This window comes from Xiphophorus hellerii, chromosome 7 (assembly GCF_003331165.1).
Source record: "Xiphophorus hellerii strain 12219 chromosome 7, Xiphophorus_hellerii-4.1, whole genome shotgun sequence".
Lineage (NCBI taxonomy): Eukaryota > Metazoa > Chordata > Actinopteri > Cyprinodontiformes > Poeciliidae > Xiphophorus > Xiphophorus hellerii.
Window position 1 is genome coordinate 6,001,331 of NC_045678.1, and position 259,917 is coordinate 6,261,247.

General features: G+C 39.8%; 25 protein-coding genes, 3 long non-coding RNA genes and 1 pseudogene across 29 annotated transcripts; 17 read left to right on the top strand and 12 right to left on the bottom strand.

Moving 5' to 3' along the window:
• Window positions 1–2,940: 2,940 nt before the first annotated feature.
• Window positions 2,941–4,060, bottom strand: LOC116723398 (uncharacterized). 2 transcript variants are annotated; one of them, XR_004339974.1, is made up of 4 exons: window positions 4,035–4,060; window positions 3,787–3,937; window positions 3,614–3,706; window positions 2,941–3,279 (listed from the first exon to the last, which is right to left on the bottom strand). It is a non-coding gene; the product is annotated as an uncharacterized LOC116723398 (long non-coding RNA). The 2 variants fall into 2 exon arrangements; XR_004339973.1 differs by having other exon boundaries at window positions 3,614–3,937.
• A 7,608-nt stretch (window positions 4,061–11,668) lies between these two features.
• On the top strand, window positions 11,669–12,322 carry LOC116722551 (uncharacterized). Its single transcript, XR_004339780.1, has 2 exons — window positions 11,669–12,007; window positions 12,148–12,322. It is a non-coding gene; the product is annotated as an uncharacterized LOC116722551 (long non-coding RNA).
• An 8,403-nt stretch (window positions 12,323–20,725) lies between these two features.
• trim45 (tripartite motif containing 45) lies at window positions 20,726–28,832 on the bottom strand. Its single transcript, XM_032568654.1, has 8 exons — window positions 28,094–28,832; window positions 26,461–26,749; window positions 26,205–26,350; window positions 22,852–23,168; window positions 22,539–22,668; window positions 22,084–22,198; window positions 21,690–21,816; window positions 20,726–21,605 (listed from the first exon to the last, which is right to left on the bottom strand). The coding sequence occupies exons 1-8, from the start codon at window positions 28,561–28,563 to the stop codon at window positions 21,451–21,453; spliced, it is 1,749 nt and encodes a 582-aa protein (XP_032424545.1). The 5' UTR covers window positions 28,564–28,832; the 3' UTR covers window positions 20,726–21,450.
• A 722-nt stretch (window positions 28,833–29,554) lies between these two features.
• On the bottom strand, window positions 29,555–38,840 carry vtcn1 (V-set domain containing T cell activation inhibitor 1). The gene is made up of 5 exons (XM_032568656.1): window positions 33,954–38,840; window positions 33,137–33,201; window positions 32,030–32,386; window positions 31,698–31,949; window positions 29,555–29,895 (listed from the first exon to the last, which is right to left on the bottom strand). Exons 1-5 carry the CDS (start codon window positions 34,160–34,162, stop codon window positions 29,783–29,785), a joined length of 996 nt encoding a protein of 331 aa, XP_032424547.1. The 5' UTR covers window positions 34,163–38,840; the 3' UTR covers window positions 29,555–29,782.
• Window positions 38,841–44,188: 5,348 nt separating this feature from the next.
• Window positions 44,189–64,688, top strand: LOC116722575 (uncharacterized). The gene is made up of 3 exons (XR_004339786.1): window positions 44,189–44,202; window positions 44,310–44,312; window positions 64,082–64,688. It is a non-coding gene; the product is annotated as an uncharacterized LOC116722575 (long non-coding RNA).
• LOC116722574 (MAGUK p55 subfamily member 4-like) lies at window positions 45,246–61,963 on the bottom strand. Its single transcript, XM_032566732.1, has 20 exons — window positions 61,115–61,963; window positions 60,217–60,338; window positions 60,058–60,135; window positions 58,980–59,063; window positions 58,760–58,891; window positions 55,881–55,962; window positions 55,686–55,771; window positions 54,588–54,659; window positions 53,104–53,300; window positions 51,955–52,013; window positions 50,845–50,862; window positions 49,693–49,734; window positions 49,589–49,618; window positions 48,740–48,778; window positions 47,766–47,933; window positions 47,395–47,475; window positions 46,710–46,803; window positions 46,519–46,627; window positions 45,742–45,876; window positions 45,246–45,603 (listed from the first exon to the last, which is right to left on the bottom strand). The coding sequence occupies exons 1-20, from the start codon at window positions 61,143–61,145 to the stop codon at window positions 45,418–45,420; spliced, it is 1,845 nt and encodes a 614-aa protein (XP_032422623.1). The 5' UTR covers window positions 61,146–61,963; the 3' UTR covers window positions 45,246–45,417.
• A 5-nt stretch (window positions 64,689–64,693) lies between the features above and the next one.
• On the bottom strand, window positions 64,694–65,909 carry LOC116722573 (olfactory receptor 52K1-like). The gene has a single exon (XM_032566731.1). It carries the CDS (start codon window positions 65,899–65,901, stop codon window positions 64,972–64,974), a length of 930 nt encoding a protein of 309 aa, XP_032422622.1. The 5' UTR covers window positions 65,902–65,909; the 3' UTR covers window positions 64,694–64,971.
• A 9,048-nt stretch (window positions 65,910–74,957) lies between these two features.
• Window positions 74,958–76,372, bottom strand: LOC116722535 (olfactory receptor 10K1-like). Its single transcript, XM_032566688.1, has one exon. It carries the CDS (start codon window positions 76,241–76,243, stop codon window positions 75,329–75,331), a length of 915 nt encoding a protein of 304 aa, XP_032422579.1. The 5' UTR covers window positions 76,244–76,372; the 3' UTR covers window positions 74,958–75,328.
• Window positions 76,373–78,542: 2,170 nt separating this feature from the next.
• Window positions 78,543–86,206, bottom strand: LOC116722815 (olfactory receptor 11A1-like). Its single transcript, XM_032567135.1, has 2 exons — window positions 85,626–86,206; window positions 78,543–79,251 (listed from the first exon to the last, which is right to left on the bottom strand). Exons 1-2 carry the CDS (start codon window positions 86,204–86,206, stop codon window positions 78,708–78,710), a joined length of 1,125 nt encoding a protein of 374 aa, XP_032423026.1. The 3' UTR covers window positions 78,543–78,707.
• Window positions 86,207–89,434: 3,228 nt separating this feature from the next.
• On the bottom strand, window positions 89,435–90,637 carry LOC116722816 (olfactory receptor 11A1-like). Its single transcript, XM_032567136.1, has 2 exons — window positions 90,624–90,637; window positions 89,435–90,477 (listed from the first exon to the last, which is right to left on the bottom strand). The coding sequence occupies exons 1-2, from the start codon at window positions 90,635–90,637 to the stop codon at window positions 89,460–89,462; spliced, it is 1,032 nt and encodes a 343-aa protein (XP_032423027.1). The 3' UTR covers window positions 89,435–89,459.
• Window positions 90,638–92,866: 2,229 nt separating this feature from the next.
• LOC116723438 (olfactory receptor 11A1-like) lies at window positions 92,867–94,125 on the bottom strand. The gene has a single exon (XM_032568322.1). It carries the CDS (start codon window positions 94,034–94,036, stop codon window positions 93,122–93,124), a length of 915 nt encoding a protein of 304 aa, XP_032424213.1. The 5' UTR covers window positions 94,037–94,125; the 3' UTR covers window positions 92,867–93,121.
• Window positions 94,126–96,742: 2,617 nt separating this feature from the next.
• On the bottom strand, window positions 96,743–99,064 carry LOC116722817 (olfactory receptor 11A1-like). The gene is made up of 2 exons (XM_032567137.1): window positions 98,942–99,064; window positions 96,743–97,759 (listed from the first exon to the last, which is right to left on the bottom strand). The coding sequence occupies exons 1-2, from the start codon at window positions 99,062–99,064 to the stop codon at window positions 96,743–96,745; spliced, it is 1,140 nt and encodes a 379-aa protein (XP_032423028.1).
• An 890-nt stretch (window positions 99,065–99,954) lies between these two features.
• LOC116723407 (olfactory receptor 6N2-like) lies at window positions 99,955–101,054 on the top strand. The gene has a single exon (XM_032568265.1). It carries the CDS (start codon window positions 99,955–99,957, stop codon window positions 100,903–100,905), a length of 951 nt encoding a protein of 316 aa, XP_032424156.1. The 3' UTR covers window positions 100,906–101,054.
• Window positions 101,055–103,106: 2,052 nt separating this feature from the next.
• On the top strand, window positions 103,107–104,346 carry LOC116723696 (olfactory receptor 11A1-like). The gene has a single exon (XM_032568780.1). The coding sequence runs from the start codon at window positions 103,185–103,187 to the stop codon at window positions 104,136–104,138; it is 954 nt and encodes a 317-aa protein (XP_032424671.1). The 5' UTR covers window positions 103,107–103,184; the 3' UTR covers window positions 104,139–104,346.
• Window positions 104,347–119,728: 15,382 nt separating this feature from the next.
• On the bottom strand, window positions 119,729–120,750 carry LOC116723697 (olfactory receptor 11A1-like). The gene has a single exon (XM_032568781.1). It carries the CDS (start codon window positions 120,680–120,682, stop codon window positions 119,729–119,731), a length of 954 nt encoding a protein of 317 aa, XP_032424672.1. The 5' UTR covers window positions 120,683–120,750.
• Window positions 120,751–123,747: 2,997 nt separating this feature from the next.
• On the top strand, window positions 123,748–124,781 carry LOC116723698 (olfactory receptor 11A1-like). Its single transcript, XM_032568782.1, has one exon. It carries the CDS (start codon window positions 123,855–123,857, stop codon window positions 124,779–124,781), a length of 927 nt encoding a protein of 308 aa, XP_032424673.1. The 5' UTR covers window positions 123,748–123,854.
• Window positions 124,782–125,166: 385 nt separating this feature from the next.
• LOC116722707 (olfactory receptor 52E4-like) lies at window positions 125,167–127,394 on the top strand. Its single transcript, XM_032566909.1, has one exon. The coding sequence runs from the start codon at window positions 126,188–126,190 to the stop codon at window positions 127,112–127,114; it is 927 nt and encodes a 308-aa protein (XP_032422800.1). The 5' UTR covers window positions 125,167–126,187; the 3' UTR covers window positions 127,115–127,394.
• Window positions 127,395–130,244: 2,850 nt separating this feature from the next.
• Window positions 130,245–131,579, top strand: LOC116722712 (olfactory receptor 11A1-like). The gene has a single exon (XM_032566917.1). The coding sequence runs from the start codon at window positions 130,492–130,494 to the stop codon at window positions 131,416–131,418; it is 927 nt and encodes a 308-aa protein (XP_032422808.1). The 5' UTR covers window positions 130,245–130,491; the 3' UTR covers window positions 131,419–131,579.
• Window positions 131,580–133,366: 1,787 nt separating this feature from the next.
• LOC116723428 (olfactory receptor 13C2-like) lies at window positions 133,367–134,444 on the top strand. The gene has a single exon (XM_032568311.1). It carries the CDS (start codon window positions 133,382–133,384, stop codon window positions 134,300–134,302), a length of 921 nt encoding a protein of 306 aa, XP_032424202.1. The 5' UTR covers window positions 133,367–133,381; the 3' UTR covers window positions 134,303–134,444.
• A 2,406-nt stretch (window positions 134,445–136,850) lies between these two features.
• On the top strand, window positions 136,851–137,894 carry LOC116723506 (olfactory receptor 11A1-like). The gene has a single exon (XM_032568512.1). The coding sequence runs from the start codon at window positions 136,897–136,899 to the stop codon at window positions 137,812–137,814; it is 918 nt and encodes a 305-aa protein (XP_032424403.1). The 5' UTR covers window positions 136,851–136,896; the 3' UTR covers window positions 137,815–137,894.
• Window positions 137,895–139,104: 1,210 nt separating this feature from the next.
• On the top strand, window positions 139,105–140,764 carry LOC116723402 (olfactory receptor 11A1-like). Its single transcript, XM_032568254.1, has one exon. It carries the CDS (start codon window positions 139,202–139,204, stop codon window positions 140,123–140,125), a length of 924 nt encoding a protein of 307 aa, XP_032424145.1. The 5' UTR covers window positions 139,105–139,201; the 3' UTR covers window positions 140,126–140,764.
• A 1,867-nt stretch (window positions 140,765–142,631) lies between these two features.
• LOC116722818 (olfactory receptor 6M1-like) lies at window positions 142,632–143,646 on the top strand. The gene has a single exon (XM_032567138.1). It carries the CDS (start codon window positions 142,726–142,728, stop codon window positions 143,644–143,646), a length of 921 nt encoding a protein of 306 aa, XP_032423029.1. The 5' UTR covers window positions 142,632–142,725.
• Window positions 143,647–144,998: 1,352 nt separating this feature from the next.
• LOC116723530 (olfactory receptor 1L4-like) lies at window positions 144,999–146,187 on the top strand. The gene has a single exon (XM_032568550.1). It carries the CDS (start codon window positions 145,103–145,105, stop codon window positions 146,042–146,044), a length of 942 nt encoding a protein of 313 aa, XP_032424441.1. The 5' UTR covers window positions 144,999–145,102; the 3' UTR covers window positions 146,045–146,187.
• Window positions 146,188–150,580: 4,393 nt separating this feature from the next.
• On the top strand, window positions 150,581–152,408 carry LOC116723427 (olfactory receptor 6M1-like). Its single transcript, XM_032568309.1, has one exon. The coding sequence runs from the start codon at window positions 150,923–150,925 to the stop codon at window positions 151,883–151,885; it is 963 nt and encodes a 320-aa protein (XP_032424200.1). The 5' UTR covers window positions 150,581–150,922; the 3' UTR covers window positions 151,886–152,408.
• Window positions 152,409–154,068: 1,660 nt separating this feature from the next.
• Window positions 154,069–155,923, top strand: LOC116722609 (olfactory receptor 6N2-like; annotated as a pseudogene).
• A 708-nt stretch (window positions 155,924–156,631) lies between these two features.
• Window positions 156,632–159,000, top strand: LOC116722610 (olfactory receptor 2A12-like). Its single transcript, XM_032566777.1, has one exon. It carries the CDS (start codon window positions 157,333–157,335, stop codon window positions 158,293–158,295), a length of 963 nt encoding a protein of 320 aa, XP_032422668.1. The 5' UTR covers window positions 156,632–157,332; the 3' UTR covers window positions 158,296–159,000.
• Window positions 159,001–159,853: 853 nt separating this feature from the next.
• On the top strand, window positions 159,854–161,575 carry LOC116722611 (olfactory receptor 2A5-like). The gene has a single exon (XM_032566778.1). It carries the CDS (start codon window positions 160,185–160,187, stop codon window positions 161,145–161,147), a length of 963 nt encoding a protein of 320 aa, XP_032422669.1. The 5' UTR covers window positions 159,854–160,184; the 3' UTR covers window positions 161,148–161,575.
• A 6,949-nt stretch (window positions 161,576–168,524) lies between these two features.
• Window positions 168,525–186,180, bottom strand: wdr3 (WD repeat domain 3). Its single transcript, XM_032568315.1, has 27 exons — window positions 186,089–186,180; window positions 184,835–185,036; window positions 184,544–184,753; window positions 183,708–183,826; window positions 182,613–182,691; window positions 181,487–181,582; window positions 181,096–181,203; window positions 178,453–178,554; window positions 177,580–177,680; window positions 176,591–176,695; window positions 176,267–176,497; window positions 175,438–175,531; window positions 175,241–175,342; window positions 175,054–175,136; window positions 174,208–174,346; window positions 174,041–174,097; window positions 173,071–173,171; window positions 172,803–172,914; window positions 172,597–172,731; window positions 172,469–172,519; window positions 171,595–171,660; window positions 171,429–171,521; window positions 171,268–171,318; window positions 171,130–171,173; window positions 170,912–171,040; window positions 170,182–170,275; window positions 168,525–169,511 (listed from the first exon to the last, which is right to left on the bottom strand). The coding sequence occupies exons 2-27, from the start codon at window positions 185,006–185,008 to the stop codon at window positions 169,356–169,358; spliced, it is 2,832 nt and encodes a 943-aa protein (XP_032424206.1). The 5' UTR covers window positions 185,009–185,036; window positions 186,089–186,180; the 3' UTR covers window positions 168,525–169,355.
• A 1,423-nt stretch (window positions 186,181–187,603) lies between these two features.
• Window positions 187,604–225,313, top strand: gdap2 (ganglioside induced differentiation associated protein 2). Its single transcript, XM_032567853.1, has 14 exons — window positions 187,604–187,747; window positions 190,476–190,700; window positions 196,699–196,838; window positions 197,482–197,635; window positions 198,837–198,925; window positions 200,289–200,365; window positions 201,600–201,759; window positions 205,048–205,198; window positions 206,804–206,880; window positions 209,671–209,747; window positions 209,860–209,999; window positions 215,627–215,681; window positions 216,953–217,096; window positions 222,732–225,313. The coding sequence occupies exons 2-14, from the start codon at window positions 190,519–190,521 to the stop codon at window positions 222,771–222,773; spliced, it is 1,488 nt and encodes a 495-aa protein (XP_032423744.1). The 5' UTR covers window positions 187,604–187,747; window positions 190,476–190,518; the 3' UTR covers window positions 222,774–225,313.
• Window positions 225,314–259,917: the final 34,604 nt, after the last annotated feature.

Sequence of the window (259,917 nt, forward strand, 5' to 3'; positions counted from 1 at the left end):
GTGACTAAACTTTAATAGTCACGTGACATTTGATATAGCTATATGATGTTGCTATATAGAAATAGATATTTAAATCTTCATCACTGTGTTTTTTATACAGTCTTTGAATGTAGACTGTATAAAATCTGCATTTTATACAGTCTATTTGCGATAATTTAGTCACTTTGTCTTTTCTTTGTCATGTCAATATTTGTAAAAACAAAAACAAAATATTCTACCAGTTTATAAAATGTATAATTACATTACAAAAAAAAATGTCATTACAGGAAATCTTAGTGACAGGGCCTGTAAATGAAAGTATATATAATTAAACTCAGGGGCGATTCTAGGATCTGACCTTTAGGGCTGCTGAGCCCCCAGCAGGGATAAGACCCATGAAAAGATATTTGTTTGTTCAGTTTTCTAAATCTAACTGCGTATTTACATACATTCACAAACAAAATAAAGAGACATGTTGTCAGTAATTCATAGAATAAAAGAACAATGTTCATTTTACTCAAACATAAACCTATAAAGAGTAAAATCAGAGAAACTTTTCATTTTTTCCAGAGGTGTATATACTCAGTTTGAAATAAAATCTCAAGATTACATCATGCCTGCCAACATCTGCTAACATTAATGAGTTCAATCGATGCATTTTTATGACAGGCTAAATGTGTGTTGGGCATTGTGATTCTTGATATTTTTTGTTCAATGGCTCTTTTTTTTGTAAATAAGATTCTTAATCTTTTATTTCTGGCCAGTGTTCACTGTTTTGTTTGTCCATTATTCTTTTCACACCCATATTTCCCATGTTTTGTCCTTTATCTCTTTTTTCATGCAGCTCTCCATGTCCTGTTAGTTCCTCCCAGCTTAGATCAGCTTGATCTGTTTCTTTAGACTCCGTGGGAACAGAATGAATGTGAGAAGAGATTCTGAATTTGAGGTTATTTTTAAACCATAAAAGTTGATCAAACTTTAATGTTTTCTTTTGCTTGTTTTCATACAAACAAAACATAACTTGTTTGTACCAGGCTTCATGCCAATGAGTTTAAATAGCATAAAAAAAGGAAATCAAATGATTGTCCTTCTGCTCTAAAGCAGATTTATCATCTCAAATGATCCAAACCTGATATCTGAATAAAACCAAAGCAGTGACGGCAAAAAAAGCTTTTATTGAAATTTCTTACAACTTAATGTTATTTCACTCTATGATCAGCTTAATAACTTTCCATGCTTTCATAAATCAAGTGAAAGTTACACAAAAGACTAAACAGAATACAAAAACCTCCAAAATACACCATGACATCATAATTAATAAAAATAACATGACACTGCGAAATATATACAAAAAATTTAATATCTTCCTCATGCTTTCACAAATCAAGTGAAAGTTACACACAAAATGAAACAGAATACAATAAGTCCAAAAATACATGTATTATATTACATCATAATACATAGAAATAACCTGACACTGCAAAATATTTGACATTCTTTAATATCTTCCTCCTGCTTCCTGTCTTGTAAATAAACACCATGATTTTCACACTGTTGTGAGACTTTTCTTTAGCATTGTGATGACTGTGAAATATAAATTTAATCTTTAAATGTACACATTTGTTCAATTTTTACTCTTCAGAAACCAACAAAATGTGTGTTTTTGCACTGAGCAGGAGCCACAATGATCTTTTGTAATTCCATCAGATTATGCAGCATATCTTCTTCATTCCAAACATTACATACACATTATTACATAAAAACATGCTACCATTACTTTTTTTTAACAATATTAGTTTCTGGACAGAGGAAATGAGCTGAACACATTCTTCAACAGGTTCAGTCCAGGAACAAGCTCATCATCTTCCTCTCCTGTCTGCAGCCAAACAGATTTCTCATCCTCCTCTGACCCACAGCTTTCCTGTCAAACCTCAGATGTTCCATCTTCCACCTCAGTCATGGACTCTTCTGCTTCCACAAGTTTGTCTTTAACCACATCAGGAGACGCTGCTGCTCCCTTTGCCTCCACCTCCAACTTTTCTGTATCTAGAAGTCAGGTGAAGAAGCAGCCGGAGAGACTGAACAGGAACGAGGCTGCAGGTCCAGATGCTGTCAGTCCCAGATTCCCTCTGTGGGATTCTGCAGCATCTCTTCAACCTTTGCCTGACCCAAGAGGAGGTTCCGTTGTTGTGGAAGACATCCTGTCTGGTTCCGGTACCGAAGAAAAGTCACCCATCAGTCATAATGACTGTAGACCCGTTGCCCTGACGTCCCACATCCTGAAGGTCCTGGAGAGACTCCTGGTGGCCCACTTGAGTAAGCAGACGATCACATATCAGGACCCCCTGCAGTTTGCTTATCGCCGTGGAGTTGGAGTTGATCAGACACCTGCTTCAACAAACCCACTGTCATCTGGACAAAACAAGCAGGCAGCACAGTGAGGATCAGGGTCTTTGGTTCCCAGGTGCATTGAACACAATTCAGCCTGATCTGCTCTGTTAGAAACTCCAGAAGACACAGATGGAGGCCTCAACAATCACCTGCATCTGTGACTACCTGACAAACAGACCACAGTTAGTGAGACTGAAGGACTGTGTGTCTAACCAGGTGGTCAACAACATGGGAACACCACAGGGCACTGTACTCTCACCATTCATTTTCACCCTCTACTGTTCAGACTTCCAGCACAAGTCCGACTTCTGTCATCTACAGAAATACTCAGACGACTCTGCAGTTGTTGTGTATCAGAGGAAGACAAGAGGCTGAGTACAGAGATCTGGTGGACCACTTTGTGGCCTGGTGAGGGAACAATCATCTAATCTTGACTGTAAACAAAACAAAGGAGATGGTTGTTGATTTCAGGAGAAACAGGAAACCCTATTTCCATCATGGGAGAAGATGTGGAGGTGGTTCAGGAATATAAATACCTCGGTGTTCATCTGGAACACAGACTGGACTGGAGACGCAACAGAAGGCAGGAACCACATGGACAAGCCGTCTACAAAAAGAGACAGAGCAGACTGCACTTCTCCAGGAAGCTAAGATCCTTCAAGGTTTGCAGCAAGTTGCTGCAGATCTTTAAGTCTGCTGCTGAGAGTGTCATCTCTTCTGCTATCATCTGTTGGTGCAGCAGCATCAGAGCCAGGAACCTCAAAAGGTTCAACAATCTGATAAAGAAGGCTGGATTGGTTCTGGTTCTGTTCTGGAGATGACTGTGGAACCTCTGGAGATGACGCAAAGAAAGATTCTTCACAAGAGTCAAGAAAGCTATGGACGACTCTGACCGTCCTCTTCATGAGTCTGTATGGGGAAAACAGAGTATCATCAGTCAGAGGCTTCTTCAGGTTTGCTGCAACACAGACAGCTACAAAAGATCTTTCCTGCTGACAGCAATCAGTCATCTGCAATAACTCTTTGAAGAATCTGAATTAATGAGCCACAACTACATTTCATTTCCCTTTGGGATCAATAAAGTCAAAGCATGTTTGGGTAATTCTTGCACACTACTCAAAGTTTGATAGAAAAAAATATTCAACAATTGGAAGTTATGGTGGAAACATTTTTGTGGTTTCAATGAAATGAAACGAAAAATGTAAAAAGATAATGAAGTTTCGCTTTTCCCGTGCAGTTTCACCTGTTTGCAGCTCGTTTTGCTGTTTGCTGCGCGTTTGCAGTTGTCGGCCACAGTTTCTGATCAAGTCATTATCTCCTCAACCTTCACCATCATCTGTTACAACCAGTAGATGGACAAAGTAACCTGCTGCTGTAAGTGTTGGTCAACTCATGCTTGGTTTGTTATTGAAGGACCTGCTTCACATGGTCCTTCTTTATTCTGTGTCCTCAGGTGTCCCCCTGTTGTATCAGGAAACTTCATCTTGGGATTTCCAGCAGGATTTTCTGAGTCCCTTCAGTCCTCTGTGTCTTCTCTCTCCTGATTGGTCCAGTGCTGCTGGTGATGCTGGAGAATCATCACATAATAATACACACATTCCTTAATCTCTGTCTAAATAACAGATGATTAAAGTGAATTCCCGATCAAGTCATCATGTCCTCACCTTTTCCACAATCTGTTACAACCAGTAGATCAGCAGTTGGAGCAGGTCGTCTTCTTTAATTGTTGGTCAACTCAAGTTGAGGTACATGAGTTGACGGAGAAATGAAATAAAGAGAAAAGACATCAGAGTTTAAAAAAAAGAGAACATTGACAGAAGAAAGAACAGCTTTGAAATGTGACCTTAATTTCATTCATATTTAAAATTGTTAGCTGGGTAAAAATAAGTTTTCTTACTTTTTTTCGTCAACAGGGTTCTCTTCTCTACCTCCACCTTACTGGTGGTGTTGAAGGTGGAGGTTTACAGGTGGAGCATGTCTTCTTTAATTGTTGGTCAACTCAAGTCATGGTACATGAGTTGACGGAGAAATGAAATAAAGATAAAACATAACAGGGTTAAAAAACAGAGAATATAAATCTGCAGAAAAAAGAAAAGGTTTGAAATCTGATCTCAATTTCATCCATATTTAAAATTGTTACTCGGGTAAAAATAGGTTTTCTTACTTTTTTTGTCAACAGGGTTCTCTTCTCTTCCTCCGTCTGACTGGTGGTGTTGAAGGTGGAGGTTTACAGGTGGAGCAGGTCTTCTTCTTTAATTGTTGGTCAACTCAAGTCAAGTGACATGAGTTGACGGAGAAATGAAATAATGAGAAAAGACAACAGAGTTAAAAAAAGTGAACATGGACAGAAGAAAGAACAGCTTTGAAATTTGACCTCAATTTCATCCATATTTAAAATTGCTAGCCAGGTAAAAATAGGTTTTTTACTGTTTTTTTGTTAACTGGGTTCTCTTATCTTCCACTGTCTGACTGGTGGTGTTGAAGGTGGAGGTTTACTGGCTGACGAGATCCAACCTGGAATGATCAGAGAATCAGAGATCTGCCACCAGCATGATGTGAAGGTAGAATGCAAAAACTTACAAGCGGTGTGAAAAACAAGGGATCCAGAAGGCAGGAACCACATGGACAACGATGAAAGAATCCAGCGATGAGCAGCTAAAACCTGAAAGATTAAAAACTGGGAGACTGCATTAGTAGAGGAACAGGACAGAATAATTTACTATATTGGAAAGCAGCGTGTAGGGAAGCACCACTATTACACCCTGAAACAGGACGGAGTTGAGAGGAAAACACAAAGACGAAGAAAAGTCCCGGTGCAAGGCGCTACCTAAGGCTTCCTCAGTCCTGCCAGAAACCTTAACATCTAAAATACTAAATTTAGCAGCGGAACAAAGAAAAGCCCCGGTGCAAGGCGCTACCGAAGGCTTCCACAGGCTTCCTAGAAACCCAATGGCTTTAATAAAAAACATGAGAGAAATGATGATGTCCTAATGTGACTTCCCAAATAGGTCTTCAGTTTTTACAGATCCCAATCTAATCAGAGTCACTTGACAAGACGTAGTGAGGTCTAAAAAACACGTGTCTGGAGCTCTCTCTTGCTGTAATTCCGCTAGATGTTGAAGGTATTGCTTCCTCTTCTGTGTCCTCTTCAGTCCCCATCCAGAAAAAGCAGTCAGGGTATGACAAAGTTGAATCTTCAAAGTATATTGATGGTGAAGGACTGAAAACGAGGGGTGACAGAATGGGATCCTCATATGTCGACATTGGTGAGAGACAGAAAACACTGGGTGGCAAAATAGGATCTTCAAAGTGCGTCGGTGTTGAGGGACTGAGGACGGGGGATGACCAAATAGGATCTTCAAAGTGCGTCGGTGTTGAGGGACTGAGTACGGGGGATGACAAAATAGGATCCTCATATGGCGACATTGGTGAGAGACTGAAAACACTGGGTGGCAAAATGGGATCTTCAAAGTGCGTCGGTGTTGAGGGACTGAGGACGGGGGATGACCAAATAGGATCTTCAAAGTGCGTCGGTGTTGAGGGACTGAGTACGGGGGATGACAAAATAGGATCCTCATATGGCGACATTGGTGAGAGACTGAAAACACTGGGTGGCAAAATGGGATCTTCAAAGTGCGTCGGTGTTGAGGGACTGAGGACAGGTGTTGAGGGACTGAGTACGGGGGATGACAAAATAGGATCCTCATATGGCGACATTGGTGAGAGACTGATAACACTGGGTGACAAAATGGGATCCTCATTTGGCGACGTTGGTGAGAGACTGATAACACTGGGTGACAAAATGGGATCCTCATTTGGCGACGTTGGTGAGAGACTGATAACACTGGGTGACAAAATGGGATCTAAAAAGTGCATCAGTGTTGAGGGACTGAGGACGGGGGATGACAAAATAGGATCCTTATATGGCGACATTGGTGAGAGACAGAAAACACTGGGTGACAAAATGGGATCTAAAAAGTGCGCCAGTGTTGAGGGACTGAGGACTGGGGATGACAAAATAGGATCCTTACATGGCGACATTGGTGAGAGACAGAAAACACTGGGTGACAAAATGGGATCTAAAAAGTGCGTCAGTGTTGAGGGACTGAGGACGGGGGATGACAAAATAGGATCCTTATATGGCGACATTGTTGAGAGACTGATAACACTGGGTGACAAAATAGGATCCTCATATGGCGACATTGTTGAGAGACTGATAACACTGGGTGACAAAATGGGATCCTCATTTGGCGACATTGGTGAGAGACTGATAACACTGGGTGACAAAATGGGATCCTCATTTGGCGACATTGGTGAGAGGCTGATAACACTGGGTGACAAAATGGGATCCTCATTTGGCGACATTGGTGAGAGACTGATAACATTGGGTGACAAAATGGGATCCTCATTTGGCGACATTGGTGAGAGACTGATAACACTGGGTGACAAAATGGGATCTTCAAAGTGCGTCGGTGTTGAGGGACTGAGGACGGGGGATGACAAAATAGGATCTTCAAAGTGCGTCGGTGTTGAGGGACTGAGGACGGGGGATGACAAAATAGGATCTTCAAAGTGCGTCGGTGTTGAGGGACTGAGGACGGGGGATGACAAAATAGGATCTTCAAAGTGCGTCGGTGTTGAGGGACTGAGGACAGGTGGTAACTCAATGGGATCGTCATATTCCGTCTTTTGGTACGGAAAGGACAGGACACTATACTTGGTCCTCTTGGCTGGGGGCTCCTCTTCCGCATCACTGTTCTTTGTCCTCTTTCCGTTTATGCCAGTCACAGATGTCACATGAGCCGCGTCCTCTTCCAAACCTACCTGATGATGTTGCAAGGTACCGATAGGTCTGGACTTCTCTGGACGCAAAATGGGCTCTTCCTGTTTGTCAAGTCCAGATGGGAATTCAACTGAATTCCCATCTGCCATGTCTTCTTGGGGCTTCTGAGCCACCCCTAATTTAATGTTTGGTTGAAGGACCTGGACAACCCGAAATCGGGATCTAAAGTCATCCTGGTCTCCATTACCTACCTCGTCTTCACTGGAGCTGTTAGTAGAGCTACCACTGGAGCTGGTAATATTGCTATCAGTGGAGCTGGTAGAACAGTCCACAGACTGCGGAGGTGAACTATACTTCAACTCCTCTCCGTGGTCTTCAGAAACCATGTCGGCTTCATTTAACCGCAACTTACCGTGTTCCTCACCATTATCTGGACGTCCCTCCAACGTCGGGGATCCATCTGCTGGAAGCGCCATGGTATGGGCTGTGAAGAAAAAAACAAAGCCAAAAAAGCTATAAATCTGTATCTTGAAAAAATCACAAAAGTCCAAAGCAATGTTTAGAGGGAACACTTAAATACCAACAATACAATAACCCAGCTTTGTGAATGTGTTTGTTTTTCTTGAATATATTTAATTAGCAATATTAATGCTATGCCAGATGTGATTATACAACAAGAACGGGAATTAAGAGATAAAATAAATAAAGCTTATCTTTAGTCACACAAAAAAAACAGCAAAAAACACAATTTTACATAAAAACCAGAACAAACTCTAAAACTCAGTGATCAAACACGTATAAACCATCAGCACTCAGACAAACAAACTTGCAGCTTCATCTTGGTACCAATCAATCATTAAACACAATAAATCAAATTTAGATTTATTGGTAATTCATCCCTAGCCATAAACTCTTAAAATAAAATAAAACCCTGCAACAAAATGGATTCACTAAAAGTAATTTTCTCAAACTAAAGTCAAATGTTTTCCAATCACCACTATTAATATTGCTGACTCTTTCTGAAAATGTAATCAGCGTGAAAATATATTACAGCTCCAAACATGCAAAGGACCAACACAGCATTTCGTAAACAACTAATTATTCAAAACTCCTCTTTCTTAGAAAAAGCAAACTAAGCAATAATGGTTTAGTAAATACAAACTAAACTACTTAGAAATAATACAGGACAAATATGTATCTAAAAACTTTTCTAATATTCAAGTATGAAGGTTTTATTTCAAGCAACGTATCCAAGGAGACCAAATGTGTTATTGAGGCATTTTTTGAAACCTGGACCAGACACTGACTACTTATTCCAAAGATCTGAATAAAACAAAACGGATCTTCTAAAACCAGAAATAACTTTTTAAACCACATAAACAATGTCAAACCCCTGCAATCCCTCCAAGATTTTAACTAACAAATGAATCACAACTGGACCCACTGAAACTGAGATGATTGTTTTTCTAATGAATTTTAACATTCACTGTTAACATTCAAGTGACTTCTGAAAATGATACGTCACTAAAATGCAATGGAACAAAAGGCTGTTTTTCTGGTCTTGAGTAATTACAGTAAACTAAATAATTTAGTTACTTTGTGAAATCAACAGGCACACATTGATTGTTCTTTAATGACTTTTTATAAGAATAAAGCTGTGTGTTGTTATTTAATCAATGTATCCATGGAGACTACATAGAACACATTTTTCACAAAGCTGCGTTGAAGTCATTTTAAATAATGTCACCAATGTATCCATGGAAACTAAATATGTTTGTCTAGGCATTTATCAAAAAGACAAAAAGGGCAAAGAACCATCCAGTTTACCAAGAATTGGAATCCAAAGTCATCAAAGATGATTTTCACAAATAAATCATTATTTTGTTTGTGAAAATTAGCTTTGATTGATGATCACTACGACTATACACGATTCACTGCCTATTAATGGTCTATCATTAACGAACACACACACTTACAATGCTTATTACTGGGGCGACAGTGGTAGGAGTTTGCCCTGCAATGGTCCGCCTCTGTCGTTGTGTCCTTGAGCAAGACACTTCTCTCACCTTTAGCTGGAGTTTATTGCTGGCACGATACAACATCTGTGGCTACAATCCATTAGCTTATAAACATCAGTGTGTGAACGCGTACATGAATGGAAATTTTATGGAAAGCGTCCTAACAAACCGTTAGTCTGATGTCATTACCATGGAAACCAAGTATGTTTGTCAGGGCATTTAAAAAAAAACACAACCACATCAACATGTCCCTATCTTGAAAAAATAATGAAACTAAACAATTAAAATATAGGTTATTATAAGGGTAAACACTATTTTTTAAAATGTTTTTAAAAAATAATATTAAATATTTAAGGCATTTCATTTTGCGTGTCCATGGAAACTGAGTGTTTACCACGGCATTTTTCAAAAAATAACGGTCAAAAAACAAGCTAATTTTTCAGGAATTTGAAGTTAATTTAACTAATTTGACTATAATTCAGTAAAATGCATATATTTCTTAAATTATTACACCACAGTTTAACATTCCCGACATTTCCAGCGAAATTCAGTAAAGAAAAAGGCTCATTAGTTAACTAGTTAGTTAGATCTATGCTAGCAAAGAATGCTACTCTCTTTTTTTCTACAGCAGTCAGTATTTCTTTAAAACACACACACACACACACACGCAAAATAAACTAAACAAGTCACTAATATCTTAGTAATAACTTGCTTTCGTTTATTAAAAATAGTAGAAGAATGATTTTAACCTTCCAGCTGGTCACCCTGCTGCTTCTTCTCCCGGTCAGGAAACGTCTTTCGCAGGTTTGGTATCCACGGGTTTCTTCAGCAAGTGCGAATTTCAGCAAGTTCTTCTTCAGCAAGTTTTGCACAGCAGATTCTCGACAAGCTCAAACCTTCCGAGGCTTTAAAGGCTCCTTCAGGCGTCTCTCTCAAAAGTCCCGTAGCAAAGGGGAAAGAATTCAGAAGGTCGGCGTCATTTATAGGCTTGAGGACGCTAACGTCGTTGCCATGACTTCCATTGACGAACGCACGCGCTGGTGCGTGAGAGAAATTGGACTACAAATAACGCAGATAACACAAGTATCGCGTTGTCTTGTTCATCACTCCGTATGCTGCCACCTACTGGCCAACCGCTCCTCGACCCAAATATTAATGCAGGGAACCCTTTCCACATTTATGCTAGTTCTTCCAGAAGCAAAAAATATATATATATATAGTAATGCTCAGATAATTATTTGCAGTCATTCTAAGACACGAACTTTCACATTATAAATCCAGAAGTGGTCCAATCGGCGGACATTGTTACCCGATGCATTACTGAATAATACAAAGCCAACATTTTCTCCAGGAAAAACATTAATTTATATTTCAAGTCTTAATTTGAGATAATAATCTGAAAAAAAAACCCAATATAATAGCTTGAAAATATTTATCAATATATTAAATCTTGCTTTAACTCATAAGGTTCTTCAAAAAGTTGCTAATAACCAGATCCTCCATGGTAATGAATACGTCTAGGCTGGCTTACACCTTTTTTTTTTCTTTCTTCATTTCATTTAAGCATTTTTACTTGCACATCTAAAACAATTTTACGGTGTCATGTTTCTTTCACATATGAATCCACTCGTGTTCAAGTTGGTTAATTTAATTTATACATACATTTTACACACCAGGACATTAAAAGTATTTTTTGTTTTACAATTTTCAGTTCATACATGAATGTAAAAAAAAAAAAAAAAGTTAATATTACAACATGCATCCATGAATACTGTGATCATGGTTTTTCAACATTAGCACAAAACTTGGGGAAAAAAGACAAAAGAGGATAAGAAGATACCAAAAATATGTATATCTGTATAAATATAAATCTTAAGAGTAACAAGATTGTATCAAACACAAAGGAGAGAAAAAAAACTTAAGTGCTTTAGAGTAAAAAATACAAACTGAAGGTTTATAAAAGCCTTAAGGAAATGAGAGAACAAAGTCAGTTGAAGATTGTCAGTCGTAACTCTAACACACACATCCAGGAAAGCACGACACACACTTTGCATTCGCTCATTCTGAAGCCGTCTTTGCCCACAGAGAAGGCAGTCCGGGTTAACAAAGACGGAACAACACATAGCGCTGGGGAACAATGACAGAGCAGCACCAGCCTTTGATCACTATCAAACATAATCCTGATGAGTTAGCGTTGTATTTCTTCCTGTCGTGCAGCTAAATGGCAACAATGCTGGCTGTGTTTACATGCATGAAGTCGGCTTCAAACTAGCGCTAAACACTTTCATAAAAACGACAACGAACCGGTTATTTCACATTAAATTATAGCTGCTGTTGTGTAGCTGGCCTGTTAAATGAAATGTAAAAATCAAGCAAAAGACAAATTTATAAAGCAACTCAGCCTGGGTCTCCCACTTTTTAACCTGCCCATGTCTGGTTGCAGCAATATGAAGTCAGAATGAAGAAAAATAAGTGAACAACAATTCAATCTGGGTGTTTCAATCTGCATTGAATTGGATGGAAAAGTTCACTTCGGTCCTTATAATTCTCTGTCCTTGCTCCTCATATTCTCTGGGTTCTGCTGGTCGGCTTGTTAGTTCTGGATCAGAGGAAGAGGAATGTTTGTTGCATGTGAACACAGTGAAACAGAGAATGCTCTGTCAGACTCCCCATGGCAAAAACATAAAAGAAAAAGAAGTCTTCAGAAATTTTTTTTTAAAAACTACAAAAAACAAGGCAGTCTTAAGATTGTGTTGCTTAGAAACGCGCCGGTGGGAGGAGGACAGCTGATCTCCGCCTTGCAGCGGGAGGAAAGCAGGTGGCTCAGACGGTGCAGGTGAGCTAACGGTGATTTTTGCATTAAACTACTATAAAACCTGCAATAGTGCCGAATATGCATGCGCTAATTTTAGCCAGGATGTTGCACATAACTGAAGTGTCAGAATCCATTCCTAATATATTCCGATGTGTTTCCAGATGTTGGTAAACCATCAGTGCGGTGCTTCTGCAGCCTCTGAGTTGCAGGATGTCTCATCAAGTGTCCGTCTTCCTGACTGCCACTCGGTGTTTGACCTTCAGGATGTCCAGAGACCTTCACCTTTCTGGAGCTGGGATCACATGAGCCCGATGTGCTGATGAAACATTTCTAATTTTTAAAACAATGTGGCTGATGTTCTTACAGAGTTGAAGTGCATTAACGATCTGTTGTTTTTAGCTTCTCAATACGTTTAATTATGATTAAACTGATGTTCATACTGAGAGCAAATAAAGCTGTGTTCTTTCTAATCTGACTGGTTCTACTTTTAATCAAACTATTCATGTTTTCACATTTTGGTCACCAAGAATCACGGTCGTTTCAGGAGATGAGAAGATTAAAGACGATTAAAAGGTTCTAAACTTTAGTCTAGAAAATATTCCTTTCATTTACTTTCATCAATTTAGTTACATCTACTAAAGCAGCTTAAAATATTAAAATGTCACTTAACTTTGCATTTCAAAGAACCCTTTAAAGGGTTCTTTAAAGGGTTCTCTTTAAAGAACCCTTTAAAGAGAAAGAACCCCTTAAAGCAGGGGTGTCCAAACTTTTTGCAAAGAGGGCCAGATTTGATAAAGTGAAGATGCCTGGGGGCCAATAGTTTGTTCGGACATTTTTTAACTACAAAAGTTTCATGCAAATACACACTGTTATAAAACAATTTTCATTGTCACAATTATCTTTATTTTTCAAATGACAAAATAACCAAATATAAACCACTCAGGCAGATGAGAACAAGTCTAAAAACCCAAATTCTGCCTTTCATTCATATCTGGAGAGTCAGATAACATTGAACAAACTGTATGAAATACCTTAAATTTACATGAGCTTAAAAATATCTTTGCCTCAAGAACATTTTAAACAGGAGTTATAAGCAATGCAAAGTTGTCTGTTATTATTAAATCTTAAAACAAGTGAATTTTGCTCTTGTCATTTACAATATCTTTCAGAAAGTAATAGTTTGTGTCACATCTACAGGTTCATAACATCAACAGTAAAAACCAAATCTTACTCAAGAGTTTAATAAAAATAAGTGCCATAAATCCAAGTGCATAAATGTTCTTTGGCTTTTCACTGTTGATAGTGACAGATGTTACCGTTCAAAATACTCAATTTCAGATTGATCAAGAAACAGATAACTTGCTGACACTAATGAGAAGGGTGATACTGAGATCTGGATTTCAGTAAAGAGGCCAGGTCTGGTTTGAAGGCAGTGGTTGAAATGCGTAAAATGTCACGCAAGTGGGAGTCACTTAGTCTTAACCTCAATCGGTTCTTGTTTAAGTTCATGACAGAGAATGTCTTCTCACACAAATATGTGGAGCCGAATAAACTCAGCATTTTCTTAGCAAATGTTCGCATTTCTGGAAACCTGTCTTTATCCAGCTTGCAGTAAAAGTCAACAAGTGAAAGCTGCTGGTGTTTGCCGCGCCATTCATCGTCACACTGCAGCTCAATGAGCTCCAGCTGCAGCTGTGGAGGAGCATCATCAGGGTCCACGGAGAAGGGAGAAGAGAAAAGCAGCATGTCCTTTTCAATAACAGCAAAATCCTGAAAGCGTTTGTTAAATTCCACAGAAAGAGATGCAATAGCTGTTGCATAACTCTTCATTTGCGCACCGATGTTGTCCTGTGAGAAACTGTCAATGACCTCTTTCAAAGCCGGGAAGTGCGTGGTGCAGGGCTCTGTTTGGGACAAGTGTCTTTGGAAAAGTTGCAGCTTGGTTACAAAGGACTTGATGTGAGCGTATAGCTGGCTCACCACTGCATCTCGTCCTTGAAGATTAACATTCAGATGCTTCGTTATGTCAACCAAAAAAGCCAAATCTGCCAGCCATACAGGATCGGACAGTTCTTCCATCGGATGCCCCTTTTCACTCAAAAACTGTCCAATTTCCTCTCTTGAGAGCGAAAAATCGCTGCAGTGCGGACCCCCGACTTAGCCACCTCACATCGTTGTGATATATTACGTCTCCGTATTCAGCCTGGATGTCAAACAAGAACTGCTGAAACTGTCGGTGGTACAGTGCTTTAGAGCGAATAGAATTGATTGCCTTTACCACTGATTTCATAACATGATCAAATTTGAGATGTTTGGCGCAGAGAGCCTGCTGGTGAATTATACAGTGAAGTTTAATAGCGTTACCTCCTTCTTCGCTGACTTTATTGCAGATCAGTGTGGCCAACCCACTTCGCTCACCAGCCATGGCAGGCGCACCATCGGTAATGATCCCAGAAACTTTACTCCATAGTAGTTTCATATCATTATTAACAGCTTCACAAACAGAAACGAATAAATCCGATCCTCTGGTTTGGCCTTTCATGCTTTGGAGGTCCAGCAGCTCCTCTGTTATGTTCATATTGTTGTCAACTCCTCTTAAAAAAATCAGTAGCTGTGCAGTGTCAGATGCATCTGTGCTTTCATCGCAGGCTAATGAGAAATAATCAAAAGCCTCTCCCCTGTCCCCCAGTTGTCTCTGAATATCCGACGATATGTCCTCAACTCTCCGTGCCACACTGTTACGTGCCAGGCAAACATTTTGCAAATTCTTGCTTCTTCTCAGGGCAAATGTTCTCCACCATTTTCATAACACAGTCTTTGATAAATGTACCTTCAGTAAAAGGTTTGCCATGTTTAGCTATTAACATTAACATCATAGCTTGCTTTGGTGGTATTTTCTTTTGACTCACAGGCCCGCGTGAAGAATCGCTGTTGTGATGCCAGTGCAGCTTGGAGCTGCTTCAGTTTTTCAGCACGGTCACTTCCTGTTAGCTTGTTGTATGTGTTAGCATGTTTACTCTGGTAGTGTCTCTTTACGTTGAAATCCTTAAACAAGGCAACCGTCTCATTACAAATTAGACAAGCACAATTGCCTTGATTTTCAGTGAAGAAGTATTGTAATTCCCATCTCTCTTGAAAGCGGCGGCCCTCACTGTAAACTTTCCTAGTTTTCTTTGCAGGGGCCATGGCAGAAATGAGCGGAGAGGGGTTCGCTGCACGGATGCAGAGACTGATAGTATTAAAGTGGTGCTGCCACCATTTGGTGAAAGGCGGAATTACAGTTTCAAGTTTTATGATTTATTTATTCTGTTTCACAGTGCAGGCGGGCCATAAATAATACATTATAAAACCGAACCTGCGGGCCGTATGAAATCTGACCGCGGGCCGTGATTGGCCCCCGGGCCGGACTTTGGACATGCCTGCCTTAAAGTGAAAGAACCCTTTAAAGAGAAAGAACCCTTTAAAGAGAAAGAACCCCTTAAAGAGAAAGAACCCCTTAAAGTGAAAGAACCCTTTAAAGAGAAAGAACCCCTTAAAGAGAAAGAACCCTTTAAAGTGCATTCCTAAGTTTTATTGATCCAGTTCTGGATCCGTGGAACCAAACCAGCAGCTCTCTTCTCATCAAAGCCTAAATTGATGTATTAAGTTGGATAATGTTCAGGTTGGCACCTTAACACTGCTTGTCAACCTCTCTGGATGTCCACTCAATAACGAATTATTATTATACCAAATTATTATAATTAATAATTATTATTAATAAATAATAATAATAATTATTATTTTTTATTATTATGATACCAAATTATTATAATTAATAATAGTTATTAATAAAAAATAATAATAATTATTATTATTTTTATTATTACACTAAATTATTATAATTATTATTATTTTTATTATAATAATAATAATTTATTAAATATTATACCAAACTGTAATAATAATAATGGATATTATTATTATAGTTTGGTATAATAATAATACCAAATTATTATTTTCTTTGCAGTTGTGAAACATTTCAAACTTCCCATATTATTTCATTACTCATCAATCATTTGTTACTTAAACAACCCACTCTATGGAGGAAATTGTTTCCTGAATTTAGGAAACTAAAACTACATCAAAATCCTGCGTTATGCGATGATAATAACTTCTCTACAACTTCCTATAACCTGTTTCCAAGCAAAACCCAAAGGGTTAAAAAGCCTATTTCTATGTTCCTTAGGAAAAAGGTTCATTGGATCCTTTGTGATTTTAGATTTCACAGTTTATGTTTAAGGTTACTCCACTAGCCTGAGTTATCTCTATTGTCAGATGGAGCACAAAACAAACCCACTCCCCCCTTCATGAACCTCCTCTCACCTCTTGCAGGGGCAGGAAAAAGAGCTGATAAGGATTTCAAGAGAAACTCCTAATTCTTCTGCTGCTTCATTAGCATTTGGCTCTTGTATCATGAGATGTGTTTTAGTTTCATCTCATTTTAAAATGTGGGAGTCTTCTGTTGCTTTACTTCTAAAGTTGTAATTTTGTTATCATGCACTAGTGTTTTGCCAGGGGGCTTCATATGGTGGTCAGTTGGACCTGGTGGGGGTCGGAGTTGCAGCACCGCTGCAGCTTCTGCCTGTTCTCCCCTGCTGAGCTGCTGCAAGCTGCTGTGAGCAGGAGTTGCAACTCCTCCCTGGTGCTTCATTGTTCTCTAGTCTAAATAAACATACTTGTTGCTTCCTCCTGCTTATTTTCATTTGCAACACTCTCTTCTTTCTGTAGTTGCTTTTAATCGTGTCTTATTACAGTTTAGTGTTGATTCTCTACAAGTAGCTCCTCATGCACCAGTGTCACACAAAAAGATCTTTTTCCCAATAACCAATAGTTATTTCAGGCTTAATGTTAACCATTGATAGCAAATCATGTAAATTTAGCAAAACTTCCCTCGTTTGATCAATTTCCATTTCATTCACTTCATCTAATTTGGGATGCGATGTCTCATTATCAGACTCTGGTTCACTCAGAGCTGATTCTAATTATACTCAGGCGTTTTGTTTCTCAGGACAGTTTCTGGCCAAATGTCCTTCTTTTCCACAACACCCTGAATTATTTGATCTTAGATTTCCTCTTCTCCCTCTAAAACCTCCTTTTTATAAAATATTCCTGCTGAAGCTTTTTTTTAATGTTTACTACCTTCTCAGCATGGAGGGAAATAATTCACATACTCATCTAATGTTCCAGTTCAAATTCTATATAAATGATTTACTCATATTAACCCATAATTTACTATCCATTTGTTCAGAAGTTTTTATTTTCACAGGGTTCTGCCTTTCAATAACCTTCCAATCTTTACACTGCAGTTCATCTTTTGGTTCACACTTACTGCTGTTTTACCCATTTGGAACAATTTAGTCCAGTTCATCAACACATAGGATGTTCTAAAACTGGGATTTTTATAGCGGGGTAACAATTTTAAAAAATACCAATTGTAGTCATTCTCATTAAAATATTTCTGAAACCGAACTGAAAAAAGAAGCAAGTTTATAAACGGTGTACAGAAACAATAAACCCCAGAAAAAAACACTAAAGTAAAAGCAAAACCGTAATAAAAATAAAAAGCACAAGAAACTCAAAACAAAAAACAACAGTAACAGAAGTTGTACCATTATGGTCTGGAAAGTGCTCTCTTCTTCTAGTTGTTCACTTGTCAAAGTTAAACTTGACTTTCCAGACACGACTGTCTCCCCTGAGGGAAGATAGGAGGAATCCTTCTCTATGTCAGTGGTCTGGGCAGCAGTCGGTACCTGGATCCAGCTATCAGTGGGGGCCTGTGTCCCATCGGCTTGTGCTGCCTTGGTCAAAGCCAAACTTGAGTTCTTAGACTCAACTGTCTCTTTCTCCGAGGGAAGATTGGAGGAATCCTTCCCTCGGACAGTTTCCTGGATAGCTTGTTGGATCCAGGAACCAACTGCCGCCTGGCACCAATCTTCTACTGCTGCGTTTGTCAAACCAGCACTTGAATTCTCAGGCTCAATTGTTTCTTTTTCCGAGGGAAGATTGGAGGAATCCTTCCCTCGGACAGTTTCCTGGATGGCTTCGTGGATCCAGGTATCAACTGCCGCGTGGCACCAATATATTGCTGCGTTTGACAAAACAGCATTTGAATTTGCAGACTCAACTGTCTCTTTCTCTGAGGGAAGATTGGAGAAATCGTTCCCTATCTCAGTAGTCTGGACAGCGCTCTCTTTATGGGTCCAGTCTTCTTGTGCCGTCTTCGTCCGAGCAAAAGTTGAGCCTTCGGATTCAACTTCTGGGTCCTTACCAGCCGGTGAAGGACCAAAAGGAAAAGCACAAAAATCATCGTGCTCAGAGATCCAAGCTTCTCCAGCCGGGGAAGCTTGGATCTCTGGCGAGGAAGGCTCCTCTAAAACTTCCCCAGCCGGGGAAGTTTCAAAAAGGAACTCATCGAAATCATCATACTGGGAGAAGCAAGCTTCCCCAGCCGGGGAAGCTTGCTTCTGTGGAATGGAAGGCTCCTCTACAACTTCCCCAGCCGGGGAAGTTTCAAAAAGGATGGCATCAAGATCATCATTCTGGGAGAAGGAAGCTTCTCCAGCCAGAGGAGCTTCCTTCTGTGGTGAGGAAGGCTCACAAGGAACCTCCGCAGTGGAGGAAGGTTCAAAAAGGAAAGCGTCGAAATCATCATATACAGACTCAGTGCTCTCGTCCTTAGAGACACTTTCGTCCGAATCGCTACCAGGAAAGATTTTGTTAAAAACCTTCTGCATTCCGGTGCTAACCAAATATCCAAGTCCAAAACCCAGGGGAAAAAACACACCAACTAAAATCCTGTTCATGATGAAAAGCTTTGCTAGACACAGTGTCGAAGTTCGAAGAGCTGACTGAATATGAACTGATGATTTGAAATACAAGCCCTCATAACCTCAGAAGTTCTTTGATCGTTTGAACACATCACAGATGAGGTCATAGCTACAATGAGGTCACAGTAGTTCTGAGGCAATGTTTCGTTTCTGCTCGTTTCTATGGAAACGCTCAGATCAGTTCCACATGACCCAAAAAATTGACCCTTTGCAACTGTGTCACTTAATCATTCGAGGTGCCATGACAGACGTTGGAAGTGAGGATGGGAGTATGGAACGGAGCGACGAATAGTTTTTAAAAGTTGTTTGGAGTCGGTGTTTTTTTTTATTGTTTAAAAAACTTAATAGCTATGATAGCTGTTTAGTTAAGGTTTCCAGCAAAAAGGCGTGAAAATCTGTTAAGGATTTATGATGAATTAAATGCGCTGATACTTCACTAACGTAGCACCGAGTGGAGCGGGCCGCTCTAAGATGGCGGCTCTATGTGACGTCAGCAACAATAGGCCGGAGCGGTCCGTATGCCTCTGGGTTCTTTGCCTGCTTCTTTGCTGTTTGGACATTTTCTGCTCTATTTTTCAGCTCGCAGCCGGTTCTGGTTTTAGTTCTAATAGTTCATGTAGTGAAAACAAACAAACTTAGAGTTGTTCGAGTTCTCCAGAGCCGAGCATGAAAGGTGAAGAATTAGCACTTGGCTCAGTTCACTTTCAAACTGCTTTGGTAGTCGTTTATAAAAAAAATACATAAAAACACTATGTTGTTGGTAAAGAAACTAACAGACTGCTTCCGACAGGAAGGTGAAACCCATAATAGCCTAGTTAGCTTACCTGACTTTCCACCGTGTTTTCCTCTTCATGGCAGATTCCTCTCCTCCCCTCAGCAGGTTTTCACCTCAGCTCAAATTAAAAATGGTGCTTATTTTCCCAAAATGGTCTTATATTGTTTTATCTTAAATTTTGGGGGGAGTTTTTATCGTTAAAAAGTTCCTGTGCTGCTTCTTCGGGTCATTTTAGTTTAATCAGTTCGGCCTATTTTGAGCTTTTAGAACGAGCCGTTTTAAGACTTCTTGTTACTTTAAATGCAACTAAGCTGCCGCTAGCTACGTCCCCATCACGTTTACACTCGCATTGGAAAATGGCCGCAAACTGATGCGCAATTATACAGCTGTACAGCTTTGAAAAGCAGAAGTAGAGCCTCCTGCACAACCAACAAGAATGCAGAACGTGGTTTCTGGATTGTAAGTCAACAACCAAACACTTGTCTTTTCCAGCAGCTTTTGTACAGCGTTAAACTCAGCTGAATAAAGTCCGGTCACAATACATTGCTGCATGAGACGTTTGAATTAAAAGGCAGAAATGCCTTTGGGGTTTTTTTTTTTTTTTTGCCTTTATTGAAAATTTTAAGAAAATAGAATGACAAGACACACATCAGTAACAAAAGTTTGACATGATAAACTGCGCAGAAAAAAGGATAAATGAAAAAACAATAGTCACACAAACTAACAATGTGAGGTAAGTAAAACAGAAAATGTTGCTAAATGTGAGAGGAATTTCAAAACCTAAGACATAAACATATTAGTATAAACATTGGGCCTTTGTGTTGCAATATTTAAACACCTTCTGAAATAAAAGTATTTCACTCAAATGTTAAAAATGGAGGTGATTTTTAGAAAACAGCATTTGTGAATAAAAAAACAAAACAAACAGGTTAAATTATTACTATATATTTGGTCTTAATCACCTTGTAGAAGACCAAAATGTATTATAACAGGAATTGGTATTTATGTTGAATTTCTTTCGCAAGTCATTCATAATTTGAAATAATTTTTTTGTAGGAGTGGAACAGAAAGATATTAGTTAATTTTTCTTTTTCTTATTTTCTTTAGAGACATTATAACTAATAAAGTAAAAGTCATGTTCAAATTAAATAACTTAGTGGAAACATTTAAGAGTTCACTGTTGGATCTTAAAGTGAGAATAAATGCACGTTGCAGTAAGAACAGACCACAGTTCCTCCATAATGATGATGATTATTAAAACTAGATGATGACTACTTTGTCTCAGAATCTAAGAGTGACACGATGAAAACAAGGAACAGCAAATGACAAGATAAAGACGACCAAAGTGACCACAGAAAGTGTAATGCAGGCCCTAAAAACTTTAAATTGTGGAAACAAGAAAACAGTGGAAACAAAACAAAACAAAATAAAACAAGGTCAAAGTCAACTACGTCCCCATTGGACTGTGTTGAGACGCTTATCAAGGACACGCGCACACAGTTTGTTACACACATGGAATTCTTAACTTTTACACAAAGGCCTTTGTAGAAATAGAAACTTTAGCTGACGTACGACATCAGGCAACCACTGTTGCCTGTTAAGAATTAAGTTAAGAATCTTTTTCTTGTCTTTAGATTATTTAAAAAAATAAAAAGTTACACTGTTTGTATAAAATCCAGCATTTCTCATGACTTGGTGCCTAAGAAATGAGAAGCAGCTTGACGGTCCTGCTCTCTCCTTGTTGGACCCTTCTGCGTTCACCAGCAGCCTGAGTTTTACCTCGCAGATCCTCTGACCTGCTGCCGTTTCACCTCCACTTCCCATCAGAGCTCCACAGTTCTCAGGTGTCTGTGAGGGGAAACTGCAGCCAGTATGCTCTGAGGCAAACACTCAGACTTCTCCGCTGTGCTGCCGCAGCAGGACCAGTGGGGCTTCCCTGGATGTCCCTTGTGGCCGTGACCGCAGCCTTTAAATCCTCCTGCAGAAGGTTTTGAATCGTCTAAAACACGCCTAAATGAAAACCATGCAAGCAATTGTTTTTTTTTTTTTTTTTTATATGTACCTGGCATGGTTCCTGGGCAGCCACAGCGAGCCTCTTTAGCGCCTCCGCTGGAGCAGAAGGAGCAGCAGTGAAAAGTCCCGTTGTGCTGCCTGAACTTCCTCTGCACATTCAGAATAAATGGAGAACCCTGCAGGAAAGCATTGTGAGCAGTTCATTCAGAAATAAGCCCAAACTTAACCCGTTTTGTTGTTGCAGATTTCCCTTAAGAGTCTACTGAAGGTGTTTTGCTGCCATCTAGTGGCCAAAACCTTTGCAACAGTTATTCCAAGTTTTGCCAGGATGCGACAAAAATCTGAATCTTTTACATGTACTGTAGTCAAATTAACAGCAATTGAAACAGGAGAAACAGAAATATTACAGCAGAACGTTTTCTGGTCCTGGACTGGTTCAGCACCTTAACATGTTGGGCTCTGACACAGACCCACACAGAGTACTCTCCTGGTTCCTCTGGTCTGTAAGAGACGCTGTAGCTTCCATCACTGTTGTCTACAACTATCGTCTCCACTGTGCTGCAGGACAAAAATAATTCATTTCAATAACAGAAGACCGGAAAATCAGAGAATTAGCTGTGAATATATATAAACAATTTCTATGGGGTTTCTTTTTTAGCTTGAGTATCTGTATTAGGTAAAAGAACAAAACTGCACACAAAAGTGCATTTCTGACTTATTCAACTTACTTTGAACATAAGGCCTTTTAAATGTCATTCACATAGTAATATTGTTTGTATAATAGATTCAATAATTTATAAAATACCCAACTTTATGAAAAGAATTCAACTGAAACTTGTCTCAGTTTCTAACTCTTTCTGAATCAACGACGGCTGGCGGAGCGGACATGTTTACTCACCAGTTCTTCTTCTCTTTGTGGATGACGCTGACCAGGACTTGTTCTCCTCCTCGAGCCAACCGCTCCCCGCCGGAGTCCCGACACACCAGAGTGAAATGTCCCCGCTGAGCTACCGTTCCCTGCTGCAGACCTGTGACCATGACGGGTGGAAGGTTAGAGAAACGGCGTCACTGAATTGTAACTGCATGGCATTAGAAAATCCACAAGAGATGTAAACTTTTCTCACATAGACAGAAACACTTCATTTCATCTCCCACAGAGCGCAGCCAACAACTGGCACAACAAAGATAAAGATAAAAAGTTCGCTGCTCACCTTCTCCTTCAACGGTGCACCTGCTGACGTCCACTGTCCTGGAGTGGATCACGCCCACCAGCGGGTAGCCTTCCACCTCTCCTGCCGGCTCCCTGGGCAGGAAGCAGACACTGCCGCCATCGTCAGGGGCAACCGTCGCTGGGTGGGGGTCGTACCCACTCTCCGCCAGGCTGGTCAGTCTCCTCAGGGTCACTCCTTTAGCGCTGAGGATCTCGGCATGGGAGCCACAGCTCAGCAGCCGCTCCGCAAACTCCACGCTCCCTCTGACGTCAAGCAGGGCCTGCTGCAGCTGCGCCCCCTGCAGGAGGAGGTGGTTTCTGAAGGAAGGAAGCGTTTATGGTAAACTAGGGCTGAAACGATTCATCGAATGATTCGAGTTCCTCAATGATTAAAATTCCTCGAGGAAAATTTATCTGCCTCGAAGCTTCGTTAATTTATGTTTTATTATTTAATGCACCGTGCTCCGGCCGGGACATTATTTGCGTTGCACGGAGCTCTGACTTCTGCCTCTGAATTGTTGAAGAAAGCTGAGCGGCATAATGTCCAATGTTCAAGTTCGGCCCATGGGGATTTTATTAATTTATGATAATGCCCAGGTTTTCATTGTCCTCGGGGGACCAGTAAGTATCCTTTAAATCAGTGGTCCCCAACCCCCGGGCCGCGGACCGGTACCGGTCCATGGAACAATTGGTACCGGCCCACGCAAGAAATAATTAAATATTTCCGTTTTATGTATTATTTGAGTCTGGAGGAGCTTTTATTTTGAAAATCCTTTAACCGGATTCTCTCGGTTACATGTTGCGCGCCAACATTGAGCCACAAGCAGCAAAATGAGTCAGAAACAGATCAGATTCTATGGAAAGTTTCTTTATGAAGGGAAAAGGCCCAGAGAAGAGACAGGAGAATGGATTTATCCCGGTAGGTGATTCCCACAGTCCAAACTCTGCATGATATGGTGACCGGATGTTAATGAGGCAACGAAGCTTCAAACTGCCTCACCACGTAGAGACCAAACACCCTGTGCAACACTTCGGGTGTCATTGTCTCTCATCACTCCCAGATGGACCGTCTGGTTGCAGAGAAACAAGCTCAGGGCTCCTATTAATTATCGTGAGTTAAAATTTTCACGAAAGTAAAATGTTCTTTTTTGTGGCGCATCTGTATCTTATTTTGAAGGGATATGTTACCATAGTGACCAGAGTCAGAGAGCGTTAGGGCAGTGGTTGAGATGAGAGGAGAGGAGCTTGTGAGTTTCAGGTCTGGTTCACACGGCACGATTTAAGGATTGTGATCCGATTTTCCAAACTTCTGTGACCACAGAGCCGATAAAAGTCCAACAGGTTCGGTTGGTTCGTGTGTCCAGCCACACGGCAGGAGCAACACACCACAACACGAACCGATTCTACTCACGAACATCCCGATTCCTGAAGAAAATCCAGTAAAACCCCCAACATACCATACGTGAATTTACAATAATCAAACACGGATGACGATGTAGAAGCAGCAGTGATAGTTTGTGACTCATTTTAAGCAATAAAAGACGCAACAAAAAGAAAAGGCGTTTGATAAAAGACGGAGGGAGCAGCCGCTCTATTCGCTGCACTATGATTTGTATGTTTTTTCGTAGTTAACATTTTAACTGAATAAACATAACCACATATAATAAATATATATAAAAATGACCTTTACATATAGTAACAAACATTTCCACATATCACCTCCGATGTCGACCGGACTCTCAGTTGCCATGTCAACTGTCTGGGATTCCCTCCGTTCTTACGTCACCGCGCTTTCTGATTGGCTACCTGTCACATTCAACAGGCTGCGTTCTGCTCCCAGTCAGGGAAAAACCCAACAGGCTGCGATAATCGGGCCAAGACAATGTTGAATATTCCAAATTTTAGATCGGGCATATTCAACACACCACAAACTGCAGGACGTTGTAAGATTGTCGTAAAGGGAAAATCAGGGCAAAAAAAAAAAAAGGCTTTAGCAGGAACACCAATATGCAGAAGCCTTTTCCCCACCCCTCCACGCTGCAGCAAAACTGCCAAGTCTTGACCGGTCTGCGGTTGGGGACCACTGCTTAAAATGACTGGCGCGATGCCTGGAGTACGGCAGCCTTTCTCCTCTGGGAGCTGCTGGTTCAGAGCGAACGGTGGGAAGAGCACTGCAGGAGTATTTATACAGGTGAGCGGATAGACTGAACACTGCGGGTGGCTGAGTAGTTGATGCTTACAGTGTAAGTGTAACTTTGCGGACGAACCGCACAATAAATTTCATATCATCCCGCTCTCAACAAACTGGTGATGGAAATCATCGTTTCGGTACATGGCTGGTAGACGAGTTTCTGAGTGTGACGAACAAAGGTGCCGTAAATATCCCGTATTGCTCCCCTGTTCTTACTTTTGTCCCCTGCTCTACCGGTCCCTGGACTTAAGTTCGTCTGTCCCATAATCCAGCGGTCCCCAACCTTTTCAGTCGCGCGGACCGGTCAGCCCTTCGTGATTTTGCTGCGGACCGGGAGGAGAGGGGTGGGGGTTCGAGTCGTAAGTATCGAGTTCGAGGCTGTTGTTGGGGGGGGGGGGTGCCGCAGTACTCCAATGTTGTTTTGTTACTCATTCTGCTGCAAGTTGGCTCAATTTTGACGCGCAAGACGTAACCGGTAAAATCCAGTTTAGGATTTTCAAAATAAAAGATCCAGAAGTAGTTCATTATTTCTTGCGCGGCCCGGTACCAATTGGTCCGCGGCCCGGTGGTTGGGGACCACTGCCATAATCTATTTCCTCCCCTCCACCCCATCCTACTTTTGTTCGTTCGCCTGCCACCCACCTCCACCACTCCAAGCCCCCCCAACTCCGGGCAACATTTCCCGTACTCTCACACCCAAAGCCTGACTGATATCTGATAGTAACACTAATGTTGTGCCAGATTTACCAATATTTTATTTTATAATTTTTTTTTATCCGATTACTCGATTAATCGGTAGATTTCTCGATTACTAAAATATTTGTTTACAACAGTCCTATGGTAAACCAAATAGCAGGGAACAGTAGCTGTGTTTTCATTACAGAATCTGCTTTGAATATCTACAACAGTGACTACATGTTGTAGTCACACAGGTACATGCTACCTATTTTTATTTATTTTCCATAAAAGAAAGATTCTCATCTCCTTCTACAAAATAGTTTTTTTCTTCTCTTTTTTCTAACATTGGAAAATAACAATAAGTAGGAGTAGCTCTGTGAATGGACATGGTTGCTGACCTCTGACCCTAGGAGCATATCGGAATTGTTTTTATTTCCCCGTCTAAAAACTCATTACTGTTGCAGCAAAGTGCAGTAATGTCCTACCTGCGTTGTACCCTGATCTCCTCCAGGCGGCGCAGCAGAGACAAGCAGTGAGCCTCCACAGCGCTGGCGTACTCTCGTGCGAAAGCTCTAATCTGATTGGCGGTTTCATCTACTCGAACCTGCAAACTTTCTTGAGAAATTTCCACCTTCAGGAGGATCAGAACGCGAAAAACAACAAGTTGTGTTTTACATTCGAATATAAAAATCTAAACAGCTTATATTGGATAACAATATATAAATGGGTGTTTTTGGGGACCTTTTGCAGCGAGTCCTCCAGTCGCTCCAGACGAGGCCGAAGGCGAGCGCTGACCAGCTCTCGTATCCGGTCGCCATGACGGTCGATGACGTCGTGTGTCGGACAGCAGCGGTGGTCCCGGTGCAGCGTGGCCGCGCACTCCAGACAGACCGGCAGGTCGCACGGCTGACAGAAGAGCCTCAGCTCCTGCCCGGGGTGAAGGGAGCAGAGGACAGGGCGGCAGAGACGACCGCGGGCCTTCAGCTCCGTCACGGCCTGAACAGAATGAGACGCGGTTCGCTTCTGCCGCCTGCAGGTAGGAGGGAGAACAGATCCTTCATGATTCTTCTTTGTGGGTTTTAAGGGGGGTGACGTCCAACGTTTAGATGTAGTATCGCCACCTACTGTGCTGGAGTGTGGGCTAAAGTATTTTTTCTTGTCTATAATACCGTTTTCTTAGGAAATTTAATTTATTTATCTTACGTTTAAATACCTTGCTCAATTTTAATGTCTCCGAATCATATTTTCTTAATTCTTGTTTTAATTTTTCTTTACTCATCCTATATTTTTCACAGCGAATTCTTATATGCTTTACTGTTTCCATGTCCACACCAATACCACATCTACCTGTTGGATGTTTACCCACAAATGTAAAGTTTTATTTAACCCTGCATGTCCGAGACGTAACCTTGCCATCACTACTTGTTCCTTTCAGTTCTTCAAAATGTATGGCAAGATAAAAAAAAAAAGATTCTGCCAAATAACAGAGGTCAAATAAGTCAGTGTAGTCAACAATGCACAAAGAACAGAACATCCAGACTGTCCAACAAAGTATTAGGGTCATTATATATAAAAAGTGGAAACATTGCCAAAAGGAGTATTTTCTTTCCAAAGAACTATGAAAATTTGAAATTAATTTTATGTTTATAAGTAAAAAATTTGGATATTTTCTGATTTTGAAAAGTGGCAACATTCTTCTCTTGTAAACCACTGTTGGTTTACAAGAGAAGAAATGATAGTTTAAGGCTGTAAAAGGCTTGAGACTGAAGTAGAGATTATGTCAAATTGGGTATCAGGGACAAATTTAAAAAGAAAAAAATGTCTGCAGATGTTTTTTATGCAATCTGACTGCTGTTTTCTTTCTTTTTTTATTGTATTTTTATTTATTTTTTTTTGCAAAAAACAAGAGGCAAAAATGTACACCACAGAAGTTAGAAGAGATGTAGCCCAAAATACTTACATCTGTAAGTCTGGTGCAGAGGCTGCAAATCTAAAGTTTTATAGGCCTAACATTTTATAGCTTTAGTTTAAAAATATAAATAAAAGGTTCAAGTTTTACAAGTATAATTTGTGTTGGTCTATTCATCCCACTAAAATATTACAGTTAGATATTGTAACTTCAAAAATAAAATAAAGAAAGAGGCATGAATATTTTTGAAAGGGTTTAAAACGATAAGAATTCAATTCAGATCCATTTTCAGAATAAAGTGTTTAAATTTAGTCCTTTTTTTTTTAGAGCACAGCAACACATTGTGTTCTCAGGTGTGGTTAACAAAAACTGGAGGCGTTTTGAGCTACAACGGAGAGAATAAAACAGATTTAGTAACTTTGTCAGACTCCTTGAGAGCAGTCCAGAAAGTAGGGCCTACTCCACCTGTGTGCCTGGCGGCAGAACTCGCACAGGTTCAGGCTGCACACCTCGCAGCGGCTCTCGGCGCTCCCTTCGCCGCACAGGTCGCAGCCCAGCGGGCCGTCGCTCACCAGGGTCTCCAGGAATACCTCGTCCAGCGCCAGGTGGTCTGTGCTGAGCCCGGCCGGTCCGGACTGGGGGATATCCACCTCGGTGTCACACTCGGGGCAGAGCACGGTGAACGAGAGCGAGTCTCGGTGCTGTTCCGCCGCCTCCGGTGAGGTGAAGCGGCCCCGCGGAGACACCGAAAACGGCTCCAGCTGCCCGATGCAGTCGGAGCAGAAGGTGTGCAGGCAGGGCAGGATTTTGGGCTCCCGGTACAAGTGTTTGCACACGCTACAGACTGCTCTGGGGCTTACAGAAGCACTTCTAGGTTCCGGTTCCGAGCTCACGGTCGGCTTGTCTGCGGTTTCTTTCTGCTCTGACTGGGACATGGTTGGTTTTGGGGGGACTTCCTGTGCCACAATCACAGCAAAACTCACCGTGAGACCCACCGAGTTCAAACGAGTGGTCCGAGTTCAGAAAAAACTCGTCCCTGTATCCCTGTTGTTCTCTGCAAGTCGCACCGAATAACTGTTTGTCTCACACGAGTCATAAAACTACTTTTACAAACTTTTCTGCCTAATTAAAATCCACTTTTCCTCGGTAAAGTAAGCTGCGTTCAAAGCCGCATGGGACATTTGACGCCTCACTAACTAACGGACCAATGGGAAGCTCCTCTTCGCTGTTCGGGGAGGTCCGTAAACATTCCTGGAGTCTTTACTGCCAAACAGGGACTCAGACAGATTATACTATAAAAAATATCTTATAAAAAGTCATAAAATATTTCCAACAGTAATAAGAAAATGCAATATTTTAATTAAACAAAGAACACATTTTTTATATTTGAAAAAGGGACGTGTATATCATAGTATCTTAAACTACAAAAGGACTTTTCTCATTTGCTGATTTAAAGAAAAGATTCTGTTTTGCGACTTCTTTTGGGCTTGATCGAAAAAAAAATGGAAATAAAGATATTATTCTGTGCAACAGGAATAATATTTAGTCGGTCTTTCTTTTAAAAACATTTGCAATATTATATCAAGTTTAACAAAGTAAAGGCGCCACCTGATCCTATTTATTGTGAAATTAAAGAGAAGGTAAAAATTAGGTTATTAAAAAATTAATACTTTGTGTTCGACTTAACATTTCATACTGGAAGAAGATTTTAATTTGTAATAATTTTTGATTTAGCTACAAATAAAGTCTCTATCTGGCTAAAAGAAATTTTAAATCATTTTATATGTTGCATACTCCCTTTAATCCAACTTTTTGTGACGTATTTTCCAGTTCTGTTGCAGTTACTTTATCCAAAACGACACAATTATTTACATCATTTAATAGAAGATCAGAAGCTAAAAATAAATACACTGTGGCCAGAAAAACAGACGTCTAAATAATTTTCTTGTCATCAGTTACAATAGAGATAAAACATTTTTTTTACATGTATATATAATAACCAGCACAATATTCCATGACATATATTACAATAAAAACGGACAGCTAAACTTTAGTAACCGCTACTTAAATAAACTGCATCACTTACTCTGTTCTTGAATACATAGACAATATTTGACAACGATTTTAAAGCAAAGATAATAAGGTTGTATTTACCTACACCACATAAAACAAGCATAGGACACTGGTAATAACATTTAGATAAAACGATACAAGCTGCGTTGAAGCGACACTGAAGGTGAAGAATGTCCTTCCCAAAACACCGGCGCCTGGAAAACACACAAGATTAGACCCTGAATACAGGATTGTATATTTTAGACAAGTAGATGGCAATTTTCAGTTTCATAGTCTTATATTAAATATTTCGGCAACTTTTCACCTGAATTTATCGACTACAATTATTCAATAAGTGTTGCACAGCCCTTATGTTGAAGATCAAGATTCTTCCAATGGAGAGAAGATGTTGAAAAACTTCATAAGACATGTGCCACTGTTCTAGAAGATTCACTAGGATGGGTCAATGTTTGAAAACAATGTGTAATGTGTATTTTTACTGCTTTTTCAGCAAAAAAAAAAAAAATACAACACAAGTCTGAGAATTACTTGACTTTGCAGCCAGAAACTCGCTTCTAAACAACCGAGAAATATTTCCTATGTAGCTAAATTGGCCTGAAGTATCCACTGATTGTTAGCGTAGCTAACGTTTTCATACTGTGTTTTCTAATGAGAGAGAGCTGACGAGAAACCGCCGTTAGAGGGGAAGTGCATTAAAAACCAGGGGATTTTGTGAGGAAAGGTCAGTCAGATGGAGCTGCTGTTCTTCAGTCTCTGTTTCACAGCTCGGCTTCACAATGTCGGTATTCAGCTATGTTATAAAGATGCTACGAGTCAGAGCCCCAACACGCTGAAAATGTCTTTTTTCTGATTGTGAAGGAAAAGTATACGTATTTTCTTTTACACTTTAGGATAATTTCTCTTTTATCCTGGGCTTTAGCCTGTGTACCAGGACGTCTCAAAAGTTAGAAACTCGTCTTTAGTCATTTATTTGATTATCAAATATATTAGTGTGTGAGAAAATGTGTCAATGACAGGTATTAACTTAAAATACTTTGTAGAATGACACTTTCTGAAGTTTGGTCCATTTACTTGTATTAGCTTACTGGCACATAAGCCACATCCAATATGGCGGACGCTGTGACGTATCGCAGCAACGGGCCGACCCGCTCCATCTACCGGCGTCTACGTATTCATGTCTATGCTTCTACATCCATAACCGCGCTGCCGCCGTAGAATAACTCTGTTCACTCAATCAAACTTGGACACGAAGATATTATTAATTTAATGCTGTGCTACACGGCAAAAACCGTTAAAGAACAACTCTGTATCAGCGCAGCTACGCGCAGACTGGTGGGCCCATAACACTTGGGTGAAGTGTCTTGCCAAAGGACTCAACAACAGAGACTAACGAATCGGGGGTTCAAACCGGCAACCCATCAGTTACATGATGAACTCCTATGTCCGGAGCCCTCCAGTTGACTTTACAACTCACTCAAACCAGCTTTGTGTCTAATGGAGTCTATAAATCACACAGTTTGGTGAAGTTGATAAGAGTTTTTCCAAAGTGTGAAAGCAAAATAACAAAATATGTTTCGAAGCATTTCTCGTCTGGCGTGACGATGGCTCAGGAAGTACGTATTTGTCCTGCAATCGGTGGGTTGCCGGTTCAAATCCCCTTCTCTCAGTCGTTGTGTTTGTATCTTCACGCTCAAAGGTCGTGGTAGCGCCAATAAAATGGGAATTTTGTTTCTGTCAGGGCAACAATGTAGCTTAGCACCATTAGTGTATGAATGGGTGAGTGACTGAATGTAGCGTAAAACACTTTGGGTTACTTGGACCTGATACAGCACAATGGAAATCCAGGACCTTTACCATATATTGTTGAGTAAAAGTATGCTGTATTTCATGAGTTTTGTCAATAGTAAATATGATGTTAATTTTCCCTTTGTTCAGTGGTCAAGAGCTCTTGTTAGCTCAGTAGATGGGCATCATAAAGACTCAACCAAGACTGTACCTGTTATAGTTGCTTCGGTGACTGCCACCACTAAGTTGTTTTCGATCCTGCAGCTGTAGGTCTCGCTGACCTTCGCTGACTGTAGAGTGCTCAGGATACTGTAAATCCCTGGTGAGCGTTTAGTGAAACTTGTGTTTGCTTTCAGTTCGTTCCCGGTTTGGTTCAGCCACATAACAGCTGGTTTAGGAAACCAGCTGCTCGCCTCAGAGGTCAGGGTGTTGTTAGAGAACTTCAGCGTCGGCACCGAAAAGACTGCGACAGCAAAGGAACGTCTTTATTACGCACAAGGCAATTTTCTCAGAAAACGTCATTTAGGGAAACTGAAGGGTTACCTGCTGTCCGGAGCTGAATGCTGACTGTCCCTCGTCCCACAGAGGACCTAACGGTGCAGGTGTACTCTCCCTCGTCACTGCTTCTCACGCTCCGCAGCAGCAGAGAGGCGTTACCGGTGGCTACAGCGTCAGGGAAGACCTGAGTTCTGCCTTTGAACCCCGAAGCTTGCCCATCAAGAGCCGGAGCTCCGTTCTCGTAACGATAAACCGTTCCCAGATCCGTTTTCTCCCAGCTGACCGACACTTTACCCAGCCTGTTTGGTTGACTTTCTGCAGAAACATAGCAGCTGAGAATCTGGTCCCCGCCGAGGTTGGCGACCGGTTTGGTGTTGCTGCTCATCACCTTGGACGTGGATTCTGCGGACGACAATTTGGTCTCAAAATATATTTTGTGTCTTATAGCCCAATACTTTAATGTATGAGGAGGGGAAAACGTTTTAGAAGTGCAACACTAGCTGCGTTTCCATTACGAATATGAGCAAACTTTGAAGACAGTCCGCTAACTTTGAAAAAACATAGTTTTGCAATTGTGGTGTTTCCATTTCCATTAAATAAAAGCCGCAACTAAAATCGTACCTGAATAAGTTTGTTCACGCGATAAGTCAAACATTTCCTATTGTCTTTTCTGCAAGTAAATAAAATCCAGTTGTCGATCCCAGGACTCGTGTGATACGTAAAAAGTTTTTTTCCGTTACAGTTTTGCGACTGTTCATTTCAGTACACCCGAAAAACTACCTCATCCTCCGCAAAACACTTTTATTGAAAAACGCGAGTTGGTTTTAATCAAAATTTCCACGTTTCCATTCAGCAAATTTAGTTTCAAAATTCCAATTTGCGCAATGGAAAGTGACTGTTAAATGGGGAAACTTCAACAAGAACAAGGAATCAAACGGAGGTTTACATATCAGGACGACTCTGTGCATAAAGAAACGTGGTTGGTTGCTTGGAGATCCTTGTGTCATTGCAGCACACAAGGATCAACTGCTCTTCAGTATAAACAAACACAGAACACACTGAACACACCCATTGCATGTCTGCCATTACTAAGCCTGACTGAGTCACTACTACTACTACTAATAATAATAATAATAGGTCTGCAGGTCTTACTTGAGAAGGCCAGGGACAAAATGAGGATGATGAAGGCTGCTAACAGGACATTGAGGGTCACTATGCTGCATGTGGAGAAAAACAATCAGGAAACTGGAAGGAAGCAGGTTTAATAATCCATTTACATATAAGAGATGAAAACTTCCTTGTTTCAGGATATTATTGCTCTTACATCCTTAATTGCTAGAACGTCACACTGGAAGTCTGATAAATGTCCCTCAGTATTCATGTGGGTTAAAGACATGAGGTTCTTTTTAGAACCTCGAGGAAATTACATGCACTTTACAAGAACGTACAAAAATGGTTATACAAAAAAAAAAAAACCAGCAATATTTTCTTGGACGTTTTTTTTAAAAAAAAATAAAATCCTCAAAACTAGTGCATTGTATTGCATTTGTCCGATGCACTATTTTGTCAGTGTTATGTTAAGGTGCATATATTCAACAAGAATCATATATTTATTGTAATCTGTTTGACTGCCTCCAATAAAAATATTTTGAAAACAAAAGTTCATCGTTTCATTCTGAAAGTAGCACGAGTGGCTATGCATTTTACGTATGTGCATTTAATTGAACACTTTCATATACAGTATATATATATATATACTGTATATATACATTCATATCACTTTTTTGCACTTCATAACCTGAAACTGCAGCTGCAAGTGCATCTGGAAAAACAATAAAACCAAATTTCAGCACAATAATATAGTGCGACAAAACTGGGGTGATAAAAATAATCAGCTGTAGCGCTAACTCATTTCAAAATGTTGAAAAAGTTCTCTGCATTATCAGAACCGAATTTCTGCACATCTTACATGAAAAAAATGATTTGTCCGACCGTAGCCATGCCTCTAGAAGATCCTCCTGTGGCTTGCTGCTTAGCTCCGTCCCGGTCCAGATGTTCTGCTCGTGTGCCTCTTAACTCCACAGATAATTCCTGTACATGTTTATCCTGCAGCCTGCACAGAGCCACTATCTCCTGCCTTCCTCTCTGCATGTACAACACAACACCATGAGCAAACATTACACTGTAGGCGTGGGCTTCGTTCTGTTGTCACAGCGGCTCGTTTATCTCTGCAAAATGAAAACTTCAGCGTGACAGGTGGAAGAATTCAGTCAGTATCTGGTTCGGTTCATTTTAAGCTAAATGTTCATATTGTCATTATTGCATTTTTCAAATACTGACGTAGCAAGCATGGTCAATGCTGGCTTAAATTCTTGGCGCGCTAGTGTATAACCTATTCTGAGGCTTTTTGTAATCTGTGCTGCTAAAAATTGCTTATAAAGATCATGTTTACGCTGTCGTACTTTATAATTAAACCCTGGACCTTGAATGCAACATTTGGTACGACGTTATAAGTAAAGTACGCAAGCAAAAGTTTATTTATGTCGCACCTTTTCACAGACAGAGGTCATAAAGTGCTCGACTAAAAGGGTAACAGTAAACAAATTGGAAGAAATGTACAATAAGGAATAAAAGCTCTAGTTTATATAAGAGCATATTGGAATAAAAATGTTTTTAGCTGCTGTTTAATAGTTTCCACACAGTCCACACTCCGTAGAAGTCCATTCCACAGTCTGGGTCCAACACCTTGGAAAGATCGCTCTCCTCTTGGTTCTGGGTTGGGAGACCACTAAAAGTTTTGGAGTTTTTAAACTCAGAATACAGGGAAAGGTATATATTTGAATCGAATCTGAAACATGCAATGGACCCTGTAAAGGTCTGACAAAAATATTAAAATGAAACCCAGATCTGATTGGCGGCTAGGGTAGCAACATTAAAACAGGAGATGTATGGGTTTCTAGAACCTTGGACAATCTGAAGACGAGCCTTCTTATGAAAACAAGTGAATCATGAAGAAAATATCATGAGGACGGACGCTTTATGATTGTGACAATAATGTTTCCTCGAATCCAGGAGGAAACAGAGAGACAGTGTGGAGCAGAAACAAATAAGAAAGGAACCAAATCAATTCTAAATCATTGCAACATTTTAATGAATAAAAAAGAATAATAGTAAACATATGCTTATGCATGAAAGTGAGAATAACAGAATCATAAAACAGTCCTGTCCTTCTGCATGATACAATGTTGCTAAAGAAAGTTGGTGTCTATGCTGGTCGTTCTTGTTCACGGTTGTTGTCTCCAGTTTCTTCTCGTTCGACTTCTGTCGTGTAAAAGGCCGATGCTGAGACTTTTCCCCAGACTTCAGAAATGTCAAGGACATTCTCACCGTCTGGTAGATGCTGGTGGTACCTGATGCTTTTAACGTAGGTCCCACAGAGTTTTTCTGCTTTCTCTTTTGCAATTTTTTGTAGCTGCTCATTCAAATGGTTGCCGACTTCCTCCGCCAGCAGGTTGTCATACACCACGCTGTAATAGGGAGCGCCACATCTGTACCCCGGTATGCAGGCTTTCCAAACTTCTGAGATGCTCCAGAGAAACAGAAAACCGCAGCACAGGAAAAGGCCAATGTCCTGGAACAAAAAGAGAAACAAATTTTTAAAATCAGCATTTTTTTTCTTAAGGGACGGTGACGAGAATTTCCAGCGTTTTCTCATTTTTGTTTAGTATCTGGCCACTTTAAGGGTGACTGTCACTAGATGTTTTATAATATTGTATTTTAAGGTAATGCATGTTGTAAAGTCAAAGACTCAAAACCTTGTTGTACTCCAGTCTTCAGTCTGACAGCGAATTTCACTAAATAAATGTCAACATCACAGCTAAAGTTTGGAATGTCCTGTAAAGGAATGCAAAAGATTCTTCTAAATAAGTTAAAGTTACTTGAAACTGACATCTAAACTAATCTGCGTTGAGCTCCATAATCAGTGCGGTGATACTCACAAGTGACGTGGTCTTGTACTCGTCCCGGATGCGTTGCTCTTCGTAGGTCAGATTTGCTTTGCAAGGCATCCCGGTCTGAGTTGAGTTGAAGTTTGTCCTCAGGCAAAAGTACCAGTCTCCATCAAAGAAAACCAGAGAAATCCAGAAAGCTGTGAGACTGGTATACCTTATGAAAAACTTTACGAGGTAGTTCACGACACATCTATTTGGGCAATGGAATTTGAAGAATCGTTTACTGGAAAAAGGTTTTCGGCGGTAAAAAGGCTCAACAATGTTGACGGCAAAAGTCAGGATCAAGGGAGGCAAAGTCAAGTAAAAGATGCCGCTGGCATGTAAACCAGGCCTGCAGGAGCAAACGAAGTGCATGTCAAATACATACTGCAGGATGGAGAAGAGGACAACCAGCAGGAACATGCTGACTGCATGTTGCACCAGTTTCAAGAGCTTTGTCGGGGATTTTGGGTTCTGCTGCATTGCGTCTGAAGAGTTGGAAGTCAGTGTTGCTGCCATGTTGCTCTGGTTGTGTCGACGTCTTCTTGATGTTCTCGCCTTCCACTCTGGGTGAAGTCAAAATGGCTTCATCCCTGACGCTGCTGTCCACTTTTTAACAACAACTAAACCACAATCAGTGTGAGCCAGTGGTGAACCACAGTGTGCACTGTTCTGTAGCCTGCTTTCATAATGAGGCTGCCACTTGCTTTCAGTTTTCAGAGATTTCTGAAACTGTGCAACATTTTGTAATTTTAGTGAACATTTTAGTGAACATGAAGAAAGATGTACTTTGTTTTATGATTTTGTTTTTTCTGTTTACTTGTCCTATCCATCGTGCTGCTGCCTGTCTTGGCCTGGCCACCCTTATGAAAGAGGTCTTGATCTCTACGGGTTTTTATTTGTTTAAATAAAGGTTTAATAAAAAATAAAAATCTGAACCCTTTTGTTCTCGCTCTGAAGGTGTGCGCATTGACAATCCTCTTTGAGTTATGATTGCACTAGACTTTTTAAAACCCCAACGCAGTCCGGCAGAGTCGCACTGGCCCCGCGTGTGCTTTTGTGTGGTTTTGGGAACTGACGGTCTGACGGGACACGCTCTATTTTAAAAGCCGGCGCACCTTTCCTCGTTCCTTGTGTGCAGGAAATATTTTGTTAATGTTTGGCAGAATGACTTTTGATGATTTTCAGTTAGTTTCCTTTTGCTTTGGTAAAGTTAGGGTGTGGTTTAAAAAGAGAGTCTGTTTCTTGGAAAGTCAAAGTTCAATGTGGTTGAACTGGTTGAAGCTAAATCTTTGCTAGCGGTTGTAAAAATAAATAAGTATATAAATTAAATGTAGTGGTGATTTGATCAACTTTTTCTAGGCTATTATGCAATTAGGCAACAGGATAACTGCATAATAGCCTTGCGTAATCTGTGGAAACCCACATGGTTTATGATTTACCCTCCAGTTCAGACCAACATGCTGTGAACCACTGCTTCAACATTTACAGGATGTTTTAATTTTGAAAGTCTGGTTAACAGCTGTGTTAATTCACATGAGGTTTACGTTCCCATTTCCTATTTGACACGCAGACCTTTGACAGACTTTTTCTGCCGTCGGAAAAAATGTTTCATTACTTCCACAGACAAGTTTCTCTTCCCGTTTTGACTTCCATAGCTAATATCAAAAATGCCACAGTTCTCTTCTGTATCTGTTTTTTATTTTATTAAACTTTTTTTGCTCCGTTTTTTCTTAAATAGAAACTCGTTATTATTATTCGAATGTATAGGAGTCATTTTGTGTCTATTATGTGGGAAAATTAGGATACCTTACTGTACTGTTTTCTATATTTTGATAAATGGATAATAACAACTGTTGATCCATTAAAATTTTCTGTACAACGTAATGAAGAGGAAAACGCAGCTTAGTAATAGAAGAAAAGATGCTGCGCCTTCAGAACTTACACATATAATCTGATTTAACAGATGTAAAAAAAAACAGACAGAAGCTGATTAAAACATCTTAAAAAGTTAGTTTTTTAACCAACCAAATGGTTGTGTGTTTAGGATTACATCCGGTCTGGTCATTCATACTATAAATCACATGAATATTTGAGGTTGGTAGGATTTCTGAACAGGACATGAGAATTGATGTGGTTGCTTTTTTGTTTTTCTCTGCTTGCTCGTGGATTCTAGGAAACCTTATGATAATCAGAATGCGTCTTCATAACATTCTTCACGACGTTGTAATCTGTTCACTTGTTTAGGTGTTTTAACAAGAGGCTGACTCGCCTTCAGGCTCAAAACCTGCCTGATTCAGAACTGTTTTAATGTTGCTACGCTGCAAATCTGCTTCATTTAAAGCACAGAGCTTTATATGGACAGTTGCATATTTTGGATTTGATTCAAATACCTCATCTTGTAGTCTGAGTTTATCAACTCCTAGCCTTTTAGTGGTCGCCCAAGCTAATCCTTAATTCTTTCTCTTACGTTACATGTATAATTCCTATTTGCACTTTCTGAATCATTTGAAAGAAGGTTTGTTGCAGCTTATTTTTCAGCCTAATGTTTTTGTCTGTTTCAGTTTCTTTATTATTTATTTTTGCATTGACTGTTATACTGAACAAATAAAAGTGCTGTTTTTACATATTTGATCAAATTTGTGAAGTTATTGTTGTATTGTAATGTGCTGTACTGGTCCAGAGTTATGAAGTAATTTGTAATTCAGCACATTTATGTCTGTGTTTTTAAAAAAAGAAATATTTTATCTCAGTTCTGCACTGTTTCTCTGTATCGCATCGGTATTGGCCAATACTAGATCACAGATATCGGTATCGGAAGTGAAAAAAAACTGGATCGGTGAATCCCTAGTTTTAAAACGCAGCCAATAAAGTTTTTATTCCTAGAAACTTTTACTTGAACTTGAATTTTTATGATACACATTAATGATCGTATTGCGTTTGTTTTCTGTATTGAACTGTTGACAAAAAGCTTCAAAGGTCCCACTCAGTGTAGCGATCTTGTTGCTAGGAGAGCCAGCGCTGGAAATTGAAATCACAGGTGACTATCTTGCTCTTCTGATCGTAACTTAATTCTAAGATGTTCGTAAACATGCAGCTGGCCAGTTGCACAAACCACATGCTACACTGTGGACCTCCAGGGACACCATATGTATTGGGATTTTTATTTCCCTCCATATTGGTTTAGAGGCAAGTACAAAACTGTGTCAGAGCTACACAAAATAAATCTCTGCTTAACTATCAAAGTTAGAAAAATTGTCAGAGAAACCAAAAATTGAGACCAGTAGTTAGTTCTTCTCTGACTTTATTTTGACAGGGGATGTTTGGCTGGGTAGTTTGAAGATTTCTGATGGAAACTGTTTTACAAACATTCTGAAGAAATGAAGAACTTTGGAAGTAATGGACAAGATTTCATGTCATCTTGTCAAGACATGATATGAAAACCAAGATACAAGTTTTTACATTGAAATCCTATGAAATGCTTCTTACTCAGTGATTCTCTGTGGAGTGATCTGACTAATCTTGCGCAAAGTTTGGTTTTCTATATGTCATCTGGACGTGTGAGGTTAGGAGAATTTCCAGACAAGTCATGTGTTGTGCTGTGGTTGTTGTTTTAGTTATGAGTTCCTTAAGAACAAATGTATTATACCCCCCCGTCACGCAAATGTGATCTAAACCAGCCTGCTGTCGTACCTGGATTCCTTCAGGCTTTATATCGTCAGTGACATCATGAACAATTACATTCAGACTTGGTTATTTGTGTATTTAGGATTTTAATAGACTTTTTAAACTAGTTCAACAAAATACAGAGCAAAGTTTGACAGAAAATGTTAAAAGAAAAGAAAAGAACACACATTTAGCAGCTGCTAGTAACGGACTACACAAGAGGTAGCTTTGCAGGAGCTAAAGTGTCAATATGTCCTTTTCATGAAGAATTTTTTTACTTAACATTGAAAATCTAGTGTGAAGAATTTACGCTGTCATTTTTGTGTTCAGCTACATTAAATGAATTTTGTCTTAACATTTATTTTCTGACACATCATTCGTTAAACAATGCAGAACTCGATCTTGGTTTTCTTTTGAAATGTCAGCTGTTCAGACTTTGCAGGTGGCGAGTCCGTACCCGAGGCAGGCCCATTCGTTTGTCATCTCTATGAAGCCTGGAGACGATGTGAGGCCGCTTGCTGAAATATAGACATCTGTGATGAATATATCACATCATTTTACATTTAAGTCTGCCCTGCGACAGACTGGCGACCTGTCCAGGGTGAACCCCGCCTCCCGCCTGGAACGTAGCTGGAGATAGGCACCAGCAACCCTCCCGACCCCACTAGGGACAAGGGTGAACAGAAAATGGATGGATGGATGGATGGCATTTTACATTTATGCATAGTCATTAGCTTCAATAAGATTTAAACGAGACGCAGGTTTTAGTCAGTAAGGAACAGACAGATTTATTAAAGCAGTTGGTGTTGAGATGACAACACAGGATGGGAGTGGAAAATAAACGGTTCAGGTTGTTTACTCACATGAGAGCAGATTGTAGAGGTTACAGTAGTTGAGTCCATCATCAAGAAGGCTGGTGAAGCCCAGAGAAATGGACTGGCCCTGGCAAAAATATTACAAAAATATGCTTTTAAGGTTTTATGTGATGACCTAAATAATGGTAAGAGCTTTGTAAAGAGCTCAATGTGTATACATTTTAGCCATATGGTATAAACCACACACCTAAAAACACCTGTATTTATGATACAGGTGTTTTAAGATCTTTTTAAACCCTAAAATATGAAACAAGAAAACAGCTGCGTGTAGTGATATTCTTCTCTGATGCCCTCTGGTGGATAATCTAAGTACTGCATGTTGTATTAATCAAAAGCTCACAATCTCCACGGAATATAAACTATTTTTTTTTAATGTTTAGAATCAGACAATGTGAAATATCATTATTTTAAATAATGTTGTCTTTAATAAGCAGAAGGAGGGACAATGAGAAACATTTGTAAAAAATAAATAAAGTAAAAGAAAAATCTAATCTTAAAATGTTTTAATGAGGAATTTTTAGTTATAATTTCTAAATAACAAAATTGTTTTTATTTATTATTATAAAATATAAGTCAATATAACTTATTGATTAATTTTAATTTATCAATCTGCTTTGCTCCTCCTGCTAGCATAGCAAGTTTGTAACGAGGAAAAAGGCCGGAGGAAACAGAAGCTGCTTTGGATTCTGCTGAAAAACCCCAAGAATTCATGGCCGAAGGTAAGAGGCAGAATTTACACAAGTGTAATAATGATTAAATAGTAAATAAAACGGAGGAAAAACATTCTTAAGTCAATGTTTCTTTATATATTTTGTAGCATTGTCTGTGGGCTAGCCAGAAGCTAACGCTGTTTCGGGGCTCGTGGCATGAGATAGTTTGGAGCCTCCCGCGCTAAAGTGACGCTTTAAGAACCGCTAAAGCTTCATGACGCTAACCGCTAAAGCTTCATATAGCTAACCGCTTTGCCCAATAAAAACACGAAACACGGCGAGCGCGAGCGGCGGCCGTCACAGGTTCGAGTTCCGCTCACTCACATCCCGTTTCCTGTCTGAAAACTGTCAAATAAACGCAACTATAGCCTAAAAAAATCCTTTAAAAAAAAACAAAAAACGAAACAACCGAGTTTCTTACAGACACTCGACAACCGCTGGCCATGATGGTGGGATTTAGCGTGAAGGTGATGTTCTCAGCCTGCAGGCCATCCGGAGACGTGTGGTTGGCTTTGAGAATCACAGGAGTGGCTGACACAAGCTGGAGAGGACAGCAGCAGTTTTATTAAATAATTAAACTGCATTTAACCAGACTGTTGACTCTGAAAAGCTTCTACCTGATAATGGCATTTATCACAGCCGATCATCGGGCTGAAGGCTTCAATCTGCTTCACCAGTGAGGAGCTGATTTTAGTGCAGGGCATTTCAAAGAGCCTAGAAGGAGAAAAGTGAAACATGGGATTTAGAGCCGCGTCTGAGAGGACGTCCTCGCAGAAATGAGTGGGCCGCACTTACCAGAGAGAGCTGCAGAAAGCGTGGTAGGGGATGGGGATGGCAGCGAGGGAGCCAAACACTCCAACAAGGACAGCAGAGACCATCAGCCGAGTCGTCATGGTTACCGGTTACTCCCTGCTGTGTGGTCCTGAGACTGATGAGGGATTGTTGGTCTTCTTGACTTTTATAAGGGTTTGTCATGAGGGAAACCAAAGAGGCCCGAAATCGATTCCTTCACAGATGTGACTTCTTCCGACCATATTAATTATCTCCTGATCATGTGGCCCATCATTGCTGTGTTTACTTATTGTGACAATAACAAAGGCTTTGTGTCCTTTCTTCTTTTTTTTCTTTGGAGATTCAAACATAGTAATGACCTTTTTTAAAATAAAAAGTGATTAAGGTTTGTATTCATTTTATTTCTATCATTCTTTAAAATAGCGTATTCTGTTCAAACTACGGCTGTACAATAAATTAGAATATTATTCAAAAGTCCACTGAAGTGAAACAGTAGCTTAGTGCTAAAGAAAACAGGATATTTAAGATTAGAATATCGCGTCAGGCTAACAACCTTTAAAATACAGAATTATGAGCTTAATAACAATTATGTTTGAGGCCTGCTTAAAGGTACTTTTAATCTGAAAAGTTATTCTCATAGGAGCGCATACTCTGTGGATATGTGGATGTAGTTTTTGTTTTATTTTAGACATAATTCAATAATACTGAACAAAAAAAATGTAATTTTCTGCATAAAACTTGTCAACACTTTTCAATCATTAATCTAACAGGAAGTGCTTCACTTACAGTGACCCTGTAATGCAGCAAAAGAGCAACTGGTTAAACTGGGTCAGAGCACCATGGAGGTCAGCTGTGACATAAAGTTGAGATCTTGGATGCCTAACTTTCATGTCTCTTCAGCTTTATGATTTACGGTACACGACACGCGTGTTAACGGAGGTACAAATGATCTTTCTGTTATAAATAAATTGCTATTAGCTTCATCTCTCAGGATTGTGACGACATCAGCAGCGTAAGGAGATTCTGACACTGAATGACATGGTGACTGGGTGAATTGTTCAGAAGTCCATAGCTTTAAAATGAACGCCTTAAAACACAAGGATGGTCATTAAAAAAAAAAACCCAACATGTTTTAATACTGTCACTGTCAATAACTGTTATTAACCATTTTACGTTCTCAATTCTTTTAAATCAATAGGAATTTACCAGAGAAATCTTGTGTCAGCAAAAACAACAAAAAGTTACATCAAGTGTGACGTTTTGAAAAGGTGTTTGTGCCACTGGCTGTTTTCACATTTCAGCGTACAAGTTAGCTCTATTTCCATATGCAAGGAAAATGAAGAAACTTTCTTTATGAAAAGAGGGAAACTTTTCATAAACAAGCTGCTACAACATGATTCAAACAGACACATAAAGCATGAAAAATGATTTATGCATTGTCAGCTGTGAGGGCCGCACAACAGTATTCACACTCCTCGAATGTTTTTACACTTTGTCACATTACAACCACAAACAAAACGACCGGATATTTTTTTGGAATTTAAGTCACAGACCAACACAAAGTCGAGTATTACAGTAAAGTAGAAAGTCTTCATTCAACGATGTGCTTTTGTTTTCAGCCCTCCTGAGTCAATACTTTGGAGATTCAGGTTTCGCTGAGAGAGACAACGTAGCATTAGCATATTATGCGCTGTCGCTTTTTTGTAAAGGTTTAAACAAATCGGAGGTGAAGCGTTCTGAGGCAGCCGGCCTTCGAGCTTATTGTGGCAGCGAAGGAATGTGTGTAATCTGAGAGGAGTCTCAGTGGTCAGGGCAGGTCTGAGGGGAACAACGGGGGCCTTGTTGGGAATCCTTCACACCTCATCTGTGTGGCTAAATGAGCGGCTTCCTCCTCCCACACATGAGATGTCACAAGCTGCTCCGCATCCTGTTGTGTGCGTGACGGTTTCTTTACCTCTCTGGGTGGAGGGGGGGCAACAAGGAACAGTGGAAACATAAAGCAACCTGAAGGGTTTCGGTCTCAGAGTTTCGTTTGCAGGTTTTCATTTCAATGCTCTACGTTGACGTACTTTCTGTATTTCTTATATTTGTTTCTGTTTTAAACAGTTTTCCCTTTACATCTTCCTTCCATTAAGTTTTTTTCCCTTGTTTTTTCTTTAACTCTCTTATTGCTGTTTGAATTATGAGTAAAGTGACCAAGACCCTCCATCTGCGCTTACTGCCCTTTTTTCTTCCTATATAAGAAATAACTGTTTAACAAATCATAATGATATTTTAAAGAATTTGTGATCAGTGTGTAATCTCCATGTCCAGACTGGGCCTGTCTTTAAGGATGTCTTCACACCTGAAGGTCCGGTCGATTCTTTTGGATTGGGAACCAAAGTTGCGACATTTGTTACGTCTTCAGCTGATGTGGTTTGCTTTCACACGGCACTGATTCAACCGAAACCAAACCTTTTCAAAGACCCAGCTTTGTAAGCTTCTCACCTGTGATGGCGATGCACCAAGAACCGCTGAAGGAAACGACACAAAAATTCTTTCTTGACAAAATTTAAACAAAAATGGAGTGCCACCAGGTTGTAGGATTTTTCCTTTGTCTTTGCTAGAAGACCCATTTCTCCCGATAGCGCTATGTTCTTGTGTTTGTTTTGGTTGTTTACCCAGAATGCCCTGCACTATAGTTCACTTCCTGTCTTGGAGCAAACTCCAGTCTGCTAGCGTCAGAATTCACTTCAACCAAACCGAAATCTAGGTTTGTAAGTTTGTTTCCTCTTTGGTCTGCATCAGTTTGATTACACATTCACACCTCCCCAAACGAACTAGACTTTCTAGGAAAACGAAATAAGAGTTTGATTAAATCAGTCAAGAGTCCTTGCTCTGAGCCTCAACGGGGTTGATGGACTTCATGAAGGTCATTCCTCAAATGTTTCCTAAAATTAAGACGGGTAGTTAGAGATCCGAAGTACACACCGAAGGGTGTATCTATCCTCCTCTATAGAGGCTTTCTGATCAAATTAAATCTTTAATCAACTATTAAACTGAACTTTCATTGTCCAACCCTTTCAGAAGGTCCTTTAAATCTTTAGACTTCATGTTGGTTTGTCTATCTTGTCAGTTAATTCATCATTTTATTAAGTGCTAATACTTCAGTGACTCAAAATTTAACATGAGGTATACAGTTTAGCATCACAGACAGAGAGAAATAGCCCTGCAGACAGGTAGACATTGGTAGAGTTGAGACTGAAGAAAATCTTTTATTTAATGAAACTATTATAATATTAACACATAATGTTACTTGTGTGTAAGCTTTAGTGACATTATTCCTATCCGTCCACCGCGCCGCCATCGTTTTCCCGTCTCTTCGCCGTATTTAGTTCAGTAGCTCCCCATCCTCTCCTGGTCTACTCCTCTCCATGCAGCCAGCTGACTGGGATCCACTGAGGCTCGTTCTGCGCCTGCTGGATGATGGAGCAGAGCTGCATGCAGGCGTCCTGCAGGTCGTCGTTCACCACCACGCTGTCAAAATACTGTTTGTATTTGGCGTCGATAAGCTGAGACGTGTCCTCCAGTTCCAAAAAGTCTTCCTCCTGAGTCGCAAGAAAGGGAAACCTTTCATTTCTTACTTCCATGACATTCAGCACTGGTGGTCTGTTCATTGTAATGCTGCTCCATTCCAGTCCAACCTGTTAAATCACGATAGAAACGAGACGCATGGGGGCTCTTACTGTGAACGCCCTGTTGACGGCGTAGCTGGTGATGAGTCTGGCGTTTCTTCGAGTCTGTCTCAGTGTGTCTGGGCTCGGCGCTCTGATGAAAATCACGTACGGCTTCAGGTTCCTTAATCGCAACAGATGGATGCCCTGAGAAGCAAGTAGGATAAAAACGAAACGTAATCAGCTCTGTCTGTCACAAAGAACGACTTGGGGAATCATTCGTCCTATTTTCCATCTTACTGCATAACAGATGTATGGTGATGCTCATCCCCTGGATTTTACATGCTACATACATGATACTGTTTATAGCGTAAACAGTATCATGTACAATTATATATAATTCACACCTATAATTTTTCTGCGTATCGTTTTTTTAATCAGCCTGTAAATATAACTACTAGATCACATCATGAACACACTGTTGTCATTTGCACTGCTGTCGTTTACCACAGTTTATTCTTTGGATCAATTTCAGATTCATTATTTAAATTACACAGCTGTACTCACTCTAACTAGTCTTTATTCTGTAGGTTCCTAATTTTAAAAATATTTTCTTCTACTGTACTAGCTAGCTAGTTGTCGATTTGTCAAGTTAGCTAGCGGCCTGTTTATCTAGCTGTGTAGTGAGCTAGCTGCCGCTAGCTAGCTGTTTACCTACCTACCTACCTACCTACCTACCTACCTACCTACCTACCTACCTACCTACCTACCTACCTATCTATCTACCTATCTACCTACCTATCTACCTATCTACCTATCTATCTATCTATCTATCTATGTTAAACTCACAGGTGGTTCAACGTCGATGATGCACATCCGTCCTCGTTTTATCACCTCATCAATAGCATCAATGCTGGTTCCATACAGGTGGCTCTTACTCTCCCCATATTCTACAAATCTGAGCATAAAGCAAAATTCATTTGATCACAAGTAGTGTGCAAAGTCAGAGATAAATGCTATAATAAGTAAATTATCCCTACCTGTGGTTGCAGACCATATACTCAAACAGCTCTTTGGTGACAAAGTGGTACTCTCTACCCGCCTGCTCCCCTTCTCTTATTGGACGGGTTGTGTCTGCGAGAACACAGCGTGTCGTCATTTATTCATGATATTAACAGAACCCTAAGATGAAACATCATGATGTTTAAAATCTTCGTTCTCTCTGGTCCCTGGACGCCCAATATTATTGGTTGAAAATGTCAGTTGACTTTTTCCTGGATTATTTTTGCTGTATTAAATGTTGCAGTCAAACTCACTTCTGTTCAGCTTTAACACATAACCTGTGGTCTTCATGAGACTTGTAGTGAAGAGCAGAATGCTGCCAACGATTATAAAAATTAAAACAAACAAACCCTGTTTGGGTATCAAAGTATGTACTTTTGTGCAAATCAGATAATTAATGCATTATTTTTGCATCACTTTTTATATTCAAATGTCAGTGATGAGAAATTGTTATTGTCTTATTTATATTGTTTGGGGATATATAAATTATTGTTCAGCTTAATTAATTTAAGTCTCACAAACCGAGACACAGAAATTGTAAACATTATATTAAAGCCCAGCATCAATAAAAACATAATTTTCTTGTTTTGTTTTTCATCCATTTCTTTTAACAGTATAAAACCAGAGAAAAGCTGTTAAACTGAACGAGTTGAGGTCACATACGCGGTACGGGTCCCTGGAAGGTCGATGGGTTCAGTTTGATGAGTCTCTTCCTCAACTCATTGACTCCGACTCCTGAAGCTCCTGTTTCAGAAGGACACACACACCCACACACACACACAGAGACTTTTGCACATCTGACTAACTTTTTGTTTGTTGAACGATCTAAAATGTCCGAGTGCAACAAAAAAGCAAAAAGAGGAAATCAGTCGAGGGAGACGTGTTCTTCTTTTTTATTTATTTTTTTAATGGCGCAGTGATTATTTAACTATCAAGATAAATAAACCGATGTCCTGATATGGTTTGGTACACGAACATGAAATATTTTGAGAATATCAGTGTTCGGGTGTGACTTGGGCCAGGTCTTCTCTCACCTATGAGGATGATGAGGCGGTGGTTCTCCTGCGGGAGGCGCTGGTACAACGCCACCTCCTCATACGGGGAGGACAGAGCGCTGCTGCTGGGTGAGCAGGAGGTGCAGGACTGGCGCCTCCTCTTATAGGACGTCCTCCTCCAGAGGCGGAAACTCCGGCGGAAGCCAGCTGGAGTGCAGAAGTTTTGTTATGCTTTGGACTAAAGATAACAGCATTAAATCTGATTTATATGCTATTAATACAGCTTGATGACAAGTTATCAACACCATGAATGTATGTCTTTTAGCTTTAATGACTGGTGATTTATAATAATTATATATCTTAGTAAACTTCACATAAAACAAAACTAAGTTACAAGTAACTTTTCACCAAGATATAGGAGCTTGTTTTAAGTCCATAATTTTTTAATATTTATGAAAAAGTGCACGTTCCCCTGGCAGATTATTTCACTTGTAACGTTTAAAAGGTTTTGTTATAAGTCAAATAATCTGCCAGCGGAACATACACTATTTTTTATAAATATTAAGAAATGATGGACTTAAAACAAGCTCCTGTATCTTGGTGAAAGGTTTCTTGTTAGTTTTGTTTTATGTCAAGTTTACTAAGATACTTAAGCTAAAAACAAGACAGAAATTCTCGGTAAGATTTCATGTTTTCGCAGTGTGGTTGCATTTAATTATGTAAAATATAAATTAATTGCACCAGAACTGCACTTTCCCAGTCCTACTCTGCTCTGTTCTGACATTAAAGGAGGCGAGTTTGGCAGAGAAAGTTCATGAATTCGGAGGTAAATTCTAGATTTCATTCCATTTATTTAGAAACTTGCAGTGAGAAACAAATGTGATACAGTTAGTGAACTGACTGGACAATTTCTAACTCTGTATATATTTATATTCAACAATCTGACTGAAATAAAATTCCTAAAACTAAACAAAGGTTAATTCTGCTGTGGATCCAGGAAGAAGGCGACTTACCCAGGTAAATTCCTTCAGTAACATCTGGATCCTCCTCATCTGGAGAAAAGAAACATTCAGTCTTTGTTCTATTGCCAGAAATGATTTATTGTTTACAATAAGAAAAACTGAATTGTTAAAGTAAAAATTTAAATTCATCTAGTTAAAGGGGTGCACCTGAAATTATAGCTAACCAAGAAAATCTTCACTTTCATGGTTTCTTTTGTTGATTTAAAGAAATAAAATGTCAAACCTGTTAGGTTAACTTCTGCTTCACACCATATTGGACAACTTTTTGTTTAGTTATTAATTCCCAAATATTTCCGACTGTGTTTGTTTGTATAATAGATGTAAATCAATTCCACAGACTTTATCTACAGGGTAAAAAAAAAAAAAGGAAATCTGAATGGGGCTGCACAGTGGCGCAGTTGGTAGCACTGTTGCCTTGCAGCAAGAAGGTCCTGGGTTCGATTCCCGGCCGGGGTCTTTCTGCATGGAGTTTGCATGTTCTCCCTGTGCATGCGTGGGTTCTCTCCGGGTACTCCGGCTTCCTCCCACAGTCCAAAAACATGACTGTTAGGTTAATTGGTCTATCTAAATTCTCCCTAGGTGTGTGTGTGCATGGTTGTTTGTCCTGTATGTCTTTGTGTTGCCCTGCGACAGACTGGCGACCTGTCCAGGGTGTACCCCGCCTCCCGCCTGGAACATAGCTGGAGATGGGCACCAGCAACCCTCCCGACCCCATTAGGGACAAGGGTGAACAGAAAATGGATGGATGGATGGATGGAAATCTGAATGACCAAGGAATCTAAATCCTATTTGATTCTCTTAATTAGATGAACTACGACTGTTCTGGACAAACTTACCCACCAAAGTTTATTTCTTTACTTTTTCCCATATCTGTGGGAAGGAGAAACACGTTTTCTTTAGTCGGACTCAGCCTTCAGCGGGTCAAACTGGACCGGTGCCGTTACCTGTCAGGATCCTTTTGCCATCAGCGAGCGTCAGATCCTCGTCTAAAACCCACGGAATAGAAAAGTTAAGCTTCGTTTCCACACAGCAACGAGTCAACAAGGCAACGTGACACTTTGGTGACTGAATGATGAAATCAAGAAACACTTTTAAAAAATAACAGCAGATCATCAGGATGAGGTTGTTGTGTTGAAAAGAGATCCAGCGGATTTAACAAAAGTTAAAATGATTTTTTTTTTAACTTATTTTTAAAAGGAACCAACAATATTATATAAAATATACACCAACATGTTTCATAGAGTTTATTTACATAGATCAATTGTTAATACATGCAGTTAAAACCAGATATCAGAGCAAGTCTTTTCTTTTTTAGGTCTTTTTCTGCCAAAGTTGGCGTTATTTACTAAATGCTAGAATAGCAATAGACTTATTTTCACTCTATTTTTTAATTCTGAAATTTACATACACCAAGATTACTTTGCCTCTAATAATTTGGCGAAGCCCATTTGTTTATGCTAAACAAATGGGTTTAACATAAAGAGCGATTCAGTTATTCAGAAATGTTCTTCAGTCAGAAGATTTGAGCTGAACTGAGACACACTGTGGATGTTGAGCCATTAAGAAATTCAGCCAGATTCATCGCACCAGATTTATCAGGAGAAATGAGACAAAATTAAAGCTCTCTAAAGTCATACAATTAAAAAAAAAAATTCTACCAAAATACAAGGAAACATTTGTAAATTTATGACTTTAAAGAAAGTTACAAGAAATCTGATTTAAAAATTACTTTTTTCTCTCTGACAGTTAGCAAATATAAATAATAATAATAATTATTATTATAATTTGGACTGATTGTGTCTGTTTATGGAGTATATAAATATCTAGTTTTAACTCTAAGTGTGGGAGATAAATTTAAAAAAGATACACCATGTTGGCTTGTTTTAAAAAAATATTTAATGGCAAAGAACAAACTGGGAAATCTAGAATTGTATGAGGACGAAAAGTTCAACCTGATGGTTCAGCTAATGTTTATAGAATTTATTCCTGAGATGATCATAAAAGTGCTTCTCCTTTAACCCAAATAACCTTTAAAAATAGGTTTTACTTAGACACTTTTAGATGGCAAACATTGTAGTATTGGGTGCGACACTCACCGTTATCAGCCAGGCTGTCTTCAGTGGGCAGCGAGGGAAACAAACAGCTGCTATTTAAATGTAACAAGGCAGAAATATGAAGAAAACCACTAGATCATTGTTAATTATATCTGTAATATGTGTTTATAAATGATAAACAAGGGAGGCAATAACAACTTTGGTTTTACACCCTTAAAAAAGGCTGTTAGGCTTCACAGAAAGACAATAACCGGTAAATAAGTTGGTTAAAGGGATATAACAAATTACTCTATTTAGTTTATAACGGGATTTATGTCCTGATTACACCAGTTTTATCATTTGCACCAGTGTGTGGGAGTGTTTATTGCTTTTTTTCCACTGTTGATTTCGTAACCATGCAGACTGTTTGCAAGAACTATGACTTTGCAATGAGAAACCTTTAAAAGTGGCATCAAAGAAGATCAAAACTACAGTCACAGGTAGAAGGCTGGTCGCTTTTTAGGGATACAGAGAAAAGATATGTCAGACAATAAACAGCTAGCTAACTAGATAGCTACATGTCAGACTGCAGTTTGAAACGGTTAACTCAAGAGTCGGACGCTTCGGATCAGCTGACTAAAAATGATGTAGACACGTAAAACAGAGATCTGTGATATCTGGATGTGTCACTACCTGCGTTTCCATTATAAATGTGTGCAAAACTTTGTCGATATTCTGCTGATGTCGAAAAGAAAAATAGAATTTTGCAATTGCGTTGTTTCCATTAAGTAAGAACCGCAATTAAAATCACGGGTGAATGAGTTTGTTCACGTGACAAGTCATTAAAAACACGCTGCGCCATCTTCCTCCTACTACTTCCTGTTGTCGTCTCCTCCTACGTGGTTTTCGCCAGTGGTAACACCTGGCTGCTGATCATGTGACTCATGATACAAAAAACGTGTTCCCGTTGCAGTTTTGCCAGATAAACCAATTCCGATGCTACCGATAAAACCACCTCATCCTGTCGCCAAAACTTTTAACCAGCAAAAACGTTTCTTCGAAATCGCTGCGTTTCCATTAAGCCAATTTATTTTCCAAATGTCACAATGTGATGAGTGGGAACACAGCTAGAGAAACCCACATGAAATCAGAGATAATGACAAATATTCTCACAAGGCCTGATGCATGTGTGAACCTGGGATGGATGACACCACCACTGCTCCTTGTGTTTACTGTGAAGAAAAATGAGAGCGATGAACAGCGAAATAATTACAGCTGCAAGTTATCAAGTAAAAATGCAGCAGTCAGCAAGTACAAACCATGCATTTAAAGCCATGAAAGAGCGCCACCTAATGGAGATTAAAAATGAGTCAAAGCCGTGAGAATGCTGAAGTGAAAGATTAAGTTCTGGTAATCTTTGTGTGAGGATTATAGTTACAGATTATAGTGGGGACAGTAGTGGGGACATTTTGGCATGAATTAAAAGACAGTTTGTCTCTCCTTCAGAGTCCAAGGAGCATTTATTTTTTATTATTTACCTGCACCAGTAACACTTCTACAGCCAAGCAACGACATTTTGTTGCCAAATGCACCGTCGTGTCTTTGTGCAGTGACAATAAAGTAAGCCTGTCTCTAACTCTAGCGGTGACAGTTATTAATGGATCAACCAATCAATTAATTTTTTTTTGCTAATTGCTGCAATATCAATGAACAGATTTAGCATTTGTGTCTCATACTGAAAATCAAAATGGAGTAGGGTGTAAAAATATAAAGAAAATATGTTAAACATTTAAAAATAGTAGTTGTGTATTAGAGGGGTTAATACTGAATTGTTTGATTCTTGAATTATTTAGAAATCTAACGGACTTTTCAACAACAACAAAAAAAGGTTAATAAAATGCAAAGATGAAAGGTTTTGGGGTTTTTTCTTTAACATTTTGGCAAACCTGTTGCTCCCTCTGGTGGCAGTTTGAGCTGCTGGCAGGTATGCAGGTTTCTGTGTGTGTGTGTGTGTGTGTGTGCGTGTGTGTGCGTGTGTATTTGAACCTGGTTTTTATGTCCTGGTGGGGCCCTATTTCTGTCCACAATGTGGGACTGTGGGGACCATTTCTCCTCGTGGGGACATTTTCTTGGTCCCCATGAGGGGAAAGGCTGTTTTAGGGTTCGGGGTTAGGAATGTGACGGTCAAGGTTAGTGGTTGGATTTAGAGGTATGATGTGAAATAAGTTTTGACTAGGATTGGGGTAAGTGTTTGAGTTAGGCATATCTGACTGAATGGAAGTCAATACAAAGTCCTAACATGTGTGTGTTAGTGTGTGTCACCTCTTCAGCATGCTAGCAGAGGGAATTAGCCCAGCGAAGGAAGCGCCACAGGGCAGCTTCCTGGCCTGCCACCACAGAGCGTCTGATTGGTCGACCACCTCCAGCAGGTCACCTCTGCTGAAAGCCATTCCTGCATCGGGACACGGGATGGAGGAGTCCTGCAGGGGGCAGTAGTCCACCATCGCCCTCATGTACACCTTAAAGACAGACACCAAGATCAACAGAGAGATACTGTAGGAGCTATTTCTCTATTTTCAGTAAAATCTTAGAATTTAGATTATTTAGTTTATTTTAGTTTTGCTTACTTTCTGATTAATTTACAATTAGATTTTTTTGTTTAATTTGTAATTTAAAATAAGTCCTTTGGTTAGTAATTCACTTAATTAGTTAATTAATTTCAGTTTGGGTCGTGGGTGTGTCACGGTATAAATATGTAGGTTTTAGTAGCTCATTATGCACCTGGGTGGTCATATGGTTTTTTTTACCAATCAGTCAATCAGTCAGAGAACAGGTGCAGGAATCAGAGGAGAAGCAGCAGAATCCTGTGACGCCTGTAATTTGCTTGTCTGAACAGTGAAATAAAACAAAGAACTGCATTTTGACTGTTTAAAAATCTTTTTGGGGGCGTGCCATGGTGGCGTAGCGGTTAGCACGACCCGTATTTGGAGGCCTTGAGTCCTCGACGCGGCCGTCGCGGGTTCGACTCCGGGACCCGACGACATTTGCCCCATGTCTTTCCCCCTCTCCTTCCCCATTTCCTGTCAGCCTACTATCATATAAGGGACACTAGAGCCCACAAAAGTGGGCTCTGGGCTGTAGATTTTTTAAAGTAGATTTAAAAAATCTACTTGGCAGCATTTAGAGTACTGGTTGTGAGGAAAGAAATGAGAAATGAGAGATTTGTTTAATTATAGCAGAAAGAACATGCTATAAAATTACAAACTAACCTTTTGAACCAGCATATGACGGGTTTAGATTGTTTTTTCCCCAAAATACATAAAACTTCATCATTAGCAGCTTTGTGAAGTGACCGTTTGATCAATATACAGCTTTAACATAACATTGACAACCACTTGAAGCTTAAAGTGAGTAATTACTCCACAGAATCACCTGGAATCAGAATAAAAATACCTATGAGAGTAAATAAAGTCACCTGAACCAGAGTTCAGCTGCTGCTCTACTCCACATTTCTTGCCCTCCAACTTCCTGTCTGATGGCAGCACTGTTTCCTGATTGGCTTAAAGCTTTACCAACACACATGACGTTTTTAACTTTAAATCCTTTATCTCCTAAGGTTGCACATCCCAAAGTGGACGCACTTTATTGGATCTCCACTTCCTTGAAGCTCATTTTGGAAAACATTTTGCACGCACCTTTTCCAAGGCATTCGATATATAATTGAACTTATTAAATTCAATTGAATAAGTCAATGCTTTACATACTTTTTGTACTTACTTTAGACTCAGTTTAAACCTTTTTCTTACCGGCTTCTGGCTGCTGGTGACCTGCGTTGACCTCGGGATAACTTTGAACAAAATAGTTCCAATCGAACTGTTCTGACGGGGAGAAACACAGACAGAACAATAAATATGACTGCCATTTGTTTCCCTCAAAAGAATGAATTCACACATTCATATTGTCCCAAATGATAAAAAAAAAAGCCATATAAAGTTTTCTTCAGCTGTTCTGCTGTGTGATTTGTGGCATTATGCAGTAACTGCTGTAATGCTTTGGTACATTTTAAAAATCTCATTCTTATGCTGCCAAATAACATAATATTCAGATTTCTTTTGTCAAGATTAAACAAAGGTTACATAGAATAAAAAAACAGTTTTTAAAATACAGTGACTAATAGAGTGACACAAAGATGAAACCATGAAAGGGCATTAAAAGGGCAGTTTTATGTATTTTCCAGGCACATTAAATATTTAATAGCACAATCTAGTAACTGTGTTTCCTTCAGTTGTTATAAAACTGCTGTATATATCAAATATGACTTAAAGAAAATTTGACTGTAATTTAACGGCTTGAAATTGAGCATTCAGGAAGTCATCACAACATCTTTCCACCATTAACCCTTTGTACAAGCATTGTTCTGAGAAGTAGCTCTTATAATGAGCTCAGCAGATGTTCAGCTCCACCAGGTGTTTGCTAATTGCTGCTGGCTAGTCTGAAGGAGCTGAGTGGGGGAGCTGCAGGGGAGGGCTGCTCTGTAAGATGGAAGCTCAGAAGCTTTTAAACTGCAGCTCGGTGAAGGAGCCTTGTCCCTGAAGGCGGAGCTAGATTCACCCAGGTGTTTTGCACAGCTGAATGGTTACCATGGAGATTGAAGTATTTCTCAACCATGCATGAAATAATCAAGGCAACACTCCAGGTATGTTTCTGATGAGGGAATAACATTATAACATGATGCAAAGTTCTAAAAAGTCAATTTTACACAATGCTGCCCCTTTAATGTCATTAAAGCAAAGTTGCAATTTTCTGTAAGAAGAAAAAAAAAAACACTCTTCTTAACTTCAAGCTCATTTTTAACTGGCTACAATTATAAACAGGCCTATTTTTTCACATTCAGATAAACCTACCAGTTTCTGGATGACCTTTTCTGGTTCCAGTCCCACCACTGAGTTTCCATTCACCTCCACTATAAGATCACCAGGATGAAGGAGTCCTGAAACAGAAATCAGAGATAACTCCTGAAAATATTTGTTTTGTTCTTGTTTTTAATCAAATACACTCTCCAGCAGTCTCACAGACGGCTGTGAAGAGTTTTATCTCACCACTGCGGTCTGCCAGTCCTCCATGAATCACTCGGGCAATGTAGATGTCTCCCGTCACCTCCTCCCTTCTTATAGTCGCCCCCTGAAAGACAGAAATGACTCACCTGTAATGCCTTCTGAAACTACCGTAGTACTGATTGTCGGACAGGAATGTAGAAAAGAGTGGAAACCCAATAGTGTAGTGGGAGAAAATGGTGGTAATCAGAATGGCTTCTGAAAAAAATACGTTTTCCAGAAAGGAATCTGAAAGTTTTTTATTATTTCCAACCAAACATTTGGATGGCATGTAAAGACGCAACCAACCAACTGTACCTATACCTCATCCTTCGCAGGTTTTCGGGGGGAAACCTCAGACCGTAATAATATCTTGTGCTCCAGACAACTGTACAAATAATTCCAAGTTTTTTGAAAGCTAGCTTTGAGATTGAGAGCATCATATTTGCACATTTACTAGAAGAACTAGGGCTGGGCGACACATTGATTTTAATAATTTATCAAATTTTCTATTTATCAAAATGTAATTTTTGTAAAAGGTGGATTTTTTTTCTCTCCTTGGGTTTCCATTGTTCAGAGTGACGTTTGCCCATCCAGGGTCGCCATATTGTTTTACAAGCATGTTTTTACTTATACTTTGAATTCAGGTCAGCTGCCAGAAGGGATGACTGAAATAAAAGTTAATTTATGGAAAGATTTATCAATATATCATTTGTCATTTTGTTAAAGAAAATAACGGGATGTGGGGGAAAAAAATGGCCTAAATCAGATTTGGTATGAAGATTTTATGTTTAAGCCCCAAACAGAACAGCAGCATAAAATTATGGCTTTGATGAGAAAATGGGAACAATGGGAACAAATAAACTTAATGAAAATTTAAATTAAGCACATAAACCTTTTTCTACCTTTCGTTTAATTTCATTTTACATTTTTCAGTTGAGCCAGTAAAATGCAAAGATGTCTGAATTTGTGGCGAGAAAAAGTTTGTATGAATTTGTAAGAAAAAGCCTGGTAGATTAATTTTGTCCGTTTCTAATGATGATGCAGACGTTATTTCTAAAATAGCTGCTTATCTTTCTTCTTCTTGCTTGTTGTCAAGCAGCCTGTGATATTGCAGTCCTGCTTGTCTTCTTGTTGAGCTCTTGCAACAGCTCCATTGTGGAATCGAATGTGTCCGTTATGGTCTGCAGCTTCTGATCTCTTGCTGGGTTTGTTTCCTCCGTGCAATCCCTTTGGGCTGCGGTATCCTGCAAAACTGTCTGCACAGGAACCGGCAGATGAAGAAGAAGAGGAGGAGGAAGAGGAAGAGCTGGAGGCAGCAGAGGAGTGCGAGAGCGGCCGTGGATAAGGCGTGGGAGGTTTGTGGATCATCACCGGAGATAACGAGGAGACTCTTGGCGGCGGCGTTGGCCGACGGTTCGGGTTCGGCCTGCATGGAGGAGACGTTTCGGGGTGGTTTCTGGCCACGATGATCCCCTGGAGCTTATCCACCACTTCGGCGAGAAGGTTGAGGGCCTGGACGTTTTCTTCAACACGGTCCGTCAGGTGGCGTACGTCCTGGCTACTGTGCTCGATACTGCTGGCCACGGTCTGAACCGTGGTCCTGAGCTCCTCCATGCTGCAGGTTTTGTCAAACCCAGGAGGTTGATGATGTTTCTGCGGTTGCTGTTGTGGTTTGTTGTGATGCGGAGAACAATTGACCGCACATGAAGCCCTTAAAGACTCTTTCTGACAATGCCTCACAGGATTTGGGAGAGTGCTGACTCCTTTTTGCTTAGAAGAGGATTGAGTTGCAGGAATGACTGGTGCTGTGTGGACTCTACCAGGAGTAAGAATGCTCCTTGATTCCCCTCCTGGAGCAATCTTTTTGTGCATGAGAGGAGAGTTGGGAAGACTGACAGTGTAGGCCGGGATTGGAGGGGGAGGGTAAGAATAGTCGTCACTGCTCCCTCCACTAGAAGCATCGTCCTCTTTGTTGGGCATGAGTCTCTCTGAAACGTACCAGTGGGTGAGAGCAAAAGAAGAAAAGTACAGAAGTTTAGAAGGTGCATGAAAGCACGGCAATGGAGTCAAGTGATGTTTCTTTTCCAAGGTTTCATGTTGGCATGAAGGAAATGATGAAAGGAATGAATGTGCATTTGATGTGAAAGATGCGCGGATGTTGTTCCCATGGAATGTTTAAAGGATAAAGATGGATCCACATCATGACAGGTTAATGCCAAGAACACTGGATGGACGCGATGATGACTGGTGACGGGTTGAGTCATCATCATTTTTCAATTTTTCACCCTTGTGACTTTGGTGACAATGGAGACAAAACACCGGTCGGTTCTTTTCTTACCGGAACACGTTTCTGGGTTCAAGACGGCCGGAGCCGAGTGGTTGAGCCCTCGCTCCCAAAGTTCAGTGTTTTGTGGACATAAACGACAACTTCCCATCGACTCGTAATGGGGAAGAAAGTGGCAGGGTGGATTTCCATGGAGAGGCAAAGGCCTGGCCGTCTCGGCCATTTTGAGCTCCTCCCCAGACCACGCCCTCCTTGCAGGGATCAGGCGCTCCAACGTGAGTCGACGAAGACTGCTCCAACGGCTACGGACCACTCTGACCTGGTCTTCTGAACTTCTGCAACCCTTTTCACTCTTGGAGCATGAACAAGAAGAAACTCAGGTTTTTTTTAGGGTTTTAAGAGGGTTTTTGGTCAGTTGTCATTTTCTGTTTGGGCTTCAAATTCTTGGAATACACGACCATTACAACGAAGACATATTACATCTTTGAACGGTTTCAGGAAATCAATTAAGCAATGGTTACGAAATAATTAAAATTACACTATATTCACTAACATCTTTATGTTTTTTTTTCTTACAGAAACCATACTTATATCTCACCAGAGGCTGGTTATTCTTTACAAGACAAACGATCCTCATGGCCTCCTCATCCTCTGGTAACTCGTCGGGCAGCGGAGAAAGGACGGGTAAATAGTCAGACTGCGCCACGCTGTCGTGAGATGATAGGAGGGCCTAGTGGACACATTCATGCGTGTTCAGACATCAACGATGATGTTGTCTGAATGAGGTGGGGAGGTTCTGCTGGAATCCAAAATCAAACCTGGACATGTGGAGAGCTGAGGAGGTTGTAGAGCTCACGAGCTTCAGCCGAAGGACGGTGCGCTCTTTGTATGACGGCCATGATCTGACGAAACAGGCAAGAAAATGGATGAATAGTGAACCATACATTTCTCCAACGTTCTGACAACGTTTGATACCTGAATTAATATGAAAGGGAACAGAGTGACATGAACATATTTCCTCCCAATTAATGTTTTTGCAGCTTGCCTTATTATAGCTACAAAGTTTAGTGTATTTATTAGTTTGATACAAATAAACTGAGATTCTCTAGAATCCAAAAAATACTATTAAATCAGCTTTGGTGGCTGCGATAGCACTTCTAGACAACTGTCAGGCCAACAAGACTTGGCAAGTTTGATGTTAATGGTCCTGATATGAAGTTGTAAGAATAATTGGTTAAAAAGAGATAAAACATGACAATATAAAAACAACACAGCTAGAAAGGCTATGTAGGCCGTGTCAGAAGAAACACAGATCATCTTGTAAAACTTAGGGTGCATTCAGTCCAGTAGACTCGGTTCAATTGGGGACTAAAATTGCAACATTTGTTACATTTTCAGAACTGTAGTTTGCATTCACAATGCACTGTGTGAAACGACTAAAACTAACTGAAAAACCTGTTCCCCCCATCGCCTGTGGTGGCGCTGCACCAAGAACTACTGAAGGAATCGACAACAAACTTGTGAAGACCAGCGCGACTTTCTTCTTCACAAAAAGTAAACAAAAACAGAGCGGTGTCAGATTTTAGCGGTTGTAGGATTTCTTTATTGATATACATTATTAGTCTAGAGACAAACTGTTAGCCGCTAACGCTAGTGACGCTCCTGCAGGCGCCATTATTACGCGGTGAGTCTGTCCACTAAACCAGGCGTGGCCTTCACATACATTCGAACAACACAAGTGTTCACTTCAACCAAACCGAGACTTAACTGTGTGGTCCACATCAGAGCTGGATGGCGCATTCACACCTCCCAGACCAACCAGACTCTCTAGGCAAACGAACTAGAGTTTGATCAAATTGGTCTAAACAGGACTGGTGTGAATCCACCCTTTCTCACCTCAAATAAGAGTCCGGAGGCACAAGGTAGAAGGGGGCTTGGTGACAATCTCTGGAACCGCATCAGGCACTCGTAAATCTGAAGACGTAAAACATGCAATTGTATAGGAATTACCCAGCTCCATAGTAGCTTACATGCTTTGCTAAACCATAGAAAGACCTTTAGTAAGGCACGAAGCCATGGAGCGCTCAGTAGTTCATGCAGAAGCTGAGAGCCACTAATGTTTCTGTTGACGGCTTCGCTAACATCCTCCACAACGCTGGATAATACTTCGCTGATCCCTGCAAACATAACGTAACCTTAGAAGCATCATTTTGCTACGGATTATTGTAATGCAAAAATACAAGGTGAAATTTTTAAACTGCTGTGATTTTGTGGTGTCAGAAAATCGTGGTGAAAATCTCCTCCATAAGAGAGAAGACTTTTTCCCCCTCAGATCTCCATAAACAAAATGTGTGCATCAGTGAACCAATGTTCTAGTCGACTAAGTAGGACACTAGTTAGGACACTCGACGCACTGCATGGTATTATGAACTCTTTTAGCTTTTACAATTAAAACCCAGTGGCCAAAACCCAAAAGTCAGTGGGTCCTTCAATTTGATTGAAAACTTATGGCCAAATTAACAAAGAAATTGATATTTGAACAACAAAAACAACCTGTTTTCATTGCCATATCACTCCTCAGACCTACGTGCAAAATGCCTGTTGGCTGAGCAGCAGAAAATATAGAGTATCTAGGACCCTAACCAATCTAGAGAGAATTGTACTGTCCTGTCTGCAACAGGGTGTTGTGCAAAGTAGCAACAATAGAGGTACCAACTACCAATCATATTGTTTAAATAAACAATATTAATTTATTTGAAAGATTTTAGCACATCTTTGCGAAGTATGACTCGGTGCTGTAATTATACCCAAACCTCAGTTCACTATCAACGTAGAACTGAAGCTCATTGAGTTACCTCCACTTTTGTCGTAATTGACAAAAGTGGTCAGATATGTCAGACTCTATCGAAGGTCTCACACAGGTGTGTGTCTCTCAATGTGTTTGTTTTCTCACCATCCTCCATAGTTTCTCTCATGGTGATCATCCAGAACCACCATAGAAGAAAAAAACGCTATTTCTCCTGTAAAGAAATTACGCAAAACGATGTCAACACAGAGAAATATTACAGAGCAAGTCGAATCTGCCATGTGTGGTCAGGATATTTGTTTATAATGCAAACTTAAAACAATGTATTTACACATCACATGTTTTACAGGTATGCATGTTTTCTCAAACAGGTCAACTGGTGCCAAAGAGAACCTTGATATTGCTTCAATCAAAGAGCAAATGTAAGCAACAAATGGAAATCCAAGAACAAGACAAAACCCCAATGTTCTCAAACAAAAGATGAGCTTAGTAGTTCAGGTATCTAAATATTGTATATGATATGCTATTAATGCTTTTTGTGATGTGAAGCACTATAAGACGGCTTGACAGTCCTACAGCCTAATTAATATTTTCTTGTCAATACCCTATCGATATCACTCTGGTCCCTGGTTTTGATTTCAGTTTGTGGCTGGATGTGTTGACAGATGGCTCATCTGAGCTTTCTGTCATAGACTAAAGCAGCTCAAATTAAGGTGGACAGGCTGAAGGCAGCTGCTGGCCTTAATGCTGATCACTTTTAGCATCTGTGGTTAAACAAGCACATATAATCATGTTCCCAAGTGGAGGAGTTTAAGTATCTCATGGTCTTGTTCACAGATGAGGGGAAAATGGAGCGGGAGATTGATAGCCAGGTTGGCGCAGCGTCTGTACGGGTCTGTTGTGGTGAAGAGAAAGCTGAGTCAAAAGGCAAAGATCTCAATTTACCAGTTGACCTACGTTCCTATCCTAATCTGTAGTCACAAATATTGGGTGGTCACTGACAGAACGGGTGACTCAGGGTAGAGCTGCTGCTCCTCCAGGTCGAGAGGAGTCAACTGAGCTGGCTTGGGCATCTGGTTAGGATGCCTCCAAGGTCAGGTGTTCCTGGCACGTTTAACCGAGAGGAGACCCAGAAGAAAACCCGGAGGAACTACGCTTCCTAGTTCGTCTTGGGGTTCCCCCTGAGGAGCTGGCCCAAATGGCTGGGGAGAGGGAAGCCTGAGCCTTCTTACTTAGGTTGCTATCCCAGCAGCCCAAAGAGGAAGATAGTGGATGGATGGATAATTAAATAAAAAAGAGCAGTGATTTGAAATTTGATTGACGGTATTTAAGGAAAAAAATAGAAATAGGGCGAAGAAATCCCTGCTTTATACCAATTTACCAGGTAATTCTACATTTTCTATAAACCTGCTTCCTAATGTCCATTGTGACCATATGCTTGTTTAGAAGAAGGGGTTGCTCCTAAGTCAGTGACCCCAGGCAATCAGGAAGGCTTCCTTTGATAATATCTCATCAGTTGTTATTAGACACTGAAAAGCTGCACTATATTCTAACTAACCCGTCTATTTGATTGGATTGATCTGTTTATATATTCTGGCTCTAAGTTGGATCTATTTGCCTTGTAAAGTGCCTTGAAATCACATTTGTGTAAAATAAACTGAATAAACTTGAATAAAACAATTCGTTGACATTTTGCCTAGTGAGAAAGACAATAAAGGCTTCATTTTATTTTTTTAAAAAGCAATTACATTTGTGTACACCATACAGCATCATTACAGCTGCAGTAGATGTCTGGTTTAATGTTAATCAGTTTAGTCTGTATTTTTCTCAATGCATAAAAAAACAAACTTACTTACATCCGGTCAGCTCACAGACAACAGCATCCAGTGTACCTTTCTCCCTTAGGTTAGGGTTTCCTGAGCGTGTTGATTTGAGACGGAGTGAATCAGCAGTGTGAGCATGTCAGCCGCAGCCAAACGTGACTGACATGGAGGTTAGTTTACAACCAAACCCAACCTGACACTAATCCTCTCTAACCCAGCTTAATCTACCAACCTCTCCCTCTCATCCCTCTTTCTCGCTGAAATTCACAAATCGTTTCCTTGTGTCGTTTTGTATAGGACTCAATCCATTGCACTAGCTTTCTTTTACATTTTTGTGTTGTAAGGGAATTCCTTTTTTCAAATTTTGTCCTTTCCTTCCTGTTTTAGTCATTCTATGTAGCTCAGCGGATCACAAAGCTTCTTAGTCGGCCGCTGCTTTTAGCCACAGACACACAAACCCACACACTGTGAGGACCTTTGGTTGCATAATCTATGAACCTAACCTGATACCAGATTAGGTCTTAACCCAAATATCCAAGTGTTAAACTATATGCAAATACTCCTTGAGCTTTCTGAAAGTGAGAGCTAAAAAGCACTTCCTTACTTTTTTAAAGGACCCCACTAGGGGATATTAAGAGCAACTTGGTAGCAAGTGCTCCTCACGTTGCTCTGTCAACAAGTACACAAAAATGGAATAAATGCATAGTTACGTTACATTAAATCCCACTGGAACATCTGGGTGCTGAAGACGCCAGCTGCTTGCAGCTGTGTGCATGCGTGTGTGTGTGTGCGTGTTTGGAGTTATCCTGGTGCAAATGTCAGTGGGTCGCCTCTTCGGAGATTACCACTGATCCCACAATCACAGAAACAGAGACGGAGAGGCCGCACACAGGAATAGATGGAAGAAAACATGGCTTCCACGGCGGGAGTGATGCTTACCCACTGCTTTGTCAACCATGCAATATGTGTGTCAATACACCATACATCCAGATAATCTGCAAAACATTGATTATTTTTTAGCAACATCAATGTCATTTTCTTCACATAGGCTTGCAAGATGTCAGAAGGTAAAACTGGCCAAAAATCGACCACCAGTTCTAAAACGATTGACAGAGATTGATTTTCCTTGTTTTTATATTATATTATACGTTAAAAACACTCCGTTCTCACACATAAATGATTTTGTATTTTATTGGTTCTATCACTCACTCATGTTTAACACATCAAGTATATCTGTCATTTTGTGGAGCGCCGTCTTTAAAAGCAACAACACACAACAAATATGTTCCAGTTCAAAGCAATTCTAAACAGATGAGTTTTTAGTCTGGATTTAAAAGAACTCAGTGTTTCAGCTGTTTTGCAGTTTTCTGGCAGTTTGCATTGTAAACTGTTTTGATTACATCTTAAACATTTAAGTGTTACAAATAGAAATCTAAAGAGGGCAAAACACATTTTCACAGCTGTGCTCCTACTTGCTTCAGGGGCATTTGGATAATGCTTACTCTGTCTACACTACTGCAAAAAATGTTAAGGAATAAATTACTAAATTATACCAACAAGCAGCACATAGTTCACTTATAACTGGAGATTTCAAACATAGTGAGAAACATCTTACGTTTTAAACACGTCACTAACAAATGGCTGAAACAATTCACTATATAATATTAACAAAATGAGGCAACACAATTATTATTAATGTTTCCTTGTATTTATACAATAAATTTGATAAATTACAAATCTATAAATTATGCGAATACAAACAAAATCAGCTAACTTCATTGGCAAATATGTGACGTAGAGATCAAAGGTAGTACAAGTAATTTTAAGGTCACAATCTAGGGTTATTTGAAATATATAACCCTAAATTGTCAAATGTATGACACTTAAATACATTTGATTTTAACAATACATTTAGCTACATTTATTTTAGCAACTTAGTACAAAGAAAAAAAAGAACAATACCCCAATGTCTACATTTATTTCAAAAGAAGACATTATTACTAATTTCTTCATATACAACCACTCTTAGGTTGTTTTGACATATTTTGAAAAATATATTTCTATGTTTTTATGTAATTATTTCTATATATATAAAAAAATTAGGGCATACGACAACAGACAACAAAACCACTTCAGTTAACGCTGAATATTGTCACATATTTTAACAGCTTTTGGGAAGACCTAAGACGACACAGGAAGTTTTTTTCTCAGGAATGGCAAAACAAAAATCCTCTTTCGAATCATCGCAAGTTTAAACCCGTAAAGCAGAGGATTCGTAAGTGGGGGAATAAGGACAACAGCAAGGGAGGAAAAGTTCTGGAAGCTCAGAGGGAGATCGGATGATGTAAATCGCATGTGCATCAAGTCAGAAACCACAATGACGAATAACATGATGAGAGAGATTAGATGTGGGACGCATGTCTGGATAAACTTTGCCCTGTCCTCTTTGGATTGCACGCATGTTTTAACAATATACATGTAAGTCCAGAACACAAAGAGCCAATGCACTACATAGATTGACAAAGTGGCTAATGCGTAAACATTATTTATGACAGTGTTTGAGCCAGGGCAAGCAAGTTTAACAATCACCCAGTTTAGACAGAAGAGCCTCTGTATGTTTGTTCCGCAGAACCTCAATCTGGCTGTCAGGAAAATGTTGATGGAAAAAATGCAGAAAGGAGTTAACCATGACAAGCACACCAATGAGTAAACCCTTCTGTTTGTCATGATTGAGTGGTACTGCAGAGGCAGACAGATCGCCACGTATCTGTCATAAGCCAAGGCAGTGAGAATGGACGTATCACTGCAGACAAATGAGTATAAGACAAAAGCCTGAACCAGACATCCATGATAAGAGATGACCTGAGAGGACGACAGAAGGTCAGCCAGGAATTTTGGGTAAAACCCAGCCGTGCCGTAAAGACCATTAATGCAGTGAACACATAACAGAATGTACATTGGCTCATGTAAGCATTCATCTGAGACAATCACAATGATAATAGCAACATTAAAGAAGAGGATAGCAAAGTAACACAGCGATGCAAGAGAAAAGACAACAGCTCTGTACCCGAGTGTGTCATTAAACCCTGACAAGGTAAAAGCCTCCTCCATGACGGAGAAGAATAACCTGGCCCTGTTTCCTCTGCACCTGGTATTAATATTCTGCTTGACAGAAAAGCAAGCTCTGGGGATTCTCTGTGTGATCTCAGCAAGGCCAACATTTTCTTACTTTTAGCTGTGAATGGTTTTTATTGTATTGAAAATAAATCTGTTTCCCAATCTGGCTAGTTACTGCACAGGGTAACTGAAAGCAGTGAATGTGTATCACTCACATCTTTGCACAGGTGAGAATGTGACAATTAATTACAATTCAAGCACTGAACAAATATGGACAACACAGATCTGCTTTTTAATTTAGCTGCAGAAGTCTAATTACATTATTCATCCCAAAGTCATGTCTGCAATTGAAAGGGGGACAAAAATAAATCAGTAGTTCAAAAAAGGAGAAGATACCATTTCACTATTTCCAGTGTTTCTGTGCGACAACATATTGGGGCCATTATATAACAAAAAGGAGTAAATTTCCACCAGAAAACTTGGGAAAAACAAGGTAATTTCTGAGATTATTCTAAAAATGTGGGTATTTTTTAGTGAAAATTTACGCTTCCTTGTTTTTTCTAACTACAATGGCCCTAATATGCCATCGTACTTCTATCTTAAACTGCATGTCAGTTTTAAGCATAAACTAAATGTCTAACATTGCCCATCTTAATACTAAAGTAATGTTTAGTTTGCTTTTCCACAGCCAATTTTGTCTTTTAGGCGTAACACAGAACTCCCAGGAGGAAACCAAATAAGTTTGTAGAGTCACCAAACTTCTAAGGAACCACAAAGCACAGACACTGCGGTATGGCGCACCAGAAAGTCCGGTGGAGATGTCTTTTTGTTTTTTTTTTTTCTCCATTATAAATATTCTACAAACTATATCGCCTTTTGCTTCTTCCTTGTCGGCCATGTTTGACCTCAAGAGGTTTTTCCTCATCTGACATCTGAATGTTTGGGAGAGAAATCTGTCTGTGTGTGGGTTGTTGTACAAGTTGACACACAAACTTAGTGAGCCAAGCCTACTGATATGTAAACAGTTGCCACAATAAGCTTGAGTGTGGCAGCAGGTGAAGGCCGGAGAAGGAAGAAGAATTAGCTTTTCAGAGATCCGGATGCAAGAGACTAATAAGACCTCCTTCCTTAATGTGGCTGTACTCATCCAGGAAAACCTTGAAGTAGAATCATTGCTTTTCATAAACTAAAATATAAGAATACACCACAAAAAGTGTACTTTGAAAAACATTTGTCCTTTACAAATGTCTTTGTCACCAAGAACTATTTGTATGTGGACAAGCGGCGCAATGGAGCAGAAAATAGGTATGTTTGCAAACCTCCAGTGCTAATATTGACAATGCCTGAGTATGTGTTGAAGAGCAATAAAGTTCACAATGGCTGAATAAAACGTATAAAACCTCGTAGGGTTTTCTACAAGCAGAATGATGTCTGTAGGTTTGAGAACTACCTAAAAAGATTGGATATTTAGGGTTCATAAAATTCTGAATAAAGTTGAGAGATACTGTAAGTGACTTGGAAAATGGTGAGACAATGACATGTAGCATGTCCTCAAAGTCAGATCTATGATTATTTTAAAAATGTATTTATGTTTAAGCTTGCTGTCACAGTCCACTGCTTTTGAAATATAAAATAAACAATTCTAGGCTGTCATCCATGGGAAACAAACTGCCCTGTTCATGTGACTTGTGAATTAATTTAGTTTTAGAAAAATAAAACACCAACTTTTATTGTCGTTAAAGTTTAGTGGCTTGGCTCCAGTTTTGCCAGAGTTATTGACTCTGTCCGAATCTCATGAGACATTGATGTTGACCAACTCTACAATTACTTTTGTTTGTGATTAGAGACGTAATTAAGGAGAAGTGTTTGGGTGCTATCTAGGGAATCTGTAATGACCTATATGACCCATCATATCAGGTCAGTTCAAAGCTTCTTTCTGATCACGTAGATGTATGCAACAACATCCCAAGAGTCCTTCTCACTGTGACCAACTGGGTCCTCATTAGCGGTTATAGACTGGCTGTAGATATCCAGTTCCTGAGGGATGCTCTGCTGTTTACCAAAGTGCCCACAGAGGACATTAATGACAGTGACAATTCAAAGTCTCCAGGATGCCAAAATGTAACAATTAGTGTCACAAACTTGCTTCAAGGGCTTTTGGTTCTTTGGAAACAAACTGCCTAAGTTGAGTTTGAACATGGAACATGAAGGATTTCACCTTTCTGGTATCTGATATTAATGCCATTACCAGACAAAATAACCCAACAGTTTGAAAGCACAGAACTTTTTGATACCAATGGGTTGAAAATATCAAAACTAATCAGTAGTTTAAACATCCTGTAGAAAACAGCCAATTCTTCCAACTCAAAGACAGGATACACCCCATCTAGTCATTGTTTTCTATCTCAAACTATAACATCGTGCCATGTTTTTTCTTTATTGGTTGGGTTGTACAGTTAATGACAGCAAATGAGTTTTCTTAGATCCATGTAGGCCTTTTTACAGGGAACTTCTAAACACAGACTACCTCTTCTTTGCCTTTTCATGGGGCAGTCACTTCAGCTGCTCAGTCACGTTACATAAATAGGAACGAGTAAGTCGCAGTTTATACTATACATTTCACACCTACAAACTAAGTGCTCTGTTGTTCAATCAATTCAGAGAAATAAGATTTGTGGGCCAATTTCAATCTACCATTTCTTACATTGATAATAGGCATGCAGAGCACATAGTGGCTTTAAAGAGCACTTTAAAAGGAATCAATGTTAAAGGGTGTATCATGTCATAATGCCATTCTCTCATCAATCACATCCCTGCAATGTTGCTTTGACTCATTCATGTATGCCTGAGAAATCCTCGGGTCTCCCATGGCATTAACGGGGGCCTACTCACGCAATGCACCGCCTATATTAACTATGAACTATTTCATTCTGGCGGCTATAAGAGTCAGTAAAACTGGTTAGTGAAGGTCACCACGAACAAACTGATTATTTGTACGTGTATCAGACCACATTACCGGCGTTTGACTGAGCTCAGGGCTTGTATCATGACCATACAAACCTGAAATAGAATCAACTATTAATATCCCACATACAGAGTGTCATTAGCCCCACAGTAGAAATACCTGTGGTTTGACTGGTGGCTTAACCTGGAGGCAAAGCCAAGGCGGCAGTATCGACCCAGTGTTGATTTGCCAGAAATCATAAGTACCATAAGGAAACAGATATAGGCTAGTTTTCTTCAGAGAATACAAAATACAACATATTTTCTCTACATTGAGGGGGTGAATGGAAGTCCATCCATCCATTTCCTAACACCCTTGTCCCTAGTGGGGTCAGGAGGTGCTGGTGTCTATCTCTAGCTAACGTTTCGGGTGAGAGGCGGGGTACACCCCAGACAGGTTGCCAGTCTGTTGCAGGGCAACACAGAGACAGACAGGACACACAACCATGCACACACACACTCACACCTAGGGAGAATTTAGAGAGACCAATTAACCTGACAGTCATGTTTTTGGACTGTGAGAGGAAGCCGGAGTACCCGGAGAGAACCCACGCATGCACAGGGAGAACATGCAAACTCTGTGCAGAAAGACCCCGGGCCGGGAATCGAACCCAGGACCTTCTTGCTGCAAGGCAACAGCTCTACCAACTGAGTCTTTTCCAAATGAACTGTTGTTTGCATCTAGGAGTGGCAGAAGAGTTATGCTGCCCTCTAGTAATGGTTGCAGTCAATGCAGTGTAAGACAAAGCTTTGTTGACCGTGAAGACTGAAATAGAGTCTGGTTTGCGTACAAAATACTAAAAATATTACAGTGAGTGCAGCAATATACATTAATTGAATATAACATTACATCTGTAAAGAAGGTAGACATCTCAACAAAGTATGTTAAGAATATAAACAGTTTGAATTATAAACAGTGAAACCTTCTCTATCTATCTATCTATCTATCTATCTATCTATCTATCTATCTATCTATCTATCTATCTATCTATCTATCTATCTATCTATCTATCTATCTATCTATCTATCTATCTATCTATCTATCTATCTATCTATCTATCTATCTATCTATGGTGAATACTGTTATTTCAGGAGGGTAAACTTATAAAGCAACCATAAATTGTGCTGAGTGCATAATACATTAAAGCACCTTGTCTATCAGTTTTATTTCATATTTTGTTTTTGCTATGTCTATTCAACTAGTTATAGTTTTTGATTGTCACACCTGCTTTGCATCGATTTACACCTGTCAATAAAAACAATCAGTTTCCCAAAATGATTCCAAAGTCTTTGTCTTAGTTTGTTTTCTTTTATTGTTCAGGTAAGGCCTTCCTATATTTTGTATTTTCTGTTTTTTAAACATCCAGATCAGAAGCGTCTTTGATTTTGTTGTAAAAACAAAAACTTTAACTTTTTGACCTTAAAACTTTGTCTACATTTGTTTTTTTTATCCATTGTAATATACGTGGATTAGTTTTTCCCTAAAACAAGGTCTTTAGTCAGTGAAAGTTGCAAAATGCACAATTTTGCATACTGATAGTTTCCAAGCGTCAAAGTTTGTTCACATTTCACATCATAGTCTCTTAACTGGCTTTTGTAAGACAAATGTTAGTTTTTGAAATCCACAATCATCAATAATAAGGCAATATTGGGCTTTAAAAGCCAGGAGTCAATACCATATCAACAATATGTTTTTATGTATTTATTCATTTTGACATTATGCATAAATACATCAACATGAGGGTGAAAGAAAGTTTTCCGTAACTGGACTAGTTTAACAACACTTTGTGATTTCAGAGGACAGAATCATAAATCCCAGTGGTCCAGCTCATTGCAGCCACTGGGTGATAATTAACTGGTCTGGCTTGGTTCTAGTCAGGTCAGTCCTCTGAGGCCGGTCCTGTTTACCTCAGTGCAGTTAAAACACCTGGGAGGCCAAACAAAGGACACCAATCACAGTCATTAATGAACTCTGACAGGTCAAGAGAGACCGCTTAGCTCATTCCCAGTCACGGGTCTTCCTCAAAGGGCCATGCCGAGGTTCTCTAAACATATTGCATCACGCTAAGTGGAACTTTCTCTTTCTTTTCAACTTTGACACACACTCGCAATGCAATGCAACAACTTTCGTCACTTTCCAAACAACTTTCTGGTAACTTTCTAACTCTGAGGTACACCTGGTTTCAGGTTTTCACAACTTAAGTTATTAATATAGAAATAATTCATTTTTGACAGCAGGTAGAGATGGGAATACATCCTTCACAGAAATATTAAAGAATAACAGCTTGTACCGGACTTTAATACTGAGAATTGTTCCATGCTTTCCTGAACAGAAAAGCTGCATTCGTGAAAATTATAAGTGAAAAAGCCAAACCATGTGAGATCATTCACAATGTGCTGGAGAAAACAGACTTCTTTAATCCTCTCTTTCTCCAGATATCAGGCGGCTGACGACATTAATGTCCACACAATTAATGACTTAGTGCTACTACGTCACCTAATCATGTTTAGGCGCCATGACAGGCATCAGAAGTGAGGGACAGGAATATTGAACAGAGCAAATGCGATTGTTATTTTTGCCAGAATAGCCATGGCTTCCACTTGTACAAGTCAAGCTAGCACCCCTAGTCGAGGCTGATAGACGGCGATATTTACAACAGTTGGAATAGCTTACAAACCGGTCCATACATTCTCCTTTCTGAAATGTTTGTTGATTTGATCAAATCTACTTGAGAACACGTCAAATGATTTATGCAATTAGGTCATAAACAGCATTTCCCATTACACCGTACCCGAAAGGGTACAAAAGTCTAGATGCTAACCTATTTTTTCATACATGCTAAGCTATGTGATGGTGTACTTTCTTCATGGTTACGAATGATTAGATGCCTACCTTCTTAATTTTGCCTGAAACCAAAAATACTTTTAGGAGAAATTCTGCTGCACAAAGCCTTTTACCTTTACCTGAGTAATATGTTAAAGCTACTAGTCTCCCCACTTCAGAAAACGTCACTGAATAAAGACATTTTAAGCAAACCTGGACCAGACCCGGGCCAGCAGTTTAGGTTAAAGTGAGACCTCTTGTTTATTCACAAGCTTTGTTGTTTTAATGTTGTTCTCTTTCTGTTGAAATGTTTGTACTCTTACACTCCTACATTCCTCCACTTATCCTTCGTTAAATATATGAACCAATTATGTGGCTGGAATAGAACTTTGGAACGTGACGTCACTGCTCTAGGCGTAGGGAAATGAGCGCCATCTTGTGAGGCCATATACATGACCGACAAAACGACTGTCTCACAGATATTTTGAATTTTTGAATCTAAGTTACTTAAAATTATTTAGCAATAGTTCGAACTTGCTGCGTTATTAGATGTAATATCTAATGACACAACCGAAACGGTAAAAAGATGGAAAACGGACTTTCGTTTCACTGTTTTACTGTGTAAACAACGCGAGGAGGCTAAGTTATCGGAGCTAATGAAAAGGAGACGAATGTCCCGGGTATCAGCGGTGAGACGTCCTGATATTACCTTCTCCAACATTCCAAGTTATCTACAAGTTTGCTCCAGACATGTCCATTCTGGCGAGTGTCTAAATTCGCTTTGTTGGTGTTGTGTCATAATGTTTTGCTATGATTTTGTCCGGGTTTACTCATGTTCAGTTACGTTGATGTTAAATGTCACTTACGTGACATTTAAGTGGGTCAACCTTGTTTAGGTCGGGCTTCTATTTTTTATGTAGCATAGTCCGAGTTTTGTCAGTGGACATCGAGGTTATTCCATTATTGTGAAGTAAACTATTTTACTAGTGTTATCAAATTTACAGCATTAATACTGACGTGTGTTCTAATATGTCCTCTTAAAGGCAAACCAACGTATGAAATGGATTAGCGCAATCCAGACTGAATCTTGGTCACTGTGAGGTAAACGCCACAACATCGGACCGACATGCACTTAAATTAAAGAGGCGATACAGCAAAACCATGTTGGATCAACAAGTTACAGAGACTGAGAGGTAAATAATGAAAACACAGCAGCGGAGGCTGTAGAAGAGGAGCAAGTTAGAGAGGCTGAGGAGGAAACCCCAGGAGAGGAGCTCAGCAAGGCTGCTCACTCTGAAGAGGAACATGAACCATTTGTGTTGAAATATGTGTTCAGTTGGAAGTGTCTGTTTTCTATAATTTAATCATTTAATGTGATAAACATTCATGAAACGTTTGATTCAAGCTCTTCAAGTTGCATGTAAACTTGCAACTTGAAGTTGCAAGTTGGTGTGGCCTCTTACCTCAGGTAACAAAGAAGGAGAAAAGACCGCTGGAAATGGAGGAAAAAATGGAAAATACAGCAAAATGAATCACATTTTAAGTAAAAAGTTAATATTTAAAATATTTCAGGTAATAAACATACATGTAATAAAAGATTATATTTTTAAATAAACATTTTATGTGATTAAAGTAAACAATTATATAATCAGACATTTTGCAGTAAACATTTAATGTAAACAATCAAACCAGATGAAAGAGCCCATCTTTAAACATTTAATGTGTAATTAAACATTTCAGAGTAAACAATAAAGGTGACAAGTATGAATAGATCACACTTTAAGTAAATATTTGATGTATTTAACATATTTCAGGTAAGAAGTGAATATATAATGAAATTGATCCTGTCCTAGGATTTTATGTAATTGAACATTACAGGTAACAAATGTGATGATCATCTGAGATAATACATTTTATGAAATTTTTTTACAAATTTTTTAAAAAACATAAAATAAAATTTTTTAAAAGGGGTCCAAATGTAATAAAGATGAGTGTGCTTCATCTATACAGTCTAAAAGAACAATTTCACACTGATTTTGAGTTAATTGGGCACACGGTTTGGAAGCTATTGAAGAAAACATTTAATTAGGGTGACCATATTTTACTTTGGGAAAACCCGGACAACCTGCAGCTGGGGGGGTGGGGGTGGGGGGGGGGGGGGTGCTGGTGAAACCAGAACACCTTAGAGCGGGGGGGGGGGGGCGGCCCCCGCACTGACGCGGCTCAGGGATTACGTGACACGCAGCGCCGTGCGCAGTGCCCTAAAATGCACTGTAAACTAGGTAATGTGTTTTCAGGCAGTTGACCAAAATCCCGGACGATTTTTAAATTCCCCCCGGACATCTTTTTAGGTCTGAAAAGTAGGACATGTCCGGGAAAAAGAGGACGTCTGGTCACCCTAATTTAATATTAAAATTATTTAAAATGTTGAATATGACTTAAAATTTTAATAGAGGATAGTGTGTCTCGTGTAATAGCATGAATTATCACATTTTTGTATCGGTTGGTCACAAGGCATTTATTTACAGGAGTGTTTGGTTCGGAAATTACGGTCTCAACGTGAACCTCCGAGCGCTTTATGTAGAGAACGGTAGCGGTAGAGAACAGCTGGCCGGAATTAGCGTTCATAAATCGGATCAACCTTGAGCTAAACGCCACCTACTCCGCGGAGCGCGAAAATCCAATATCTAACTTGAAAACAACCTCGATGCGGTCGGTAACACAATGAAAACGCCGGAATAAAGTTTGTTTTGGTCTTTGGCCTCAAAAGATGGCGCCGAGCGACTGCGCGAGACGTAAACGTGACACACAGTGACGTCAGTTCCAAAGCTCTATAGAGCAGCCAGTCAAGCTAACGGCTAATGTTGGTGTGGCCTCTTACCTCAGGTAACAAAGAAGGAGAAAAGACCGCTGGAAATGGAGGAAAAAATGGAAAATACAGCAAATAACATTTTTTATAAGAAGGGCCTGAACGGTTCAGTCATAATTAATGTGTTTTGGCTATTTCAAAAAAACAAAGCCGAGATCACCGCAAGTCATATCGAGCGGAAGTTCTGACGTCGTCAGGAAAAACTCAAATCTGCTGAATCACCCGAAGCAGTGGCGCCCCCTGGAGCACGCAAAATGTAAACGTCAACAATTCCACGTAATATTTTTCATGGCGTATTTTAAGAAGTTATATTTAAAATAAGCTACACAAAGAAGAGATTTTGAGAATTTATCTTTTCATTTATTTTAGCCCAAAGACATTCCTATATACAACACCACCAAAGGCATGCATTAATAATTTAGATATGTACAACAATTAAAAATGTATTTACAATGAAAGGCCAAAACATTTTATAAAATAAACAAACTTTCTTTAGCTTTATTGATCAACCAATTCAGATAAAAAAAGTTTCATATTAAGGCAAACAGTTTTTTTTCCATTATTATAAATATTTGAGACACAGTGACTAATATGAATAGCATTGCTGTGCTCATTAAACAAATCTGAGAATCACACCAAAGATAGGTAATATTGACGTATAACAATGTAATATATAGGGCTTAAAAAAGAGAAGGCAAAAAATGACAAAACCTTAAAACAAACAGTCACTTTCCCCTCGTTTGGGAGAACAACCTTCTCAGGTGTTTATAGATTTTTTTCATTTTCAGTCCGTAAATGACTGGATTAAAAAGAGGACTGCACATTATTATACACATCGTCATCACAAACCGCACAGCCTTTGAAATGTCAGATTCCAGTCTCACAATAATCACGTCATAAGCAAACAAACAGGAGTAGTTGATTAACACCATCAGGTGAGGTAAACACGTCTGTGCTGCTTTTTTCCTCACATCCCCACAGCTTCTATAGGCCACTATAAGTATAACTGTGTAAGTGAACAATATGAAAACCATGGGAAAAACAGCAATGTTGAACAGAGCAACTAGGCCGTACGTCAGCAAAGCTCTTGAAGCCACACAGAAAAGATGATGCACTGAATTGTTGCAGAAAATGCCTCTCAAAGTGAAGCTGCAGAGCTTGGAATTGGCATTTCCAATGAAGGGCACAACGGTGTGACAAGCAGGTACGAACCAAGCTAGAACAAGGAAAAAACTCACTGTTCTTTTTCTCATGATCATATGATATTGCAGAGGTCTACATATTGACACAAATCTGTCAAAGGCCATGGCTGCTAGCAGCAAGTATTCTGAACAGCTTAGAGTGTAAAATGTAAATGCCTGAATGAGACAAGCCTCGTAAGACACAATCTGCTTCTCTGATAAGAAGTCAATCAAAAGCTTCGGGTAGATAGAAGAACTGAAAAGAATGGAGTTGATCAACAAAGCAGCAATAAAGATATACATGGGCTCATGGAGGCTCTTGTGAATCACAACCAGACAAACGACTGTAAAGTTACTGGACAGGATCAAAATATAAGCTATGACCATGATGGAGAAATAAACATAGCGATATTTTTCCAACTCCACATGGCCACTGAGATTAATGTATGTTACATTCATGTTACAATCAGCAAGCAAGATGATTATAAAACTGACAGAAATAAGAAAATGAGACAAGTTTAATGTCTAAAAGTGTTGCTCATGAGAAACAAAACAATTCTTCTGGTGTCTCGTTCGTGTGCAGGTCACCGTTCCCCTGTACGCTCTGAAAAGAAACAGAGTAAGATCACCTATTTAAAGTCGCTCCTTTAACCACTATGGATTTCAGTCTATTCCAAGTGGAGCTGTTGGCACGCCAACAACTCCAGGTGTGTAGAAGTGTGAAAACGTATTACTGAGGAACAATGATTCAGGTCTGTGAAATTGTTTCACGCAGTAAAAAATGATATTTCACAAAGTAGCAGTTGCTGTTGTGCTGTTTATACCTAAAGGGTTAATATTCCTTCATGCTGAGTCTCATATGCAACCACACTAACACATGCTTACTACATATCTCTACCCAACTTAAATCCATTTTGGTTTCCACTTAAACCGTAAATATGAGGGAAAATTAAATCAGTTTTACCAAACAATAAACAATAAAAACAAGTGCAGTGGTTATATGTTGGTGGATGCTGCAGAATCTGGCTTGTTTGACCTGCTGCTTTCTGATCAGACGTGAAGAAAGCATCAAAAGACTTAAACAGCTTTTATTCATTTCTTCTTTAAGGGGCAGCATTACTTGTTTTCCAGACACAAAGTGCCATTTTATAGCACAATCAAGTAGCTATGTTACCTTCAATTATCAGAAAAATGTTAAATATATATGAAAAATGTCTTAAAAGAAATTTAACTATGTAATTTAATGCCTTGAGATTGAGCTTGTGTCTCCTCTATTATCCCTTTAAAAACATTTTACCAGTGTAGCACTGAGAAGTAGCTCCTATAATGAGCTCAGCAGATGCTCAGTTCTGTCAGGTGTTTGCTAATTGCTGCTGGCTAGTCTGAAGGAGCTAGTCTAGATGGTGTAGCTCTCACAGCACATAGTATCATGTTAAATTAAACTTCTTCACAACAAAAATACACTACAACTCAATATAAAATATCAGATGACTGAAATGTAATGTAATTTTTGTAAAAAAAAACCCAACTTATTTTCCAATTTGGGCAATTTTACGGTGGATGCTCCCTGTACATTTCTTCTTTGATCATTCTTTCAAATATAGTGAGTGCAATCAGTGACGTCCAAACAGTTAAACCAAGATTACAAGTAGTTTCTCCCAATATTTTACTGGATTGATTAGCTGTTCAGCAGAAAATTAAAAAAAATAATGTCAACATGGTGGAGCTTTCTGCAGTGAGTGTGCCTATATGCAGTTGAGTGGATTGTTTATTGTTTTAATAGAGAAGATTGTTTCAGCTGGATGGAAGAAAATCTTGAAAACACAAATTGCAAAAAGCATTTTTTATGAGGGTTACTTACTGCAGCTTTAACCAAGGTGTCAATATTTTAATTGCAATACAGTCATATCTTACATACATCATTACTTTCTATAAAATATGTTATTATACCTCAAAAATAAAGAGAAAGACTTTCCCCCCACTTCTGATAGATTTCAGTCTGAAAACGCTCCTGATGACCGACGCAGGCCTTGTGTTGGTCTGAGTCCATTCAAAATGTGACAAAGTTCAGGGAACATGACAGATTTTGTGAGACTTTTATTGTTAAGAAGAACAAAAAGCTCTTTTACAATAAAATTAGGCAGCACGCTTTCAACAAAGCCGTTAATATGTGCAGCAAATATTTTTGTCAAAATGAGAAGAACACATCTTCTAGTAGTAGTTTTGTTTTGGAAACAAATATTGAACGGTACATTTTGTAAAATATTCTGAGATAAAATCTGAACAAGGATGGGCCTTAATTAAAATATTTGAAAAGTTTTAAAAATGTATTTAAGATAAAAGACAAAACAGCAAAAGCACAAGAGGCTGAACGTTATTTCTCTACCTGCATAGGAGAGAAATCACGTCACTCATTTTGTATTTCCACACAATGTAAAATGTGAAACAATGAAAGTATCTTTTCCTCAGCTAGAACGTCCATTTGAGCTGCTACAGATGTCGTCTTCATGGTGCCACGTTTTGTCTCCGGCTTTGAAATAAAACTTGAGAGAGAACGACTAGCAGGAACTGTAATGTAGTGGAACTATTTTATGTGTAAGGTCACGTTGGAGTAGAACAAGGAAGTGATGTATACAGGAGAGACGTTAAAGCCGACAACACAATGTTCAGCAGCCTGAGAATGTGTTAGTGTTATGTTCGATATTAAAGACCTTCAAACGCAATACTGGTGACCTCCTTGATTCGGCATAACACTACAGGAACATAAGAAGCTTTCCGATGAATCAGAGAGACACTGGTACTCTTTCACAGTAAACGTTACCCACAGATTTTAAAAAGACAGAAATGATCAGTTAGACAGTGTGGGAGTCAAAACTAAAGCCTCCCATCGAAAGGCAAAAACGATGAAAGCTTAAAGCCGCTATTATTTTCCTCTGGCGTGACAGAGCAACCGCTTCAGGTGTTTGTAAATTTCTTTCATTTTCAGTCCATATACGACTGGGTTAAAAAGAGGACTGTACATTATTATTTGCAGCGTCATCACAAAACTTACAGTCTTTGAAATCTCAGACTTCAGTCTGACAATAATCACGTCGTAAGTGAGCAAACAGGAATAGTTTAATAAAACCAGCAGGTGAGGTAAACACGTCTGTGCAGCTTTTTTCCTCACATCCCCACCGCTCCTACAGGCCACTATGATGATCACTGTGTAAGTGAACAGTATGAAAACCATTGGAAGAATGCCGAGATAGAACAGCATCACCAGGCCATAAATATACAGCGCTCTTGAAATCACACAGAAGTTATAATTCACTGAGCTGTTGCAAAAAATACCTTTCAAAGTAAAGCTGCAGAGATTTAACTGGGCATATAAAACGGCCGGCACAACAAGATGGCAGGCAGGCACGAGCCAAGATAAAACGAGCAGAACAGTCACTTTTCTTTTTCTCATAATGGTTGGATATTGGGGACGCGGAGGAACACCATGGAGTGAAGACGTGCTTCTCGAGGCTCCGCAAAAGCAGGGACAAAACATTTATTTTAAAGCACACCCCTATTTATAAATCAGCCTCGCATATGTATATAATGATGCGCTTCTAATCCCTGGTTCATTTGACACCTTTTTTGGTCGATAAGTCGTTTGTTTTAATAACTTTTTGTAACAGGCCGCGGTCGTCGCCTCGAACCTAGCCAGCGTGCACTAGCTACATAGCGCCCGACCCGGGCCCGAAACGGACTGGTTTGTCACTTTTGGGTTGATCCCTTGTCCCCTGCACGGTGGTACTAGGACTGATATTACTGCGGGCACGGGTGAGCATAAAAGAGTGGTTTCCGTCCTTGGATGGTCCATTGTGCTAAAGCTAATTATTGGTTGCGCTCGCTCGTGTCGCTGAACTGTGACGTCATCGTTTACGCCAACTTTCTTCGGCACTGTTTGGGACCATTTTCTGTTTTAAAGTACTGCGACTCTTGTAAAATGGACAAGAGGGAAACTAAGGGACCTCGTCAGAGACGTGCTGCCGCTGAGACGGGCTCTGGATCGGGCGCGCTCCGGATGGATGAGACGCCGCTGGGGAGCGACGAGCGTGGATCAGATACACCGCTCAGTGAGGCAACATTCATCAAAGCACTGCAGGGTCTGAAGCAAGACATTTGTGATACTTTTGACAAGAGGATCGACTCTCTTACTCTCACATTAAGGTCAGAAATTAAATCCGTGAAGGCTGAGCTTAATGCTAATATAAACTCCATCCAGTCTCTTGTTGAAACTCAGGGAGCCACAATCAAAGAGCTTGAGGTCTCTGCTACCTCTTGCAGTGATGATTTGTCCTCCCTGCAGACCTCTGTATCCGTTTTAGCAGGGGAAGTTAAACAACTACAGGCTAAATGTGAGGATCTGGAGGGGAGGTCAAGGCGTAATAATATTCGTCTCATCGGGCTGGCTGAAGGACTGGAACTGCCCAGTTCTAGAGAATTCATCTCACAGCTTCTGCGTGACCTTTTGGGATTGGAGGATGTGCCGCTTCTGGACCGAGCTCACAGATCTAGCAGGGAAAAACCTAAAGAAGGAGCTCCACCTCGACCAATTATCATCAGAGTGCATTATTTTCATGTGAAGGAACTGATTCTGCGCCGGGCAGGAGCTGCTGCACCTCTTCTCTATCAGGGCAGGAAAATTTTTATCTTTCCAGACTTTACGTCATCAGTGGCCAAAAAACGCTCACAATTTGGGAATGCCAAACGTCTCCTACACTCGTGCCCTGGCGTTAAGTTTGGTCTGTTCTACCCTGCTGAGTTAAGAATCACACTGCCAAATGGAGCTGTGCGCAAGTTTTCCGACCCCGAAGCTGCCACAGACTTTATTAAGAAACTGGGAGGTGGTGCTCCTTCTGACTAATAACTTTGACTTGGTTTGAGGCTGATGTTCGTTATTTCTGATTTATATTTGTGAAATGGTAACCTAACTGAAGGTTGTTTTTTTTTTTTTTTGTGATTTCACAAAATGTAGGGGGTGCTTTTAGTACCAGATTTTGTTAATTTTTATTTTTTTTTTTCTTCTTACATATTTGATTCTAATCATTTACTTATCTTATTTATGATGTTTTATTTATTTTTGTTTAATTTTTAAAATTTATTTTATTTTATAAATATTACTATATTATTATATTATTTATATTTTATTAAATCTCTTTTTTTTTTCTTTTTCTTTCAAATACCTTTTTAGTTTTTCTATCCTTACTACTGATTTATTTCCTATATATACTTTATTTGTTTATTTATATTTCTGTGTGTGTATGGGTATGTAGATGCATATCTATTTATACACTTAATTAGATAATATAATTTGATCCACTTTTTTTTTTTGTTCCTGCTTTGCACTGGTGGGAGCTTGAGTTCTACTGGGTCCGTGGATGCTTGGGGAGAGGTATCTAGTAGTTAGCAAAAGGGGGTATGCGCGCATCTTGTTTGGGAAGATGCTTCAGCAATCAGGGGTAAGTTCTAACGTTCTTGTTTTGTCGTACTGTTTTTCACATGTTATTTGGTCTTTAAGTGCTATCAATGGGTCATTCTTTACACAGATTGATGGATGTCACAAGCTAATTGTGATAATTTACTAAAGGGTCAGGTTTTCAAGTTTTGTAGCTGGAATTGTAAGGGTTTAAATCAACCCATTAAAAGGAGTAAAGTGCTCCATCATTTACAGCATTTGGGTGCTCAAATTGTGTTTTTACAAGAAACCCACTTGAAAATTTCAGATCATTCTAGACTCCGGAAGGGCTGGGTTGGCCAAATGTATCATTCAACTTTTCAAGGTAAATCTCGAGGTGCTGCTATTTTAATTCACAAATCAGTACCATTTGTGTCCTCTAACATTATTACTGATCCTAATGGTAGATACATTATTGTTTGTGGGAGCATCTTTAATACAAAATTAGTTTTGGCTAATGTGTACGCACCGAATTGGGACGATTATAATTTTTTTAGTTCCTTTTTTACCAAAATTCCAGATTTATCTTCACATTTTCTTATCTTGGCTGGCGATTTGAACTGTTGGCTGGGCCCTTTGGATCGGTCATCAAATAATGTTAACAGACAATCACATTCTTCCAAAGTTGTTAATAATTTTCTTAAAGAATTCTCAGTTATTGATGCCTGGCGCTTTCTTAACCCTACTCGTAAAGAATATACATTTTTCTCCCCAGTTCACCATACATACACTCGTATTGATTACATTCTTTTGGACAGCCGACTGATACCGCATATCCGATCTTGTTCTCACAATGCCATTGTGATTTCAGATCATGCTCCTGTGACATTGGACCTGGTGATGGGAGGTGGCTCTCCTTCTGTTGTTCCTTGGCGCTTGAACACACGTCTGTTGTCTGATGATAAGTTTGTTGCCTTTGTTACTTCAAAAATAGACTTCTTCATTGCCACAAATGATACTCCAGGTACATCACCCTCTCTCTTGTGGGAGACTTTTAAGGCTTTTATACGAGGACAGATTATATCCTACAGTAGTTTCGAAACTAAACAGAGAAAGGCAAAGTTGTCAGAACTTACAACTCGAATTCTGCAGTTGGATGAACTATACGCAGCTTCCCCCTCACCCGAGGCATACAATGTTAGGTTGTCTTTACAGGCAGAGTTTGACCGATTGGCATCAGTACAAGTGGAGGAGATGCTTTTGAAGTCGCAGCATGCCCAATATGAATATGGTGACAAGGCCAGTAAACTACTTTCTCACCAACTTCGTAACGCGTCAGCAACACATTTTATCCCACAGATCCAGACTCACAATGGCATTTCTTCGGATCCACAAATAATTAATAACCAGTTCCAAGAATTTTATTCGTCATTATACGTGTCTGAATGTCCATTTGATATTTTGTCTCTGGACTCTTTCTGTGATAACCTTGTTTTTCCTGTACTAGACCGAACTTATAGTCTTAAAATGGAAGAGCCCTTGGCTGTAGAAGAAGTTCTACGTGCTCTTAATAATATGCAAAGTTCAAAATGCCCAGGACAGGATGGATTTCCTGTCGAATTTTATAAAAAGTTCAGTCTTAAGTTGGCTCCCCTCCTACTGAACATGTTTAGGCACTCATTTGAAACTGGAACTCTCCCAGCATCCTTGTTACAGGCTTCTATTTCTTTGATCCTGAAGAAGGATAAAGATCCTTTATCTTGTGGCTCCTATCGCCCAATTTCTCTTTTAAATGTAGACTATAAAATTCTCGCCAAACTTTTAGCCCTCCGTTTAGAAACTGTCTTGCCATCTTTGATCAGTCCTGACCAGACTGGATTTATTAAGGGGAGATATGCCTTCTCCAATGTTAGACGGTTATTTAATGTGCTCTATAACCCCACAGATTCTTGTGAAGCTGAATTTGTGATTAGTCTGGATGCGGAGAAGGCGTTTGACAGGGTGGAGTGGGGTTACCTTTTTTATGTACTTCAACGTTTTGGATTTGGTAATAAGTTTGTTTCATGGATAAAGCTCTTATACACTTCCCCACTTGCCTCTGTCAAAACAAATTCCATTTACTCTAAATACTTTCCTCTTTTCAGAGGCACTAGACAGGGGTGCCCCATGTCCCCATTACTTTTTGCAATAGCTATAGAGCCATTGGCCATCTCACTTAGATCCAATACACATTTAAGTGGGGTCACAAGATCAGGCATTGAACAACGACTTTCCTTGTACGCCGACGACTTGCTTCTCTATATTTCTAAACCAGCCTCTTCAGTCCCTATTGTACTTTCAACTCTTGATCAATTTAGCCGCGTTTCTGGCTATAAACTAAACCTCGGTAAAAGTGAAATTTTTCCATTAAATTCGGTGGCTCGAAAATATTCACTTGCTTCTCTCCCATTTAGGGTTGCCCTTGATGGTTTTACATATTTAGGTGTTAAGGTCAAATGTAAATTTTGCGACCTTTTTAAATTTAACTTTGAGCCGTTGGTGGACAAGGTCAAACAAGACCTAGATAGATGGTCTTTGCTTCATTTATCCGTTGCTGGGAGAATTAATACGATTAAAATGAACGTGCTTCCCAAGTTTTCTTTTCTCTTTCAGTGTGTCCCTGTTTTTATCCCCGTTTCTTTTTTTAGCAAACTGGACCAAATCATCACTGGATTTATTTGGGATCATAAACCCTCTAGAATTCGTAAATCATATCTTAGGAGACCAAAAAGTGTGGGTGGAATGGCATGGCCGGACTTTATGTTTTATTATTGGGCATCCAATATTAGAATTCTTAATTATTGGTTAAAGACAAATGATTTGGACAGTGCCCCGGCTTGGCTGGATTTGGAAGCCTCATCCTGTATACGATCGTCTTTGTCTGCTTTAGTTTATGCTCCCAAATTGCTATCAGGAGCTGAAATTCCGAACAACAAAATGGTGAGAGTGACTCTGAAAATTTGGTTTCAGTTCCGCCGCTATTTTAAATTAAACTTTTTTTCTTTACAATCTCCTATCTTCAAGAACCCTTTATTCCGGCCCTCTATGATCGATAATGCTTTCTCCGTTTGGTTCTCTCATGGTATCAAAAGCTTTAGTGACCTCTATGAGGAGGGTACATTTGTCTCCTTTGATCAGCTTTCTGCAAAATTCGACCTCCCAAAGAGCCACTTTTTTCGTTACCTACAGGTCCGAAGTTATGTTAAGGAAAAAACTTCTCTCTTTCCCTCTAAACCTCCTGTTAATGATTTGGATAATCTTCTGTCACCTTCCCCACCGAAAAAGGGTCCTATTTCATGTTTGTATGAGAGATTGTGCTGTCTTCGTGAGTCCCCAATTCTCTCAATCAAAGCGGCATGGGAAGAGGACTTGGGTTTTCTGTTTCCAGATGACTTGTGGGATAGAATTCTTTACCGTGTTCATGGTTCGTCACTGTGTGCCAGACACGGACTAATTCAGTGTAAGGTCCTGCATCGCACTCACTGGACTAAGGCCAGGCTTTCTAAAATATACCCAAACGTTAGTCCGGAATGCGATCGTTGCCATCAAACACCTGCCTCACTGATCCATATGTTTTGGTCATGCCCATCACTAAAGCAATATTGGACAAACATTTTTGCAGCCTTGTCTGAAGTAGCTCATATGTCCATCCAGCCTGATCCACTAACTGCATTGTTTGGTGTACTTTCTGAGACGGTTTCTTTGTCAAGACTTGAGGCTGATCTGGTTTCATTTCTCACTTTGTTGGCGAGGCGTAGAATATTGCTGTGCTGGAAATCAGCTTTACCTCCCTCATTTGAAATCTGGATTAAAGATGCTTTACACTTTAGTAAACTTGATAAGATTAAATTTACCCTACGAGGTTCCACAACTAAATTTTTAAAGATTTGGCAGCCGTTTTTTGATTTTGTTCAGACATTGCCGTCCCGTATGGTGCCCAACTAAATTTTGCTTTTGCCTGACCTTTTTATTTACATTATCATATTATTTATCAAATTATTTATTTTGTCATTAATACCTATTGATGTACCTTTTTCTTAAATCCTTCCCCCCCCCTTTTTTTTTTATTTTTCTTTCTTTCACTATTAAGACCTATATTTATATCATTGTACTTTGCACACAAGACTAATGTCTTTTTTATTTCTTCTTCTAACATATCTACTTTTTGTTTTTCCTTGTTTTCTTTTCTTATTCCTCTGGATTTTATTTGGGAAGGCTTATCCATGTGTTCTGTACGACTTATGTTCGGTTCTGTTATAGAAAAAAAGTTTACATATCTTGTTCATATATTTTTGTACATTTTGTATTTTGATGTTAAAACCTAATAAAAAAAAAAAAAAAAAAAAAAAAAAAAAAATAATGGTTGGATATTGCAGAGGTTTACATATGGACACATATCTGTCATAAGCCATTGCAGCCAACAGCAAGAATTCAGAACCACTTAATGAATAGAACAAATACATCTGAAAGAGACACGCTTCATAAGCTATGATCTGTTTTTCAGATATAAAGTCGATCAAAAGCTTCGGGTAGACCACGGTGCTGAAAAGCATGGAGTTCATCAGCAGAGCAGCAATGAAAACATACATGGGCTCATGGAGGTTTCTGTGGATCACAATCAGGCAAAACACTGTTGAATTGCTGGACAGGATCAAAACATAACTTGTAAACATGAAGACAAAATAGACATATCTGTATTTTTCAATCTCTAAGTGACCGTCAAGAGTGATGTAAGTGACATTCATTGCAGTAGGCAACGTAGTTACGAAAACAGAAATGAAAAAGTGAGACAGACTAATAGTTTCAAAGTGCTGCACATGAGGAAAGTAGTCGAATGCAGCAGCGACTCTTGGAAAAAAGTCAGACTGTTGACTGTTTGATATCGAAGGACTCTTTAAAGAGCTTTTCTGGCCACCATGGACTTCAGAGACTAGTCCTTGAAGAGATGTTGGCATGGTAACAAACTTTAAGTTGAAGCGACGAGTGAGTCGGTACGGCTCATTGTGCATCCATTAAACTTTTACAGCAACGTTTGTGATCCGTACGCAGATTTGTGCACTTTAATAAGGAGTAAAATAGGAAAACCTTTAAATGGCATTAAAGTTTGGTTTGAAACTGTTTAATTTTGATCTGGATTTGGGCGGGTTACAGGTTTATTTCTACTCAATTTAACATTTTTTTGTATATTTTGTAAATTTAAAGTTATGTCTTTGAATGCACAACAATAAGATGCCAACAAGTAACAAAAGAGGTGTAAAATAATGGATTTAAGTCATAAATTCACATGTTCAGTGAGAAAAAATCAGTTTATTATGTTAGGAGTTCTGCATTTTGTGCAAAATTAATTATTGTTCATGGCAGTGGCTTTAGTAGCAAGTTTTCCCCCAGAAAACTGGCCAAGTCTGGTGGTTGGGTCAGTCATTCATCCAGCGGCCCGTCGTGTTTTTGAGTTAAAAAATGTTTAAAGTTGACAGGAAATTTGAAAATATCACTTGATAATTATGTGTTACATGAAAGATTGTTAGATTAATACCTGAACACCAACTATAAAGTCTTAAAAAATGCAAACATTTAAAAAAAACTCAAATAAATAAGAAATCTTATCCTGGCGGGGGAAGATTTAAGCCTGGTGGCCCACCAGGCTTATAAGACTCTGGGGGAAACCCTGGATAGGTAATCACTTTGTATTCAAACTTATGATTAACAGATAGAAATACACAGATAGTTATAGATGTTGTATTGTATTAATCAAGACTGATGGTTGTTGCTGTGACAAAATACAAAAGCATTTCATTCTGGTTAAGAGTCTAATTTGAAAACATCGTAAAAAAAAAACACACCAGTATCGTATTTTCCGCACTATAAGGCGCATAGAACAGACGCTACAGTAGAGGCTGGGGTTACGTTATGCATCCATTAGATGGAGCTGCGCTAAAGGGAACGTCAACAAAATAGTCAGATAGGTCAGTCAAACTTTATTAATAGATTACAAACCAGCGTTCTGAAACCTCCGTTCATTCCCAAAATGAATAAAAAGCTGTTTTATTATTTTCCACGAGGTAAAGTAAGTGACGTGGTATTTTCGTGACACAGTTTATCTTTTAATAACAGCAAAGTATAACATATAGTGGAGGGGAACTTTTCCTCGATTCAATAAACACGTAAAAAACAGTCTGATACTGTTATGGTAAATCAAACTTTAGTTAAATACCAATATATATCCACTTCCGCACCATTGATTGGTTCATGTTAAATTCTCTGGCTGCTGCTCTGTTCCCGTGTTCTACTGCGTGACTGATCGCCTTGAGCTTAAACTCTGCGTCGTAAGCGTGTCTCTTAATAGGAGCCATTTTGGGGTCTTGACACAAAACCCAGCAGGCACCGCGCACTTCTTCTTCTACAGGGAAAAATGAAGTCGGCGGCTGCTTACCGTAGTTGTGAGACCTGTTGTGGCTCAATATTGCTTCATATATAAGGCGCACCGGATTATAAGGCGCACTGTCGGCTTTTGAGAAAATTAAAGGTTTTTAGGTGCGCCTTATAGTGCGGAGAATACGGTAATTTCCATTTTACATTTATGCACAAACTAGTTTACTGTGTACTGTTCTAAAAACAAACTCATTAAAAATGTATTTACAGTAAAAATAATCATTTTAAAACAAAGTAACATGAATGTTGTTTGGTAAAAATAAGAGGCCACTTAAAATGATCAGTTTCTCTGATTTTACTTTTTACAAGATTATGTTTGAGTAAAATGAACATTGTTTTTTACTCTATGAACTACTGATAACATTTCTCTGAAATTCCAAACAAATATTTAGTTTATTGGCAGAAAATGAGAAATGGTCAAAATAAAGACAAAGATGCAGTGATTTCAGACCTCAAATAATTTAAAGAAAACAAGTTCATATTCATATAGAAAAAAACACAACATTAATGTTTTAACTCAGAAATCAGTATTTGGTGGAAGAACCAGGAGGTTTTCAATGGGGTTCAGTGCAGTGGGCTCTTCATGTTTTCCAGAGCTGGATAAATACAAAATGTTTAATATTTAGTTTTGGCAGTAAATATACAACTAAACCTTTCATAAAATATTGATAAATTAGATCATGTCAATGACAAGCTTTATTAACAAAGATTTGCGCAGCATTTTGAATGTATTTTTTTTTTTAAACACATAGGCACAAGGACCTTCTTTAGCTTCACAGAATAACCATTTGTTATAAAAAGAAAATATAATTAATAATAACAGTAGTACATCCTGTCTTAAATTACACTGGCTTTAAAACAAACCTGAGTAAAACTAGTTAAGACTATTATTAAAAAAGAGGATCATTTAATGCTAGCTTTGGACAAAACGTTTGGCTCTTTTCCTCTTTAATCTTGCCCGGGATCTTCCGAGTCCTTGGCGAGTGACGCTCTCCGTGCAGCGACGTGTAGCGACGGCGTGCTGCTAAAACGAAACAACAACAAAACGTGTTGACGTCACAAATCACGGAGTTTAATCTCATACAAAGCAATCGACAACAAAGCTGCAGAGGAACAGAGATATACATTTTATCACAAAATAAGACACACAAGGGAAGACAAACGAACATAAAGACAGACAAAGGCGCCCACGTGCAGAAAAGATGAAAAAACTCTCAGACTCTCCGGTGTTGACCTGAAATTTTAACCAAAGAGGCGTTTCCCTATTTAATATATGCAAAGAAGGCATTCCGTTGTCCGACTAATCAGAGCCCTGTCTCGGCCCCCCAGAGAAAGTTGGGACTTCCTGATTTATAGCAAAGGTGTCTGTTTTTTATCTACGCAAACGGGCGGACCTCTTCGTCTTGGGCCGTGCCAGATACGGGGAGAGGCGCCAAAGAGTCTCTAACCTCTTTCAGACTGTAAATTTTATTGCTGTGTCTGTCAAAAGGGGGAGGAAAAAAGGCCCTGCTTTGTCTGCTTTCCGCATCTCAGACGAGACCTGTTCCAAATAGAAGTATTGTATATAACTGTTACACATGTCGTATATTGGCTATATTAAACACCAAAAAATAATCATTTTTCTTAACACTATCATTATTGTAGATAAGGTAAATGAATGTGAGAAACACACAAAACTGATCAAATTCCACGTTTACCTCTAATAATTAAACAGTTTTCAAAAATAATTATTTCCTGGTACAGAAAAAAGACAAAAACGACCGAAGCTTAAACAAGCTGTCACTTTCCTCTGGTGTGACAGAGCAACCGCTTCAGGTGTTTATAAATTTCTCCCACTTTCAGTCCATATATGACTGGATTAAAAAGAGGATTATACATTATTATCTGCAATGTCATTATGAAACGTACAGTTGTTGAAGTATCAGATTGTAACCTAATAATAATCATGTCACAAGTGAGCAAACAGGAGTAGTTGATTAAAACCAGCAGGTGAGGTAAACACGTCTGTGCAGCTTTTTTCTTCACATCTCCACCGCTCCTACAGGCCACTATCAGTATCATTGTGTAAGTGAAGAGGATGAAAAACATCGGAAGAAGGCTGATGTTGAATAGAACCACTAAGCAGTAGATCACTATCGCTTTTGAAGCCACGCAGAGAAGATAATTCACTGAATTGTTGCAAAAAATGCCTTTCAAAGTGAAGCTGCAGAGATTCGAATGAGCAAACAGAACGGTGGTCACAGCCACATGGCAGGCAGGCACGAACCAAGATAAAACGAGGAGAACAGTCACTTTTCTTTTTCTCATAATGGTTGGATATTGCAGAGGTTTACATATGGACACATATCTGTCATAAGCCATGGCAGCCAACAGTAAAAATTCAGAGCCGCTTAATGAATAGAATAAAAAACCCTGAAAGAGACAAGCTTCATAAGTTATGATTTGCTTTTCAGATATAAAGTCAATCAAAAGCTTCGGGTAGACCACGGTGCTGAAAAGCATGGAGTTCATCAGCAGAGCAGCAATGAAAACATACATGGGCTCATGGAGGTTTCTGTGGATCACAATCAGGCAAAACACTGTTGAATTGCTGGACAGGATCAAAACATAACTTGTAAACATGAAGACAAAATAGACATATCTGTATTTTTCAATCTCTACGTGACCGTCAAGAGTGATGTAAGTGACATTCATTGCAGTAGGCAACGTAGTTACGAAAACAGAAATGAAAAAGTGAGACAGACTAATAGCTTCAAAGTGCTGCACATGAGGAAAGTAGTCGAATGCAGCAGAGAGTCTGAAAAAAAGTCAGACTGTTGACTGTTTGATATCGAAGGACTCTTTAAAGAGCTTTTCTGGCCACCATGGACTTCAGAGACTAGTCCTTGAAGAGATGTTGGCATGGTAACAAGCTTTAAGTTGAAGCGACGAGTGAGTCGGTACGGCTCATTGTGCATCCATTAAACTTTTACAGCAACGTTTGTGATCCGTACGCAGATTTGTGCACTTTAATAAGGAGTAAACATAGGAAAACCTTTAAATGCCATTAAAGTTTGGTTTGAAACTGTTTAATTTTGATCTGGATTTGGGGGGTTACAGGTTTATTTCTACTCAATTTAACATTTTCTTGTATATTTTGTAAATTTAAAGTTATGTCTTTGAATGCACAACAATAAGATGCCAACAAGTAACAAAAGAGGTGTAAAATAATGGATTTAAGTAATAAATTCACACGTTCAGTGAGAAAAAATCAGTTTATTATGTTAAGAGTTCTGCATTTTGTGCAAAATTAATTATTGTTCATGACAGTGGCTTTAGTAGCAAGTTTTCCCCCAGAAAACTGGCTAAGTCTGGTGGTTGGGTCAGTCATTCATCCAGCGGCCCGTCGTGTTTTTGAGTTAAAAAATGTTTAAAGTTGACAGGAAATTTGAAAATATCACTTGATAATTATGTGTTACATGAAAGATTGTTAGATTAATACCTGAACACCAACTATAAAGTCTTAAAAAATGCAAACATTTAAAAAAAACTCAAATAAATAAGAAATCATATCCTGGCGGGGGAAGAAGTAAAGCCTGGTGGCCCGCCAGGCTTATAAGACTCTGGGGGAAACCCTGGATAGGTAATCACTTTGTATTCAAACTTATGTTTAACTGAAGGAAATACACAGATAGTTATAGATGTTGTATTGTATTAATCAAGACTGATGCTTGTTGCTGTGACAAAATACAAAAGCATTTCATTCTGGTTAAGAGTCTAATTTGAAAACATCATAAAAAAAAAAACACACCAGTATCGTATTTTCCGCATTATAAGGCGCATAGAACAGACGCTACAGTAGAGGCTGGGGTTACGTTATGCATCCATTAGATGGAGCTGCGCTAAAGGGAATGTCAACAAAATAGTCAGATAGGTCAGTCAAACTTTATTAATAGATTACAAACCAGCGTTCTGAAACCTCCGTTCATTCCCAAAATGAATAAAAAGCTGTTTTATTATTTTCCCCGAGGTAAAGTAAGTGACGTGGTATTTTCGTGACACAGTTTATCTTTTAACAACAGCAAGGTATAACATATAGTGGAGGGGAACTTTTCCTCGATTCAATAAACAGGTAAAAAACAGTCTGATACTGTTATGGTAAATCAAGCGTTAGTGCAATCACAATATATATCCACTTCTGCACCATTGATTGGTTCATGTTAAATTCTCTGGCTGCTGCTCTATTCCCGTGTTCTACTGCGTGACTGATCGCCTTGAGCTTAAACTCTGCGTCGTCAGCGTGTCTCTTAATAGGAGCCATTTTGGGGTCTTTACACAAAACCCAGCAGGCACCGCGCACTTCTTCTTCTACAGGGAAAATGAAGTCGGCGGCTGCTTACCGTAGTTGTGAGACCTGTTGTGGCTCAATATTGGTTCATATATAAGGCGCACCGGATTATAAGGCGCACTGTCAGCTTTTGAGAAAATTGAAGGTTTTTAGGCTTTTGAGAAAATTGAAGGTTTTTAGGTGCGCCTTATAGTGCGGAAAATACGGTAATTTCCATTTTACATTTATGCACAAACTAGTTTACTGTGTACTGTTCTAAAAACAAACTCTCATTAAAAATGTATTTACAGTTAAAATAATCATTTTAAAACAAAGTAACATGAATGTTGTTTGGTAAAAATAAGAGGCCACTTAAAATGATCAGTTTCTGTGATTTTACTTTTTACAAGATTATGTTTGAGTAAAATGAACATTGTTTTTTACTCTATTAATTACTGATAACATTTCTCTGAAATTCCAAACAAATATTTAGTATTTATTGGCAGAAAATGAGAAATGGTCAAAATAAAGACAAAGATGCAGTGATTTCAGACCTCAAATAATTTAAAGAAAACAAGTTCATATTCATATAGAAAAATAACAACATTAATGTTTTAACTCAGAAATCAATATTTGGTGGAAGAACCAGGAGGTTTTCAATGGGGTCAGTGCATTGGGCTCTTCATGTTTTCCAGAGCTGGATATGTACAAAATGTTTAATATTTAGTTTTGGCAGTAAATATACAACTAAACCTTTCATAAAATATTGATAAATTAGATCACGTCAGTGACAAGCTTTATTAACGAAGATTTGCGCAGCATTTTGAATGTATTTTTTTTTTTAAACACATAGGCACAAGGACCTTCTTTAGCTTCACAGAATAACCATTTGTTATAAAAAGAAAATATAATTAATAATAACAGTAGTACATCCTGTCTTAAATTACACAGGCTTTAAAACAAACCTGAGTAAAACTAGTTAACACTATCATTATTGTAGATAAGGTAAATGAATGTGAGAAACACACAAAACTGATCAAATTCCACGTTTACCTCTAATAATTAAACAGTTTTCAAAAATAATTCTTTCCTGGGACAGAAAAAAGACAAAAACGACCGAAGCTTAAACAAGCTGTCACTTTCCTCTGGTGTGACAGAGCAACCGCTTCAGGTGTTTATAAATTTCTCCCACTTTTAGTCCATATATGACTGGATTAAAAAGAGGATTATACATTATTATCTGCAATGTCATTATGAAACGTACAGTTGTTGAAATATCAGATTGTAACCTAACAATAATCATGTCACAAGTGAGCAAACAGGAATAGTTGATTAAAACCAGCAGGTGAGGTAAACACGTCTGTGCAGCTTTTTTCTTCACATCTCCACCGCTCCTACAGGCCACTATCAGTATCATTGTGTAAGTGAAGAGGATGAAAAACATCGGAAGAAGGCTGAGATCGAACAGCATCACAAGGCCATAAATATACAGCGTTCTTGAAGTCACACAGAAGTTATAATTCAATGAATTGTTGCAGTAAATGCCTTTCAAAGTAAAGCTGCAGAGTTTTAACTGAGCAAATTCAACGGCCGGCACAACAAGATGGCAGGCAGGCACGAACCAAGATAAAACGAGGAGAACAGTCACTTTTCTTTTTCTCATAATGGTTGGATATTGCAGAGGTTTACATATGGACACATATCTGTCATAAGACATTGCAGCCAACAGCAAGAATTCAGAACCACTTAAAGAATAGAATAAAAAACCCTGGAAGATACAAGCTTCATAAGTTATGATCTGTTTTTCAGATATAAAGTCGATCAAAAGCTTCGGGTAGACCACGGTGCTGAAAAGCATGGAGTTCATCAGCAGAGCAGCAATGAAAACATACATGGGCTCATGGAGGTTTCTGTGGATCACAATCAGGCAAAACACTGTGGAATTGCTGGACAGGATCAAAACATAACTTGTAAACATGAAGATAAAATAGACATATCTGTATTTTTCAATCTCTAAGTGACCGTCAAGAGTGATGTAAGTGACATTCATTGCAGTAGGCAACGTAGTTACGAAAACAGAAATGAAAAAGTGAGACAGACTAATAGTTTCAAAGTGCTGCACATGAGGAAAGTAGTCGAATGCAGCAGAGAGTCTGAAAAAAAGTCAGACTGTTGACTGGTTGATATCGAAGGACTCTTTAAAGAGCTTTTCTGGCCACCATGGACTTCAGAGACTAGTCCTTGAAGAGATGTTGGCATGGTAACAAGCTTTAAGTTGAAACGACGAGTGAGTCGGTACGGCTCATTGTGCATCCATTATACTTTTACAGCAACGTTTGTGATCCGTACGCAGATTTGTGCACTTTAATAAGGAGTAAAATAGGAAAACCTTTAAATGCCATTAAAGTTTGGTTTGAAACTGTTTAATTTTGATCTGGATTTGGGGGGGTTACAGGTTTATTTCTACTCAATTTAACATTTTTTTGTATATTTTGTAAATTTAAAGTTTTGTCTTTGAATGCACAACAATAAGATGCCAACAAGTAACAAAAGAGGTGTAAAATAATGGATTTAAGTCATAAATTCACACGTTCAGTGAGAAAAAATCAGTTTATTATGTTAGGAGTTCTGCATTTTGTGCAAAATTAATTATTGTTCATGACAGTGGCTTTAGTAGCAAGTTTTCCCCCAGAAAACTGGCCAAGTCTGGTGGTTGGGTCAGTCATTCATCCAGCGGCCCGTCGTGTTTTTGAGTTAAAAAATGTTTAAAGTTGACAGGAAATTTGAAAATATCACTTGATAATTATGTGTTACATGAAAGATTGTTAGATTAATACATGAACACCAACTATAAAGTCTTAAAAAATGCAAACATTTAAAAAAAAACTTAAATAAATAAGAAATCTTATCCTGGCGGGGGAAGAAGTAAAGCCTGGTGGCCCGCCAGGCTTATAATACTCTGGGGGAAACCCTGGATAGGTAATCACTTTGTATTCAAACTTATGTTTAACAGATAGAAATACACAGATAGTTATAGATGTTGTATTGTATTAATCAAGACTGATGCTTGTTGCTGTGACAAAATACAAAAGCATTTCATTCTGGTTAAGAGTCTAATTTGAAAACATCGTAAAAAAAAAACACACCAGTATCGTATTTTCCGCACTATAAGGCGCATAGAACAGACGCTACAGTAGAGGCTGGGGTTACGTTATGCATCCATTAGATGGAGCTGCGCTAAAGGGAATGTCAACAAAATAGTCAGATAGGTCAGTCAAACTTTATTAATAGATTACAAACCAGCGTTCTGAAACCTCCGTTCATTCCCAAAATGAATAAAAAGCTGTTTTATTATTTTCCCCGAGGTAAAGTAAGTGACGTGGTATTTTCGTGACACAGTTTATCTTTTAACAACAGCAAGGTATAACATATAGTGGAGGGGAACTTTTCCTTGATTCAATAAACACGTAAAAAACAGTCTGATACTGTTACGGTAAATCAAACTTTAGTTAAATAACAATATATATCCACTTCCGCACCATTGATTGGTTCATGTTAAATTCTCTGGCTGCTGCTCTGTTCCCGTGTTCTACTGCGTGACTGATCGCCTTGAGCTTAAACTCTGCGTCGTCAGCGTGTCTCTTAATAGGAGCCATTTTGGGGTCTTTACACAAAACCCAGCAGGCACCGCGCACTTCTTCTTCTACAGGGAAAATGAAGTCGGCGGCTGCTTACCGTAGTTGTGAGACCTGTTGTGGCTCAATATTGGTTCATATATAAGGCGCACCGGATTATAAGGCGCACTGTCAGCTTTTGAGAAAATTGAAGGTTTTTAGGTGCGCCTTATAGTGCGGAAAATACGGTAATCTCCATTTTACATTTATGCACAAACTAGTTTACTGTGTACTGTTCTAAAAACAAACTCATTAAAAATGTATTTACAGTAAAAATAATCATTTTAAAACAAAGTAACATGAATGTTGTTTGGTAAAAATAAGAGGCCACTTAAAATGATCAGTTTCTGTGATTTTACTTTTTACAAGATTATGTTTGAGTAAAATGAACATTGTTTTTTACTCTATGAACTACTGATAACATTTCTCTGAAATTCCAAACAAATATTTAGTTTATTGGCAGAAAATGAGAAATGGTCAAAATAAAGACAAAGATGCAGTGATTTCAGACCTCAAATAATTTAAAGAAAACAAGTTCATATTCATATAGAAAAAAACACAACATTAATGTTTTAACTCAGAAATCAATATTTGGTGGAAGAACCAGGAGGTTTTCAATGGGGTTCAGTGCAGTGGGCTCTTCATGTTTTCCAGAGCTGGATAAATACAAAATGTTTAATATTTAGTTTTGGCAGTAAATATACAACTAAACCTTTCATAAAATATTGATAAATAAGATCACGTCAGTGACAAGCTTTATTAACAAAGATTTGCGCAGCATTTTGAATGTATTTTTTTTTTTAAACACATAGGCACAAGGACCTTCTTTAGCTTCACAGAATAACCATTTGTTATAAAAAGAAAATATAATTAATAATAACAGTAGTACATCCTGTCTTAAATTACACTGGCTTTAAAACAAACCTGTAAGACTATCATTATTGTAGATAAGGTAAATGAATGTGAGAAACACACAAAACTGATCAAATTCCACGTTTACCTCTAATAATTAAACAGTTTTCAAAAATAATTATTTCCTGGGACAGAAAAAAGACAAAAACGACCGAAGCTTAAACAAGCTGTCACTTTCCTCTGGTGTGACAGAGCAACCGCTTCAGTTGTTTATAAATTTCTCCCACTTTCAGTCCATATATGACTGGATTAAAAAGAGGATTATACATTATTATCTGCAATGTCATTATGAAACGTAGAGTTGTTGAAGTATCAGATTGTAACCTAATAATAATCATGTCACAAGTGAGCAAACAGGAGTAGTTGATTAAAACCAGCAGGTGAGGTAAACACGTCTGTGCAGCTTTTTTCTTCACATCTCCACCGCTCCTACAGGCCACTATCAGTATCATTGTGTAAGTGAAGAGGATGAAAAACATCGGAAGAAGGCTGATGTTGAATAGAACCACAACGCAGTAGATCACTATCGCTTTTGAAGCCACGCAGAGAAGATAATTCACTGAATTGTTGCAAAAAATGCCTTTCAAAGTAAAGCTGCAGACATTCGAATGAGCAAACAGAACGGTGGTCACAGCCACATGGCAGGCAGGCACGAACCAAGATAAAACGAGGAGAACAGTCACTTTTCTTTTTCTCATAATGGTTGGATATTGCAGAGGTTTACATATGGACACATATCTGTCATAAGCCATGGCAGCCAACAGTAAAAATTCAGAGCCGCTTAATGAATAGAATAAAAAACCCTGAAAGATACATGCTTCATAAGTTATGATCTGCTTTTCAGATATAAAGTCGATCAAAAGCTTCGGGTAGACCACGGTGCTGAAAAGCATGGAGTTCATCAGCAGAGCAGCAATGAAAACATACATGGGCTCATGGAGGTTTCTGTGGATCACAATCAGGCAAAACACTGTGGAATTGCTGGACAGGATCAAAACATAACTTGTAAACATGAAGATAAAATAGACATATCTGTATTTTTCAATCTCTACGTGACCGTCAAGAGTGATGTAAGTGACATTCATTGCAGTAGGCAACGTAGTTACGAAAACAGAAATGAAAAAGTGAGACAGACTAATAGCTTTAAAGCAGTGCGTGGGAGAAGAGACGTCTTCTTTGTTGGTAAACTGTTTGAGACACGGCGACCTTTTAAAGAGACTTCTTTATCCACCGTGGATTTCAGACACTATTCCTTGAAGACATGTTGGCATGGCAGCAACTTCTGACAAGTTTAAGGGAAGTGTGAGGAGTGGTGGCTCAAAGTGCATACCCATTACTTTTACAGTAAAGTCGGCTTCCATTAATCACAATAATTTTTTAATTTGCCATAAAGCAAACATCAAATTTTCTGCTAAGTGTAGACATTTAACGGCGCTGACAGTTCATCTACTAGCCTATCTGTTATAATTTGTTTATGTGCTTTGTGTTTTTAACTTACAGCTACTGTATATCCACCTTATTCAAAGCCCCCATGAGGCTTTGCGTGATTTGTGGGCACGACTTCCGCCACAAACCGGAACCACCATTTGTTTACATGTTAGCAACTCGCTAACCGGCTTTTGTCAGAGCTTTTACGCTATAAAATATGTGGGCACCAGCTATAAAAGCTTAAATGTGGCAATATTGTTTTACCGCTACCTATAGCTAGTGCGGAGAGGGATGGCGACTTGAAGAAATGGCCGCATTTCTTCAAGTTGCACTAGCAGATGTAGCTACCCGCACTAGCATATGTAGCTACTTCACTGACTCAGTTGCTTTGGACGCAGATGCGGGTTTTCTTCTGTAGCTTTCTGTCCACACAATGAAATGAGCACAAAAAGCATTTTGGGTTCTCTCTTCAAGTTTAGAATTTTTAGCCAAATTCTTTTTGTTTGCTTATCTGTCGGTAGGCAATGAAAACTACCGCTTTTGTTTTGGGAGCACGTTCAAAACACACTTGCTGCTGCAGCCACAAACTAAACTTGGTCTGATTATTACAGTACAGCCACGAACAGCAACAGTTACCAGAGCTCCACAAAGGGCATCTTATGACACTTTCCAGTGGCAAGTTGCTCTCTATAACAGGTTAATGTGTGATTCGGTTCGGTTCTAGTCCAGTGGGGAGATTCTCCGTCTTACGGTCTGGAGCGCAACAGCTGCGGTTATTTCTCCGCTGATTTGCAGCGACACTCAGCAACGGAGAACCTCGAGGTTCTGGTTCTGATAGACTAAATAATGCCAGATATTTTATTTTGTCTTATAAAAAATGGCATCCAAGCATGCTGGCAGCTCACTATCTACACACAACACATCCACCGTAAATGGCACACCAGGTCCAAAATGAAACCACGCTCCCGATCACTGCCACACACCTCTAATGACCAGGAACAGCCAGCCAGAACCCCGGGGCCACTTTGGCCAATGAAGGGTTGGCCTTCGCAGTCAGGACTCATGATCCAAAAGTCCAAACAATCCTGGGAGAACCGGAGTCCCCATAAAGCCTGAAGCCACATGGCTTGCTCCTCCTCCTCCTCTAACCCCCAACTCCTAACAGAGAACAGAGGTATGAAAAGACCCCAAAAGACTTTTCCATAAGTTGTGGGGTTTCTCCTTATCCTAAAGCCGAACATAATCATAGAAACGTTTATTCGTAACGTTTGTGTTTGGTGTTCAATGCTTGTGTGCGAGTTTGGAGTGGCACTGTGGAGGAACCCATGTCGGGGCTGGTGTGAAGAGGTGAGATCCAGAGCTTAGATTGTTGGGACTGTTTGTGTCGGTTTCTGGCTGGACACTTTCTGGCCCGTCTCCAGATGGGGTCGGGATCGGAGTCTCGTCCTGGGTGGCGTTCAAATTCAGGTGTTTGTCAGATGCATTCTTGCTATTGCCACTAAATACATCTTGTATCAGCTTGTACTTTCCAATGATGTCAGTTATTAGTATTATATGTGCATATGTTGTCGTGGTTTCTTGGGTTTTTTCTCTTCCCACGGGTCAGAGTTCAAGGGTCTTGACTTTCTCTATCCTCATTTCTCTTCCCTACTCTTATCTCCTTTCTTTTTAAACCTTTTCCTTTTTTCTATTCTATTTGTGTCCATTACATTTCAAATAAACCCAACAATTTTTTTAAATAAAGTTTTATATGTACAAATCAAGTACCAAAAGCCGTAATTCTCCGCTTGTGAAAGTAAATCTGTTGGGCCTGATGGACGATGTTGTTGACTGATGTACTGGACCTCCAGAGACTAGCTGTCTAGAGGTTTATAACATGCTGAAGCAACCATATAAAATTTTATCACAGGCTCAGTGTGCTTCATTTCAAGCAGCCGACTCAGAGTGCACTACCATGAACAATGAAATGAATGCTACCTACATTTTTCTGGATGGGTATGTGGAAATGAGCAAATACAAATATGCTTACTTTTTTCTGATGTTCTCTGCCTACATCCTAATCATATGCAGTAATTTGACTATCGTGTACCTCATCTGGGCTAACAAAAACCTCCATGAACCAATGTATGTCTTCATTGCTGCTTTGCTGGTGAATTGTGTCTTTTACAGTAGCACCACTTACCCGAAGCTTTTGATTGACCTCTTGTCCGAAAAGCAGAGAATAACCTACGAAGCCTGCCTCCTCCAGTTTTATTTCTTTTACTTCGTGGGTCCGGCAGAGTTCTTTCTGCTAGCGGTCATGTCTTATGATCGGTACGTATCTATATGCAAGCCTCTGCTTTATCCAACAATTATGACAAACACCACGGTCACCGTTTTCCTGGTTTTCTCCTGGTTTGTTCCTGCTTGCCACGCATCAATTCCACTAATAATGCTCAGCAGCACCAAAGTTAAACTCTGTAGCTTCAACATCAGAGGGATATTTTGTAACAACGCAGTCTACACGCTTCAGTGCGTGATGCCGAGATCTCTCGCTATATTCGGTGTGTTTGCCATTCTAGATATTGTAATACTTCCTATACTTTTCATCCTGTTCTCCTACACAAAGATCCTGATCATTTCTTACAGAAGCAGCAAAGAGGTCAGGAGGAAAGCGGCCGAGACCTGCCTGCCCCACTTGTTGGTGTTGTTCAGCCTGACTTTGTTGAGCGTATACGACATATGCATTGTGCGCGTGGAATCGGACTTTTCAAAAACGGCGCGTTTAATCATGACGCTGCAAATTGTTCTGTATCACCCTTTGTTTAATCCGTTTATATACGGGTTCAAAATGAAGGAAATTTACAAACATCTGAAGCGGTTGTTCTGGCAGGCAAAAGTTGTCTTGAGTAAAAATCAGCAGTGATTATAGGCAGGCAGTCAATACTTCTGATATGCAAAATATGTTTTATCTAATGTCGTTTAAAGTTTTACTGTTATTACTGTGTCTACGTATCTGATGCATGTCAATATTATAAGTGTGCAACGGCTAAAGATTATAAATAAAATCACTAAATTAGCCCATGTGTACAATGTATTGATTTGTAAATGTTTTTGTATTATCCTTTACAGAATAAAATTTACCAAACTATTTTAATTTTGTCATTTCTGCCTCCTTACTCTAAAACCTGTTCTTCTGTTTGTAATTTCCAAACTCTGTGCACATCAACCATTAATGAATAATATAACTAATAGTCTGTGAGATGATCAGCCAGTGTTGGTCATGAATTAAAAATGTACACAATCTCAATTAGAGGTGCGACTAGTAGTGGAACATAGATCATATTAAATTACACTTAAGATGAAGCAATCGTTTAAGTTTACTAGATAAAATAACCCACGTCACCATGTCAGTGTTTTGGTTTGTTGTCGTTCAATAGGTTCAGTTATCTTGTTTGCATGTATCAGCTCAATCTCCTTCCTGTTAAAGTAGCTCATGTTTTTCACCTGAGTTTCCTGATCAGTTCTTCCCTCCCCCTGTCCAGCGTAGTATTTTAGTTAGAGTCCTGGCTTTTGCAGGATTCTTGCACATCTTATGTCTGTTATTTGGTCAAGTCTCTGAAATGAATCTACGCTATGCCACGCTGCCGTTCGCATTTTGGCTCACCTTTATTTCCTTCGCCACCAGGCCTGAAAAGACATGCTTAAATATTGTCTGCACTTTTTAATCAAGTTAATTGCAGGGTTCTAGTTACCTGCATTGTAAGTGAAAACCATATATCAATATTTTTAATTCAGGAACTTTTGCTGCGAAAGTACTTAATAATTAGACAAGTGAGCTCAACATTAAGTATGTTTTGCTTTTAACCTGTTACTTAGGTTATTCAACCATCAGACTGGTGATAATGTACTCATTCAGCTTTCAAGTGTTTTAGGAAGCCTTGATCATTCGTGGAACTTCGTTGAAAAAAATACTTCTTTAGAAATGCAAACTGTAGATGTTGATATTTGTGTTGGGGACAACCCCCTCCAAAAAACACATGCAACACTAACCCACAATCAAAACATGTATATAGAAAACAGCCATCTTCCCACATCTACCTCCTGGCGTGGACTCTGTTAAAGTTTTAAATCGAAGGAATCCAAGTAAATAAGATAAAGTCCAGACTGTGGTGTGAAGAAAGATTCTAATCTAAGGGACTCGCACAGGAAGGCACCTAAAGTATTGTAAAGAAACTGGAAGGGGCGTGCCGTGGTGGCGGAGGGGTTCGCGCGACCCGCATTCAGGCAAAAACGTAGCCTCGACGCGGCTGTCGCGGGTTCGACTCCCGGACCCGACGACGTTTACCGCATGTCTCCCCCCCTCTACTTCCCCCTTTCCTGTCAGCCTACTTTGAAAAAAGGGACACTAGAGCCCACAAAAAAAAAGACCCCTTGTGGGGCGGTAAAAAAAAAAGAAAAAAAGAAAAGAAACTGGCAGTAGTTCTCAAAAATAAGGTATATTAGGGAGAGTGACCAACTGCAGCTTATTAGCATTAAAGGTACAGAGACCTAAAACAGGTCATCATGAAAGGAGCTCAAAATAGGCAAAACTGAGCAGTTGAAATTTCATTGTCTATAATTGTGTGCAATAAATATAAAGGCCGTGTTCATTTAGGCCTAACTTGATTAAAAGGAAGCACACTAGGTAACCTTTAAAAAAAACCTTTGCTTCGTCTTTTGCCTCCACTTACGTCCAACGTAGCCTAGCTATAGCCTTCCTGAGTTATTCTGTTCTCTTAAGATCACAGGTCAACTCAGACATACTACTGCAAACCACATTCATATCATCACATTTCAACTGTGATTATATGATGCAAGTTTAATGGTAGTTAGACAAAAGTAGAAGAAAACCCACGTACCGAATAACCTGGGCACAAACTGTTTAACAGAATTCACTATGAATATGCCGACCGTAGTTACTATTTGCGGAGTAGTGATAACTTTAAGAAAACTTTTAGCCTCCAAGGATGAACTTGGTAAGCTGCAGCAATATTTTTGAGCTAATGAGTCCCATGGAGAATAACGTGAATATAATAAAAACCTCTGTGCACCAAGACCAACTGCTTTGCATATTTTGAGAGCAAACAGACGACAAACACACTTTCAAATTCCTTTCGATTTTTAAAAGTGAAACCATTGCCATTTTCTGTTCATGATGTTATTATGTTTGTGTACAGCATATTTATGGATGGTGAAGTTAATGAAACGTATTTAACTCTAGACGGACATGTAGAGTTGCATAAATACAGGTATCTGTATTTTGTTGTCACACTGACTGTGTATATTTTTATTGTTATTGCTAACCTGACCATTGTGTATGTTATATGGACGCATGAAAACCTCCATGAGCCCATGTACGTTTTCATCGCCGCTTTGCTTCTGAACTCTGTTGTTTTCAGCACTAACATCTATCCCAAACTGCTGTCAGATTTTCTATCAGAGAAACAGATTATATCATATTCAGCTTGTTATTTGCAGTTTTTTCTCTACTATTGTTTGGGTGCTTCAGAGTTTTCACTGCTGGCAGCAATGGCCTACGATCGTTACGTGTCGATATGTAAACCTTTACAATATGCAACAATAATGGGGAGAAACACGGTTAGTATTTACTTGAGTTTGGCTTGGCTGGTGCCTGCTTGTCTGATTGCAGTTATGGTAATACTGAATGTGAATGTAAAGCTCTGTAAATATAATATAAATGGAATTTTATGTAATAATTCAATCTACGGTCTCCACTGTGTAGACTCGAAGGTGCAAACTGTGTTTGGTGCTGTTGTGCTGGTCTTGACTCTGTTGTTTCCTCTGCTTTTCATCGTTTTTACTTACAGCAGAATATTTATCATATCCTATCGTAGCTCTAAAGAAGTCAGAAAGAAAGCTGCTCAGACCTGCTCGCCCCACTTGCTGGTGCTGATCAGTTTCTCCTGTTTGTGTGCGTTTGATGTCATCATAGCTCGACTGGGATCCAACCTTACAAACTTAATCCGTTTAATAATGACTTTACAGGCAGTTTTGTATCATCCTCTATTTAATCCAATCATATATGGTTTAAAAATGAAGGAGATATCAAAACAATTGAAAAGGTTGTTTTCTAAAGCTAAAGTTATACACTTCTAAAGTTTATCATTATACCAACGTGAGATTGTTTGACACTTTCTTATACATTTGTATTGTTATGTGAAATAAGTAAATGTGCTATGATTTACAAAACCCTTTTTATGAAAAGCAATCTTGTCTAACTAATGTAAGTTTTCTGGTTCAAGTTTGCATAGCTTCTTTCTTAAGTTTGTCGTGTCGGAAAAAAACTAAGTTTGAAATACGCAAAAAGTATAAAAAACATTAACAGAAATAAACATCTGATCCAGAATAAGTCAGTTATAGCTGGCCTCATGTATAACGTAAATGTGACTGGCACAAGAGAAAGAACTGTACAGTGTCTTAAAATAATTGACTTTTGAATTAAAGCCATTTTTCCCCATTAAAAACCTCTGACTACGTTGTTTTTATGTCAATGGTGTATTCCTGCTCAAGCATGAGTATAAATTTAATTCCAATTGATACTTGCTTACTGGCTCAATAAAGCTATACTGATAAAGTCTACATGTTACAGGTTAACTGTGTTTTCACTGCTTTAATACCTCAGATAAATCAGATTAAACAGTTGTCTCTCAATGGACCTTATGTACCACGTCAGGAGTTTTTATTGTGTTCGACGTAAATTTTATATACGTATAAATCGTCTGCACACAGAAATGACAGAAATGCCAGGTATGAACGCATGAATAGGAAATGCATGTTCAGCTAAAGGGCTGCTCAGGTAAAGCTACAAAGACACTTGATACTTTCAACTTCCACTTACAATTAATCAAATACTCAAACCAACGACTCCAAAACAGTCATGCAAACTAATCACTAAAAGTCACAGCAACGTGTTGATATTCGTTTCACGAATGCCAGCCGCTAAAGGCAGCCTGTTCATTTCAATAAAGCACTAACTTTAAATTAAATTTAGCAAAAATATCTGCATTTCGACTGACCACAGAATTGCACTAATGGAAACAAGCTAATTTTGACAAAACACTCACAATTTTTGACATAAAGTCGTCGCGTTAGGATGAGGCGGTTTTTTTCAGCCTTCTTGAAATAAATGTATTTAGCAACACTTTTTTTGCATCACATTTGTCTTGTAATCAACAGCTGCATGTTATTACCGGCGAAATCAACGAAGAAAATGTCAGGGGTAGTAGGAAGATGATATGTTTTGTTTTTTGGATTTTTTTAGGTTTTGTTCGCTCTAGTGGCCTTTATTTGATAGCTAATTGACAGGAAAGTGGGTAAAGAGAGAAGGGAAAGACATGCGGCAAAGGTCGCCAGGCCGTGAACCTGCGACGGCCGCGTCGAGGCCTTAGTCTCCATATATGGGTTGTGCTTAACCCCCGCGCCACCACAGCACACTGCTTTTGTTGTTCTTTTTTAGAAAATGTGTAGCTGGCTCCCCCGGAGCTCACAGCATCGCACACTACAATTTCCCCAAAATGCCGCCTACGTCGACGTCTCCTCTGATGGCGGGCATATGGTGAGCGCTATCATAGGGTGACCATATTTTCATTTGGGAAAACCAGGACACCTTGGGGCGGGCTCTGAATGCGGGGAAACTCTTTTGTAAATCGTCGGTAAACATACATTTGCGCTTTGGCATGTTGTTGGCGTACTGACAGCCACGCTATCTATCTTCTGATTAAGAACAGGGCTGCCCGCACTGACGCGGCTCAGGGATTACGTCACACGCAGCGCCGTGCGCAGTGCCCTAGTGCCTGTAAATTTAATGGTCCAATGAAGGTAATTTAAAAAACAGGACATTTCCTCACTTTCTAAAAAAAACCCGGGACGCCCGGGACAGGACTTGAAATACGGACATGTCCCGGGAAATACGGACGTTTGGTCACCCTACGCTATCACCATCTGCCAAACAGAGTTGTAGAAACTCATTCAAAAAATCCACTTCCTAAGTTTTCTTCTGGGTACAAATGAGAAGAGGCTTCTGCTACGTCTTTAGCTTCTTTGAATATATCTAAGTACTGCTTGTACCAGTCACTGCCATGATTTTCGTTTTGCACGTAGGCCAACATTGTTCCTCCAGGATGCCGTCCGTCTTCTTAGGGTAAGCCGATTACCCGCATAGCAAACTTTATTCTTCTGGACTGGACGCCTTGCCTGGATTTCTCACCTGGATATTTGGGACATCATCATCATCAACAGTCAGCGACCCAGGAGATGTGTGAGTACGTATTATCCCTCTGCTTCCAGGTCGGGGAGGCACCTTCCAGGAAAACATGGTAAGTTGATATATTCCCCTGCAAAAAATATCAGAACACACTTCTAGTATATTCATTTGGAGCATTTAGCAACGTTGAAATTGGGTCCAGAAAATCACTTACCAATGAATTTTGGAATGATGAGGTGCCTGTCCGTACATCCTCGAAGCAGAACGCCCTCCAGATGTTGACCCTCCCTCTCAGGCTGGCGAGCTGGAGAGCTGCTGGTCACATTAAGAACCCCGTTGGACCAGGAGAGGTGACTGGACATCGCTTTATAAGAGTTCTTACACAAAAGACAGTCATTGGGACCCTTTGGTCAAGTCATTGTTTCTATTAATTGAAAAAAAAAAAAAAACGGGTCAAAGTGTAAGCACATAGAGCAAATTAAATCATATAAAACACTTGTGGAAGTTGCGAGGGACAAAGTTTTTTGATACTGACCGTGTTTTCAGGCTTTCAAAAAATGCTGCAATGCTGCATTGAAAAAAAATACTTGGTATTCACCTTGTTTTTCTCTGCTGGAATGGAACGTGGCTTTTATAAGGTCTGGTTACTCACCAGAAATGGGCCAATGGCTATAGAGAGCTCTTAAGTGCCAGGTGGTTCCATGGACCTTACCACAGGGGCCGCTTTTCATTGGCTGATGCCCATTCTATTTTTAGCACGGCTACAAGTCTCACAAACACACACTTCCCGTTAGCTAAGTACAGCATAATGGCGGTACTGATACAACTTCTACACCTTGAAGCCTGTCTGCTACACAGTCTTACGTTAGCTAAACAGATCAATATTGCTAAGGAAAATGATTATTTAATGCTAAAAATACACTTAATCTTATGACATGTGTAAAGGGATAGTCAACACTTTATTTGGAACAGTTTTCTGTGGAGCATGGGGAAGCTCACAATAGCAGACATTCAAACAAAGCAGGGCCCTTTTGCCTCCCCCACACACAGAGCAATAAAGTTACATTCCGATGGAGCAGAGGAGACTTCTTGGCGCCAGAGATCTTCCGTATCAGGCAGAGATGACCACGAAGTGGTCCGTCCTCTTACTCAGATAAAAACCAGACATCTGAGCTGTGGTGAGGGGAGTTTCCGGGTTTCTTTGGGGGCTGGGGCAGGTCTCTGAGTGGTCAAAGAACGGAACGCCTTGACTGCATATATTAAATAGGGAAACGCCTCTTACATTTAAAAATACAGGTCAGCAAGCCAGCAAGAGAGGTTTTTTCATCTTTTCCTCCACGTGGGCGCCTTTGTCTGTCTTATGTGTTTCGTGTTGTCTGTTTCGTGTTGTCTGTATAAAATGCATATCTCTGTATCTCTGCAGCTTTGTTGTCGATTGTTTTATATTGAATTAAACTCTGTATTTCTGTGACGTCATCGTGCCTCGCCGTCTCCTTGCCAGCGTGATGTCATCCGCTCGGGACCAGCTAACAGGAGGGAAGGGAGCCATGCTTTTTCCAAAATTTAAGCTAACATAATAACTTTCCTTCCTTAACAATTGGGGGCTTCGTCCGGTTCTGGAATCTTGGCGGGTGGCGGTCTCTCCCCGATCGATCCGTCCGGCTTGTGCGGTAAGACGTTTTTTAATTACTCTTTTGTTGTGTGCGGCTGCTCGGAGTTTCGAAGCTGCAGGAGAGGATAGATTTGTTTTTAAAAGAGTTTGTTGACTTAGAATTGAATTACAAGGCTGGAATGTTTGTCTGTGGTAGACTTTGACGGGTAGTGTGCGGTACACTTTATAGAAATACGCAGCACAGGGGACCGTGGCGGGTTCAGACGGAGGATTTTGCGCTGCCTCCGTCCTAAAAGCTGGGTTTATTAATTGTGTTCTTGTGCCCTGGGAATCAATGACTGGGTCCCTAAAAAATGAATTTCCGTGCGTACAATAGTCTGAGGTAGACTTTGAAAATAGCCTGCGGTAGGCTTTAGGAATCAAGTATTAGTGTGGGGTACACTTTAAAATAATCTGAGGTAGATTTTAAGAATAATACGGTAAAATAACCTGAGGTAGGTTTATTGAGTGTGTGGTACACTTTGACAATAGCTTGCGGGAAGCTTTGCAAATAATCTGAGGTAGATTTTGCAAATAATCTGAGGTAGATTTTGAGAGATAATCTGAGGTAGATTTTGAGAAATAGTCTGAGGTAGACTGTTAAGGAATCAAGTACGATAGTCTGCGGTAGACTTTAAAATAGTTTGCGGGAAGCTACAAGAGCTTGCGGGCTTTGTCGGTAGTGTGTGGTACACTTTAAAATAGTTTGCGGGACGCTTTGGAACATAGTCTGCGGTAGGCTTTAGATTTTGAAAATAGTCTGGGATAGACTTTGATTATTTTTCCCCTCTGTCTCGTACGTTCGTCTGAAACCGGGTTTGTTCTCCAGAGCTCTGGGTGTGTGCGTGTGTATGCGTTAATTGCTTTGTGTGTGTGGAACGCTGTGTTTGAAAAGCGCTGTTTGAGTGAATGTGACTTGCTTTTGCTGCGTTTTATTGTAAAGTTATTATGGACACTGAGTTGCGACACGTGCTATACGCTATTTTATGGTCGGGGTTCGTTGAAGAGTCGTAACGGGGAAAGTAGAACGATGGCGAAAACGTGGTCGTTTAGTTTAAAAATAAATAAATAAATAAAAATAAGAGATAAGTAAATAAAACTGGTACCAGAAAACAAAATTATTGGTTGTGGTTTAATTTTCACATAACTTTGAGAGGTCTCTTTTAAACGTGCACGGGGATTTGAAAAGGCTCCTGAAGATTGGAGTTTACTATTAATTAAATTGACACATTAAAATAGATTAATAAAACATTGGACAATTTCTGAAGCTTCAGTAAATTTGATATAAACTTCAGTAAATTTGATAAAATTACAGTAAAACTTGATAAACTGATGACTGACTAAAACTATGACTGACTACAAACCTGGCCAGATGTGTTGTGTTTTGTGTTTTTTGTCTTCGTTTGTGTTGTCATTCATGTTGGTGTGAGAGGGTGTGTGATTGGAGATAAAATACCACTGGGTATTTCATGTCATATAAAATACAGAGCAATTTTTTAGTGCTGTTATGTGGTGCAAAATTTCCAGTTTTTTTTTTTACAAACATCCTCTGTGTTAACTTGGACTAAATTATTAAAATTAAGCAATAACAGCAGTAAGTGTGACCTGCAGTGTAAAGTTTGGAAGGTGATTAAAGGATAGAATCTTGATTAAATAAATCATCTGAACAACTTGAAAATAAATTATGGGTTCTACGGTTAAATAAATGCATAATTAAATAAATAAATAAAGAAAGAAAGAATAAGCCAAGAAAATTAGGTCACAGAGGATTGTAGGAATGCTGTCTTGGCAAATTAATAGATAAATACACACATGATTGGGTAGAGAAATAAATAAACTAAAAAGTATATAGCGTTGACAACTAAAATATTAGCTTAAATGTTAAGTATTCCTTTTAGGCTGATGAGGAAGTAGTAAAATAGAATAAATTACAATGAGTAAAATAGGACTTTTTTCATGAGTTGAGGATAAGAATAAACGAAGATTTTTAGAGACACAGGCTCTAACTGTAAGAGGAATTGCTCAGATGACAACAAACTGCAATATGCAACTGACTCTAGATATTTTCACAATCAGTCTTTTTCAAACTGACCAAAACTTTAAGATAGATAAAATATTGTTAAATCTACAGGACTTACGGATAATTAGACAGGATAAATTAGAAGTCACTCTCTTGTTAATTAGAAATTGGTTAAATATAGAAAAGTTTGCTAAAATTTACAAGATTTGTTGTTGAAGGATAACATTAAGTTTGAAATAACTTATTGGTTAATAAATAAAAAAACGATTATATGGAACTATTGTAGAGAATCAATATTAAACTGTACTAAGAGATGATTAAATAGTGCCTATAGACAGACGAGAGGGCTGCAAATAAAATAAGAAAATTAAGAAAAATAAATAAATAGAACAAAACAAGAAGAAGCGACAAGCATGTTTGTTTAGATATGAGAATAATGTAGCCCAAGGAGGAGTTTCAACCCCCACTTACAGAAGTTCAGCACGGGAGAACAAGCAACAGCTGGGCTGTAACTTCTACCCCCACTAGATTCAACTAATTGACATGTGAAGCCTGTTTGCAAACCATTTTTTTAAGTGCGAAGCAACCTCTGCTCACAGCAGCTCAGCAGAAAAGGACAAGCAGCTGTAAGGCAAATCCTTGTCTCTCCCATCATTTGAAGTACCTCCTGACAGAATATCAGTATATAAGTTACAATTTTAGTAGTGGAACGACAAAAAGGTTTTTAAGTTCAAATTTTAAAATTAGAAGAAACTAACACATACTGATGATTCAAGTGCCAAAGCCTAATAAAGAATTAGGAGTTCCTCCTGAAATCCTTATCGGCTCTCTTCCTGCCATAAAATCAGCCCCTCCAAGAGGTGAGGGAGGGGTTTTATGGTGGGGTTATAGATTTGCTTTGTGCTCTGACAATAGAGATTGCTCAGACTGGTGTAGTGGCTTTCAAATTTAAATTGTGAAATCTAAAAGTACAAAAGGATTTAATTTTTCTTTTTTCCTAAGGAACATAGAGATTGGCTGTTTAAATTTTAGGGTATTGTTTCACATTATAGATTATAGGAAGTTGTAGAGAGTCTTTTCTCATCACATAAGACAAGATTTTGCTGCAGTTTGGTTTCCTAGATTTAGTGAAACGTTTTCTTTAAAATTTGTTTTCATTAGTTTGACTCCCATTTAGTTAATTTTAAATGTCAGTTCTTTGTCTATTTGTTAAATATAACAAATTACTTTCTTTCTTTTGAGTCACCAGTTTCCTCTTGACCCGTTCGAAAGGGGGAGGGGGAAATTTGGTCTTTAGTTTAATTTCTTTCATTTGTAGATTTAGTGATATACTGACCAGTATTTGTTAGGGTTTTGTGTGTTTAATTGCCCCTTAGTGTGTGTTAATGGTCTGATCAGCCATTATCTAAGTTCCCCTCATGTCTTGTTAGGTCAGTTTGTGCTTACGTCGTTCTGTTACTACCTGTGTTGTTTTTTGTTATGTTGATTTCAGCATGGGCCCAATTTGTTATTTTTGGATTATTTTTTTTTCTTTTTCAACGTCTCTCTGGCTGGTTTATGCATAACCTTCACTGAGTTTTTAATTGGTAAACACGTTTTGTCAAACACTGCTGAAAATTTTTGAGAAGTTTCTACAACGAATTATTTGATAATCATGAGAGTAAAATTGAATACTGAGCTTTAAAACTGTAATGTGAAATGTTTTTTGAAAATAGTAATCTTGAAGGTTTAAAGCATGCTATAATAAATTGTTCTGTTTGTTTTGAAAGTTTGCCTGTTAGGACGGGGGCAGCATTGAATTGGGTGGATTTCTCAGTAAAAGAATGACCCTGTTTCATCAACATCGTTAGTTAACATATTAGGTAATGATGATACATTAGCCAGTAATGTATCATACAGAGGGAGAATATGTTATGGGTTATTTTTATATTACTTAATTAGATTACTGAAACACTTATATCACTTAAACAAAACTTTTGAAGAACATGTCTGATAAGTGCTTATTTTGAATGGATTTGAGTTGTTCTCCATTAAAGGATGTTCTGATAATGGGCTAACATATTTTGAGAAAATAGATAAATTTATAGTGATAATGAAGCATAGTTTGGTTAATTAACTTGGGAAAATAATTATAGAAATTAAAATATTATTGTGTCAGCCATTTTCAGAGCATTAATTTAATGGAGCATGAATGTTTTAAGAAATGTTTTGAAGAATCTGTTCTTGATTAAAGTTATCACTAATCAGTAAAAGTACACAGGCGGGATTATAATGATTTTTCTAAACTTGATTTTGATGTTTTGATTTACATCCATTTAAAACGATTTTGAATAACACTTTAAATTCGACGACAAGTAAAAGCCTAGGTAAAATTGATATATTTTGAAAATGTTTGGGTTTGTTAAGGCATACATTGACATTATAATTTCTCCAGGTCTAGCTCTTTTGAATTTTGTTTAAGGAATGCATGTAGAATGATTTAGACAAACAACCAGTAAGATCTAGTTTGTTCTATAAAAGTCATTTAAACTGGACAAAGTAGGAGATAAGGCTTCATGGGATGAGTTGCTCATGGTTTTTACACACAGACTGGCCTGGAGTTCCGAGCTCCAAGTGGGACTCTGGACTCTGTCACACAAGCTGTCGTTAGAGGAGGAGTGCGGCTGCTTGGAGGAGCGGTTTCACACTTTTTCGACGATAGCAGCCACAGAGTCACGAGCGGTGGAGGATTCACTCGGACACGGAGTGACTTGAAGATGTTTGTGTTGAATACACAAAATGAATGATGCTTTTGGACAAATCTGATCTCTGTTTTGTCTTTCAGTTTTCCTGGTGCCCTGTGGATGTGATCTCCTTCAAAATCTACGTTCTTTGATAAAAGGATTAAAATAATTTCCCTGGATGGAAGATAACAAAACAAATTTATTTTTTAGGTGAAACCATCGTTTGATTATGCGGACAGTAATGAAGATGATATTAAAGAATGTTGTAATTGTGTTTCTGATGCTAATGAAACTTATGTTGAAAACAAAATGTCTGTTTAATAACTTGTGACAGGTCGCTTCACAAGATTTACTTTCCTCACGAGGAGATTTCACTTTCTTTTTGAAACTCACGGTTATGTTGGCATAATAATCCCATTTTCAGTGAGCAACGGACGCTCAGGTGGAAACTTGAGGTTTCCGACCGAAGAAGATCAGGCTGCAAGAGGATCATCATTAACTTTTTATTGCGTGTTTTTCGTTCGTTGTGAACTCTGAAAAGGACTTTCGTTTCGTTTTTTTTGCGCGCATTTTTGAACATTTCCTGACGAAGACTTCATATTTTTTAAGAGACTGTCGATGGACATTTCTGTAAAAAAAAAAAACAGAAAAAGACGAGCAGCAGATTGTAATTTTGTGGTGAATGATGTCCTTTAAGTTGCAGACTATTTCTTACTAATTTTTCTATGTATGTCCCTGTTTTATTTTTGTTTTACACTTTGGGTTTTTGTTTGTCCTGTGTTTTGGTAGGATTGTGATGATTTTGTTTTATGATTTTACACTTTTAAGGATAAGTCTTTCTACACCTTGGGTTTTGTTTCAAAGGGGGATTGTATGTAATTAGGGTACGTCACTCTTTTGTCTTTTTATTTTTTTGGTTTTTTTCGTTTTGTATTACATAGTTTTGTTTCGGTATTAGACGGCTTACTCAATTTTTATTGAGGTCTTTTGAAAAAGACCTCAAAAGGGGGATTGCTAAGGAAAATGATTATTTAATGCTAAAAATACACTTAATCTTATGACATGTGTAAAGGGATAGTCAACACTTTATTTGGAACAGTTTTCTGTGGAGCATGGGGGAGCTCACAATAGCAGACATTCAAACAAAGCAGGGCCCTTTTGCCTCCCCCACACACAGAGCAATAAAGTTACATTCCGATGGAGCAGAGGAGACTTCTTGGCGCCAGAGATCTTCCGTATCAGGCAGAGATGACCACGAAGTGGTCCGTCCTCTTACTCAGATAAAAACCAGACATCTGAGCTGTGGTGAGGGGAGTTTCCGGGTTTCTTTGGGGGCTGGGGCAGGTCTCTGAGTGGTCAAAGAACGGAACGCCTTGACTGCATATATTAAATAGGGAAACGCCTCTTACATTTAAAAATACAGGTCAGCAAGCCAGCAAGAGAGGTTTTTTCATCTTTTCCTCCACGTGGGCGCCTTTGTCTGTCTTATGTGTTTCGTGTTGTCTGTTTCGTGTTGTCTGTATAAAATGTATATCTCTGTATCTCTGCAGCTTTGTTGTCGATTGTTTTATATTGAATTAAACTCTGTATTTCTGTGACGTCATCGTGCCTCGCCGTCTCCTTGCCAGCGTGATGTCATCCGCTCGGGACCAGCTAACAGGAGGGAAGGGAGCCATGCTTTTTCCAAAATTTAAGCTAACATAATAACTTTCCTTCCTTAACAGTTTCCTGTGTCTCTGAGTCTCGTGTTGTCCTGTCTCCCTTTGATTATTCCCAGGTGTTTCTCGTTCCTTAATTACCTCTTGTGTATTTAGTGTCACCTGTGTCTCTGTCGGTACTTGCCGCTCTTGGCGTCCTGTCATTCCGTTTCTGTGTGCCCAGTCTGTTTCGTCCTTTGTTTACCGGTTGCTACCGGCGTCGAGTAGTGATGGCGCAATGAAGCTTCGCCCAAAGATTCGTTACTCGGTGGTTCATTCATTTCTCACTAGTGACATCTGCTGTCCAAACTGTGACAGCCTTGTCACTCAGACAGACATATTTAAAAACAATTAGTACATGCAATATTGTTACAAAATTTTTGTCAAACTCATGTTTAGTAACAGGAGAGTCAATTAAATCCTATTTAACTCATCTTTTTTAGTTATTAAAATGATTTGTAGTCAATCCTGGTATATGTTGACTGTCATTGGCTGTTTTCTTTTGTCATCGACTGATTTGACAAAGACACTTGTTTTAGTACTCAGAGTGCGGTGCTTGTTGAGGCAGACAGTTTTCTTTGAGTATTGATTTGCCTCCTAAAAACTAAAATTCTTCAAAAGTTCTCTTTTTCTTGGATTCCTATTGGCTCTCTGATCTGATCCCTTATTTTTTACTCATCAGGCCAGAAATTTACTCTTCCAACAGCTTTAAGTCTGTTTCTGCTGTGCAAGACTTATATATTTTTGCAGAACAAAGAAGTGGAAATTTTAAGAAGGTGAGAATTTTGGAGGTGAAGGGTTTAATTATTTTTTATTCAAGAACCTTGTCAAGTCCAAAAGTTGGTGAAATGATTTATTTCCTTCGCCACCAGGCCTGAAAAGACATGCTTAAATATTGTCTGCACTTTTTAATCGAGTTAATTGCAGGGTTCTAGTTACCTGCATTGTAAGTGAAAACCATATGTCAATATTTTCAATTCATGAACTTTTGCTGCGAAAGTACTAAATAATTAGACAAGTGAGCTCAACATTAAGTATGTTTTGCTTTTAACCTGTTACTTAGGTTATTCAACCATCAGACGGGTGAGAATTAGGAAGCCTTGATCATTCGTGGAACTTTGTTGTAAAAATATTTCTTTAGAAATGCAAACTGTAGATGCTGACATTTGCGTTGTGGACGTCTCTGCTGCAACATGTTTATCAGTAGCCAGTTGTTAGTGTTAGCTTGTGCTTTTGATGACATGCAAGTACAGATGTTGAACCTGCCATTGTCAGCCAATGGAGGGCAGCTGAAGATGGCATACTGCTACTTTGTGAAAACAGACCCTGGCTTCAATATTAGGTCAAAATGAAGGCAGCAGACTTTTTATTTTGCGTACAATATATCTGACCTAGCATTTGTGAAAAAGTAGGCTTTAGAAACGTGCCTTAGAAACAGATAAAGGGCTTTTGAGGAACAAGCATGGTTTCTCAAAAGCCAATAAATCAGCCTGTGGCGGAAATTAGCAAAACTGGCCAAATGCAGGTAAAAGTGGCCCTAGGCTGTCATAGTTTAACAAAACAGTTAAGTGGGCCAGGCGCTGCCCTCGCCGCGCCCATCTGTCACAACAGATGGGAGAAAGCTGAGTAATTGATCTGAAGTAATTCTGGCTCGGCAGGGAGTGGGAGGTGGCTCCCTCAATAATGTCCGTAAAACAACCCACATCTACCTCCTGGCGTGGACTCTGTTAAAGTTTTAAATCGAAGGAATACAAGTAAATAAGATAAAGTCCAGACTGTGGTGTGAAAGATTCTAATCGAGTGGACTCGCACAGGAAGGCACCTAAAGTATTGTAAAGAAACTGGCAGTAGTTCTCAAAAATAAGGTACATTTCCTGATTACCAGTAGTTCAAATTTGTCCTCTGTAGAGGACATTTGTAAACTTGAATGTCTCCCACCCGCTGCATACTACTGAATTAATTCCTTTTGCTATCTACAGAGGACATTTAGGGCTTTTCAATGATACCAAAGGTGAAGGGGTGGGGCTTTTGAACCTTCCTTTTCCTCATTCAGAAAATTGGCGTCCGTCAGTACAAGCACATTTTATGGGAAGAGAAAAAGTAAGTGCATAATACTTCTTATTGTGCAAATTTTGGTTTAAAATTTTGTTGGCATATTCTAAATAAGTCTCTTATCAGCATATTAAAACATTCTATGAAGTATTTTGACTGTATTTTATCGTAGTATTTAAAAGTTGAAAAATTGTCCTCTGTAGTGGACATTTGTAGTTATTTCCTCTGTTTTTTTGTTGATTTTTTTAAATGACAAGAAAGGGAGTCGTTCTCAGATGCAGAGAGAATTTTACTGCGGATTATTGATGGAGACTCAGATATTGAGTTGTCTGATGAAGAAGGTGAAGATGCAATGTTTCAGGCAGAAGCAGAGGAAGTTGATTCAGAGAGCTCTGAGGATGAAATTCAGGCAGGGCAAGCAGATGCAGGTCTTGGACTTTGTAGTCTACCAAGGTAAGACTACCTTCCAAGTTACAGGAGGAAATGGCATTGGAGAACAAGCTGTTCTTCATTTGGCAGAGTCTGTTCCTCAAGGAACCCACCTGTTCTTTGACAAGTTCTTTACAACAATCAACCTCCTTGATACCCTGATGACAAAAGGGTTAACAGGAACTGGAACGCTCATGAGTAACAGGATTCCAAAGGACTGTAAGATCATAGAGGACAAGACCTTCAAAAAGAAAGGAAGAGGTGAATCAGAGATGGTTGTCAGACGAAGCCCTTCTGAAGTTGCTGTCATAAAATGGTTGGACAACAAGCCAGTTGTCATGGCATCCTCTGCCAATGGCATTGAACCTCAGGACACACGCAGAAGATGGTCCAAGAAAGACAAAAGATTTGTCCAGGTGTCAAGGCCACTAGCGATTGCTGAGTACAACACCAACATGGGTGGCGTGGACTTGGTTGACCGAATGTTGAGTTTCTACAGGATGGCTTCTCGCACTCCGAAATGGACAGTGCGTGCAGTTTTCCACTTTTTTGACCTGGCAATTACCAACTCATGGCTTCAGTATAAGAGTGGCTGCCAGGTTCTGGGGAAGAAACCACTGAAGTTGCTTAACTTCAAACTGCTCCTTGGTGAGGAGTTGATTACTCGGGTCCAAGCAGGAATCGGAAGTGACAGTGAAGATGACTACACTCCTCCACGTCAAAAGTGGAAACCACAGCCAAATGCAGCTCTGAGACACTACGGTGCCATCCATCTTCCAGAGATGGTGGACGAAACACATGCGTCAAGATGTCACAGATCTGGCTGCACAAGCAAAACATATGTGATGTGCACAAAGTACAAAGTGTTCCTTTGTGTCTCCAAGAAGGGAAATTGCTTTTTGAAGTATCATAGCAATTAAGCACAGGAATTGCTATGATACTCACACTAATATTTATGTTAGTGTGATGATGGACAGTTTTGTCAATGTGAAATTCATTCTTATGTTGATGTTTGGATATTTTCTATGGGACAAACTGGTTGCCATCAAGGTTCAATTTCAAATGTATGGAGTTCTGATGTCCACTGTAGTGGACACATAATATTTCAAAAATAAAAACTTTTTTTCCAAAAAATTTTTTTTCAGTATTCTATTTACCTTACAAAGATTGTGGAATTTAAAAAAAATTGTGATTGGACAATATTTTTTTCCCTGGTAGTCAGGAGGATATTAAAAATTGTGAGTGTTTTGTCAAAATTAGCTTGTTTCCATTAGTGCAATTCTGTGGTCAGTCGAAATGCAGATATTTTTGCTAAATTTAATTTAAAGTTAGTGCTTTATTGAAATGAACAGGCTGCCTTTAGCGGCTGGCATTCGTGAAACGAATATCAACACGTTGCTGTGACTTTTAGTGACTCGTCTGCATGACTGTTTTGGAGTCGTTGGTTTGAGTATTTGATTAATTGTAAGTGGAAGTTGAAAGTGCCAAGTGTCTTTGTAGCTTTACCTGAGCAGCCCTTTAGCTGAACATGCATTTCCTATTCATGCGTTCATACCTGGCATTTCTGTCATTTCTGTGTGCAGACGATTTATACGTATTGTAAAGAAAATAATTATTGTTTGGTGCTTAATATAGCTAATCCACGACATGTGTAAAGGTATAGCCAACACTTTAATTTGGAATAGTTTCTGTTGAGCAGTTGGGAATTCAGCAGACAAAGCAGGGCCTTTTTTCCTCCCCCTTTTGACAGACACAGCAATAAAATTTACAATTCCGAGAGAGCAGAAGAGACTTCTTGGCGCCTCTCGGCCAGGTCGGACGGAGATGGGCACGAAGTGGTTAGATAAAAACCAGACATCGGAGCTGTAAAGAAGGGGAGTTTCCGGGAGTTTCTAAGTTTCTGATTGGTCAAAGAACGGAACGCCTTGCCTGCATATATTAAATAGGGAAACACCTTTTTACTTTAAGATTCCGTGTTAAGAAAAAGAGAGAGGTTTTTTTCATCTTTTCTGCACGTGGGCGCCTTTGTCTGTCTTATGTGTTCGTTTGTCTTCCCTTGTGTGTCTTAATTCTTATGAAAAATGCATATCTCTGTTCCTCTGCAGCTTTGTTGTTCATTGCTTTGTATGAGATTAAACTCTGTGATCTGTGACGTCAACACGCTTTGTCGTTGTTTCGTTTTAACAGCACGCGGTTGCGGGTCGCTCATGGAGAACGCCGCTCGATCCCGGGCAAAAGGAAAAGAGGAAGGATCCAAAGGTTTTGTCCAAAGCTAGCATTTAATGATCCTCATTTTTTAATAGTATATAAAATTTACGTCGAACACAATAAAAACTCCTGACGTGGTACATAAGGTCCATTGAGAGACAACTGTTTAATCTGATTTATCTGAGGTATTAAAGCAGTGAAAACACAGTTAACCTGTAACATGTAGACTTTATCAGTATAGCTTTATTGAGCCAGTAAGCAAGTATCAATTGGAATTAAATTTATACTCATGCTTGAGCAGGAATACACCATTGACATAAAAACAACGTAGTCAGAGGTTTTTAATGGGGAAAAATGGCTTTAATTCAAAAGTCAATTATTTTAAGACACTGTACAGTTCTTTCTCTTGTGCCAGTCACATTTACGTTATACATGAGGCCAGCTATAACTGACTTATTCTGGATCAGATGTTTATTTCTGTTCATGTTTTTTATACTTTTTGTGTATTTCAACCTTAGTTTTTTTCCGACACGACAAACTTAAGAAAGAAGCTACGCAAACTTGAACCAGAAAACTTACATTAGTTAGACAAGATTGCTTTTCATAAAAAGGTTTTTGTAAATCATAGCACATTTACTTATTTCACATAACAATACAAATGTATAAGAAAGTGTCAAACAATCTCACGTTGGTATAATAAACTCTAGAAGTGTATTACTTTAGCTTTAGAAAACAACCTTCTCAATTGTTTTGATATCTCCTTCATTTTTAAACCATATATGATTGGATTAAATAGAGGATGATACAAAACTGCTTGTAAAGTCATTATTAAACGGATTAATTTTGGAAAGTTGGATCCCAGTCGAGCTATGATGACATCAAACGCACCCAAACAGGAGAAACTGATCAGCACCAGCAAGTGGGGCGAGCAGGTCTGAGCAGCTTTCTTTCTGACTTCTTTAGAGCTACGATAGGATATGATCAATATTCTGCTGTAAGTAAAAACGATGAAAATCAGAGGGAACCACATAGTAAAAACCAGCACAACAGCACCAAACACAGTTTGCACCATCAAGTCTACACAGTGGAGACCGTAGATTGAATTATTACATAAAATTCCATTTATATTATATTTACAGAGCTTTACATTCACATTCAGTATTACCATAACTGCAATCAGACAAGCAGGCACCAGCCAAGCCAAACTCAAGTAAATACTAACCGTGTTTCTCCCCATTATTGTTGCATATTGTAAAGGTTTACATATCGACACGTAACGATCGTAGGCCATTGCTGCCAGCAGTGAAAACTCTGAAGCGCCCAAACAATAGTAGAGAAAAAACTGCAAATAACAAGCTGAATATGATATAATCTGTTTCTCTGATAGAAAATCTGACAGCAGTTTGGGATAGATGTTAGTGCTGAAAACAACAGAGTTCAGAAGCAAAGCGGCGATGAAAACGTACATGGGCTCATGGAGGTTTTCATGCATCCATATAACATACACAATGGTCAGGTTAGCAATAACAATAAAAATATACACAGTCAGTGTGACAACAAAATACAGATACCTGTATTTATGCAACTCTACATGTCCGTCTAGAGTTAAATACGTTTCATTAACTTCACCATCCATAAATATGCTGTACACAAACATAATAACATCATGAACAGAAAATGGCAATGGTTTCACTTTTAAAAATCGAAAGGAATTTGAAAGTGTGTTTGTCGTCTGTTCGCTCTCGAAATATGCAAAGCAGTTGGTCTTGGTGCACAGAGGTTTTTATTATATTCACGTTATTCTCCATGGGACTCATTAGCTCAAAAATATTGCTGCAGCTTACCAAGTTCATCCTTGGAGGCTAAAAGTTTTCTTAAAGTTATCACTACTCCGCAAATAGTAACTACGGTCGGCATATTCATAGTGAATTCTGTTAAACAGTTTGTGCCCAGGTTATTCGGTACGTGGGTTTTCTTCTACTTTTGTCCAACTACCATTAAACTTGCATCATATAATCACAGTTGAAATGTGATGATATGAATGTGGTTTGCAGTAGTATGTCTGAGTTGACCTGTGATTTCAAGAGAACAGAATAACTCAGGAAGGCTATAGCTAGGCTACGTTGGACATAAGTGGAGGCAAAAGACGAAGCGAAGGTTTTTTTAAAGGTTACCTAGTGTGCTTCCTTTTAATCAAGTTAGGCCTAAACGAACACGGCCTTTATATTTATTGCACACAATTATAGACAATGAAATTTCAACTGCTCAGTTTTGCCTATTTTGAGCTCCTTTCATGATGACCTGTTTTAGGTCTCTGCACCTTTAATGCTAATAAGCTGCAGTTGGTCACTCTCCCTAATATGGTGAGCGCTATCACCATCTGCCAAACAGAGTTGTAGAAACTCATTAAAAAAATCCACTTCCTAAGTTTTGTGCTGGGTACAAATGAGAAGAGGGTTCTGCTACGTCTTTAGCTTCTTTGAATATATCTCAAGTCCTGCTTATACCAGTCACTGCCATGATTTTTTAAAAATGACATATCGCGTGATCAAGGTTATTCACGTGTGATTTTAATTTCCTTTCTTATTAGATAGAAACACCGCAATTGCAGAATTATGTTCCCAACATTAGCAGAATAGCAACAAAAATTTGTGCACATTTGTAATGGAAACGCAGCTACTGATGTGTCGCCTCCGACGCTGCAGCTGCTCATAAGCACGTTTTGCACGTAGGCCAACATTGTTCCTCCAGGGTGCAGTCCGTCTTCTTAGGGTAAGCCGAATATCCACATAGCAAACTTTATTCTTCTGGACTGGACGCCTTGCCTGGACTTCCACACCTGGATTTCTCACCTGGATATTTGGGACATCATCCAGGAACAGCCAGCGACCCAGGAGATGTGTGAGTACGTATTATCCCTCTGCTTCCAGGTCGGGGAGGCACCTTCCAGGAAAACATGGCAAGTTGATATATTCCCCTGCAAAAAATAATATCAGAACATACTTGTCATCTAATACAGTGGTCCCCAACATACCACTGTATTAGTGGTATGTTGACCAATGGGCTCTTTGCACCTGCCGCGCTGACGTCACAACCGCATGCGCAAATGCGGCTCTCTTTTTTCCGGCTTTGAGTTACCATGACAGCTAGAAAAGACAAAGTTGTATTTCAGACGCAAATAAAACAATACTATGAACATCACTGTCTTCCTAATAAAATGGACTTTTAAGTTTTCATGGATTTCCAAGCGGTCCTGAATTAAGAAGACAATGGCTTGTAAATATTCGTTGCTACCAGTTAAAGCTAACGCCACACAGCAAAGTTTACAGCCTTCACTTCACTCCGGATCAACTTCTTCAGCCTAAAGAAGAAGGTAAAGGAGCCTCCTGTGTTATTTCCATGGAATCACTTCTGTATTCAGCCTGAAAGAGTTTATGGGAACGAGAGAGCAGACCAGAGCCAGACAGCCGAGCTACTGATCCGCCTGTACATAGTGCTGTAAACACCGTCCTGCTTCACAAGAAGCATGCAAAACTAATAAAGTGAAATAACATGGAGACCTTAAGGAACACGGACATATTTTTCTAAAAGCAACAACTCTGAACCTGAACCGTCAGCTGAACTAGAACTCCGACACCAGAGCTGCTCTACTGTTAAGCTATGGGCTTGTTGTTCCTCAGGCTTCAGAAGCAAAAAGCCTGAACCGTAAAATCCCCGTTACTTGGTCTCTGACACTAACGACAATAAATGTACGTAATATACTTGAAAACAAAGTAAAAACATTGTCCGTTAGAATGGATGAAAAATGTTTAGATACTTAAATAGCACATTATTACAAGAAAAATGTCAGAGAATATTGCCTACTAGCATAAGCTAAAGCTAATGTTAGCCACAAAGTTTAAAGAAAGTAAAACTCACCTTCGTATCTGTGTATAACGAGGCGAACATGTTAAAACCTTTCTCCAGCTACTTGTTGGGGCTTCGGATCGATGTACATCATTAATTGTTACATTGGACAAACCCTGCAAATATCCAGTGGAAAGAGCCTTTTTCAATAGATCGGAAACGATCGAGCCGCTTTTCCCCGAACGCGGAAGCTGAAGTGCAAAGAGCCCATTGGCACGTTTCCACGATTAGGCTAGGCTAGCTGCTAACGTTCGCTGAAATGTTTTGTGCTGTTAATAAGCCCTATACGGGTTCTTCGTCAACTCAAGCGAAGATAAGTGTTGAAGTTTGCAGCCGCAGACTCGGCATGTTTTATGCGTTGATCATAATTAAGCAGAAGACCCTCCTCTTTCCGACACGCCACCTTCATTCCATGATCGCAGCAATGCTTCACCATGCTGTCCTTTGATGTCATTTACATCTGTCCTGACAAACTTTCTGTTTGACTGTTTTCTGTTTTACTTTTTCATATGTGGAAATAATTTGAAGAATTGAAACGTAGTTTTCGTTAGTTCGTCTGAAGTATTTTGTGTATTTAAGTTGATGTTGCAAACCTGATCTGACCCTGGCTCTTGTTCACTTTTAGGTTTAGATAAGACACGTTGAAAGAAACGATAGTTCCCAAGAGAAGAGTTTTAATATTCGACGTAAATGTCACCGCCCTGTTAGAAGGAAACTTTGTGGGAGTTTTAATGAGTTCCATTGTGACCAAAGGAATAAAATAAAAGATTTCAACGCCCTAAGAGCAGCTGCTCTATAGCTGTTGGGAAGGAACAATCAATACATACGTTTGAATCTCCTTGTTATTCTGAAGGAGGAACTATTGCTACTCTTTGATTGTTTTAGCTGTTGATGATATTATTATGTCTTTGTGAAACACATTTATGGATGGTGAAGTTAATGAAACTTATATAACCCTTAAAGGACATGTAGAGTTGGACAGATTCAGATATCTTTATTTTGCAGTCATGCTAGCAGCGTATGCTTGTATCGTCGTCTGTAACCTGACCATTGTGTATGTTATATGGACGCATGAAAACCTCCATGAGCCCATGTACGTTTTCATCGCCGCTTTGCTTCTGAACTCTGTTGTTTTCAGCACTAACATCTATCCCAAACTGCTGTCAGATTTTCTATCAGAGAAACAGATTATATCATATTCGGCTTGTTATTTGCAGTTTTTTCTCTTTTATTCTCTAAGCGGCTCAGAGTTTTCACTGCTGGCAGCAATGGCCTACGATCGTTACGTGTCCATATGTAAACCTTTACAATATCCAACAATAATGGGGAGAAACACGGTTAGTATTTTCTTGAGTTTGGCTTGGCTGGTGCCTGCCAGTGTGACCGGTGTGCAGGTGATACTGAGCTCCAACATTAAACTGTGTAGACTGAATTTGGATGGGGTCTTGTGTAACAATTCAATCTACCATATGTACTGTGTAAGCTCAAAAGTCCACATTGTATTTGGTGCTCTTTCTGTGGCTTTCATTGTTTTTTTCTCCCTGCTTTTCATCGTTTTTACTTACAGCAGAATATTGATCATATCCTATCGTAGCTCTAAAGAAGTCAGAAAGAAAGCTGCTCAGACCTGCTCGCCCCACTTGCTGGTGCTGATCAGTTTCTCCTGTTTGTGTGCGTTTGATGTCATCATAGCTCGACTGGGATCCAACCTTACAAAATTAATCCGTTTAATAATGACTTTACAAGTAATTTTGTATCATCCTCTATTTAATCCAATCATATATGGTTTAAAAATGAAGGAGATATCAAAACATTTGAGAAGGTTGTTTTCTCAAGCTAAGGTCTTATAGTGATGATGATGAATATATAAATATATTGATATATTATATTGATATATTATATTGATATAAATATTAGATTATTCAATACTTTGTACTGCACACAGATTCCAAAATTAACTCTTTATGTTTTGCGTTGTTTGTTTAAGACTGTCAGATCTGAAATGTGTAAATTATGAATCAAACAATAAAGATTAAACCAGTTACAGTCGATATCATGTTTAAGGTTTTCAGGGCTGAAACGAGGCCACATGTAGCCACTTTCTCTCTTATTCTGTAGGTGGATCAGAGTTCTTACTGCTAGCGGTCATGGCTTTTGATAGATACGTGTCGACATGTAAACATCTGAGACATCATGAGGAAAACTGTGAAATGTTTCCTGGTTTCTGCTTGGCTCTTCCCTCCGTGTCAACTTGCCGTCCAAGCAGTGCTGTGAGTTAAAGTGAAGATATGCAACCTTAATTTGGAGGGAATATTTTGCAACAACGCTATTTACACAGTTCACTATGTTAGATCAAGGACAGTTACTATAACTGGGGTTGTTGTTGGTCTTTCTTAGAGAAGAAGAAAGAACCAACTCTATCTTTGATAAACATTTTTTAATACAGCGTTAAACAGGTTGGCGTGAAATAAATGTCACTCAAATATGATGAATTGCTTACAATAAATATCTCGTTTTGTGTATATTTCTAAGTCAGATTTCTCGTCAATCATTACATGCCGACTGTGGCTGATGTTGACTGCTTGATGTATTGTGTAGATCTATACTGAAAAATTACACCTCAGTGTAGGAGGGCCAAAATGCAAAACGCCAAAATGTGTGGCAGAGAACCAACACAGCGTCACTCTTCAATCAACAGAGACAGACATGTTTTATTTTATTTTAGTTTTATTTTACACTGCAGATTTTCATCCACTCAACAAGTCTTTACGTTGATGCCATCGTCATTGTTGCCTCCAAGTCGATTAATCTGAGAACGCCTTTTTTGGTATATTGAACAATAAATGTTATTTCACTCTGTGTGTAATTTGTTGTGTTTTGTGGCTGTTTGAAGTACTTTGTGCACTAAGTGCTCATAGCAAACCTCATCTCACTCAAAAGCTCCAGAGAGAAAAGCAGCTTTAACGTGAAGCCTGACCTACAGGAAAGGCTTCGTTAAAGCGTCGCTAAGGGTTTCTATGGTTTCATGTAGTTTGCGACCAGTTTAAAAAAAACTGGGTGGGTCTTTAATGAGCTCCGTTGTGAATAAAGCAATATAATAACATTTTTCAGCGCACTAGGATCAGCTGCTTTCTACATTTTGAGAGAGAACAAACAATGCTGTACGTTTGAATGTGCTGGTCAGGTTCTGTGACATGAGCTGTTAGTTGTTTATTGTACTGTTTATGATATTATTATGTCTTTGTGAAACACATTTATGGATGGTGAAGTTAATGAAACTTATATAACCCTTGAAGGACATGTAGAGTTGGACAGATTCAGATATCTTTATTTTGCAGTCATGCTAGCAGCGTATGTTTGTATCGTCGTCTGTAACCTGACCATTGTGTATGTTATATGGACGCATGAAAACCTCCATGAGCCCATGTACGTTTTCATCGCCGCTTTGCTTCTGAACTCTGTTGTTTTCAGCACTAACATCTATCCCAAACTGCTGTCAGATTTTCTATCTGAGAAACAGATTATATCATATTCGGCTTGTTATTTGCAGTTTTTTCTCTTTTATTCTCTAAGCGGCTCAGAGTTTTTACTGCTGGCAGCAATGGCCTACGATCGTTACGTGTCCATATGTAAACCTTTACAATATGCAACAATAATGGGGAGAAACACGGTTAGTATTTATTTGAGTTTGGCTTGGCTGGTGCCTGCCAGTGTGACCGGTGTGCAGGTGATACTGAGCTCCAACATTAAACTGTGTAGACTGAATTTGGATGGGGTCTTGTGTAACAATTCAATCTACCATATGTACTGTGTAAGCTCAAACGTCCACATTGTATTTGGTGCTCTTTCTGTGGCTTTCATTGCTTTTTTCTCCCTGATTTTTATCGTTTTTACTTACAGCAGAATATTGATCATATCCTATCGTAGCTCTAAAGAAGTCAGAAAGAAAGCTGCTCAGACCTGCTCGCCCCACTTGCTGGTGCTGATCAGTTTCTCCTGTTTGTGTGCGTTTGATGTCATCATAGCTCGACTGGGATCCAACCTTACAAACTTAATCCGTTTAATAATGACTTTACAGGCAGTTTTGTATCATCCTCTATTAAACCCAGTCATATATGGTTTAAAAATGAAGGAGATATCAAAACAACTGAAAAGGTTGTTTAATCAAACTAAAGCTCAATAATGACAAAGTTGATGTATTGATCTTAGTCTATCATCTGACACTTATCGTTGGTATTCCTAACTTTTTTAAAGTTAATATTAAAATGTTAAGATGTACATCTATAGTTTAAGGGAAGTATGTGTGAATTTTACAAATGGCTGACAAAAACAACAGTAACACACATTTGCTTAACCACAGAATCTTGAAGACCGTCCATCTCCTGTTGAATGTTTTCATGATTGGTCCCAAGTTCCTAGTATTATGCTTTCTGTCTTTGAATTAAACGCGTTTTCCAAATGTGTTTGATGTTTGATTGTTGCTCCAGAACAGCTTTGAATACATGTTGCTGTGCACAATCTTGTAAAGTCATCGCAGGCCAGATAAAGCAGCGAAACGCTAAAAAGTGAAACAAAAGTAGTCAGTGGAAGGAGGCTTGGAACATACATGGAGTTTAAATGCTAACATCGTCAACGGTATGGGCATCAACGTCTACCAAAATGATTCATGGTGCAGTCCCCAACCCCTAACAATATAGTTCAATAAACATAAGAAGAAAGGTTTAAAAAATACAAATATATTTTATCAGATTGTATTTTTTTTGTTCATATACTGTATTTGTTGTGAGTTGCTGCTTCCTCCAAACATCTCCAGGTTCTAGTTTGGTAACTAGATCTTTTAAACCATGTCAGTTTATTTCTGCATCCACGTCAGTAATCTGACGTGCCGGATTACTTTACGTTCAAGGCAACCTCACAATGGACTTGTTTATTTTATGATGAGCCAAGATGAACACACACACACACAACTATATGATGTTGAAATAAAGGCCTAATGTCCAGAGTAGCCCGCCTGTTACCTCGGAGGAGAAGCAATACTGACCAGCAAAGTTCAATTATGTCATTTAGATTTGGATGGAATATTCTGTAACAATGGCATTTTTACCCTTCACTGTGTGAAATCCAGAGCACTTACAATATTTGGGATTGTTTCATTGCTAAATCTTGCAATGATTCCTGTGCTGTTTACAATTTTTACATATCCAAAGGTTTTAATAATCTCTTGTAACAGTGCTAAAGCTTTTAGAAGAACGGCTGCTGAGACGTGCGAGCCGCATCTGCTGGTTTTAATCAGCTTCGCCTCTTTGTCTACATACGACGTGGTCACGGCTCTAGTGGAGTCAGGTTTTCCAAAACCTGTTCGCTTCATCATGACTTTGCAGTTACTTGTTTCAACCTTTGTTGAATCCATTTAAACAAAGGCTAAATGGATTAAATTTCTTCATTTTGGCTTAAAAACAAAGGAAATTTCTAAACATTTAAAAATGTTGCTCTCTTTGTCCAAAATCTATGAATTATGCATCTCTGTGAATGTAACATCTCCGCCTGTGATGATTCCTGAGGTGAAATCCTATTGTTTTTTGTTTTAAATATAAGAAATGTTTTACATTAAGACATTTGAAATTCAATAAACTTGTATATAATTGTATCAAAGCTGTTGTGATGTTTTCTTGCTTTTTGATTTTGTAAGTTTATAACAATATTATATTTGTTTTTGCTCTAAAAATGACACAGAACATATGTAAGAGAAGTGATATGTTTTTCTCCAGTAATAATGTGATAAGAAGTCGTATCCTAAGAATGACTACTGAGCTTTGAGTGGGAATATGTTTTGCCTGAGCCTATAGTTTTTTTTTTTGTTTTTTTTTAACCAGTGAGTTACAGTGTTGTTGTTTTTTTACTGCTTTCTTGTTTTCCATTCCCAACATCGTGCTTCGTCCATGGTTTGTGTTTTATTATTTGAACATCCAGTATAATTGTTTATCTGCTTCTCACCATGTAGATTTAACAATTTCTCCCTTTACATCCCTTCTTGATGTAAAGGGAGATTATTCAGATTAGAGTCGAAGGTTTGATATTTTTACAGGATGTTATGAATAAAGATGGCCGCCCAAGCACATAAAATCCTAAATATTTTTTTTCTGTTCTTGCCCATGCAGCAGCTTGCAAAAGTATTCATACCCCTTTGAACTTGTCAATATTTCGTCAGGGAAAAGTAAATGAACAAATGTGGACTTTATGGAAAGAGTGGCAAGAAGAAAGTCACTGCTAAGAGAAAGACTTCCTGTTTGCAATTATGCCAGAAGCCATGTTGGGGAAACGGCAAGCAAGTGGAAGAAGGGGCTTTGTTCAGACCAGAACAAAACTCAACAGTTTGGCCAAAATGCAAAACGCCATGTGTGGCGGAGAACTGACACCGCGTCACTCTGAACACACCATCCCCACTGTCAAATATGGCGGTGGCAGCATCATGCTGTGGTGGTGCGTCTCTTCAGCAGGGACAGGGAAGATGGTCAGAGCTGATGGGAAGATGGATGGAGCCAAATACAAAAAACTGAGGCGGCCGACCCTAAACAAAAAGCCAGGGCTACAATGGAACAAATGGTTTAAAACAAATAAAATTCATGTGTTACAGTGGCCCAGTCAAAGTCCAGACCTAAACACAATCCAGAATCTGTGGCAAGTTCTGAAAACTGCTGTTCACAAGCGCTCTGCGTCTACTCTGACTGAGCTTGAGCAAATAGACTCAAGAGCAAGTCGAGCTAGTAACCTTAGTTACACCAAAAACAGTGAATAAGACCCAACAGTCTTCAGGACCTTTCAGAAAGAGGGACTAGTCAAAGTTCTGGGCTAAGTGAGTGGATGACCTGCGAATTCGTAGCTTTTGGAGTCAAGTTGCTATAGCAACATTGTCTGTGAACCAACACTAACTCTTCAATCAACAGAGACAGACATGTTTTATTTTATTTTAGTTTTATTTTACCGGGAGGAGGCCCCGGGGAAGACCCAGGACACGCTGGAGGGACTATGTCTCTCGGCTGGCCTGGGAACGCCTCGGGATTCCCCCGGAAGAGCTAGAAGAAGTGGCCGGGGAGAGGGAAGTCTGGGCCTCCCTCCTGAAGCTGCTACCCCCGCGACCCGACCTCGGATAAGCGGAAGAAGATGGATGGATGGATGGATGGATGGATGGATGGATGGATAGTTTTATTTTACACTGCAGATTTTCATCCACTCAACAAGTCTTTACGTTGATGCCATCGTCATTGCTGCCTCCAAGTCGACCTACAGGAAAGGCTTCGTTAAAGCGTCGCTAAGGGTTTCTATGGTTTCATGTACTTTGCGACCTGTTTAAAAAAAACTGGGTGGGTCTTTAATGAGCCCCATTGTGAATAAAGCAATATAATAACATTTTTCAGCGCACTAGGATCAGCTGCTTTCTACATTTTGAGAGAGAACAAACAATGCTGTACGTTTGAATGTGCTGGTCAGGTTCTGTGACATGAGCTGTTAGTTGTTTATTGTACTGTTTATGATATTATTATGTCTTTGTGAAACACATTTATGGATGGTGAAGTTAATGAAACTTATATAACCCTTGAAGGACATGTAGAGTTGGACAGATTCAGATATCTTTATTTTGCAGTCATGCTAGCAGCGTATGTTTGTATCGTCGTCTGTAACCTGACCATTGTGTATGTTATATGGACGCATGAAAACCTCCATGAGCCCATGTACGTTTTCATCGCCGCTTTGCTTCTGAACTCTGTTGTTTTCAGCACTAACATCTATCCCAAACTGCTGTCAGATTTTCTATCTGAGAAACAGATTATATCATATTCGGCTTGTTATGTGCAGTTTTTTCTCTTTTATTCTCTAAGCGGCTCAGAGTTTTTACTGCTGGCAGCAATGGCCTACGATCGTTACGTGTCGATATGTAAACCTTTACAATATGCAACAATAATGGGGAGAAACACGGTTAGTATTTACTTGAGTTTGGCTTGGCTGGTGCCTGCCAGTGTGCTTGCTGTGCAGGTGATACTGAGCTCCAACATTAAACTGTGTAAATCAAATTTTCAAGGAATTTTCTGTAACAACTCAATTTACAGCGCCCACTGTTTAAATTCAGAGGTGAATGTAGTATTTGGTGCCGTGGCACTGGTTGTGATTGGATTCTTCCCTCTGATTTTCATCGTTTTTACTTACAGCAGAATATTGATCATATCCTATCGTAGCTCTAAAGAAGTCAGAAAGAAAGCTGCTCAGACCTGCTCGCCCCACTTGCTGGTGCTGATCAGTTTCTCCTGTTTGTGTGCGTTTGATGTCATCATAGCTCGACTGGGATCCAACCTTACAAAATTAATCCGTTTAATAATGACTTTACAGGCTGTTTTGTATCATCCTCTATTTAATCCAATCATATATGGTTTAAAAATGAAGGAGATATCAAAGCAACTGAGAAGGTTGTTTTCTCAAGCTAAGGTCTTATAGTGATGATGATGAATTGATATAAATATTAGATTATTCAATACTTTGTACTGCACACAGATTCCAAAATCAACTCTTTATGTTTTGCATTGTTTGTTTAAGACTGTCAGATCTGAAATGTGTAAATTATGAATCAAACAATAAAGATTAAACCAGTTACAGTCGATATCATGTTTAAAGTTTTCAGGGCTGAACTGAGGCCACATGTTGCCACTTTCTCTTTACATGTCATTTGTTTTCCTGCTACATTTGATTTTATATTGTACCAAAATGTTACATTCAATCATAACTTGAAAGTGTTTACCTGGAATCAGACTTGGAACAAACTGAGTTTAAAGGCAAAGTTTGTTCTTTTCAGAAATGCTCTCTATGATTTACTGAATGCAGCGAGGCATTTGCTTGAATGATCCAAGAGAGACCGAAAACCAGGCAGATAGAAAATGATCTAGGTTAATTATGGGAAATGCTTTTGTTGGCTATCAAAGCAAAAATGGAAATTGTGCGCTCGGTCTCAGTTATCGATAAATGCCTGCCTGCTAGAAACGCTGCACTAAACAACTGAGAGCAAGATGAAAGAATGATGAAACAGTAAAACATAAAACATACAAACGGGATTAAAATGATGCAATGATGTTGCAGTTTAGTATGAATTGCGAATGTTGAGAACCAGGGTTTGTTTATTAAGACGTTTGAAAATGAGACTAAATTAGTTTGAACTCATTCAGATTGATTTGCACCAGAATATGCTGCGTGTTCAGCAGCAACAGAAATACGAAGCAAACTGAGCCTGAAATAACCTGTAGACTCTTAACGCTAAAGAACAGCAGAAACAACCCAAACAGACAGAACAGGGAGTCACACACACCGACGCCATCTTTAATCAAGATGCACACCTGATCTATGAAGGAGGATGTGTGTGTGTGAGAGAGACGGCGTCTCAGGGTGGATCTACTTGATGTGTCCAGGACAGGCGGCGTCACCTCATTGTGTTTGTATAAAACGTTACTTCTGTATAACATGTTGATTGAGCCATCGACAAAAACATTTCTGAGTGAAGCCAAGGGTTAAATACCATGAGGTATTTATACTATTTATGCTTAAGTTTAAACTCTGATTCAAACTGGTTTTAAACAGAACGTTTACTTTTGCCTCTACGCAAATCCACATGCAAGATTTGCAACTTGGACACGTAATACAGAAACAGTTATTTAACAATATAATGAGAAGTTTTGTCCATTTAAATCACATTACATTCATACTGATAATCTGGTCCACAGAGGGCTGCCTCTGTGTTGATGTGGCTTTTGGTGAAATGGAGTGTGACGCACCCAGCCTACGCCAAACATCAGTGATTTTCCAATATGGCACAGGAAAAATGTGTCATAATGATATTGTGCTTTTAAATCTTACAAACTGATCGTACTCAAATTGATCTGTGAACTATTTTTTAGACTCTGGACAAAATTTGTTGTAAATGTTAACGGTGCCATTAAAATAAAGATATTTTAACTTTTAGTCACTTTTGACTTGAAAATACATTTGAACCCTTTATTTCAAGAAACAAAGTGTTTCTTATTTCTTAAAAGCAAAGGCTGGAAAGGTTTCAGTCTTTGCCGTGCTTAGGCTAAAACAAAATGCAGACGAACTTTAGATTTGACATAATTTAGCACAATGGTTAACCGTACACAGGTGTTGACGGGGGCTAAAGGCCTTTTGACGTTGAGTTTCAAAGAAATAATTTTTTGTGAATTGCTTTCCCAGTGCTGTCATTGGTGTTGTTGCATAATGCTGCAGTGCATGTCAGATGAATCCGAAGCATCCAGAGGTGAGATCTTTGGAGGGAAATGCCATCCGATAAAAACACAACTTCCCACTGGTGCAGAGAGTAAGATGCGAACTGTGCCAATAAATAAATGCAGTGTTTTCCTGAGACCATCCATGGATGATCATTTGAACGTACACGTTTATGGATGAGTTAAACGGTACCCACATAACCCTTCGTGGATATGTCGAAATGGAGAAATACCGATATCTGTATTTCACAGTTATGTTTTTAGTTTACGTCGTGATAGTTTGCAGCAACTCCACCATCGTGTACTTGATCTGGACTCACAAAAACCTCCACGAGCCGATGTACATTTTCATCGGTGCTTTATTGTTTAACTGTGTTATTTACAGCTCCACTTTTTACCCGAAGCTTTTGACCGACTTCCTCTCTGATCAACAGGTCATACCGTATTCTGGTTGTGTCTTTCAGTTTTTCATGTTTTATTCTGTAGGTGGATCAGAGTTCTTACTGCTGGCGGTCATGGCTTTTGATAGATACGTGTCGATATGTAAACCTCTGAGACATCCAGCCATCATGAGGAAAACTACGGTGAAATGTCTCCTGGCTTTTGCTTGGCTCTTCCCTCCGTGTCAACTTGCCGTCCAAGCAGTGCTGTGTGTTAAAGCGAAGATATGCAACCTTAATTTGGAGGGAATATTTTGCAACAACGCTATTTACACAGTTCACTGTGTTAGATCACAGACAGTTACTATAATTGGGGTTGTTATTTTATTAAATGTCGCAGTGCTCCCGATGCTTTTCACAGTTTTCACATATGCAAAGATTTTCATAATGGCTTATCAAAGTAACAAAACATTTCAGAGAAAGGCGGCTAAGACCTGCATACCACACTTGTTGGTTTTGATCAGCTTTTCATATCTGTGTGTGTATGATGTAATCGTAGCTCGAGTGGAGGCAGATCTTCCGAAGGCTGCACGCTTCGTGATGACGCTGCAGTTGTTTCTGTATCATCCGCTGCTTAATCCCATAATATACGGGCTCAAGATGAAGGAAATTTCTAAGCATCTGAGGAGGTTGTTTTGTTCTACCAAAGTCTAGCTGGACGTGTGCTTTTATTTAATTGGTTTCACATTCTCACCAATGTAAAGTTTGGTTTAAATTTGTAATTGGAGAATATTGCATTAAGGCAGTGGTTCCCAAAGTGTGGGGCTCGGGCCCTAAGGGGGCGCAGGAAGCGGTATGAATGAAAAAAAAAACACAAAACAAAGAAACAGTTACACAAAAGTGTTTCACTGTAAAAGATGGTTTGTAGTTTGTTTTGTTGCAACCTGAAGTGTGAAATAAACTTCAGTGGAGTTTGAAAACAAAATATGTGTTTAGGTTTATGTCTGGTTGATGTGTGTGTGCCCAGTTGATTCTTTTTTCTTTTTTGGGGGGGATTTTATTGTGATCCATGGAGGGGCCCAGAAAATCTTTGGGAACCACTGGACTAAGGTCTGGAAGTAAACCGGCCCATATGTGTCTTATTATTTTTTCTCAGTTTGTGTTTCTTTGTGTTACAGTTTGATTTTCTCCAGGTGGGACATCTGATAAGTTTACTATTGGATAATTTTCTTATGCTGTGATAAATGTCTATTATTACATTGTATGGTTATAGAGATAAATAAAGATGAACCTTAGCGCCTGTCTCTTTTTCAGACCACTCAATAAAAACTTAATTATGACAGCATAAGTAGAAATTTGGAGGCCATAGAATTCACCAGTAGGATTTTCTTTTCCAGAAATTTCCTGACATTCTTTATTCGATTAAAAACCTGCTGAAAAAAATGGCCCACAGTGGTCACCGAAATACCCTAAAACTGACAAAAAATAGTAATAGCTTATAGATAAATGTTTTTGAATTGTGGTTTCACAGATTCATTTTACGTTTATAATACTATCACAGTTTGGTGATGAATTATTTATTCATTCCAGTTGGTATGGTATTGAATTTCTATTAAGGTATTTATTCAAGCATAATTCCACAGACATCAACATTTGTTCATATTCTTATACGTCTTAAATGACTGAAACTTTTCTATGATTTCATTGACTTGGGTCACCATGAAATCTTATGGCAGTTTAGAGATATTTATTGGAAAAGTATTTGTTAGGATTTGAGTTTTTCTGTGTGTTTATTTAGGTTTCTGTGATCTGTGGAGCATGAGTCTCTTGTTTCCCCTGATCTTCTCCCCGTCTATTTAAACCCACCTGAGTTCCTTGCTCTTTGTCAGATCTTATGTCTTGTCTAATCTGTTTAGTGTGTCTTGCTGTCTTGTCTGCTGCCAGTAATTTTGTACCAGTTGCTACCAGAATTTGAGCTCTTAGTCTTCCGCTCAATCTGTGCTGCCTGGATTTTGTATTTCTGACAACATCATTTTATTCATCATTTCCTTCACACCAACCTGGATCCACTGCGTCTGCCTCACCACCTCAGACCGCAAATCATGACGGTATTAAACTCAGATAAAACTTAAATGTCATTCCTCCAGTAAATATGACCACCTTGGATTTTTTTTTTAAATTATTTTTAATTCAGATCTGAATGGTAGAAAATGGCGGTTACCTTTTTACTTTTTTTTTTTTACAGCAAAAACTTTCAACTGGGGACATTAAAATAGAAAAACATGATTCCACGTGTAAACCTGAACATCTTGGAATAACTTTGTAATTTTTGTATGAATTATTAATTTCATTCTAAATTTTCCAAATTTAGGGAAACACTGAACAATGGGGGTTAACATGACTTATGAAAAATCATTACATAAAGTTACATAAGCCCTCTCCAGGACACTACCTCGACAAAAACCAGCTCCTTGTTCGACGCTTCACTTCGTCCGGAAAGCCTGGACTCGTGGTTGGTGACAAACGGTACCGGCCACCTGCTTCTTCAAAGAGTGGACTCTGTTAAAGTTTCACATTTTATCCAATGGCCAACGTTTGGCCGTGACGTACGTCATGCCCTGGTTCAACAACATGAAGTAAACAACCATCCTTCACTGCCAAACCAAACGGAGCAACTGTTGGTGTTATTTCAGTGTTTGGCTCACGGAGGGAACGGCTTCGTTCGCCATAAATAGTTTCATGCTCAATTCTTAAAGTGACCTTAAGTTTGAAAAAAAGGCCGAAGGCGCTTGTAAATAAAATGTATGATTATTACTCCTTACTTGCTGTCTTCTCTGAATACTGTGATCTCCTTGACAATTTTGTTTTAAATCACGATTCATTTTGGTGGCACTGCTTGGGCCTTTTTGCTGTTAAAGAGATTGATGCTAGCCTCATATATTACTTCCATATATTTTACTGAGCAGCTACATAATATATTTCTTTTATAGAAAACAACAAATAATTTAACAAAACACCGTCTAATTTTTTAACTTGCATTAAAAAAACATTTTATGTCATTTTAACTCATTATGTTAACACTTTTTTTTAGTCAACATCAAGCATTACTTAACATGTGGCTGACGTTGAGTGTTAAACATTTTGACAGACGCCCTCCAGAGCTGCAAGTCCCCAACGCCGAGATCCAGCGAGAGATAAAAACCAACCCACCGACAAACTCCTAAAGTTTCCATCCAGCTAATGACGGGAACACAACAGTTCTTCTCCTCTGGACTGAACCTCTTCGCCTTGAAAGACAAAACACATTGATGGATGAGCTGAACGTCAGCCACGTAACTCTGACCGGATACGTAGAGATGAGCAAATACAGATGCCTGTATTTTTCCGTCTTGTTTGCTGTGTATGTTTTGATCATCTGCAGCAATGCTACCATCGTGTGTCTCATCTGGACTCACAAGAACCTCCACGAGCCGATGTACGTCTTCATCGCAGCGTTGCTGTTCAACTGTCTCCTCTACAGCACCACCGTTTACCCAAAGCTTTTGATCGACTTCCTGTCTGAGACGCCGGTCGTCTCCGTGTCAAGTTGTCTCCTGCAGTTTTTCCTGTTTTATTCCATCGGCGGCACAGAGTTCTGGCTGATAGCGTCTATGGCTTTCGATCGGTACGTGTCGATATGTCGACCTCTGAGGTACCCGGCCATCATGAGGAGAAGTACCGTGAAAGTGCTCCTCATTCTGGCCTGGTTGGTGCCCGCCTGTCACATTGCGCCAGAAGCGATACTGAGCGCCAAAACGCGGATGTGCCGCTCAGATTTGAGCGGAATATTTTGCAACAACGCCGTGTTCACGCTCCACTGTACAAGGCCACGTTCGCTCACTGTTCTAGGAGTCGTTGCTTTGTTAGACCTGGTCATACTCCCGATGCTTTTTACGGTTTTCACGTACACGAAGATTTTTATAACGTCTCGTCAAAGTGGAAAGTCATTTAGGAGGAAGGCTGCCGAGACCTGCGTGCCTCACCTGATGGTCTTAATCAGCTTCTCCTATTTGGCTGCATATGATGTGGCCGTAGCGCGAATGGAGACCGATTTCCCCAAAACTGCACGACTAATAATGACGATGCAGATATTTCTGTATCACCCTTTGTTTAATCCGTTTATCTACGGGCTGAAAATGAAAGAAATCTCTAAACATTTAAAACTGTTGTGTATAACAAGAGTATAACTGCAGATGTAATTATGTCGCATGCTACACCACCGTTTATCCAAAGCTTTAAACTGCTGGTTTAAAATTTATAATAATAATAATAATAAAGTTGTCTGATTGAATTTTATTTTAAAAATTCCCAGGAAAACATTTTATTTTTGAAATTCTTTACTGCCTCTGATGTTGATATATTTTATGTTGTAATTAGAACAAGGTGATGTGACACCCTTTATTAGTATTTATCGGTTCAGTCTTTTAAAGTTGAGTAATTTTCAGAATGGAAATGAGAGTGAGTCGGAAATAGTTTTTTGCTTTTTAATAATTATGAAGAATTTAATTGCAAATACGTTTGTGGGTTTATGACCGGTTTCATATTTGTTAGAATGTTGGTTCATATATTTTTGTGTTGCACAGAATGAGATGAACAGAGAGCGGTACCAAACATTAATTCATCAGTGAGAGTCCATGCTGTTGTCATGGCAACCTAACAAAATCAGTGTTTTCCAGTTTGTTTGTTTGTTGTTTTTTCCAAGTCAATATACTAAAATCTTACATAGAAAACACATGTTCTGTAAAAGTAAGATACATTTTTGAGTTTGTGTAAAGTTTTTTTTATTATTATTTCTTTTTTTGTGCCTCATAAAAAAACAACTTATTTGTTTTTACATATTCTGATAGATGTATGCAATACCTCAATAACTCAAATCTTGAATATTCAGATGTTTGTTTTACTGTAGAAAAAAAAAAGTATTTTTCTGGTGAACTTTCAAGCTTTTCATAATGTGTTTAAATAAAATTTAAATAACATACGTTTCTGGCCATTTATTTTAGATCAAGTGGCTCTAAAAGAAACAGATTCACTCACTGAAATGAAATATTAAAAACAAATTCATCACATTCAGCACTTTGTTGTTGTTTTTTTTGCAATTGGAAATTAATGAATGCTTGCTCTCTAAATCACAAGTCCTGGCAATAAAAGGCAAAACAATATTCTTGCATCCATTTTATTTTCAACATAAATGTTAATCGATTAAGGCCCCGTCCGCACAGAGATGAACACAGTATATTGTTCACTATATTTTAACTGTGGACTGATTATTAGCATATATCAAAATGTATCCTATTTTTGGTCCAGCTGGGTGATATTGATCATGTGAGAGCCACAGTGATGTCACTGTTTTGTGAAAGACACTAACTAGTGAGGCAGCCCTAAAGAGACTACATCCTTGGAGGGGAAAACTGTGTAATAAAAAACTTTCCACAGACGCACACGAGCCTCATGCACCAGATTCAGGTAACGAAATAGACGCGTGTTGTGAGCTGGATATTGAAGAAGTTTGTCTCAGTTGTTCATGTACTCTGTGTGTTTACTGACTGAAGCTCAGAAGAATGTGCTAGCACAGTCATGGACAGTAAAGTAAACGTCACCTACATAACTCTGTCCGGATACGTAGATCTGAACAAATACAGATATTTGTACTTTTCTGTTATTTTCACAGTGTACATTTTGATCATTTGCAGCAATGCTACTATTTTGTATCTCATCTGGGTTCACAAAAACCTCCATGAGCCGATGTACATCTTCATCGCAGGTTTGTTGATTAACGGTCTTCTTTACAGCACCAACATTTACCCAAAGCTTCTGGTCGACTTTTTATCTGAAGAACCGATCGTATCGTATTCGGCCTGCCTCTTACAGTTTTTCATGTTTTATTCTGTGGGCGGCTCAGAGTTCCTCCTGCTGGCAGCCATGGCCTTCGACAGGTATGTGGCGATATGCAAACCTCTGAGATACAGGAATATAATGAAAAGAAGCACCGTCAGTACGCTCCTGGTTCTAGCCTGGTGTTTTCCTGCTTGCCATCTGGCCGTGCTGGCCATCCTGAGTGCCAAAGCCAAATTGTGCAACTTTAACTTGGACGGGATCATCTGCAACAATAAGATGTACACGATTCACTGCGCCAGATCGAGAGCGCTGACCATATTTGGGGTCGTCGCTTTATTCGATTTCGCAATCCTTCCCACCCTCTTCACAGTTTTTACATACGCAAAGATATTCATGACGTCTCATCGGAGGTGCAAAGAATCCAGGAAAGCGGCTGTGCAGACCTGCGTGCCCCACCTGTTGGTCCTGACCAGCTACTTCTGTGTGATGACGTACGACGTAATTGTGGCTCGAGTGGAGGCGGATTTCTCCAGAACCGCGGGCTTTGTGATGACGATGCAGACGTTTCTGTATCACCCTCTGATAAATCCGTTCATGTACGGGTTCAAGATGAGAGAGATCAACAAACACCTGAAGACGTTGCTCTGTCCAGCCAAACCGTGACGGAAGCGGTTCTGTCTGAAATTATTTCGGCTAATGAAACGTCTCGTGCTACATCTACTGTATCAGGAAGCTGGCCATGTTTTCAAAAATAATTCAAGCATTCAAATTCCCCATAGCAGTTTCGTGTCTCATGTTAGCCTGACATGCAGGTTTTCAGACTGTGTAATAAACAAACACTTCTGGCATCGTAGTTACTGCATCCTTTAGTGACCCAATGTGCAAAACGCCTGAGATTGTGTTTAGTTTGTTTGTTTTTTTTTTGCGATGTGGAAGGAACAATTATATACGAGCCAATCTGCATATGGGTCGGTTAAATGTAGTAATGTGTGAAGGATGTATTTAGACGTCTGGAGAAAGGACCATTGTGACACAGAGGTCTTTCCACAATTTGCCTCATTTGGAGCCAGAAAGACTGAGAGACATTTTTCCATTGTCTTTAAACATCTACTGTATATAACCTGACCAAGAGGTTATATGTCAACGTTAAATTTGTTGACTTCATCAAAATGTCTTGCATTGTCTGCCTTTCCTTATTTGAGATCTTCTAAATCCTGTCGTCTGAGTCTGTTTATGTTCTTACTTTTGTTTGATTTAAATTTCATCATGGTTTTCTATTCATCTTGTCTTTAAAAAATAAAAATAAAAACAGCTTGTGATCAGTGGATAAAACGAGGCCACTCTAAATATGTGTGCTGTTTGTTTATTTTAGCCTTTCTGGGGTTATGGGGATTCACTGACATCACCGTTGCACGCCATGCTGTGGTGATGTTGGGCCCGAATGCAGAGAGGCGGAGGCAGCAGCTGAGCCTGTGGATTCTTCTTCTGCCTCCCAAAACCCACTGAAATGCTCCTTAACTTGGGAACTTCTCCAGTGGTGAAACAGTTCGAATCACAACAGATAACTGTCCGGTGCGACTGATATCTGGAGTGCGATCTAGAATTATAGAAAAATAAAACGCCGCTTGTTTAATGTCACTAACGATCGTTGAAATTGTTTATGCCGATGAGTTCATTTTGAATGTGGTGGCTGCTGGTTCCTTCCTCAACACGGTTCAGGTGTTCTTTTATAACAGGGTCAAATTTTGCCGTCAGTTCAACCTCTTTCAGGAAATTGCCATTTGATGGTGAAAACGATGCTTCTGTGTGTAACTTAAGTGACAAATTTCCAAATGTTACTAGATGGTAGCAGTGAGACGGATCAGCACAGCCCTCCACCTTATTCTGTCAGCCTCAAAAAGTCCCATCTCTTTTATTTTTTATCCTTACTGCCAACTCTTTGCTTTCATTGAATTTGGGTGTTCAAGGCTGTCGTCGTGTGACGTGAGCTGAGAGCTGGCACGTTTCCAGGCCCGAATTTGTTAGACTTCTATTTTTTATTTCTTTTAAGAAAAAAATTGTAACAGAAGAAAGGAAGGAAGGAAAGGCTGTTATTGTTTTCGGAATATACAAACCAAAAATACTGGTGGTGGCAACTTCTTCCATCACCTTGGTTCCTTGGGAAAACAAAGTCAGGTGTTACTTGACTTGGCTTTCTGCGAACCAGAAGTGTGCGAATTTTCAGCTCCGGGCATTTCTACAATCGCAAAACATTTGCATCAGTACACACACGCTGTTTTGAATTTATAGAGGTAGAAAATAAAATGTAATATAATTTAAAAAAAACTTTTCAAAATGGCCCTACTCCCCTCTCCAACGCACACACACGGAGGATGTAGATGTAAGTTGGCCTTCGTCCTCAGGATGGGACAACATGCGTAGAGACACGTTTGTGGGTGAGGACGAGGACAGTTCCTGTCCCTCAGGCTCCAAGTCCGCTGCTGAAGATACATGTTCAGCTGGGGAAGAGGATGGCTCCTCATCCTGGCCTGTGCCAGCTGGTGCACAAAATATCTCAGACGTGACCCTGAATTAGCATCAGAATACCAAACATAAAAACTCTGATGCACCATGAATCAGTTGTGTCATCAAACATTCATAATTCTACCCCTCATGTTATCGGATAGAGAGGGAAGTCTGGGTGTCTCTGCTAACCCCATGGACAGACAGACGGACGGACTCCTTTAAAATAGTTTATTTCTTTCTGATCTTTAGAGAGATGCTTGACCTGTTTAGTGTGGAGTAGTAAGAGAGGAATCCCTATTTACAGGTAATTATTTACACTTTCAGCATAATTTACACATCAGATAATTAATTGTATTTGTAGAATACTGTGGTTTGTTTATTGCTGCCATTGAGCATGTAGAGTTATAAACTGCGTCTTCGTAACAATCACTCTGTCTTCTTTATCTTACTTTGTGTGAAATGCAATATTTGCAATACCACCGTGTGTCTGAATGGTTGTGTAATGATACTGTATGATACAACAGAAAGAACAGTGGGGGCCTTCAGAGATTACAGCCTTCAGAGGGGAGGGGAAGGTCTTATAAAAAACAGTCACTCAGCAGACTCTCACTACAGTTTTGTACATTCTGCTGATCATAACACACTAAATTCGACTGCAGGTAATGACATGTATTGAGAATGGTAAAACTATAATGTGATGAAACTGTTTAAACTGAATTTACCTGTCTGGAGAATTTCAGTCGGCTGTAGAAAATATCATGGATGACCAGATCAACATTTCCTACATAACTCTGTCTGGGTATGTAGATCTGAACAAATACAGATATTTTTACTTCTTCATTGTACTCACTGTGTACATCTTAACAGTCTGCAGCAATGCTACTATTTTGTATCTCATCTGGATTCACAAAAACCTCCATGAGCCGATGTACATCTTCATCGCAGCTTTGCTGTTTAACGGTCTTCTTTACAGCACCAACATTTACCCAAAGCTTTTGATTGACTTCTTCTCTGAAAAACCGATCATATCGTATTCAGCTTGTCTTTTGCAGTTTTTTATGTTTTACACTTTTGGTTTTGCAGAGTTCCTCCTGCTAGCAGCCATGGCCTTCGACAGATATGTGGCGATATGCAAACCTCTGAGATACAGAAAAATTATGAGAAAAAGTCATGTGAATGTTTTCCTGCTTCTAGCTTGGTCTCTACCTGCTTGTTATCTTGCAGTGCTAGCAATCCTTAGCTCTAAAGCTACATTGTGTAAATTGAACTTGGAAGGAATATTTTGCAACAACACTATTTACTCCCTTCAGTGTGTGAGATCAACAGCAATCACTGCACTGGGGATTGTAGCTTTATTACATGTTGTAGTGCTTCCTATGCTCTTCACAAGCTTCACGTACGCAAACATATTTAGAATATCTTACCGCAGCTCTAAGCAATGCAGGAAAACAACAGTAGAGACCTGCGTGCCTCACCTGCTGGTTCTGACCAGCTACTTCTGTTTGATGACGTACGATGTGGTTATAGCCCGAGTGCAGTCCGATTTCCCCAAAACTGCACGATTCATAATGATGATGCAGATATCTCTGTATCACCCTTTGTTGAACTCATTCATATACGGTTTTAAAATGAGGGAAATTAACAAACATCTGAGGAGATTGTTCAGCTCACTGATTTAGTGATTTTTTTATTTTATTTTATTTTATTTTGAGCATTTCGATTGTGACGCGACCGATCGTTGCTGCGCAGCAGCAGCAGGACGGAATCGTGTCGTCACATAAGGACAACAACTTTGCTTCCCAACTCCAAGTCATCGTGACAAGACAACCAAGTCTTGAATGTCCACTGAAACCAGCAGGAGTGCTTGTGGATTGTTGGAGCAGTTCATTCACTGGAGTGTTTAAAGCATAACCTGCCTAAACCAGCGTCTCGTTTAACCCGAGCTCCATTTACCTGTTTTTTTGTAATTACAGAGTTTCACTGCGTTCCACTTCGGGAACACAGTTTGGTGTCTTTCCTGATGATTGTGTGTGATGCTGTGTTATTGAAAAAATAAATACTCTAAGGGAAGATATGTTTGGGAGAGATTAATCATGCAAATGTCTGATTATTTGACTGGTTGATAGCCAGTAAAAAATAAATAAAAAAAAAGCTCAAGGCTAGACTGGACTTTCTTTTCTTAATGGGACATTTCCTCATGATCAGTAAAGAAAAAAACTTGATTATGCTACATTTTTAAATATCTTTGACTGTGGTGACTGTATTTTTGCTGCTTCCTCTGCACATACAGTACAGACCAAAAGTTTGGACACAACTGTGTGTCCAAACTTTTGGCCTGTACTGTATGTGACCTCTGTGACCTTATACGTGCGTTTGTTGTACGGTGTACTTCAAAAACTGGATGAGACACCTGTAGATAACTTTGTGAAAACTTATACTTAATAAACTGCTTTCCAATTTAAACATGCTTTTTTTAATACTTTCAAACACTTGCTGGGATTTCAAGCTGCCTTCTCTCTGCTGCGCTGCTGGAAACACTCCAACCTGACTTTGTTACACAGATTCTGACCGAAATTGAGGGAAATAAAGTCTTAATCATATTCTATTAGTGTAAAATGATATTTTATTTCAAAGTCTGTTCTGGGATTGTACGACTCAGAAGCTGTAAAGACAAACTGTCTTAAGTAAAGATCATATTCTGCTCATTTTTATAACCAGCATTCGTTTATTTTCAACTTTATGTTGAACTTAAAGCCTTGATCGTCTCATCTAAGCTTTGCTATGAAGATGTATTTGTCAAAAGTCCGAACCAGAAAGTTAGAAGCAGTTAAAAAAAACTTTCCCAAACACACATGTACATGAAACTCCTTGATGGTGTCTGATGACGTCGTGATGGATAACTACGCCCAGAGCAGGGTTCAGACATCATCTTGGTGATCTCCACGCTTCAGAGGGGAGGGCAGGATCCGACCAAATAAAACATTCAACAGACTCAGATACGTATTCATAGCTTCTGCTGGTCACAGCAAAATCGACTGGAGATAATTACTTGTACTGTGAATCGGACGTTGATCAAACTGTGTTATATTTGAACTGAACCTGTCTGGAGAATTGCAGTCGGCTGTAGAAAATATCATGGATGACCAGATCAACATTTCCTACATAACTCTGTCTGGGTATGTAGATCTGAACAAATACAGATATTTTTACTTCTTCATTGTACTCACTGTGTACATCTTAACAGTCTGCAGCAATGCTACTATTTTGTATCTCATCTGGATTCACAAAAACCTCCATGAGCCGATGTACATCTTCATCGCAGCTTTGCTGTTTAACGGTCTTCTTTGCAGCACCAACATTTACCCAAAGCTTTTGATTGACTTCTTCTCTGAAAAACCGATCATATCGTATTCAGCTTGTCTTTTGCAGTTTTTTATGTTTTACTCTTTTGGTTTTGCAGAGTTCCTCCTGCTAGCAGCCATGGCCTTCGACAGATATGTGGCGATATGCAAACCTCTGAGATACAGAAAAATTATGAGAAAAAGTCATGTGAATGTTTTCCTGCTTCTAGCTTGGTCTCTACCTGCTTGTTATTTTGCAGTGCAAATAACACTGAGCTCTAAAGCTACATTGTGTAAATTGAACTTGGAAGGAATATTTTGCAACAACACTATTTACTCCCTTCAGTGTGTGAGATCAACAGCAATCACTGCAGTGGGGATTGTAGCTTTATTACATGTTGTAGTGCTTCCTATGCTCTTCACAAGCTTCACGTACGCAAACATATTTAGAATATCTTACCGCAGCTCTAAGCAATCCAGGAAAACAACAGTAGAGACCTGCGTGCCTCACCTACTGGTTCTGACCAGCTACTTCTGTTTGATGACGTACGATGTGGTTATAGCCCGAGTGCAGTCCGATTTCCCCAAAACTGCACGATTCATAATGACGATGCAGATATCTCTGTATCACCCTTTGTTGAACCCGTTCATATACGGTTTCAAAATGAGGGAAATTAACAAACATCTGAGGAGATTGTTCAGCTCAGCCAAAAAGGTGCCAGCAGTAATTCAGTGATTTTATTTTGTAACTGCTCTCAAATCCCTTTCTTGTGTCTCATTTGGTTTTCAAAGTGTCACGATGACTAAAATGATTCTGGATTCCATTTAAACCACATTTGTTGTTTCAACTATTTGACTGCAAGCAATCAAAATTGTATTACTGCACTTAATACAACATGAAAACGTTATTTCATCATTACTCCAGTACAAGACTGACTGACCATACTGGGTATCCACCTACGCCTGAAAATTATTTTTATGCTATATTTTTAAAATATCTTTGACAAGGGTGAAATTATGTACATGTGCGCTGCTTGCTTCCTCCACACTTCATTGTTGAGATTCTGCTTGGCTTCTTTAGGGTTTATAGACACATTTGTTGTACTGTGTAGTTTAGAATCTGAAGGAAACAACAACATGGGCAAATAATTTTGTTTAAACGTTTACTTAATAAACTGCTTTCATATTTAAGTATGCGTTTAGTACTTTCAAACACTTGCTGTGTTTTCAAGTTGGCTTCTCTTTGGTGGTGGAAACACTCAAAAATTGACTTTGTTACACAGACCTCATTCTGACCAAGATTTGGAGAAAAATAGTCTTAATCTTTCCATTCTTACACTGAAAAAAATGAACTTCGGGGGTTATTACATTAACAAAAGAATATCATGTACTTTTAACACAATAATTATATGTTTGAAACGAAAACGTGATAAAATCATGTTGGATAAGCAAGAAATTCAACAACTTAACGTTTATGAAATTTAATCATGTTGAGATAACATGATTCATTATAGTCAGACTGATCTCCCTCTGAGGGTGTAGCGAGATCAGGGGATCACGCCAGATTATGGAAGATCACGCCACATAACTGTCTGTGCCTGGGAAAACTTCAAAGCGGTTTTAGTTACACATTAAACTATAGATATTTGTTTTTCTCTGCAGATCACTATTGGCATTTAAGAACTGCACTGTAACAAATGGCTGTAAAAACTACAGCATGAAAATACAGTAAGGCGGCTGGGTTTTGAAAATACAGTTCTGTTGTACCTTTTCTAATTGTTGAGTGTTCTTTCTACCCTTTCACCCCGTCCTGTCTTAAAACACTTAATGTAATGTAACTTAAAAAATTGTCTTTGAATTAACGTAATTAAATCATGGAAAGGATTTCCACACGATTAAATAGCTTTCTTTCAGCATGAAGCATGTTTGGTGAGCTGACTTAATTTTCATGAGTTGGATCAACTTAATTAACATAAGTTGGTTTCTTGGGCGTGCTGTGGTGGCGCAGTGGGTTAGCACGCCCCACGTTTGGAGGCCTTAGTCCTCGACGCGGATGTCGCTGGTTCGACTCCCGGTCCCAGAGACCTTTGTCGAATGTCCTCCACCCTCTTTCCTGTCTGCCTACTGTCACAAAAAAAATACGAGCCACTAGCGCCGCAAAAACTCTTGGGAGAAAAAAATTGAAAAAAAAAAAGTTGGTTTCAACTAATGCAATTTTCTAAATTTGCATTAATCTTAATCAAGTAAAGTAAATTATTTGGTCCAAAACATTGCAAATTAGTTGGGCTGGCTCTTTTAAATTACATTGGGTCCAACTATAGTAAATGAGTTGAATCAACCATAATATAATAAGTTGACCTAACACATTTGCTTTAAATAGGAGTAACAGAATCACATGGTGCTGAAATAAAGCAAAGTAATCAGGTGGAAATCCTTTCCATAATTTTTTTATGTTCATCCAAAGAGTTATTTTTTTCAGTGTATCAAGAGGAAAATAATCTTTTATTTTGAAGGTTGTACTCCTGGGACTGTGAAAATACACTGACTGTGAAACTGTTGTGACAAACTGTTTGTTTAGGTTAATGCTGACATTGTAATGTAAGTAGCCTTTCAACCAACAACCCTGGATGACGAAGGAGGTACGAGAAATGCTAAAAGCACGGAACTCAGCCTTCAAGTCTGGCGACAAGGAGGCACTGAGGACAGCGAGAGCCAACTTGAACCGTGCTATCAGGTTAGCAAAGCGAACCCACAGTCAGAAAATACAGGAGTTCTTCCACGACACCAGCAACACCAGGAGTATGTGGCAAGGCATACGGGCGATCACAGATTACAATCCATCCTCCCCCCCAGTGGGTGAAATTGTTGCTGACTTTCTAAATGGACTCAATAACTTCTTTGGGAGGTTCGAGGCACTGAACAGTTCTCCGGCAAAGAAAACTGTTCCCCACCAGGAAGAGGAGGCACTCTGCCTGGACACAGCCGATGTGTTGAAGACTCTGAAAAGACTCAACCCACGGAAGGCCCCAGGCCCCGACAACATACCTGGGCGGGTGTTCAGGGAATGTGCAGGTCAGCTGGCTGGTGTCCTAACAAACATTTTTAACACCTCACTGGACCAAGCCACAGTGCCAGCCTGTCTCAAAACTGCCTCCATCATTCCGGTGCCAAAGAAACCTCAAGTCACCTCTTTCAACGATTACCGGCCTGTGGCACTGACTCCCATCATGATGAAGTGCTTTGAAAGGCTGGTAAAAGAACACATCGTCTCCAGACTCCCCTCCACATTCGACCCGTTCCAGTTTGCCTACTGCCGAAACCGCTCCACTGAGGACGCCATCTCCTCCGCCCTACACCTGAGCCTGGCTCACCTGGAGGAGAAGAACACTCATGTGCGGATGTTGTTCCTGGACTTCAGCTCAGCGTTCAACACAATCATCCCACAGCATCTGGCAGGAAAACTGGGACACCTGGGCTTCAGCACCCCCCTGCGCAACTGGCTGCTAGACTTCCTCACCGACAGACCTCAGTCAGTCCGAATCGGACAACACACCTCCGATGTCATCACCCTCAGCACAGGCTCCCCTCAGGGCTGCGTCCTGAGCCCTCTGCTGTTCACTCTGATGACACACGACTGCGCCCCCAGGTTCGCCACCAACCACATCGTGAAGTTCGCGGACAACACAACGGTGGTGGGCCTCATCAGAGACGACAACGACCTGGACTACAGAGAGGAGGTGGAGCAGCTGGTGGACTGGTGCAGAGACAACAGCCTGATCCTGAACGTTGACAAGACGAAGGAGATGATCGTCAACTTCAGGAAGAACCGGCCCAGCCACGCTCCACTGCTCATCAACAGCTCGGCTGTGAAGGTGGTCAGCAGCACTAAATTCCTGGGGGTGCACATCACAAACGACCTCACCTGGACTGTGAACACCACGTCTCTGGTCAAGAGGGCACAGAAACGCTTGTATTTCCTGCGGAGGATGAGAAGAGCACACCTGCCCCCGCCCATCCTCAAGACGTTCTACAGAAGCACCATAGAGAGCATTCTGACCAGCTGCCTCTCTGTGTGGTGTGGAGGCTGCAGCGCCTCCGACTGGAAGAACGTGAGGAGAGTGGTGCGGACAGCAGAGAGGATCATTGGGGCCCCCCTTCCCTCCATTCAGGACATTTCATCCCAGCGCTGCGTGTCCCGAGGCCGAAACATCGTCAGTGACCCCTCAGTGCCCCACCATGGACTGTTCTCCCTGCTGCCCTCTGGAAAGAGGTTCCGCAGCATCCGGTGCAGGTCCACCAGGTTCCGAAACAGCTTTTTCCCACTTGCCATCAGACTGCTGAACTCTTAACTGGACTGCACTCAAAAACTGGTCTCCACTTCATACCTTGCACATGTATATAACTAAATAACTTCTATTTTACTGTCATTCCTGCACTTTATATTTTATATTTATATTTATATTCCGGAGTTACCTCATAACATTGGAACCTCAAAACATTGTTCTGAGCCGTATGCAACGAAATTTCGTTCTGTATACACCCTGTGCATGCAAAATGATAATAAAGTCAGTCTAAGTCTAAAGATCTTACTCTGCTCATTTAGAACCAGCGTTCCTTCATGATCAGCTAGCTTCATGTCAAACCTCTTTCAAGAGAATATGGCCGTCTGGTGTTATTGTCAGTCAACTTGGAGAACCAGGTTTCTGTGAAGCAGCTCAAAACAGTTCTGAGTCTATCTGTGTAAGGATCCAAGCATGAAATTCTTAGACTTTACTTTCCATTGACTGAAGGTTTGCAAACAGTATGAGCAGGATATGCAGGTACAACAATCACTGTAGTGATTCGTCCTATATCTCTAACTCTAACTGTAGAGTTAGGTACATAGGATGAAAACCAGAAGGATCACTTGCTCATTTGTTTGGTACAATTTGACCTTTGATTGTGAGAGTTGTAGTATTTTGTTTGCTTTGGCGAGTACGCCGAGTTTGCCGTATGGCCACGCCCCCTAAAACTCAAGGTTTTGATAACTTTTAATCCCCCATTAATACAGAAAGTTTATTTTTATCTACTTTTAGTTGTACAGAATGAAATATGTGATTTGAGGCGACTACTAGGATTCCATTTTCCATTTTTTTTCAAAATACGTTCAACATTATTTTTATTCTTGGTGTTTTTTGAGAGATGCACATCGTGATGGTCACAGTTATTCATATTTTTAGCACTATTTATTAAATACAATCTTGATTTTATTATAATTGCGAAATTATTATGTACATTTCAATATACATAATTTCTTATGCACATTGAAAATGTACAGTTTAGCCACTGCTTTGTAACACTGAGTTTGTCTTCTTTCTCTTACTTTGTGTGAAATGCAGTCTTTACTGCAACACTGCACCAGTTTGTGTAATGGTACGGGTCTTCAGAGATTTACACCTCTGAAGTGGAGAGGGAGGATCTAATAAAAGAAGCATTCAGCAGACTCAGACTGCAATTTTGTAACCTCTGCTGGTCATAATACACCAAGTTTGATAGCAGGTAATGACGCATGTCAGGTTTGAACTGAATTTGTCTGTCTGAAGAATTTTAGTCGGCTGTAAAAATATATATATGTATGTATATATTTATCTGTATTATGGATGACAAGATCAACATTTCCTACATAACTCTGTCTGGGTATGTAGATCTGAACAAATACAGATATTTTTACTTCTTCATTGTACTCACTGTGTACATCTTAACAGTCTGCAGCAATGCTACTATTTTGTATCTCATCTGGATTCACAAAAACCTCCATGAGCCGATGTACATCTTCATTGCAGCTTTGCTGTTTAACGGTCTTCTTTACAGCACCAACATTTACCCAAAGCTTTTGATTGACTTCTTCTCTGAAAAACCGATCATATTGTATTCAGCTTGTCTTTTGCAGTTTTTTATGTTTTACTCTTTTGGTTGCTCAGAGTTCCTCCTGCTAGCAGCCATGGCCTTCGACAGATATGTGGCGATATGCAAACCTCTGAGATACAGAAATATAATGAAAAGAAGCACGGTTAGTATTTTCCTGGTTCTAGCTTGGTTTCTACCTGCTTGTTATCTTGCAGTGCTAGCAATCCTTAGTTCTAAAGCTAAATTATGTACATTTGACTTGGAAGGAATATTTTGCAACAACACTATTTACTCCCTTCAGTGTGTGAGATCAACAGCAATCACTGCAGTGGGGATTGTAGCTTTATTACATGTTGTAGTGCTTCCTATGCTCTTCACAAGCTTCACGTACGCAAACATATTTAGAATATCTTACCGCAGCTCTAAGCAATCCAGGAAAACAACAGTAGAGACCTGCGTGCCTCACCTGCTGGTTCTGACCAGCTACTTCTGTTTGATGACGTACGATGTGGTTATAGCCCGAGTGCAGTCCGATTTCCCCAAAATTGCACGATTCATAATGACGATGCAGATATCTCTGTATCACCCTTTGTTGAACCCGTTCATATACGGTTTTAAAATGAGGGAAATTAACAAACATCTGAGGAGATTGTTCAGCTCAGCCAAAAAGGTGCCAGCAGTAATTCAGTGATTTTATTTTGTAACTGCTCTCAAATCCCTTTCTTGTGTCTCATTTGGTTTTCAAAGTGTCACGATGACTAAAATGATTCTGGATTCCATTTAAACCACATTTGTTGTTTCAACTATTTGACTGCAAGCAATCAAAATTGTATTACTGCACTTAATACAACATGAAAAAGTTATTTCATCATTACTCCAGTACAAGACTGACTGACCATACTGGGTATCCACCTACGCCTGAAAATTATTTTTATGCTATATATTTAAAATATCCTTGACGAGGGTGAAATTATGTACATGTGCGCTGCTTGCTTCCTCCACACTTCATTGTTGAGATTCTGCTTGGCTTCTTTAGGGTTTATAGACACATTTGTTGTACTGTGTAGTTTAGAATCTGAAGGAAACAACAACATGGGCAAATAATTTTGTTTAAACGTTTACTTAATAAACTGCTTTCATATTTAAGTATGCGTTTAGTACTTTCAAACACTTGCTGTGTTTTCAAGTTGGCTTCTCTTTGGTGGTGGAAACACTCAAAAATTGACTTTGTTACACAGACCTCATTCTGACCAAGATTTGGAGGAAAATAGTCTTAATCATTCTTATCAAGAGGAAAATAATCTTTTATTTTGAAGGACTGTGAAAATACACTGACTGTGAAACTGTTGTGACAAACTGTTTGGGTTAATGCTGACATCGTAATGTAAGTAAAGATCTTACTCTGCTCATTTAGAACCAGCGTTCCTTCATGATCAGCTAGCTTCATGTCAAACCTCTTTCAAGAGAATATGGCCGTCTGGTGTTATTATCAGTCAACTTGGAGAACCAGGTTTCTGTGAAGCAGCTCAAAACAGTTCTGAGTCTATCTGTGTAAGGATCCAAGCATGAAATTCTTAGACTTTACTTTCCATTGACTGAAGGTTTGCAAACAGTATGAGCAGGATATGCAGGTACAACAATCACTGTAGTGATTCGTCCTATATCTCTAACTCTAACCCTAGAGTTAGGTACATAGGATGAAAACCAGAAGGATCACTTGCTCATTTGTTTGGTACAATTTGACCTTTGATTGTGAGAGTTGTAGTATTTTGTTTGCTTTGGCGAGTACGCCGAGTTTGCCGCATGGCCACGCCCCCTAAACATGGTCAAAAACTCAAGGTTTTGATAACTTTTTTTTTTGTTTTTATCGCCCCGCAAGGGGTCTTTTTGTGGGCTCTAGTGTCCCCTTTTCAAAGTAGGCTGACAGGAAAGAGAGGGGGGAAGACATGCGGCAAACGTTGTCGGGTCCAGGAGTCGAACCCGCGACAGCCGCGTCGAGGCTACGTTGCCTCCAAATGTGGGTCGCGCTAACCCCCCCGCCACCACGGCACGCCCGGTTTTGATAACTTTTAATCCCCCATTCATTGACTGCATACTGAAGGAAGATGAAGCCGATAGTTCAAAATCCAAAGGAGGAGTTTGTTCAAGTTTGAGTTGTGTAAATGTGAAAAATGGGCCAAACTTGCACTTTGACCCAAAATGGCTAGCTCAACGTATATTTTACAACATACCTCCAAGAAACTTTTTATTTTGCTCTACATGGCCACGCCCACTTTCGATTAAATTAAATGCATTTAATTTTCACGTGGAGGACAATTTTGTGCAAAGTTTGTTGAGTTCTTGAACATGTTTAGGCCACCAAACTTTACATTTTCATGGAGAAAAGAACAATTAATCCTAATATTATAATAGTGGATTTTCACAAAGTCATTGATTTGTATGGACACATGAAATTAAATTTATTGAACCATTTTTGAGTATTGAGAAATGGTTATCATCTTCAAATCTAAGTGGTTGAAAGATAATTAGAAAGAAACGACAAGGACAAAGTTTCTTTAAAGATTTTTCACAACTTCCAGATTGAGGCATTTTAGGTTGTATAATTAATACAGAAAGTTTATTTTTATCTACTTTTAGTTGTACAGGATGAAATATGTGATTTGAGGCGACTACTAGGATTCCATTTTCCATTTTTAAAAAAAATATGTTCTACATTATTTTTATTCTTGGTTGTTTTTTTGAGATGGCCACAGTTATTCATATTTTTAGCACTATTTATTAAATACAATCTTGATTTTATTATAATTGCGAAATTATGTACATCTCAATGTACATAATTTCCTATGCACATTGAAAATGTACAGTTTAGCCACTGCTTTGTAACACTGAGTTTGTCTTCTTTCTCTTACTTTGTGTGAAATGCAGTCTTTACTGCAACACTGCACCAGTTTGTGTAATGGTACGGGTCTTCAGAGATTTACACCTCTGAAGTGGAGAGGGAGGATCTAATAAAAGAAGCATTCAGCAGACTCAGACTGCAATTTTGTAACCTCTGCTGGTCATAATACACCAAGTTTGATAGCAGGTAATGACGCATGTCAGGTTTGAACTGAATTTGTCTGTCTGAAGAATTTTAGTCGGCTGTAAAAATATATATATGTATGTATATATTTATCTGTATTATGGATGACAAGATCAACATTTCCTACATAACTCTGTCTGGGTATGTAGATCTGAACAAATACAGATATTTTTACTTCTTCATTGTACTCACTGTGTACATCTTAACAGTCTGCAGCAATGCTACTATTTTGTATCTCATCTGGATTCACAAAAACCTCCATGAGCCGATGTACATCTTCATTGCAGCTTTGCTGTTTAACGGTCTTCTTTACAGCACCAACATTTACCCAAAGCTTTTGATTGACTTCTTATCTGAAAAACCGATCATATCGTATTCAGCTTGTCTTTTGCAGTTTTTTATGTTTTACTCTTTCGGCGGCTCAGAGTTCCTCCTGCTAGCAGCCATGGCCTTCGACAGATATGTGGCGATATGCAAACCTCTGAGATACAGAAATATAATGAAAAGAAGCACCGTCAGTACGTTCCTGATCACAGCTTTGTTTGTGGCTCTTTTTTATCCTGTAGTGCTAGCAATGCTGAGCTATCAAGCTAAATTATGTACATTCAACTTGGAAGGAATATTTTGCAACAACACTATTTACGCCCTTCAGTGTGTGAGATCAACAACACTCGCTGTGTTTGGGGTTGTAGCTTTTTCAAATGTTGTAGTGCTTCCTATGCTCTTCACAAGCTTCACGTACGCAAACATATTTCGAATATCTTACCGCAGCTCTAAGCAATCCAGGAAAACAACAGTAGAGACCTGCGTGCCTCACCTGCTGGTTCTGACCAGCTACTTCTGTTTGATGACGTACGATGTGGTTATAGCCCGAGTGCAGTCCGATTTCCCCAAAATCGCACGATTCATAATGACGATGCAGATATCTCTGTATCACCCTTTGTTGAACCCGTTCATATACGGTTTCAAAATGAGGGAAATTAACAAACATTTGAAGAAGTTATTTTTGCAGCGCCGCCAAAAAAACCAGTCAGCAGTCATTTGCTGACTGGTTTGCCCTCTGATCATTTTACTGTTTCTCAGTTCGACGTTCAAAATGTAATTGTGTTCATTTAGATGCGTCTTGGATTCTTTGAAGCTGTATTTACTGCCAGTGATTAAATAATCCAATTTTAATGGAATGGACTAATTGTTTCTGTGGTGAAAATAGTTTTCAACACAGCAGCTAACAGAGTAAATGTTTGGGTTTCCCATCAGACTGTCACTTGTGCAAACAGCATCATGCTACACGTGAGAAATCGGTTAGTGGTTAGAAAGTAACAGCAGTGGACTCATATTGTGAACATTAAAATAAAAAATTTTAATAGGCAGAGGAAAAGACATGTCAGGTAAACTATGTTCATATTTCATAATTGTTGGATTTTTTTTTTTTTTAGTTCTGTAACTGAATTCACTAATTAAACACATTAGATAGATTAATTTTACACACACACACAAATTATTTTATCATCAAAAGTGTTTATAACCGACTTGAAGGTTGTTTTTTCCAAAAAGTACTTTTAATCTGACAAATGAGTCTCATTGGGAAGCATGTTGTAATTTTGACAGCGTGACAGTATGCTAAGTAACAAACCATGAAAAGTTTTTTTTTTTAAATAAACAAACATTAGAGGAAGCAAAACTTCTGTTTAATGAGTTTAAAGACTTCTTTCACCAGAGTGGAAGATAAACATTTTCCCTGTAATAATGTTGACTGATGTTTTATTTTGTGTCAGTAGACGGCATTTATGGTTACATTTGTTTTGTGTTTTTTTGTAACACTGGGCCTTCCGGGCCGAAGCTCTTTGAGAAAGAAGTGACTTTCTAGTTAAATAAACTTTGAATCAGCAAGAAAAAATAATACGTTTCCCGTTGTGATGCATTGAACCTGGTGGATTTACACTCCGTCTCACCTCTGACTGAAACCAACATGTTTCTGATGAAGAGACACGCCAGCGCTGAACCAGGCCTAGTAGAACCTGCTTGGTGGGACACAATGTGTTTGGTTATTTCTTTTGTTGCTGTTGTTTGTTTTTTTTTTGCTGGATGCTTTTCTCATCTGCACATTAAGGTGAAGACAACATGCAGTGAAGTCAGGAATGACACATTTTCAAGGTGAAATGTGAGACAGAAGTTGGTAGGGCCCACAAATTGTAAGAGTAGCACTACTTCAACAAATTACTACTGAAGTAAAAGTTGATAGCAGCCAAAGACCAACTTACACGACTAACATTTTTTTCTTCCAAATCAGTTTCTTTCAATATAAAACGAATGAAACTTCAACCAGAGCTGCAGGTTCTGGTCAGGAGTACCAGAGCCTGCAGCTCACCAGTGTATCTGGTGAACTTGGTTGGTTAAAACAAGTTTGTTCTCCGTTCATTGAAGTTACACACGGTGGGTAGGGCATCCAGAAGTCTTACTGAAGTAAGAGCAGCGATGCGCCGTAATAAAATTACTCAACAATCAGAGTCGACCTGAAGCGCAACAAAATTTGTTTCAGCGAGAAAGACGAAGAAAAGACAAACAGCACAACACCTGGGTAGACGGTGCTGTTTCATTAGAATAGACAACGTCAGGGTGGATTGAGGACAATAAAAGAGTAAAAATACTCCTCAAAGTACCTTACTCAGTCAGTGTGGCTCGTTTCTAGCCTGGAAAACACATAATACTTCTCAGGTGCTCTGATGTGTCCTCATGTAGAAACTAAGCAAAGTAAAACCCAACAAATTCTGATGATGATTGAGAAAACGATATGGTTAAAATCCGAGTGGAGCAGAACTCCAGCCACCGGCCCTGAGGCCTCCGGGCCCCATCCTGCTGTCATGTGATCTGTAAACACTTTAATGAAACCCACAGAGGGGGACGAAGTCAGATAAAAACTCCTGCACTCGCTCCGGTCTTGTTCCTTCAGGTGAGCCCACCCAAGCTCACTCCTGTGTTCATGTCAGTTGTTTCCACAAATTGCTGTTTTTTTTTTTTTTGTTTGTTTTTGTTTTTAACTTTAAAATCCAGCTGTTATGGACGCTGCGGCTGGTGAGCTAAACGCTACGTACATAACCTTCGGCGGGCATGTAGAGCTGCGCAGGTACAGGTTCCTGTACTTCGCCGTCATGCTCGTCGTCTACGTTCTGATCATCTGCAGCAACTCCGCCATCTTGGGCCTCATCTGGGTCCAGAAGAGCCTCCACCAGCCCATGTACGTCTTCATCGCGGCCCTGCTCTTCAACTCGCTCCTCTTCAGCGCCGCCATCTACCCGAAGCTCCTGGCGGACTTCCTGTCCGACGAGCAGACCACGTCTCTGTCTCTGTGCAGCCTGCAGAGCTTCGCCTACTACTCCCTGTGCGGCGCCGAGTTCCTGCTGCTGTCGGCCATGGCGTACGACAGGTACGTGTCCATATGCAGGCCCCTGCAGTACGGGGCCACCATGAGGAAGCCCACCGTGGCCGTCCTGCTGGCTCTGGCGTGGCTGCTGCCCGCCTGTCAGCTCGTGCCGTCGCTCTTCATCAGCAGGGGCTACCGGCTGTGCCACTCGACCCTAAACGGGATCTTCTGCAACAACGCCATCTCCCGGCTCTTCTGCATGGACTCCAGGGCGCCGTACATCACGTACGGCGCGTTCATCGCGCTGAACACGATCGTTTTGCCCTTGGCCTTCATCCTGTTCACCTACACAAAAATACTGATCATCTCCTTACGAGGCTCCGGAGACACGAGGAGGAAGGCGGCGAAGACCTGCTCCCCTCACCTGCTGGTCCTGGCCAGCTTCTCCTGCCTGTGTTCGTACGACGTCGTGGCGGCCCGGCTGGAGGTCGACCTGGACAGAACGGCGCGCTTCGTCATGACTCTGCAGGTGGTGTTGTATCACCCCCTCTTCAACCCCATCATCTACGGCTTGAAGATGGGAGAAATCCGCAGGCACCTCGGAGTGGTTTTCTCTCGCGACAAAACGCGGGGTGAACGTAACATGTTAAGACTTTAACGATGCTTTACAGTTCTGATGTTTAAAATGTGACGCTTTTTCTTTAAGTCAGCCTTTAGTGTAATTACTGCCGTGACTGTTGTGTTTATGGTATTGGAGAATACAGCAGAAACATATTCTGTCCCTCTAATAAAGTACTAGCTGCCAAAGACGGGGACTTATTATTATTATTTTATTTATTTTCAGTTTCAGTGGTTTCTGACTTTTGATTTGGTAAAGAAAAATAACCCCTAGGTCATGTACTGTATGTTTTGCTAAAAAAAAAAAAAAAAAAAAAAAGTGTGTATTTTGAATCCATTGTGTATTTTGAATTCATGTTCATCCTTTTTAATAAAGTCAGTCGGTGATGAAGAGGTGTCATCGTTTCAACCCAACTGTACAGAACATGCAGCTCAAGACACAATAATGAAATGCACAGGAGTAATAATCAGGTAACAGAGTTTTGGCCAGTCTTTCCTTATTACTATTATCTCCCATGAAATCACAGTTTTTGTTTAGCAAATCAGAATATGAGGATTATTTGTCCGATTAAAACCTTTTGAAACTTGACAACCTTCAACCAGGTGTGAAACATCATTTTCCTTAAGCCCACGTCTGGATTAAGATTCTCTTCTTTTTTTGGTCTGATGTTAAGTTTAAATGTCATGTTTTCATGAAAGTTGCACTAAGTAACTTTTTTTTTTTTTGTACACATTTGTTGACACTGTGAGAAATATAATTTGTGACAAGAATCGAGCTCCTCTGCCTTCTAACTGGAAACAACCAATCACTTCTTTTTCTTTTTTCCAGTGGCCTTTATTTGAAAGTTGTTTGACAGGAAACAGCGTAATGAGAGAAGGGGGGGAAGACATGCGACAAATGTCGCCAGGCCGGGAATCGAACCTGCAACCACCGCCACGAGGACGGAGGCCTCAATATGTGGCTCTGCCCCTGCGCCACCAATCACTTATTTTATTTACCTTTTCACTGTTTGTGTACATATTCTGTCTTGTTCAGTTATGTAAAAGGAAAAAAAAAATCTCCTAGGAGGTGAACTGTGTGTATTTCTTCATCTGAACACAGTACTTCTTTCGGGCTTGTGCTTCTTCCTAAGAAAAGGGTCCTGACACGACACTCGGGGACTAAAATAATCCGAATACATACTCGCTAATCAAGGATTGATCTCCATGGCAACCATTCAGAAAAGGCCTGGGGGTGCTGAAGGTGCGTCTCCTCGGCTTTTGTAGTTGCAGCTACACCTAGGAGTTGCAGTTTGCAAGCCGCTGAGCTTCTGGCTCACATGGCACTCATCCCCCATTCAGCTCCTTCAGACTAGCCAGCAGCAATTAGCAAACATCTGGTGGAACTGAGCATCTGCTGAGCTCGTTATAGGAGCTGCTCCTCAGAACGGCGCTGGTAAAAACGTTGTCAAAGGGATAATAGAGGAGCCATGTTGCGATGACTTCCTGAAGATGGAGTTTCTGAAAGAGACAGAGGCCCAATTTGAAGGCGTTAAATTAGGAAGTAGGGTTTCTTTTAAATCACATTTGATATGTAGAGCATTTTTATAACACCTGAAGTTAATATAGTTCCTATAAAAATGAGTCTAGATGGCTGGAACACACGTAATACTTTTAATTTAGTTTCTGACATGTAAGAAGCAAATAGTGATGAAATTTTCACGCCCAAGTTCTCAGGCCTTAATGAACCCGAGTTCCTGTCAGACGTAAACACGTTAATGAGGTCCATGGAGAGAAAAGCAGCTGGATAAAAACTTTGACTGGACTCGGACAGCTCACTTTGAGGCAAGAACGCCCGAACAGGCGCGTCATAATATCCGTTAACAGGAACTGCGTTTCTGTGAGGCGACGCCTTTTGGATTCCTGCCGTCGCTTTGTTGAACTTTTACAATGGATCAAACGAACAATGAACCGAACGTAACATATATTACTTTTGGCGGCCATGTTGAATTGCAGAAATATCGCTTCCTGTACTTTGTGATGACGTCCGGCGTGTACGTCCTCATACTCTGCAGCAACTCGACCATCCTGTGCCTCATCTGGATCCGGAAGAGCCTCCACCAGCCCATGTACGTCTTCATCGCGGCTCTGCTCCTCAACTCGCTCCTCCTCAGCACCAACGTCTACCCGAAGCTCCTCATCGACCTCTTATCCGACCTGCAGGTTACATCTTATTTGGCGTGCAGAATTCAGGCCCTGATTTATTACTCTTTGTGCGGTTCTGAGTTCCTCCTCTTGGCGGCCATGGCTTATGACCGCTACGTCTCCATCTGTAAACCACTGCGATATCACACCGTCATGAGGAAAAGGACAGTGACCGCCCTGCTGGTTCTGGCGTGGCTCCTGCCATCCTGTCAGCTCGTGCCGTCGCTTATTCTAGGCGACGGTCTCAAACTCTGCAAATACACGCTGAATGGGATTTTTTGCAACAACGCCGTCACCAAGCTTTCCTGCATGACCTCAGCAGGGCCCTACATTATATATGGCGTGTTCATTTTAGTTAATACCATATTCGTCCCCTTGGCGTTCATCCTTTTCACCTACTGTAAAATACTCGTCATATCCTACAGAAGGGGCCCGGACGTCAGGAGAAGGGCCGTGCAGACCTGTGCGCCGCACCTGCTGGTCCTCGCTAGTTTTTCGTGTTTGTGTTCGTACGACGTCATCGTAGCCCGACTGGAAGTCGACTTGCCCAAAGCGGCGCGCTCCGTCATGACTTTGCAGGTGGTTCTGTACCAGCCCCTGTTTAATCCAATAATCTACGGCCTGAAGATGAAGGAAATCCACAAACACCTGAAGAGGCTTTTCAGCCGCAGCAGAGTCTGCGCTTCTGTTGCGCTGATCGATAACTGATAGTTCAGTTCAGGCTACGATATAAATAAATATCGTAGATGTCTTAAAATAGACGACAGACCCAGATCCGGTCTCACTAGTGTAATGACCAAGTTATTTATTGTTGAACTGATTCTTATATTTTGTTAGTGTAATAAGGTTTGTAAGAGTCAACATTAAACTAGGTCTTGTCATATTCTTTTACTGTAAATCATTAATATATCTTATATATTTTTTTGTATTCTTATAGTAAGAATTAATTCTATTGGACTGGGTCATGATATTCATTTAAATTCGTATTGCATTTTGTTCCACTATGCTACACAGTTAAGACAATGTGACATTTCATAGCTTAGTTTTCATAAGTTCCTTTCTTACGTGAAAACATCTTCTAATGGGGACGTTTATTGTTTGCCTGTGTTTTGAAAAGTTTCCTCTTTTTTTCTTAAAGACTTGAGGAAAAAAGAATCTCTGCGCGTCTTTGCTCATTCGTGACGACCGCCGGTTTAAAGTTGCTTTTGAGCCACAACAAGGGGAACATTGACCAACATATTTGATGCGTGTTGATGATTTGTGAAGACGGCTTGTTGCTGGTTTCTCGATCAGTGACTGCATGTTGTTTTTTATGACTTTTTATTTTATTTTTGTGTTTTTATGCTGCCTTGCTGCTGAAATGTGCTATACGAATAAAAATGATTGATTTTTGGATTGATTGATTGATTGATTGATTAACTTGCATGTACTGTGACCTCTGGTTAAACTAATATACTTCCTGTTGGCAGATGTTATTAACTGGAGTCACACATTCATATTTATTCATAGATTATTGGTAAGTTCAAGAAATCTTTGTAAAATGGACAGACCTTAAATTATACTACAAGCTGCAATGATGCGGTAAAATCAGTGTTACTAACGTCGGCGTTCAGTGGTCATAATGTTATGCCTGAACATTCCAGTTGCCACAGTTAATGTACTGTATAGTGTGCTTTTTTCAGAAACACATAGATCTTCCCAATTAATCAATAAAAACATGCTACTTGCAAGAATATTTGTTAGTTTTCACCAGAAGGATTTATGTCAAACGTCAACATTTTAAAGCCGTTTATGATGAAGTTATCATTTTCACATATAAGCATAAGTAAACGAAGGTGATGCAGAACGTTATGTCCTATATCTTGTCCCATATCAAAGAAATTGAGAACAGATTGTCAAAAAAGAATCACTAAAATTTCATAATAAGCTGATCATTTACAATTCATAAGGTAAAATGAATCAAACTGCATCTGATTCATTTCAGTGCAGACACATAAATATTACAAAGTGGATTCTATGTGAAAAGGAAAATGTGGAAATCATTGCAAATCTCTAGAGCTGCGCTGCGGTCCCCAATCTTTGTATTACCGCGGACCAGTCAAGACTTGGGAGGAGGACTTTATTCAGCTGAGTTTAACGCTGTACAAAAGCTGCTGGAAAAGACAAGTGTTTGGTTGTTGACTTACAATCCAGAAACCACGTTCTGCATTCTTGTTGGTTGTGCAGGAGGCTCTACTTCTGCTTTTCAAAGCTGTGCAGCTGTATAATTGCGCATCAGTTTGCGGCCATTTTCCAATGCGAGTGTAAACGTGATGGGGACGTAGCTAGCGGCAACTTAGTTGCATTTAAAGTAACAAGAAGTCTTAAAACGGCTCGTTCTAAAAGCTCAAAATAGGCCGAACTGATTAAACTAAAATGACCCGAAGAAGCAGCACAGGAGCTTTTTAACGATAAAAACTCCCCCCAAAATTTAAGATAAAACAATATAAGACCATTTTGGGAAAATAAGCACCATTTTTAATTTGAGCTGAGGTGAAAACCTGCTGAGAGGCAGGAGAGGAATCTGCCATGAAGAGGAAAACACGGTGGAAAGTCAGGTAAGCTAACTAGGCTATTATGGGTTTCACCTTCCTGTCAGAAGCAGTCTGTTAGATTCTTTACCAACAACATAGTGTTTTTATGTATTTTTTTTTATAAACAACTACCAAAGTAGTTTGAAAGTGAACTGAGCCAAGTGCTAATTCTTCACCTTTCATGCTCGGCTCTGGAGAACTCGAACAACTAAGTTTGTTTGTTTTCACTACATGAACTATTAGAACTAAAACCAGAACCGGCTGCGAGCTGAAAAATAGAGCAGAAAATGTCCAAACAGCAAAGAAGCAGGCAAAGAACCCAGAGGCATACGGACCGCTCCGGCCTATTGTCGCTGACGTCACATAGAGCCGCCATCTTAGAGCGGCCCGCTCCACTCGGTGCTGTGTTAGTGAAGTATCAGCGCATTTAATTCATCATAAATCGCTAAATACTTAACAGATTTTCACGCCTTTTTGCTGGAAACCTTAACTAAACAGCTATCATAGCTATTAAGTTTTTTAAACAATAAAAAAACACACCGACTCCAAACAACTTTTAAAAACTATTCGTCGCTCCGTTCCATACTCCCGTCCTCACTTCCGACGTCTGTCATGGCACCTCGAATGATTAAGTGACACAGTTGCAAAGGGTCAATTTTTTGGGTCATGTGGAACTGATCTGAGCGTTTCCATAGAAACGAGCAGAATCGAGACATTGCCTCAGAACTACTGTGACCTCATTGTAGCTATGACCTCATCGGTGATGTGGTCAAACGATCAAAGAACTTCTGAGGTTATGAGGGCTTGTATTTCAAATCATCAGTTCATATTCAGCCAGATCTTCAAACTTCAACACTGTTTCTACCAAAGCTTTTCATTATGAACAGGATTTTAGTTGGCGTGTTTTTTCCCCTGGGTTTTGGACTTGGATATTTGGTTAGCACCGGAATGCAGAAGGTTTTTGACAAAATCTTTCCTGGTAGCGATTCGGACGAAAGTGTCTCTAAGGACGAGAGCACTGAGTCTGTATACGATGATTTCGATTCATTCCTTTTTGAACCTTCCTCCACTGCGGAGGTTCCTTGCGAGTCTTCCTCGCCACAGAAGCAAGCTTCCCCGGCTGGGGAAGCTTGCTTCTCCCAATATGATGATCTTGATGCCATCCTTTTTGAAACTTCCCCGGCTGGGGAAGTTTTAGAGGAGCCTTCCTCACCAGAGATCCAAGCTTCCCCGGCTGGGGAAGCTTGGATCTCTGAGCACGATGATTTCTGTGCTTTTCCTTCTGGTCCTTCACCGGCTGGTAAGGACCCAGAAGTTGAATCCGAAGGCTCAACTTTTGCTCGGACGAAGATGGCAGAAGAAGACTGGACCTATAAAGAGAGCGCTGTCCAGACTATTGAGATAGGGAACGATTTCTCCAATCTTCCCTCAGAGAAAGAGACAGTTGAGTCTGCAAATTCAAATGCTGTTTTGTCGAACGCAGCAATATATTGGTGCCACGCGGCAGTTGATACCTGGATCCACGAAGCCATCCAGGAAACTGTCCGAGGGAAGGATTCCTCCAATCTTCCCTCGGAAAAAGAAACAATTGAGCCTGAGAATTCAAGTGCTGGTTTGACAAACGCAGCAGTAGAAGATTGGTGCCAGGCGGCAGTTGGTTCCTGGATCCAAGAAGCTGTCCAGGAAACTGTCCGAGGGAAGGATTCCTCCAATCTTCCCTCGGAGAAAGAGACAGTTGAGTCTAAGAACTCAAGTTTGGCTTTGACCAAGGCAGCACAAGCCGATGGGACACAGGCCCCCACTGATAGCTGGATCCAGGTACCGACTGCTGCCCAGACCACTGACATAGAGAAGGATTCCTCCTATCTTCCCTCAGGGGAGACAGTTGAGTCTGGAAAGTCAAGTTTAACTTTGACAAGTGAACAACTAGAAGAAGAGAGCACTTTCCAGACCATAATGGTACAACTTCTGTTACTGTTGTTTTTTGTTTTGAGTTTCTTGTGCTTTTTATTTTTATTACGGTTTTGCTTTTACTTTAGTGTTTTTTTCTGGGGTTTATTGTTTCTGTACACCGTTTATAAACTTGCTTCTTTTTTCAGTTCGGTTTCAGAAATATTTTATTGAGAATAACTACAATTGGTATTTGTTAAAATTGTTACCCCGCTATAAAAATCCCAGTTTTAGAACATCCTATGTGTTGATGAACTGGACTAAATTGTTCAAAATGGGTAAAACAGCAGTAAGTGTGAACCAAAAGATGAACTGCAGTGTAAAGATTGGAAGGTTATTGAAAGGCAGAACCCTGTGAAAATAAAAACTTCTGAACAAATGGATAGTAAATTATGGGTTAATATGAGTAAATCATTTATATAGAATTGGGAACTGGAACATTAGATGAGTATGTGAATTATTTCCCTCCATGCTGAGAAGGTAGTAAACATTAAAAAAAAAGCTTCAGCAGGAATATTTTATAAAAAGGAGGTTTTAGAGGGAGAAGAGGAAATCTAAGATCAAATAATTCAGGGTGTTGTGGAAAAGAAGGACATTTGGCCAGAAACTGTCCTGAGAAACAAAACGCCTGAGTATAATTAGAATCAGCTCTGAGTGAACCAGAGTCTGATAATGAGACATCGCATCCCAAATTAGATGAAGTGAATGAAATGGAAATAGATCAAACAAGGGAAGTTTTGCTAAATTTACATGATTTGCTATCAATGGTTAACATTAAGCCTGAAATAACTATTGGTTATTGGGAAAAAGATCTTTTTGTGTGACACTGGTGCATGAGGAGCTACTTGTAGAGAATCAACACTAAACTGTAATAAGACACGATTAAAAGCAACTACAGAAAGAAGAGAGTGTTGCAAATAAAAATAAGCAGGAGGAAGCAACAAGTGTGTTTATTTAGACTAGAGAACAATGAAGCACCAGGGAGGAGTTGCAACTCCTGCTCACAGCAGCTTGCAGCAGCTCAGCAGGGGAGAACAGGCAGAAGCTGCAGCGGTGCTGCAACTCCGACCCCCACCAGGTCCAACTGACCACCATATGAAGCCCCCTGGCAAAACACTAGTGCATGATAACAAAGTTACAACTTTAGAAGTAAAGCAACAGAAGACTCCCAAATTTTAAAATGAGATGAAACTAAAACATATCTCATGATACAAGAGCCAAATGCTAATGAAGCAGCAGAAGAATTAGGAGTTTCTCTTGAAATCCTTATCAGCTCTTTTTCCTGCCCCTGCAAGAGGTGAGAGGAGGTTCATGAAGGGGGGAGTGGGTTTGTTTTGTGCTCCATCTGACAATAGAGATAACTCAGGCTAGTGGAGTAACCTTAAACATAAACTGTGAAATCTAAAATCACAAAGGATCCAATGAACCTTTTTCCTAAGGAACATAGAAATAGGCTTTTTAACCCTTTGGGTTTTGCTTGGAAACAGGTTATAGGAAGTTGTAGAGAAGTTATTATCATCGCATAACGCAGGATTTTGATGTAGTTTTAGTTTCCTAAATTCAGGAAACAATTTCCTCCATAGAGTGGGTTGTTTAAGTAACAAATGATTGATGAGTAATGAAATAATATGGAAAGTTTTAATTGATATCAATTAATTGATATCTATTAAAATATATATTTAAATTTAAATATATATTTAAATTTATATTTAAATATAAATTTATAAATCATTACATTTATAAATGTATATTTAAATGAGAGGATTTGAGATTTTGGTTTAATTTCAGGATGGTCATTTTTAACTAAGCAAGAAGAGATAACTGTGGCCATCTAGTGGTGTTTTACCTTGATAAATTTGACCATATTTACAGGTAAAACAGTAACAAAACGCCCCTTTGCTAATAGATCTTCTATAAGCAAAACAACTGCCAGCTAACCCAGCAGTTTGTTAGTGTGTAGCTCACACAATAGGTACCAATGAGGTCTCTACTGGAAATAGGTTTACTGATCAAATAACAAAAAGCAGCAGCAGAAATAACAGTGTTAAATATAGAGGAACAAACTATTATGCACAAAAAGATACCTAGAGATATGCAATAGTGAAGCCCTGAAGTAGAAAAATGATTGTGGATAAATAAAAGGGCAGCTTTGAATACTGGTAGAATGTTTCAGGTAAAATAATAAACCTGTTTCATCGAAATCTCTATTTATAGCAGTAGAAATTGTGATACATTAGCATGTAATGCATCATCAGGGGGGATAATACGTTACGGTTTGACCTTTTATATTACTTAATTAGATTACTGAAACTTATATTACTTAAAACAAAGAGAAAATTTGAAGAACATGTCTGATCTGTGCTAAACATAACCCACAGGGAAACAGGGAAACTTAAGACCAAGAAGAAGAAGAAAGTTTCCAGAACCTAAAAATCCTTTTCAAATGATTCATATGGATTTCATAGAACTAAATCAAAGTGAAGGGAAAAATATTGTCTGGTTATAATAGATGCCTGCTCTAAATGGATAGAGTTGTTCTCCACTAAAAGATGCTCTGGTGGCTAAAGTATTTTGCAAAGAGATAATTCCCAGATATGGAAAACCTGAATGAATTTATAGTGATAATGGGATGCATTTGTTAACCAACTTGTAAAAAACAACAACATAGGATGGATTTAAAACATCATTGTGCCGACCACCCTCAGAGTGCTGCATTAGTGGAGAGAAACATGAGGTTCACCGCATAATTATCCTCACCGCCACCGCAGGTGAGGAGGGGAACTGTTCTTTCAAGGGGTTTGGTTTCTTTGACAGTGTGCGGTGTGAAAGAGAACTGTGCCTGTTGAAAATGGAACAAATGTCACAAATTTTAGTCCCAATCGAACCGAGTTTACTAAACATCGAGCTTCCCTTCAAGAAAAATTGAAAAATCAAACCTCTGACCATTTACTGTTCATTCCCATCAGAAAACTCCCTTGAAGTGCTTAAATAGTCATTTTTAAAACCCAATTAGACAGTAGATATTAGTGGTTACTAAGTGAAGACTGATTTGCATTTGAAGAGTTGATATTTTTCTTCACAGTCCTTTTAATAGAACTGTGCTCAAACATGCAGCAACAGGTTATTTGAGGAAATTCAAAGGAAATACGTGACGATGCATATGGACATAGATGTATGCTTTTAATTTTAGTGGAGAAAATCATTGAGTGCTTAAAGATAATCAAGAGCAACATTCATAAAGGAGGCCAGAGTGAGTTCATTAGAACTGGTGCATGAAGTAGCTCAAATTTGCTTCGTTTAATTCGTACTGAATCTCTCAAAAGTCTCAAAGGCCTTCTTTGAGTTGTGACAGGTGTCTCTTGACCCGGAGAGCCGGTCGTTTGAGAATAAACGGCATGCAGTCACCTCTGTGGCGTGTTGTTCGGTTAAATGTTACCCTGAATAAAAACGTTGGCCTACATTACGATGCTCTTCACCTCGTATTTAGCCGTTTTAAGCTTCGTTTACGACGACAAATATAAGCCAAAGCTGTGCGCTGACTCAAAGTGAAGGCGACCGGGAGTTTTCCTGAAGAATTTTTAATTTTGCTAGGTGTGATGTTTACAGCTTCATCATTAAATCCAGCCTAATAAAGAGCTGCTGCCCACATTTCTGTTTTACAGCCCTTTAAAATACAGAGTTAATTTGGTTTTTTTGTTGGCAGTGACATTAAAACATGAACACGGGGTTTTTTAAAGGCCTCCATTTCATTGTTCGTTCAAATGCCCCGCGGTCAAGAATTAAACACACGGCGGAGGATGAAGTTTCTGATGTGGCGCCTGAATCCTTGTTGAAGGTCAGCCGTTGGGCTTTGCAGGAACATTTCTGTTCAGCACCTCCAGCAGGCCTCACTGTCATAAATCCACAGTCTCCCTCCCCAGGACAGGGTGGGAACTACCAGGAACGTCAGGACGGGAACGTCGACGGCTTCCCAAACTGCTGCCACATCCCAGACCGTCTGTTGGCTCGGGACCTGAACGCCTCCCTTTAGGCTTGTGAAGCGGAACCAGCCTAAATCAAACGTGTCCTCTGTGCGTGGTGATCACGGACGCAGCGCGGCTTTAAACGTGACATGAATCTATGAAAAACCTGACCGCACATTACTGCGTTTTATAGCGGCTGCAGTGTGCACACGGATGGCTCGCTCAGCCACACAGGATTTAGTTGTTACAAATGAAGCTGTGTGAGAAAACTTCAGACTCTGTTTATTTGGGGAATAAAGCATGTCACTGCTTACCACTGAGTTACATCCTGTCGGGGTTTCACGACATATAAAAGTAATCCACCTGGTCCGGGTCGGAATTAAAGCGGGGAGGAAATTTGTATCGAAACACCAAAAATGTTCTTTATAAATTTAAGCGATGGTCAGAACAGCGCGCTCCCTCTTCCTCCTTTTCTTCTTCTTCTCCCCCAGTTGGCCTGTGGCATCGGCGAAGAACATCACGTCCTCTTTGCTCTCGATCTCCCGTTGGAGGAACTGGAGGGCGGCGCTGTTAAAGCCCAGCACATCCTGAAGCAACAGAATTAGAAAATCAAACATGTTGCAGAAAGAAAGAAAACGATTGGTTTTGGTGCCGATCAAAACCAATCGACTTGCTCTCTATGCAGACGATATGTTGAATTATATTGTAGTTGTAAAATCATAATCTGCCTTCAACTTCAAGGTTATGAGATATAAGGTTCTTTTTTGGAGTTAGAAAAGCTGAAAACTTTAAATTCAGACTTCAATGACTGATTTTAAATTCTGGAAACTGGTCATCACCCATTAGAAAGCAAACTCCTTCTGGAAGGCCTGTTAAAGTTTTACCTTTTTAGACATAAAGAGGTAAAACTCTAAAGACATAAAACTCTTTTATGTCTTTGAAAGACATAAAAGACAAAGCGTAATGTCTTTGTGCCGTTAAAGGCACGTCGTTCAATCTAAATTATTCACAATTAAGTGCTAAAATAGTCTCTGTAATGTCTGTTGCTGCACTTGATGTAAAAGACTAAGATGTATGATAAATACAAGTAAAAGATTGGGCTGTGATCACTTTTCATGTCTTACAATTTTAACAAAATATCTTAAAGTTTAAAAAAAAGGTAATTTCATGAAACCAAAGGAAAACAGGGAGGGAAAAAAAACCAAACCGTGTAGCTTTAAAGCCACAGGATGCGTCTCTACGCAGATGATGACGTACTCTGATTTGGCAGACTTTGGAGAGTGTATTGGTCTTCAGCTCGTCGATGACGGACACCAACATCTGGTTACTGGTGATCTGACCAAAATGGATCCTGAAAGCAAACAATCAACTGTAGCTGCAATTGCAATTAAAACGAAAATTCAGAAATATTCATATGAAAAATGTGGAATATAGCAATATTGGGGCAATATGTGGATTTGATTGAAATATAAAAAGATTTTGTCTCTGTAGAAGTGTTTTCTATGTTTTTTTTAAAGTGCATTTCAAAGAATCACATTTGAAAAGGTTGACGGAAACGGCAAAAATTCAAAATAACTTCCTCAATTTCAAAAAAAAAAAGTTAAATTAAGAAAAAGTAAAGTTAAAAGACCATGTCTTAGGAACATACATTTTTTTTTGTATTACTCTGTTCTGTTGCTTTGTTAGTATATTGTCCTTGGATGCCTAAAAATAAATAAATTATTAAAGAAAGACTTAACGACCTTCAGAAAGCCTGTTGAGCTGTAATGAAGGTTACTATCTGCTTAAAGTGATTAGAAAAATGTCTAAAAAGCTGGAGGCAAACATGTCTACAAGTTACTGCATCTGCTGGGTAGATAAAGTTAGTAATTACAACAAAACAAGAAGATTACTCAAAATTAGACTACATGTGAAATCAGCAAGGTAGTGAAATGTCAAACTAAATTGACACATTTGTTGTTTTCTCGGTCAAACGGCTCGGTCTCACTTGAGAAGGAAGAACAGGCAGCGGCAGACGAGCTCCACCTCCAGGCCCTGCTGGATGTAGGTGTTGAAAAGCTTCAGCAGCTCAGGGACGTAAGGAAACGGCAGCACCAGCAGAGAAACCTCCAGCTCACTGGTGATCACCACAGAGGAAAAAATTATAGCAATAGTGTAAATAAACGAGAGGAATGGTTCTGTTCATTTATTTTTATTTTGTTTTACCTGGATCGGACTTTTCTTATGACATCTAAAACGTAGCAGGACGGCTGCAAGAGAGGAAAGAGAGGAAAGAGTGAGATATCAAGGTTACTATCTGCATAAATTCATTGTTCTTCCTTTTGCATTTAGAAATTTACTTACAGTAACGTTTCCAAAGGCAACGAGGATAGGGTTGGCTTCAGGAGGAGGCAACTGAAAAACGGGCCAGTCAGATGTTTTTAGTATCGGTCACAACTCGGCTCAGCTGTTCTGGAACAGGATATGTGAGCATCTGACACAAAAAGGAGGAAACAAGTTCTTACCTCTTTCCCAGCCTTCTCGCAGAAATACTTGTGCTCCTCCGATTTCCTGGTTTCTTCTCGGTAAAGCTCCAGAGCCTCCATGATTCGCTCCGCCTGCAGGCAAGTGGTCCCCGGTTACCGTCCCCGTTTAGCTTTAGAGATGCTAACGGAGCAGAAGGCGACTTACAGCTTTCACCGTCTCGATGCTCTTCTTCCCAGCTGGTGCCGCCTCGCCCTCCGTCTCTCCTGGTACCTGCAGACGGAGCGGCGTTAATCCACGGCTCGCTGCCCTCAGACAGCAACAAACGGCCTTTCTTTATGAAAAGGCCGTTTGAAAAGGCTGACTTGAGAGGAAATCGGTACTACAGCCCTGATTAGCATTCGGTAGAGAGCAAGATTACACTGAACATCAGGAAAAGAGAAACTGTTTTAGTTAAGGTTAATATTAAATTAACTATACCCGGATTTTTGTTTGAGCTAAAACTAGAGATGCAAGTTATTGACTGAGTTAATCTAATGTTGATTTATCTTATCGATTGACAAACAATTTATTGATAAGAAAAAAACCTGAGTTTTCTGTTTTTTCAAGAGGGCCGGCCGTCTTTTCATAACATACAGGGCTAAATTTTTCATAAAAAGCTGATGCTGCTCTGTCATGCAGCAGTTTGGCTGAATCAGAGCTACTAAGTTGATAACTTAAGGAGCTTGTTGAGTGTTTATATTTCAAAACAAAACCGCATAAAGTGCATTTTGCTTCCATACTGGACTCTGTTTGGACCATTTGTCTTTCCCGTTCTGGTATGGCCCCGCCATCTTTATTTCTTATCAACTGGCTCCACTGAAGGATGACCATTGGCGCCCTCTTCTGGATGGCAGCTAAACTACAGCACTAATAACATGTCTAAGTTGTTAGTTAATGAATTGGAACTAGTTTTAGTCTAATAAATCATTAATTGTCAATTAATTGTAAGTCGATGAATAGCAATATAATGTTATTTTAGCTAGGGGGAGATGGAAAAAAAAACAATCAAGTTTCGAAACTTAAAAACGGTGGCGCTCACCACAGGTGCGTTTCCTTTGGCCATGCTCTCTTCAAATTCAGCTTCTCTCTCCTGTAAACGCAAACAGAGTAAATACAGACGCAGAGACGCTGAATGCCGGGCAGGCCCCATCGACGCTCCCAGCTCACCGTCTCCCGCTCCTCCTCCAGGATGATGGGCTCCCTGGTCCGCTCCCACAGACGCAGGGACTTGTCGTGAGACGACGACACCAGGTGATCTCCGTTGGGGCTGATGGCCAGACACCAGACCTCCCGATGGTGACCCTGAAACCCAAACGGAGCAGGTCAGAGTCGGGGCCGTTAAGCGGAGCCGCCGCTTCGGAGGACAGAGTCACCTCCAGGGTCTGGATGTGCTCAAACTTGTCAGCGTCCCACTGCTTGATCTTCTTGTCCTTCCCGGCAGTGAAGAACAAATGAGTCTTGGGGACGAACTGGAGAAACATGACACTGGGGAGAGCAGAGAGGCCATGGAGATGAGCAAATCTTTGAAATCTGCAACGCTTCGATTAAAGGCGGGGTAAAAAACGAGACGATCGAGAAGGAAGAGCGCTGCCGTTCCAGCAAACTTGTGCTTGGTTTCCTACTGCGTGTGTCGGTCCGTACCTGTCGTCATGAGCGAACAAAGATCTGTGACAGTCGCCGAAATCCAAACCCCAGATCTTTACGTTCCTGTCTGCAGAGCCGGTGGCGATCAGAGCGCTGTCCTAGTTAAAGAAAGCAGAATCAAGGGTCCGGCAACGAAAGCAGGACCAGGTCAAACTGGAGTTGACGTTAGTAATGTTCTTGCGCTAAAAGCCCTTTGATGATTGGCTAAAAGTTTGCCAGAATTTTTACCATCTGGAGTGATTTGGGATTTTAAGTTTTATTTCCTTTGGATTTTTATTCTGTCAGATCTTTAACTCAACATCTAGTTGTTGTTGTTTTCTTTACTTGCTGTGTGTATGGCGCCACCCTCTGACCGAGGTTAAGCCTGTGGCAAAAAGCATTCAACCAATTAACTGAATAAATTAAAATGAGCTCGATCATTTCCACCCAGATTATTAATATTTTTGAAGGGTAATTTGGTTTACAGAGACTTCATAATCCATTTTATTTATGGTTCTGGTTGTGTGTGTGTTCTCCATTTCCGTTTTATTTCTTGTTTTTCTTTGTGTTTTATTTTGGATATTTAATATTTGTCGTCGTTTCAGCGGTAAGTGTTCATCACAAAATTCAAGTTTATTGGTCTTTGAGGAGGCGCACTTGTTTTATCGATTATTGCCATTATTGATATATTACCTGAAAATGGTCTCATAACAATATTATCGTTTAGCGCATTAATTACTGGGATAATTTATCACCCAACAAAGTTTGTTATCATGACAGACCTACTGTAACTGAGGTGTTTATTGACAATAGAGAGTTTTACTAAGCTGCATTAGCGTTGATGTTTATCAAGAAACATTACTTACTACTTCTCTACTGCAGGTTGGATATAATCACCATATCCATAAAAATAAAAATAAAAATAAAAAACGCAACAAAAACAGATTGCTTTCACATTCACAGAGCTTCTGCAGCCTCACTCACTCACATGTGTGATGTCCAAACAAAGGACAGGCAGCTTGTGTCCATACAGAGACAAGAAGAACTGAAACCGAAACAAGGACAACAGGCGGTTTGGTTGGTAAACACAATTTCCTCGTATGTGGCGTATCAAACGCTCGTTGATCTGATCTCTTATGAATAAGAGAGGCCTACCTTCAGGGTGTCTGTGTAGAAGACCTTGACGGTGCAGTCCAACAAAGAGACGGCCAGCAGTCTGTGATCAGGAGAAAACTTCACACACAGAACGTCTTCCTCCAGCTGCAGCGTGCGAGTGTGTGTCACCGTCAGCCGCCTGGCAAAGAATTACAGAATAATCGCCGTGTTTAAAAGTCGCATCAGCCGAAAAACTGCAACTGGTGCAAAAGCCTATTAATAAGATCACAAAACATCTTCTCTAGTTAACTTTAATTCAGCTACTTATTTATTCTTTGTTCTGACATGTTTTTTCTTCTCTCTTTCCCACTTTCTCGGTGGGAAGGAGACCCTGGAATAAACAAGGAATATCAGAAAAAAATGACAAATTAAATTAATCCAATATTAAAAGTCAAAAAACTATCCTAACCCACATACAGTATGCTTAGTGGGTTAGGATGTGTTCTGTGTTTGTCTTAAATGTATCCATTTTCATTTGTACAGCTTTATTTTATTGTTGTTTGTTCTTGTATCTAATTGGTTATTTTGTAGGTCAATACCTCAGTTTGCTGGTCTGTAATGTTTGGATTTTATGCACCAATTTATAAAAGAAAGAACCTAATCTGCTGATTCCAAGTTTGGCCGAACCCAATTTTTTTTTTTTTTTACCAAAAAAATAAATAAAAAAGAATTAAAAAATCGGCAATAATGGAGTAACTATTGGAAACCGAGGCATGTGCAGAAGTGACCTGGTGAAGTGCATCCTTAAAACAAAAATAAAAATGAAATAAAAACGAAACATAATAGTACCAAGTCCCTTAAATTGTTTTATGCAAAGTGTATGTTGTTATTCAACATGGAACTCACTTCTGGTCCGTTCCTTTGTCTTTGACGAGCTCAAACTCCCAGAACTTTACCGTCTTATCAGCACTTCCGGAGATAATTCCCCTCTGCAAGACACACAAAAAAACCCAAATTACAGTAATTTACTATCAAGTAATCTGGACTCATACGGTGGCGCCCGAAGCAGAGTTCCCGCGGCGGTCCGGTTTACCTGATCCGGTGCCAGGCACAGTGACCACACAGCTCCACTGTGGGCGTCCACAGTTTCCAGAAGGCTTCCTGAGGCCAGCTCAAAGATCTGCAGCTTCCCATTCTGACGTGAGAGGAACAGAATCGCAGAGTTGAAGGAAAGGGCCAAACTTTGGGGAGGCGTTGACGCTGGCCACGACCCACATGGAGTTCAAATACCTTCGTTCCCAGGATTATCTGTCTGTCTCCTGGCACAAAGAGCGAGCAGAGCGCGTATTCACACGCCATGGTGCGAATCACCTGCAGGGTTGACCTGTGACAAGAACCTCCAGTTTAGGGCAGAAACGATTAATCGGACTAATCGTGATTAATCGATTAGTGAAATAATCGTCAACTAATTTAGTAATCGATTAATCACTAGAGTATACAGACTCAGAAAAAGTCCATTTGCTTGAAAGAAACTCCTCTTTTAATGTATTTCTAATATAAAAAAAAGGTAGGGATGCAAGATATATCGTCAATGACGTCGGTATCAGCTGATATTAGTCATTTTTTAACATATTCAATAAATCAAACTGGGCCGATATGAACAACTGAGATTTTGTTCATCTTGTTGAAGTCTGATACTGGTCTTTTTATTTCAAAGGTTTTGAAACACTAGAGAAATATTTGTAATATATACATATAATATAATATTGGTAAATATCGTTATCAGCTGTAATAACAATATTAATATTAGATATCAATATCTGCCCAAGTTTTCATATCAGTGCATCAAAAAAAAAAAAAGATAAGGTGCTAAATGAACAATCTGAATAACGTGCCGTTTCTTATCCGATTAATCAACTATTCTGACGATTAATTGATTTAACTTTTTTCTTTAAATTGATTATTCTGACATTTTATAACATTTTTAAAAGTTGGCAAGTAGTTGGCAATAATAGATTACTACAATTAGTCGTTAATCAGAGTCCTCCTCCAGTTAGAAGACTGATCCATAGAAATGAGAACTAGTTCCCAGGTTCTGCTTTACAGTCGGAACAGTCACCTGTTCCAGACTTTGACCGTGTCTCCGGAGGCCGACAGGACGGCCAGGTTGTCAGAGCTGAAGGCCAGCGTGCGGACGTCGGTGCGGTGACCGCCCAGCGTGAGCCGGGCCGTCTTATTGGCCGCCGGGTTCTTGTCGGAGGTCTTCAGGCTATAGGTCTCGACGGTGTTGTTCTGAAGCAGCAGCGCCACCTTCAGCTCTCCGCCTGCACACGACAGGACGTCCACCCACCTGAGGAGAAAACACGGAAGTAACCGTAGCAATAAACGTGTAAATCCAGTCTAAACGCTGTGATCGACATCATTTCCTCTCTTTGTGTCTCACCTGATCTTTGCAGAAGCCTTGATGTTCGTCAGTCTAATAATCTCGTCCTTCAGCGTTCTCTCCACCACTGGCTCTGCTGTCTGATCGCCTGCATCTTCCTGCGTTCTGCAGCAGGGGGCAGCAGCACACCGACAATCAGCATCTGATCTCAGATATCACATCCAAACCACCAAACTCACAGAAACTGACAGCAGCTTTTAAGCAAATAAAAAGATGAAAGATCAGTGAAAGTAGAACAAAGTACACAACTTTAATAATAAATCCTTTAACTACTTGTACATAAGTGTTATTTTGGTTAAACTGTATAACAGAAGGTAAGATAATGCAGTAAAGAGGCCACAAGACAAAGTATCTAGTTTTCCCACAATAAAATACCAAGCTCTGTATCTAAATCATCCTGTCTTTTTAATACTTCAGACAGGTCAGCCCAGGACTGTCCGTCACATCAATGGGTTTGTCTATGCAGAAATGTGTGGATTATCTGCTATGAAGTTGTACAGGTGTTCCTCAGGGATCCATCCTCACATCCCTGTTGTTTACCCCTCCAGATTCCACCTGTGTGTTTTAATTGTAGCATTCACATTTGTACCTTGTTACTGTAATTTATACACACTGTTGATGCTCACAGAAAAATTATTTGGGTTAGCCTGCATTTATTGTAAAAGCTGCACAAGTCTGGAACTCCTTTTGGACGGACACTTATTTATTTAAATCTATCCATTATTTTGTTTTATTATTATTGTTATTATTATATTCAGTGTTTCCCCCAGTGTATTTAAATCTATCCATTATCTATACCTGCTTGTCCGTGAAGAGACAAAGCGGGAGGAGAGCTGCAACCTAAACTATACCTTAGACGTAATGTTAAAGTCTAAAATTAATCCATCAGCATCATCTGAGTTCCAGTCTTCTGACGTTAAACTTCCACATATTTACATGTCAGCCGTTCAAAGGAACGAGTCACAGCAGCATGTCTGATTGGAGCTCACTTGGCTGCTTTCTTCTTGGCTTTCTTCAGCTTCTTGTTCATTTTTCTCTGCACTTCCTCCTCAGACAGCACCGTGAACACTTCCAGTACCGCATCGTTTCCCTGGTCCAGAAGGGAGAGACACGTTGGTCATCGTCAACACAGGAAATGTAAACCGTAAACACACCAAAGGGCCGTTTGCCTAAACATTTTACAGCTTACACTCTCAGACTTCTCCAAACTCAACTTTCCAGAGCTACCTCTCCGTTACATTCTAATAAATAAATAAAACAGTATAGAGTAATGGTATAGACAGCAGGCAAAAGGACGAGTGAGGAAGGATATGAGGAGATGGAGAGAAGAAAGGGAGGATGGAAGGCAACAAAAAAATATTTAAAAGAGGAAGGACACAAGGAAGGAACAGAGGACAAAATAAAAGGAAGGATAGCGGTAAGGAAAGACAGATGGGCTCAATGAAGGGGAGTAACAAACAAAAGACAGATAAAGTAGAAAGGAATGAGAGACACGATCAAAAGAAGCGACAAATGAAAGAAGGGATGTAGGGGAAAAGTCTGCATGGAAACAGAAATCTTTTTCCAAGCCTTTTTTCACACTTTTCCAGACGGGGATGTTATTGAAATCAAATAACATCATGTAAAATCACATAAAAGACATCGTTAAGAACGTCTTTTATAAAGACATCATTAAGAATAGGGTAACAGCATCACAGCTTCCTCTGATATTTCCCACCAAAGCATTTTATTAAAATCAGAGAACAGAAGATCAAATAGTTAAAAAGAAGAAAAGAAGAACATAATGAGTCCATTAGGATCAAAGCAAACAGCTTACAGACACTTTAAAGACGGAAGGAGCATCCAGAGAATCCTTTACTCACATGGCAGGCGATGACTCTGGCCTTGGAGTCTGCTGTCAGCGAAACGACCCGATCTCTGGCTTCTCTCAGGACGGAGCCGGCCTTCTTACAGCTCAGGATGCGCTGAAGAGGAAACCGGAGCAAGACGGCACAATTACAGGCACACAAACAACGACGACTTCCTGTGTTTAAACCACGGGAACATCTAGGTATCTGACATGTAATACCGTCAGATGGACACGCTTCCACATATTTAACTAGGAATCCAGTATTTTTCACTTCCAATATGGATCTGATACAGAATAACAGAGCTGAAGTGATTTAAAACATCATTTCCATCCATCCATCCATCCATCCATCTTCTTCCGCTTATCCGAGGTCGGGTCGCGGGGGTAGCAGCTTCAGAAGGGAGGCCCAGACTTCCCTCTCCCCAGCCACTTCTTCTAGCTCCTCCGGGGGAATCCCGAGGCGTTCCCAGGCCAGCCGAGAGACATAGTCCCTCCAGCGTGTCCTGGGTCTTCCCCGGGGCCTCCTCCCGGTGGGACGTGCCCGGAACACCTCACCAGGGAGGCGTCTAGGAGGCATCCTGACCAGATGCCCGAGCCACCTCAACTGGCTCCTCTCGATGTGAAGGAGCAGCGGCTCTACTCTGAGTCCCTCCCGGATGACTGAGCTTCTCACCCTATCTCTAAGGGAGAGCCCAGCCACCCTACGGAGAAAACCCATTTCGGCCGCTTGTATCCGCGATCTCGTTCTTTCGGTCATGACCCAAAGCTCATGACCATAGATGAGGGTGGGAACGTAGATCGACCGGTAAATCGAGAGCTTCGCTTTTTGGCTCAGCTCTCTCTTCACCACGACGGACCGGTACAGCGCCCGCTTGACAGCAGACGCTGCGCCAATCCGCCTGTCGATCTCCCGCTCCCTTCTTCCCCCATTCGTGAACAAGATCCCGAGATACTTAAACTCCTCCACTTGGGGCAGGACACCCCCCCTGACCCGGAGAAGGCACTCTACCCTTTTCCGGCTCAAGACCATGGCCTCGGATTTGGAGGCACTGATCCTCATCCCGGCCGCGTCACACTCGGCTGCGAACCGCTCCAGCGAGAGCTGCAGATCACGATCTGATGAAGCCAAAAGGACCACATCGTCTGCAAAAAGCAGAGATGAGATCCTAAGGCCACCAAATCGGATCCCCTCAACACCTTGGCTGCGCCTAGAAATTCTGTCCATGAAAGTGATGAACAGAATCGGTGACAAAGGGCAGCCCTGGCGGAGTCCAACTCTCACCGGAAACGAGCCCGACTTACTGCCGGCAATGCGGACCAGACTCTGACACCGGTCATACAGGGACCTGACAGCCCGTATCAAAGGGCCCGGTACCCCATACTCCCGGAGAACCCCCCACAGGGCTCCCCGAGGGACACGGTCGAACGCCTTCTCCAGGTCCACAAAACACATGTAGACTGGTTGGGCGAACTCCCATGCACCCTCCAGGACCCTGCCGAGGGTGTAGAGCTGGTCCAGCGTTCCACGACCAGGACGAAAACCACACTGCTCTTCCTGAATCCGAGGTTCGACTATCCGACGGACCCTCCTCTCCAGGACCCCTGAATAGACCTTGCCAGGGAGGCTTAAGAGTGTGACCCCTCTATAATTGGAGCACACCCTCCGGTCCCCCTTTTTGAACAGGGGGACCACCACCCCAGTCTGCCAATCCAGGGGAACTGCCCCCGATGTCCATGCGACATTGCAGAGTCGCGTCAACCAACACAACCCTACAACATCCAGAGCCTTAAGAAACTCCGGGCGGATCTCATCCACCCCCGGGGCCCTGCCACCGAGGAGCTTTTTAACCACCTCGGCGACCTCGTCCCCAGAGATTGGAGAGCCTAACCCAGAGTCCCCAGGCTCCGCTTCCTCAGTGGAAGGCATGTTGGTGGGATTGAGGAGGTCTTCGAAGTACTCTGCCCACCGGCCCACAACGTCCCGAGTAGAGGTCAGCAGCACACCATCCCCACTATAAACAGTGTTGGTGCTGCACCGCTTCCCCCCCCTGAGACGCCGGATGGTGGACCAGAATCGCCTCGAAGCCGTACGGAAGTCTTTCTCCATGGCCTCTCCAAACTCCTCCCACGCCCGGTAAAACATCATTTCTTTCTTTCTTATTTTTTTTTACACAGACATAAATGGACTGAATTACAAATTAACGTGGTAACTTTGCATCAGTACAGCATGCTTACATAGCTTCACAAACCGGGTCAAACATGTAAAAACAAATCTTTCATTTTGTTCAAGCAGAGAAATTATAACAATGCAATGCAAAATAAATAATAAGGAAACGGACAAAAACAATAGGTTGACATGTAAAAAAATAAACCGAATAAATAATAATAATAAAACATGACATCGCTCAGAGCACAAAACGTAGAATTAGAATGAGTAGATCTGCCCTTATGGATCGGGCACATTGTGACCAATACCGACATATGGACCGATACAGATATTAATATTGGATCGGTGCATGTTTTTTTTTTCACATTAAGAACAAACTAGAGTGTAAATATGTGAATATTTTCTTCCTTTTGTCGCGTTCCAAACACAAACTTCAATGTATTTGACAAGGATTTCCTGGGACAAATCGACTCAAAACGACCTCCGTACCTCTTCCACGCTCTCCGCCTCCTCCTCTTCTTCTTTACCATCATCATCCTCATCATCTTCCAGCAGAGTTTTCCCCTTCTTCACTCTGGGCTCACCCTCAGCCTTTCCCTAAGCGGGACATAAAGAGACGGAATGAGCGGATGAGGATCGAGGCTAATGGGCTGTTAAACGGTGCTCTGTTGGTTTTGGTTCTGTTTCGCTTATGCGCCGATGCGGGCAAGCTGGCGGGCGAAAGTAAATATGGCCTAAAACGTGGCATCTTCAGAGAAAAGACGGGTCCAAAACGCGTCACAGCTGCAGAGGCTCTGAGAAAAGATCCAGAGTGCTGTTTTTCCTTCTCATCAGTCAAACATTCAGCGTTCGTATCTATTTCTAGGGGATAAAACCTCACCTCCTCCAGGCGGCGGATGTCCCAGGCACGGAGCTCGCTGTCGGCCGACCCCGTCAGCAGCCTGTTGTCCCGGTCCAACAGAACCATTCCCCACACCTGAGAGGAAGTCCACACCGTTACACTCACTCAGTGTTCAGGGATAACACAGCAGAGCCTCACCAACTAGATCCAGCTGGGATTGGTTAACGGTAATTATTTATTGATGCCTTCATTCAGATGCTTACATGAATTTCTTGAGTATTTTGGCTGCATTGCCTTTGAACTTCTCCCAGCAGTTTGACCCATTTGTGTCCAAGCATTCAGTTCAGCTCTGATGTCTTATGATGCTGCTACAATATCTCCAAATGACGTTCTTTCCCCATGATGCCGTCTGCTTTCTGCAGCAACCACAACGAAGCTGCCACCCTCCATACTTCACACTTAGGATGAAGCAGACTTGCTAGTTTCTTTCCTCCACTGAAATGGTTGTTAAGGCTAAATTTAAGGTCTGTGCTTTGTGTGCGCATTTCCAAAACACAATTCAGTTTTTCAGCTGGTTTTGTAGTAATGGCTTCTTCCCCTCAGAGCGGCTTTCCAGCCCATGTCTGTACACCAACGATTTCACTGTGGATAATCTCTCACCAGCTTCAACTAATATCTTCTCAATGTATTTTAGGGTCAGTTTGCACATTTCATACCACGGCATGACGGCGTGACATTCACACGTTATTCATGCTTAAATTATAATTCAAGACGTGAACACTGGAATTTTCACGCATCTGGAAATTGTTGCCAAAGACGATCCAGATTTCTCTTCCTGATATCTGGGCTGCTTTTTCCTTCGTATTTCCCTGATGTCACACAATGGAAGCGTTTAAGGTGCTGCCGCCATTTAAGTTGAATATTGTGAATTAATCTACCAGAAGCTACCCTGGCTTTGGCAAATTGTTTAAAGTTCAGTATAAGTAAACTTCCGACTACGAAGAAAGTAACGGAAAAACCTCTCGGGGGGGAAAAATTTACCGCCGACTAATTTCTGTTAACGCAATCTTTTCTTGTCTCTCTTGTAAAATGCAAGTTATATTAATTTTACCATAATGTGAAACGTTTAAGTTGAAATACTGGAGGCAGAAGAAGAAGCGCTCACCTCGCTGCGATGGCCCACCATGGTCTTAAAGCAGTGCTGCGTGTCCAGATCCCACCACTTCACAAAGCTGTCCTTGGAGCTGGACGGCAGCAAAGGTCACACGGAAACACAGTTTTACAAAGACGGTCGCACTTTTTCTAACATCATTACAACTCATTTCACTGGGAAGTGAAACCCTGACAGAAGTCAAATCCAGCGTCGGTGTTTGAAAAAAGCTCAGTTTGTATCAGACTCAAGCGGAAATTCTTTGTCCCAAAATATATACAGTATATCCACATGTTGTACGTTTACTTTTTAAATCACTTGACTCTGTTACACATTTCTTTGAATCAGCGCATTCTGTTTTTAATAACTGCACAGCAGGGGTGGGTACTTATCTTATTATTTATCATTATTGTGAAAAATTCCTTATAAGAGTTTTGATTTTATCGTTAGAAATCGATACATTTCAACCAACGATGCTTTAGAAACTACTTAAAACTATTGCAGGGGTTTCCCCCAGAAAACCTGCTAAGCCCAGAGGTAGGGACGCTGGGACAGTCGTCCAGCAGGCTACAGTGTTTTAGAGTTAAAACATTTTGAAAATTGACAGAAAATTTGAAAATATGACTAATTATTTGTAAATGTGTTATTGGAAGACATTAACAAAACCCAAACAGCAGCTAGAAGATCTTAAAAAAAGGCAAACATAAAACCCCCCAGAGATAAACAATGCTTAGCCTGGTGGGTCGCAAGTAAAGCCTGGTGGCCCGCCAGGCTTATAATACACTGGGGAAACCTTGGATTGAATACAGTTACCAAAAAAAGTCTGTAACGAAGCAAAGAGTACATTTCTCTATCATCACTTCTATCGTAATCATGATAAAATAAAACAGTTACCATATCACCCCTGAGGGAGAATAACATTTATTTCTTTTTTCTATTCTATTCTAAAGAATCCATTTCTTTTAATATGGATTAAAGTTTTGATAACTGTAATTCTAACTGGACAAAGTCAATAAGACTTTTATACGTTTACAGAACAAACTCCAACAGTTGTTTAAGCTGGGAAGACATTTTGTTCCACCTGCAGCAGCAGCAGCTAATGGCCGTTACCTTGACACCAGGAGGTTCTTATCTTTAAGGAACAAGGCCTGCGTGATGAAGTCCTTATGTCCCCTCAGCCGGTACAGTCCACACTCGTTGATGATGTCCCACACGATCACATCTGTATCCTGAAGAGGCAAACGGGAAGCAGAGAGAAAAGCTGCAACCAATCAGCGAGAACCAGAATTCGACCTTGAAGCGCAAGCGAGACGAAAGCGGTTGCTGTGACTTGAGAAAGTCTTCGCTCTTCTTGAATGTCTTCACATCCCGTCACGTTACAACCACAGACCTTACTGTGTTTCATTAGGACTTTATTGGACAGACCAACACAAAGTGCCTGGGAAGTGGAAGTATAACGATACAGCTCCAAACGTCGACTTCTGTGAACAGCAGTTTCAAATCTAGCAGAAGATTCTTGTATTATAATACTATTATTACCATTATATGACTTGAAAATGGTCTCAAAACAACAATATTATCACAAGAACTTTTGGAACAATTTATCGTCCAGCAACATTGGCTAACGTGACAGGCCTAGGACATATTTATACATATATATTTACAGTATATATCATACGCTTGACATTGATTTAGCATAAATTAAAGAAGAAACTTCATTCTGAAGGTGTGTCGGCTTTTATTTTTTGCCGTGACAGTGCAAAAAAAAAATAAATTACATGCAAACATCACTAGATCAAATAAAAACAAGTCATTGTAGGCACCTCCACCCACTCTTTGTGATGACCCGTCATGTTAAATTACCATGAAATTTGACAAAATGTGACAAAAAGTGTCAAGTGTGTGACTCCACTGCAGTTTTCTGGTGTTAATCGTGTCAACGTTACCTTGGAGCCGGTGACGAGTCGCGCGCCCAGAGCGTCGTAGTTCATCGCCGTGACACCGGACTTGTGTCCGTTGAAGGAAATGTTGCTCTCCCCGCTCAGCAGGTTGAAGATCCGCACCATGCCGTCCTCGTAACCCACGGCGACGTGAACGCCGTCCGGAGACGGGCAGAGGAAGCTCACCTCGTGCTTCTGGCCCTGCAGGATCAGGACCTGGACAAGAAAGACGGCAAATTCTGTCTGAGTCGGCTGCGGACAATTCGTCAAAGCCGAGCCACCGCCCAGAAGTCTCACCTTCTCTCCTTTTCGGACGTCCCAGATGAAGACGTGTTCGCACGCGGCCACGGCAACGTAGCGGCCCTTTTCCCCGCCACGAAGCGTGACGTAGGCGATGTTGGCCCGCTGGCTGCCGATGACGCCGAACACGGCGCTGGCGGCGTAGCGCAGGTACTGTTTGGTCAAACCCATGACCAGCAGCCGGAGACGGTGCTGGATCCTGCAGCACAGCAACACAGGAATCTTTATTTACTCACAGTCCAAAGACAACGACTCGGTGAGATCAGCATGGCTTCTACAGGTGGGTAACGTTAATGTTCTAACACATTAATAGGATTTGAACTAAAGCTAAGAAACACAAAAATAGAGCACTGTTCAATCCATTGTTTAAAAAAATGGAAAGCTATGGCAAACTGACAGAAAGATGGCCACCCTATTAAACTGACAGGACATTACAAAAACATGCCACACTATTCAGATAACTTTTTGGCCCAAAAAAAAAAAAAGGTCAAAATTATTTATTATTCATTTTATAAGAATTCAATACTCTGTGTTGGTTTAAAATCCCCAAAACACACAATGAAGTTTAGGTTGTACTGTGAAGCCTGTTGGTGGCAACATGATGCTGTGCTATGGGCAAGTTAGAAAACCTTCAAAGGGTCTGAATACTTATTGTAAGCAATTTTCTAAATTGCCTAGAGTCATTTCAAATGACTTTATTTTGCAGTTAAGGTATCACTAACTTGTTTTAGGAGCCCTATTGTGGCTTTTAATATAATAAACACACAACATAAACGTTCAAACTCCCAAATGCAAACCACACGCGTTTGCTTCACATGCTGAATCCTGTCCGTGGAAACTATTCCTCCACTGAGCGTTTCATGCTTTAGTTTCGGGCTACACAGTTCAGGCTTTTCCTGCTATCATATATTTATTTTTTATGTACATCCCTGTACATGATTTCAGTCGCCATGGCATGGGGGTGGGGGGAGGCTTGTTTTGTTTCATGGGACACAGTACGTGTGGAGTTTGACCTTTTCCTTGCTTTAAACAACCAAAGGCCCGTTAAACTCCGCTCGCGCAAATGTATGGAGTACTATAAATCGAGTGCACCCTTACGGAGCCGTCTGCGCTTCTACACGCACGTGGCCGTGTTCAGTTTAAATGAGCTTATTAGAAACAACAGAAACGTATAATTATGTATTTTAAAGCCTCAGACAACATTCATATCTCGCTACAGTACTTTTACGACGTGTCAGTCTGTGTTCTTACCTCTGAAATGCGGCGTAGAGCTGCTAACGTGTGTTTTTTTTTCCTCGACCCGCTGTTTCTGAGTCAGACCTAACGCATCTATCACAGATCGATTTCAAAACCTCTAAATGCTGATTTTTAGAACCACTTCTTTACTTATCTGGTACAGTAATTACACACAAATATCACAGTACACGAGGACTGATGATTCTAGACATACTTTGATGCAGAAGTTGCCGTATTCGTGTGTGCTTTTATGGTTGTCAATTATGCTCGATCTTTTGCTTTTGCCTGCGACACCAGGACACACTTTATGACGTCACCGTTGTGAGAAAATAAAGGAAATATATTTATCGCATGCTAGTTTCTGAGGACATATTTTATTCGTGAGTAGTTCTTGGCTTGGATTCGTAGCTATGCTGTGAAAAAAGTTGCATCGTTTTCCCCACAAGTTCCAGTACAACTACAACGGAAGTGCTTGTGTATACTGGTCAGCTGATTCACAACTGACTAACAAACGAGTCAAACACACGACAAATAAACACGATCTCTACCGGAAAGCGTATTGGTAATGTGAACAAAATAAAACACAGCGCTGATCAGCCATCAGTTTGTCACAAAATTCATGTCAATCCGCTCTCTGTCTGCAATTCCTTATTAATCTCTGCTGCCCTACATGTCTAATTCTCCCTGCTTTTCACACACATTTATTTTTTCTTGCTTAAACTGAACTATCTTCTCCCATTCCTTAATGCAATGTATGTTTCTTTCCTGAGGTACCAGGGGGGAAAAAAAAACAAAAAGAAAACTTTTGCTGCATACTGCATACTTCTTTCTTCATATTCGTCTGCTTGGAAATATCTCCAGATATGAAGAGTCATAATACAAGAACTATAAAGTCAATCCAAATGCTTTTAAAGGGACAAGTTCAAGAAATTCAGCTGACACACTGAAAAGCATGACTATAATGAAGCTGAATGCTAGATGGCTACCCAATTAAAGTAGCAAGCCACTACTAGCACCACTACTCAATTAATTCCTCAACATAATGATAAGAAGGAATAATATATGTGCAATGATGCCTGAAGTTTGCAACTGAGTCCATGGTTTGTTTAACACTTCTATGATTTTTACTTTACCCTAATAATACTGCAAAAGATCAAATTAAATGTTATAAATTACATTTCTGTAGAAATTATATGTTACAATAATTTAGCAGTATGGGAAATAGCTTTATTACAAAAAAATAAGATGATCTTTTTCTGTGTTTTTCTCCACAACCCTTTATGTTCTCTATATTTTCCAGACAGAAAATGTATTTGTTGAAAATATATTTCAACATAAACATATTGAAATATATTTATAGACGGAAAATATATTTAGGCCGACAAATTTCACGGGGGAAATAAAAAAAAATGACTGGAAAAACAAAAATGAAAACAAACTCACTGGTTCTTTTTTGCTATTTGATCACTTTTAGTTTGAAATTTCCCAACCGGATGTTATTGGTACGCTGCGGCTTCGCTGTACGTCGTAGCGTCATTCTGCTACTAACATGATTGCTAAGTGAGTGAACCACGGTGAAGGGGACTTTTTAGCTCAGTTTCTCTTGCTGTTGGAGTCAATTTCTTTAATAAAATGACGACTCAACGTAAAAACAGTCCCGCCTGAGCTTTTAAGGTATTGGTTCAATATTTTTATGCATTTTTATTATATATACTTTTTTTTTTTTTAGCGTGGACACGGTGTCTGCTGATTCAGCTGGACAGGAATGCTAAATGTTTCAGAAATATTGCTTTTTATCTCTGAATAATTAAGTGTAAACTACAACATTTTGAGACAGTAATTAATTATTAATATTTACTAATATAGAGAGTTCTGATTGGTTCATTTACTTCGAGGCCTGCTCTCTCATAAATTCATTACAGAAAATGGACACGAAGCTATAATCTGTTAGAAATTTAAGGATAAATTCCTGCTTTTTTGTTGTTGTTGTTTTGTTTTTTTGGCTAATTTCTTCGGTATTGTATTAGCCTAGATTTAATTAGCTGTAATTGTTGCAAATTAAATTTGATTGTAACCTAAAACCTTCCCTAATTGTAACTATTTTAAAAGACGCAAAACGACGACAACAATTAAAATAATAAAATTTTAGTAAACAAAAAAAAAAAAAAATTAACCATAGCCTTTTGAATCCTCTCACATTTGTAACTTTTAAATATCAGGATGCAACGATGTGTATCAAAGTGAAAACGATCGATGCTTTTCAACAAGTATTGCAAGTAAAATCCCCAAAAATAGTCGAATAAATTGGTGTTAAGGCTTCCCGGATCTTTAGGGATGTGCCTATACCAGAAATACTCGTCTAGTTTTCTTCTTCGCAATAATAGCTCAAGCTCCGTCAGGTTGGAAGGAGAGCTTCTTTAAAATCTGTTTTCAAGTCCTCAGATTTTCAGTTGGGTTTATGGATCGATGCCATCACGCATCAGCTCTGTTTGGGTTGTTTTTCTGAGAAAAGCTGAACCTCCACCTCAGGCACAAATCATTTGTAATCTGTTCAGTGAGACTAGTCAACCCAGCAGCCATGTTTTTGGACTGTGGAAGGAAGCCGGAGTACCCAGAGAGAAATCAGGCATGCACACGGAGAATCGACCCCACAGCATTCCTTTTTTTGTTTTTTTCCTCGTCTTATAATAATCGGACGAGGCAGAAACTGAAAATAGTTTCTGATTTTCCAGCAACAAAACGCGCGTCTCCCTCCTCCCTCCATTGTTTATGTTTCTGATCAGCTGATAAATGTAGAAACGGAGGTCACTCCCCAAGGAGAGGAAATAAAATGACTAAAATAGTAACGCACAGTGATTTGGATAAGTCTGATTACTGGATTTGGAATGGTAGCGTGTTAGATTACTCGTTACTGAAGGAAGTGGCCAGATGAGACAAAAGTGACGAGGTAGCACAGATGTGTACATGTAGAATTATTTTGAATACAATTGCTGCTTTGCTTCATGCTTCAGTGCAACAAAACGGTGAAGATCTTTGTTTTTTGTAAAGTAAGGATGAAAGGAAATTATTTTTATTGTTACAAAGATATTCCAAAATACCAGCACACTCACGGATATTTTTAAATCGCACAACTAAGAACCAAACTCGTAACAAAAGCGTCTCAAGTCACTTGATTAGAAAACAGAGTCCACTTGTTGTGCAGTTTAATACGATTTTATATACAGAAACTCTGTGAAGCCCATCTGAGGCAAACAAATACAGACGATGCTTCAGTAGTTTGGATTATATTAATAAGTAGAGTCGTCCTTTAGATTTAGCAGATCAACAGAACTTGATCTGAGCAACACCGGCCCAGTGGTTACTGACGTCGGACCACTTTTTTCAGTAAGGAGTAATCTGACGCGTTGCTATTTCAAATCCAGTAGTCAGACTACAGCTACTTATCGAAATCACTTTGCGTTACTATTTTCTTTTGTAATTTATTTCTATTTCCTCTGGGGGAAGGGAGAGAGGGGGGGGGGTCTAAAATCCTATTTATAGTTTTCCAGACAATAGAAACGCACAAAATACAAAAGTTTTTTTTTGTACTGTTGTAACCTTTAAACAATCTCCTCTTCAGTTCAACCATATAAGTGGAGATACTTTGTTGATGTTAATATTATAAAATAACTTACAATGAAGTTTTGTAAGATCAATGTAATTTTCACAGCGTTGTTGTTAGCAGCTGCTGAAAATAACTAAAAAAGTTACTTTTAATGTAACTTAGTTACTTTCCAAATCAAGTTATCATTAATCTAACTAAGTTACTTTTTCAAGGAGTAATTAGTAATCCGATTAAAGTTACTTTTCCAAAGTAACTACGCCATCACTGGTCTTAACACACCAGATCACATTCTTCCAATGGCTTCAAGCTAGTTTTCTATCACTTTAATAAACAAGCATTCCCTCCCCACTCATATCAAACTTCTTTTGACTATTTTCTTCTGTTTCTTTTTCTTGGTGCTGCGCCGTCAGGGTCAGGCATGCTCCACATTTTGGATCTGCTCTTATGAGATTTACTGGAGATCTTGGTTTAGAGTAGAAACATGTGTCCAATTGGTAAAATTAACAGTAACTACGTTTACATTCTTATTCCATATGACTCGTATTTAGGCTGTAATTTTTCATTCTTTTTAGTTTGATGGAGTGACTGAAATAGGGAAAAAAAAAGAAGCACACGCAAACATTTTTAGCAAAAATGGATAGTTTAGGCCTTAAGGTAAAAGTTCTGGCAGTACAGGTGAAGATAAACGATCTAAGACTTATTTTAATGGACTTTGACGTTTAACAAAACAGGCATGTGGATCACAAGTCACTGAGCGGCGTGGTTAGCACTACGGTGACCGCTCCATGTGCTTCGCAGCTCCCCTGAGACGCCGCGCGAGCTTCTAGCGCCGGTCGGTGGGATGGATCCTCTGGGGGCTCGCTCCCAGTTTGTGGATATCCAGTCCCTTCCGGTGTGGCAACAGCAGCCGAGTGAGGAAGCCAAGGAGACGCCGCTGGACCAGGGGGACGGCCCGCTCGGCCAGGAGGCCTTTCCCTCGCCCTTCCCTTTCAGACCGGACATCAACCGCAAGATCATCCTCTAGTGAGTCACTCCTGTGTTTCTTCATGCTCTCGCTGCAGAGCGCAGAAATACAAAAAATTCTTCTTTTTTTTTTTTTTTAATATAAGCTGTTGTGTTTTCCAGCCTCAGTTCCTGCTTCCATTTCTGAATCTGTTTACAGAGTAAAGTAAAAATATTCGTCCCCATGAACTTTTTCACCAGAGGCGCAGAAAGAAATGGATTCTATAGAGAATCACATTTCCATCTTAATGGGAATTCTGGAGTCATTCAAAATACCCAAAAATCGATTTTTGTCCACCTAATTTTTTGTAAAATTATATTTTGAATAATTTTTTGATAGTTGTTTTTTTATTATTATTATTATCCATCCATCCATCCATCCATCCATCTTCTTCCGCTTATCCGAGGTCGGGTCGCGGGGGTAGCAGCTTCAGGAGGGAGGCCCAGACTTCCCTCTCCCCAGCCACTTCTTCCAGCTCCTCCGGGGGAATCCCGAGGCGTTCCCAGGCCAGCCGAGAGACATAGTCCCTCCAGCGTGTCCTGGGTCTTCCCCGGGGCCTCCTCCCGGTGGGACGTGCCCGGAGCACCTCACCAGGGAGGCGTCCAGGAGGCATCCTGACCAGATGCCCGAGCCACCTCAACTGGCTCCTCTGGATGTGAAGGAGCAGCGGCTCTACTCTGAGTCCCTCCTGGATGACTGAGCTTCTCACCCTATCTCTAAGGGAGAGCCAAGACACCCTACGGAGGAAACCCATTTCGGCCGCTTTTATCCGCGATCTCGTTCTTTCGGTCATGACCCAAAGCTCATGACCATAGATGAGGGTGGGAACGTAGATCGACCGGTAAATCGAGAGCTTCGCTTTTGGGCTCAGCTCTCTCTTCACCACGACGGACCGGTACAGCGCCCGCTTAACGGCAGACGCTGCACCAATCCGCCTGTCGATCTCCCGCTCCCTTCTTCCCCCATTCGTGAACAAGATCCCGAGATACTTAAACTCCTCCACTTGGGGCAGGACACCCCCCTTATTATTATTATTATTTAAGGAAAAACAGACGGCTAACTTAGCCTCATACTGATCATTTAAGTTACTGATGGAATTTGACACATAATGGAGCTATGTAAAATTATTTTAAATTAATGTTCTGTTTGTTTACGTCATCTTTTCCTCTGGTCAGTTAAAGACGAGAGGAAAATAAACGGAATCTCTAAACTGTTGGAGAAGAATAATTGGTTCCTGAATTAAAAGTCATTTCTGGATAAAAAACATTTCAGAATCAAAAATCGTTGTAATCGAATCGTGACCCTAGATATCGTAATCGAATCCAATCGAATAGCTAGACACCGAAATATTCACATTTCTATTTTTCACACTTTGTCATATTATAGACTCAATTTCTTTTATGAACTTATTGTTATTGTATAAGAAAGGGAAACATAAAGCAAGACATCAGTATGAGATGGAAGAAAATGGAAGCATAGATTTCAAAATAAATTGGCAATAAAATGTTTTCTAGGTGTTTCTTCGATGACAAACTGTAAGAAGATATTTCAACCAGGCACTACGCAGTTGTTGTCGTTGGCCTGAATAATCTTGGAGACCAACACCAGCCACGTCATCTATCCTGTCAGCACTTTGATCCTGGGTCACGATTAGGCTTTTTTCACACTGACGTTGTTGTTCAACCATCTCAATCCAGGCCTTTGTGATTGGACACAACGAAGCAGAAATCCTCAGAAGAGGTTGATAGAAACATGTTTTTAACAGATTGGACTCGTCACGGTCGCTGAGCCACATTGCAAATGCAGATAACAGAAGTATCTGTATTGTCACCATGTCTCTGGTAATGCTCAATATTAGCATTGTTTTAAAAGTATTTTAGCATTTATATGCTGTATTAAAGAACAAATAATTAAGCAATTCATAAGGTTGAAAGATTTTCAGAAGCAAATGCAACAAATTCATAGGACCATTTCTACTGTTAATCTTGTTTTTGTATAACTCCTGCAGTTCTCTGTGACATGCTGAATACAAACTACTGGACCAAATTGTTTTCGTACCATGCGCCTAGAGAATGTTTCGAAGTCAGTTCCAGCTTTTAAATCTTTGACAGGAAGACGCAGCGTTTCGCAATCATTTGTAGCGCTGCTCCAAAAATATTTCAGTCTTCCTGCCATGAGCGGTCGCAGGGCTGATGTCACACTGAGTGTGAGAGAGGGATCTCTATAAACATGACTTCCTATTTTAAAAGCAAGGACAAGGTGGTAACAGTCAGGGCCGAGTGACATGGATTTTAAAGTTTGATCATATTTTGTGGTATTTTTTAATTGTGATAAAAGTGACAATGAGCTGCTTATGACTTCTTTCTCAGTCCTGTTTAGGTAACGGTGTGGCTGCGGCTGCATGTCACAGCAAACGTAGCCCCATAAACAAAAATGGTGCTCTTTAAAAAAAGGAAAATAATTAAAAAGGTTTATTCAGGATACCTGTTACATAAGGAACTGATATTGTTTTCACTAAATTGTATGAAATAAGTTTAAGTGGTTAAATAAAAAATCTGCAGAATGTGACATTTTTTATACTTGATTCATAATCAGAATAATCAGTATAATACTTGATTACTAAAATAATCATTAGCTGCAGTCGTTCATGTTATATTTTTGCTGCCAACGTGAGCGCACCGGACCGATCTACGCTCGCAGTGAGACTGATCTGGGCGCACATGTCTATGTGGGTGAACAATAATTTGAGGCGTGTGCTTTGAAAGCTCTCGCTCAAAATGGGGACGTGTACTCGGCTCCGTTTGGGAGCGCAGAAACAACGCTGCTGCTCTGAGCGTCAGCAAGCCGGGTTCTGGCCAAAACATGAGATTAAATCAAACGGACCACTGGGGGGGGGGGCGTCACCAAGGAGAAACGGGAGATTCATCTTTTCCTCAAGTAAAAAAAAAAAGAAAAGAAGAAAAAACAACTTTTGTATTGAATCCATTGACAGGGTTTGGATACATTTATGATGATTTTTTACAAGCCTGACATTTTTGGTGGCCCCTGCGGGGACTGCGTGTGTGATTCCCCCATGGGCAGAACAACGCCGCCGTTTACCTTCAGACTTTCCTGGGATGTCCTGGAAATCTCGCTCTCTTGCTTGACGTGCTTCCAAAGAAAACATTATTTCCTTTTCTGCAGCTGTCGCAGCTTTTGTGATTTATCGTACTTCATCGGAAATGGCTAACTTTGAGCTTTGGTAGCAACTTCCACACCAAAGAGTGTTGTCCTTAGTGCAATCCGACGACCTTGTCTACGTCGTTATCTGAAAAAAGACAGAAGAAATGTATAAGGGGCCAAACATTTTTCCACACTCCTGCAGTTTGAGGCAGCCATTTCACCAATACTAACTCGATTAGATTATGCCCAGAGTGTGTGTGAGAAGTGTAAAGTACCTCTCCATGTTTCACACAGACCGGTTTAGAATCAATGGACGATTCTAAACTTTAAAGACTTTAAGGACGACCGCATCATGTCCCCGGGGCCTGACTGACTTGCTGCCTGTTGCAGCAGCTTGTCTGTAGGAGCCTTGTTGTTGCAGCAGCCCCCACCAGGAGGAGGCACATTCCTGCTCCAGTAACATGACCAGAGTTCAGCAACCAGCGGCCCGCGGGCGGTGGCACCTTTTAGCTTGTGACCGCTTAAGACGAGCTTATGTGTCTTTGTGAGGTCAACGGGACGGATTCCTTCTGCTGCTTACAACGACCTTTTGGAGAACACAGGGGCCAGAGTGTGATTACAAAACTGCAACATTTACACAAACACTTAATCTCCACTGCTGTATTTGCAGGGTCTGTCAGCTCGATAGGTTTTCTCTATATGTTTGCCCCTGATTTACAAAGTAAGCAGTTAAATGAGGAATAGTTTACCTAATGAACTGTGTAAGATGGTTGAATGCGACGTCATTAGTGATGACATTTGGCCTGTATGACACTTAACCTTTTTGGGGGGGGGTTCTCTCTTTGGAGCTATTTACTGCTCAGAGTCAACCTCTTTGCTGATTCACTCCATCTATTTTGACCTTTTCTGCTTTAATTTCCTTTTGTATTAGTTGACTCACAGTTCTGGTCAGAACAGAAGGTCGAGTTGAAGGTCAGAATATCATGTTAATTTTGGGCATTTGCAAAATTATGTGACCTGTTCCTTATGTCATGTTTACGCCACATTCTACTGAAATGTGCTTAAAACAAACTACATACAGACAGCCCTATTAGCATTTGTTCAGGTTTCCCTCAGTAAGTTGCAGTGAAACCAGAAAAAGTTGGCAACTTAAAATTTAAGTCACATTTCAGACTGGATGTTTGGCTCTTGTTGCAAATAGTGAGGCCGTATGAGGTCTGTTGTGTTTCCTGCTTTGATCTAACCTGAAGCGTAGTCCATTAATTACAGGCAGGAATGAAGAGGAAGCCAGCTTAGTGTTGTAAATCCTGCTTCAATGTTGCATTCATTGTCCTCATCAAGTACTCAGTTGTCCAAGTTTCAACTATCTGTTGATGTAAATTTTGGAGGTAGGCCTTCTTCATGGTTCCTCAGTCCCTATTGTGTCTACTTTTTAAACCGTGTCTCCCTAGAAAGCATTCTTACTTGCCTTCGGGGGCAGCAGTAAGTATCTGCTTTGCTTCAAGGTATATGTCAAAGGTCAGGCGCTTCCTTCTGGGTCGTCACCGTCTCTGTGCAGGTCGGTGCAAAACTTGATTCAGTCTGACCACCTGGACCTACTTTTGACTCGGCATGTCGCAATAACAGATTTTGCTGGAGGATAAGTTGACCCAGAGGTTATTGCGATAAGGATAATATTGTTTTTGAGACTATTGTCAAATCATATATGATAACGGCATAATGATGGAAGAACACATTCTCAGATATCGATAAATCTTGAATTCTGATGAATATTTGGAACTGGAAGACATTTTAAATATCCCAAAAAATGTAAAAAACGACAAAAACAATAAATAAAATGAATTATGAAGCCTCTGCCAACTAAATTGTCCTTCAGAGAAAAGGTTTGGTTGGGACCAAAACACCAGACCAGTTTTGGTAGAAGGAATGAAAAGAAACAAATGTTAAATCACGCAAATGGAAATTACTGAAGCCGTTTTAATTTATCATGCAATTAAATTGATTTATTGCGACAGGCCTACTTTTGACCTCAGGTTTTCGGTGTGAAAAGCTCTTCGATTCAGATGAGTTGTGAAATTTTGAACAAAAATTACGCCAAGGCAACAAGAAAGTTTTCGGTGCCTCAATCTGATATATTGATATCGGAAATCAGCCGAAAAACAAAAATCTGTAAAATCTCCAACGGAAGCACTCCCCTCCAAGCGTTGGTGCGCTCCAGCGTTTCTATCCAACACAGACCCACTGATTAATAATAAACGGGTCAGTTGTTCTCATACCTGTTTCTGTTAACTACTGTTCTCCTTTCGAGTAGCACCACTTTTTGAAGCCTGTTCTACCATTCCACGCTACAAAACAAGTAATAAAAGTATGTACGATTCGTGCTGATATCGTATCGGGTCAATACTGGTTAAAGATTTGTATCGGGACACCCCTAATAAAGTCATCATTGTGAGTGTACACATATATTTGAGCCTTGTAGTGTGTGTGGATTAGAGAAAAAAACACAATAAATGTGACATTGTGAACCTAACTTTAGACTGGAAAAATCAGTGAAAGTGTGTCTTTCACAGTCATCGCTCGGTGGAAAAATAGCCGGTAAAATGCACCATTAAAAGCCCATACTTAACTTTGAGTTCATGTCCACTACGAAGGTGTGCAATCATTAAATCAGAACTCTTTGTACCTCTTGAAATCAATTTAGTATACCCCAGGCAAACTTGTTTTTTCTCCCTCTGCAATCATTTTTCAATCATGTTTAATAATCCTTTGGTCAGGATAGACTAAATCTTCACGCCTTGACTGTCTAAAGGAAGTCTAAACGACTGTTTCATTTTTTTTTTCTCTTCTCTGCGACAGCACCGGGGACGTTGCCCTGCTGAACTGCACTGCCATTGTGAACACCAGCAACGAGTCACTGAACGACAAGAATCCAGTGTCGGACGGCATCCATCAGCTCGCCGGGCCTGAACTGAGGGAAGAACTCGTGAAACTCAAAGGTAGAGCCGAAGGGAAGAGCAACAGAGAGGATAAAAATAAATCAAGAGCCAGGAGACAAAGAGGCAAAAGTTTCATATGGAGATTTGTACCTATAGAGGCCAGGAGAGCTTATTTTAGTCATGTTAAGGTTTTATGTGATAGACCAACACAAAATAGATTCAGCGATCTGATATTAATATTGTTATCAATCCCGATATTTAAAAAAAATTCCAGATCAGGTATCGTTGAGAATGTGACTGATCCCTAAGGGCCGATCTATTCAGTCTAATTCTATGCTTTGTGCTCTGAGCGACGGCATGCTTTATTATTTATTTTACATTGGGTGTTATACTCCTAATTGCAGTGACTGAACAGATTAAAGTTGTGTTATTTTTACATGTTTCACCAGGCTTGTGAATCTATTGGTGTATTTAATTGTGCTGTACTGGTGCAGAGTTATCAAATAGTAAGAATAATTATTTATTTCTGTGTATTTTTTTTTTTAAAAAGAACCTTTTAAGCCAATTTAGCACTGCTTTCCTGTATCGGATCGTTATCGGCCGATACCAAACCTCAGATATCGGTGTCGGTATCAGAAGTGAGAACAGTGAATCCCTGTATTTTTGTGAAGCAGAAGTTCTACCTGGTGTATTTTGTGTGCAGGATGTCGGACAGGCGAGGCCAAGCTGACCAAAGGCTTCAACCTGGCGGCACGGTTCATCATCCACACGGTGGGACCGAAGTACAAAGCCAAATACAGGACTGCAGCGGAGAGCTCTCTGTTCAGCTGCTACAGGAACGTCATGCAGCTGGCAGCGTAAGACCCGGCCACTCAGTCCGTCTGATCCGGACCAGCTTCTTCACACCCGCAAACACACTCTCTGGTTCCATCTGGCTGGGAAACAACCCTGAGTGATGTCCAGTTCGTCACTTTTGTTGAACATTTCTTTCCTCACAGATGTGACTTGGTGCGATAAACATGCTTTTTTTCTTTCTTTTTTTTAAAGAAAGCAAATCTAGTTCTTCCAGAAACAATACAATTAAAACGTTGGATCATTAATCAAATCTGCAGCTGTTTTGGCTTTTAAAGTCAAAGTGAAAGGACAATAAACTTAGAAAGTTTAGAAATTAGAACGTTAGAAAGTGAAAAGCTACTCAGACGTTTCCTCTTTTCAGAACCTTTTAAACTTAGCTAGTTTTAAAATGCCTTTAGTTTTTACTAAATAAGAAACTTAGGTTTTCTACACATGTAGCTGGATATTTATAAAAGTGAATATGTCTGCCACATTGTTTGAAAAAATAACCTTGTACACACTGGATTGGTTTGGGAAAAGTGTTCATCCACACAAACCCACTGAATTACACAACCGAACGTTGTTTTAAACATGCCAAACCCATAGGGGGCGGTGTAGTGCAAAGCTAAAACCTGTGCCAGTCAATCACAATCCTCCAAAACAACCACAACTTCCTGTTAGGAATTAAACATGGTGCCAGGAGATTCATTTGTGTGTCCAGACAGAGAGGTTAAACGACATTTTATTATTCTAACATTAGTAAAAGTCAAGACGGTGTCGATTTGGACGCCATCGATTGGGATATATGGAGGTTGAACAGCAGTGCGCCTCCATGTTGGGCCTGTAAAAACAGGCAAAAAGCGTCTGGAGTGTCATGCAGCCTCTGAGTCTGCGGTTTCCAGTGTCCATGCAAATAAGGAGGATGTTCAAATTTCCACTTCAGTCGCAGTTTTTATGAACAATCGTTTTTATGACGGTAAACAGAGTTTACATGTGGATGAAAGGCCAAATCCCATAAAAATCATAAGACTTCCCAGATATCCAGCTGTGTGTGGACTAAGTCCCAAGTCTAACCATGCTGTATTTCTAATATTTGCCCGCCTTATATTACATATCACTATCTTGAATTAAACATGTCCCTGAGGTTTGATTGCAATTTGATTTTTTTCTTTTGCAAACAAACCCATGAAAATGTTTTTGTTTTTTTTCTTCTATCCCTCTCAGAGAACAGTCGATGGCGTCTGTCGGCTTCTGTGTGCTGACCACAACCAAAAGAGGCTATCCACTGGAGGACGCTGCACACATCGCTTTCAGTAAGGCCCATCAAGAGGCGTTTGTCTCTTAAGGCTCTGAGGAAAACGCAGACTCTTCTCTTCTTTTACTCTGTGCTAGCGTAACAGACATGTTGCGACAGAGGAAATGGAAAGTAAAAGTTTAAAAGGAACCACACCCAAGAACTACAACCACTACCTGCCAGCAGCAACAATGCATTCCTCACTGGATTGAGTGAGTCGGTGACAAGCTACTGGTATTAGTTCTGTTAGCTGTCATGGAAAGAAGTCATGTGACTTTGAGCTCAGTGGAAAGGAAAGAAAACACCTGGGTGTTAAAAGGTAACAGGCTAGTCATCTCCACAATGAATGTTTTGGCTGCTTGTGGCGATCTAAATCAACTCAGACTGAAAATGTTCACATCAGTGAAACACTGTTAGCTTAATGTTAACAGTGTTTTCATCAACAGTTTTTATGTGCATTTTGAAGTATTGCATTAAAAAAGGTTGATTTAAAATGGTAAAATTCAAAATAACTTCCTCAATTTCACAAAAAACGTTTTTAACGCTAACTTGAGGTGGTTTTTTGGCTTTTCTGAAAAAGATTTGATTCGCTTAATGGGAGATGGAAACACATTTACCAAATAACCAAATGCTCCCTTTCACTGGTGAGTCTCTGCCTTACCAGGGGCACAAAACTCAGAGAGGTGTGGTCCATGCTAGCTTGCAACAGGTACCGATATTAACGCCATGCATACAGTAGAGTCTACATTTGACAAAATCACGCCTTGTGCAGCCCAGTTGATTCTCTCCTAACCAGTAGATGGAAACGCACCTTTTTTTTTTCTTCTCAAAATTCTCATGAGATTTGGACAAAGAATTGGATGGGAACAGCAATTAGCAGTGTAGTTTCAGCCGAACAACATCTATGTTCCTAAGTAAAGCTAATGTTAGTTCACCTTGTTGGCAGTATTAATCTGGTAATTCAACTGCGACTCCTCAGGCCTCTCTAACCCCAACAAGAATGGCAGAAACTTTTAGATTTCGTATCAGACTTTTGGACCGATTCCAAAAAACATGTCGGCATGTAACACAGTTTTCCTCAAAGCCTCTCTCTCCACTTCTAGTTGGGGGTTTTTGCAATTCTTCTAGGCATTGCTTGGTCTGACCTCTAGGTATATTTGTCCAAACATCCATTGCAACCAGAATTACTGATAGACTTTGTAACAGTTTCACTTTAAAACACCTATGTGAACAAGTATCAATGTAAGTTGTGATGGGTATTTAACGATGGTGACCCAATCTGCAACAAATGTTAAGTTTTGATGCGGGAGCTTCGTTTGGTGTACCGATCTCATCAATACGTCCAGTAACAACCGTGTTCTTTTGGTTTGCCGTGTTTACAGGAACAGTGCGCCGTTTCCTGGAGAACCATGGAAACAGCATCGACACGGTGGTGTTCGCAGTGTCGGACACAGAGGAGGTCGGTATCACACCGATACTTACCAACGCTACAGAATTATTCACAAACACTAGAAGAAAGTACATTCAATAAAAATCTGTGTCAGAAATTGTGTCTGGTTTACGTTTAAATGTTCAAACACGGTGTCAGCATGTTGGAGTGACTGTAAATTATTGTTCATCGTTTTTGTTTTGGTTGAGGCATTGCTGCTGTTTTTTTTTTTTGACAATTATTCCTTCCATTTTTGGATGCTGTGCAGATGGTGGGATATTTGCTTTGTCTTTACCTTTTATACGATGCGTTTCCGTATCAACAAGGTGTTGGTTTTACAACTCGGAGCAGCAAATTAGCATGTCAAAAGCTGGAATAGAACCTGAACTTTGACCCCAAATCCAGGAAGAGTTGAAAAAGGAGGCTTCATGGAGGAAGTTTAAACCATCTCTTCCACTGATCATATCCTCAACTCCAACATCTCTCTGTTTGGTTTTTTTAACCACACAGCCAGAGAGGAGCAGCAAAAACAAATGAGGTGGATTAGCAGTTCAGCTGACAGTGTCATCCAGGACAGTGTTTTTCAAAGTGGTCGTTCAGAGAACTGGAGGGAAGTTGAGAAAAGAAAATGCATCTGATAATTTTTATTATAAAATGTAATGTTTTTGAGTCATTATTATCAAATATTATGAAATGCTCCTCAAGCTAGCGTAGGAAGCGGAAAATGGAAAAGTTTCTGACACGATAAAGATTCAGTCCCGACTGCTAGTCAGGGCCGACTGAAATCAGAAGGTATGAGGCAAAATTTATGCTAAACAAATGTGATAATTGTTGAATTGCGAATGAAGGCGAGAAAAGCTATCAGAAAGTTGTTTTGTACAGTTGTCTTCTACATACCACTGTGTGATATTGTTCGGAAATTGAGCAGTTTGCAGGTCTTAATAGTCTTCAGTCAGAAGCCGCTTCAGATTTGATGTGAGACTGACCGCTACTGTTCTCCTTCCAGTCCACGGCGTCACCATCTACGTTAACTCTCTAAAAATACTTGGATTATAAGAGTTACAACAACATTTAATTGCCCTTTTGGGATAAATCAAGTATTTTTGAATTGAAGCACTTTGTTACAATCATCTTTTTTTTCTAAAGGTGGTGAATAACATTCGACGATCTTACGAAAAACTCTTAACGGTTCTCTCTAAAATGTCTGTAAATACCTGAAAAAACTAAACAAAAAGCACTGAGATGAATGTGTTGTGTTTTTTAGTCTGTGCACAAGAAGCTTCTCCCGCTGTACTACCCTCGCTCCGAGGAAGAGGAGAGGCGCTGCCTTCCTCTCATCCCGGCTGACATTGGCAACTCGGAGGGCGAGCCCGTCGTTCCAGAGAGACAGATCCGCATCGCGGAGAAGCCAGGCAGCCTGGAAGGTACGTTCTCCCATCGTTGGAGGAGAACAATCCGTTTGGAAAGGGGGAGGAAAAAAAAACAAAAGAAACTTTATTTTTCAGGCGGCCGGTATCAAGTTTGGGGAAACGAAATCAGATCAAACATTCGTTTCCTTTTGGTCTGCAAAACAAGCAGACGCATGCACCATTTGATATTTTTCTCGCTTCCAGTCTTCCCTCTCAAGAGAAACATGTTTTTTTTTTTTTTATGTTACAGATGTAGGCTTTTTTTTATTTTGGGTAAAAAAAAAAAAAAAAAAAAAAAAAAAAACAGAAATTAGTGACAACATCAACAGCTAATGGGTTAGAAATGTTAGATGAAGTGTGGAAGCAATTTGTTGTCAGTCAGACAGTGGAAACAAATCTCTCGCAGATGCAGCTGGAACCAAATCTCCTGTTTCCTGCACGAAGCCGAGTGAGCAGAAGTGAAGTCAGAACTGCGTTCATCGAAAACCGTAATTATCAGTAAGAGTCTAACTTTAGAAACCTGCATTTATGAAACTTTGAGGTTGAATATCCAGATCATTTGTGACTTTTGGACTTTTTTTTTTGTGGCTAAAAACCAAAATGTAGTCCAGTTCTTTTGGGCTCATCATCTTGTTCTTATAATCTCCGGAAGATAAAGTTCTGAGAAAGAGAATTCGGTTCTAAAATAGCTTTAATGATAGTTTAGCAGATAAGTGGAGATTATTTAAAGACAAGAAGCGCATAACAGAGATATCTGAAAATGAGGATGTGTTTTTAGATGCTCTATTCTAAAAAAAAAAGTTCAATGAAAAGATGGAGAGATTCACTGATGGGGCTTTTTCTGGTTGGTAGCGTTTTCTGTTGGGTTTTTTTTTGAGTAACGAGCCGCTAGTTCTGGATGAATTTCAACTTTTTTCTCCCAAGTCTTACCGCACACAGAAGAATAAATCTGCCGCAGATTTTTGGGTAGTTTGAGGTTTTTGAATCCAATAAAAATAAATCACAAGATTATACTCATGCATGAAAGCACCTCTATCTGGTTTTTATTAAAATAAAATATAAAAAAAAAATGCTTTAAAGTCTGTGTTGTTGGGTTATGGGTTTCTACACATAAAATTGTGGGGGTTTTAAGCTTTAAAGCATTTAGTGATTGGAGGAAAAATATCAGATTATTCTGTATTAGAGCTGCAAATCACTGGTCAAAAGTGATCAAGATGAAACAGGCTGAATATTCTTTTAATTTCCTTTTGGGATCAATAAAGTTTTTTTTGAATTTGAGCCTCTAACGTCGTCCTCCACTCACATAATTAACAGCATTTTATTATTAGTAAAACATACAAGTTTATTGGTATTAACAAAAGTTTTCTTATTGCAAACATTTTAAGATATTAAAGTAAAAAAAAGAAATGTTGATCCCAGGTTCTAGCGCCCCCTGTGGTCACAAACAAATACATGTCACAATTTTAGATTTTTCTTTCTTCTATGCTTTTATCTGTGAAACTATGCCAACATGAAAAATGTAGCATAAACAACAGAAACAGAGCACATATATTTAGTTTAAGTACTAGACCCTTCACTTGCTTTATCTATAAGCAGAAAATAAGATAAAAATATAAACTTTAGCAACCAGGAATGTGGTGCGTTACAAATTTCAATGTTACATCATTTAGGACCCATCGCTAAACGGTTCTGATGCTACTAGCATCTTTGTTTTGTGGCAAATTGAATCCCACTGTTTAGCATTATTATTTACAAAGATTAAGGCAAAATATGACTCATTTGTTTTTATGCAACGTGTCTGACTGGAGTAGATGTTGCGGGTTTGATTTGAGGGAGAGCAGAGCATGTTTGTAGCCGTGTAAGGTTTCTTTATGGGAGCAGCATCACAGTGAAATGAAACCCTCCTGCTCCTACTGAAACATTAGTTTTCGATTTTTCTCGACAGAATAGATCCCGATTATCCCAGGAAAAGTGCATATGCAGCTGTTTGCTCCTGACAGAAGCGAGTCAAAGAAGCACAAAATATCAGCCAAGCCCCCCGCTCCGCTCCGCTCCGGCCTTCAAAGCTCCATGTACTCGGTAATCTGCGTGACCTCTGGAGCTGCACGCGCTCTAAATGTTAGGTTTCTGGGAGCTGGACTGTGAAAGCCAAAGCCATTGTGTCAGTCAGTGAGCTGGTGCGTTTTCCAACTTGAGTCTGTTGTCTCGATTGACCTGAGCTGTGATGTCTTCTGGCGCAGAGCTTCAAAGTTGGGAGATGTGGCTTCAGAAGATGGATCCAAAGCAAGCAGGCTTGCTGCAGAGGAAGCCCAACAACAGTCTCACACGCACACACACACACGCGCACACACACACGGCTCTGTCAGCGCTGATCAAATGTTCATGTCGCATGTGGCTGTGGGGGGAGGAGGGATTGAAGCGGTGCCTGGATGCTGTCAGCTGAGGTCATGACTCCGATGGCACACAAATAATGTCATGTGCATCTGTGTCTGTGTACTGCAATAAATGAGAACACGCAAATTTTCTCACGAGTGAGGTAAGCAGGTTTGTGTTTTTAAATAAACGGAAAACAGACTCTAGGTGGAAAGGGGTTTTTGTTTCTGTGAGGAGCCTCATTTAGGTCCAACACAGGATCTGTGCATTCTTAAAAGACTTAAATAAAGTAAGAGCTTAAAATGTCTTAAATTTATTTATTTTTTTTAAGTAAGATGGCTCTTGATGTGTTAATCGCAGGTCTTAGATTTAATTTAGTATATTCTGTGCATTTTTTTCTTTTTCTCATGGGAGTTTCCTGTCCGGCAAAACTTTGAGTCGCACTCAGTATGTCTCGAGATGATTGAGGCTACCGCTAACTCACTGCTAACATACGAAGTTTGTACATTTCTATGGAAATATAGGTCTTAAATTACATCCATACTGGTTCTTTAAAAGTCTTAAATCCAGTTATCTAAAATTAAGGCCTTAAAATGTACTAAATATTTTTTTAAAATTTTTTTTTTAAAGGTGAATTTTGTCTTGATATGACTACTTAATCTGGTATATTCTATATTTATTTATTGTCATGTTACTTGTCTGTCAGGCAAAAGTTTGAGTTGCACTCTGACTGTGCAGTTGAGGCTATTGCTAACTCGCTGCTAACACACCCCCGCTAGCTAGATAGCAAATTTATCGGAAATTGTCTGGACAAAGTTCGTACATTTCTGTGGAGATATGGGTCTTAAATGGCTGTTAAGTCTTGAATTTGAGTTGGTGAAACCTGCAGAAACCCTGCAATAGAACCGAGTATGATCTGCTTTTGTCCAGATGAGTGTGAAGAGGAGAGCCTGGAGCTGGATTTGGGTCAGGTGGGGAATCACGCCTTCGCTCGGATGGAGGGCGACGTGGACAAGCAGAGGAAGCTGATCCTCCAGGGCCAGATGTCTGAGGCAGCCGTACAGAAACAGCACCAGAGAAAGTAAGAGTCCCAGCAAAGGAAATATTTTTGAAAAGCATGACTCCAGCTAAATATATCCCATTAGGTAATAATGTAATAATAGAGATTTATGATCAATCTCTAGTTCTTGTAAATTTTAAGTCTGTCGATAACACAGATTATTCAGATTTCTTTGAAAAACTACAAATACCAGCTTTTCATACTTTGGCTCGTCTTCTGACCTTAACTGGTCATTAATCATTTGTATTATAATTAGAGGTGATGTCACACTGTGTGTGTAAGAAAGCATTTACTGTGAAACAGGTTGTTACTAATTTAAAACAGTGCTTGGTTAGCATTACTGTCTCTGTTCTCTTGAAATGCCACTCTTGTCTTAATTGTGAGATTTCCAAAAAGCTGCCAATATTCCCAAATTCAGACAGAGGTTGGAAACGCAAAAGAGTAAATTGGATAAACTTTGCTGTAATTTACACTGGCGGTTTTCTAGTAAGCTTTTCTCGCAGTCACTTTGCTTCTTCGCCACTCTGACAGAAGGTACCAAGTCGAGTACAAAGTGCGCAGCGGTGAAGAACGGCCGACAAGCTTCCTACTGTAGCAGCAGCAAACCGTTGACGAGTTTTCACAGAAAAAGTTTCCTTTAAAATAGCTCCTTACACTGTTTGTAGTTTCTGTGACTTATTTGTAAGCACCTCACGGATATCCTCCCACAATAACAACCTCCGCACTGAAGACTGTTATAGATGCGTGTGATGTATTTATGTGTGATGCGGGAAAAGCATTTCTGTTGCAGTTTGTGAAATACACCAATTTTGGTACGAGTGAAAACTCAGAAAAACTTTTTCTGAAAAACACGAGTTCTTTCAAAACTGCCATGTTTCCATTAAGCAAATATACTTTTGTAATTTCAGTTCTATGGTTAATGGGAATACAGCTATTAATGCACCAATCAGAAGAATCTTGAAGATTGGTTAAATACCAAGTAAAGCCTCTGATACTCAAAAATGAATTCGCACAAACAAACAGTTTGTTCTTTAATGTACGGTAGTAATATTAAGGGTCTACGCTTTACAGGACTGACAGAGATGATCATCTTTCATCTAGTGAAGTTTTTATTTCATGGCAAGTGTTTTGGGATATTTAATTGTTGAAATAAAACAAGGTTTATACTAAGTTAGCATGCTTTATAACCCTTGTAAAGAAATTGGCAAACTGAAAACTGGAAAATTGGCCTAAAAAAAAAAAAGTAAAAACAGATTGGTGCATTTCTCTACACATCTATACTTGTATTTTTTGCTACCATTGCTTTACTGAGTGCAAAAGCAGGTGTAGAAAAGAAAGAATGCCTCAGAAGGAATCCCAGATGGACTTCCAGAGTTTTCAGCGTAACGTAGAACCATCAAACTGAGTGACCTGCCGCGTGGAGAGCTTTGATTTCCTCCAAACCGCAGCAGAGATGATTTGAAGCCGTCCAGCTTCAGCCACCACTTCACAGAGAGCCTCAGTTTTACCAGATGTGACAGGAGGCTTATGTTTCTGTACAGGTGTTAGTTGCATTACATTCGCTGTGTAACAAAAAGCAACCTTTTTTTCTTTCTGTCTGTCTGTGTGTGTGTTTGGGTCCTGCAGCTACAGTCGCTGGCTGTGTCGAGCGAGAGCGGAGGATCTGTCAGACGTCGCTGCGCTGAAAGCCTTATATCAGACTGGTAGGTGGGGGAGGCCTACGTACAGCAGCAAAAATATCTACTGTGCAACATCCTTAGGCAGCCAACTATTATTTCATGTTTTGCATTTGAAGACTATTTAAACTGCTTCACGTTACAACTTCAAACCTCCATGTATTTTACCCAAATTGTATGTCGTAGACTAACACAAAGATGCCAAGTTTCTTGCTTTATCTTGGATTTTACAAACTGCACCCTGATTTTAACATTCCCACACATCAGTAAAGGGTTGTTTTTCTGCATGCTCTTTCTATAAACAGCTTTACATTCAGGTTGAACTGTTTGTGAGGTTCTTAAACTGGGGTCTAAAATGCCAAACAAGCTCTCAGATCGCTACTTATTTCGGAGTGTTTCACACAAAACACCTTCAGAAGTTTCCAACCTGAGAGAAGAGTCACGTTTGGTGTAGATCCCTGAATATTTGATTGGGACAAATTAAAGAGTTCTGGATTTTGAAACAAACGATTGAAGCTAAAACCTTAAATTGTCTCAGTATCGTGTGACTTAATGGTAGCAGGACTGGGCATGTCACGATAACACTGTTGTTTTTAGACCATTTTTTAAATAATATATGGCATAATTATGAAAGACGAGTCAACTTTAATTTTGTACAGAACATTTAGCTGGGAGATATTTTACATATCCAAAATAAAACACGACAACAATAAAAAGGAAATAGAAACAACTTGCAACCAAAACCATACATAAAATGTATTATGGAGTTTCTGTAAATGGAATTACAAAGTAATACTAATAATCACAATGGAAATTATTTGTCAGTTGATGAATTGTTTATTGTGACAGCCATAAGTAGGACCTGACAGGTCTACCTCAATTCAAATGGAAAGTTATCAAAAATACTGGAAGAGGATCTAGAAATGTAAGTTAATAGAAATATTGAATTTAGATATGTAAAATATAGGAGCCCTGAAAAAAAAACCCTAACACAAACATTACACTTCTGCTTAAATTAAAATCATCTTGTTTGACATTTTTGTTGAATGGAAACGGAGCTCTGAATCCAGACAGAACCTCAGTTACTAAAGCGTCTTTCCTCTGCATGCTGTCAGTGAGCGGAGCGTCAGAAACCTGAGTGTGTGTTGAGTGTGTGTTGAGTGTGTGTTGAGTGTGTGTTGTGGTCCAGAGCCTCTAATGTGGTTTTGTTAGAGATCAACCAAGTTTGTTGTTTCTTCAGCTGTAAGGTGCAGCTGCTGTTGGTCACCAGGAGGAGGCAGTGTTGTTGTTGTTGTTGTACAGTCCTGCATCTGCTTGTAGGATTTCCTTTTCGACATGGCATCTTTATTTACTTATTATTTTTGAACGAGGAAACGTTTTAAATAAATATTTAATGGTTATAGTAGAAGCTGAATTTCTTTCACTTTTTATTGAGAAAGCAACCAAACAGCATAAAAAGTTGCATTTCTGTGACATTTCAAAGAGCAGGAAGTCCAACTAGATGAAAACAAAATGATTGGAGGCATGTTGCTTCATCACCCTCTGTTTTTATTTTTCTAAGTGTCATTTGTTTCGTTTCTTTTTTGTCGTCAAACCAGACTGACTTGTGGCGAATTCAGTGAGACTGCAGACGCTGTCGCTCTGCGACCCGAGAACAGAAAGCATGCATTCAAATTGGATTTAAGCAAACTCTGCTCTCAGAACAGTTTCAGATGTGTCATGAAGTTCAAGCATGAGGTCGGCGGTTTGATGTGCCTGATAACCGGGCCGGCCTGTTTTCGCGCTGACCGACTCTCGGCTTTTCCGCAGCGATGTTGTTACAGGCGCAGAACTTTTAATGTTCGCTTTTCTCTGGTTTAAAAAAAAAGGGGGGAAAAAAGCCACATCATATTATATTTTCTTGCCTCGTCTGTTTTCCTCTTCAGGGAAAAAACCCCAAACAAAAACAAAACGATCTAATAAATTACTCGAAATGCACCACATCAGGGATTTGGTGGCCAGTTTCTGATAACGTATTTCAGAAACGCTCTGAGCTGCTCATCCTGATTTCACTCAATTCTGAATCCTGTTAAAGAACTTCAAATAGCAAAATATCTGTTTATACCTTCTGGTTTAATGAATCCAGGAAGAGATAATACTATGAAATATAATACAAATGAATAGCCTGCTTCTCTCTGCTTCACTGAAAAGAGGTATTGGCACAAATAAATCTAACTATAGAGAAGCACGCAGTAGGGCTTGTTAACTCGTTTATTCCTTCTTGATAATATTAATCTTTTACAAGATATTAATCCTGTTTCTGCTAGATTCTTTTAAAATAAATCAGAGTTGTGTCTGATTTACCACCAGCCTGTGGTTTGAGAGGAAAAGGCTTCAATGTTTTATTGTTGGTTGTAGTGCTACATGATCTATTCATTTATTGAATTTATATAGAAGACTTAAAAAGCAAATGTTAACAGTTGACATAAATGTTAACTGTTTACCTTATAGACTGTGTTCAGCGTTATTATGTTAGCAATTAGCACAATTAGAGCATTTAGCATTTCTGATCTGTGCGTATTTCCTGTAGAGATCGTAGAACTTTAACGTGAACTGTGAGATCTCTATGGAAGAAATACAATCTCACTTCAATGATTGTGCATAGTGTGTAATTTGTTTTACTGTAAACTTGCTGCCCAACGTATGCCTGCAGACAAACCAATCTGACGTCCTGATTGGTCTGATCGGCTCACCAGGAACTCGCCACATTTCCGGGCGAATTCTTGAAGGTGAAAACTTTACCAGCGAATTTCTTTAACATTTCTGTTTGTCTGTTAGGTGTGGACATATGCGGCAGGACGGTGATGGTGGTGGTTGGACGAAACATCCCAGTGACCCTCATTGACCTCGAAAAGGTTTCTTTAAAAGTCTTCTAAGCCTTTTTGGGTCAGACTGGCCCAAACGTCCCTTCACTTCATGTTTTACAGAGCAGGACTTTAAAAAAATCCGTTTGTGTTTCCCGTTCAGGCCTTGCTGTACTTCATCCATGTGATGGATCACATCACAGTGAAGGAGTATGTGATCGTTTACTTCCACACGCTGACCGGAGAGCACAACCATCTGGACTCGGACTTCCTCAAAAACCTCTACGACGTCGTCGACATCAAGTCAGTCTGAACTTTTACTCTCCGGAGTCAAACTGAACTCAAGAGTTTCGATTCTTATTTTTTCTTGAGTCCTTGCTGGGATCTGATCTGTCAACAGTTACTGATGGAGTGATTATTCGTGGCTTTATAAACTAACTAGCTTCCAATCGAAGATGTTGGAGTTAAAACTGAGCAATGAGTTTCTAGAGGTACATTTTTTTGGCAGCAGTGCTACATTTTAAAGCACACAAACCTCATTAAGCTGAAAATAGTTGATGATTAAAACCGCCAACAGACTTCAAAGACGTAGCCAGGCTGAGTTATGGAGACTGTAGCCAACTAGCTAACAGCTGTAATAAAAGAGATGCAGAGTTTCCTTTAAGGAGTGTCTCAGATAGAGCCATCAGTGCGTTTAACAGACTGAAATTTAAAGAGGAGTGGCAAAAACAAATGAGCTGGATTAGAACTGCTTGCCAGAAACCGATGACATGCTACTTTGAAACGCCGTCTCTGTAAATGTAACGGTTAGCATGTCATGTCAGTCATGTATGACTAGAGCTGGACAATAAATCAATAACTATATATGTCGCTATACACGTGTAGTCAGTATCAATAGATAATACATCTGATAGAATATTCACTCAACTCCAATCCAGAACCGCGCTGCATTCTGGGAGACGTAGGCTGAGGAATAAGAAAGGTTTTAACGACATCAACTCACTCACTCTTTGGTTGCCTAGCAACAACCTGTTGAGTAACTGGCGCGGCAGCAGTTTCAGGTTTCGCCGCCGTGCCTCGTAACTGCTGAAAAATAATTATCAGTATTGATACGGAACCTTTAAATCGTGATGTGTTCTTCAGCCATATCATGATATGTTTACAGACTGTTGCTGTCTTCAGTCAGAGGCTTTTTCTGATTCTTTTGCAAAACTGACTGCTACTGGAGGTCCTTCCTGCCCACACTGTCACCATCCACAGGATCTGTAAATGAGTTGTGACAAAATGTGATATTCCTTCGTTAAACTGAACTGATTTGATTAGTGTTGAACTGTTTCGTTTGAGAAGAACAACTTACTCTAAATTAAATGCACTTTTTGTTTTAAGACACCAAGCACAGCAAATTCTTCTTTTGGCTTTAACGATTTCTAGTTTTTTTTCTCTCTTTTACTTTCTGTCTTCATACTGAAGATCGGCTAAAAACAGTCAGAAAGTCTTAAATTATTCAGTCCCTCCGAACGTGATTTGTTCTTTGGTTTCTGACATGTTGGGTTACAGACGTCTGAAATTCTGACTGACGGTGAGTTTTTGTTATTCTCACTGCTGCTCAGAGTTCATCACATGTGATTGACTTCTGTTTATCCACGTTTTTTTTTTTTTTCCAGCATTGACCACTGTGCGCTTCCTTTTAATCTCAGTCACTCTGGCTTTTAAAGTTGTCTGTCAGAGTCTTTCTACTTCCTGATCTGGATTTGAGCCTCAGGATTTGGATGCTGTATTTTTTTTTAAAGATATCAGTTCTGTTTAGCTGAATACTTCCAGCAATAATTGTGCTTGTCCCTTTCTTTAGTCCACATAATTCAAATGGTCTGTTTTATTCTTTAACTAAAATTAGGCTTATATTTACTCAAGATTTACCAGCGAAGTACCATTACTTTGGGTGGGGTCTTTTCTCTTTCTTCCTTCTCTAACACAAACTACCTTCACAGAAGTAAAATATGCACTCATATCCACACACAAACAAACTTCCTGCCATGATAACTTCAAGACGGCAACCTGTGGGAATCTCCATGCAGCCATTACACCTTCAGACACAACATGTTGCTTTCCTCTCAGCTTTCTATAAATGTTCGTTCGTTTGGTTTCACCAAATCTTTCTCATTCATTTTCTATCTGGCAACTTTTTTTCCACTAGTTTCACTTCACGCTGCGCAACAAATTCACACGACGGACGACAGTTTTGTTTTTGTTTTGCCTTTTTTGTTTTATGCGAGCGGTCCGTTCACAAGGTGGAGAATTACGATGGCGGACGGGCCGGGTGCAGCTTTTGAGGCAGCCGTCACAGAACACGAATGAAAACTCCTCCGTCCCACTTCCCCTTTCGGTGGAACGGGGAAAGCCCAGGCAGTCATTCACAATAACGACGAGCGTCTTCACGCCCCTTTGCTGGTTCATCACGGACCTCGTTGAATGCAGGTGGAATGCAAATTATGAATATCTCCTGACATTTCATTGCAACTTGTATTTATACATCCTACATGGCCACACATAAGCTTCAGGTAGAGATTATTTTGCTGTTTGAAAGTTTTTTTGAATGACAGAATGCAATGTAGATGCCAACATTTAGCTAGAAAAGCTACTTTCTTTTGGAGGTATTTTCATGATTCCCAGTTACCTAGCAAGCAGCAGACACATTTTGGCTTAGCGTGACTTAAAGTTGCGGTATGTAACTTTGACATATTTGCTAAAACTCACTATGTCATGACAGGTAGTATGAGTGAAATCCCCTCACCTGAAAGGACGTGAACCTCTGACAAAGTGTCGGGCTTTATCATTACGAATGCGCTGCGGTCATGGAGATTTGGCAAAAACTAATAGTGGAAAAGAGTTAAAAATAGTCAGTGGGGGAGCTGAAATTATGACACGCTTTATACAAAACATTTAGAATAGAGCCAAAACTCAAACAGAGTCTGGAAAAATATAAAAGATGGATAAATGCCTGTGGCCGACATCATAAGCAGTTGAATGCCACAGTGATCGACGGTATAACGACAACATGTTCGTCTGTATGGAGGGTTTTGTCAGCGTTACATCATACGCTTTGTGGTTAAATCAGAAATTAAGGCATCGAGCCGGGTCCAAAGCAATAAACGTGTGCTGTGGCTACAAATGGGTGCAGTGTCTTTGTAAAGCAGCAACTTCAGGCATGTGGCGCAAATATCCATGCACAGCCTGACATATGTGATCAAAACCATCCAGATTTGCTCTTTTACGTACATAAAGTAACATTCACCTGCTTTTTACAAGCACACAACTACTCAGAGGAGGAGGCTTGGATACAGTGACAGAAAACATAGCTGGTCAAATATTTGGAAGATTAAAAATAATAATAAAATGGATGGCAAATATTGTCCAGCAATGCCAATTTTTGAGTAGCAGGACAACCTAATATTTCCAGCCAAAATCTTGTTATGGCGCAACACCGTTATGTCTGGATGCTCTGGGTCTAAAGGCCGGAAAATGAGCTGCAGATTATTGCCGCATGTTCCACAAATTTACGGCCTCACATGAAACGCGTTTTATTTTTGGCAAAACCAAATCAGTGCTCTTTATATGGAGTCTTTTAAGATCAGGCTCCTGGGCTTTAATGTCAATTTCTCCATGGTTTCCTGCAAAATAACTTTACGGACCCGATGCGTGGCTCATTCGGTTTCTCCCCCCTCCCATCTCCTTTGCCTTGTTGTTGACTGACAAGGCAAAAACGCCTCACCAAACAACAACGGGTAATAACGTGAGCTTCACTACCTTCACCGTACAACTTTGTTTTTCTGTCAGAGGTTTGCTCTACCCGGGTAGCGCTTCCGCATGGGTGGCGCGATCTTGCCTTGGCGTCATTTCAATTCTGTTAGCAGTTTTCTTTGGACCATAGAACAAGCGATTACATTCACTTTGTCCAGTGAGAACTGATGTGTAATGGGCAGACCAGAAAAAAGGTTTTGGGTCCTGGACTCCCGGTCACACAGGGAGAGTCCCTGTCCAGTCAATGACTTTCACACTGAGTGGTAGAGATCAGGGAAGCTGTGTGTGCCAGGGAATACACTCTCCTACATACCTGAGGGCTCGTTCCACCAGAGGGATTGTGTTCCTCTTGGGTATTTCTTTGCTACTTCTACTTGGGCATCCCCACATACATCTTTAAGGCTCTACTGCCTGTACCCGACTCATTCCCGTTGGTTCACTAAGAAGTTATTGTAGGGTCTTATCTCCGTTGCAGTCCTTGTGGTGATCGTGTGGTTTCGACTTTTCATCCCTCAGTCAACCCTCATGTTATAAGTTTGGTTCAAGAAATCTGGGAGTGGGCTGTTTCTCCTGTAGAGAGGGTTGAAAGAGATTGTGAGGTTAGCAGGTTAACCCGGTTCTCTGAAAACTGAGGTATCCTACGGCACTGACCTACTTGTATTTGTCATGTAGACTAAGTAGGTAGAACTGGTGGTAGTTGAGTCTCCTTGATTGGTCACACCAGAAGTTATCTCCAATAGTAAGATATAAATTGGGGTTATTCTGGTTTATATAAATTCATCCATCATTTTACTTCCACTTTACAGTTACACAACAACTTTACCTTTGTGCATCACATGAAACGCTGCAAAATATGTTCAAGTTTGAGGTTTAATGTGATGCTTGAAAAGATCTTGAAGTATTTTTAACAGGCATAGTAAGTGCAGATGTTTAATTGTTCAATTTTGCCCAATTTCAGTGAACACAAAGAGGCAATAAACACAGATGAACATTCAGCAGCTGAGCTCTGGGCACTGTCAGGTTTGCTGATGTCAGATGTTAATCGTTAAACTTCTGGCATATCAGCGATTTCAAAGCCCCAGTTGTTGAGAGGAAGTCAAGAACGGTGCCTGTGTGTTGGTTTAATCTTAAAACGAAAACATGATTTTTTTTCTCCCGACACCGAGGTAGCTACCACCGTAGCATCGGTTTGTGACCTCAGCGGTGCGTCTCTGCTGTTTGCAGACTCGGATAATGCAGAGAGTTATGCTTATCTCTGAAGGATGATTAGAGCTCAGGGTCAACCTCCTGACTCCAGCGAATGGCTCAAGATGTCATGAAATGATGAATCAAGCCCAGCTAGGCGGGACAAAGGAATTCACCAAAGAGCTGTCTTGTGAGTCACGTTAATGAGAAAGATGCATGAGATTTTGGCTGATTGTCATTATGTTTGAGGGTTTTTACCAACTTTTCAGCAATTCAGCCTCAACGGCGGCCATGTTTGTTCTGTATCTGTTCTTATTGCTGCATTTGTCGATGACTGATCACTTTCTCTGACTCTTTCCCCTCCCTAAGTGCCCATGGTTACAAAAACATCGGCTGAGCTCACACGGCTGATTCCTGTTCTGGCCCGATATGTGGACACTTTTTGACTAAACATGTGTCTCTAATTGCTGGGAGAATTGGGAAGCCGCTTTAATTTTAAAATGACATAACTTGGTATTCAGACCTTGGCCAGTGTCTGTTATGTGGCGAAGCCTATTTTATATCCGTCTTTACTCATTTGTCACGCTTTTTTAACTAGCTATTGTACATTTTCAGTGAGTAACACAGACACTGTGGTCTCTGTGGGAAGGCTGCCGTTTTTCTACGACTGTGTGGTAATTGTTTCATCGCTGATGGACAGGTTGGAGCTGACTGTTGGGAAAATTTGTGGTTTTTGGACCTCGAACCCACACTTTTAGAAGCGCAGCTACAGTGACTTCACTTTGCACATGTTGTTTTCTTAATATATTAGTCATTATTTCATCCTTTCCACAGTCTCCAAGTTCACACTGATTCCTTTTCTCTTTTTTTTTCTTTAAAAGCGAGATACGTTATGCTGAATGAGACGGATTCTGTCTCATCTCTGCTGTTTTTTTGCTGTGTTGCAGGTACAAAAAGAATCTGAGGGCCTTTTATTTTGTACATCCAACGTTTCGCTCAAAGGTAGGAGTCGGCGCCTTCATGGCACTTTTTCTTTAGCTGTTTGAACTTTCTGCAAAGCTTTCTAATTTGTCGATGCCTTTCGGTGGAGGTGGTGTTGATTTGGAGGAAAGAATCTACAACGGTGTGATTTAAAAAAATACAAAAAAACAGATCATCCGTTACATTCATTAGTGCCAGGTTAAGATAGTTTTAAAAATATGCAAGTTTTCTCTTTTAATAAACACTTAAATCACAACTACTAGAGCAACATTTTTAGTGACTGAAACACTGTTGTGTTTCTGCCCTGATGCTCAGACATGATGCTACTCGTAGCCTAGCAACAGTAGTTTTACTAAAAGAGACGGGCGACATTTATTTAGTTTCTGCACAGTAACATCTTTTACTTTGCAGTGAAAAATATTTCCTATTTGTCATGTTATTATAATTCTTGTATCATTTCAACCTTATTCTTGTAATACTATGATTTTATTCTCAAAATATTGACCTTATTCTGATGTTACTTCAACTTTATCCTCATATTAGGACTTTATTTTTGTACAAGTTTATTCTTGTAACAATATGAGTTTATTCTTGTAAATATATTACTTTATTCTCATACTTTTATTTCATTTGATTTTTTTTTTTGTATGACCCTAATACGCTGTCGTAATTTGGTCCAAGTCTGAGAAACAAACTTAAATCGTATAACATCTGCTTAAAAAAGTCTTCAAAGATTCTGCGTATTCAGAAGTTTTTCAGTTTAACCTCAAGCGTAAAACAAAACTAAGTTTATTTAATTAATCAGCACAATGGCAACAACTAAATTTCACCTGTAATCCTGATATTGAGGAGCTGATATCGACCTTTATTAACTTAAATCATCTCTAAGTTGTGAGTAATGTTGTTCTCGAACAAAGTTTCACCTTTTTGCCAAATGTAGTTTTATTAGACAATCTGCACTACTTCCATTGCAATTAGATGCTTACCGCAGTCAACACACAAAATTTTATACTTCTAAATATTTGCCTTTTTGGCAAGAAACGTTCCAGCTTGAGTGGGTTCTGGTTTATGTTCGCTTCTTCATTGTTTAGAAGAACCGCAGTGCTTTTGCAGACGGCTAGGCTTTTGTTAGGATCATTAAAGGGTCATTAGATTTAATCGACTTCTGCTGTTTTCTTTTTGAAAGCTGTATTTACTTTATCTTCCATTATGGCGGGCTAACAATCTCAGTAGCTCCACAGAAACACGAATCCGTGACGCTGTTGTTGTCGTTGTGTCCACACACCGCGCAGGTCTCCACTTGGTTCTTCACCACCTTCAGCGTGTCGGGCCTGAAGGAGAAGGTCCGTTACCTGGACAACCTGCCGCAGCTCTTCACCTGCATCAAACCCGAGCAGATCGACATTCCTCCGTTCGTCCTGGAGTACGACGCACGAGTAAGAACGCGCGCCAAGACCGCTTCACACGGAGAAATGTGAATGTGGTCTTTATAAACTGTGTTAGAGGAAAACTCTATAGGTAACATTTTAAATATTAGTGCAGTCGTGTGAAAATCTATCTGCAACCTGTTTTTAATTTTTTCCCAACACTTAAAACTGCAGTATGTAGATAATGTCAAAAAATGTTCTTGCATCTCTGTCAGTATGGTATTTTTGTAAAAAAAAAAGAAAAAAAAAAGAGCTCCTCCATCATCTCCCACTAACAAGAAACAACCAATCAGAGCCAGGAGGCGGGTCTTAGTGCTGTCAATCACCCTTTTACTTCCTGCTCTCTGCTACACTGCTGCTAGCCTGTCCTGTTGTGAATGCTAAGGCTAGCTAGCATGACCACAGATAATGGCGGAAAAAACTGTTTTAAGTTGTTTCTGCGCCATTAGCACATTTAGCAGCTTACATTAGCTTGATTGACAGCGCTAAGACCCGCCTCCTGGCTCTGATTGGTTGTTTTTGGTGCATTTCCTCAGATGGCAGTAGTATCCATCAGGAAGGAGGTGGAGGAGATTGATCTTTTCACAGATTATCTGTCTTATATTTTATTGTGATGAAATGGTGACAGTTTTAATAAATATGTTAAAAGAAACAAACTTTTTTTTTTAAATAAAAGTTATATAGCTATATACTGTAGCTTTAAATAACTTTCAGATTAAATAAAAGTTTCATGTCAGACTGACATTATTCAGTTAAATATTTTCAAAATGATGTTGTAATTATTATTATTTATTAAGGGGTAAAAAGCTATTCAAATCAACCTGGACCTCTGTGAAAAAATAAATACTTTGACTAGGACACACAGTTTCTCTTCCTATCCATTCAGAGGTGGACTACCTGATGTGCTTCAGATCATTGTCCTAATCCCTAACCCAAATTAAGAAATAATGTTTTCATTATTTATAGCTGGTTGCTCCCCATCCATCATACTGCCACCACCTTGCTTGACTGTAGGCTTTCTGTTCTTTCCTGAAATGCTTGGTGGGTGATGACTTTTTGTACAAAGGGCCTCGTTGGTTTGGATAGATTTCTCACCAATAAAAGTACATTTTGTGTTTGATTTAGCTCAGTGACCTGAAATATTTAAACATGCTCAGAAATGCGGAAATCTGTACATTTACCAGCTCTTGTTGGTGTCTTACATCACCTTCAAAGCTTTTTTCTTTTCCTCCTCTCCGTTCTGTCCACATTCCTTCGGCTTGAAAATACAAACCACATTTTTTTGTTTTGTTTTCCTAAATGACCGATGATGGTAGTCAGAACTGGATCTGGTGATCGTCTGAACTGTTCAGAGGCTGCAAGCTGAAACGCTTCGCATTCTAACCTGAAGCGATGAGACTGCTGCCCTGCCATCCTCCTCTCTGGTTATGAATTTACACAAACTGTAAACCCTGACACAGCCACGCTGGGTGAGTCGGGTTCAGTCAGAGAAATATGTAGTTCTTACGTTGGAACAGGTCCACTTCCTTGGTTTTCCAAAATGGAACGAGGCAAAGGGAAGTTCACAATTTATAGTACATTCTAATTTAATAACATTAAAACAAGCCTGTGTTTTGAGTCACTCAGGGCGAACATCCGCTCTCCATTTACTGTAATTTAATGCAACCCTAATTCGACACTGATTTTTCTGCGGGGTCTCCAAGGCCGAGCTCTGTAATGTGTTTACACCCATGTGCGTTTAATTCCAGGCACTTCTGAGCGCCGCGCTTTCATCTCAGTTTGATATTCCTCCGAGATGACGGGGGGGGGGGGGGAAATCAGCGATTGATTGGAGTAACACGTGCTTGCTTTTCTAAAAATGTCACCTATTAATCAGCTTGCCTCTACATCCAATTAGGATGACAAAGTCCAGAGCGTTCTGCGTCGGTTCCCGAACCGCGTCAAATCAAGTCCTTAAACAGGAATCCGCTGGATATCTGAGTTAGATGTAGACAAAGTCATTTCTTGTTATTTTTGACCAAAAAGGAAAAAGAAATTGTGTGTTTATGTTCCTTTGTGTTTATCCTTCATTGAGATGTTGTGATGTCTGCTGACGTGACATCTGATCCAGTTTAGCAAAAAAAAAAAGAAGCTTCCTCTACTACTCTCGTCTTATTTCTTCATTAAAAACATTTTGATTGTGCGACAAAAAATATATTCTTTAAATGTCTAGAACAATTATAATGAGTCTTACAAGGAGGATTTAATATCAGAACGTATAAAAGAGTCAACATGCTCAGTTTCAGAGTCTTACAAATAGGAGCGCATCATCTGTAAAAAAAAATAAAATAAAGCAAACGTGCAGTCATGAACCAATCCTGCCCTTCACCAGCGTCCTTCAATCTGAGCACAGACTCGGTTTTGAAGAGAACCAGAACACGTCTGTAGGTAAACAAGACATTTTTTCAGAGTTTTAAGCCAGAGTAGATGGATCTTGAGCTCCTTTATCCCCTGCGAATGTCTAAAACAAACACAAACAGTCGTACAACCGCAATCTGAGTTCAGCCGTCACTCCAGCGGGGGAGTGGATAGTGGATCCTGCAGTGGGAAGTTGATCCAGATGCTGTGAGCAGTGCGAGTTCATGATTTTAGAGGGTCAGCACATGTTGAATTGTAAGCAGCACAGAAACTAGGCCACATTTTGACATCCAGAGCTCAAAGGAGAACTGAAAAGTGTGCTTGAGCTAACATCAGTTGAAAGAAAATCATAAAATATGCTTGTTGTAAAACAGTATCCCTCAAAAAAACAACAAAAAATATTCATAGTTATTTTTTAACACTCGATATTGCCAAAACTAAAAAGTCACCCTGATCATCCAGGATCACTTGATTTTGGACATCCAGCCGTCGGTTCAGATCCATACTGGTCTGGTTGTGTATCATTTGCGCCCACGAAGTCTTCCAGCATTTCTTCATATCTGAAAAAGATTCCACCTTCCATGCCCACTGACAAACCTCCGGACAGAAGCATGTTTTTGGTTTTTCATCAATGTTTAATGCTTGGCCGAGGCACAGCGAACGTCATGAACCGAGGCAGAGGACGGTAACTCCGCCCCCTAAAATCACGCCGCTTAGACATTTACTGATAAAAACTAGCTATTTATTATTTTCTCCTTTAATCTCAACTGATATTTCACCAGTCACGCCTCAATCCAGAGTGAAAGGACTACAAGTAATTCTGTTAACCCCTGGTCGCTGTCGTTTTCCTGGAAAGCAACCTGAGAAGCTGAAACCATTTAGAAAATAGCTTAACGTCACTGAAGATCCTCTGTTAATGATAAAAAGGCTTGGGACAGTGTTTCATAAAAACAACAAAAACATTTTTTAAAAAGAAACCCAACCCCAACACTTTGATCATCATTGTTGCAAAGAAAAAAAAAGAAAAGCTAAGGATGATCTTAGCTTGTTTTTTTTTTACATCTGTCATTAACTGACCAAAGCCAGCAACGTTCTTCCTCTCACCGCAGATTCAAACTACATGATTGCTTTAGAACAGCAGAACGTTGCTTTGGTACTGCAGCCGTTGGTGTCTTGTAAAGTTTATAGCTCATACACTTAGCATATTCCTTCACTTTTGTCCAAATTGGAGCCTTTTCAACATTCCCTGGTTCATCATAAAAGAAGATAAAAACACACCTTTGTTCTGTAACACACAACGGGGTCGCCTGGCCGGTGGCCGACTCTCCAAGTGGCAGTGATGGCATAGTTACTTTGAAAAAGTAACTTTAATCTGTTTACTGATTACTCCTTGAAAAAGGAGTAATTAGTAACTAGATTACTAATTACTTGATTTGGAAAGTAACATTAAAAGTAACGTTTTTAGTTACTTTCAGCAGCTGCTAACAACAACGCTGTGAAAATTACATTGATTTTTGCCAAAACTTCATTGTAAGTAATTTTATAATGTTAACATCAACAAAGTATCTTAACTTATATGGTTGAACTGAAGAGGAGATTGTTTAAAGGTTACAACAGTACAAAAAAAAACTTTAGTAATTTGTGCGTGATTTTGTGTGTTTCTATTGTCTGGAAAACTATAAATAGGATTTTAGACCCCCCACCCCCAGCCCCCCAGGTTGTGCGTTACGGCCCTGCGTTTGGTGTCAGAGCTCAGAGCTCCTCCTGCGGCTCCACAGCTCAGATGTCCTGCTGCACAGATTTGTGACACTTATCTTAATATTAATAATTATAATGGCGTTTAGTTGCACAACTTTACGGACTCGTTCATTCGTGACTGTTTTCACGTTTATTGCGCTGTTCATAATAGTCTCAATGTTTGCAGTTTTCAGGAGCGCAATGTGAAGCTCAACATATATTAACTTGACATTAACAAAGACACAGCGGGACAGATCACCCGGGAAATGATGGACAGGTAGAGCCTGACGTAAACGACCTGGATGTCGTTTACAACGTCTGGGGTTTATGTCTGCTTATTTCCGAGCCCAAAAACTGCAACCCGCGACTCATTAAATCTGCAAGCAACTTTAGAAATGAAACAAGCCCCAAGCCGCTCATAATAATCGGACTTGGCAACCAAAACCCAAAATAGTTCCTGTTTTTCCAGGAACAAAATGCGCGTCTCTCTCTTCCCTCCGTTGTTTCTGTTTCTGTCGCTGCTGATAACCGTCACATAGAAACGGCGATCACTCCCCAAGACGCATAGAGGGAATAGAAATAAATTACAAAAGAAAATAGTAACGCAAAGTGATTTCGATAAGTAACTGTAGCCTGACTACTGAATTTGAAATAGCAACGCGTCAGATTACTCCTTACTGAAAAAAGTGGTCCGACGTCAGTAACGCATTACTGACATCACTGCCCAGTGGTCACTTTAGAACCTGCTCAGGTTGTCTAGCAATCTCTTTTGTCTCTGCACACTTAGCAGGAAGCATCTAATTGGGTTGTCCTCGATAGTGAATTGTGAAATTGATCAACAGACCTTCCCACCCGGGTTGTGTACCTCTGAAGTTCCTCCAAAGCTACCGTGAACCTTTCAGCTGCTTCTCTTATCAATGCTCTTTTTGCCTCCCTGTTGGTTTAGAGTCTTGGAGGGCCAGAGTTATCCAACCTTTAGATGTTTCTTGTCCTACGCACTTTGGTTAAATGGTGAAACTGCCTCAGTAGATTGCAGTCAAGCTCTGCAGAGCTCTGCTAACGAGCTAATATTGTAGCCAGGTGTGCTGAAGCAGAGAGACACCGGAAGGTACTGGAGTTTGAGACCCCTGATTTAGGTAGACGGCCATGTCTTGGTAGGTTTGTAGCTGTGCCGTACTGGTGGCCCGCTGTCGCGCCCTAATGGGCCAGGACTACTTTCATGATTACAGGAATTCATGTCTGCAGAAATATTTTTCAGTTTCTTGGGGTGAGTTGTAGAATTTGTGTTTGTACGCTGCACCCCACGCTGACTAACTGCATCTTAACACCTAAAATAAAATAATTATTTATGGCGGTCTTTCTTCGGCCTGAAAGGAAATGTTTTATGTCTCCTAAAGCAACTCAAGTTTGTTTTCTTTAATCATGAGAAACTGTGCGCTAAGGAAATTGCAGAACAGCTCTTGCTTCTCATGCTAACCGTGCACTGAGTCTGTCTTCTCTCCTCTCTCAGGTAAACGGACAGAACCATCCCAACGAGGCTTCTGGTCTGTGACAGGACGCCGGCTGGACCTCTTTGCTAGGCGGGCGCCGTGAATTCAGCCCCTCTAAGAGAAGCTATTAATGGACGTCAGACTGCCTGAGCGGTCTGAACTCAAACTCCGTCAGGCTGTGAACCGCGGCGGGGAAAATCTCCCTGTTGACGTTTCCCGCCAAAATTGTATGAAGAGAGTCGTCTCAGGTCAGCAGTAGCGACCGTTTGTCGGTTCGGGATACTTCCTGGATTATTCCTCGCATAAAGTCTTTTTTTTTATATATGTATTTTCTCCAAAGCAAATAAAGAGTCAAGTTACAAAACCTTTGACTTCACGTAAAATCACACACCTTATCCAGCTAGTAGCTGAATGTAGCGGCTGCAAGTTTTACTATTCAATGCATTACGTCGCTATGACAACAAGAGGAGCTTAAATCTGGGGGGCAGAAAGTTAAGAGTAGTGCAAACCAATGAATACGAGGATAAAGAGGACGTTTGCTGTCCTTATTGCAGACGTTAACATGCATATTTTCATGGTAGACTTAAGTCCAACAGAAAAATAACTTTTTTTTTTTTTTTACTTCGTTCCCATTCATACATCATGTTTTTTAATTCATTTAACATCCTGGTCACTAATCAGAGCTGATCGATGGAAAATAAGCTAAATCTCCAGCTGGAGTAATTGATGCAAAGCTAAAACAGGATGTTATCAGGAGTGATATTTGCAGAAAAGAAACTTATCAAGAATAAACAGTTTTCTTGAGGGAAGACTGAGACTGATTACGTCCTGAATTGTAAATACTGTTTTTATCTTACAAACTGAATCAGGTTTGTAAAAGAAATCCCATAAAACTACCTATTTATTTAAGCACATGTGATTTTTCCTTTTTTTTTTTTTTCCAAATAAGTGATTTTATTTGTAGAAATTCAACTTTGTCTCTTGATGTACCCACCAACCATAAGAAAGGTTCAGTTCACTATTGTTTTCTTGTGTCTAAAACTAACTTCGGGCAATAATTTCTCCGGTTTTCTCAGTTTTCGTCCTCCACTGATAAAACCATTTGGGTTCCATGTTTTCTGTTCGTTCGGTTAAGAAACCTTTTTAGATTTTCAGACGCGAGGCTTTGTGACTGCATCGTCAGTAATAGTTTTCTAACACTGCGAAAACACAAAAGCTTGCCAAGTATTTTTGGTCTAGTTTCTATTTGGTCAACATCTTAGGACACTTGAAATGTAACAAAATTAACATTTAAGCAACTTTTCAGCAAGATACAGGAGCTTGTTTTACGTCAATAATTCCCTAACATGGATGAAGAAGTGCTAGTTCCACTGGCAGATCTTATACTTATAACAAGACATTTTTCCATGTTTTAAGTAGACGAAAAGTGGAGCTACTGTAGTTCTTCTTATCAATATTAAGGAATTATTGACTTAAATAACTCCTATATCTTGCTGAAAGTTAGTTTTGTCTTATTTCAGGTCTACTAAGATATTAGCACTAGAAACTAGACCAAAATGACTCGGTAAGATTTAGTTTCTTCAGTGTCCCTGTGTTCGCAGCAAACCGAGTAAATCAGAGCTGTGAAAGCCAACAGCTAGTAAAAAAATCACAACCTGTTTTAGCTCCTTTCATTCAGCTAAAAGTGAAAATGTTTGTCTTTATGGAACATACCGCTGGAGCTTTTACAAGAAGCCATTAAGTTTGTTGCCGCTTTAACGGCCAACTCTGCTCCGCGTTGCTGCGAGGAATTGGAAAAGCGGAGGAGCTGTGCTGCCTTCTGATGCCGTAGTGCAAATGAAAACTTGTTGCAGAATACAAACGTCCTCCATCCCGTTGGCGGATGAATCTCAGCTCATCAAACGGGTTGATATCGGCTACAACGTCAACACAAGATTGAGAACGATTACTGATGATCACTTCCCAGAGCCTCTGTTTAAAGTAAAAATCTAAACTCTCCCTTTATTATTGTGGAGTTTTTTTTAGGGTCCCTGCTTTGGTGTGAATTTTTATCACCGTCTGTTGGACTAGCAGCTGATTTCTCCCTGCCGAGTTCGCCATCCAGGTGTTTCCATTTCGTTTCAGCTCCGTTGAAAAGGCTCGAGCCTCTCAGCGTGATTCTCCTTCCTGTCAACGTCCTCGTTTCAGAACGGATGAAACTCGGCAAGCGATTCATCATAGGAAACGACGCTCGCCTGCTCACTTGCGAACCGAAGATTTACAACAAAAACGTAGCCTTCTAGCTGAAGTATTTGTGCGTATGGGAGGAAAAATAAACTGTGACTATGCTGAGGTCAATGAGAAGAAGTGCAGGTGTTGGAGGAAGATCCGTTTTGCAATCACTCGTTTCACAAACTGTCGGCAGAACCGGGATTTTCTCACACGATGTTTAGCTGAGGCCATTTTTGACTTTACGGAAATGTGATCTTTTTGTTTTCAGAAATATATCTGTCATTTTATCGTTGTTGATTCAGACTGTCCAAAGCTTTCAGGGTCTGAAGGAAGTCTCTTCTTTTCTGTTTGGATCTTGTTTTTTCTTCTGATTAAAAATTCTTGACTTTCATCAAAGCGTCTGGACTCTTCTATCGTGATAATTGGAGGCAAAACACAGAGCCAATGGTAACTTAAAATATAATACCATTTTTGAGATGCTGATGTTTGTTTTCTTCTTTTTGTTTTCTGTGAAACAAAAATAACCTGATTTTTGGCTTAACTTTAAATATTTGATTTTTAAAGGTGCTGCGACAAACATTGGGGACCCAAAAACAATGTATGTTTCTGTCTTTAGAGTGAAAGCACTGCATTCAAGTCAAACAGTGAGCTTCCACTGGTTCCTATTTGGCCGATGCATTTCAAAAAGTGAAGTACTCCATCATTAGTAAAGCACTCTGGTGATGTGAACTATGTACAGTAGGCCATGTGGTCATTTGACCAATTACAGAACATCATTTTTCATTTTCATTTTCTGGAACACTCTAGAAACTGCTGGGTAAAAACTGGCACCAGTTTTAACGCTTAAAAGTGACAACTGTGTACTAACGCTAAAGCTGGCATGTAGTGGGTTTGAAAAGAATAATTCATATTAAATATTTTAAAAAGCTGTTGACTTCTATCTAGGTGACCAGGATTTATACTGACTTTATAACACTATAAAACTCAGCCCGTCTAACAGAGTAGTTTTGATGGAAATGCTAACGACTCTGCAGCTAGCGCTGGCTTGCACTACTTCGCAGGAGTGAAGCTAAAGCCGCTGCTTCCTGTCTCGTCCGTTATGATCACATTTTTGAAAAACAGTGACTCTAGACCTAAAAGCTTCAGTATATATTTTTTTTAATAACTTTTATGAAAATATGTATTTCTTAACATACTTGTTGAAACTGTCACTATGTAGTGACAGCAAAATTTGAGAATCTGGGGGAAAATCAAGCTCCTCTCTGCCTTAAGTAGATTTTATTTCATTTTTTTGTAAACTTTTATTTGACCTTGGCTCTACCTGATTATTAGTAATTAATTGAAAATACACAAAGCAAATTTCCAGCCATTTCTTTACTAGGCACTCTTTGAAGTTCTAAAACATAATAACATCTATTAGTAATCTGATAAAAACTATATTCACCAAAAGAAAAAAAAATTCTAGATTGAAGCCAAAAACACATCAAACTTTGTACTTTAAAACTGATCTGTGTACTCCTCTGGGATTTTATATTTGTAATCATTTTGTCTCTTTTTTAAAAAAAATAGTAAAACCATGTTTAACGGTAAGTGCGCGCTCTCTGCTCCCAATATGAATAATTAATGATTGCTTAAAAAGCATTTTCAATGCCAATCTTCTCTGCTAAAGATTCATCAGGATCTTACAAAACCCAAAGATTTAAAAGAAAATCTGACTGCTGCTGTGCTTAGTTCATGGGACTTCGAGGAGCTTTGATTCAGACGGGGAAAAAAGTAACAGCAGATTTAAAGGATACACTTACTATGTGAAGACTGCAGGACGTTTTGATGTAAAGTAAAACACTGCTCCAGTTCTTCTCCAGTCCTCGTCTGTTGTGGCTGGAAACGGAGGCACACTCAGTTCTACGCTCAAAGAGTGACTCACTGGAAGAAATGAAGACGAGTTTTAATGATGGCCGTCTTCTGAACAGTTCTTGGAAGCCCGAGTGTTACGGTTGGAAACAACAACAGTCCACGGCTACAAAACCTAAACGCACGAGTCCTACCGTTGAAACCAGAAGTTTGCATACGCAGGATCAAAATGCATTCACACTCTTTTTTTTTTCCTTCTCACTGAGTGAATCTAAGTCAGACCAAACTACACTTGTTTTAGGTTGGATAAAATTAACCAAATAATTTCTATTTGCTAAATGCCAGAAAACTTAGCGAGAACATTTTTTAAGAGATTTATTTTTTGGCGACTTTCCTCAAAATTTAACATTTACATACATGTGGTGAGTATGAGGGATAACTGTCTTTTACACTGTATGACTTGCGTCAAACCTTTTGGGTTTCCTTCCTCAAGCGTCTCGGTTTACTGGAGTTCTGCTCTGTTCCTCCTGACAGAACCGGTGGAACTGACTCCATTTTGCAGGCCATCGCACTCACACACACACACATCTCTTCAGATCTTCCCACAACGTCTCCATAGCACTGACATCAAGACTTTGTGATGGTCACACCAAAACATTGACTCTGTTGACCTGAAGCCGCTTTGAAACCAGTTTGGCTGTCAGCTTGGAGCTGCTGTCCAATCTGTGCCCAGGCTTTTACTTCCTGGCTGATGTCTTTAGACGTTGCTTCAGCGTTTCCACATAATGAACCAGTTCCTGGTTCATTACGCAATCTGCCATGGTGCTGCCATCACCGGGCTTCGCAGTTAGGATGGTACAAAATGTTACATTTTCCTCCAAATGGTCACTACTGCCAAATGGTTCCACTTTGGTTTCATCAAACCACAGGACATGTCTCCAGAAATGAAGATCTTTGTCCCTGTGTGTGTGTGTGTGTCTGCAGACTGCAATCTGGATCTTTGTTTATTTTGGAGTAACGTCTTCTTCCTTGCTTAGCGGCATTTCAGCCCACATCGGTCCAGGACACGCTTGAGCGTGGATGTTGATGGCTTCAGCAGCATCTACACAGACTGTTTGGTTTTTGTTCTGGGGTCAATCTGCACATTTTGGGTCAAAACCTGTTTGGGACACAGAACCCGTCTCCTTCCTGAGCGGTATGATGGTGGGACATTCCCGTAATGTCTACACTTGTATAGAATGTTTTGAACAGAAGAACGCGACACCTTCAGGCACTGGTAAAGTTGTTCTGATTTATTTCGACTTCGTGTCTCGCAACAAAGCAGCAGATATGTTTCCGTTGACCGTGGCACAATTTGACATCTTGAAAATAAATTTGCTTAACGGAAACAAAGAAATATGGCACAAAGTTGAGTTTTTGGGGGGGTTTTGTGGCCGTATTGAAACCTTTTTTATTTTTTTGCAAAACTGGACTAGCAGCGCTTTTCATGTCACACGAGTCACATGATCAACAACCGGATGTTACAACCAGAGGAAAAGATGAAGGCGACGACAGGAAGTAGTTGGAGGACGACGACTCGGCATGTTTTTAAATGACGTATCACGTGAACAAGGTCATTCACGAGTGATTTTTTTTTAAAAACTTGTGTTGTGTTGTTGAACAGAAACGCCGCAATCGTGAAATTGTGGGAGGCTTTTGTTTCCCGACATTAGCGGAACATCAACAGATTTTTGCTCACATCTGTAATGGAAACACAGACGGTGTGTTTCAGGTGTGGCCTTAAAATACACCCACAGGTGTCTCTGTGTTCGTCAACCTGTTAGAGGTTTCCAAATTGTGATTGATTAATTCTAACTGACCTACGAGCAAGAGACGTTTGCGCTAATTTAACTTTAGATGGATTTTTTAAAAGCAGAAATCACAACGACTACAAATATATGCTCATGTAAATCTCTAACCACTCATTCCTCACTGCTCCGTCCAGCTGCCGCTGAATATTGAAATCTGAAGCATCTTTTTAGCATCTTTTAGTTCACGGCTTGTTTGTATCTTCCATCACTTCCGTTGCAGCGAGTTTCCTCCCTCTGTCCACGCCCACAGCCAATCAGTGAACAGGAGCGATGCTTGCGTCACCCACCAAAGCAGGCAGGGCCGGCCCCGAAAAAAAGCCGGTGGAAAAACTCCGAACCGAGCCGAGCAGGTAGGAAAGGGGCATAACATAAAGAGGTGCTGGATGTTGTGACTAAAGTACATTTTGAAAAATTAGCACCTAAATGTCAACATTTCTTTGTTTACATCTGTTTTATTTACATTGTACTTTAAAAAAAAAATCATTAATGTGACGAAGATATTTGTGAGGAAAAAAACCCGAGAGCACCGCGGCGGTAGAGACATGGCGGCGTCTGCATTAGCGGGACAAACAGCAGGTGTTGCATTCAGAGGTTTTTCCACTGGTCTCACCTTCGCTTTGCAGAAAACTGAGTCATGTTCCGGGAAGGGAAGAAGAAGTGCTGATTAAAGCCGCTCCCTCCTCCTCCTGCTGACCACGGTGACCCTCCTCGGCGGCTCCTTTTCAGCCATTTTTAATCTTCGCTCGGATTAAGTGAGGGAGGAGCGAGGAAGGACGAGCGAGTCCATCTTTAGTGGTGTGACGGGCAGAGACTAACAACAGAGAGGCAAACATGTCTTCAGTCAGTTTCAATCACACTGAGGAGCGAGAATAAAAGTTATTTTTAACTGTAATCCAGCACACTGGATGGATTTAAATTTTGCGCCTTACAAAATTACTCAATTTATTTATCTAGCGCCACATCACAATAAATTTCACCTCAAAGCATTTTACAAAAATGTTAATTCAGGCATACATGCGTTCTAATAACTTATAAAACATTATTCATTCTTAAAAAGGTTTTCCATCCAAGGAAACGCAGCAGACTGCATTGACGTACGTCCTTCAACGTGTAGCGACGGCGGACGACAGCGGCGTTTCCGTCGACCGTAAAATGCACAAATTGGAGCAGAAAAAATTTTATTTTCTTAATGGAAAGATGCCAATTTTAGATGAAAAAAACCAAACTTTTTTCACATCACATGAGTCACGTGATCATCAACCAGAAGTTACTACTGGCAAAAACCACGAAAAAGACGACAGGAAGTGGTAGGAGGATGATGGCGCAGAATGATTTTTTTCTCCACGAAGTATGGCGTGAACAAACTGATTCACGTGTGACTTTAGTTGCGTTTCTTGTTCAATTTAAGTACAGCAGTTGCTAAATAGTTTACTTTTCCAACATTAGCAGAATATGGACAAAGCCTAGCTGACATTTGTTATGGAAACGCAGTTTATTGTTTCTTGCGTTGTCATTAACTTCACAGAATTTCCTCATACCAAAAATGCATGTAGCGACCGTGGACAGCAAAAAAAACCAGGAAGAAACACGAAGACCACGTTTAATAGTTGGCAGCATCATCACAGCCGATGAACTCTGCTAGCAAGGAGAACAACAGACCAGGAGAAAAAAAGAACTGAAAAAAACCCCTAAATGCATCAAATAATGCAAATTGGGGATTAGTAGAAGAAGAAAGTGAGGAAAAGTAGTTGGTATGTCTAAGAAAAATGGCTTGTAACATGTTTGTTTTTTAATCTGTGACATTCACTGGTGTTCAGCCTTTTTTACTCTGACACCACTAAATAAAAATAAGGGATTGACAATAATGGTGTGCGTGAAACCTTTTGAGCACAAACATCAAGCCGAGCACATAGGTCTGCTGTTGAGTTTGGAAAACGAAACGGCTTTGAAGAGCTCATTCTGCGGCCATGTGTGGACGCAGAACGGCCGACGGATCGTCAGGGACGTTCGGGTTCAACTCTTCCTTTGAAGCCCAAACTTACAGTTTGGCTCAATAGAAGCAGGTCTGATCTCCAGATGACACACAAAAAAAGTAAAAACCGTCCACATTAGTAATTAATAACAGGACACGATGCAAATAAGTCTGTCAGAGTGTGGGTCTGGAGAGCGGTGCGATGACGTGTCTCCTCCGCTGAGCGTGTGTGTGAGTGAGTGTGTGTTCGCTCATCCTGAGGGTCAAACCCAGAGCCGGGCACTCTGATGAGGCTGCAGCTGGAATGCTGTGCGGCTTCCAACGTCCACATTTCCTGTCCCGTATCAAGATCTGAACGCTGATGTACAGCTGATGCTGTAGTTCTGTATTTCTTCAGGATCTTTGGCCAGAGTGGAACCTTTTAATCTTCTGCCCATTAATGAGTAAAAGTCAGCTTAAATAAACAGGAGGAGGACAAATTCAATCGGTTAGAAAAACATATTCCCCCCAAAAAACATATGTTGGGCTTTTGGATTCCACGAGAAACATATGGAAGTAAAAAATCTGGACCGCAGCTCTGCAGCCAAACCCCGTCACCCTGTCGGCGAATGAGCCGATCTGACTTTGATCATTGTTGCGTATTTTATTACATTTATGTATCAGATGCAATATTTCAGCATTGTTGGATTTTGGAAGTAAAACAACTTATTATAGTAAATGCAGTACATCATGTCTTTAACAAACCGTTTTATGGGAACCGTGATCCAGCAATGGATGCCTTTATTAACCTGCTGCCTGGTGAGACTGTGGATGTGGACAAATTAATGACGAATATCTGAAACGACAACCTGGATACCTTCTTTCACAAAACATTTTCATGATAATACCGACCTCTGTGTTTCTGAGCATTCATAAATCTCAAGGTCGACGTTGACAGAGGTTGAGTGATTTTTGATTTGTTCAACAGATAAATTCAAGGTACATCGTGGGTGTTAGCACAATTAGCAAGGAGCGTCTTGTCTTCTGTTTTCTTCAACAGGTAATATTTCTTTTTTTTATCTGTATGACTGGTTTTGCAGTAATTAGGATAAAATAAATTGTTATTGTTACTAACTACGTTGTTTCTATGTCTATTCCAAAAAGCCTTGTACTCTTATTTTAGTAGATACTTTTCAAACATCATTTAGCAGCTAGCTTTTCTTCAGCGCTAATGCTAGCTAGCATGTAAACACCACAAGATGTGGAGATATGCTTTTAGTTGCGTTTTAAAAAAAAACAAAACTGTTTTCACATCACATTGCTACAGCTAGCAGGGTCTCTGTTAGCATGTCCACTTCTGGAAAAAAATGTTTATTTTCTTATGTTTGTCTAAAGTTACTGCTGTCAACGGTTTCCGTGTCCGTCACAGTAGAGGCTGATGAGGCCGCAGTAAATATTTAATGTGAAAACCGTTAAACAGACATTCAGCTAGCACCGTCTTTTCAAATGAAACAGAGTTAAATCTCGAAATGAAGATGCAGTTACTTTTTTTTTTAAATTTTCAATGGGATTTGAATCTTGCCTATGCCAATTAGGCTCATGCTCGCATATCCAAGACGGTGAATTTTGGAGTACAAGACCTCCAAAAATATGTAGAGACTAAATGGATTGACTCAAAAGATTCTAGTCATTTTCAGGCACAAGAAACAAGTTTTCATTTTGAGAAAACCCGCAGCAGTAAGCTTTTGTCATGAGGCTAAAGAGGAGTGAAAAAGAAATAGTTAACGAGTCATATTCTGCTTGTTTCGTTGTCATCTATCTCTGACTACAACCTGCAACAACAGCTGTTTCTGAGGGAGGGGGCAGCTAGCAACACACCAACTTCAAGCAGAAATAGCAAGAAAAAAGTTGATCTTTCTGCCTGTTTCCATAGACATGATGCAGAATGAGACAGCACCAGAGGTCACTGGGTTCAACCTCTAATAATAAGCGCCTGCAGGCTGACCGTGCTTGATTTGCAAAATGATTCTGGGATCTGGGAACCAGCATGTCTTTCGGCCAATCGGCGATTTATACATAAAAGACCCAAATTATCTGATGAAGTTGTCATGCTAGTTTAAACAATTATAATCACAATATTTTCTCCTGCAGCACAAATGTTGCCCACATGTTTCTAAGACCCTTTCCAATGAGCCATAATGCTTAATGACGTCTGTCCATCTCTACTTCTAAGCTGCAGAAAACGACATGCCGTCTGAGAATCAGAAAGCATTTTTACAGGGATAACGAGCGCAGCTGACTGTGTGCTGGTCAGCCGAGGTTGTCTGTGCTGTGTCAGATTAAAAAAAAAGAGCATGCGCTGATGAATTTTCTGCCGACGCGTGCTGTGAGATTGATTCAGAAAAACAGTGTAGACGGAAACAGATCCAGATGTTAGGAAACAGGAAGGATCCAATTGTGTTTCCTTCATGAAGCTCAATCAACGTGGAGCTGAATGCGCCAGAGGGACCCCAAACAGCAAGCCTCCATTAAAACATGCAAATATATGTAAACATGCCTCTGCGTGAATGAAAAATACGGATGAATCCGGCCACTCCACCACTATATCCTCCTGTTAAATTTCAGCATCACATTGCAACGAGCAATTAATCAATAACTCGCATGATCAATTAAAATGAGCTTAACGTTTTCAAACCTGATGATTAATATTTTTTGAAGGCGGATTTGGTTTACAGAGACACCATAATCCATTTTATTTATGGTTTCGGTCGTGTGAGGTTTTCCATTGTGTTTTATTTTGGATATTTAATGTCACAAAGTGTTTGTCAGAAAATTTCATTTTATTACTCTTTCAGAAGGCGAACTTGCATTATCATATCATTATGGGTATATTAGTGGAAAGCGGTTTCAAAACTACAATATTATCGTTTATCGCGATAATTACTGGAACAATTTATCGCCCAGTGAAGTTGGTCAAGACCAAGTAAGATTTTTTTTCTTCCTTTTCATTCAAAACTTTGCATCTGCCTTCATCTGACATGTTCAGTTTAAACTGTAAACGAATGAAATGAATAATAATGAATGAATATTTAACATGTCTTCCTACGTTAACCTTATTAGCGCCATGCAAAGGGTTACGTTATTGTTTGTTTCTGATGTGTCAGGATGCTGAGGCTTTGCTGCATCTGCACACATGCAGCAGCTGCAGCAGCAGCATGAATGGAGCAGATAAGCTGCTGCCATGATAAGAAACTCAGCAGCACAATGGCTGGTGTGTGCTGATACCGACAGAGACACGTAAACACTTTATCCCTGCTAATCGGCCGCGACTTTTCAGAAAACATAGCACTTCTCATGCAGCCAAGTCCATACTTCCTGCTTCTGTGGACCTTCTTCTTCTGTAAGAAAGTGAAATTTAAAGACCAAAAGATAAAACAGCCTTTAGAACCAGTTTAGAGCTTTAAAATGTAGCTGCTCATCAATCTGTTATAAAAGTGTTATAATGGCGTTCCCAAACAATGTTTCCGTTCTTCTTCTTAGCTTGATAATGATTATTGGTATGTTGATAATGATAATTGGTAAAAAAAAAAAAATATTTTAAATGTTATGAAGGTATTTTTAAGAATAGAACAAACCTGTATGACATGTTTGAAAGAGTACATTACATTTCAATAGATATACTTTAAAAAATACAAAAGTAACAAACTTTTTAAAATGAATCACCCCAGCAAGTTCATGTATGGGAGCGCCGATAAATCGGCACAGATTTCCTTAATTTTGAGAGATCGGTGATCAGCCAATATTTACATGTGAAGCCGATATTATCCACCTCAACAGAGGTCTAAAGGTCAACCGCGTTCGACCCACCAGGTTATGTCTGCAGTTACCAATATTCACTCCGGTGTTTCCAGCGCAGCGACCTTCTTGCTACATTTAGCAACATTTCAGACAAAAAAAATCGGTATCGACCAAGATCAGAATCGGCAGGTCAGGATTTTCAAAGATCGGCCAGAAAACTGCAATCAGTGCATCCTGCTAGTTGAAAGCAAAGAGCAAGATGCTATAAAAGAAGCGGAAAGAAAAGAAAAAGCCCTAAACTCTTCTCACAGGACCTACATTTTGAAACAAAAATCATAGGAAACCTTTTGATTTTCCAAGAAAGCCAAAAAAAAAAAACCATGTCAGAGTAAACAGAGACAAACCCGAGGCCGTCTTCTCGAAAAGATGCGTCCAAAACTGAATTATTTGAGCACCAAAAACAAAAGACATGTTTGGCAAAAACCAAATTCAGTGACATGATCGATGGTGATCTCAGCCTATTTTGCAGAAATGGAACCAGAAACATTAAAGTCACTGAATTATGTCCTCAGGGTTACTGAGGACATCAGAAAGACAACCGGAGTTACTGCAGCCAAAAGCAGCGACAGAAGATGGATTTATTTTTATGCACACTGTTCCACACATGTTTGTTCAATTTATTTTATTCACCTGATTTTCAGACACGGTGAGGATAAAATGATTAATTAGCGTGTGCCTTCATATTAGTTTACTGTAAAACTTCAGATACCAGGTAACCGTTTGCTTAAGCCGAATAATGTTAATATTAGTATTTTTCCCATCGACATATATATATATATATATGCATCCCATCAATTAGGAATCAAGACCAGACTGATTATGAATCAGCAGAAAAATACATCTGCAGCTTCACAACAACAACAGACCAGCAGAGATGGAAAACAAAGAATAAAGCAACTCAACCCTGCAGCCGATAATTCATATGATTTCAGAGGATTATGCAACTTGATATAATCATTATATGCAACATTAGGAGTCTGTACTGTTGTTTCTGTGTTCACAAAGGACTGTGCTACACTGCTCAGGTCCTGAACAGCACCTTTTGTTTAGTTACTTCTCACTGACGGAGACGCAAGCAGCCGAGTTCTCACTGTTTTCTACCGTCTGCTGAAACTCTTTCTAAATGTTTCTGCAGTTATTCTGACATTTGGATGATTTTTTTGCTTTATTCTCACTGAAACTGTGAACTTCATTTAGGTTAGAATTTCATTAAGAGGTCAAATACTTTACAGTTTGTTTTTGCAACCAGTGGACTTGATACTTTGTTCTTTAAAGGGGCAGTATCACTCTCTGTATTTTATAGCGCAACGAAGTGTTAACTTCTGTTGTTATAAAAATGCTATATATATATATATATTTGACTTAAAATTAATTTCACATCGTAATTTAACGCCTTGAAATCGAGCGTCTGTCTCTTTAAGAAACTCCTTCTCTTTCTGAAACTCCGCCTTCAGGAAGTCGTCACAACATGGCTCCTCTATTAACCCTTTAACATTTTTACCAGCGTTGCACTGAGAAGTAGCTCCTGTAATGAGCTCAGCTGATGCTCCACCAGGGGTTTGCTAATTGCTGCTGACTAGTCTGAAGGAGCCGAGTCACGGAGGACGGCTGCTCTGTGTGGCGGAAACTTGGAAACTGCAGCTTTGTGGAGGAGCTTCTTCCTTGAAGGCAGAGCTAGGTCCAACCAGGTGTTTTTCCACAGCTGAATGGTTACCGTGGAGATTAAAGGATTTTTTTTCAGACATGCATGAAAGAGTCAAGGTATGTTTTGATGAGGGACTAACATTATAATATGATGTAAAGCTCAAAAAAACTTGATTTTATGGGACACTGCCCCTTTAAGTGAATCATATCATTTATTCTTTTATCTAAAATGTAATTTTTATTGAACATGTTCTCCTGAAATCTGACTTAGTAATGGCACTGCCACATTTAGCATTCATTCTAACACTTTTTTTTCGTTTTAAACTCCTAACTGAGTGTCTCCTGTACCTATGGCAGTAACTAAGCTGCCACCATCAGCAGGTTCACTTCTCAGTACTTTAGCTTTTGGTTTTCAGTATGTAAATACTGAAGGTTTTTCTGGGCTCAGGGGACTCATGGCTGTTATTCTCAGTGTGTTTCCCTGCAGCTGGAGTAATAGACATGGTTATGGTAAGAAAAACATGAACACATTGTAGGACTCTTTATAACCCTATGCAGTGAAATAAATAAAATAAAAATAGTGACATGCATGAAACAAATCCCCCCAGCAACACTGGACGTGTCATCTGACAATCCCAGACTGCATTTATCATGTAGTTATGATTCAGATGCTCCACAGAGAAAAACATCCATTTTTATCTTGAAGCTGAAGGACGTCTCAGCTGCGGTCGATGAACCATCTGCAGCTGTTTAGACTGACCTGGGAGGTCGTCTGTGTCACCAGGTCACCGAGATCAGAAACACTCTTACGGCGAAGCAAAACTGAAATCGCGGTGTTGCGTAATGAAGAGCAGTTATTATGTCAAAAAGTTTCTATTCCAAGGAGTTTATGTCAACAGAAATGAAGCATAACGTTTTACCGATTCAAATGTTTCAGAGCATTAATGAGCATCGTAAATAATTTATCTCGTTTATTTCCAGAGTAAAGCTGATTAGAAGGTCTGAGTCAAATGTCTTCCAAAGGTTTTTTTTCGTCAAACTAAAGGTATGAATTCTTAAATATGTGTTTAAAAAAAGACCAAACTTATTTGGGAAAAACTTCAAGATCATTGAGAAAATACAGAATACTCCTTACCATGTGCAGCACGTATATTTCAATTAAAGTACTTTTCTCACAAGTTGCGTTTCCATTGACCTTGTAATTGCGCAATTTGACATTTTGAAAATAAATTCTATTAAGGAAAACATGGCAAATAAAAAACTTAGATAAAAAGTTCTGCAATTAGGATGAGGTTGTGTTTTTTTTTTTGTTGGCTGTATCAAAATTGGTTTATTTTGCAAAACTGCATGGGAAACACTTGTGTCACATGATCAACAAATCTATTCATGTGTGATTTTAATTGTGCTTCTTATTTAATGGAAACACAGCAATCGCCAAATTTTATTTTCCCACATTAGCAGAATATCGACAGAGTTTTGCACACATTTCTAAAGAAAAGCAGATTTTGCCATTCAGCCACTTCCTTTCTCCTGTTTCTGCCTCATCAGAGGCTCAAACCAGTTTGTAGGGGAACTGGAGCTGGAGGTGACAGAAACAGATAAACCATTAAGGGAAAACTCTCACTATCTGTTCAAAAGGAGGAGATATTTTCAACACAAGGACCCAGAAAAAACCTCCAAGGTCCTTCAGTCACCAAAACAGCAGCAGTTTAAAATATCATAAACATGACGGCTGCCATGCCCAGGTTGAGAAACTTGGGCATTCAAAGCAGGAACAGGAAAAACGTATTCATTTAAAAGTGTGACAGAGTTCTTATTTAAGATTAAAACTATAAAATAATCATAACTGTCTGGTCTTTGATGGGTATTTATTTTTAAATGCTCCAATCTGTTTGTGTAATTTAGCATTTCTGAGGCTTGTAAAGTCAAAAACTGTCCTCAGCTGAACGTGTGTTCCCACCAGCCGAGTTTAGTCCGCTTTAATTTCCACGGGTAGCGCAGATAAACAGAACACCGGTTCGTTTGGGAAGGCGTCAAATGCGTATGTAAATGCCGAGCGGATTGGAGACTGCTCCAAAAGCAGGAAGTGGACTGCAGCTCAAGGCATTCTGGGTAAACATAACCAAACCAAACGAGAATCTAGCGCTAGCTGGAGAAATGACTCGTGGGCTTTTACCGAAGACAAAAAAGAAACACTACAACCGCTAAAATCTGACGCTACTCCATTTTGTTTACATTTTGTGAAGAAGGAATTTGCGCTCATTGTCTTTTTCTGAGCTTTTTGGTGTCGTTTCCTTCAGTTGTTCTCGGTGCAGCGCCCCCACAGGCGAGGAGGGGAACAGGCTTTTCAAAACGTGTAGTTCGTTTGACACGATGCAGAGTGAAAGCGAACCGCAGCCGCTGGAAATGTAACAAATGTTGCAGTTTTGGTCCCCCATCGGTCACATGCTGCAAAAGCAGATCTACAGAAGGGTTGATTGGGACAACATTACCTCACTTTTACCTCACCAGTCCTCAATTTACCAGGTTATGGTTAAGTCTTAAATAGAAAACAGTGTAATAATAAAAGGAACACAAGCAGAGTGGCCTGTTTATGACTGCAGCACAGTTTTCACTGTAAGGCTGTTGAACGGCTGCTGAAAGCAGCAGGCAGTGAAAGGCTGTTGTTGGCGAGGAGCTGAGTCGGGTTTCCTGTTGGTGAACCTGAACCATCAGGTCTCATTAATATGTGAGGATATCTGTGATCAGGATGTTGAGCTCAGGAAGGACTGTGATATTTCTTCCTCTGGCTTATCTTCAAGAGTTCAAAACCCAACACTACAAGGGTCATGTCTTCCTAAGAGCGCCAGTCTTGGGCAAAGAAAACCATAATTTCTCCCACTTTAATTTCTAACATTTTGTGTATTAGCATATAATAAAAAAATGGCCTGTCCCAACAGAAACGTCATTGTTTATTACATAAAAACAAAGTGGAGTTGGAAAGGCTGTGTTTGGAAAGCCAATTACAACTTCGCTGTTTTCACAGGTTTTTAAGATGGAAAGTACAAGTCAGGCCCGACTAATCCAAAACATTTGGATCAGCAACTGTGGCCACCTTGACAGAAGCAGGCAGCTTGCTGGAGTTTACACAATGCCAGGAAATAAAGACGTCAGCAAGAACGACAAGGCCATTTCTGAAACAATATCCAGAGCTGGATAACTTTTTAGTCATACGGACCAATACACACACACATCGCTAGGCAAGTTAGAGTCAAAGTGCCTGGCCAAGGGGCACGTTGGCGTCTGACAGGAGAAAGCTGGAATTGAACCTACAACCAACACAATCACAAGTCAACTAGTCTACCCACTGACCAGTCGCCCACCTTTCAGTGAAAAAAGATTCACAGAAAACCTTTAAGCTCTGACCTGAACCTTCAGAGCCACATAAAGACAGTTACAAAGTCGGCCTTCTATTACCTGAAGAACATCTCTAGGATTAAAGGATTAAAATCTAGAGAAATGCATTTATCTTTAGTCGCATTGATTACCGCAGCAGTGTCTTCAGCTCTGCCTAAAAAGTTAATTGTCCGGCTGCAGCGGATCCAGAACGCTGCTGCTGGTGTCCTCACTAAATCCAGGAACATGGACAAGAGAATAGACTTTAAAATACTGTTGTTGGTTTATAAATCAGTGAGTGACACAGCAACACACAGTGGTGGAGAAAGTACTCAAAAAATGTACTTAAGTAAAAGTACAAATACACAGGCAAAAATGTACTCAAGTAAAAGTCAAAGTACCACATTAACATTTTACTTAAGTAAAAGTAAAAAAGTACTGGCTTTTAAAAATACTTAAGTATTAAAAGTAAAAGTACTTGCTGAATACGTAACCTAATCGCTAATATCATTAAGTGTGCCGATAGTATTTAATTTGAATACATCATAAATGTGCCATTTTAATAAACAATGTCACAGATTAAACATGTTCTTATTGTGTTTATTCTCTGTAAGAGTTTAGACTTAGATATGTGATTCTATGCATCATAATTTCAGGGATGGAAACATCTTATTTCCTGTCCTAACGTAGCATGAACTTCATTAGTGACATTTATTTAGAAAGAAATCCAACTGAAAGGGGATGGAACGAAGGTGTGGGGGGGAAGACATGCAATCGAGGAGCCACGTAGCAGAGTTGTAGTCAAGACCACTGAACACGAGACCAAGACCAGCGCCCTGCGCTACATGACACAATAAAATGAAGTGCACCTATCAAAATTGGTTCTCAGATTGATCTGAAAGATCCACATTTCCATAAAAACACCTAGATATAAATACTTAGAGCTGAAATATATTTAATCAGTATCAATTACAACTCATTTCATTCTGTTTTGCTTTCATCGCTGTGCTACAATCCGCAGAGGTCGCCTGCCATCCCTATAAAAATAACGCCCTGGGCGGTTGCCCATATTGCCCATGTCAGAAACCACAACTGTCTGCACCATTAAACCATGAAACATAGCAATTAACTGTAATTGCTATGTTACAATTACAGTTGTAATTGTAACATTACAACAACACTATGAACACTGTACAACGGCGCAACAAGCAGAAGGAGCACCATGACTGTTCTCATCCTCCCTCCCACTGCATGTTTGCCACCATGACAGGAGACAAAATCAATCAATGAGCATGCTCTGTGTTCATACGTTCAACTTTTACTTATTCGGCAATTAAATAAATGTGTGTGTGTATATATATATATATATATATATATATATATATATATATATATAGCTACATATAGCTATTGCAGTGTATACAAGAACAAAGAACGGCTCTCAGTGAGGCTTCAGTCCCATCAACCTTAGTAAAGATCCGTCCAGAAGAATCGGATCGTTCCTGAATCCACACAATAATTCAGCGCATGAGTGACAACTTTTTTTCATCGCAGATGCAACATGTGTCTCAGTACAGCTAGCTTTGCTAGCATCACGTCCACAGATCTTACCTTTCTTTAAGCTTTCCTTCCAAGTGACGCTAAAAGTTGGACAAAGTCCCACCGTCTGTGAAAGCGAAGCGCTGCTGGTTTTACATGTCGTCATATCTTATGATTTATGCAGCTATTATCGATTAGTTAGACATCTTCTCCCGCTCAGAGGAAACCACTGCGCATGTCTGGAGCTCCGCGTGCTAGTAAAGGGGGAGGCGATGGGTGACAACAGACACTAAGTCACGTTATTGCTTGGATTTTACGGCGCCACCTTAAAGTCCCTGAACTTCATATTTTAACGGACAAAAAGAGAGCAGTGCGACTTGGATGTAACGAGTAACGCGACACTTTTGTAGAAATGTAGTGAAGTAGAAAGTACAGATACTTACTGTAAAATGTAGTGGAGTAAAAGTAGAAAGTACCCATTATTAAATCTACTTAAGTAAAGTACAGATACATGAAAATTGTACTTAAGTACAGTAACGAAGTACTTGTACTTCGTTACTTCCCACCACTGGCAACACAATACATTAAAGACCTGTCGTCATCGTATCAACCTTCCAGACGTTCTGAAACCAAACATGGAGAAGCAGCATTCAGCTTCTATGCACCACAGATCTGGAACAAACTTCCAGAAAACTGCAAAACAGCCGAAACTCTGATTTCCTTTAAATCTAGACTAAAAAGCTCACCTGTTTAGAGTTGCCTTTGATTGATAGTAAGTGGGAAATTGATCAACATTTTTGATGTGTGTTAATGATCTGGACAAAATGTAATGTTTATTTCTTGTTTCAGAAATGGCGACTATGTGATGTCTTTATGATGTCAATCAGCTTTTAGATAAGGTATTTGATTAGCATCAAGTTGTATTTTTGTCCTATTTTTTTATTTCTCTCTTTGTTTTTTTTTCTTCCTTTACTTTCCAACTGGGGGTTTTGATATCTGCCGTTTGGATTTGTAATTGTTGGTGTGCTGCTGCCATTCCTGGACAGTCGTCTCAAAAGTTCATTCACACCAAGGTGTGATGGTCAAATATTGTTTTTACAAATTCATCTAAGTCTTAATGTTGTGTTTCTGTACCTTGCTTGGTTTAAATGACTCGCAGGTGTAATGGCAGTGGGCTGACTTTAACCCCCCTGTGTCCTTTTGACAAACACACACAGAGGCACAAAAGTCCCAGTGTTACATGAGTCACAGCAGTAATTATAGGCTTTACTCTCAGTGCTCAGTGTGGACAGTTAGAGGGTCATGACAATAGTTTAGAAAGTGACTAAACAAGTTTGGCTTGTTTGTGAAGGTTGCCATTATAAGGAATTTGCTCTTTTAAAAAAAATGGCAGCATGACTTGCACTAATTCACTTCCAGGTCAATGTTTGGCTGCACTGTAAAAAACACAAAATCTTACTAAGTCGTTTTGGTCTAGTTTCTTGTGCCATTAATTATCACACTTTAAAACAGGACAAAACTAACTCACAAGTAACTTTTCAGCAAGATATACGAGTTTGTTTTAAGTCAATACTTTCTGACTATTGGTGAAAAAGTGCTTGCTGTAAGTGAAATAATCAATATTCATCAACATTAAAGAAATATTGACTTAAAACAAACTCGTATATCTTGTTGAAAAGTTACTTTTAAGTTGCTTTTGCCTTATTTGAAGTGTATTAAGATATTTGCATGAGAAACTAGACCAAAAGTACTTGGTAAAGTTTTGTGTTTTTGCAGTGTGCAAACACAAAAACCAGCCAGTGATTTCCAGGACAGTTACCTCCTCCATGTGGTGGAAGGTGGATCATTTGGGATTACTTTGGACCACAAATTAAAGTGACCTTAAGAAAATTCTGCAGAAACAAACAGAAGCGACATTTTAATTAGAGTGGGTCTGAATTTTCCACAGCAACGTTATGAAATGATACAAAAAAAAAAGACAGATCAGAGTTATAACTGCAGCTAAATCGGGGTTTTTTTGTTTTTTTTCCCCCAACCAGTTTTCTCTAACAATGTGATCAAGCAACAGTTCAGCAGCTGTTATCGCCGCCTCTCGAATCTCTGCCTCACAGCTTGAAGGCCAAACAAATACCTGGGATTGACTGAGTGCTGCTGGAGGGAGATGAGAAAGACCCGAACAGATGGATGTGATAGAAAGGGAATGTTTACTGGGAGTATTTGACGCAAGAAAAATGCACACGGCAGCCATCAGCACTGCTTTACATATTTTATAGGAAACAGACACAAGTAAAACACGGAGGCCGCAGCTCTTCGACTCTTAAGGTCGAGAGTCGCCATGTTAGTTGTTTTCTGGTGGAAATGTGCAGATGCTGTGTGTTATTTCTGATTCTGAAAAGAGATGTCATGAGAATCAGTTGAAATATGGCCGACTGTCAGGCTGTGGGTGAAAAGCGCCAGGCAAGAGTATTTCTTCTTCTTGATCTTTTCCACATTTGATCATGTCACAATTATGTACAGTATATTTTGGGAATTTTATATGAAGGAGCAGCAGATAGTGGTGCATAATTGGAAAATAGAAAGAACATGGCGTACAATATGTTGGGTAAGTCTTTACAATAAACCCTCGCATCCATTCATCGTCTATCCCCGCTAATCCTACACTCTAAACTTTGACAAGTTGACTTTACTTAAAAAAAATCTTGGAAACCGATTGCCTTGAGAAATGTAAGTAAGTTTAACTACTATTCTTACGTTTTGTTTACTTAACATATACTTGTTCAGTGTACTTCAGACCTTGTTGTATGAACTTAATTGTGTCAAGTTAATTTAACTTAATTAAGTGAAGTTGTTTCAACTTAGAAATAGTTAGTAAATTATCATTTTCTCAACTCAACTACATCAAGCTAATCCAACGTACACGAACAGCACAGTTTACTTAGCAGAATCTAGGAAACCGATTGCCCTAAATAAATTAAGTAACCACAACAAAAGATTTTAAGTTCACAAGATTCAACATTTTATTTTAACAAAATGATATACTTAGCATAACATAACAGCCAATAAGCCCACAGGAGCCTGGATGAAGTCTGCCATGGCATCTGAATCCTGTGGATAATAAGAAAAGTACAAATTAAAAAAAGAGATTGAGGTGAAAGTTTTTATTTTTTTATTTTTTTTCACAACCTCTGACAAACAGAATAGTAACACATACCAAAGACATTGAAGTCTTTCATCGTCCTGGAGGAAAACTGAGAGACATCGCAGGACAGCAGTCCTGTGACAAAGATGTTTCAAACAACATCTTTGGTCTACAAGTAGGAAAAACAATACAAGTAATAACAAGCATATTTTGAAGAAACTGAATCACATTTTCTTTGCAATAAGTTGCACAAAATAATTTTTCACCCTCATTTGTTGCCTTACTAAGACTGAATAGTATTTTGATGGTTGTACAGTTAAAGGAGCAACGGCAATTTTATAAACTGTTATCAGCTAATTATTATATTAATGCCACAGACATTCTTTTTCCAGTCTCAATCATCCCAATATCATCAATACAAATTCTCCCCCCCAAAAATATGACTCAATGTCCCTTTAATGCACCACCAAACTGGCTGGTTACAACACAAACTTTGAAAACTTTGGCTTTTTGTTTTTTCTTGTGAGGATCCCGTCAACCCAGCAACCAAGATCTGCTTTTAATTCATTTTTTACACTTGCTCATATGCTTTTCAATACGAAAATGACATAAATCTGGTTTTGATTGCTCAGAATTGACAAAAACAAAAAAAAAAGTTAGATTATTTGCAGTCGAGACCTTTCAAAATTTGTGAAGTGGACCCGTTTCAAAACCCTTTCTAACCCAAAACCCACCACTGACAGAAAGTCCCAATAAAATACATAAAAATAGGATGTTTGTATTGACAAAGCGAGTATGAATACTTATGCAAGGTGATGTAAATTGCACCAACAACCAGCCCAGTGGTGTGTGTGTGGGTGTGTGTGTGTGTGTGCTGAGGAAGTTTATTACAGATCTTTCTGGGAAACAAACCAGTAGTGCGTGGAAAGCTCTGAGAACACAGTGAGTTCTCTCTCTCTCTCTCTCTGCTTTGTTTTTCTCTGTTTCAGCCACAGGTTGCTCGCCCGCTGCACACCGCCCCATCACCTGTTTCTCAGGGTCCCGTTCTATAAACGGCACCGTGCCTGCTGGAACCGGTGGCTGTTTGCTCAGCTTGTCTCCGTCCTTTAACAGTTTGCACAAGCAGCTCCACTTCTCACACTTCTTTTCCACGTCTGACTTCTCCACAGGTCAGAGTCCAGGCACCCTGTTAGATCTTCAGGCGGCTGCTGCTTGCTTGCATGGCCTCAAACACCTCAGTTGTGAAAGCCATTCCAGGTAGGTAAGTTAGGAATCATAAAGTGATTGTACGAAGTATGTGTCCGGTTTTAAATCTTAAATAAAATCGTCTGAATGGGGGCCGAAATGCGGCAAAAGGGGGATTCCAGATCCCAATTATTGGATCAGCGACCCAATTAAGGTAGTTTAAATGAGTTTTATATTCTCATATAGAGAGTAACGAACACTACTTCTTCTATTTCTACTTTGTTTGCAAGCAGACACACTTTCTTGTTGCGTTGTAAAGCCATTTCTCTCCCACATTAACTCCATCGACGTTTGTCTGATTTCCACACATTTATCGTTCAGTTTTCAATCAGTTCGCCTCTGGACGTCTTGGACGTCTGACTCCATCCGTCGGTAAGAGCAGAAAGTGTTTGTGCTCGCAGATTGGCAACAACATCTGCTGGTTGGCGCTTTGCTGAATGGATGCTCATCGCTGTGGCAACGTGTCCCCCCCCCCCCCCCCCCCCCCCCCCCCCGACCCGAGTTGTCAGGTTTGACAACGCCAACCTGACAACCCGCAACCCGCCCGTCTTGTGTGGCAACGCAGATCAACTACGGCACATCATCCGTGAAGGCCTCATCAAAAACCCCGGGAAGCAGATGCTGTCAGGGCTGCGGCTGGTTACTCTTGGCCCGCTCACATGGCTGCTGATGAGATCTCTGATGGGAGACGTAGAAAACATGAGCCAAATGCTAATTAATCTGTGTGCGATACAGCATGTAAACCAGCATTGCCTTAAAGTAGATTAATAATTTATAAAATGCTCATCGATCACGGCGTCTTTGTCTGTCGTCAACCTCGTCGCAGCCTTTGAGTACTTTCCGTGTCCTTGTGAGGCTTCCGTAGTTTGTCCTACAAAAGGAGTGTGTTTGCATCACGTCACTTTGCTGCGTGCACTGACTCCCTCCATGACGCCATCGTTTCTCGTTTCCTGCGTCCCCGTGTGGTCCTGAGGGCGGAACAATCCCCGGTAAAAGGGCGACGCTCTCCAGTCCTCAGCCGTTACCAACCAGAGGATTCGAGTTTGTCGAGTCTCTGAAGAGGATTTCCTGGGAAACCACCACTTCCTGTTTCAGCAAAACTTCCTGTTTGTTTTTTTTGCCAATCGCTGAACCTCCCGGGAATTAGTCGCTGACCCGTCTCGTACGTTTTGGTCGCTGTTATTAAAACTTGCTTAACCTTCCTGGGTTGTTCGTGATCTGAGATTCATTACAGTTTCATTATTTTTTCACTGGATTATGACCCTGGTTTAGTACAGGATCTATGAGTATTTTGCTAAAAGTGAGGCTGGTTTTTGGGGCGGTGCAGGTTTTGGTGAGGTGTGGGAGATGCAGTGGAATAAGTTATCTTAATATCTCATGGAAACTCATGTTATTTTCAATTGGGAAACATGACTAAATGTCCAATATTTCAATATACTAAAATAAATAAATAGCCTATACAGGACTGTTGAATGAGTGTGACGTACTAGTAGTACCATACAAATTAGAGACAGTAGATGCGTTTCCATCGACCACACAATTGAGCAATTTCACATTTTGTAAATAAATTAGCTTAATACAAACACGGCAATTAAAAGAAAATTGTCTTTTGACTAAAACTTGTGGCGCTTTAATCAGGTGGGGTTTTTTTAACCGTATCAAATTTTGTTTTTGTTTCACAAAACTGCACTGGAAACACATTTTTCGCATCACACGAGTCACATGATGTTTGATGTTTCTACCGACCCAAACCAAGAACCAGAAGACGACAGGAAGTAGTTGGAGGATGACGGCGCGGCGTGTTTTTTCATGACTTATAGCGTGAACGAGCTTATTCAGATGCCATTTTAATGGCGTTTTTTTAATTTAATGGACACATTTCAAATGTCTAAATTGTATTTTTTTGACGTTGGCGAAATACTGACAAAGTTTTGCTCCCATTTGTAATGGAAACAGCCAGAGAGAGCAGCTGTAACCCAGAGATTGGTTCTGAGAAACCAGTTGGTTAGCAGAATCTGATTTAGACAATAACAAGCTGAGGGCGGTGTGCTAAAACGTTCCTTGCGTTTAAAGCACTGACTACGTGAGGATCTCCAGACAACACAGTGCGGAAGGAAATCTCCTACATCTTGCAGATGATTGATGCAGGTTGTAGGTCAGTTCTTTTGACTCCGCAGAGCACCAGCTGAATAGAAACAAAACTGAAGTAAGAGAAAGTCCCAGTTACTACTGCTGGAACCTGGAGATCAGGCCTGAAATCTGGTGTTGTGATGGAGCTGTGTCTGTGTGTGTGTGTGTGTGCGCGTGCTGCAGACGGTCGCAGCTCCTCCGGCAGCATGACAACGTCCATCACTTCACCTGGTTTTATTCTCGGCGGTGATAACGATCACAGTGCTGAACAGCCGTAGTTTAACTGTATGGAAAGGCCAGACAGCTGTCCTGCTGAGGACGAGGCATGAAGCACTGACCAGCTGTGTCCTGATGACACTTCAGTACCAGGCTGAGATATTTCACATGCAGATTCTGACTACTTAATGCATGGCTGTTCGCTGCTGAGGCTCACACAGAAGAGCAGCGATGAGGGAAAATTCGTCAGAGGTTTCTAAAGTAATCTTCCCGATAACTGATGACTGACTTCAGACCGAGACCGTGTGACTGCTGCAGCGTATGGAGAAGGTGTCATAGTGAAATCCTCGTCTCTCCAGAGCACTTTGTTTGCCTGTCAGCGACGCAGCGCCCTCAGAAAGTATTCGCACCGCCTGAACTGGAGCTTTTCAGCAGCCACTCGGCTCTGCAGAGATCTGGACTCAGGCGTTTCGGAAGCAGCAGGTCAGCTCTCACATCAGTTCAACACCTAAGCAGCTTCTGTTATTACAGCCTGAGATCTGGGTGTAGTGGTGGAGCTGAGCCTTCAGAGACACATAAAGACAGTTACAAAGTCAGTCTTCTGTCACCTGAAGGACATTTCCAGATATAAACAACTAATATCCGAGTAAGATCCAGAGAACCTCATCCATTTGTTCATTTATGTATTAACAGTGTGTTTACGGGTCTGCCTAAAAAAAAATCAATCTTCCAGCTGCAGCTAATCCAGAACGCTGCTGCTCACATTCTGACTAAAACTAGTTAGTTAGAGAACATAACACCAGTTCTACAGTCCTTTCATTGGCTTCCTGTAGCTCCGAGAATAAACTTTAAAACTCTGTTGTTAGTTTGTACATTGCTGAACAGCTTAGCACCACTATACAGTAAAGACCTGCTGTTGTTGTACCAACCTTCCAGACCCCTCAGGTCTTCTGATTCTGGTTCTGCTCTGCATTCAGCTTCTATGCACCACAAATCTGGAATAAACTTTCAGAAAACTGCAAAATGGAGGCTAAAAGCTCATCAGACTCATAAAAACTGGAATAAGAATTACTTCTCGCCTGTTTTACAACTTTTAATTATTTTTTGGTTATTTTTTTCACTCTACCACGGTCATGTAATGCTTTGTGTTTTTTTGTTAATTGTGTTATCATGTGAAGCACTTTGTACTGCCTTGTTGCTGAGATTCTAAAGTAAAAAAAAAAAGACAACAGCTTTGAGGGGTATAAGAACTTTTTGCTGTTCCAGTGCTGAAGTGGAAATTCTCATGAGTTTGCTCCAAATAGAAGATGAATAGCAGGCAGTAAGACGTGGGCACCCTTCCTCTGTTAACCATAAACTCCTCTGTAAACCAGCTGCCTGCTGAGTCAAAGAAAAACCTCTGAAGTTGGAAATTTTAAAGTGTAACTGCACTACGCTGAAAAAGCCCCGCAGCTCCACGGACAGGAACATGAATCCTGTGTTCAGTCTTGAAATGACTAACGCCTCTTCCTGACCGAAACGTCTGAATCTCAGTGTCACTTTGACGATTCCTCAATATAAAACCTGAACAGTGAATGAAACGGATCGACCGCCTTGAACATTTCCAGCTCCATAACCTCGACTCAGGGCTGGACTTGGAAAATGATTTAACTCCTTTAAAAAAATTAAAACAAAATTAAAACCCAGCAGCCAAACAGTAGAAGCAGAGGGGAAGAGGAGCTGTTGCTATAGATCAGGGGCAGGTATGTGACCCCTGACCCCCCAAAAAACAACCCCACAGCCTCCCACTCTGCCCCACTGACCATTGTCTCTACCCTCTGCTTACTTGTTTCAGTATTTTTCCAGAAACGGCTCATTGTGTGACCTGGCCCAGCGTGTCAGTGTGAGTAAATGGACGCGTGTTTGAAAGCATAGTAGATGGATGTAAGATAGAGAGATAAGATAAGATAAATCTTTATTGTCATTGTCAAAAGACAACGAAATTTAATGTGTGTGTGTGTGAGGGTGTGTGTGTGTGTGTGTGTGTGGAGGTGTGTGTGTGAGGGTGGAGGTGTGTGCTCTAGGTGTGAAACTGGGTGACGGAGACCAGTTGTCACCTCTATCTGAGCTCCAGTCTCTGACTTACAGGAAATGTGAAGCGAAAGGCTCGACTCCGAGTCCTCGGCGAGATAAAAGGATGTGATGTCACACAGCCACGTGAGTTATTACCTTTGGTTGTTCTGACGAACTCCAACCTTCAACTGAAACGTAAAGAAAATGTAAAACAGTCATATTAGTTGCAACTTTGTGGCCAACTCCCTTCTTGCTTTGTAAAACTCTGATTTACAAGTACCGACTTTATTCCGTTACTCTTCATGAACCATAACACAGGAACATGTAAAGAAGCAAAATTAAAGCAAAATCTCCTCTACGCTTCTTGATTTTTAAAAAACAAAAATCAGGAACAGACTGATTACAGACTGACAATTTATTTATTTTATTAGCAAACTTTATTCAATTCTCAGCTGTGTTTCATATCAGGTTTGTGCCAAGTGCAAATCCTGCACTCTTTCCCTAAACCAGCACGTTTAGTGACAGATAGATTTGGAAAAATGGGTGAATAAGAGCAACTTTGCCTTCCTGTTATTTGCTTAAAGTCTTGCTCTCTCTCGTTCTCTTGCAGCCTGAATGAACAGTACCTTCAGTGGGATGTGGAAATAGTTTCCTACGTCTCTCTTCCTCTGACGTCATTTACAGACACGTCACTCACAATGAAAATACACAACCTTGAGTAATATTCCATTAGTAAGAACTTCTTCACTAAAGAGTGTGACTTGATTACTGACAGGAACCATATTTGAGTTTCTGACCAGCTGGTTATTGCTTATAGCTGAAAACCATCTGAGTCAAATCATACCCTGAATTCTCTGTTGGTTTGTAATTTATAAATTGAATCTTGTTGATGAATTAGTTATATACTAACCTTCAAAGACGCAAATAAACTGACAAACATAAATGTAAACAATTGAAAATGGCCACCTGTTCCCCTATAGAAATAGAGAAATATTTAATACGCGTGGAAACAATAACTTGCCAATAAAGAACTGATTTCTGCACAACAGATTCTGTATTCTGGAAATAAAACATTTTATTTTGCATCCTCTGAAATAAAACAATAGAAACTGCTCCAGAGGTCAAACCTTTTGGTTTTGAAAGACTAAAATACCGACATGTTCATGATTTACATGTTCATCAATTTCTTGAAGAATATAAAGTAAAATCTGGCAAATGTAGGGCTGAATAATAAATCAATAACAAACTATATATTACGGTAGATACGTGATCAGTATCAGCAGAAAATACATTCAAAAGCCTAGTCAATAATTTCACTGATCTACGATCCTGAGCCGCACGGCATTCTGGGGGATGTAGGCAGAGGAAAGGCTTTTTATGTCTGTTTTCATATGGCTTTAGAAGCTTAACTTGTCTCCGGCAGCTAAGCTAGTTCGGTGGCGTGACGTCAATTAACTCTCTCGCTCTCTGGTTGCCTAGCAACAACCTGCCGAGTACCTTACGTAGCAGCAGTTTCGCCACAGTGCCTCATAACTGTTGGGAAACAACAACAACAACAACAAAAAAAAAACAGCGGAGATGAATGAAAACTGGGAATAAAAGAAGAAAGGTAGCGTCACCGGCTTTACAGTATTTCAGTCATTTCAAACAAAAACTCATCAATATTATCAAAATCTACTGATGTGAAACGCTCATATTGTGACGCGTTTTTCAGCCATATTGTCCATCCTTGGGTAAATAACTTCTTTGCAAAAATGCCGCTTAAATTAGGACGCTAACGCCTGTTTTCTGTGAGTTTTAAAGTAAAAAAAAAATAGTGCCGTTTCAACAACATGAAGAGAGCAGCGCTGCTGCCCATGAATGTGTTTTATAAGGAGAGAAATGTTTTTACATGTTACTGGAAGGTGTTGCAAACATGGGCAGGTCTTTCTTGTGAAACAGACTAAAGAAATTCATCACCACAGTTGATTTCTCAAATGCAGAGGAAGCATCACGGTGGGAATGATTCATACTTTAATGAAGCTCATTTTAACAGGTGTAAAGTCACAGAAACCAAAGTAGTATTTAAAAAAAATTAACTCGTTTTTGTAACCTAATGTTTGCAAGTGAGAGCATCTGAAACATGAAGAGACTTAATGAGTTTTCCATTTGTCTTAACTACAGGACTTAGGCCACAGACTAATTCCTCCATTATCCCTTCCTGTACTTGTTAGGCATTTGTGACCCAATCACCAGACATAAGTCATGGTTAAAAAACAACAAGAAACACACCTTCCTTCAACTCTAGTTTTAAATCAATTAAACATTTCAGGAGACTCTGCATTCTTCATGAACTTTTAGAATTTAGCCATATCTTTTCTTAAAAAGTAAGCGCACCTAAACAACAAAAATGGCATTTGCTAATTTCTCTATTCGCTGACGATGTTGTTTTATTTCTAACGGAGCTGAAAAACTCAATTCCGGCGGTGATGGAAGTGATCCAGGAATTTGGGAGAGTCTCAGGCTACAAAGTAAATAATACAAAATCCTCTATTCTGGTATTAGATCCAGGTGAAAGGAGGAACCCCATCAGTGAGATTAAGCAGTTTAAAGTAGTGGAACATTTTGTATATTTGGGTGTTCAGATTATCCCAGAACTACAACAGGTGGTCAAATCCAATTATGAATCCCTAATGAAAACAATAGCTGCCTCACTCTCTGCCTATATGAATGTTGGGAAGAGTTAATGTCCTGAAAATGAATATACTTCCAAACCTATTATACCTCTTTCAAAGCATTCCCGTGCTGCCTCCTCCTGAATTATTCAATTGGTTGAAAAAAAAAAAACATCTTAGGTTTTGTGTGGAATAAGGGAAGGTCTAGGCTTCGCCTCTCGTTGCTTTATTTACCATTTGATAGAGGGGGGTTAAAGTGGCCCAACTTTAAATTTTATTACTGGGTCACTCAATTAAGGACTATTATGTTCTATTTTGCAGATAAGGATAATCCTCACTGGGTAGAAATGGAGTCCCACAATTTAAGTTTAGCTCCTCCATTGTTCATATACTCCGACACATCAAAGAAGTTACAGAAACACACTACAAATCCCATTCTGGAAAACATGCTTAAAATTTGGCAGGATGTTAGAACAAACCTTGCGGAGCCAAACGACATGTCCCAGTTTAATCAGCTGTTTGTTCCAGGTAGAGCAGATGGAACCTTTAGGCTTTGGGCACTGCAAGGGTTAAAAGGTATTGGTGACCTTTACCCATCAAATTCTGATATATGTTTGTCATTTGGAGAGCTGCAAACCAAATTCAAGCTGGATAAAAAGCATTATTTCAAATTTATTCAGATAAGAAGCTTTGTTAAAGCAAATTACAACAACCTTAACAAGCCCCCTCTTACGTTACTTGAAAAGTTAATGACTCGGAATAAATCAAGGAAGGGCATCACTTCAGACTTTTATAATGTGCTGATCTCTAACTCATTAGAGAACTCAAATAATAAGCTTATAAACTGGATCTTGGACCTATCATCAAATATCAGTGAACAGGATTGGGAAAAGGCTTTAATTAAAACTCACACAATGTCCATAAACAGCCGTGTTAGAATTCTACAATTTAAATGGCTAATGCGTATCTATGTTACGCATTAGCCATTTAAATAAATACAACAATAACATCCCAGATCTCTGTGTGAAATGTAATTCTAAAGGGACTCTAATACACTGCATGTGGGAATGCAGACAAATCAAAGCAGTTTGGACAGAAGTAATGAAAGACATAATTGAAAAAAATATCTTAAAGCAAGTTTCACTGGATCCTAAATTGTTCCTGTTAGCTCTACACCCTGGGCAACATAACTTTAGTAAATCAGAACGTACTTTTACAGACATAAGCTCGTTAGCTGCAAAAAAAATGTATTGCTTTGGCTTGGAAAAATATCAGTAGACCTACAGTAGTGCCACGCAGTGGTTAAAACAGATGTCGTCTAATTTGCCGCTAGAAAAAATAACATATATTAGGAAATCCAAACGGTATCTTTTCGAGAGGATTTGGGGGCCTTTAAATTAATTTTATTAAGGACTTAGACTTGACAGAGGGTCTGTTTGAGTTCTGATTTGCCGGTTTGTGCCACGTTGTATACATGTGTACATTCATATCTGACCAATTTGTAATCTGCTTAAATACCCCCGTTTTTGAAAAGCTGTGTTTTTTGGTTTTTTTTTTTCTTTTTCTTTGTTGTTTTTCCTTCTCTTTTTTTCCCCCCTTTTTGTTTTCCCTTTATTTCTTTGATTTTTATTTCTCTGAGTTGAGTAAAAATAATTATTGTCATGCAATAACTACAAAGAGAACCTGTTCAGATAATTACATGCTTGTATTTCCAAAGTGAAAAATCTCAATAAAAAATATATTGGTAAAAAAAAAAATTACGTTTGTTTCACCCGTCAGAGAAAAGATACTAATAAAAATGTGTTTTCCAGCTCAGGAAAGAATTCGAACGCCCTGTGACTTCTCGTTGCTAATTACAGGAACAGTTTGCGCCTGCAGCTTCTGACTCTGTGGAGGTTTGTAAAAAAATAAAATAAAATAAAGAAAAAAGAAACAACTGAAAATTATTTGACTTTTTCCAAGATTTGATGTCATGATTTCTTAAGCCTGCTGTTTATTCTTTGTATTACTTAACGATGACGGTTGCTGTGCAGCGCGTCGTGATTTTATGTCTCCAAAAAGCGCTTCGTAAATGAACATTAGTTATTTGCAGTGTTTGACATCAGTCTTCATTTTCTGCTTGGAGATGCTTGATGTTTTTTTCAACTCATCTCAATGTTTTTATTCATTCTTTTTTTTTTACAAATAGTATCAGATTTTCCTCATACATCCTGGTCAGATCCTCCACCAGAGCATGACTCTCCCCCCTCCGTGCTTCACGCTTATTCCACTGAATTCAGATCTTAATTTTTGCCAAACATGTCTTCTGTTCTGGTGCACTTCTTGAGTTTTACATTAGTTTTATTGGTTTTCTCAGGCAAACCTCACTGTGACATTTGTGTTTTTATCAGTTTCCTTCTTGTACACTTTCCATGAAAGTTGAACATGTGGTCTCCTCTGATTCAGCAGTAGAAGGAGGCTGCTGTACTTCAGTCATTTTACAGTTGTTTTGGAGGCTTTATATAATTTGTCTTAGATATTTGTTGCAGCTGTCCCTAGGTTGTGGCAGTATGGGATGATGCAGATAAACTGAAAAAAGTTGAGCTTGCCTCTCACACACAGTGCTAACTAGAAACAACCAATCAGAGACAGGAAGTGGGCCTTACCGCTGTCTATCAAGCTCCTGTACTTGCACTAATCCCTCCCCATCCCCTGCTCTCTGCTTCAGTACAGCTGGTTCACCACAACATAGCCTGCCATGAATGCTAAGGCTAGTTAGCATAGCTACCGATGACAACAGTTTTTCTGTAATGGTAACTTGTTTCTCTGTTATTAGCACAATTAGCACAGTGTACACAAGTGTGATTGACAGCGCTAAGCCCCTCCTCTTGGGTCTGATTGGTTGCTTTTGGCACATTTCTTCATACAGCAATAATAGCTCAGGGAGGAGGAGATTGATTTGTTTCCCGCAGATGATCAGTCTCCCAACACACTTTCACAACTGTTTTAATCATTTTTAATAACACTGCAGCTTTAATATCTTGCATTGTGCTCTCAGGTTGAGCTTGTTTGGACGGCCAGACTTGTTGGGAGTTGTTCTGAACGCCCTCAGCTTACAGACTCTAAAGAGGAAAGATTGAGTCCAAAGTCTCTGTTTAAGTCTCTGAAATCTCTCCAGACTTAAACGTTGCTCCAGTTTTCCCTCTGAAGGCCTTTAGATCTCACCGTGGCGTTCACTGACCCTTCGACAGTCAGGAATACGCCAATCTAAACCTCTTAGGGCAAAAAGTGATGTGATGCTACGATTGATTTATAGTTCCATTTCTTTAAAACTACATTTTACTGAAAACATTGAAGGTTTTTTTTTTCCCCCTCCACGTTTTAGTTTAAATTTATAGAAGGCATTAAACTTTTCAGCACCGTTAGAAACACGAAAGCACAAAAAGCAGGCCTCCGTTGAATTATTTTCACAGCAGCTACGACTGCAGCAAATCATATCTTTACAAAGTGCTGACTCAAACACACGCCACACTTTCAAGATTTTTGTTTCGTAAAGGAAATTTAAAGCCAAGTATCCTTTTCCTTCTACTTGCTAGTTTTGCAGATAAAGTACCCATAAATTACACAGAAGTTTCTGATTTCCGATGAAATGTGGAGAGTAGATCTACAAGGAGCTGCAGTTGAGTTACTTCCTCAACTGTCTGGCCCGTTTATTATCGACACTTTTGTTGAATCACGCTGGAAAACAAAGGCTTTTGTTGATTTATGTCTACCGTGTGCAGAATGAGGCAACCAACAACATTTATTTCAAATTGGGGAAAAATATTCTCCCCTGGGTTGCCTGGTAGTCAAAAACACATTGAGTGGATCTTCCCACAGCGAGGAGGAAATTTTATGTGCACTCATAATTTAACGATCGATAGAGAAGTTGGAACCGGAGAGTTTGGTCTTAAACTTTCCACCGACCTGAAGGACTTTTCTTGCGGTGCCAGGAAAGTGTTATAAGGAAACCAGCAGTGTCCAAACTGAAAAACAACAGAAAACCTGTCATCTTGACATTAGTGATCGCAGAGGAAAAGTTTATACTGATACGAGTTTATGACCTTGTATAGTAATTGTACATGCGCTGAATTTATTCCAGCATTAAACTACCTTTAAAATGACCGTGTTGAAAATGTACATTTACAGTAAGTTACTGACAGCTAAATCAACCAGTATTTTACCTTTTTTTTTTTTTTTTAAGAATCTGTACTGTGTTTACTTTCAGAATAAATTATGGTACAAATAAGGTAACTATAACACAACCAAGTAACTATGTTCATATCGGTTGCTGAAGAAAATGCTGCATATACCAAAAATGACTTAAAAGAAATCTGACCTGGTAATTTAACGCCTTCAAATTGGGCCTCTGTCGCTTTAAGAAGCTCCAGCTCTTTCTGAAACTCCGCCTTCAGGACGTAGTCACAACACATCTCTATTAACCCTTTAGAGATGGGTTAATAACAACGTTTTTACCAGCGTTCCTTTGAGAAGTAGCTCCTATAATGAGCTCAGGAGATGCTCAATACCACCAGGTGTTTGCTAATTGCTACTGGCTAGTCTGAAGGAGCTGAATGCAGTGGAGGAATGCTCTGTGAGGTTAGAAACTGCAGCTCTGAGGAGGAGCTTCGTCCTCGAAGGCGGAGCTAGGTCCAACCAGGCGTTTTGCACAACTGAATCGTTTCCATGGAGATTAAAGAATTTCTCAATCATGCAAGAGAGAACCAGAGCAACGTTTTCGATGAAGGAATATCATTATAACACCTCAAAAAGTTGATTGTACACAATACTGCCCCTTTAAGGTGCAAAGCATCTTTTATTGATGGTCTTTGCACAATGTCCCTGTCTTAAATAAACTAATAAACTAAAATTGGAAGAACAACGCCGGCGTGTTTTCACTGTTTCATCTGTCCTCTGACTTGCCGTCACGGTGAACATCGGTGAGCCAGACGCCGGTGCAAGAGAGACGACGACGACTAGTGAACGCAGACTGTTGGCGTTTTCAGAGGTCTGCGCCTGCTGGAGGGAAGCTGAATGCGACGCATTCCAGAGATTCAACCTGAACTCACAATTACTCGCAGTTCCTCTAAACCACAAACTTCACAAAAGAGGAACCTTTTGGTTGACTGGTGATAAAAAGACATTTGATCTTTGAAGGTTCGCTCATGTAAAAACCACACTGAAACCACAGCAGAGAGAGAGAGAGAGAGAGAGAGGAGGAGGTGAGTCAGGGTTGGGTAGAACAGAATTAAACGTTACAAGAGTTTTATGAAGCATTTGTATGAGAAGGAAGCTGAATGGAAAAAACAGACTCCAGAGGCCAGATTACTTCATCTCCGAAGTCAACGCTATGACTCACTGCCCTCAGATAAGTCACAGAACGGCAACCGGGGAGCAGAAAGTGACTTCAGTGGACCGCAGCAGAAAGTGAGGATGAGGATAAACTCTTTATTAGTCGCACTTAAATGATCCGGCTGCTTTGGTTTTAAAGTGGACCGTAAATCCTGGAAGAACACGAAGGAAGAAACGAACCTGCAGACAGCATTGCAAAGGCAAACCTTCCTTCCCGTGTTTACATTGTGGGGAGTCGAAAGTACACCTCAAACATCTTGAGAGAAAAGCAACATTCAGCTTATTGCCCAATAAAAAGAAAATCTGGAAGGGGGCCTCGGCCCTTTCGGTTCTTGAGTACTGTGGAGCCAACAGAGCTCCCCGCTAACCGCTTCTGCGGCGATGCAGACGGAAAACATCTCTGGTTTGGGTTCCCGTCAGGAGGCTGAGGAGAAGTCAGGAGGCCGGCCAAGGCGGCAGACGCTAGGACTGGGATAAACAACGGCGGATTAAAACGGCGTGGACGGGATAACACGGCCGCTCAGATGTCGGCCAAATTCCCTGGCGTAGCTAATCACCAAGTCGACCTTAGACAGATGAACTATCCCCATGGAGAAAGATGAGGCTGAAACAACTCGAAGTGATTCTGTTACATAGCTAAAGGTTCACTCTTCAGGTTAACACTTAGCAAACAGTAGATGATTCAAGCGTACTCCTAGTACACTTATACTAAAACTATACTTGATACAGAGGTGCAGAATGTAACGTTTATAATAGACACATACAAAAAACCCGATTTTACAACCAATCAGAACAAGGAGGCGGCTTTTAGCGCTGTCAATCAATTTTTGTCAATGTGCTGCTAAATGTGCTAATGGAGGAGAAACAATTCGCTGCTATAGGAAAACCATTCATCCACTGTCATCAGTGGCTGCGCTAACTAGCTTTAGCATTCACAACAGGCCATGCTAGCTGCAGAGTGGCAGAAAACAAAGGGGAAGAGAGACGGGGATGAACAGCGCCACAAGGAGGGGTGATTGATAGCACGAAGGCCCGCCTCCTGCCTCTGATTGGTTGTTTCTAGTCAGCGCTGGGAGAAGGTGGAGTAGCTTGATTATTTTAACAGATCATCTGTGTCATACCAAACTCTGTCACCCTGCGGTAAAAAATAAATATTTTTCATAACATGTACACACTGCAGCTTTAAGAGTAACTTAGTGAAATAGACGTAAGTCTATAAGCATATGAATATTAACACTTAACCTTAAACTTTAATGCTAAAGCTTGTACTTTGGTATTGTCTACTTATTGCTCATTTTTGCCACAAAGTATTTAGAATATCTTGCAGCTCTAGTTATTAATGTAGACAGCCTTCATGTCAATTAGATCATTGAAAAGTGCATTCATTTCAGTAACCCAGTCATATAAGTTAGAATATATGTCCTAAAATGTGTTTTAAGTAGCTGCAAGTGGAAAACCACTAACATAATTTAATCAAACATCCTTCTGTATGTAATTAATCATTATATGTCTCACTTAGTGATAAAGTTCCTCAAATCAATGAGCTTCTCAATATAATTTACTGAGTGGGTCTGTGATTTACTCATTGAAACACATTATGTAGATGAATTACACACAGAATGTTACTCTGTTCATTTTGATTTTCTGCTTACAACAAATGAAAATGTGACATTGAAGATTAGAATATTACGCCAAACATTTTTATTCAGAAATGTTCATTTAATATCTGCTTCAAGGTTATTTTCTAAAGGTACTTTTAACGTGACAAGCGAGGCTCATTGGAATCTACATTCCAATGTATTGAATATGATTGATTATTGAAATTCAACTAACCAGGAAGTGCGTTTAACTCTAAATTGGGACATTTAAAAAAGAATGGTATCTGCAAAATTCAAAGGGAAAATGTTAAATTGCGGTTTCCATTGGTACCTGACAATCTTTACACATCAGACTGAAGTCAGGACATTTGTTTCTCAACTGTCTGATCTTTGGAGATTAGCTAAAGTAATAAATTAGAGCATCAAGATGAGAAAACAGCTGAGCTTTAATTTACAAAGTGTCTGCGCTGTTCAACATCATCTTCTTAAAATAATTACCTGTCATATTTCACCAGAAGGTTTT

What these genes read in the sequence shown, in the direction of transcription:
- LOC116723698 (XM_032568782.1), top strand. Translation starts at nt 123,855, where the DNA reads ATGGATGGTGAAGTTAATGAAACTTATATAACCCTTAAAGGACATGTA.
- LOC116722535 (XM_032566688.1), bottom strand. Translation starts at nt 76,243, where the DNA reads ATGAATGTAACATACATTAATCTCAGTGGCCATGTGGAGTTGGAAAAA.
- LOC116723428 (XM_032568311.1), top strand. Translation starts at nt 133,382, where the DNA reads ATGGATGAGTTAAACGGTACCCACATAACCCTTCGTGGATATGTCGAA.
- LOC116723427 (XM_032568309.1), top strand. Translation starts at nt 150,923, where the DNA reads ATGTATATATTTATCTGTATTATGGATGACAAGATCAACATTTCCTAC.
- LOC116723697 (XM_032568781.1), bottom strand. Translation starts at nt 120,682, where the DNA reads ATGTTTGTGTACAGCATATTTATGGATGGTGAAGTTAATGAAACGTAT.
- LOC116723407 (XM_032568265.1), top strand. Translation starts at nt 99,955, where the DNA reads ATGAACAATGAAATGAATGCTACCTACATTTTTCTGGATGGGTATGTG.
- trim45 (XM_032568654.1), bottom strand. Translation starts at nt 28,563, where the DNA reads ATGTCCCAGTCAGAGCAGAAAGAAACCGCAGACAAGCCGACCGTGAGC. An exon ending in TGGAGGACTCGCTGCAAAAG is followed by an intron (nt 26,351 to 26,460) that starts GTCCCCAAAAAC and finishes ATCCTCCTGAAG; the next exon opens with GTGGAAATTTCTCAAGAAAG. An exon ending in CTGCCCAGGAACCATGCCAG is followed by an intron (nt 21,606 to 21,689) that starts GTACATATAAAA and finishes AACCTTCTGCAG; the next exon opens with GAGGATTTAAAGGCTGCGGT.
- LOC116722707 (XM_032566909.1), top strand. Translation starts at nt 126,188, where the DNA reads ATGGATGGTGAAGTTAATGAAACTTATATAACCCTTGAAGGACATGTA.
- LOC116723696 (XM_032568780.1), top strand. Translation starts at nt 103,185, where the DNA reads ATGTTTGTGTACAGCATATTTATGGATGGTGAAGTTAATGAAACGTAT.
- LOC116722712 (XM_032566917.1), top strand. Translation starts at nt 130,492, where the DNA reads ATGGATGGTGAAGTTAATGAAACTTATATAACCCTTGAAGGACATGTA.
- gdap2 (XM_032567853.1), top strand. Translation starts at nt 190,519, where the DNA reads ATGGATCCTCTGGGGGCTCGCTCCCAGTTTGTGGATATCCAGTCCCTT. An exon ending in AACCGCAAGATCATCCTCTA is followed by an intron (nt 190,701 to 196,698) that starts GTGAGTCACTCC and finishes TCTCTGCGACAG; the next exon opens with CACCGGGGACGTTGCCCTGC. An exon ending in TACGACGTCGTCGACATCAA is followed by an intron (nt 210,000 to 215,626) that starts GTCAGTCTGAAC and finishes GCTGTGTTGCAG; the next exon opens with GTACAAAAAGAATCTGAGGG.
- LOC116723530 (XM_032568550.1), top strand. Translation starts at nt 145,103, where the DNA reads ATGGATGACCAGATCAACATTTCCTACATAACTCTGTCTGGGTATGTA.
- LOC116722611 (XM_032566778.1), top strand. Translation starts at nt 160,185, where the DNA reads ATGGATCAAACGAACAATGAACCGAACGTAACATATATTACTTTTGGC.
- wdr3 (XM_032568315.1), bottom strand. Translation starts at nt 185,008, where the DNA reads ATGGGTTTGACCAAACAGTACCTGCGCTACGCCGCCAGCGCCGTGTTC. An exon ending in TCTACACAGACACCCTGAAG is followed by an intron (nt 174,098 to 174,207) that starts GTAGGCCTCTCT and finishes TTTCGGTTTCAG; the next exon opens with TTCTTCTTGTCTCTGTATGG. An exon ending in CCAAAGTCTGCCAAATCAGA is followed by an intron (nt 169,512 to 170,181) that starts GTACGTCATCAT and finishes CTGTTGCTTCAG; the next exon opens with GATGTGCTGGGCTTTAACAG.
- LOC116722818 (XM_032567138.1), top strand. Translation starts at nt 142,726, where the DNA reads ATGGATGACCAGATCAACATTTCCTACATAACTCTGTCTGGGTATGTA.
- LOC116723402 (XM_032568254.1), top strand. Translation starts at nt 139,202, where the DNA reads ATGGACAGTAAAGTAAACGTCACCTACATAACTCTGTCCGGATACGTA.
- LOC116723506 (XM_032568512.1), top strand. Translation starts at nt 136,897, where the DNA reads ATGGATGAGCTGAACGTCAGCCACGTAACTCTGACCGGATACGTAGAG.
- LOC116722815 (XM_032567135.1), bottom strand. Translation starts at nt 86,206, where the DNA reads ATGCCAACATCTCTTCAAGGACTAGTCTCTGAAGTCCATGGTGGCCAG. An exon ending in GTGTCCATATGTAAACCTCT is followed by an intron (nt 79,252 to 85,625) that starts GCAATATCCAAC and finishes TCCTCCGCGTCC; the next exon opens with CCAATATCCAACCATTATGA.
- vtcn1 (XM_032568656.1), bottom strand. Translation starts at nt 34,162, where the DNA reads ATGTTTGCTCATGGTGTTGTGTTGTACATGCAGAGAGGAAGGCAGGAG. An exon ending in GGACAAATCATTTTTTTCAT is followed by an intron (nt 33,202 to 33,953) that starts GTAAGATGTGCA and finishes CTCCACATGCAG; the next exon opens with CATAGTGACCCTCAATGTCC. An exon ending in CACCGAAGCAACTATAACAG is followed by an intron (nt 29,896 to 31,697) that starts GTACAGTCTTGG and finishes TGTGTTTTCCAG; the next exon opens with GCGCCGGTGTTTTGGGAAGG.
- LOC116723438 (XM_032568322.1), bottom strand. Translation starts at nt 94,036, where the DNA reads ATGAATGTCACTTACATCACTCTTGACGGTCACTTAGAGATTGAAAAA.
- LOC116722610 (XM_032566777.1), top strand. Translation starts at nt 157,333, where the DNA reads ATGGACGCTGCGGCTGGTGAGCTAAACGCTACGTACATAACCTTCGGC.
- LOC116722573 (XM_032566731.1), bottom strand. Translation starts at nt 65,901, where the DNA reads ATGGAGGAGGCTTTTACCTTGTCAGGGTTTAATGACACACTCGGGTAC.
- LOC116722817 (XM_032567137.1), bottom strand. Translation starts at nt 99,064, where the DNA reads ATGAGTCCTGACTGCGAAGGCCAACCCTTCATTGGCCAAAGTGGCCCC. An exon ending in GTGGTTTCATTTTGGACCTG is followed by an intron (nt 97,760 to 98,941) that starts GTGTGCCATTTA and finishes TGTCTCAAACAG; the next exon opens with TTTACCAACAAAGAAGACGT.
- LOC116722574 (XM_032566732.1), bottom strand. Translation starts at nt 61,145, where the DNA reads ATGATCACCATGAGAGAAACTATGGAGGATG. An exon ending in TAAAGAATAACCAGCCTCTG is followed by an intron (nt 55,963 to 58,759) that starts GTGAGATATAAG and finishes TCTGTCTTTCAG; the next exon opens with GGGGCGACTATAAGAAGGGA. An exon ending in CCGCCTCATCATCCTCATAG is followed by an intron (nt 47,476 to 47,765) that starts GTGAGAGAAGAC and finishes CTTCTGAAACAG; the next exon opens with GAGCTTCAGGAGTCGGAGTC.